This window comes from Drosophila tropicalis, unplaced genomic scaffold (assembly GCF_018151085.1).
Source record: "Drosophila tropicalis isolate 14030-0801.00 unplaced genomic scaffold, ASM1815108v1 contig_463, whole genome shotgun sequence".
Taxonomy (NCBI): domain Eukaryota; kingdom Metazoa; phylum Arthropoda; class Insecta; order Diptera; family Drosophilidae; genus Drosophila; species Drosophila tropicalis.
In genome coordinates, this window is record NW_027172929.1 from 386,583 (window position 1) to 657,553 (window position 270,971).

Genomic DNA, 270,971 nt, shown 5'->3' on the forward strand with positions numbered 1-270,971 from the left:
CGTGTTCAGCAGTGGGAAAACGACTCCCAGGTAGATGGAATGGAAATACGAATGGCATTATAAATAAGATAAGTTGCAAAAAATTATGATTCGAATTAATAAACTCTATTTGCAAGGGCATAAAAAAGGCCCACAAAATCCATAAACCACATCCACACAGCATTTGTCCTTCAGTTGACGTCCTTTTTTTTTGTGTTTGCAGATTGCCCCCGAAACCGACAGGCGGCACTCATAATACTTTTATTATCGCAGAATTATATGACATTCATCACAAATTATTTAACAAGAATAACCTGAAAACACGTTAGGAGCGACACGACAGGAAGCGTAGGGCACTAGTAGACGGATCAGAAGCAGAAACAGGAGCAGGAGCAGCAGGAGAACTTAATCCACTTGGTTTTTACATGCCATGTCTGTTTTGAGTGGCTCTTAAAAATAAACAAAATATAATAAACAGAAAAAAAGTGGCTTCGCGTAAGCATCATGGATGATGGAAACGGAAAACCAACCAACCAACCAACCATCCGACAGTCGTATAATAAAGTAAGTTTTCACCTAAATCCCATCAGCGATTTTGATCTGATTCTTTAATGCATTTTCAAAATATGTGTGTATAAATTCGGTTTGTTCGCACAATAAATCATTAAATTTGAGTTCTCACAATGGCTCACTTTAAATGGCATTTAGATGCAATCGTTCTGCCCGTCTCTTGCCCGTTTCTGGTGGGGCATCATCCTGTACACAGGACTTTTCTAGCTTGGTCGGCACTGCTGTGCTGTGCTGTGCTCTGTTGGCCCATTCTTGTCTATGTAGTTGTAACTGCAGCTGTGGCAAAAAAACTTTTTAATGGTTAAATAAGCAGACGCTGCTCTTGTCCAGAGAAAGTGAGAAGAGACGAGCTTGTATGAGAAATTATGTCATGGTTTTCCATTTCATATTTTTGCCTTTTTCTTTCCATTCTATTTTACCCAGAGAGTAATTGATTTTTAATTATATCTGCAAATTTCTCAAAACTTGTGACGTAAAAGAATTTCATGTATATTTTAAACCAAATTGATGTCTCAAATTGTCAAGTAGAAGACTAGCCCAGATCCTAATACCCTGTTCCCACATAGGCATTCAAAAGAAACCGTTTCCAATAAAAGTGTTAGGAGAATACAATTACTATGATGGGGACATAATTCAATCGGCTTAATATTGTTCGCTTTAAAGTTGGAAGGCCACTTGCAGCATTTAAAAGCATATCGTTAATGAAAATTGACCATATCCAACCTAACGCCTACATTTGTATGTTAATAACTTACCTGATGTTCGTCAATGGCATCTCTCCACTAAATATGATTATCAGTAGTCCACACGGAGGTCCAACCCTAATAAAGAAGAATTAAAAATAAACACAGATTGGAAGAATTGCCTTGTACTCAAAGAATTCGTAATAAAGAAGACCATATGTGTCTACTCAGAAGTCTAAGCCCTTTGAATAATGAATAGAAACATAAGCCCTGATTTCTTAACGCAATCAATTGGAATCAAAGCTCATCATATTGACCCATTCAATATGTATATATAATACTCACTTATGGCGAATCCCTTCAAATATTTCCTTACTTTTTATTGTTTTTCGAAAGTTACCCTCATTCCCAACACATTTGACTTAAAAGTAAGAACTATAGCCAATTGTTTGATTGAGAAAGAAAGAATTTGTGTTTGTTTCTTAGTTGTTCTTATCGTTTCGTTTATTTTTTATTGTTTAAGCGTGTGTAAATAAAGCTTTCTTGCACTTTACTTTTACTTTTTTTTTTGTCAATGAAAAAAAAAAAAAACATGGTTCTTTGATAGGGATATACAATAATAGGTATCAATGTGTGTGTGTGTGTGTGTGTTTTGGTATGTAACATTAATGGTTTTTGTTTGTTGTTTTATAGATAGTTTTCTATAGGTATTTTATGGCTAAAACTAAAAGAAATCCATATATTTGGTTATAAGTAATACATATAGTAAATATATAGTTGTGTTTGATAAGTATTAACTATATGTTTCATATAGCAACTGCATAAACCTATACATACCTATACATGTGTACATATATGGTATGTGTATGTATACATAATTCTACTATGTTCACCTCTTTTGTACAAACTTTCCTTATTTCATTTTTTGTGTGTGTGTTTCTTTTTACTTTGTGTATCGGTGCAACTTTTTATTCTTCCTATATATATAATTTAGAACTTATGTCACGCTTTTTATTCATTTCAATAATATATACAATTAGAAGAAAAATGTATCTTCAGGTTTTTTTTTTTTCTTTGTTTCATTTAATGGTGTTTTTTTTTCTCAGTGAGTTTTGTTTGATTTTTGTTTTTAAGAAATTTAATTGGTTTTGGTTGGGAAGAACTGTAATTGGGATTACTTTTCTGTTTCTTAAATTTTTATTTAAGTTTTCTTAAGTACTGACCAAAATTTACATAGAATCACTCTCTTTCAATATAATACATACAATAATCGACAACAACAAAAGAGGAAAAAAAAAAAAAAAATATTAACAAAACTTCTTGCATCTTACTGGAACAAACTGCCGAAGCAATTCGCTTGAAAAGACAACATTCATTTTGTAATAATTGATTAAATACTTAACCAGTAAGATCAAACTGTTTTGAACTAATTTATTGGCTAGGACAAAACTACATATCCGACATGACATATCGGATTCTAGTCCTACAATATTTCCAACTCGTTGGAGCATCCTAAATTAAAGGTTTTACTTTTTGCTCCAGCTAAACTGTTCAAATAAACAGTTCTATGGGAATTTCTCTTGCTAACAATATTTGGATTAACTATAAATATTTCTTTTTTATATGTATATACTTATGTTTTGGTATAGTTTAATGTTGAATTCTGTTTCCATCTATGGATAAGTTGTGTATTAAAGTGTGGAAGCAAAAACAAGACCCTTTTAGATAGGAGCAGAGCAAATGTTTAGATATCATCAATTTACTATAACAGAGAAAAGAACAAGAAAATGGGATAGTTTGATTTTGAACTACATGAAAGTAGATCCAATCCTTGAGTTTAAATTTATATAAAGTGTAAAGTGCAATTAAGTTTGCTTTACCAAAGTGAAAGGGGGGCAGCAATTCGGATAAAAAGACAATGTTCTTTAAAAGGAATAGAGAGAGAGAGAGAGAGAGAGAAAGAGAGAGACTAAAAGAAATATCCATTTATATTTATGTGTATTCTATAATCGTAGATATATTCCTATATCAATATATTGTGTTAATACCAATAATCCTATTCCAAAAAGACCTAAACTTCCTCCACACACAGTTGATTATGTGAAGAAGTCTCCATGTGAGGATTGTTGATAGTAACACGATATGGCATAATTATTATATCAACGACATCAATTTTTAGATGATTTCAACACATTGGAAACTTATTCGTATATTTGATAGGTTCCGAGTTTATCTGCAATATGGCTGATCCCTATTTATGTCTATGTAGTAGTATTGATATTGATCGTTTCTATATGTACTTGAATTTGTTTGTATGTACCTGTACATATATACAGGGTTAGAGGTGTGTTTAGGGGTTTTGGTTATTAGGGTGCAGTATTCCGACCAATAACTAAATATATACAGGTATGATGACAGGGCAACTATCTTAGTACATATTAACAATATATGTATATATATATATCTATGTATATATATGGAAACACAGAATTCATAAAGCTAACAATTTCAATCTAAATATGTTTATTTTCCATCCAAATGGCATATGTCTTTATGGTTTATATATGTAGGTATGTCTATATATAGATAACACTATATCTTAATGTTTTCAATTGGATTACACATTATTTGTCTTTATATCGTCTATGGGAAGAATGTTATTAATTTATGTTGGATATTTTATATGTAACGGTTAATTAATTAGGTGGAAGTGGAAACGTTTAGGTTGTTAGTGAGTGGGTGGTTTGGGTGTTGGGGTAGGTGTGGGGCTGTGTACAGGAGGGACATTTGGAATGCAATTTCTTTAAGATTTTCGATTTTTCAATATCAGTTTTGTCTGTTCTTGGACCCAAAAAGTGCAATTATTCTATTTGATTTGATTTTGTTTGTTCTTTTTTGTATCTTAAAGTTTTGTGACGCTTTTGTCGATGACTCTCATCAGTTTTGATCCATCAGTTGGATAGATCGTTTGCTATATGTTTGTATATTGTTTATAATTATTGTTGTTGTGGTTGCTGCTGCTGCTATTGTTTATGGGACATCAGACATCTGTCTCATTGCTTAAGGGTCGCTGAAGTTCCATTAAATTGTGATTGGAAGTGGGTAAGGGCGCCTGGTGGGACAATTGCTTCTGCAAGATGGGCGGCGGTCCGCCATTGGCATTATCCAGCAGTGGCATCGATTTCTGGAGAGGTATAATGCCAGTGCTAGTTACCGTGTTGGTGCCTGTGCCAGTGGACGATGAGGGGGATTGGTGCTGTGATCGCGGACTGGGCGGTGTGGGTGTGGCCGGTATCTGATGCCAGTTAATACTGTTCTGGGAGGTAACATTGCGTGTCTTACGCAAAGGTGGATTCTTGGTCGATGTGGAAAAGGCCATGCCACGACGCAACGGTACTCTAAGAGAAGGTCGATGGGTTAGTTTGATAAGGCGGAGGTTTTTGGAAGGAATGGTAGTGGGTTTATAACAAATAAATCACTTAAATGTGCAAAAGATACAAAGAGACAGACAGACAGAGAGAGAAAGAGAGAGTGTGGGGAGACTGACAGGGACAGACAGTGGATAGAGAATGGACAGGGGGAAACTCACCTTGTTGGACTCGGCGGTGGATATGAAATGCCACGATGACTGGGCGATAATAAGAGGTTACCCGAGTGACTAGTTGTCGTACCAGGCACGAGCAATGTATTGTTACTATAAGTATGATAAAGGTTACTGTAAAAGACCCATGAGACGCCACAGACGACAGATAGAAATGTGCAAATGAAACAAAACAAATAAATATTAAACAAAAAGCCGGAAAAGTTAAAAAGCCCAGATCAAAGAATTGGGTGAAGTATAAGTAAGTAAAGTAATTGTAAATAAAATACAATAAAGTCCGAAAAACCAAAATGACGACGACAGGTTAAGGAGAGTCGGTCGGTTGACAATTACGGTCGATAATATGATGGTTCGTGGTGGATAGTGGTGAGTTGTGGTGGCAAGCGTTGCGTTGTGGTGGGTTTAATTTGGTTGATATCGGCGCAGGCATATGACAAAAAAAAAAACAAACAGGCAAACAGAGTTCCATACAATTGACACAATAAAAAAATGATTTATTTTTGTATTTGTTTTTTTTTTTTTTTTTTTTTGGGTTTTTTGTTTTGTAAATTTATAAATCTTTGTTTATGTTTTTGTTTTGGAGTTGTTTAAAAATAATTGTAAAAATTAATTATGTTATAAATATGTTACAAATAAAATTAAACTCGCTGTGAGAGTATGTGTGTGTGTGTGACTGGACAAATGAGTGTGTGTGTGTGTGTGCTTGCTTTTTAGTAAGAAGCTGGTCATATGGCAGGATCAGGACGACAACTTCAACTTACGTGTGACTGTGATGCATGTTCAGATTGGGTAAACTCTGGCCCAAATGGTTCAGAGGCTGAACAGAAAGCGTATTGGCCGAGGTTGAGGCAATAGTTCCGACCTTTGCCTTGTGTAGGCCACCAATTAGCTGTTGCTTCCCCTTCAGGACTAGTCCATGGTTGCCTGCATTCATTCACAGAAAGAGAGCCAAACGATTCGAGATAAATATCGAATGACAAATATCCATATCAAATGTGTGTGCGTGATGCACTTACCCGTCATAATGCTCGATCCTTCATCACTGGACACCGAATTGGTCTTCTCAAAGTCCACCGATATGTTGCGCGAATCATTCCATTCGACACTTCCGCTATGGCTATTATTGGCACTGGACACATGGCTACAGATAGAGGAGTTCATTGGGGATTTGCGCACACCGAGCGAGTCGGCGGTGCCGCCACTGGTAGCGCTGCCACCGAAACGGAAGCTATCACCCACATTGCCGCCAACGCCGCTGCTGCCGCCTCCCGATCCGCGCTTCAGTCTTTGGTAGATGGTTTTGGCCCGCCATAAGGCATCACACCAGTTCTTCGCCTCGGTGCATTGTAGCGTAAACGCTGTGGTTGCCACCTGGAACTCATTCAGGTAGACACAGTTCAATGTGTTGTTGGGAGCCAGATGAACCATCAGCTGGTCGGTCAGATATGGCTGACGAATGACCTTGAGAGCGCCCAATCCCTTCTTGGCAATGGTCTTGCACACCAGCAGCAAATCCGTTAGCAGAAAGCAATGTACATCCGATTTGCCCAGATTGTCCTTGAACTTGTGGTCACCCTCCATGAAAAGATGACGCACCGGATACGCCGGACAGCCACGCATGGGGGCACAAAGGTCGAACATCTGGCTGTGGTGTTTGATAAGCTTGTCGAGTACTTCGTTGTTGGTATCCTGTAGTAGCAGTAGCCGTAGCCGAAGCAGCAGCAGAGCAATTCATGGGCAATTGTTGTCGTTAGCTTTGCTTCATTAAATCGAACGGCCCCATCATCCCATTCCCCCTCTCAGATAACTTACCACGACATCATAGGACTCAATCCTTGCCATCACACCCTTAAGGCGTTCATTCTCCTGTCGCATGGTGAGATGATTGTTGACACTGCCAACAAAATTCTCAACACTGTGTATCATCACATCCATGGCCTCAATCTCCTCCACATCGCTCATGTGCTTCTTAATAGCCGCCAGCAGGAGGCTGTACTTGGTCAATCGCTGCATGGGGCGTACAACAATGTCGGCCAGCCGAAGGCGATTGCACATTTTCTGGGACTCGCACCAGGCCAGATAGGAGGTGAATAGAGCATTATTTTGATTGAGCTCCTTGCAATAGAACTGACATGTGCTCTGCTCTGCGCAGTAGATCTACAAACGGATTCAATATTATGCATAAACCTAATGGTAAGCTCGATTATTATCCGCTCCTCCTACCTTATATGGTGCAAAGATCGAGGCAAAGGCAATGAAGCCCTCTTGAAAGAAGGCGCATCTCATCGGTTCGTGGGTTACAACACTATGGGCCACCATTGGATAAAGCCAAAGAGTCCAAAATTTTATGTTTGCCTCGCAAACGGATCTAATATTGGAGAACAAACGATGCTGATCGACATCAATTAGCAGGCGTTCCTCTTGTACGGCTTCCAAACAGGCCAAAAAGAGCTACAAAATTATGCACAGAGATAACGCATGAAGATCGGGGTTCTTCATATTTCATTCCTTTTCTGAAATCTCACTTACATCTGTGACAGTTTGCAGGGCATGTATATAGTAGACTTCGGTGGTTACCAGCTCCCATATGGCCGTTTGTATCTTAATCTCACTCTCACTCATAGCTTCATGATGGACAAAATCCAACCATGATTTGTCCATATTCTGTAGATAGGCCAACGAATTAACCAAATCGGGGTGATCAAAATTCAAGGCGTCTGGCCGCTGAGGAACACCATTTTTGGCATAACTATTAAGTAATTCACAGAGTTGACTCTGCTGTGGATTCTTAATGCCGAATATGGAAGTCCAGCGTTGTTTGATTTGTTTGCCCGCTGCCCCAGCTGATTCACTAGTCTCTTCGGTGGAAGCGGATGACAACAGGCGAGGTGGACGTTGACGTGAACCCTTTGAGAAAGAGGGAGATGGAGGAAAGGGAAAATAAAGCGAATGGCCAAATAAAACAACACTCAAAGACTGGGTAGAATCTTACAAATGAGGCAGCCTTCTGTAAGGTCTTGCGACTACTTTCACGCTCGGTAATGATTAAATGATGTCCAGCCAGATTCTCCACATCCGTTTGCTCATCCAATGAGCTTGTCAAGGGTGAAGGACCTATTGAAACAACATAACATAATCCAACAGAGAATTATACAGGGGGCACAATCCAGGGCTATAACCATTCTTTTCATTACCTGCATCTAAAAAACTTGGCGTGGGATAATTGTCCGTTATTGTGATCTGATTAAAGCTAAGATTTCGCACACGCAAAGCATGACTCAGGGCATTTCTGTAAGTTAACATAATAAGGTCTTCAGACTGCCAAACTTTTCTCTGAAGATTCTATAGATTTTGAGTTCAAAGCCTCGAAAATCATAGAACGATTTGAGTGATTCAGTTTACTTACAATAAGGTGACACCTTTGGTCGCCGGTATAAATTCCTCATCTGGCTGCTGCGTTGACTCTAGGCAAAATAATACCGAAAAGAATTCGGAACTCGATACCTATATATACATTTATAGGAAAGATGGTGAATAGTCTTATAATCGTATTTTAATTAAATCACATAATTTGCATATGAGATGGAAATAGAGAGATACAGAGAGACAGAGAGAGAGAGAGAGAGAGAGACAGAGAGCGACAAAGAGATGTCCATATCACTAAAAGTTTAGTGGGAAGTTGAAACGGCGATAGGGTTTTTTTTTCAGAGTCGCTGCTTTCGTTAGTCAAAGCTATTAAATTAACCCCTCTGACTCTGAAATCAAAGCGAAAGAAAGACGAAAGACAGAAGTAACACAAAAAATACACAAGTTCTACACAAAAGTGTTTCTCCATAGAAACTAGGGAAACGGAAATTCATCTGCAAATATTTAAAATAAAAAAAAGGATACAGAAAAAAAAAAAAGGTTGTAGGAGAAAGGTAGCGGGTAACGGATATTCAGATAAAAAAAGAAAACCATATTCTCTGTGTTTTCGTATTTGACCCGGACCAGAGAGGCGGCAAAGCGAAGACAAAGTGGAATCCTCGCTGTGTGACAGGAAAAGAAAGCGGAAAGTGTGAAAAAGTGATGGCAGAAAACAAACGAATGGATGGCAGAACGAAGACTGAAGGATGCACGATAGATGAATGAGCCATGAGGGTGACAGTGGGAGTGAGGGTGACAGTGACAGTTGGGGTGAGGTGAAAATGAAAGTGTGCGCCAGGCGAAAGCAACTTTTTACTTTCTTTTTTTGCTGATTAAAGCGACGAAAAACAAATCGAAAAAAAAAACAACAACGAAAAACGAAAAATACAAGAGAGGGTTTCTAGGAGGAGGAGTTGGGGGGAGGAGAAAAGAATTTAAAAAAAACACAACTTGATGACTCTAAGTTATTCATTTCCCGACATCGTGTTTTGTACATTATTCACCCCTTTTGCTTTCAGTTACCGAACTCAACCACAAAAGGTTAGCAGTCGTTGGCTTTCAGGATTAATTAGAACAAGACCAAGGCAAGTCGGATTCACCTTCAGTTGGATAGACGGATGACGCACCGTAATTCAGATGCTCTTTTTGCCGTATATCCTTATGCGGTAATTGAATCCAAAAGATGGACTAATTAGGACTAATTATCGTTAAGATTGACAGAAGCAGAAACAAAGAATGATCGACCTTCCTTCTTTCCATGTGATATCCTTCCATTTTACTGCTTTGTGGCAATTGGTTTTCAATTTTCCAGAATTATCTCAGTGTCGGGTTTGGGTTGGATATGTGTGTTTGTGTGTGTGTGTGTGTTTGGGTAAGGGTGGGCGGGGCGTTTTCCTTTTTGGGTTTTTTTGCTGACTCACCTCGCTGCGTGTCAATAACGGTTTCTTGCGCTGCATAAACGAGGACTTCTTTGGTTTGTTTGTCCCTGCCGACACTGACACTGACGACGACGACGACGCAACGATCGCCTCGCCACTAGAGCCCTGAAACTGTTTTGTTGTGGTGGAGCAGGAAGACGACAAAGGTATTGAATGAGTCGGAGCTGGAGCTAAAGTTGGAGCCAATTGTTGCTGCTGCTTTTGATGCTGTTGTGTTGAATGATGAGGATGGTGAGACGGGTGGAAGTGAGGTGGATGGTGTTGGTGTTGGTGTTGGTGCTGATGGTGTAGAGTGGAGTAGGCGGAGGCGGAGCTAACACTACTGTGTACACAGGGACTGGTGGCACCTCGAGCTATATAACAGCCAGATGTGGAAGTGGATGTGGTTGTTATATCTAACGTCGGCGTCGGCGACAGTGAGAGCATTAGTGACGGTGTTCGCCGGACAATTTGTGGCGCTTGGGTATAGATCGTTGGCGGATGAGATTGACAAATTTGAACTGATTCGGTTTTATCCAACTAAGAGCAATGACAAAGCGTTGTGTGTGCGTGTGTGTGGGCGGATATATAGCCGCAGGAAGTAGGCACAGATATACAGAAGACAGCAAGGGAGAGAAAGAGAAAGAGAGAGAGACGTAGACAGTTACAGTGAGAGTGTTTAGAATTGAGTTAACATTTAAAAGCTTTAGTCCAAAAATAAATTAAACAAAAAATACTACAAAATTCAACTCATTCCAAGCAAAAATCGAAAATCATAAGTAAAACAAACTTTTTTCTCACTACCCTATACTATGTTCAGGTTGTTTTGGATTTAATTAGGAAATGCTGTAAGCGATAGGCAAATTGAAGGTCATAGAAAATAAATACAAACTGAAGGAAACTTTCAAATGAAGCTGCTTACTGTAGATGATGCTCTACATACTTAGTGTTTAATCACCTTGCATCTATGGCCTTCTACTAACTAAGACTTCATTAAAGTTAAAAAAGTTTGTTGTATTTATAGAACTGCATATCGTTTTGCCATCAATAAGCAAATGGCAGAGCTATAACCTGGACAAGAACAAACCTTTTAGGCAAATTATATATGTTTGTGTATGAAAAATCTCTATGTAATACGCACTGTTGCCCACCGAGAGCACAAATAGCCAATGTGTCCCTTTTCTAGTCTAATTCTCTCAACAATTTGCCAAAAATTGATCATAGAATTTTTTTTCATATTTTTTGGCAACATTTTCATTTCGAATACGACAACAAATAAGAGGGAAAGAAACACAAAAAAGGATCCATTGGAACCAATGTAAAATCACAAAAAAGAGAAGACAATTCTTTAACTGAATAGAAACTAAGCTAAAAATCATTGAAAAGTCACGTACTGTTGACTAAGGCCATTCAGTAGTAGGATAGGACAGGAGGTGAGAGGTGTTAAAGTGGGGCTACGAGGTAGGGGGTGGGCTGTATGATGGGTGCTTGTTAAAGGTTTTTCATAATGAATAGTAACTACCAAAAAAAAAAAACCCACACACACATATATATATTTGATGTAAGTGTGTATGTATAGACACATCTTACACATCTTGAGAGATAGATAGATACATATAGAAAATGGGCGTAAAACAAATGACGAAGAGTAAATCAATGACAGCTGAGAAAACTCCAATAGAAACTCAAACAAAAACAACAAAAAAAAAAAAGAAGCAAACTTACAAAGAAAAGTCGTTTGTTATCAATTTTCCTTATAGAATCACCACAGCTAAGTAAAGTAATGTAAAGTAACGATAAAGGTGCCAAACTATTTACTCTACAAACAGTGCACCAGGAGAGATAGAGAGTGAAACAAGGAGGGGGTGAAGGGCTAAGAGGCTTAGGTGCTACTGTGTTTAGCATGCAATTCAATACTTGTATGACCTTCGCTTATCTTGGTTGCAACTTGAATTTTCACTTACCACAATAGACTGCCTGCCCAGAGAGGCTGCTCCCGCACCCATTGTTGCAGTCGTCGTTGTTGTGGAAGCCATCGCTGGACCTGCACCTGCTGTTCCAGCTGCTGTGGTAGTCGCTGTTCCATGTTGGCATGCCACCACCGTATCGAGGCCATCCAAATGCGTAAGGCTTTTCGATTTCAACTGAAATAAAGTGAATGCCAAATGAACACAATCGTTTCGAAACCAAAAGAAACAAAAAAAAAAAAAAAAATGTACTCGAACATATACATATATATTTCATATTCGTATGATACGTCGACAAAAAATCAATCAAGCGCATTTCTCAGATATTCATAATTAAATTTTATTCTTATTGTTGAATTTTTTTTTTCTCTCACTCTTTTGATTTTTTGTTGTGTGTGTTCAGTGATAGTTTTATTTTATTATTGATTGTCACATGCATGTAAATAAAAGTTGATCACATTGTAAAATTAAATAAAAAAATATATCAAACGTAACGTAACTGAACAAAGAAATGAATGTAGACATTTATTTACCCCTTAACAAGTACGAGCAATTAAAATTGAATTCAACATCTCGAGAACAATGTCCTTGAAAGAGTAACAAAGGTTCTCACCTCTTTTGTTTTATAAAAGACTAGATAAATACTTGATTTTCCTTTCCGGCATCGGCAATATGCCCTTTGATACTCTACGAAGTATTGCCATCCATAAATTGAAGTAAAGTCAAAAGCATTCGCCACGATAAATTCCATTTAAAATTTCTATGAATTCATTTGCATATATTGAAAAGTACACAATGGTTTTCCATTCATGTTGTGTCCGAATTTAAACAAAACAACAAAAAAACAAACAAAACAAATAGCCATGCGACAAGAAAACATATTTATAATAAGGCGACAAATTTTTACATGGCCAAATAAAACAAAATATGTGTGTGCATAGATTAAAGAAATATTCAAGATACTGCACGGAATTTCATCGGGAATTCCATTGACTCCATCATTTTTTACGATTTCTCAACATTAATTGGAAAAGTCCCTTTTCGTGCTCTTGAATTATAAGTGCTGCTCTCTGGCAGCGACACGGAAAAATGCAAGTATTCTATATCTTTAATTTCGCTCAACATGTTGGATGAGTGATATTTCCTCTTTTGTTCAATTTTCTCATAGTTTTCCAAAATCTTTTGTGCGCGAATATTTTCTTTGTGCTTAAGCTTTGTTCAAGAAAAAAATAAAACTGAAGGAGAAGAAACAAAAAAAAAAAAAAAAGGAAAACTCAGAGAAAACAAAGAGTTAAACCCGACCATGAAACGACATCGATTCATAAAATATTTCGCGGTTTTTACTACAAAGCATAATATTTTCAATGGCTTAAGGCAGAAAGAAAATCTGCTAGACTTCGTTTGCCCCACACTCCCCTCTGCTGTATTCGGTGTATTCCCATTTCGTTTTCCTTCTTTCTTTTCCCTGGCTATGGTGCAGCTTCTTGCAAGACAATGAAAAAAAAGACTTGGCTTTGCCGGAAAAAGTAAATTGCTTGCAACGAAGGCGAACAACTGCCACAAAAACACACACAGATGCAGCTGGCAAGGAAAAAAATGAACCGTGCTGCACCTTTGGCCCTTCCCTTTGCCACCCTACTTCCATCCATTCTCTCAAGAGAACCCTAGACGTGTCGTTGTTGCGCTCTCGAAGGGTTTCCGTTGCCTTGCTTAATGCACTGTGATTACATCAGTCAAGTGCTCAGTGCCAGGGCCATCATCAAAGTCAATGCCAATGGCCTCAGCCTCCGTGTTTGTCCGATTCGCTATGCTTCGCTCCTCTACGCTCCCCCATGGCGTCAGTGGGACGCCGCCCAAACATTTGCCCATTTCAGTGCCATTTCATAGTCAATCGAGTTAATCAAATGGGCTAAGCGACTTTGGGCCGTTATGAATATTTGCGAATTTGCCTTAAATGCCAGCATTTGCCTTAATTCGTTTACTTCCGTTGTTGAGACATCAAATAGACACAACATTTGCCTCATATCCTTGAAGAGCCCCGCCAAAAACCCCAGCCAACATACACTTAAGGTAATGCGTATGGCATGAATAACATTCCCTTCGCTTAGACCGTTTCAGCTATTCCCGACAAAAATGAATTCCATTCAACATATTTGATATCCTAACAGCAAAGCAGTCAGTTGATTTTGGGAAACAAACAGAAACTTATTACTTGATTGGAGAAGATATTCATTTTTCGGGTATGCAACAAAATCTTCTTTAACCCTTAGTCAGATAGTTTGACTAAATTAATACATATATCGAAATTCTCTTTGGAAAGGGTATTCATGTCAATGTCATATGCCTTTGAACTATTTGCGCGTCTTCTGTTGTTTCTTCCTCATTCCTTTTCGTCGTCGTCTTCCATCCATTTGCCACAAAAATCTGTTTGTAAGCATATGTAGGACTCCCGTGGGTGTGTTCAAGGATTCTCGCGTGCTGCGTCTATTATTTTCTTCCCCCAATGCTGACGACATTATTTCACATTTTGTTTTGGCAATTTTCAAGCTTGAGTCTTTGCTTGGTTTGCTCTTTGCCCTTTTTTCACATTTCTGTTGCCATTTCCTTTAGCTTGCTTGCTTGCTTGCTTCTGGTCTTGCTGTTCTGTTCTGTTCAGTTCTGGTCTTGGGTCTCGTCAGTGTCGTCGTTGTTGTCGTTCTTTGTTTTAATGTTGTTTTTGTTTTCTCTTGTATTCCTTTAGTATTTATTCTCTGTGATTTCTTTGCAGCTTATGCTTAAAGCTAATCCCATCCTGGCAACGTATTTTCATATGTTCTCTCATTAGAGTTGACACAGCTGTTGTCATAAATTCATTTCGAGCTTAGCCAATAAAAATGTATATCCTTAACTAATGCTGCTAACCGCAGAACCCCATTAGTCCACCCGACCTCTTTCATTTTTAGCCACTTCCAAGTGATTTTCAATGTGACCCAATTTCCTGGAAACCTTTTCCTTAAATTTAATTAACTGGACATCAACTGGCTGGCTCTTGTGTAGTATAACAAATTTTTATTACAAATGAAATTTAAATAAATTAAACATTTAGTTTAGTATACACTCTGTGTGTGTGTGTGTGTGTGTGTGTGTGTGTGTGTGTGTGTGTGTGGCTCTGTGGGTGTTTGTCCGCTTGTGTGCACACGCAGAGTGAAGTCCTTTTCAGTGGTTCGGTCTCTGTCTGCCCTAGGCTTTTTGCCTCTGCCCACAACGAGGTTGAAACAACAAACGAACGCGTAAAATAATTGCTAAAGACAGACGAAATGCATTTTTCACGTTCTCACTTCACGGCCTCTCCACCCCCCCCATCCATTCCATATAGTCGTGTTGCCATCGCGCTTTCAAAGTGTGTTAAAAACTTATTGCAAGGATATACATACATATGGTAGACTTATATGGCTGGATTATCGTGGTAATTGGTTTCTTTAATCTCAAGTATATACTTAAATAATCTTCTGAAATTATATTTATAGACATTTAACAGTGTCACACATGTCGTATGCATAATAGCGAGTTAAAATGCTCCATACGACATGTTGAACAACAGATTCATTTTCAAAGAAATGAAATGAAATGAAGAAATTAATATCGTTATTTTCGTATGTGTTTTGATTACGTTTTAATTAGAATTTTTATAAATGCCAAAAGAGAGTTAAAAGCTTAACAAATTGTTAATTAAACAATATACATATGCAGGTATTTTCGAATTGTTTGTGGTTTGCGGCCAATGGTTAAATACACTTTGATTCAGAGCTAGCAATTAAGAGATATTTATGTCATGCAATCTTGATAGCTTGGTTGGTTTTCTCTTTTCTGTTGCATATAATTAAAATATCGTATTAGGTATGGGAGAACGTATATTTTGCCCTTAAAAGTGTGCTATACTTTTTGTTTGGGTCTGCCCTGTTTGTCTTTCAGCAATTGTTTTTAAGCGAAACTTTTCCAACAATTAAACACACAGACACAGTCACGCATTTGCATATGGCAAAGTGCATGTGAATGTCCGAGTGGAGTGTAAAAATAGTTTTCGCATTTCCTTTTCTATGTGTTCTGTGTATTTGTATCTACCTGGAAATAACATTGTAACTAACAAAGTGAAATGCAATTTGTTTTGGCTTCGACTGACATGAAACTTGTTATCAAAGCGCGATGCGATGCGACGCGATAGTAAATCGCATTAAATTAAAAATTGAAAACATTTCACAGGCATTCCAAATGTATACACAGGTAAGAGCTGATGTATGTATGTACATATGTAGATCTATGTGTGTGTGTGTGTAGGTGTAGGTGCGTGTGGGTGAATTCTACGTAGTTGAGTCATTCCTAAAATCCATATTGAATTAAACATAATCTAAAGAGAATTATATAAATTTCCCATCTCCCACTCTTTATTTTCTCTCTTGTTGGTTGTCTTTCTTGTCATTCGGCTTGGTTGTCTTAATCCCGATTTCTATAATGTTACTTCTTGGAAGAAGAAAAATAACTGAGGGGAATGCCATTATGCAGCGATAAACGGATTATGGCTTATTGTTCAAGCTTAACGATTTATATTTAGATATATTTTATGCTATGCTGAAGCGAAAATCATAAGAATTTCATGAATTGCAGATATTTCTTGGCACCCTGTAAATGAGTTAGGCATATTCGATCCAGTAGAGAGTTTTTATAAACGATGAGAGAAGCATGGTCTATTACTACTTGTATACTAGAAAATATGACCAAAAAGTCTATAGACAGAAGAGTTCCACTTACGGCCCAAGGCTAATATCGCTTTTGGCTCATTCATTCATACGATGGGGCTTGGGGCTCTATGGTTATGGTTATGCATGAGTCGTTCATGCCAAGTTATTTGAATTTAGGGCAGCACCTCCCATCCCCATCCCAGTCCGCAGCCCTAGAGAGGAGAGTCCGGAGAAGAAGAAGTCGTGAATGCAATTTATTGCTTGACTGCACTTGCGCTAATGCCCTTTAATGTCTGTCCTCGGGCAACAATTGAATGGCGAATGGGGGAGCCCACATTCACATATATATCAACCATACATCTCATCATCTAGAACGATGTCACGCCCACATCTCTCAATTGAATAGACATTTCTATGCATTTACGCTTCGTATGCGTAATATTATACTGTTATTATTATTTTATTGTACACACATACATATGTATATGTACATATGTATATTTATACAAATATGTACATAACTGTATGTATGAACGTGTATGTAAAGTAATAACCGAGCGACTGCACAAATTGAAGGCGGTGTAGTGGGCAAACTTATGTCGGTCACTGTACATGTTTTATTGCATATTCTATTCGAGCATGAAAGCGGTTATATTGCCAAATTGAATTTATGCATTTAAATTCAAATTGAATTTATTTGAGAGCACGGCTGATTGACTACCCATATATCCTTGCATTCAATCCGAAAATTCGACCAGTTGTCATTTCAACATACAGCATATACGATGACCACTTGGCAACAAACACACATTGCAACAGAATGCTCGTAAAAGTGCACTTGTTTCTCACGAGGGTCACATTATCAGTTGCTCTCGAATGTATTAAATTATCGTCTTTATTCTGTGCATTTTGCAAATCAAGATTCATTCGAAGCATTTACTTTCAAATTAACTGCAAAGTCAAACCATCCATCTGAAGGCTAAAATGACAGTTAAGTGGGCAGAAACTTAAACCAATTGAAGGATAAATCAACCGAGTAGAGTTTAATCTCGAATTTAATGAATTTCATTAGCCAGCAGTTTCTGAGAAATTAAAGCGAAGAAAAAAAGAAAGTTTGCACGCTAGTTCTTCAAATGATTAGAAGTTCATTTTCAAGTTAAAGTACCTACTTATTTATGGTTCTGCAGAAGCAGGAAGCTGGCGTTTAAGCAAACTATTTGTTGCATACTTCTGGGATTCTATGAAAAGTCACGAGCGGAAAAATGGAATCGAAATGCTCACCTTTTTCGTTCTATAAGTTGGTTCAATTCTAGTCTCAACTTGGAAAATATACTAAATAATTTTCATCTACGTGAAAGCCAAAAAAACTTTAAAAGTAGCCCTTATTTGTGGCTAATTTGGCAAAATGAATATTATCATTATAATTTTGTGCTTGACCAACAAACCAGAAAACAGAAAACATATCATAATAATGTACTCAAATAATAAATTAAGAGATATGAAATAATTACACAATTGTAATCTGAGAGCTGAAAATATTTAATCAAAGTTAAATAAATTTAAATTGTACTTAAAGTCCTAAAGTTGAAATGCTTTTTCAACTGAAATCTGTAAAAAACCAAAAAAAAAATAACAAAAATATAAATGAGTAGCCACGCGAAAGAAGCAAAAAAATGAAATGAAAATACAGAAAGGAAGAAAAAACGAATATTTATTCTCATTTTGTAAAGTAAATATCTGATTAAGGCTAAACATTTGCGGATAATTCTCTGAATATTTTTGTGTTTGTTGTTTTTCTTTTTTTTTTTATTATTCCATGTTTTTTTTTTTTTTTTGGCTCACCTGCAGCTTGCTGGTAGGCGGTGAGACCACAAGGCAAATCTTCATGGTGGCCCGTAAAAATTCTTCGCGTTTCGTGCTTAGATCCGGTGTAACAGAGCCCGGCGATGTGACAATTGCCGCTGTCTGTTTGAGGGGAGCACGTTTGGGGGACGTCATGTTGCTGGCACTGGAACTGCTGGCCGGTAGAAATGGATTCAAACTGCGCACCAGAGTGGCCGAATTGAATTTACTGCTACTCTCTCCACCACCCATGGTGACTGGAGTGGGGGCCGATGAGGAGACGGCTGGGGCATTTGTATTGGTGGGACTCTGATGATGGAGCAAACGTGTCGGCGAATTCAGACTAAAGAGTTTGCGTCTGTGGCGACCTGGAGTGGATGACGAACTAGACGCCGGACTTGGTGTCGGTCCAGGCGGACAACTAATGCCGCTCTCACTATGAGTGGATGACTCTTGCGAACCGGCGCGACTATAGGCGGGCGTTGGCAATTGCGCTGAACGCGAATCCTCTTCAAGTTGTTCACAATGGCCTCCACTTCCTTGCTCCTGCTCTTCGGAGTACGTGCTGTGATATGTTCGAGCTGTAATCTCCGGCAAGAAGGGGTTATTCGGTGAGGTCAGAGTGTATTGATAGTATTGTCCAGCTGCCGAATCGCTGGTGCCAACACTACTCTCCACGGGCAGAGTGTCTGTCTCATCGGGTGTTGTTTCCTCTGGGAACGAGCTGCCATGAAAATCATGGCCATAGGCTCCAATACTGCTGCCCCCGCCAACACCGCCACCCAATTGCTCCCATTCACCAGATGAGGAGTTGTGTGAGGATGCCGTAAAACCCTCATTCGAATGCCCCAAATAGCTGCGTGAACTCTCGTTGCTGCTCTTGAAGAGGAAATTCTGCAGGCGGGTCAAACGAACGGAGCTACTTTCACTGGTCAGGCTACAGCTTCTGCTGGTTGTATTCGTTGTTGTAGATGTTGGTGGAGGAGCTGCTGCCGTTGCTGTTAAACCAGTTGTTGCTGTTGTGGCTCCATTTGGGCCAGTCACTGGATTGCTGCTCGGAGCAGCTGTGCTCACCTCTCCACCCATAGGGCAAGCGTTGGTGCTGGTGGTGACAACGGCTGCCGTCCAATAGTACACACTCGTCTGGGAGCTGCTCAGCTCACTCAATTGTTCGCAATTGCTCTCTAGCGATGTACTCGAATTGGTAGTGGCCACACTACTCAAATGCTGATAGGCGTACTCTGGCGGTGTACACTCGTCCGGGCTATCCAAGAGCAGGGCGGGATTAATGTGCCCGCCCAATGCAAGGCCAGGCAAATGTAATTGCACCAAATTATTATTTGGCCACAAGGAGCAAGAGGACGATGCGGATGCGGATCCGGTTGCTGTCGCTGTTCCCACCGCTGGCCCTGTCACTGAAGGCGGTGACGGTGTTCGACGACTCTTCACCTTGAGCTCCTCTGCCGTTGGCTCGTGCCGTTTTATCTCCAACGATCGATGCTCACTGCGGCGAAATGAGCGTCGCAGGCGTTCGGCAAATTTCGATGGCTTTGCCAATTTGACCTTTTCAGTCTTTTCTTTGCGCGACTTTGGTGCGTCGTCTGATGCGTCTCCTGTTCCTACGGTAGCTGTCTTCTCCTCTTTCTCGAGGAGTTTCTCGTGCATTCTTAATGCCTGTTGCTTGCTGGCTAATATGATTGGTGGCGCCGCAAAGCCACCACCCATTACGGCCAAACCACCGCAGCCGTTGCCGTTTTCTTGCTCTTTATCTTCTAGTTGTTAAGTTTTCTCTTCTATTTCTCTCGAGATAGATCCTTTTCCTCCTTAGTTCACTAAATTTGAGTTTGTTTAATTTATTTATATACTTTTTTTTGATTTTTTTTTTTCTCAAGCGTTGATTTTCCCCAAAAAACTAATAGTTTTTGTCTTTTTTTTAAACTAAATTTATAATTTATGAATAATTGTTATTTGTTTTTGTTATTGCTTATCCTATTATTTTGTTAACGTTTTCTTTTGCTGTAAATAAATAAAAAGTACTTTGTTTTTATTTGAACAATTTACCTTAGTGGGAGAGAAGACTTGACAAGATAGAAAAAACTGATAAGTTGACATAAGATTTGTAACTTGTGGTTAATTAAATTTTGTTTTGAGATCTACAATCTATATGGATGTCTACTGCCAACACTGATTACCGACATTTGCGTACCCTTGCCCAAAGGGAGGATATGAAAAATAGTCTCGTAAACGGAGAAAAATTTGTTCAACTCAAACAAGATAGGGGCACGCGATTAAGGGCAAATCTGTGGGGATTTGCATAGAGTATTAGAAAGTTTTGTCAATTTGTCGAGTGTGGGGGCGCCCTCACTAGGAGGGCGGGGATAAGCCATTGCATAATTCATTCACCACCAAAATCTCAACTAATTTGTTGATGAAGCAGTCAATGTGGATTTTGGGGGCGTTCGTTGTCTGTTTATTGAATGGGTGGGGGAAAGAAGCAATGTCATTGAAAGTATATTGAATAATCAATGCTCCGCTGTGCATATGAAATTCACACACAAACACACACACACACACACATACATAAATATATATATATACAAATATCCTTCCTTTTTTTCATGGCACCTCCGCGTCACCGTTTTTGCTGGCCAGCTATTACCCATTCGCAATTTTGTATCATTTCGAGGCGGGCGGGGGTCGAACTTTGAACTTTTCGATTTTTTGATTGGGAGAAATGGAAAAACGTGTTAGCATTTCAAATAAAGGCGAGGCCGGCGTTCTTCCTCACTATTTCCCTCGCTTACTCTCTCTCTCTGTCTGACCTTCTCTGTCAATGTGTTTCTATGTGTGTTTTACATAATTTGTCCAATGGATGGTACGAGAATAAATATGAAAAGTTGAAATGGATAAATCAATGACAAAGTCAGAGATGAAACATTTAATTAATGCTCAGTTAGCAAATGGTCAGGGTCGTCTTTTAGGGGTCAAATTGATATCCCTTCTGCCTGTTGTTAACCACCCTCTTCTGTCTCTATCATGCTGTGAAATGTTTGCCACAGCTGACACCGGAAATCGACATAAGCCTTAATTAAATTGCCATGCCGTATGTAGGGAAAAAAACCGAGGAAAGTAGTATACATATATAGGTTCTTTTTTTTTCAAGAGAGAGAAACAACATTAAAAACAGCCACACAACACAAAGTGCTTTCCTCTACAGAAAAAAAATAAATAAAAAGAAAATGGAAAAAAATACAGAGTATAGGAAAATGGAGAAAAGAGCGTGAAAGAAAAACATGATGAGGCATGCTCTCACATTTATTTGGCCAGTAGATAAAAATGCTACAGGAAAATCTTCAATATTTGCCACATTAAATAAATTGCACCATAGACGGACGCGCAACGTAAACGCGCGCGCGTCTCTGTCTTCGACGTCGCCTTCGTGTACGCCACCATTGTCGCCTTACTCCTCTGCAACCCTCTCGAGCTTTGCAATTCACTGCTTTTGTTATACCCTTTTATTGAATGGTTGAATGGGCGTAGTAAATTGAAACCCCTCTAAAGACTGACCATTAAAAACTAGAAGACAGTAAATGACTTTCATGAGTTTTTTCAATTTGCCTATACAACTAAAGTAAACTAGGGTATGCAATGGTCGATCTTTGAATTTGAACTGAAATTGAATTTGTTTCTTGTGCTTTCTTTCATTCGTTGTTTTTTTGTTTCGTTGAATTCTGCTGTTGATTGCGATGGTCAGAGAAACCAATGGAAATATGGCCATAAAATGGCTCATAAAGCTTTATTGTTATTAATATTATTTGCACACACACACTCATGCACACAAATCTAAATAAATATATGCACAACAGGAGAGTTGACAGGCTGACGACGCCTGCTGCCTGCCTGTGAACCGCCCGCCTTTGGTTATGTCAAATAAATCATTGCATACGCCTGGGCGCCTCTTAAGCACGCAACACCAAAAAAAAAAACAAACGAAAAACAACAAAAAAAAAAAAAAAACACCAACAAGAACAAGAAAGGTGGCTTGGCTATATTTTTCCAACGAAATTAATGTATGTACGTATAATTAAGCTGAAGGGGTCAGGCACAATTCATGTGCATCGGCGTTGGCTATAAGCTTTAATACATAGAAACCCAAGACACACTTTATGTTGCCTACATTTCGGGGCAGCAATTTTTGAAAGCAAGCAAACACCAGAGCCGAGAAAGGCATAGACTAGGCGAGGAAAGGCAGTTGGGGGAGGCTCCGAAAAGCGGATAGCTATCTAGTTGGACGGTCGTCAGAGGCACAGGGTTGACACAGGCAGTCAGGCAAGAAGCAGGCGGCAAAGTTCTTTTCAATTAAATGTTTTCAAACGCCTCAGACATTTTACTCTGTGCTCTATGTGCTCTCGTGTGCATATATGTATATATGTGTGTCTGTGTGAAAGTCTCCTGATGTATAGGTGTGCGTGCGTGCCCTTATTGCCACGTTGTGCGTTGTCCTTGTGTCATATTAACATATTAAGTACTCAAGGAAATAATGAACATACAATTTTATTCTATAAAGCATACCACTTCCTCGATGAGTATATGAGAGCCAAAAAGGACCAAAATGATCAAGTATACATAAAAATATCTTTGAAATAGATTTGTCCCAAATCCCAATGTAAATTGTTAGTATACCGAAAATAGTATGAATAGTTCTAAAAAAAAAAAACATTAGAAAAACCTAAAGCTCTATTAAATGAACCAATGTGAGGGTATGAATTTAGTTGAATTTTGATTAAAATTGCTTTGATTCACATATTGCACAAGGATTGTTTGCTTCTAAATGCTATTTTGTGTGTACAAGGCACAGTGGAATGCATATTGAGTTTGGCGAAATGGGAAACTCGTAAAAAAAAGCACAGATGACGTTGTATGAGTAACATAGATTGTTAAAATAAAAATGAAATATGCGTGAAACGCAGGAGGTGGAGGGCCATGTTAATTGAAATATTTTTCATTATTTTAAACTTAGTGCCTGGCAGGTTGGTGGCCTAGGATGAGGAGGGTGTGGAAAGAGGAGACGTCTTCTTTTTTTGATAACTCGATTGTATCACGGCAACATAGCGAACGTCACGCCAGAAAGACAGCCAACGGTGATGCCTGTTAAAATAGCATCGCAGAGCGTTTAAAGATAAGCGAGCAGGTTGTTCCGACTTTCATTAAATTAAATTAAATGTGTGTGTCATACGATAAAATTTTATATATTCAAACCCCACCACGGATGTTGTCGCTGTTGTTGGTGTTGTTGCTGCTGCTGCTGCTGCTGCTGCTGAATGAGTTCAAGGAGTTTTACAATTTCAGTGCAGCAGCAAACAAAATCCTGCCACAACAGCAACATCGACAACAACAACAACAGCAAGCCGCCCGTCATTTCCGCTGCTGTTACAGATGGCTGGTGTATATGCCGCCTCCGCCGCCGCCTAATGGTGGGTGTGGGTGGTTGGTGCTGGGTGGTGGGTGGAAGGGCAGCAACAATTTAATTTTTATTGTTATGATGTCATCAGCATAAGAACCCAGTGACTATGCGCTGACATTGGTTCGGCTTGGTTCTGTTTTCTTTTTTTTTCGTTTTTTGTGGGTGGTTGACTGGTCGGGTTCTGGTTTTGCTTTAGGCCCTTTCGAAGCTGCGAAACGTGAGCCTAATACAAATTGGCCGACGAGGACCCAGGAGACTGAAGACAACGATTAGAGGATTGGAGTGAAAGGACTCTGACTCTATATATGTAAGTCTCTGGTTGTGATTTATGCGTGAATTGTCTCTGGGGCCACTCGCGCGCTTAAGGTATCACACGCACACACGCACACACACACACACACACACCAATATGCGTTCAGGTGCACCCAAAATCTAACAGAGTCCGCCAATAACTGCTGCTGCTGCTGCGGCTGATTAGCATATTGCAAATTTATGGACTTTCAAAGGATTATGACCCGGAGCAATTACTCATTTAATTGCAAAAAATTCTTTTTATGATCGTCAATACAATGTAAAGTGCAGATTTCCTTGCCATCCTTTTACGCTACACTGAGCGAAAACTACATTAACTAAAATGTGAGCATTTGAATTTGTTTATTATACAAAGGATACAACATTTTCAAGCTTCTGGGTTATTAAATGTCCTTTGTGTACCAAGTTAACTTATCTTTTTTGAGTGTAACAACTTTCTTTCATTGTTGTCATGAATTTTGGTTTCTTGCTGCAAATTTATACAATTTATTCCATGGTCATTTAAGCAGAGCTAACCGAGTTTACCTACTAGTTTATGGTAAATGTATGTAATATAATATTTTGCTGAGCAATCAAGTGGCCAGGACTCGGGCGTCTGGGGCTGAACAAGAAGTCTAAGAAGAAGACGACGACGACGACAACAACTATAACAACACCGATGACTACGAGGCGTGTTTGTAGAGAGATTGTGGCGGATGGCGGATGGTGCGCACCTTGTGCATAAAGTGAAAGAGTTTGATCGATAAACCAAACCGCAGCAAATCGAGGTCTCGCAAACTCAAAACCTGACAGACAGACAGGCAAGCAAGCAGGCAGGCAGCCAGGCTTGGCAGACTCAGGCTGAGGCCCAGGCTGACTGACGTACAAACGACGACATACGGGGCTCTGGCAGTCAGTCAAGCAAAACTTTTTTGGCGACACACTGGCCCGAAAATAAAAAAATAAAAATTGATTTTAAACTTATCAAGCATTGGCAGAAAGGTTCCCAATGACAGTTGGTGGAGATAAATATTTGTTCTGATTTTGATTTATGCAAAAAAGAAAAGGGGTTCTTCATATACCCAGTATACAAAGGCTTGAAGGGCATATTAGTTGCTTTCAAGAGCTAACTAAAGTATGTACAATGTCTTTTTTGCGATCGACCTATTTAAGTATAATCAATTTGCAATGTCATACTCGGATTTCATTCAAATATCTCTTAATTTTATAGGGTATCTCAGATGTCGGCAAAATGAAGCTAGTTTTTCTATATTTTACTGAGCGAACTTTTTGATTAAAGCAAACCAATTTTGCACTGACAAAAATTGAGTTAAATAAAAAAAAAAAACCATTGAGAATGTAATTCATTCAAGTGTTCTTCATAAATGTCAACTGCAACTTTTCTTCCATCTCTTTCTTTCTCTGTCTCTCTCTCCCTTACATTCTCTCCCACTATATATGTCTATAACTCTCGGTTGCCATTCATTTTGATTGCAGTACTTACCTTAGCTCAGCTCAGCTCAGATTCAAATTCATTAATGGTGTTCGGTTTGTTGTTGTTGTTGTTGGTTTGCTGTTTGCTTTCTTGTTGTTTGTTGGTTGTTTTGGTTGTTTTGTTGGTTGGTTGTTGACAAGGAGGAGCCTACTACCGGGAGGAACCTATTCAATTTCAATTTCGATTTTGACTTTTCTTTTCTTTTTGCGCGTCTTCTTCTTTCTTTTGTTTAGTCGTCGTTGTTGTTGTTGTTGTTTCTGTTGTTGCCTCTCACCGCACATTTATTTTTTGCAATTTGTTTGCCTCACGGTTTTGTTTGGCTTTTTATCTCTCTCTCTCTCTCACTCTCTCCCTCACTCTCTCCCTGTTTTATTTCCTTTGTTTACTTTTTTATATTTGTTTATCTCACATCACAGTGTGTACTTGCATATGTGTCTGTGTGAGTGTGTGCCACACATACATGCATAGCAAGCCTAAAATACTCGTACCCCTTTAAACTATACGAAACTAAACCTGTTTCACACTGCGTATACGTAATTTTGTTCTATCTCATACATACAGGCATACATACATACATATATATAAATGCATGTGGATATATGCATGTGTATTTGTTTAGTATCTAACTTAATTGCCACAACACCAATAATCCCCTCCTTGCAGTCAATAATTGTTACCTGTAAATAGAAATAGAAAAGTTAAATTATTTCGTTTTGTGTGGTAATGAGATTTGCTACATCTAAAAATAAACACATGTACTTATGTATGTATATGGAGAAGGTGAGAGGGGGTAACTAATTTAGGATCCATGCATTTATTGTGTCCATTTTGATATATTTATAAACCCACTGTTCTTTAAATAGCCATGTAGTAGCCGTAAGTCAAAATTTATCGTGGGCCAAACAATTGCCAAAAGGTTTCGTAATACTCACCAAAGGATACTATGTACATGACTGCAAGGTCAATGAAAATCACTTCAACTTCCACTAGAATTGTCTAGTTTTCTATTTTGTCTAACTGTTTTACATCGAAATAAAATTAGTTACTGTTGCATTCCCTAATTCCTTCTGGTGATGTTTGCTCACAACGCTCTGGCTCTTTGCTCGACTTAATAATCATCTAACACAAAAAAAAAAGAGGAAAATAAACATATTTATATATTGTGATGGCGGCAATGGCAATGACATCTTTTAAGAAGTTCAATTCACCAAACTGTTTCATTGAGCACCTTGACTCTTTTTTTTTTTTTTTGAATGGCTCGCCATTCTCCTTACGGTCAGACGACCGATTCGGTTCGGTGCTTGAGTTTGAAAAATGGTCATAGCACACTCCGTCGAGGACGAGATATTGGATACTGGATGCTGACGATGACGATGACGATGTCGTCTGGCGCCTTTTATTTAACTATTTTTTTACTTTACCTTGTCGTTTGTTACTTTCCCTTTTCTATCGTGTTTTGCTTGTTCTCCTTATTCTTTGGCTAGTCGACGAGATGTTTACGTCGTTCTATTCATCCGTTGGGATTTTTATGTACGTATGTATAATAGAAATGTCGAAAATCAGTTTTTCTGTCTAAGCTTCTACTTTCCTTTCCTTCTACTTTCCACCTGACCATATCATTGGTTCTTGGACTGTCCAACAGTGTTATGCAAAACAAAAATTCAATTTCAATTCAATTAATCACGCTTGATTACCACCAATAACAGTAGCCAGCAGCCAAAAGCCAACAGCAGCCAAACCCCAAATCGGACTCACAGGCAAAAAAAAAAAAAAAAACATTTCCCTATGGTTGGTTGCTGCTTCTGCTGTTTTTGCCTTTGGCTATTGTCCTTGCCTTGCAACTGCTTCGGCATCCGATTTGTTTACTCTATCAAGTTTAGGTAATTGGGGTATAGTAAACAGTAGCAAGCATTCACCTCAATAAAACATCCAACGAACTTTTCCAACATATTCAAACAGGTCGATCCAAAATTAATATCAATAATGTGAGTGAAATTTTACAACACTGTTAAAGAAATTCCATTTTAAGCGATTTGAATATTAGAGAGTATTTTTCTTGTTGGAGAGTATCTTCAGGTCGATCGAAGGAATTTAATAAAAGGAATTCGAGCTGTACTTTGTTTTCCTTTTTTGGTTTTTTTTTTTTTTTTTTGTCCCGTATTTTTTGCTTTTTTCACTTTTTTTGTTTACCACTTTGCACATTTTGCTGTCAAATGTGTTGATTTATAGTTGCCGATGTGCCTCGAACCTCAATGACTGACTGACTGAGTGAGTAAGTGAGTGAGTGAGTGGGTGGGTGGTTGGTTGGGTTTTCTTTGGCGCCACAAAATATGTGAAAAAAGTGAAATGAAATCGAGACCTTGCCTCGACGTCTCGATAAAGCCAAACTGCAAAGAACTGGGCACCACAAAAAAAAAACCGAGTAGAGAGGAACAAAAACAAACAAAAAATAGAAAGGAAAAAAAGTTGCCAACAATTTCAATGACAATGCGGCAGTTTGTCGTCAAAGTGAAAGAACTAAGAAATTCTCGATTGCATTTCGTTTGCTAGCAGCAGATCGATTGCAAATTGTTTTTGCTTTTTGTGGATTTAGAATACGATTATGTACCTGACATTGTTTGTTTGCCCATCAACCAAACAAAACCCACCCACCCAAGGAATGCTTCTTTACCTTCTTAAAAGTCATTTTCGTATGATTTGCTACTCACACTCTTTCAAAGACGTCTTCATCCCTCTGTCCAGTGGATGTCCAGTTGAGTGGGCATCATCGGAAGTGGGTCCACAAACAAAACAGAGATTGAATACGCCTACCAGCATACAAATTCCTTGGGACACACAAATCAACAGACATCAACAGCAGCAGCATAAGCCATCCCGTCCTATCAAGGCGAAACAACAGGGCCTAAACATCGCCACGGTGCTCATTTGCAGGCCGTCCACATCGAAGTTCGGTTCGGGCTATCGGCTCTTGCGACTGATGACTACGACAAAAGGGCAGATAATCATTTGGCAATTGAATGAACAGCCACACAAATGCGGGACGCGGAAAGGGGAAAGCGGCTAAACGGCTACTGACCAAACTTACTTAAGATGAAATGAAATCCATGTCATTTAGCAGGCAATAGATTAGGAAGAGAGAGTGTAACCACAAGACAAGTTATAATTACTGTTGCAGTTGGTTTTTTTTTCTGCTTAAACCTAAAGGTAACAGAGGGATAAAACCACAAATTAAGAACAACATCCCAGGAAGCATTATACCAAGTGAACAGAACAAACTTTTCAACGCTTAGACAACAGACAGAAAATAGTTAATGTAAACAAATGTTGTCTATCTTGGCTGAGAAGGCTTGAGGAAACCACACACCAAAACCAAAAGGGAGAAGGCCAATTGGGCATACGAAATGCTAAATGAAAAGCAAAGCAAAATGTTCATTCTTATATTTAATTTTACTTGTAACTTTACACAAGATTTTACTATCCAACTGTTTTAAACCCATTTATCGATGTCACAAGATGAATGATATTTTAATAGGTATTGCATAATTTCATTTAGTATACTCTATCCCCTTTATATTTGTTTTTTGAATTTTATCTCTTTCCTTATTTTTAATTTCGAGAGCATCTTCTAATACACTACATTCCATCCTTAATTAACTATTCCTTTAGCAGAGAATTTGAGGTATTAAACTAAACTTACTTAAGAATTCTGATTGCATTGCATTTCATTTCGTTTATTTGCTTTTAGTTTAGAAACTTTTTAAAATTTCATTAGTTTATTTGTAGTTTGTTGTCCATAATATTTTTTTTTTTTTTGCTCATTACATTGCTTTATTCGTTTGCCATGGGAAAACTTTTACAGAACCTTTTGAGAAAAAAATCTACAAACAATTTGCAAATCAATAACCACTAAAAAGTTGATTGGCGGAAATGTTAGTTTTCTTCGTCGTCCTGTACACAGGCTAATTTGAAAGCACTTTGGTTTCAGTAATTGAATTTATCCTTTTTTCAAGTTGAAGGCTAACAAAAATGATTGCTCCACCTGCGGACAACAAAAAATAAAAGGAGAAACCAGAAAATCTGCAATGACAACAGAATAGAGATACCAAACAACCACAACATCCTCTTGACATACAAAGTAGCCAATTAGCCATGTGCATAGAAACCTTTTAAATAGTTAAGTTTATTAAGGTTTATTTGCAGCAAAATATGGTAACAAAAAAAGGAGGAACAAAAAAACTGAATCTATGGCCAGGCACTTGTGCATTTCCGTTGGGGTACGGAACAAGTATCCTTTTTCACTCTCCATCGTAATTTATTAAACTGCTGCGGAAAAATGGGGTGAAGTACTTAGAAAGGGTCTCATAGTTGATGGGGGGTGGTGGTTGTGATGGGTAGGAGGGACGAGCAACACTGTCTGTGAAATAAACTTCCTGCAAAATATGACATTTATTTCGCTCGACAGTTGCGCTATTTCTTTTGCCCTCCACCCCACCACAACTCTTCTCTCATTCGCGCTCAGTCTCTGTCTCTCTCTCTCTGTCTCTTGTTGTGTGTCACTATCTTTTTGGTAACGGAACCATGAAGTCATATTTTGTACTGAAAACTAAGAGGGCTGCGCCCGCAATGCAAGTTCCGGGGTTTGAAATACTGCACAATTAGCCTTTAGATTTGAACTTCAAGAGCAAAAACGACAGCAAGAGCAGCAGCAGCAGCAGCAGCGAGGAAGGACAAGTAACTCCCTCTTGACTTGATGGTTTTTTAGCTTCTAGAAAACCAAAAAGATTAACTTTACTTTCAAGCCAGAAGTTCCAAGAAATTGATATTAGGGACACAAACCAAACGACGTCTTGTTCCCTCCCCAGACGCCCGCTCGAGTCCACTCAAAAATACTTCCGGCCAAAAAAAAAAAAAAAAACAAAGTCTGCACTTTACAAAATAAATCAGAACATGGGAGAAAGTTTAAGAAACGAATTTGAATTACCCTTCATTTTCGACTCGTTAGGCTCGTTAAAGAGCTTGAGTTTCCAACTAATAGCCAAATAAAAACACACGAAAGAGTTTATTGTCAAGAAAGTTAATCTGCAGGCCACACATTAAAAAGATCAATGAACTCTGGTCGATGGATGTTGATGATCATGCCTATGAGTTTGGCTAGAATATATCTTTCTTTTCATTACAGGCTATTACAGGGCATCGGAGATAGAAGAAAATTTCAAAGACCTAGTAACCGCATTAACTTTAACCTCATTGCAATAAACCAAAGCCATTTTTGTGGCGAGGGGCCGAGACTTGAAATGGTTTGGCGGGTCGGGGCTATGGGGAAAGGTTTCCTTAAAAAAAAAGGCGAAACAAAAAAACAGTCAGATAAATTGCACGAAGCTTTCTTTCTATGATTGTGTGTATATGTGTGTGTGTGTGTGTGTGTGTTGGGACTGTGCGTGTGTGTGTGAGTTACCACCGTTCGGTTTGCTGTTCAAAATCGATTTAAATGTTTAGTTTGCGTGTTTTGCAGAGTTACCTTGAGGCTTTTATGTGGAGAGAAAGAGAGAGCGCGCGAGAGTTCTTTACCTTTATATGTATGTATGTATGTTCGAATGTTTGTATGTATTGCATTTTTTATGTTTATATTTTTTGTTTCTTGTTTAGCGTCTCGTCCTGGTTATTCTCGTAACAAAGCGAATTTCCATGTTAAATAGCCGGGACACGTGGCGGCATCTACAAACGTACGAACAAACATACTGACAACCATCCAAAGAAATATATCTATCTTCTGCCTTGCTTCCACATCGCGAACCATTTTGATTGACGTTTGATAAACCATAAAAGAGAAGAGATCGAGCGGCATAGAGACAAGACATGGCAGGACAACGAACTAAAGCTACCAACCCCAACCCGAACCCCAACCCCAAGAACAACACCATCAAGAAGCCACTAAAAACGAGACCCACAAACCCGCTAACGTAGTGTCCACATGATGCCGCAATGATGATGAAGGAGTTCCTGTTCCTTGTCTGCCTGCACGTCTTTTGTAGTGTCAATTATTTCTCTATTATGTCAAACTACTACTAGAGAGACTTTATACATGTATGGGAGAGAAGAAGGGAGGTTAAATCGCCAACAACTGGGTATGCTTAATAACGAGTGTACTAAATTATATAGCAAATATAGTGAACCACTAACGCTGTTACTTGTTATACTATTAATATAGTGTGATAACACAATTGCACATTAGTTTGGCAACAATCGATTGATCGTTTGATACAATAATGGATAACTATGGACAGAGATCAGACATTTGAGGTTCGATTTAACAATGGAACTGAGGGGCTTAAAACTAACAAAGAGACCCAAAAACAATAGTTGGATGCCGTTTAAAAAGGCTGGAATATTTCATAGTTCATCTCGTAAAATCTAACAATATTTCTCAATAAATTGTTGCACCTTTTTGGTCTTGGTTACACATTACGTATACGTGATAACTTTCCATTGCACCTTTCGACAAATTTGGTTTCGATTTCGAGGCGAGTTGCGTTTTCGTTTCTAACGGGCGAAGATGAACAATATACAATGTATGTAGACATATTGTGTATGTGTGTGTTTTGTAGAATTAAAGATGCACAGATCCACACAGACTTTGAGTGGGAAAAGAAAATAAAGAGTTGCACTCATAATTGAGAACAATGTGCAGGAAATCGTTTGAATATCCTCAAACTCAAACTGTGAGAACACGGCCAACATACACGTCCATACGCCCACTAGACGGACGGTCGGACTGAGGGAGAGACGAACGGACGGAGCGATGTACGGAACGCCCTACCGACCGTTGCATACATAAGAATGTTTTGGCTTCGTTGTCAGACATTTGCACTTGTTTACCTACATACATTGTTGCAAAAAGGAAATCAACACAAAATATTCGAAGGATACGTGCAGGGACTTTTGTTTGCTTGTTGTTGTAGTTGTAACTGTTGATGTCTGTCGTTCTGTCGTGCCATTCGGCCTGTCTTTGGCCCCATGTCAGGGCATACATGCAATGCTCTTAACCAAAACCCAACCGAGGTGGTGCCTCTTCATTTTCCCACACACACACTCACTCACTCACTCTTACGATGACATGCAAACATACAAATGCCATTTTGTACCTACGCGAGCCACATCTATATATATATATACATATATGTACATACATATGTACATAGTATATATAATAGATACTTAAGAATGAAAATTTTGTTTTTTTTATTCAATTTTCGCTTTCGGCCCATACTAAATTAATTTTTGGGGCAGTGGTTTTGTGTATGTCGTTGGCGATGTCTTCTATGATTCAGGTCAGGATGATATGTGTCGCTGACAGGAGCTGTCCATATCAACGGTATAGGCGAATTTCGGGGGATTCACACAACACACACAGACACACAGGCACACACATATATATCTACAGACAAACGCAATTGACACGTATGTGACAAGCTTAGCAAAACTTTTGGCATAGGCTTAGTTCTCTGCCTGATTTGACAGCTAGAATGACACATACATTCGTACATATATCATCAAAAAGCAAGCACACAAAACTGGCTAAATGAATTATGTGTGAAAGGAAAAAGTTTACCCTAAACACACACACCCCTCACACACACACACACACACACACACACATACAAAAACACACAAATCAAATGAGTTGAAGATATATTTTTACGTAATTCACGCACGTCGTCAACATTTTTACGCCAGGTGAATTCCTGGTGAGTGGGTGAGTAAGTGAGTGCAAAAAAGGAAACCCAAACCCAATAACTCTCTTTGCTACCAAAATAAAGTCACAAAATCTATTCAAATGCCACAAAAAAATTAATAAAAACAACTTAGAATGGCTATTAAAAGGTATAACAGCCTTGTTCTCTTGGGCATATCTTAGTGAAATGTCCTTGTATAGTTTCGGTCTTCAAGTTAAAGCTTTACCAACTAATGGCTATAAAGTTATAAACTTGAACTCTACACACTTTCAATTGTGTTTTGTTGTTCTCCTTCACAAAGTAGAGGCCTAAATGGTCTGCATTTATAAGTATTAACAAATTTGATGCCTTGAGAAGGGGCCAAAGTCGTTAACATTATTAATTTTGGGTCTTTAGTTGTTGGTAATGATGTATGTATTGTATGGCATATTAACAAACAGCACTAAATATCAGCGACCACTTTTGCTTCACGTCATTTCCACGTCACGTCACTTTCACGTCACGTCAGTGGGCAACACATCGACGAGGCGACTGAATATTAGCCCCGTTTGCCACCAGCGTGTTTAATGCGTTGTTCATTTTGCAAACCTCTTACGTCATTTGAGCAAATTTTCGAGGCGAACTTCATCCCACCACTTTGCTTGCCCCTCGCTCCTACTCACTCTGCTTCTCCCCATCATTGACCCCTCAAAATAAAAATAAAAAAAAAGAAAAGAAAAAAAAAAAAATGTGTCATCATTAACGGCCATGGCTCACGTGCCATGCTATCCGCCAAAGGTTCTGTTCGGTTCTGGCCAGGTTTAGGTAGCAGGCAGCAGGCAGCAGGCCTTGCCAATACACAAATCGATCGCTGTGGTTTCTTTCATTAAGTATATTTTGCTAGCTTGTTTTGTTGTTCTTGTTGTTGTTGTTGGTGGTGGTGTTGCTCTAGCTTCGCGTTATTATTGTAATAAAAATTTACGTAAATCGTACCCGCTGCCCCCTAACTGGTACTTCTATCTCCCCTCGCGCTTTTGCTCTCCTTCACTCTCACCTCTCCGCCCACCACCTTGCATCATTGCCCCCCAAAAACTGAGCTCACGCACAGTCAGCGTGTTTGGCGTGTCCTTCGATGAAAGTTGCCTTTGTTTGCCAATTTTTATGGGCCGCACCCCTCTGCCCCCGTTCCCCGCAAAACAACACACACACACACACACCTTGGCTCCTCTACTAGCAGCTCCTCCTGCGGTGCGGTCAAATTCTCATTCATCTTTAACACGCCTCATCATACACACCCCCAGTCAGACCCATGGCCCTCACCCCCAACTCACGTTAGCAAAAGTCAGCAACCTTTAATAATAACACCTGCAGACTAATTAATGGCAAATATCTGCCTCACAAAACAGGAGCGGAGAGAGGAACGAGGTGTAAAGAGAGAGACCTAATGAAATCAGCAAGTTATTCACTCTAGATTTGATGTCAAAACCATTTCCTTGATTTTATTATAGTCCCACACATTCCCATCATTCAAACGTATCTAGTTAAATATATGTATATCCTTTATATAGGATATATGTATGCAAATGAAGTGTCAACTAAAAGTTATAGTTTTCTGTGATTTGATTAAAGTAGAGTTAACGAAATCATACATAAATGGATAGTCGATAGACAAGATGTATGCATACATTCTCTTTATAATCGATCTAACCAACACGAAATTGAGTCAAGTGCCCAGACCGCTAATGAAACCCAATTTATTTTCATACAAACAGGATTTGATCCTAGCCTACTTCAGTAGACCTTGATGTTCGTGTGGCTAATTATATATATTTCTAGTTTAATTTAGGCCAATTTCCGTCCACTTGAAATTGTTGCATGTATCTATTTGTGTAATTAACTCTCAAAGGTTTTAATCTGATACTGGGTATTGAGTTAATCTTTTCGAAAGTTATTGTGTATATTTTTGAATTGGACTTTGAGTTGATGATATGGGATGAACATATGTTTTTTGTGGTTAATTTTTAGATTCATCAAGATTAAATATAAATATCCTTTAATGAATGAATCCCAAATGAAATAATTAAATTAATTACCTTGAAATAAAATAGAATATAATAGAAACTAATTAAGTTAGACATATAAAAAAAAAAACACATGTACGTATTGCCAAAGTCTTTAGCCCATTTTCATTTGTAATTGTATTAATAAAAGTTGCAAACTTTGGTTAAATTTAAGTGGCAAACAAAAGTACTTATATCGTACATATGCAGAGATAAAATATATACAATATATGTATGTATATATATAACTAGATGTTTGTCTATGCCATGTTTGACTTTTATCTTTGTTATGTCAAAAAAGCAGTTCGGAAAAACTTTTTAATGACATACTTATGTATGTATGTGTGTGTGTGTGTGTGTGTGTGTGCGTTTTTATGGGATAAGGACTTGCTTCCTTTCTTTCTCTCGTTTGCCTCATTTGCTTGTAATTAAATTTAAAACAAAATAAAAATTAAATTGAAATAGAAATAATAAAACAAAGAAAACAAAAAGTGAGCAAAAAGGCAATAGGCAATGAATGGTTATGCAGTGGACTGGCGGCATTTTGATGGCACTTCTAAATTTATTTATTCAAGCAAATTGCTCTTGATCAATTTGATTTCCATTGTTGGTTGCTTAGTCGTCCTCATCGTCGGCGTCGACGTCGTCGTTTCGACGTTGAGGGGAAATGGCAAAGCTTTGTCGAGTGGATTTTGGTTTCGCTATGAAAACTGTGTTAATGGTGACACATGCACATTATGGCCAACAATAGTCCGGCCCTTTATTGTTGGCCATTTCCTGGCTCACACACACACACACACAGAGACAGAGAAAGAAAGTAAAAGGAAAGAGGGATATACACAAAAGCCTAAACATCTTGAGAATGGGCTTTTAAGTGCTAGGCAATAATTTACAATAGTCGGGCTATATAGCCAGGTCGTTGAAAAGGGAAGACACTGCTTTGGCATAGATATATATTTATAGTTATATAAATATATATGGGGTCCCCCTTGTATTGGCTTAACGCTATGGCTACTTTCCATAGTTCCTTAAATATTTGTCATCTTTGAAACTAAATGGTTAACCCGGCACACACACTCACACACCCATACGCACACACATTGGTAGACACATACACATCTTTGGCTCGAAACGGTTCCAGCCATTTCCGAGTTTTAAGTGAGCGGAAAATGACGCATGCTTCGTTTCGTTTCGCTTCGCTTTTTGCGGTTTTATCCTTTATTGTTCTGTGGAAAGGCAGCACCAAGGTTGGGACAAGGGAAGGGCTGGCGATGCCAGGGGTATATGCCACTCAAATTCAGTTTCCGTTTGGAAACAAGCAAACGAAACAACAAACATTCTAATCTGAGGCAAAACAACTGTGAAGAAACGAACAGCAAAACAGAACAAAAGCAAAAGTGCCTTGAAGTTCATTTGCTAAATAAAATTTTGATAAAACAAAAACGGCAAAAAGAAAAAAAAAACCTAAGTGTGGGCAGGACATAGTATGTAAGTACACACACACACAGACACATACATACATATAGCTGCCGGGCTTGGTTTCATTTTCATTGACCCGAATACAGATTCAGTAAGCAAAAAAAAAGGCCATCATCGAGGGTGCTGCCAGTGCCCCCAGTGGCCCAACTCAACTCCTCGGGCCATTCAGAATAACACAGAAAACACAAAAATAAAACAAAAAAGGAAGAAATGAAGAAAACTTTAAAAATCAAATCTGCTTAAAACGCAGCCCAGTCAAACGGCACCAACTGGCAGGCATAAAATACTTATTCGATTTCGTTCAAGCCTAACTACAGCATTTAACATTTGAACTATGACATAGAACTAAATGATATGGTCGACTCATTTGGAACACACGCAATCGACCCATCGTTTCTTAGCCCGAGCAGCCGTATAAAGGCCGAATGCAATTTTAACCCGTCAGCTACTTTGAGATAGACAAACGCAAGGGCATGGCTAAAAGAGCTTAGCTTAGTTCACCCCAAAACGAAGGTTCTTTAAACAATTATAATTAGTTCAGGTTCCCTTTTAAAAATCTTTTAGACCTTTGAAGTTTAAGCTTCTTTGACGCACTTTGGAAAATATATTTACATTTTTTGAATGAAGTAATGACATTATGAAATCGACAAGAAATTGACTCTATATTATCCCTAATGTTGGTAAATTGATCATTTATTCGTGTTAATCAATATTTACTGCTGCTTAGCCCCATCATCATCATCATCATGCTAATTAGTGTTAGCATTTAGATTTTTACACTGTTTATATTGAACTTGAATTTAAGTGTATGCTGGAAAATTTCATTAGATAGTTCCACAGCCCTTCCAATGCCGTTGGCGAAGCCTCCTACCAATTGTGACGCCAAAAACTATGCAACGTTGCGTATAATCAGTGTCTATTGTTGACGTAGACGATGGCACACCTCTTTAACATCTATTCTAGAGAGGCCATAACCAAACCAAACCAAGCCAAACCAAAACGAATTGAAAACCTGCATCGACGGTATACTCACCGATGCCACCGCTGCCGCACCCAGGACACAAATCAAATTAAGAACTGGCAGACCGCACCGGCTGTAATTACTAAAGAGTGGCGATTGTGTGTGTGTCTGTGTGTGTGTATATATGTTTCAGTCAGTCTCTGTATGTGTGTGTGTGTGTGTGTCTGTACTATCTCTTCTATATACTGCATAAATCACTTCGCATTCAGCGAGCACGAAATCTATGCCCCTGACGCGCCCATCTAGTTGTTGAAGCTGACCCCAACCAACAGCAAAGGAATGTTCAACGTAATTTATATTGATTAAAACTCGATTTCAATTCCACAGTTTGCCTTAGCGTAGACAGAAAAGCAGAGCATTGCCGGGGATAATCACAAAGATGGCCTAGCCGTTAAAAAATTTGCAATTGAATTTTGTGAGAATTACAAATCAAATCAAACAAAAAAAGAAATCACCATCAAATTGAAATTCCACTTTATGAATGGCAAATGATGCTATAAAATTATGATGCAAAGAAAAAAAAAATCACTTAATTAAAAGAGGAAAAAAAGTTGCGAAATGAAATGAAATAAAATAGGCAGAAAAACCATTTAACCTGATAATTGTCAACTGGTTTAATTAAAAAAGGAATTTTTAATAGCTGTCTAAGAAATAAAGTTAGCTGTCCAAAGGATTATTAATTCAATTTTTGTAGTTTTCCAATGAAAACATTATTAGTTTGCAGCACAGATTTAGTTGCCAAATTGTAAAATGTTTTTCATCTATGTAAACAATGAAGAAAAAATAAAAGCACAGTCCCAAAAACAAACATTTCATTCACTTGTTACCGCTGACTAAGTGTTTTTTTTTTTTTCGCTTTTTCACTTCAGTTTCATGTCCGGGTCTTCCGACTCCGCATCCACATCCGCCTTCGCATCTGCCTTCCCATATCCTGTACAACAATGTTCGTTGGTAGATTTCGTGTGGTTCGTTTTGTGGTTTTGTTTTCTGTTTTAATTAATTTTAAAAATGGACTTCTACCTTGGCGCTAATTGCATGGTCTTTGATTTATGTTGGCTCAGAGATAATGACAAAATTGGTTTCAGCAAATTTTCCAGGCATTTACCTTCAATCTGTAGAGGTGTATGTGTGTGTGTGGGTGTGTGTGTGTGTTTGGTGGGTGAGGGGATAGAGGATAAATCTAAGAAAATTACTTGCAAATAACTTTGACTTGGGTATTGAGATTTATGATGGGCAAAGCAAAACACAAAAATAAAATAAAATAATGAAAGGAAACCAAAAAAAAAAAAAAAAACACCAAATGGCCAACAGGAAATATTTTTGGCCACAAAAATTCATTTCAATACTCTTACTCTTACTTGGAGTAGATAGCTTCTCATAACTGATAAGCTTAGCTATTACATTTTCCGATCAGTTCGACTAATATAAGCATCTTAATTCTATTCAATTAAGTTAATAAAGTTAATCTTGACATTGATTAGGATAGTTTCTATTCGTATAGAGACATCTTCGACTATTATTTTGTTGTTCCCTTGGAATAGAAGAAGAGTGTCCCCAAGTCGACATCCCCAACATTTCATCACAGTACAGTATCTCTAATTTCTTAACGTTTTTTGATTTGCATCGTGATGATGATGGATTGGAGAAACAAACGAGAAAAGGATTTATAGAATATAAATGAAAAATCAAACTAGCAATTTTGACAAAAATCAATTATTTAAATCCTCAACAAATCAAATGTACCGCGCAATCAAGAAAAATGAAAAAATAATGAAATTGTAAAAACATTTGTATAAATACATACACATATCGGATTAAATATAAATAAAAAATATGGCGAGGAAGTGAATTTTTAAATTACACGTATATGTAGGTACCTACATATGTATGTACATATGTTTGTATTCAGCATATGTATACATATGTATGTATGTACATACATATATAGTAGCATAAAATGGCTGTAGAAAGTTTTTAGGCAAATGTTTTTGGAATCTTTTAACTTCGTTTTTGCTTGAAAAAGTTTTGCATAAAACTTTGTACTTCAGGTTTTTTTTTATTATTTTTATCAAAGAACATTTAAAGAAACGGATAATAATTGCAAAAGGTTATTAAACTTACAAGAATAAATGGTAAAAGTTGATGTGTGAGAGAGACTTCTAGTTACCTGCAAAAAGAAAAGTAAGAGAGTGAGGCAATTAGTAAACTGGGGATAGAAGAACCAAGGAGAAGAACTCTCAATGGATTTCAAAATGCTTGTTGTTTTTGCAACTCCCCCTAAAAATATGTGGTAATATTTTTCAAATTAAAATTGATTTATGATGATGGCTAACTCAAGAAAAGCTAAGAAAAAAAGGAAGAAAAAAAATATAACGAAGAAAAAAGAAAATCTTTACTGCTATTTGTTTGGTGTTTGCTTTTATCTGGAACCCATATGACGACGGCGACGACGATAGCAAAGGCAATGGCTATGGCTTTGGCGATGGCCATGACAATAATGATGATGATGATGATGACGACGAAGATGTTGACGGTTGATGATAATGATGAAGAAGGGGCCAAGCGAAGACCGCGCTGACGTCCAAGAACACGAACGATTGCCTTGCGGATGCCTTAGAGAGCAAGTTCTGTGGCTCATAAATAATTTTACGTTGGCATTTTTGTTGTTGCTGCTCTTGTTTTGTTCATCTCTGACTTTGCACCTTTTATTGAATTTCGACATCACCGGGGGACATATACAAGTAGTGCTACAAGAAGAGGTTAGAGGGGGACCACGGGGCGAATGAGTGTTGGAACAGTGTTACGGACGGATGTGGGTGGCCAGATGAGATGTTGTCCAGCTAAGCTGCTCATAAACGAAATTTATTAGCATTTAAATATTTCGGCACAAGGCACATATGCGCCTGACATTGCGCCTTGGCCAGGTAATGAATATTACAAGAGCACACCACTTCGTGCTGCTACCAAAAATGGAAAACCTCCAAAACAGGCGTGGGTTGATTGGGTCAAAAGAAGGCAAAAGAAAGCACAGAAAAAAAAAGCAGCCAAAAGAAAAGAGAAGAAAAGAAAATCATGGCAAGTGGTGGCAGGCAGGCAGACAGACAGGCAAGCAGGTTGAAAGTATGTTGCATAAGCTGAAATTAGTTTATGCATATTTGAAGTCGCATATGAACACACACTCGACTCGATGGACCGACCGCCCACGTGAGAAAAGGACCAAACAGCAGCCAACCAACCGAACAGGCTCTCTATCTGCATATATATGTAGCACACATGTGTTTTTCAATTACGTGAAGTTTTTATCCATCTGCCTAAAACTATGCTACATTTACTTTTTGATTATATTGAAGATGCAGATTAGATGCAAATTGAAGTTACTGATTATACATGCAGCATTTCCACACATATTTCTTCATTGATCAAATTTGTTTACCAATAGTTTTTTTTTTTAATTGCATTTGATACGAAATTATAAAGTTTGATGTCTTAGAATAACTCAATAAAAAAAGCTGCAAAGTTTTCCAAAAGTTTTTTGGACTTTAACAATTTATGACTTTGTATGGCAAAGAGATAAGATAAAATTTATATTTATTTATATCGGCTAAACGACTAAAGTACTTTTACAGAAACTATCTACTGCTTTTGTGGTAGAAAATAGCCATTTAGAATCATAGAAAGTCTGCTTACTTTGATCAATTAATTTAAACAGTAAACTTAGTTCCAAGTATGCAACAGCATTCTTCAAACAGGCAATTAGTCAAAATTATCTTTAAAACAACAATTAGACCACTCTCTACTCTCCAAGCAAAAGAATTGAAGATCAGATTTAATTTGATCCTATTCAATTGCCACGAACAATGTCAATGTCAAAATGGACATTGCTATTCTCATTTCAATATCACAAATCAATCAAACCTGTCTAAGTTAGTCCAAGATTTTACATATCTATATCAATTTTTAAACAGAGAATTATTAAAAGACTTTACAAATTTACAAGAAACGGGTTTTTGTTGGAAAAAAGGAGAGAAATATTTAAAAAGTTACTACGTTTCTTTTTATTCAAAACAGAAAACCAAACAACTTAAATTTCTGATGCAAATAGACAATAAAACTAAAACTATTTATTATAACTTAAAAGGAAAACTTTTTTTTGGCCATGTTTTAGGAATGAACTAAATTAAGTGTCACTTGCTGGCTCAAGGCAACATTTTTCCAAATTTTCCAAGTTAAGATCACTCATAAGACATGTTGTCACAGAACGGTGTATAAAGTTTTTCGACTAGTTTTAAATTTTTACTGACTCGATTCTGTTGAAACCTTAAAACAAGTTTAGATAACATCATTCTATAAAAAAGATCAAGCGAAAAATAAAAACTAATATTCTTGTCATTAGTTTTGATAAAAAATCTAATTGTACCACAGGTCGTATGAGTAATATTGTTTATATTAAACTTGTAGATTGAGTTTAAACAGATGACATCCGTTTTTCTTTTCTAAAATAACATTTGTGTAGAAACCAAACATACTGCATTATTTTCAATGCACTTAGGAATTCGATTGTTATTGGAAATGGTATTTAATCACTCACATTTAGATATCTGATATAGTCTTGCACTTGCAGTGGATATCATTAGTAAGCACATCTACAATTGCGATCATCAAACATACATACATGTATGGTAAATATTATTCCAATATCTGTGTGGTGTGTTCTTTTTGCTGGGTTCGTTTATTATTACTATTAAGCGACAACGACAATTGGGGTCTTTGTTTGTTTTGTTTGTTTATTTACTATCCTTTGATTGTTTGTTAATCGTGCCACTGACTTTGGGGAAAGTGCAAAAGTGTTTAACTGGACTAACTGCATTTACTGTGATTTTTATGTTGTTTTTGGTTTTTGTCACACTTTGTGTTTTTTGCTCAGGATGTCAATCAATCCATTCCACAACAACAAAACAACTCACGACAAAAGTCAAACACCACACAAGAACAACAAAAAAAAAAAAAACAGAATGAACAAATTTCGTACGTTCGAAGGAGTGAATTTCTAGTTTGAAAATGGAATTCGCAATGTTTGAACTTGGCTATTCACTCTGGATTCTCCCGTTGGGTCATCCGCACAGCGCGACGGTTCCCAACGAACTAAACGCGACTTCTGTGGCGACAGGCTCGTTTAGAAAGGACGAACGAATCGCAATCGCAATCACGATGAGAATGGCAAGCGAACAAAAAACAACACATGCTCTGATAAGGATAACGCAAAGGATATTGTACATGCATGCAAACGGGTCTAACATACTATGTCTATCAAGACTAAATTCTCTGCAAAACTAATTACACTGAAAACTAACTTAGTAGGTTCAAAGGAATGGCAAGGAAATTTACTAAAATTTTAAGCTCATAAGTGTTTAAAATTTTTGTGAAAATATTTATACAAATTTTGTATTTAAATTTATAATATATATAAATAGATTTAATATAATATCATATGGCAAGACTTAGATGGAAATTCCATATACTCTTTACTCACACTCTTAAGCTTTCACTCTCTCTCTCTCTCTCTCAATCTCACTCTTTGTTTGTAGAAGCTCCTCACTCGTTTCTCTCTGTCGCTCTCACTCATCATGCGCACAATGCGGACTCTTCATTGGCATCGAAATAAGTAAACAAACGAAACTTTCATTCATAAAAAGCAACAACGAATCTCGAATGGCGGGATGGCGACTGGCCAGCCCCAACAACAAACCCATTGCCGGCAATGCGCGGGCAAACAAAAAAAACAACAAAAAGATGAAATCAAATCAAAGTAATCAAAACAAAATCGAAAAAGCTCTCTCCTAAAAAATATAAAAAATAACAATAACAACAACAAAACAATACCATGTGTTCATCTATTTAATTGACTGAGTAACTGTCTGACTGACTGACTGACTTACTGAGTGACTCATTCTAATGAGACTAATGCCAAATTTGTATTTGTCCAAGACCAGGTCTTGCCCGCCCTCACACTAATTGGCAATTGCATTTATGATTAATTTTACCCTATAATCTTCGAGATGAGAAAGTTGCTTAAAGAAGCAAGGCAATTAAAACTTATTTTTCATCGGCAGGGTATCTGCGAGCCGACGACCTTTTTTAGCATTCAAAAGTGGTTTATTGAGTCAGAGAGTCATACCTCATTAACGACGCCACAGACTGTACAAATATGGCAAGGATGTGATCCACATATGGAATTGGGTGTAAAAAGTATTTCAAAATTACAATTGTAATGAATATGTTCGAACGTATTTGCAACATATGTATGTATATATCCCTACCTGTATGGAGCTCCTACCTACGGCCTCCTGCTAATGAAATCAAAACCAATGAAGAATGATACCTTTCACACACACGCTGCTTTTGAACCTTTTGAAAATATCAGTTACTCAAGCTTAAAAACTTGGCTGAGAAACAAGTTTCTGTCGTTTGTGTTTATCACCGTCAAACGGATCATTATCACTTTTAAACAATATTAATCAAGAATGATTCTTAAGTGAGTTTGCGCGCATGTATTGGTAGTTAGGCATAAGCGACTGTGCCAATCGAATGCTCCCTGCTATGAAACTCCCACGAAAAGCTCACTCTTCAGCTGTTGTTTTGCCTCAGACATTAAGTTGACACACTCACAGATACTCACACACACACTTACATACATTGGCATTGTGAACTGCGCCGGCGTTAATGCCCGGCATCGCCAACGATGACTATGGTTGTTGCTATTTTCTTGTCTGTGTGTGTGTGTATTTGAGTGACTGTTTGTGTGTGTGTGAGTGTGTGGTTGCATGCCGGTTTTAGTAGTACAGCCTGCGGCGCGCGTTCGCAGTGATTCATCGCACCATCCCGCGCACATACACAAGCCAGCTACAAGTCAACCAAAAGTCAGCATTCATACCTACAGACATATACATAAGTATATGTATGTACATACACACATATCGAGTGACATACAGAGATCAAAGCAACAATACAGACATTGGTATTCCAAAATTAAAGTCGCTTTTGTCTGAATACAAGACCAGCAACGAAAAAAATACAAAAAACGTTTCTATATGTGATGAAAAAGGAAGTTCTCTAGAGTGGGAAACAATTTAAAAAATAACTCTTCTCAACTCTTGCACTTTGTCTTTCCATTTTTCCTTCCAATTGTGTTTTCCTTTGTGTGACATGTACTTAAAATAACCTCAAGTTCAGCTGTACTTTGGCCATGTTATTCAGCATTCAAAACTCTATATTTAGATACTGATTCCTAAACTGGATTATAATAAACAATTGACCACAACAACCGCACAATACGTAAGCTTAATGCGATGGATATGTACACACAACAAATGTGTATGTATAGTATCTAGATATATATGTACATCATACTTATGTTCATTTATTCTCGAGAGTAGTTTTAAGCGGGATTCTACACTCAAATAAAAATCTTATCAAATCCGAGCAAGCATCTTTAGTTTTTACAGTCCGAATCTAGAATACTAAAGCCAATTACTTCCTCCCTTAGTTACTTCACTGTTATTAAATTCATCTGTCATACATACATATACATATACATAGATACATATGTTTTATACATTTGAGGGTACTGGACTCTTTATTTCTTATTTTTTTGAGTGTATTGCCATAGTACTGATTTGCTATATAAATGCAAATTACTTTTCTCGAATCTCGAGACGCAGATATGTATGTACATATATCTGCTATATATAGAGATACCTAGATAGCCTAGATGACAATATAACTAAGGCGAAATAGATACGCGAGACAATTCTAAACGGTTCTTGAATGAAAATTGTAAATATTTAGAAAAAGTGTAGATATATGTAGTAAGGAATATCTTACTCTCTAGCTCCGACTCAGTGTCATTATCGCTTCTGTATTTCGGGTAACCGACAACATTTTGCCCTGAATAACAACCACAATTAGAATTCATGTACCTAACCATATACATACATACATACATATGTACATATGCGTGTATAGATATATCATTTTGCTTGTTCAAGTTTCAATTGATTCTCTCAACACTTTTCAATTTGATTATTGTTTAATTTTTTAATCATTTTCAGTCAGTTGGCATCGTGCATTTCAATTAGTTGGCTTGGTTTGCGTTTTGTTGTTTGGCGGAGTGGGGGTTATCGTTCAAGGTCTAAAAAATGACCACAAGAAACAATAATTCTTAATACGCATAGAGAAGAAGGCTTATCAATTACTAAGTATTTGGAATGCCTCATCAACGACAACAACAACTGGAAGTCCCATGAAAATCGCCGATGACGTAAGAATGTACATTTCCGGAGCTCAACAAAGACACACACACACACATGGACACTTTCGATCCGTGGCGGGCATTGCATCGCATAAATGTTTTTTTTTTTTTTTTTTTGTAGTTTGGCATGATTAATAATTTAGTAATATGGCTCATGTTGGAAAAAATCGCAGCTACATAGCGACAACAAAGGCTATGGCACATATAGTAAACAGAGATTAGATTAGATAAGGAGATTAGATAGAGCAGCGACGGGAGGCACCCAACGCATGCGCAGCTCTAACAATTAGTAACCCATTTCGGTGGAGCGCACCTGTTATCAGGGGCGGAAAGCTTATCTTATCTTGGGTATTGCGCTATACTCGATGATTGCAAAAGCTACAGAAATTCTTTTTAACCTGCCCAATGAATGAGTACGTTGAAAATTTCAGTGTTCAGTTCACAAGCGACAACGCAACGAAAACGAATAATTTCCCATTTTCACATTATTTTTTTTTTTTTCTTATTGTGTATTCAGACATCACCCAACCAAAAGGTGGGCAAAAAAGTGATATCTTCTAGTGTGTATCTGTCTTTGTGTGTGCGTGTGTGTGATGAATTACACTTTGTAAATATTCTAAAAATCAGTTGAAATTTTTTTTTTTGCAGTTAAATCAACGAAATCATAATGGTATCAGTCGAGACAATCGGATCAATTTTTATCAAGGCCTTGAAACTGGTAAATATTTCAAAATGAAAATGTGTAAACTAGAAATTGTTAGTTTAAACTATATCAGCGATTCGGTTTATGGATTGAAGCAATCCTAAAGGATACACACAAGTTCTCGCTCCTGTGCATGTTGGGCAATATAACACATACATACATAGTTAGGGGTACATACTAGTGTGTTGTGTACGTGTGGTGATAAGACTCCACTTTTATCAGCAAACAAATTACTCATACCTTGTACATGTGTACAAGATCTCTTGGTGTTTAAATGTTGGGCGTGGTTAATGGTGGTTGGTTTATGGATGACTCAATAGTTGCTATTGTGTGACCTCATTCTTATCCTGTTTTTTGTTTGTTTCATTTGATCTTCTCTCTGGTTTTGTTAAGGTCATTAATTTGGTCATCATCTTTCTATACCGTTGGGGAGATGGCGGTGAATTCTTGGGAATCGGCGGCACCTGGAATCTGAATGAGGAGAAGAGTGCCGATGCGGAAATTGTGGCCTCTGGTGTTATGGTTGGTTTCCTTATCTACACTGGCTGCCATACAATTGCCTATGCCTTTGGCACCACCAAGCATAAGGGGTAAGTCCAACAGATCGACATCTGTCTATTCGAAAACCTAACTCAATCGAATTGTATTTCTCTCTTATAGTGAACTTTGCGATACCATTATGAATGTGGTTGGTGTTTTCATGTGGGTTGCCGTGGGAGGAGTTGCCCTGCACTACTGGAAGGGTTACATGTCCGACGAGGGTTTCCTTTATGTTAATTCTGAACGTCAAGTGGGCATTGCCATGGGATCGCTATGTGTCATTGAGGGTGCTCTCTATCTGCTGGATACCGTGCTCGCTTGCATACACTACTCTAAGGGTGACACCGACTACGCACAGTAGGAGGAGATGACTTGAGGATCAGTCTGTATCGCCGAATATACACACACATACCACACACCCCCCCCACACCATATTATATACACCCATATGTCGATAACTGATAGTTCAGTTTTAAGTGCAAATTAGTTTATATATTCAAGTTCAAGCTAAGTGTCGTTTTGTCGTTTTACATATCATATATAATATTTCTTTTCGCTAAAATTATTTGTATCTTTTTTTTTTTTTTTTTACTTTGTACTTTGTATTTGTATTGTTAACACATGGCAGCTACAGTTACCTGACTCTGCCCCGATCGTTTCTAATCTAACTAAGTTGTTCAATTGGCTCCACAAATCTTTAGTACTATACAGTTGGCAAATACAAATAACTAACGAAGCCAAAACGAAAATACAGTAATTTATTACTTTTGGGGTGTTGGATGGGGCAGATAAATGGACAAAACAAGTCTGAATTGTAACCAAGAGAAAAGATGAAACAACATATGAAGCAGGCTTTCCTAGAAGGTATTCATTTTTAATAAATCAAACATCATTTCTAGATAAATATATATGTGTGTTAGACTATACACCTGCGAGTATTAATTTATCAGTGTGTGAATGTTATAAAACTGATTAAGAAAAAGTTGTGATAAGCATTGTCAACTAAAGCAAGTTGAAAAAATACGTTTGAATTTTGTGATTAACCAACACTAAACAGAGCGTATGCATTACCAGGGTTGCAAAAGTAAATATTCTTAGTTTTGTTTTCCATATCAAAGCAATCATAAAGTATTTATATTCTCAATCATCCAGAATATAAATCAACAAAAAAAAAAAAACAAAATTAACTACCTTTTTCGATTTGGACAATATAAAGGTTAATTTTCAAGTCATTTTTTCACTAAAGCAGCTTTCCATTAAAAGGTAATGTTATCGATAGAAACATTTTGTCGTGTTAATGTTTGCATTTACATTCTCAACACTAAAACAAAGTATTCGAAATGTTACACTAATTGAGTGCCCAAAACAAACATTGATAATTTATAAAATGAAACTGAAGAGTTGAAAAGTTATAAGCCATTGGATTTAAAAATTTTTTTTAGAATATTCATATATAATGGTATTAGAGGTAACTCTTAAATGGCCTTTGGTGTGAGAAATTTATTGATAATTGTTTATTAAGTCTCATAAACTAGGGTTTATGGGCGCAGCAGCAGACCCTAACAACGAATTGCCCACAACTGAGTCTGAGTTAAGCCACTGAATACTAAGTAGTAGATTGTGTTTAGCTTCAAATGTAACCTTCTATTTGACTATTTCAAGGTTAAATAGCACGAAGAAGAAGAAAAAAAAACATCAAATACATATTTACTTTAAGTAACAACACAAACTCTTTAGGATTCATGGAGAGTAAATAAACTTGCACGGGTGATGTAATATAGGTAAATATACAGACACATACCTGTTTCTTTGGATTCCCATGTCCATCGACCATATCGCGCTGTTGTTTCATACTCCCCGTCCGGATGACACGATGTGAGCAGAGGGCACATCGTCGTCCAACCGATCCATCTTCCAAATTGAGGGCATCAAAGAGCACTGGTTGATCCTGTATAAAGGAATTTCGTGTACGCTGATTCAACAATTCAAGAGTACGTGAATCCAAACTCTCTCGATAGACATTGTGCACTTTGTCCAGATTATGCTCATAGTCTGTATCCAGATTATAGCCACTATTAAGACTAGTGCGGGAGGCCTGACGTGCTGTCAGAGAAGTGGTACTACGTTTGCGTCGCATTACGACCGTACGAGGTGTACCCTCCAGGGATGAGGCATGCGCCTGGGCAGGTGTACGTGGCGAGGATTGACTTATGATATAATCACCAGGGGCCGATGGTGATGGGGAATGGGAGTGTATAATGGCTGTAGGGGGGCAATGGCAATTGTGTTGTCGTTGGCATTGGCTGTTCGGCCAAACTCATCAAGGATTGCTGACGCTCCAGTTGCTTTTCATAGCCATTGAATTTGTCGTAATCAATGAAAGACATATTGGCATAGCTAACCATATTATCAATGGCCTGCAGAGATTGCAACGAGGCACTCCACTTGGGATTCATTTTGTCTTTCTTCTCCTTCTTCTCCCCACTGCCCCCATTAAGGCCACTGAACGTGCTCTTGAACGAGGCGAGGAGAGTGTTGGAACGTCGTTTTTGGAAATTCAACTGAAGGTCACTGGGCTGTATTTGGCTTAGGGACATTAGTGAGGGTTTCCTCTGCATATCGACTGACGCTGTTGCCGATGCTGGTGGCTGCATCTCATCTAATGGCGTCGATGAGATGAACGGCTGTGCAGATTGACGACGCGCCGGGGTCTTGACCATAGAATTCGCTGTATCCGCACGTCTTCGCAATTGCGGTGAAATTTCACTATTCTCATTAAGAGAATTCTTACGCGGCGATGCTGGAGACATGGGGTCACCGGATTTTTCAGCCTCTTCTGATAACTGCTCCAGTTGGGGTTCAATAAAACTTCGACGATTCGGGCGACGTAGCATAATCATTGAACGACTTCGCGTAAATGGCGTCTTGAGGTTGGTTTCCTCATCTTCGCCAGATCGGGATAGATTCTCTTTGCTGCCCGTTATATGATTGATTAACTTTGTCAGTTTGTTACGTAGGAAACTATTGGAACGCTCCATTTTGGGAACATTCTCATAGCCAGGTGGTGGTCGGGTGGATTGTGGGATAGTTCCGAGTGCTCGACGTTCTGCCTCGTATTGATCTTTTAACTTTTGGGCTACGTTTATAGCATTCGTACCAGTGGTAGTAGTTGTATTATTATTATTTGGCACAATATTATTATTGTTGTTGTTAATGTTATTGGTAGTAGTAGTCTTGGCATTCGTTGGCGATTTTATGCCACCATTTTTATTGCCATTCGTTAGTTTTTGTTGCTGCTGCTGCTGTTGTTGTTGTAGTTGCTGCTGCTGTTGTTGTTGCTGCTGTTGCTTCTGCTGTTGCTTTTTATTTGCCTTTTGTGTCTTTTTTTGCGCCTTGCCCACATTCTTTGTCGTTTCCTTGCTGGAAATCATGTTCAGGCCAATAATCTGTAGTAAACATGAAAGAGAGAAAAAGGAAAAGAGAAAATGTGAGTAAGAGAGTGAGAAATATTGAATTTCATAGCCCAATCTATATCTTAACAGTTAACCATACCAAGACAATGCTTCTATCAACATTCCAATGTTCGTATTAGCAGATATCTTTACCTATTTCTATCGGTTCTTTTTTTTTATTTCTTGGCTTTGTCAATCAATTTTTCTTGTGTTTCGTTCATATCAAGAAACAAAAATTCAATTACTCGAACTAAACTACAGCAACGCACAACGTAAAGTAATTCATACAAATAATGATCAATCCAAGGGTACTTAAAATCGGACTCGCTGATTCTTAGACCTCTTGGAGATTGAGCTTTCAAATGTTACTCTAATCACTTCCGCAGTCGATAATCTCACAGTTGTTCACAAAAATGTCATCCACTGGCAGTTTAATTATAAGAATATTGTATGTTCAAATTCTGATATTTCGATCAAAAAATATCATTCTGTTTGGTTGATGTGCCAAAATTCATACTAACGTTTCACAGAGATGTACTAATACGATATGTTATCAGTTGCATCTTCTCTTATTGACTTTCGATAATTTATCGATTTATCAATATTAGTTTGATCTTGCTGAATGTGGAATACTATGATTTATTTGGAGATTAGAATCAAAGAGAATTAATTTAGATATATGTATATCTACAGTTTATAGTAGTTAGTCTCATGCCATTCCATAATGGGATGATGTCGACCAATACTAATCAAAAGTGTGCTGCCAAATGCGTTTTATGCGTTGCAAACCACACACCAAAATGCATTTAACCTTTTGCCAAAATTATAGCATATAGTTGATGAAAATATATGTGGCCTGTTCCATATTGATGTCAATAGGCTCTCTATACGCTGTCTGTAGGGCTTTAATCCAAACATTCGCTGAAATCTCCTTTCAATCAAAATGATCCTCTTGGAGAGGCCGACAATATTCGATTTGTGCAGAGAGTTTCCCTTTGATTTATGCCACTTTCCAATGCCAACCAACTGCTGGTGCCGTCTTTGTTTTCGCTCCCATTGGGAGCCAGTGACCCCCTCCCTCACCATTACCACCACCGCCGCCGCCCCCTCATCACTCTCATCTGTCAGCCTATCTATCTATACATATGTGCAGATAGGCAGAGACAGACATTTGTACATATGTGTGATGGATAGAAAAAGCGAAAAGCACAAAACGCAATCCGCCAATTTATCATGGCCTAACGACGACGACGAATGACGGAATGAAAGGCAGTTTCGTCCACTTAACATTTGATAAACTCCGAGTCCAATGCAGTCTCCCCCTCCCCGTCCCCCCACCAACCCATCACACAGATACTCACACATCATGCAGAACTACTTTGCGGCATAGCCTAGTATAAAAGGGAGAAAGAATCACGCATTTCCATAAACCCTGACTGCATATGGAATAAATTTTGATTTCTTTTCACTATATAATAATAGCCAACATTCACTTTTCTGCACTTAAAGCAACACAATGCAATTCAAATGTGTTGATTATTGTTCTCGTTCTTGTCTGTTGATAGCTAAAAAAAAAGGATTTTCACTAGATTGCTGACCATCAGCTGAAACTCGACAATGACAGCGACGGCGACGAATGAAACGGCCAAACTTGGTTGGTTATCTGAAACAATTTTTTGTTGTTTTTTATTTCCTACCAAAGCTCAAAAACAACAGTTAACAGGCAGTTGTTGTGTGGTTTGTATGTGTATGGTATGATAAGATTTGAAAGAAAATAAATGGAAAAAAATATACGAAAATAAAAGCACCAGACAAGCTCGCACACTTGTCTACTTTCCCGACAATATGCGCCGATTCTTTTTTTTTTAGGGTTCCGTTTTCAATTTGGCATGTTGATGAGGATAGAAGGGGAGCAAGAAGGTGCACCTCCACCTCAATTGAATGATTACGCCAGCTAACAATAGAAATGTGACTTTGATTTTGCCATGTACTCCACTCAAAGTAGTAGTGTAGCAAGAGATATCACAAAATGCTGGCTTTCAATCAAATTGTGCAATTTTCAAGGTGGCCTAAACTAAACTCTGTCATACTGTACCCTCTCAAAATGTTATTTGGTAAGGGATGCCATTAGAAATTCTAAATTTGGTCCTTAAAACATTTTTCAATACAGTACTTAACCCTCAGCATACCTATCAAATCTAAATTGACCAATTTCATTATCCAGACTCTGTACTCACTTTCAGATCCAACATAATACAGGGTTAACTCAATGCACAGAAATATTCAATTTCTTTTTTAAGAAACTGAAAACTTTGATTTAACCTATAAAGTTTTTTATTTAAATGTTCTTAAACACTTGAATAAAACAAATATTTATTATAAAATATTGTTGAAGGATTGACAATGCTAAAGAAATCAATTTAATTATAGAAATATGAGTCGTATTTAAAGGCACTCCTCAAAATCCAATGGCAAATGGCTTTGGCTTTGGCTGTGGCTCTGGCTTTGGCTACTGGCTGGACTTAAGACAAAACACTCTTAGAAAAGTGACGACTGACTCTTTTGAATATAAGTGGCGACATAATGTTCAGAATATTAATAGCAAAAGCAAATTGCCTCAGACAAAAGACACTGGTTTTGGCACTACTGTGTGTAATCCCTCTTGCTTTTGCTTCTCCTTCTGCTCCACCTTCAGCTCAATCCTCCAGTGGTAGCAGTAGCAGTAGTAGAGTTAATACTTTGGCCCCAAGCATTGTATTGTTGGATGGGTTTATATTTAGACAAGGTGCACACACACCGTAGCAGCATCAGCAAGGCGTCAATTGACATTGCTGCACTTGGCTATAATTAGTTTGAAACACAATTTGGTCTTGCACTTGTATTGATATATCGATTTCAATTTAGTTGCTGGGATTATTATGGTTTCAATTTCATTGTGCGTAGCCACACTCTCCTCATTTTATGTAGGATCTTGGTTTCTCGATCTTACATTTTTAATATATGTATATAGGTATGTACATATATATTTTTTTTTTTTGCAGTCTCTACCACTCGGTGTCCCTTCATCTCTATACAAGTATATGTATATAATGTATGTATAGTATTACGTTACGACGACTTGTTATGCGTTTTCTTGTTCGTTCGTTTATTTGTTTGTTTGTTTGTTGAAAAACCAGTTTTCATGGTTTCATTGTTGTCGTCGCTTCCATTGCTGATGAACTTCAATTTTTTGTTATGGTCAAACATCTCCTGTGTATGTGTGTATATTGCCAGTGCATAGCCCAGTGGCTAGAGGAATGCCTAATATACATATACATACATACATATGTACATATATACATACACATATAATCTATGTACATATGCCTACTATAAGAAATTGTATCCAAAATTAACACTCTTCTCCCTTACCAACAACACTTAACCTTGAAAATATTCTTCCTATATATGTTCATACATATATATCAAAAGAGATTTTCATTAGCTTTGTATATATACTTGTTCATAAGCAGTAATACAAACATAAATCTCTACATACATATATGTACATACATATGTATGTACGTATATCTACCTCTAGATAGTCTGTTGAAAATTGTGTTTACATTTTTTATTGTCGACCCATTTCATATAAAAGATGCGAGACTTTTATATCTAGGCAAGTTAATACATACGATTTAGTTATGCTAGATAAATCGGTATACTTAGGTATTAAAGAGATACACATACAACATTTGTTCATCTTCTCACACGATTGCCATTTAGACAGATAAACAAAAATCCAAGTGAAGGTACATAAATACATAGAAGGTAGCCCTATTCCAACCATGATTTAACTTTAAAATAAACTATAGTACGAGGAAGGCAGAATTCATCATCTTGACAGAAATAAATCCTTTAAAAAGATCTTTCATCAAATTTAAATCGGAACTGAAACTGTTTACTTTTTTCAGAACGCTAAATAGTTTAAAAAAAAGGTTCTTTTATCGAACAAAATGGCGTCATTTATAGAAATGATTAATATGTCTGACGCCATTTCGAACTTGCATCTACTGGTAAGAAACAATGCTTTCTTATTCTATTAGTCTTTCAATTCAAAGAGTAAAACATTCATATACTCATAAACCTAAAGTTAAACCTTATTATCGATCTATTGTAGCACAGGAAATAGTACGGGAAAATCCTGACATAATATGGGGTTATGTACATATTATACGATGTCATGGTATAAAAAAGTCACGTTTACTCGTATATGATTTTGGCGTAATTACGAATCCAAAATACCTACAGAAGAAACTTTGTATTTAGGTCGACGAACTCAATTTTGCACTTGAGAGTTTGTCCTGAATCTTGAGATTCACTGAATCATACTTTCGATAATGATATCTTTTATAATATAATATTGTGAATGAAACTGAATTCGTAAAGTAAAAGCAATTGCCTTTTTAAGTGTTTTTTGTTGCTTGATCTAGTTCAAAAATAGGAGGGGTCAGGATTGTTCCTTAAAAATATTTCAACTCTCTAAGTCACAAATGAAAAAAATGTTTTCTGCCCATTATCTGAGTAATTTTAGATCACCCTGTAAAGGTACGTAACAAATATTTTTTGAAATTTATCTTGATTGCTATGAAGTTTAAACGATATTTACATTGTCTCAGATATAAAGATCGGATAGATATTTGAGATAATCGAGAAAATATATATCGAAAAATCTCGTTTTAAAAACTGCAATCTGTTAAACTTGTAAGTTTTCAATAATACATACAATCATATATTCAATATCGACTAACGTTGATGAAAAATGCATCAAGTTTTAGCTTTCGTGATATTCTTTTGAAGTAACTCAGAATGAAAAGAGAAGGCGAATAACAACAGAAAAATGAAAACAATACACAAAAAAAAAAAGCTATAACCAAGAAAAAATGACACCAAAAAAGAGTTAGCAATATTTACCCTTCAAGTCTTATCAGCTTTTAACTTAATTTCATGTGTGTGTGTGTGTGTATATGTGCGTGCAAGTGTGAGGGCTGTTTGTATGTGTTACTGTGCGATTGTGCGTTGTTTCCGATTTGTTCCGATTTTGTACTCTTTTTTTTTTTAGTTTGCTCTTTCTGTGTGATTGTTGTGATGATGATATTTACTTAGTTGTTGTTTTTTGTGTTGCTTTTCTGCCTTTTCTCATTAACATTTGCACGCTTGCGCCCTTTTAGCCTTGCTCGATATTATTATTATTATCATTATTATAATATTTCTTGGACACACATCGAGTTCTCATCGCAGGCACTGCGCTTTGTTTGCGTTTTAGATAAAATTAAATAAATATATACGGCATCAACATTAAAACCAAAAAAAAATATGCAAAAAAAAAAAAAAAAAAACGACAAAATTAAATCAAATAAAATAAAATACATATTTCCATGTACTAGCTCTCTCACTCGCTCTCTCTCTCTTTCTCTCTCACTCCCTCTTGCGCAATTTGACAACCAGCTGACAGCTGAGCGGGGCCGTGACACTCTCACTCTCTCTCATACTCCCGCGCTCTCTGTCTCATTTTTAACACACACACACATAAACACACACACACGCACATGGAAGGCACACTTACACTTGTTCTCTCACTCGCACGTTTCGGTTTGATTGCTGGCCGTTTTTTAATAATTATTACTTATTGCTGTTGTGTTGTTATATTACTTGTATTCACATTTGTATATATATTTATTTGAAATAACCGTTAGGTTTTCAGCACTAACTTTAGCCGCTGCCCGTTCTCACCGTCTCCGTACCCGTCCGCTGTTGTGACCACCTTCTGTTTCTTCTTCTTAACAACAATTATGATGATGATGCAGCTGCAAATTGTTGCTGTTGGTCACTTGAAACATGTGTGCATGTGTGTTTCTTGGTGTGCGTTGACGCTTTTTAAGTTTCATTGGCACCATATGTGTAAACTTTTTAATTGAATTGAACAAACATGCGTCAGTTGCAAAAAAAAAAAAAAAGGAAGGAAAAATAAAACACACAAAAAAAAACGTAAAAAAACTATTTACTTCGCGGCAACGGCGACGACGCGACGACGACGACGCGGCAAAAAGAACTCAACTCAACGACTGATCGCCGAGAGAGGCAAACAAGTTTTTATATATGTGTATGTTTGTTGTTGTCGGTATTTTTTTTTTCTTTTTGCTTAAAATGTATTGCTATTTATATGTGTTATGATTTTGCTTTAGTTTTATAGTTTTATTTTACTCTAAATACATGAGTATATCCATTCCAATAAGACAATATGAGCTACATACAGATGTATGTTAAATAATGACTTTAAGGTACATATATACTATATACCCTTACTGTTAATAGGTATGAAAATGTGCGAATTTCATCCGAAACTATACACCCTTTCTCCGTAAAGTACATTACTTCTTCACAGTTAACAGATAATTAACATTTGATCACCGCCAGAATGTTAATGAGTGTTTTACTCGCCGAGTGACTGTTAACATTTCCTCGTGCGCCAGTCGCTAAATTAACAGAATGAGAGCGTACAAAGAGAGAGACAGTGACAGAGAGGGCAAATCAGCTGAGGAAATGTCGATGTGTGTGTTTAAGCAAAATGCGACGGCGCGGCTTCGAAGTATCAGCTGTTTTTGTGCTCAAAATCTCAGGGTATCTACAGGCCCTTTGCGTACTTTGGGCGACGTTAATTTTTAAGTCTTATATATAAGAAAAATACGTTCCGATATACTCTTATAGACCTAAACGACCATTTTGAATGCATTATATTAAAATTATCCTAAAAATGTATATAAATGATTCTCTGTTTTTAGGTATCACAAAGCCGATCAATGCATTTTATGGATATTCGGTGGTTCTCACCATTTTCGGATATGAGTCACGCGCTTGACCAACGACCACCATACGCCAGTCGAAAATGAGAGGGTTGAATATAATTATTAAACAAGACGCCGCGATTAGCCGATTAGCGAATTGAGTCCAGTCGTTTAAAAAAATAAATTCAAATCAACCCAAAGTACAAAATACACACATATACATACATACCTTACACACATTTGTACACGTATGTTTTTATGTATGTACATACATACATAGAATTAATATGCTCTTAAGTTCATGGGCATTCTTGACAACTGCGTTAAGGAAATGACATCACTTTAACTGATCGAATGTCAAATATTTCCTATATTTTGGATTGAATTTACATATATCTATTATACATACATATGTATATACATACTTATGTAGATGTACATAAGTAGATTATATTGGTGTAAATATAACTCCTCTAATTACAATTTTGCATTTGTATTTTATATGTACATACATATGTAAATACTTGAATTTCCATATATGTATGTATCTACCCTTTTTTGTTCTTGCAGATAATATTTTAGTCAATATAAGTACATATGTATGTATAAAGTCAGCAATACGTTGAACAAACAAAAAATTCAAATTTTTTTTTTGTATGCATATTTGCGAAAATTTGTCAGTTTGCCTAAAAGTATGCTACATTTTTCGTTTTGAATATCAATAAGAAATGTATCTTTTGTGTGCTCTAAGCAGACAGGATACCAAAAGGCAAACCTTGAAAAAAGATATTTGGAAAAACCGAAAAAAATATTACATATTTTTTAAAATTTACGTCATTCTCTTTCTAATATTATTCAAAGTTTGCTAGTTTTTAAGAAGACAGGATAATCAGAGTAGATATACATACATATACCAATAAATATATATATTTTTAATTTTTTTCCCATTAGTCAGTTATGTATAACCATTTGCAAATTTGCAAGTCATCTTATACAATGCAATTAAATCAAAGTATTTAATAGAAAACTAAGTGGTTGACATAAGGAAATATATATACACATATGTATGTATTATTTATATTGCTTGTGGTATTCTCACTTTTCATCAGCGCCTGATTCAGTTGCTTCGGTGGTTTCGTTGTCTTCGGTTGAAAGAGTTGTTGTGGAATTGTCGGAGGTTGAACCCGCTCCATGACAAGCACCATGATCTGCAGCATAGGCCACCAAGGTTGAATTTGAAACGCATCCCTGTTTCTCCTCATTGAAATAGTTGCCTGAAGTACAGGAGACGGGTTCACCTACTCCATTTTTGCAATACAAGTAATTGCTGCATGTTGAATTATCTACAGCATTAACCCAAGTTTTGGTCGCATATTGACAACGATCGCAACCAGGTGTAGCAACAGCCTCTTGCCGAGGAAGACATGTCTGGTTAAGAGTATCAAAGTAATAACCACTGGCACAGTATAACGGTTGCCAATATGTTCCATCGCATTGCAGATAAGTACCACATACGGAACTATCACCTTTGACGGCACCATTTGTGCCGCACTCTCCTGTGGCGGTGCCGAGCTCAGTTTCGGTGACGCGACTGCATACATTGTTATTATCGTAGCCACAACTTTCTGATTCAACAATGAATGCCTGAAAGAACAAATGAAACAATGTCATTTTAGTATGGAGATCGATTTTCCTCGTTCATTCTGATGACTTACTGAAGAGGTGCACTCTCCTGTTTCGGCAGACTTGTTTGCTGTGCAGTAATTCCATTTTTTACAATCAATGGTATCGCCAAAGTAAAAGTCAGGTGGAACAACCTCACAATTGCTTGTCAGAGTGGGTCCATCGGTGGTGGCAAGTACAGTGGGACATTTACCATATATACAAGTTGAAGAGGCCTCATCGAATTTCTGGTTGCTGCCACAAGTGCCGTTGCCTGCGTATTCGCCATTTTCACAGTATATCCAACCATTGCAGGTGCCGGTGTTGGGTACCCAACCCTTGCCCGTTATGCTAGCGCACACATTCTCCACACCATAGTAGCAGGTGACCTGATCTGTGGGATTGCACTTCTGATTGGCCAAATCGAAGGAGTAGTTAGCCGAGCAGGATGTGTTGACTGGTCCAGTGCTGGTGCACGCATAGTAATAATCACACGACACAATGCTGCCCAGAAGTGTGCCAACGGGCACAACTGTGCAGAAGGCTGTCACATTGTAGTTGCCCTCAAGAACATCAGCGGATAGGGCAGAGCCAAGTATTGTCAAGCTCACGAGGAAAAATAGGCGAGAATTACCTAGACATATCAGCAATAATGTATAAAATTTTAAGTGGGGGTCCTCAGGCACACAAAAGACTGCTGATGATAATTTCACATACCTGTCGTCATTTTCGTTTTCTTTTTGAAGTGCCTTTTTTTTTGTCTACTCGCTCAGTTTGATAAACTTATTGACGATTTAGCAAAGACTAAAGACTGACTGAATGACAGGGTTTTCAGGTTGTCGTCTTTTATAGTTCGATTCCATGTCTTCGCATCGAGATCATATATACTTAGTGCTTGTGGTGTTTTTTTTTTTTTTTTTTTCTTTTTTTGGAGGGACTGCCGATAAGTTTGATAAGCGAAACGCACGATTCTTAAGAATTATGGAGGTTTCTACAAGCCGAAACAACTTTTAATTTTATATAAACTTAATCATCGTATCATGTTGCCTATTTCGCTTTGGACTTTTTTTAGTGTAAATTTTTGGTTTTTTGTTTTACCAATTTTAATTAAACTTAAGTTGTAAGTACTACTCTAGCATTATTGAGGCTTCTCTGCTACCACCAATCAATCAATTAACCTAACCCAAAACCCAAACAAACGATGGTACAATCAATGTTCGGCTCATATCAGTTTTATGACGTGATAATTTTCCATCACGAGAATTATATTTCTACCAACTATATGATGTACATATGTATATTAAGGCAAGCAATATCCATTTTTTTTTCTTTTTCATGGGCATATCCCCAAAAAACCAAAAACGAAAACAAACTCACTACTACTACTTATCAATGGGCTATTGGATTTTATCTAATGTAAAGGGGTTCCGAATGTGTGCTATAAACATTAAATATCCAAATGAATAACAGGAAAAAAAACCATCAGCATACACTTTATCAAATGGTTGTTGCAATAAAATATATTATTTGGTAATTAAAAGTATATGTTACGAATGTATATTATGGCATAATAGTCAGTGAAAGAAAAATCATGAGTCAAATTTGGAATTTGGTTAGTCCTTTGAATGATTTTTCTACCCAAAAAGCATAAAGGGAGGCTGTGATCACTTAATCGACCATAGAACCACTAAGAAACAAATTTTTATATCCATATCCATTTATGTATCCGTCTTAATGAAAATAATCCTCTTATGGTCTACAGTGTGCAACAAAGGATTGTGGTTTACTTTTACATATGCATATGTAGATGAACCATCGGTCTAAAGTTTAAGATGATTATCTTTGTTATTTTTCAAGTGATTGTCAACAAAAATTCAACTTCTGACATTTTGAAACACTTGAAGATGACTGTGCCATAATAATTTCATCATGATCGCACAACAATTTATGTCATATAGCATTAATTGATCGGTCTGAAATTTAATTTTAATCAGCTTTGTTTCTTATGCGATTATTAACAATTTTTACAGTTTTTTACAGCATGATCAATAGTCCATATTAAGATTACTAGATTTATTTATAAGGAATTGGAAAAACATTTTTATTGCCTTAAAGGATATAGCACTTTGACAGCTCTAGGTAGGGAAAAAGTAACACAAATACTTTACAAGGATACTAAAACTTTCGTACGTCCGATCTTGATACGATTTTAATTGAGTTGAGTTCAAATTCTTCCACTTCGAAAGGATTTCCAGAGACATTATAGTAAAATTAAAGTAAACGCTAATTGTAATTTTTGAAGCTGAAGATACATTTTATTTGCAAATTTAAAGGTACGAAAAAAAATAAGAATTTTGGATATGTGTTAATAATGCTTTTAAGCTGTAGTGGTGCTGTTTGTGGCGGTGCTGGGAGTACAGCAGGCATAATCAGGATCCACAACCACACAGTCACCCGAATCCTCGTTGAAGTAATAACCGGATGGGCACTGCTGTTCGGCACCACGCTGGACTCCATTGACGCAGTAGAGATAGTCACTGCAGCTGGTTGCGGAATAGGCATTGACAAAGGTCTTGGTAGTGCCCACACAGCGATCGCACTGGTTGCGAGCACTCATACGTGGCACACAGATCTTGCTAATGGTGTCATAGTAATAGCCCGATTGGGAGCAAGTCTGCAGAGTGTAGACGCCACTCGATTGGCACAGATAGTACTGATTGCAGGCGGTGGCATTCTTGGTCTCCCCAACTGTGCCACAGTTGCCGGCACCAGTTGTCGACAATGACTGATCGTAGGTGACCTGTGAGCATGTAGTATCCACCGCGTAATCGCAAATACCCTTTGCCACATTGAAGTCCATGCTATTGGGGCAAATGCCGGTTACGAGGGTATTGTTATTGCAATAGTTCCAGGCTGTGCAGCTATCCGAGCTACCAAAATAGACCTCATCCTTGATCATTTGACAGAGATTGAGAGTGACAGCGCTAACACCATCGCTGGCAGTGACCGTGGAGCAGGGATACTGACTGGGCCAAACACATGACATCGTATTGGGATTGAAATTTTCGCCATTGGGGCAGCTGCTACGCTGGGCTCCGGCAGCACCGCAATAATAGTAATCGGTACAGGAGTTATTTGTCGGGGCAAAGGTTCCAACGGCTTTGCCAGCACACGGTGTTGCGCTGCTGCCACTCGAACAGGCTACCTGCGAGGCGACATTACATTGCTGGGCATTCTTATCAAAGTATTGCCCACTGCCGCAGGTCTGCAAAGTGGCCACAGCTCCTTCGCAGAGATAGTAGCTGGAGCAATCAGTCTCACTAGCCACATACAACCCATCCGTGACCATAAGACACAGGGCACTCATATTTACATTCGCTGCAGCCGGAGCCGTGCACCCGCATAGCACTAGCCCTAGCACGACTAGGCAAATTGTATTGCTAGATCCACCTAGTTGACAAAATTTCAATTGTAATTGAAATAGAACAAAATGTCGCGTTGCTGTCTTCGAAAATATCGGACTTACCCAACATGATCATCGATCGTATATTTTTGTTTACTAATTCGAAATTAAAATAACCATGTGGTCTTATATAGAACTTTGGGCATTATTAACTTATCATAGACTCATGAGTACTCTTAGCATTGAAATTGATCGATGATCCATCGCAGAGAAGACATGATCAATTGTAGAAGCCTCCTGTACCTCCAGCAAAATTTCAATTTTCGCATGATCGATGGGGTCTTCGATAGAGTTTCGATGTTAAACAATAATATAATAAACGGGGAAGTTGGCAATGGATGAATCATTTGGGGAAAATAATTTGAATTTTTTTTTTCTGGAAAATCAATGATCAATTAGGTATAGCCAAAATGGACATCTAGTGGCTAGTAATGGCTTAAAAATCATCTGATCGTACTGAAAACGATAATGTCATTGAATAAAATGTTGTAGAATGTTCCTTTTCGTATCGCTGTCAAAAGATATATATGACATTTATTGAAGACGGCGGTGAAATGAACTCATGATGAACTATTAATGGAATTTAACGTAATGCTGAGACTAGCGTTTCCTTAGATATTTGATAATGGAAGGCATTATAAAGCGATAATAATAATACATGAATCACTAACAATAGAATGGACTTTCACTAGTTGAAAAAACCTCATCATAAATCGATTGTTTTTGTTTTTTATAATCTTTGGCCATTCAAATGAACATATTGACCACAGAAGAGAAACACGAAATTTAACTGATTATACTAATAAATCACAATAGATAAGAAACATCAAAGTGAAATGCTTGTTTACGTATCTCTTGTTTACAGTATAAAGAAAAAGAAGAAAAACAAACATAAGTAATCTATTTATATATAAGATTTAAGGTCCTTTTAATAATGATGTTTTCCTTGAAAACTCTCTTGTTACGTATACGACATGTGATTTCTCTACACTCTAGAGTCTAGACAGACAGAAAGACAAAAGTAATTGGTAAATATATAAAATCTATATCTATATCATGTAGACATACTTCTATTTAGTCCGAATTCGAGAAATTGAGACTGTGAGATAAGAAAACATTTAGAAAGATTGCGTTACGCACTTCCTGTTCGAAATGTCATTGACAAATGTTTCGAAATAGTTTGAAGCACTGATGATGATGATGATGATCATGACGATGGACTTTAATTGACTAAAGTTCATGTTTGAAATCAAAATCAAAATCAAAACTGATATCAAAAAATGAAATCATTTAAATTTATTGACTGTGCTTCAGGCTGCTGCCTTTTGGGAATATTTTTAGGCCATTCTCACATCGACTTATCTGTCCAGAGCCCAGACCAGCTCGCCGCTCGTGTCGGATTTCCCAAATTTATCAATTGTCAAACAGTTAAAGGCATTAATGGGCGAAATGCTTGATAAACGTGGAGGAAAATAGTATTCAAACCCAAAATTAACAACTGACGACACTTGTCGGCTCAAAAAGTAATTTATAGGGATTTAAATATGTATGTATTCACTACCCCAGGTGAACCGCAAGAAAAAGGCAGAGACTAGAAGAAGCAGCGTCACCTGTAATATTTAATGACAACGCCTTTTCGGGGTGCCATTCAGTTGGTCGTGGTCTTTCGAGTGGTTCGAATTGTGATTTTTTTTTCTTTGACCAATTTCAATTCGAGAAACTCCACTTTTTTCCCCGCAGAGCATGAGTACGTACATAAACGACCGTGATACATATGTTTGATATATACAACATTTTTAATTGATCGATCAAATTTAGGCACTTGGGTTTTTTTTTTCGTTTTTAAATATTTCAATGACTTCTTTATCAATAAACTAGAAGCTAGAAATACTATATCTAGGGATAAGCAATTCCGGTAGTTCACTTCGGCAGACATGAGACAAACGAGTCATTTTTCGAAGGAGAAAATTTGAAAATTTTTAAACATTCTTTCTGTGGTTTTTTTTTTTTTTTAGATTTCATCTTGCGACTATTATGTATTGGAGCTGCATTGGTTGGAGCTGCAACGGCTACCAGCACATTTGATCCCGATTTGATCTGCACACTTGTCGCCAATGGGACAAAAATGAATGATCCGAGGGCCTGCAATGCCTGGGTTCAGTGTATTGACGAGAAGCCCATTACAGGTACTTGTACCGGTGATCTTTTCTATGACAGAGAGACCGAAACGTGTGTGGATTCCAGTAGTATTGATTGCATATCAAGTGAACCTTGTGCGGCAGAAGCCAATGGCTTTGCCGCTGATCCTTATACGTGCAATGGATATTATTATTGCATTAATGGCACTGGATCGCATGGCACCTGCGCTGGTGGAATGAACTATAATCCTGCCACAATGCATTGCATCCGTGACTTTCCATGCGAAGAGAAAATGGATCCGGATAGCTTGTGCAATATATTGCCCGATGGTGTCTTTATAAAGGATACAAATAATTGCAATGGCTATCAGATGTGCTGGAAGACCAAGATCATTAACGGCACTTGTCCGGGAACATTTCTGTTCAATGCCCAGAAGTCCGAATGCGTCTATCCGCAGAGTGTGGAGTGCACAATTACGGAGAGCCCACCCATCACTGTAGCAAGTGGGATTTGCGGCAAGGCTGGTGATTTTATATCGGATAATGCCACATGCAATGGTTACTACTATTGCCGGGAACTGGAGACGGGTGAATTTACTTTGGAGCATGGCGTTTGTGCTGATGGTCGATTCTTTTACGAGTCGGGCGACGGCGGAGTTTGTGCGCCACGGTCCAAAGTTAACTGCCCTTACGATAGATGCGTCGATCTGGGCAATTCGACAATTCAATTGGCCAACGAGTCGGATGATGATTGTCGTGGATATTTGATCTGCCAGGATGGCATTAGCATCGGCAGCGGCACTTGTCCCGCCGATGAGTATTTCGATGAGATGACTCAGCGCTGTACTACGCAGGTGATATCTTATCCAGCCTGCGAGCTATCATCATCATCCTCATTATCATCGACAACAACAAGCGAAACAGCGACAGATGGCTCGTCGTCGTCGGGGAATAGTGAGGCAAGTTCGTCGACTACGATCAGTGGATCGTCGACAGACACCTAATCCTAGATAACGCACTAGTTTTTAATTAGACACTCACTTAGCGTGAGTTTCAGGAAAGAAAAAAAATAAACAAACAAATCGTCAATGTCAGGCGAGTCTTATCATATTTCTATAAATACATATACATATATACACAAATTTCGTGATGATTGAAGACCTTTGAATAATGGGATATACATATTGTTTTATGTGCACTTTCTATTGAAAATCCCTGAGTCATCTCTATAGATATATAGAATATAGATCATTGTTGCTGAAACTATGGGACTCCCCGCTTGTTCTTCACATTCATACACTTAAATGGGGTATAACAAAATTGATGCGATGCATATGAAGCAGAGAAACCTAAAGTCCAATTCCTATAAGAGGTATGTGTGTGAGAGAGATGCACAGTTGATTCTAAATTGGTATTTAAATGGATGGCTAACAAATGAAGGTCGAATGTGAAAGGGAAAGACGGAAAGATGATTTGAAATAACCCAATAAGGTATTCAAGTACAAGATGCTTCAAATATGAAAGAGACAGAAAGTAGGTGCAAGTAATTAAGTGAATAAACAAGGACTTCAGCAAGGGTATAGAGACTTCGGCACGTTCAAACTAAGCTTATCTGATTTCTCTTTGGGGTGGGTCCGTATCAAAAATCAGCAAACCGAATTCTTCGAACTTGATATTGGGTGCTTCTTTAATTAAAAGCTCCAAAAACTGATAATGACATTTTTTGGCAGGCATTCTGAAACTGTCGCAACAGAAACAGATTGCCAAAATCAAACCAAAAAATAAAAAAAATGAGACGAATGAGAAAGAAGCTAGGTAAACGGAACGATATGTTGGTTGATGGTGTAATAACATGATAGAAGCAGCCAATACATGCATTCATGAGTCGTCTTCTTGGAGACATGAATTTTTATCGCCCCTCGAACATTTCCCGTTTGCCTTTTAATAGAAATCAATCAATGAAATATACATGCGTGGTGCTTTTTATGACCTCCACCAAGATTTTACGAAGTTTCTTTTTATTATTACGGGGGTAAAAAGATACAGTGTATGTTAGTTGTGTTTATTTTTTTGTTGTTTTTTTTTTGTGTGTGTTTTTTTGTTGTTTTTTTGTTGTGATTTAGTTTTATTTGCTGAATTATACACTGCTCGAGCTGTGATGATGATATATACATATATAAATAAGTATGTATATATATATTTATCTAGGCTGAACAGGCAATGTAATTGTGGTTTGTGGTGGTGCAGCCTTGACTGCGCTCATCGAAATAATAGCCATCGGGACAACGGCCAGTGCCCACGGTGGAGCCATTCGAGCAGCGGGCATATGATTGGCAGTCGCCAGCAACATTCACATAGTCCAACGTATTGCCCACACAACGATCAAGCAGGCAGCGCACATTGAGGCGGTCGCGGCACGACAATTTCACATAGTCGAAATACTGGCCAAGGTCGCAGGCCAAATGCTTTGGTTCCTTATCATGTACCCCTTTGACGGGCTCCTCACAGATGTAGTACGAACTGCATGACTCGCTGTCTGCAAAGTAACCGCTTAGAGCTTTGCCTGTCTCGGTATCCAGACAGAAGGTATTCTCCGGCTCGGGCAGGGCGGCGGTGGCATAGCAAGTGACCTCACTGATTGAGACACAACGTCCGTGATTCACATCGTAGGCCATCTGAACGGGACACTCATGCTCCTCGGCCATCTCGTCGATGCAAACGTAATATTTCTCGCAATGTTCATTGTGGGCCAGACGTGTAGCATTGGCCACAGCACGACAAGCCGGTGTACTGATCCTCTTGTTGGTCACGGGGCAAGTGTATTGTGTGGAATAAACACAGGAACGGGAAGTTGGATTGAAGATCAATTCATTGGGGCAATTGGCCTTGATCGATTTATGCGATTGGCAGAGTATATATCCACGGCAATTTTCACTTGTGGTATCGGCAATGAAAGTGCCATCCACCTCATTGGCGCAGACATTGGTGTTGGTTGTCGTATCTTCGCCGTAATAGGGACATGAAACACCATCAGCCAAATTGCAACGTCCCAGTTCCTTGTTATAGAATAGTCCTGCGGCGCAGGATCCCTCCTCCAATGCGTTCTCCTTATCTGGACAGCGTACCCAATGGTCGCAAGTGCTAGGTCGCAGGAAGCTTGTATCCCATGGCATCAAAGCGCACATCTCGCTTACCGTTAGCGAATTGAAATTGGTCAGGGTCTTACTGCTGGTGGTGGCCACTGTTGCAGCAAACAGGCAGCTGGTAACAGCCAGAATGGTAATAGCTAGAAATGATGATGATGGTGATGGCATTAATGATGAAATAGCAACAACAACAACAACAACAACAGCATTTGTTTTTTACCCTTCATACAAAGAAGGTTCGTCATTACCTCGCTTCATTTTTGGCAATATCCTTGAGTAAATTCGATAGATGTTTGTATATGTATGTATATCCTTTAAGTTTGCTTGCCCGCTTGCTACCACAACACAACTGATACTGATGACTGATACGGTGACAACGCCTCCTTAAATATGCAAAAAAAAACAATTTGGAAAATGCACACACGGCACAAACGACACCCAAAGATGATGATGATGATGCTGATGTTGTCGATTGTGGTGAGCGGTGCCTCTGTCTCTTCTCCAATCTCCAATCAGAGCCCAAAATGGGCGATAAGGAGATCGATCGAGTCATTCTGATAGCTGCCTTTCATATCAATTCATGTAAATTACACGGCAATATCAATGTCTTCATTCTTGTTCGTGGCACTCCAGCAAAGAGATTTCAAAGAACTAACAAAATAGGTACTAAAACATGTTTCTACATTTGTTTGTCGTCGATTCCCATCCGATAGGGAAATTGTCTACATGTCGAGACTACTTACTCTCTACGTACATATAAATCGTTTGTCACATGAAACACAATGAAATGCATTTCAAGCAATTGATTGGAAATTCTTATTTCTTTTTTCTCTCCCTCTCTCTCTCTCTAGCTTTTTTATTACTTTATTCGAAGGGGAAAAAAACCAACAAGTATAATAGGTACATATATGGGTACTCAATAGCCATGTTGCTAAGGCAATTATGATTGAGTCTTTTGGTTTGATGAGCAATAAAAAGTTAACATATGATAGAACAAAATTTAAAGCAATCATTATCCTGAATCTCATGAAATCAATGTCTTTGAATTTGTTCCTTTGTTACTTAAATTGCATTCCATAATAAGTATTTCTCAAGTGAATGAACGATTATACGTTGGTAACAATATAAAACATTTACTAAGGATTAGTCTTGACTTTCCCTCTAAGGTCCATTGTGGAGTAAGAAAGATCGCTTGTGCTTCATTTCGTCTGTTTGCCAACCCAATGAGTAAAACAAAAGAGACCCCATCGTAAGTATGTATATGTGCATTGTATACTGTGTATTAATTTGAAACAAGATATATATATATATACATTTTTTAATTTGCCACTTAATGGATTTATTGTGAAAGTTTGTTAATATGAATTAAAGTTTTTACACAGCTTTAGTGGTAACCTTAGCGCAAATTGCATACTCTGGGTCACTAGCCTGACAGTAGCCCTTAACCTCATTGAAATAAGGATTATCAGAGGGGCATTGACCGACAACAAGGGTATTGCAGTTTACATAACTGTTGCATGTTGAGTTATATTTGGTCATGAATGTAATATCCATGTTATTGCAACGATTATAGGGACAATCGTATGCGGCTGGGGAAACGCACTTTTGAGAGAGGGATCGAAATGGGTGCCCTGTTTGCAAGCGTTCCAAAGGCCAACGGATGAATAGGACTTGCAGGCATAGTAACCAGAACAAGTTGTGTTATCGGTAAAGTATTGTGTTGTAGATGCCTCAGTGGTACTGGAACTTTCATCATCATCATCATCATCATCATCATCATCATCTGCAGCAGTTTCATCATCATCTGCAGCAGTTTCATCATCATCTGCAGCAGTTTCATCATCATCTGCAGCAGTTTCATCATCATCAGCAACAGTGTCTTCTAGAGCTTTAGCAGTTACATACTGTTGACAAACTGTCGTTGCATTGGGATGTGTGGTTGAATCTGTGTTGGTACCCGAGTCACTGCAGGTACTTTCCAATTCACAGCGACCAGTGGCGGCGTTATAATTTGGATACTTCGTGGGACATGTGCCAGGAACGGCTGCACCATTGATGCATTGCAAATAGCTTCCACAATTATTTGGATTACCAACAAAAATGTCCGATTTCATGAAACGGCAAATAGTGTCCTGGGGACATGTCGATGTATACCTGCATGCTGTTGAATTCGCCATGAACATCTGATTTTTGGGGCAAGCAGTAATGCCGTATGTACCATTACCATAACAATAAGCATATTCTGTACAATTATTGGGATTGGCTAGATAGACGGGGCTTTTGGCCGCTTGGCAGGTGTCCTCAATGCTAGTGGAACAAATTGTCGTTGAGGCATTGGCACAGGCACCAGTCTGTGAATTATAGACGAGACCAGTTTTGCAAGTTCCCCAACTGACCAGTTTTTGACCTTGACAATATCCCCAGGCTCTGCAATTGCTAGGATTACCAATGTATCCGGAATCCCACCATTGGGCGCACATTTGATCCATGGTGTACGAGTATGAATTGGCTTGACTGATCATCAGTGCACAGATCACCAATGCCAAGCCACAGCTGGCCTTTGTTAAATTAAATGCTGCAAAAGGGAATTTGAACAGAAACAAAAACAAAAAAAAATAAAAAAAAAGAATTGTCATTATTATATATTCTTTTAGTTTATCCGTTTGTTATTTGATGACTTTAAGTTCGGGTTTTGGATATATGTACCTCCCATTGTACGCTAACTTGCTCACGACACTGAGTACTAACCCCTACAAATGCCATTCGAGGGCTTTTTATACTAACTCCAGAGCCGGAACATTTAATTAACAAGCAAAAAAAAAAACAGAAACACATACACATACATCATAAAGAAGAACCTTTCAGATAAGCTCCTTCTGCCCCTACTGCTAACACACTGAGAACAAACACTGTGTAATTAAAAGTCGTGGTTAGATAAGATTCTTCAATCTATCAAAACCTTTAAAGCACTTACAAATCATCCTTTAGCCAAATATATCTCAAGCGTAACTACCTATAGGCAACGACGTGGTCAATACTTTAAACTATGATTATATCTCACTATGTTTGCGATTTCCTTTCCCTTTCATATTGGATCATCATCATCACGAGTTGATTGTGTATGGTTATTATTATTTTTGTTGGTTTTTTTTTTTTTAGGTAATTAATGGCACTTATTGATCGGTTGTCGCTGTTGTTGATGGCGTTTCCCGGTATTGAGGTAATCAGTTTTATAGAATACATTTTTTTTCTTTTACTGAAGTACCTTATGACAGTTTTTGATGACACTTTGTTCTTTTCTTGGGCATTCTAAAATTAATTTGTCTTTACCATTTGCTTTCATACATAACTTTGAACTCGAATATGACGAAATAAAGTTTGCTTTTCGAATGCACTTGAATGTGAATTAGGTTGGGGATGAGTAACAAAATGTCCCAAAAGTAATTAACCAAAATGACTTGGTCAAATCTCATTAAACATGGAAGGGAAAGGACCTACAATTAGTGTTGTAAAAGGACATCTAAGGCAAAAAAAAAAAAACATTAAAGGGAAAATCGACAATTCGAACTACATTTAGCTCTGGTTTCGTCAGTGCCCAGTTTGGAAAAAATAAGTGATACATTTTTGTATGAGGTGATATTTCCTCTATTCATATATGTACATACAACCGACAAAAATAATGAAAACTGGATAACATGTTTTTAACACATGACTCAAACAAAAATAGAATATATGATGCTTAAATTCGAATTCAACACATGTTAAATGTTATGTGGAGTATTAGTTAATTAATTAATTGGATGCCCTAAAAGATTTTTAGGCATTAATGTTTTTCAACTTTACTCCGACACAGATAAAAAATGTTGTCACCGAATGAAATTAACTTTCCATTGCATTTAGGAATTAGATTTTGTCAAATTAAGCATGTTAGCACTTTTTATACCCTTGCAAAAAGGGTATATTAATTTTGGTCAGAAGTGTGCAACGAATAGAACGAAGCATCTCCGACCATACAAAGTATATATATTCTTGATCAGCACGACGAGACGAGTTCAACTAGCCATATCCGTCCGTCCGTCCGTCCGTCCGTCCGTCCGTCTGGATCAACGCAAACTCCTCCTAGACCGTAAGAGCTACAGAGCTGAAATTTTGCACGTAGGCTTGTATATACTGCAGGCGTTGTATATCTCGGATTCAGCCGGATCGGACCACTATATCATATAGCTCCCATACAAACACCAAAGTCACGAACAGTGACTTTTCTCAATAACTTTGTTATTTTCTCTGTTATTACCGTGAAACTTAATATTAGAGAGTTTATTACGCTTATTAACGACTGTGCCAAATTTAATCAAGATCGGATGAGTATATCATATAGCTCCCATAGGAACGATCGGGCGAAAACAGTGACTTTTGTAAATAACTTCGTTACTTTTAACGTGATTGTTTTCAAATTAAACATTGGCTAATAGGTAAGGAAAGAGTTACCAAAAAAGTTGCAAGGGTATACAAACTTTGACGCGGTCAAAGTTAGCCCCGGCCCTCTGGTTTTCTTCTCTTTTTCTAAAGCGACCACGCCTGTTACCTTCCACCCAACCGCTCTACAATTACATGTGTTTAAAAGAAAATGGTTGCATACTTTTAGGCATTATTTAGATATGTTTGAGCAATTAAATTTTAAACTATTTTCAAAATGCGGAAAATTTATCAAACAAAAATAATACTGAACGAATTTTAACAAAGTTTTGAATAGTTTTGAATAATTTGAATAGATTTTACTTCAACAGATTTTTTCTGAAGAAGAAATGCAATTAATACATATTTACACTTTCACAAACCCAAAGTAAAATTTCACAAAATCAGCAATATAATTAGTCTTCCAAAACAAAGTTCGCTACATTAAATAATCAATGTTTTTTGTTAAAAAAATTATGTATTTTTAACAATTGTTTGTTCCTTTGCCGATTTACCTACCTTTAAAAAATTTCAAGTTGTATAATCAAATTTACAGCTCATTCCCCATAGTGCAATTGTTCATTTTTTTTAATCTCGCCTAAAAGTTAACTTTTTGTTTTTATTAATATTTATTTCAAGTAACGGGAATGTTGGCACTGAAAGTATGCTAGGAAAAATGTAAGACTTTGTCAAGACTAATCAGCTTATCGATTGGATAGATGTATATATTATGTAGATATATGGGATAAATGGTATACTGTTCGATACTGATTCGATTTTTGTAGTCTACTTTATTTATTTCAAATAGAATAAAAATTAGATTTACATAAGAATTTCAGAAGTATCGGTTAAATCCAATTCTTAAGATACATATAGACCCAAGATGAACTTCAACAAATCCAAAGTAATAAATAAATTCAACAAATTTTGTTTACCAACATGTGGTAAGTTTTTTTTTTTTGTGTTTAATCTTATCTTCTTAAGTATGAATTCAATTCGCTTATCATACATGGGAATAAAAGCAATTGAATAAAAAGTATTGCTGATCCTTCGATTTAATATTAATGAGAGTTGTGGTCTGCTTGGGCATTTAGTTAGAATCAACTTGAGCTACTATACACAACGACGTTCGACAATGGGAAATGCTTCGTATTGTAAGAATTTTAATTAAATATTAACTACTTGCCGATTTAAGTTGTCAGTCTTTGTACTTGTTTATCCGTATAGTATGGCTAAGCCTCTGTCTGGTGGCCCTATTATCAAGCCGGGTAGATGCTCGAGATGAGGACATTTGCCGTTTGTTCTCCAATGGCACTGTCATCCGTGATCCAGACTCTTGTAGCCGTTATATAACCTGCATTGATTTCACTAGTCATTATAGCAGTTGCACTGGATCAACGGCCTTCTTTGATAAGGACTCGGAAAAATGCGTAAAGAGCTTATCGAGCGATACAACTTGCCAAGTCTCGTGTGCTGGAGCCAGTGAGAAATTCGTTGCCGATCCCAAATCCTGCTATGGCTACTACTATTGCGCCAATGAGGAGACACCCATGTATGGCACTTGCCCGGAGGCAACACACTTCAATGCCACCACACAAGCCTGCACCCGTCTATATGAATCGGCTTGCAGTGTCCTTAGCTTTGACTATTGCAGCATTGTCAAGAACAGTGTGAACTTCGACAATGTTCAGGCGTGCAATCAATATCACACCTGCACCAAGGGTAAATTGACCACAAAGACCTGCGATAGTGGCTATTACTATCAGGCTAGTACGGGTAGTTGTGTGGTTAAAGCCAAAGTTGACTGTGCTGCCCATCCGCTGCCCAAGGACGTGTGTGGCACTGCAAAGAAGCCCTATGCCAACAAATTCGTAACGGACGGTGCCACATGTCGCGGTTATTTCTATTGTGCCTCGCAAGCGGATGGCACTCCGGATGCAAATCCCACCTGGAATCAGTGTCCCAATGATAAGTTCTTCGATAGCACTACCGAAACCTGCCGTACCCCCAATGAAGTCAAATGCTCTGAGGATCGTTGCGATGGACGTTCAAAGAGTTTTGTACTGAGCAGCACCACGGGTTGCCGTCACTACCTACGATGCGTTGATGGCATCACCCTAGACGAAAAGAGTTGTGGCAATTACTTTTTCGACGAGGAGAAGGGCGCATGTGTGGCCAATGTTTTAACCTTTGACATTTGTTAAAAAAGCAGCAAATAAACATAAATAAAATTTCAATCATAAACTTTTTCCGTTTGATTTCTTTTTTTCTTAATATATAATGTTTCATTCATCAACTTTAGATATAGTTAAGGAGTTTCTACGTCAACTTACTAAGGATCTTCAGATGTGGAAACGAAAATTTATTGTTTCAAATCCACTGTAATACATTAACTAACTAACTCATATTTACGGTTAGGGTATACAATTCGATCGAACGTTTAGTCTAATGCGATTAGAATCATCCAAATAACTAACCATAAATAACAATTTAAAAATCAAAAGAGACTCACAAATATATAATTGAAATCAAATAGTATTTTTCCAATTTTTTTTCCTTTTTTTTTGTGTTGTTGTTTTGGTTTTTTTTTTTTTTATCAATTTGACAATTTTACGATGACAAAATACGCAATCAACTTGTGACTCGCTCAGCTGCTTCTATGATTGCTACTGATTGGCTAGAAAATCTATATACATGTGGGAATAGTTCTTATGTATGTATATATTTTTATAGATCAATTAATTAGCAAGGCTTAAGTTGTGATTTCCGACAATTGATTGTGGGATAAAAGTGAACGTAAGTCGTTATTGAGGAGTATCGCCAATAGATTGTCCGTTTCGATGTCGCAAATGATTTGGAATAGGAGTATACACTAGGTATAAAAAAATATATGTATATTTTATATATAAGATAGTACGATTTCATAGAAACCTATGTCGTTTTATTTTATACTTTAAAATTTGATTCAAAAGTTAAAACGGGTTTAAATTTAATCATATTCTGAAATTTAAACTAAATATTTCCATAGATTCAGTATTAGATGCCTAAAGATCATTCATTATTAAATAATAATAGTCTTATTAAATACTTAAAACTTTAAAACTTATTGCAAGTTCTTTTAAATTTTGAGAAGCTCTTTTCTTTGAATGGTCATATGAGTAGATGATAAGGGATTTGCGGTTTTAGTTTTTTTTTTTTTTTTTTTTGGTAAAGAAACGACACTTTTCTCTCCACGTATACTTATGTATGTAAGAAAGAAACTTTTGATAAGATTTGAACCGTTTAATAGACAGGTAATAAAGTTCCAAATATGAGTACACATCAGGCAATCATATTTCATTGTTAATAATATAAACACTAAACGCTAGCACATCTCAATTTAGTCTGCAATAATCGGACAAAGCAGAAACATTCGAAAGAAATCACGATGCGTTGTTATCCGATCTTGGGCATTTGTTTAATGGTCTTGTGGCTGACACCCTCACTGTATGCCATCAATGACTATGAGGAGCTCTGTCGTCTCTTCAAGAATGGAACTCTGATCCGTAAGCCTGGCACTTGCAATGAGTATATAGATTGCATAGATGGCGAGGGCACACTACAATTTTGTCCGAGTACTCAAAATTACTTCAATCCCACTGAGCAGAAATGTAGCACGGTAAATGCTGTGACCACCAACACATATTGTGGTAATCGTTGTGAAGGTCTGGATGGCGTTTGGGTCTCCGATCCCACCGATTGTCAACAGTATTTCTATTGCCGGAATGGAGAAGCTCTATCGGGTTATTGCAGTGGTACTCAGCACTTTGAAGAGTCCTCACAAACATGTGTGTACAGCGTGGATTCGGAATGCGTGGATGTGGCTAATATATGTGAGATTCTACCCGACAAAACAAAATTCCGTAATGAAAACGATTGTAGTAAATACTATGAGTGCGATAAAAATGGAAACCATGAACTTAAATCCTGCTCAACGAGTAAGGCAACCAAATACTTTGATGTGGAGACCGGCACCTGTGTGGCCCCCAATACGGTGGCGTGTACGGCTCACCCCAAGGATGGTGTTTGTCTTAACGGTTCCAAGCCTAAATCAGGCTATGTAACCGATAACGCCACTTGCCGAGGATATTTCCATTGCAAAGATCTTGGATCTGTCGAAGATTTAAATCCCACTTGGTACCAATGCCCCGAAGGATATTTCTTTGATGAGTCGCGTGGTGGATGCGCCACGGCAACTTCCGTGATATGCACTCACAATCGATGCGACGGACGCGGCACTATGTTGGTGACCAGCAGTAGCAACGAGTGTCATAATTATATCCGTTGTGTAAATGGTCTCGAAACGGAAGAGCTAACATGCAATTGGGATTACTTTTTTCGATGAGTCCATTCAGGCCTGCACATCGAAAATTATCTACGACGGTTGCTGTGATGGTCAAGATTAAATGTAATTAATTGATTGATTATAAATACAGAAATGTGTTATACATACTTGCTTTCTTATTTGTATTTAGTCCAGGGAACGAAACACAATTAGAAGTTCTAATTTTTATATTAAATAATAAATAAATTTAAGTCAAAATTATGTTAATTGTGTTTTCTCACTCCAATGGCAATACTCTGTAGTTAAAGTTATCAGTTTTTCAATAAAAATTGCAACTAACCTTTTCAAACTTTGGTGACAAACTTTTCTTGCTTATCGATAATTTTAGTCATTTTAATAAACCGATTAGAGTGACCAGATGATAAATTGAAATAAATCTTTTTCCTATAAAATACTAACCGTTCTAATAAAACCACGCTGCAAAATCGATTTTCGATTGTAAGGAAAGTCAATTGACTAAAAATCGACTACTGTTGAATATAAAAATATTTAATCGATATCAGCTAAGCAACAACAAAAAAGTGAAAGAAAAAGGAACAAGCAACGAAGATATAATTTAAAAATGAGAACTAGTTAAATGTTAAATGCTAGAAAACTTAAATCTAGCAACTAAAAGTTTAGTTTCCAACTGGATTTAATTGTTAATTTTTTTTCGGTTTTTGGTTAAAGAGACGCGTAAGTGGAAGTTATTGGGGACAAAAAAATTAGTTAATGCATCTCCCTTTCGTGTTTTGTTTTTAGAGGCGGCGGCGGCATAGTCGACATTAAGTCTCAATCCTTTAGTCCTTCATATGAAGCCAACAACTCAAGCCGGCGGTGTTGGTGGTGGTGGCGGCGTCGCCGGTGGTGGTAATAGTTTCGGAGCTGCAGCGGGAAATGGAGCCGGCACGAGCTCGAGCGTGGTTACCAAACTCCCAGAACCCATAGACTATGTGACTCTGATTAGTGATGATTCGGATGGTGAACCATCGCCCAAGCGTACACCGGGAGCTTCGGGTAAACAAAAATTTGATGATGATTCTAATGATGCCACCACACCCACCACTGCGACCAGTGATGAGCGTCGTACGAGTCGGCGAAATAAGCCAAAAGTCGACTATACTAATACAAATAAAACAACAACGGCGAATACATTAAATACGAATTCCGAAAATACGCCCAGTGAAAAATCAAGTTCCACTACCGCTTCCGCATCCTCAGCCGGCACCAGCCAAATGTCTGACAGACGATCCCAATCGAATAATCATCAATCGAGAAAATCAGAGACTTTCGCCACAAATGGTGGTGGTGGCAATAGTACCAACACAAGCACCAGCGGCACTGGCAATGGGACAACTGGTGAATCGGGTCGAGATATGGGCACACCCACCGTTTTAGCCGGCCAGGAGGGAGCAGTGTTTCAATCCCGCCTGCCTTTCAGCAAAATGACCACCAATGAGGAGGCCTGTTTTCCAGATATTAGTGGCTCCGGCATACTAGGCCACCGCGTATTCCTTAATATACGGAATAGTCTGCTCCACATGTGGGTGGATAATCCGAAAATCCAACTTACCTTTGATAATGCTTTAAAGAATCTTCCGCCTCCTTTTGATAGTGAACCGAATTTAGTACGTCGCGTCCATTCGTTTCTCGAGAGACATGGTTTCATAAATTTTGGAATATTCCGACGTCTGCAGCCAATACCAAACAAAAAATTGGGCAAAGTTATCGTAATTGGAGCTGGCATATCTGGACTAGCTGTGGCCCAGCAACTACAGCAATTTGGAATGGACGTTATAGTGCTGGAGGCTCGAGATCGAGTAGGTGGACGCATTGCCACGTTTCGCAAGAATAGCTATATTGCCGATCTGGGTGCTATGGTGGTAACGGGTGTCTACGGTAATCCCATGACCATATTGAGTAAACAAATTGGCATGGATCTGGTGCCCATACAACAAACCTGCCCACTTTACGGTCCCGATGGCAAACCCGTGCCCAAGGAGAAGGATGATGTTATTGAGAGAGAATTTAATCGACTCCTAGAATCAGCGAGCTATTTATCCCATCGCCTAGACTTTAATTACGCCGGCAATTGTCCAGTTTCGCTGGGCGATGCACTGGAATGGATCATAAGTATGCAAGAGAAACATGCCATGCAAAAGCGGGCGATGCATATGCATGAGATTATAGCAGCGCAGAACAAGATCATTGAACACCGGAAAAAGGTAAAGGCTGTAAAGCAGACCGTGGCAACCCTTCGATCAGAGCATAAGGCGTTGCTCAGACAACGTGCTCCCAAAAGTGCGGTCACCGATGATATCAGCTATGCGCGGCAGGAGTACAACATAAGAAATACCCAACTGAAACTAGAGGATACTCGACAACTATTAGACGAGCTAAGACAACAGAGTAAACAACTAGAACTAAAACTTCATGAACTGGAGCAAAACGGTCCTAGGTAAGTAGAAATGTAATCCATTCATCCTAAACCGATTCTAAAAGCTAATCAACTCATTTTTGTTTCCAGTGATGTCTACTTATCCTCCCGCGATCGTCTCATTCTTGATTGGCATTTTGCCAATCTGGAGTTTGCCAATGCCACAAGATTAAATAATCTATCACTCAAACACTGGGACCAAGATGATGATTTCGAATTCATCGGTCATCATACAACTGTGCGAAATGGTTACTCGTGTGTACCTGTTGCGTTAACCGAAAATCTTGACATACGTGTGAATAGTGCAGTTAAAGAGATCAAATACGGAAGCCAGGGCGTTGAGATTGTGGCGGAAAACCTAAAGACCTCCAATTCACAGATGACCTATAAAGCCGATTTGGTTGTATGTACTCTAACGCTTGGCGTCCTTAAAGTGGCAGTGGCCCACGAAGAGTCTCAGCAGGGGAATACAGTGAAATTTGATCCACCATTGCCAGATTGGAAGCAGCAGGCAATTCGACGTCTGGGTTTTGGTAATCTCAACAAGGTCGTACTTTGTTTCGATCGCATATTCTGGGATCCAAATGCCAATCTATTTGGTCATGTGGGCAGCACCACGGCTAGTCGGGGTAAGATAGAGATCGTAAAAAACAATCTCACCATTTTAATGTACATATTTTGTTTTTGTTTTTTTGCAGGAGAATTGTTTTTATTTTGGAGTATAAGCTCTTCGCCAGTGCTTCTGGCTTTAGTAGCGGGTATGGCTGCCAATATAGTGGAGAGTGTGACGGATGACATCATAATTGGACGTTGTATGTCTGTGTTGAAAAACATTTATGGTAATAATTCGGTGCCACAGCCCAAGGAAACGGTAGTAACACGCTGGCGCAGCGATCCCTGGGCTCGAGGATCGTATAGTTACGTTTCAGTTGGCTCATCGGGCAGTGATTATGATCTATTGGCTGCTCCAGTCATTCCAAATGTTGATCATCCACATCCCAGCAAGGAATCGGATGGATTGCCACGTCTATTCTTCGCGGGAGAGCACACTATACGCAATTATCCGGCCACTGTACATGGCGCCTATTTAAGTGGTCTTCGGGAAGCTGGTCGCATAGCTGATTATTATTTAGGTTATCCGGAGGGTACACCTTCCGATATTGGTTATTCGGTGGTGGAGGCCGCCAATGCGGTGTCTGTCGGCAATGTAGTTAAATTACGTGACCTTTCGCCCAATCTCTCCGACTCACCGTCGTCAAAGAAATCAGAGGAGAACTCCAATTCAAACACTGCCGACTCTGTGGAGCTTCAATAAATACAACTCGCCCAAAAAATAAAAAACAAATTACATACTTAGGATCAATTATAAAAGCCATCTCTGTAGTAAGTTAAGCATTTCAGGTTATTGTAAAAAGAGAATTAAGCAAAAACTAGAATTAATCCCAACAAACCATACACTATTATTATAGATAGGAATTCACACAAACAAATGATGAATTGTATATATAAAAGATTTTTTTTGTTGTTTTTTTTTACATTTATTTTGTATATTTATTTTAAAAGACCATCATCGGCACAAAAACAAGAGCAATAAGATCGAACTCAAAAAAAATGCCTCAATTGGATTTCTTTCCCAACAAATTAGTTAAATATCATCTTTGGCAGCAAATACGATACAGCATCCAAAGATGCTTTTAATGCATTACACATATTAAATAATAAATTAACGATTCATTTTATCAAATACCCAAATGGCCTCTGGCCCTTTATGTCGTAACTCCTATGGGGCAACAAAAGAAAACAATTTCATATACTACCATTTACTATACCCATTCATATGTATGTATGTATATGTGGGTCAACTACAACTACGGTTCAACGACCTAAGCCAAAACCTGAGAGCCGTTTGCTTTCAATGGCCATGAAAGCCCGCTAAAGTTTACACTCCCTCGCCTCCCCCAAAAATCTCACTTTTGATACGCTCTCCTTTTTTTTTTTATCGTCTAATCTTGGTCATAATTATGAATTTGTAAATTCGAAATGGATTGCATATGCAAAAAGGTTTTTTATTTATATTTTGCAAACGGCAATTTTCTATTCCACATGTCAAGTTCAATGACCGATATGCTGGAAAACAAAACGTAAAAGCTTCAATTGTGAAATTCGTCATAGAACGCTTTAGTTTTGTTTTTTTTTCTAACTACTTAGGATGTTTTTGCATTTGGAACGACCTTGGCGAGCGTTTAAAAGTGCATTGACCGTCACATATAGTGACGCAGTTGTTTAGCTTACTGGGATTTCCCTTTCATGTTTAGATGAATATCATGTTAAGCTATAAGACCTAGAGAGTCTATAAGGTGAAAACCTTTCTTGAAGTATTCCTTTGATAAAGGCTAGGAGCCCTTCTTGAACAATCTGATGCTGGCCTAAGAAAATATGTAGATGAGGCGTCCAAGCAGTGGAAAATCTAGGACCTCGTATTGAGGATTCCCCGTCTACAATCTACCTTTTATCATACGCATTTACTGTGAAGAGAAGAATAGACTGATTTAAAAAATAATTTTTTTGAAATCATGATTCTTCGATTTTAAATAATTTAATAATTTAAAGATTTATCAAAATTACAAGAGCACTAGGAAGACTTACTGGTTGGACGTAAAGAAAGCCGAAAAGAGTTGAAAATCCTTTATGAGACCCAAAATTTTGGGGGGTGTTCAGACCCCCAAACCATCCTCTGGGAACCGTTCATATAAAGAAGCTTTTTATTCCCATAATGAAGTAGGTAAGTCGTTGTGTCGACCTTGTTATACCATGCACTGATTGAAAATTACTATTCCATTCACAAAGGAAAAAACGATTATCTGTCTTGGCTTTTCTGAATTTGATCTATATAATATTCGGTGGATCGTTAGATATTGATAAAATGTAATAGTGCACCAAATTTGGATAGGATATTTTTAATATTGCTGAAGAAAATCAGTATGGTTCAAGCTCAAGCATTTATAGTGTCCAAAAATTAGTGAGTCATACTGACAGACTACCTCGACTTGGCTAATCAAAAATATATTTACATCATGGAATCGCAAAAACCTTCTCTCTACATACATATATCATTTCATTCTCTGGGTGCATGGTATAGAAAAAGCTTACGCTTGCATAAGGCTTTCGTATAAATACCTGAGAGACAAAACCACAACAAACCAGTCGAAGTCGGTACGCACACACACACACACACACACACACACACAAACATCGCACAATGAGCGATAGCGAGAGTATTGAGCTACCCAGCCATGTCAGGAACGCTTTATTGGAGATCTATAAGCGACACGATCAACCGATGATCATAGAGGCCGCCTCGGGTGTGGGTGAGAATATCTACGGGCAGGTTCTGCGCATCAGTTGGCCTACACTGAAAGATGCTTTATCTGTGGTGGTAAAGATGGCGCCAAAAAATGAAGCCAGGCGTGCCCACACTCGTGTGGCGGACTATTATAAGCGAGAAGTCTTCATGTATGAGTATGTGTTTCGAGCTTACAAAGAATTGGCACAGGAAACCGGAAATCACTTTGATGTAACGCCGGCATTAATCACTTCCGGCCTACAGCCACCGGAAGAGTTCATAATTTTTGAGGACTTAAACGTTGGAGGCTATACGAGAAATGCTCGTAGCTCTATGCCCACAAGTGACTTGGTAATCTCTTCGGTGAAGGCTCTAGCCGAATTGCATGGGCTCTCATTTGCATTACAGCACAAGAAACCTGAGAAATTTTCAGAATTGATCGATAAAGTGAAAAATGATAATCTATTCACTCACCACATGGAGGCTGTGTCCATCGAATTTGGTAGAGCGCAGTTAAGACGCACTCAACGTATGTTACAAGATGAGGAGCAAACAGAGGAGTCGCGGCTCATGCAGCGGGTCATTAAAAACTGCGATGATAAGTTCAAGGATTTCGCACTCTACAGTGTGGACGGGGCGTCTCAATCACCCTATGCAGTTATTTGTCATGGTGATTTTTGGAACAATAACATCCTCTATAAAAACCAAGTATGTAGCACATATACTCATATTTTTGTATACCATAATGACTCCTTGTTTTTCTCCTTCATTCCTCTATGCAGTCTGCGACTAATGATGGCAAAACAATCGATGCCAAACTAATTGACTTTCAAATGTCACGATATGCCCCGCCAGTTTTAGATTTGGTTCACTATCTATTTGCCTGCACAGAGAAACCATTAAGAGATATCAACTTTGAGAGCTTTATGGACATTTACCATGAGACAGTGGCTCTGAATTTGAAGATCTTCAACTTGGATATCGAAAATATCTATCCACGTCACATTTTCGATCGGCAATTGTGTGACTTTGGTGTCTATGGTCTTATTATGGCGGCATTTTCCATGCCCTTTTTCGTTTCCCAGGCCGATGAGATAGTCAATATTGATAAAGTATCCGAAGCCATTCAGGATCTATCAGCTACATCCTCTGACGAAGATGCTCCCAAGTGTCAAGAGCTAATTGAGGAGTTTGAAATGCTAAATGAGCGTACTTTACCCATTTTCAAACGCCGAATGACCGGTGTAGTGTCTGATATAATCAAGTACAAGATGGCCGAGAAGCTATTTCAATTGTAATTGTGATTGTTAACAGTATTTAGAAAAAAGAAGCGACAACATTTATTAGTTGTACGAAGAAACTTATTAGCTTTAATTCTTTTTTCGAAGCGATACAATAAGAAGAAAATTTCCTCTCATATACATACATACATGAACATATTGTATTCTCCAAAAGGAAGTTTTCTTTTTAAAAATTGATTACTCAGAGCTGGTAAAGTGCAGTATTTTTTGTCTTGGAATCATGTTGACGGCTCACTAGGTAAGTGGGTCAAATAAAAATCGGTTCAATGACCCAACTGAGGGCCGTCCCCTTCTCGCATTCAATGACAATGAAAGCTGAATTTCCAACGAAGAGAAAACTTTTAGTAAACACACATCAATCTCTTTTGAATAGAGCCCAACGTAACCTAATGACACAGGATAGACACTACACAACCCTATATATAGTCCCCTTAATGTCCAATGCCCGATATATAAGTATTATACTCTATAGAAAGAAACTAGCACATATGTATATAGATTAGTTTCAATTTGACCTTGAATTAGACTTTTGAGTGCATTGGCCTCATCATCATGGGATCTTAGATTAATAATCATTGTATATACATACACATAGATAGACGCGATTACACATGTATTTTGAACTTGGCACAGCAAACACACATCATTAAAAAATTCAACTACAATTATAATATATAAATCTTTGAGACTTTGTCCAAAAATATATAGGATTTTGATCCTTCAAATGTCAGTAAAATTGATGACAATTTCTTTTTGAGTTGGCTCATAATGGGAATATGTAATACGAGCAGCATCGAGCATGCGTCTCGATGCCCGATATTTGGCTTTATGCGCATATTTATCGGATATGTAAAGAACCCTCTGGATGCCCGACTGTGAAATAAATGAAATATGGGTGTTGTTACCCGAAATTTTTTAGGAGGAGAAATGCATCTAACCTGTATAATAAGTTTGGCACATTCATTGCATGGAAAGAGCGTTGTGTAGAGGCAAGTGCCCACTAGGCTGGTGCTATTGCTATTGAGTATGGCATTAGCCTCAGCATGAACCACGTAGAGTTTCTTTTCCTCCATGGAATCCTCACTATTCTTCGTCCATGGAAACACATCATCGCTGCAATTGCGCGGAAATCCATTATAACCAATTGCCACAATTCGATTTTGTTTGTCCACAATACAGGCGCCCACTTGGGTTACCGGATCCTTGCTTCGTTTAGCCGACAGAAGAGCCATAGCCATGAAATAATCATCCCAAATCAAGTAATTTTGATGCTTATGGCGTTTTTTAGGCGAAGATCCGCTTGGTTCTATTTCTGTAGTTTCTGTTTTAATCGCCAATTCATTGGCTAATGACGAAGTGTCTTCTTTATTTGACGGTAAAGACATATTTATTACACTGAAATGAACAAATAAAAAAAAATAAAAGAAACCCATGTAACGTGTCTAAATCGCCGGACCCCGCCAAAAAAAGGGCGGAAATTGGTGTGCATAGTTCTTTATTGCATTCATTAGAATGAATCAATGAGAGCAAAAGAAGAATAACATCTCTCAGCAGCGACAATAATTTGTATAATATGTTAGAATAAAGTATATAGATAATATATATAATTGGAATATACAGCGAATACTTTTACAATCAATTAAACAATTTCCTTTTCATATATATTCAACTGAAAATGTGGGAGGTGATAAATTAATTCTATGTGAAGGCGACACAGCAAGCAATTAGGCGGTCTTTTGCACCTGTATGGGATTTTGCTTGAGATGCAGGTAAATTGAACGCATGCGCGACACGTCCTTGCCGGCCTTATTGACTTTGGGATTAAAATCACAGAGCTTGGCTATGCGCTCCCATTCGGTGCCCGGTTCGATTGCACCATTTTCTAGCGAGGCAGCCTGCTTCTCGGCATTGCGCGAGGAGAGCTTTGTTTTCGAGATGGATTCACCAATCTGACGCAGCCAATCGTCCAATTCTTTTTTGGATTGCTGTCGTAATTCTTCTTTTTTGCGCTCCTCTTCAACATCTTTCTCTTCGAGACGTTGCTTCTGCTCCTCCCGCCATTTGCGTATCTTCTCGGGCTCTTCACGGGATGGTGGTGGGCCAGAAATTCCAACTGGCTCATTAGACTCGCCACCAATCACTTCAAAGCTTCCTGTGGATGATTCCAAACCCCCACCGACATTTGTGGAAAGTTCGCTACCCAAATCGGCACCACCGGTCAGTGGACCGTCATCTAATAGGGTGGGAGCAGGTGTTGTTGAGCCACCACCACCTGTGATTTCCGCCTCCAGATCACCCAGGACGGATTGCTCGCGAGCCAGAAATTCTGCTGCAGGATCGACCTCCTCTTTTGGGGCAAAATCATCACCGAAATCCATATTGCGAACTCTGAAATATGGATGTAGGGGCAAGGGGCGGAGTATTCGTTAAATGGGGCGTCTTTTTTTTCCTATCTGTCTTCTCTCCATTAACACGTACGCAAAACATTTGCCAAGTGTTTCAGAAGCATTCAGTGCAAATGAAGTAAATTGATATGCACACATACCTTTTGTGATGTCGAAGCTGTTAAATTGATCAGAAATTGGCTGAGCGCAATAGAAATTTTGGTGGAATTAAATTCCTTTGATTTTCTTTACAACAATAAAATACGTAAAAATGACTGTGCGAACCAATACAATGACAAAATGCTATCGAACTAGTTTGCAGCGAACAGTGTTGTATAGAAAGGAAAGGGAGCAGAGAAACTAGTTCTTCGAGCATAGTGTTCTAAAACGACTGTCAGTGACAAGGCAATGGTATAAAAACTATCGGTTGTATTTATTTCTGAGTTTTTCATTTTTATCCCAAAGCAGAACTGAAAATTGGTTTAAAATATAAAGGGGTTTTTTTTTTAATTGTTGGGATGAATTATTGATTTGTTTTACTTAAAATAAAAAAAGTTCATTTGGTTTCGAGTATACGATAGTTTTGCGAAATCATACATCATACGATGTCAATCCGTGGGCTATTTTTAACATATTATTTACATTATTTTATATATTGTGTTAAACACAAACTACAAAAAATGATCTTAGTTTACTACTTCATTTTAATATATCTTAATTTCAAACAAAAAAACGTCATTACACAACACTTTAAAGAGCTAGCACATGTAAATTCACATTATGTACATACATACTATATTCATTTATGTACATGTCTTTGCATTAAGATCCACCTGTCTATTGTCAGGCAACAGCTTATTGGCCCAATTCTTTGTTTTGTACTCACCAAATTATACAAAATGATAAATTAATTTAAAACAAGTAAGAAAATGTTACTTTAAATACATAAACAACACAACAATATGAAACATAAACACACTAGTTTGCCGAAAAAAATAGAGAGGAACCAGATCATTACGGCGTTATACGAAACGAGCCACTAGTTCGTTTAGCACCAAAGCGGCCATTTTGGAGATTGTTTCACCACAAAAAAAAAGTTATGCATCAAAATTAACAAAGTTTACATAAAAAAGTCAATCAAAATTTGATTATATATTAAAAAGTGCTGAATTCATAACAATTATAATGTTAGGCACTAGCAGGACGAGCAAACGGAATCAATAACAACGACAAGTTAGTGAAAACAAAAAAAAACCTATTGTATCTCTTGCAATCTCAACCTGAACGCACGCAAACACACACACATACTCGCACACAGTAGGCAGGCATACATATGTATGTATACATATACACACTCATACGTACAAAGTGTTAAAATATACGAAAAAAAAAATCGAAAAATTACTTGCAAATTACAAAACATCATAGTATATTTTGGACATTTGTTAAAAATAAACAAAAAATACCAACAGATACGGCTTGTTAAAAGTGTAACAAATTAAAGGACATACAAAAAGAAAAAAATGAGTAGCAAGGAAATAGATAGAAAAAAAGGTCTTTAGCTGGAGTTGAGTGTGTTTTTTTTTTCTTTTTCTTTTTTTTTTTTTTTTTGTATCTGTATCTGGAAGCATTCAAGTTTGTATCTATAATATAACCATGTGGTGCTTTTCCCAATTTCCATTTGCAGTTGCCTTCAAGAGCAGCCGGAGCAGCAGCAGCCAGCTCTATCTCAACCACCTTCGCCACCTGCTCCTGCTCCTGCATATCTGCAGCATCATCCCATCATCATTAATCCCACCACGTACAACACATGGATCCCAACTCTAGCCCCTGGTCGTATGCCTATAATCGCATTGTGCCCGGCTCGGCGGCGAGTACAAGTGGCACGGCCGAAGATTTCCAGCATCCACATTTGGCCACCATTACGGCAGCGAGCATAGCCAGTTTTAATGCGGCGGCGGCAAGTGGCGGTAGTTTTGTGCCGCCCTCACCAATCGGCAGCTATAATCCAGTATTCCAGCAGATCTATCATCATGCAGCCGCCGCCAGTGTCCAACCGAAGCCGGCTCATTATGCCTCAACGGCAGTGAATACACCGCATCGCCAGTTGCAATTACCCAGTTCGTTGGACAAACAATTGAGCACATTTCAAAATCAAGCGGCCGTCTCAGCTGCTGCCGCGGCGGCAGTTGTTAATAATGTGGCATCGAATTATTATGGCGAGAATTCATCATCGAGCGGGGCATCGCCTTCGCCGACAACGGTGGCTTTGACATCAACATCGTTATCATGGAATGCTCCCAATATGATATCAAATACATTTTTGGCCATGCAACAGCAGCAGCAACAGGCGCAACAGCAGCAGCAGCAACAACAGCAGCAACAGGCTCAACAACAGCAACAACAGGCTGCACAGCAGCAGCAACAACAACAACAGCAGGCAGCAGCAGCTGCAGCTGCAGCGGCGGCACAACAACAACAGCAACTTAATCTAGTTGCAGACAAAGTGGTGGTGAGTAAGATCCTTTCACACTTTCTCTATTCTCCATTCCAAAAAAAAAAAAAAAAAATTACAGAAAGTTCATGATCCACTACTCTCCTTATCTGCAAAGAGAGGAAACTCTTCCCACCTCCCACATATTAAACATTATTACTAATCCAAAATCATCAACATCCAAATCAATTCCACACCAAGCTTAAAAGTTATAAATTCTTCATGTCCCAAAAAACCCCAAAGAGCTTGCAGATCGCCACTCATTGTGCCTCTTCCAGTGCTAGTTTCATCCTCATCACACTTCATCGCTCGCTTTTTGAATGTAAAGTCTTCTCGAGGGTTCTTTGATTTCTGTTTGGAGGAACGTACAGACAAACGATCTTTAAATCACAACTTTGTTGCAAGGGAAAACACATCAATTATGGGTGACGAAAAGAATAGTAATCGATCTTGATTTTAAAACTTTGTTGCAACGAAAACGGGGCGGCGGGCATTTCCCCCATTTCTATGAATTTGTGGGTACCTTCTGCCTATTAGTTGACAATTAAGGAAAACTGGGTTGAATTTGGCAGCGATTCTTGTGCTTCAGGATTACTCTTGGTATTGGCCCTCCCGCATGGAGTTATTAGCCAACTAGTCCGTGTGCATGTGGACTATATAGAGTAAACATCTATTTTCTAACTGAATAACATTCCTCTAGGGGCTCAGTTCAAATAAAATTGTGTTTTGACTCATCAAAATGAAAGGAACGGCAATATTTATTAAAATATTGCGACAAGGATGGCGCAATTTCCATTAGGAGGAGGTCCCCCAATATAGTTAGTTTAATAGCTTTGTTCCCCTTCTACATTCCTTAACCTCCCGCCCCCTGGCTATATTCCCATCATGTGCATATATATCTCTCAAACTAACGACTCAGAAATCCTCACATCCTCACATTATATGCAACTAGCGGCCCCCTTGCAATAAATTTAGTGTCCTCTAAATTAAATGAATTGCTAGAGTTTAGTTTGCAAATTCGCCAAAAAAAAGAACAAAAACTTTAATTGAAAAATTAAAAAAAAAAAAAATAAAATAAATAAACCACCTCAACAACCAAAAACAAACCAACAAAAAATATCCTGTGCTCATTCCTGATTCCCCCCAACCTCGACTGCAGATCAAACAAGAAAATATGCAGCAAACCAAGGCGCACATCAAAGCCTACAACGATTTAATATACTTGACCCAATTGCAACAACAACAGCAGCAACAACAACAACAACAGCAGCAGCAGCAACAACAACAACTTCAGCAAGATATTGACGATGCAGCCACAGATACCTATTACACCATTGATGGTCAAAAATTGAAGCTAACACGCAAAGATGCTGAAGCTGTTGCCGCCGCTGCCACCTCGTATCCGGTCCAATATGCTAGTCCAGCTCTTAGTTCAGCAGATGGATCACCCATAACGAATTTACATGCCGTTGATGTGGTTAGCACTCCCCAGCAGGTGATTGTCTATAAGACAGCATCTTCATCATCACCCACTGTGCAACGGCGCACAGTGGTTAATGTGGCAGGCGGTGGAGGAGGATCGGCTGGAGGTGCAGCAGGCGCTGGTACGTCTGTTACACCACCAATAGCAGGTGGAGGAGTAGCAGCAGCGGTAGCCGGATCAGTAGTAGTAGCAGCAGCAGCACCCACCACTGTGGCCTATTCATCTGTGATACAAAGTACGCTGCAGCAGCAACATCAACAGCAGCAACAACAACAACAGAACAACTGCTGGACTAAACTAGATCATCAGGGTCAAGAGGAGGATATTAAAAATGTGTTGCAGCTGCAAGTCGTGAAACAAGAGCAACGTCAACTCGAATATCCAAGCGGTGGAGGCGGCAATGGCGAGACAATTGTTGAAACATCTGGCAGTGAAAATTTGGTGTTTAATTTACCTCCTGGCTTGGAGATAAAACAAACTTTCTATCAGGCCACTGGAGGCGTCGACAATGGAGGAGTCGGAGTCGTCGTTGAAGAGCATCTAGAGGGTCAGGGACAGGCTGGGCGACGCCAGCATGTGGTAGCCAACATGATAATGTCGCCAGGAACATCCTTGGCATCAGCGGCGTCACAGATTCAAATTGTGCCAAAGGTTTGTATCTGATTTTCTATTTATTTATTTGATTTTTAATTTTGTTTCTCCTTCTTTTCCTCTGCATTTCACATTTGTTTTTTGTTTTGTTGTTTTTTGTTTTTATCTAATCAATTATTTCTATCCACTACTATATCCCCTCCTTTGTTTATCTACTCCTCCTTCTCTTACTTCTTCACGCTTCCTTTTAAATGTATATATATAAACAATATCTGATTGGCAAATTGTAAACAGCTTCTTATAAGAACCGACAGTCCGATTTGATTTAAAAAATTCAATCTTTTTCTTGATACATATACTGCATTTAAATCCTTTTTAACTGAAGTTTGAATGAAATTCAGTAAACTAAATGTACCGAAAAAATCTTCGCAAAAATCGCAAACGGATTTTTTGTATCTCTTGAGGATTTTATAAATATTGCCAAAGATATTTTTATATACATATGTATATATAATCCTTTTTATTTAATCTATTTATATATATATATGTATATATACACATATATTCATATATTTTCTTTTGTACAATTATTCTGGTGGAAGCTTTATTTTTCTTCTATTTAAATTATTGTTTATTTTGTTTTTTTTTATTTTGTGTTTGCTTTTCGAACAAAAAAATGTTTGGCCTTTTTCTGGGCCAATTTGAAACTGTGACGTTGTTGACGTGTTTTGAGATGTGAGATCACCTCAGTCTCTAATATTGTGTGTGTGTGTGTGTGTGAGTTTGTCCGTATGTGAGTGTGTGTTTGTCTTGTTAAAAAGAAAGTAAGAAAGATGATTCGAGTTAATCCGCCCTACATTCTCCTCGCCCGACCTCTACTATATATACATATATATAGCCTAGCCTAACCACCCAAACAACCGCCAAGATTTCAAGCGAGTCCCAGCAGCAACAACCACAACAAGAACAACACCAACATCAATTAATCGCTCTTCTGTTTTGCTCCTTTTCAGGAGGAGGTCAAACCACCGCCAAAGCCTGCCAAGACGCCGCGGAAACGTCAACCGAAGAAAACGTTAATAGCCAGCAGCAGTGATTATGGCACAGTGCGTAGTCCCCAGGAACCGCAGCATCATCAACTCCAACAGCAGCAGCAACAACAACAGCAGCAGCAGCAACAACACAATCAACAGCAGCAACAACAAAATACGTACTACGATTTCAATAGCAAATGGAATACACCACTTAAAACGGAAAGCAATGCAGCGTCTGTATCACCAGCGGCCACCATAAATATACCCACATATCCGCAGCAAAATCAACAACAACAACACCAGCAGCAGCAACAACAACAGCAGCAACAACAACAGCAACAACATTTGCCACAACCAGCGCATTTGCAATCATCGCAGGCCCAGTCGCATCTTACCCAGTTGGCGCAATATTATCCAGCATTTCCACAGCCGATTGCCTCCCAGTACACGGCGTGTATGCAGCAGCAACAGCAACAGCAGCAGCAACAACAACAGCAACAGCAGCAGGCGTATACACAACAGCAAGCTGCCTATGTGCCACAGCAGCAGCAGCAGCAACAGCAACAACAACAACAACAGGTGCAACATCAGCAGCAACAGTCGCAACAACAGCAGCAGCAACAACAACAGCAGCAACAAGATAAAGCCGAAGAGGATGAGGCGGCAGCAGCGGCGGCAGCTGCTGCCGCTGATAAGGTGATTGTGCCAAATATTGAAGAGGAGCTGGATTTTCTGGCCAACGCATCGAGTGCTTCAAAACAGGGATATGCCAATTCATTGGCCAGTAATGGCCGCGGCACCAACTCCTCCACAAATAATACCAATTTTGGCATACGAAATCCCAATAAGACGCCATCGCCAGAGCCACCGACGCCTGCCCCATGTCCACCACAAAATGGTCATGGTCATGGTCTAAATGCTGCGTCAGCATCCACCCAACCCAGTCCGGCAGCTCCCAAACCAGTGAGTGTGGGTACTTCCATTGGTGAGAAGAAGACACAGTTTATGGACAGTTACTTGAAATTCTTGCAAGGCGAACGGGATGATGATCCGCCGCCAGTGGTGAAGCCATCGCGTAAGGTGACATATCCGCGAGCACCGTATAAACGTAAAGGCAAGAATAATGCAGCAGGAACAGGAGACGAAGCATCCACATCGCAGCAGCAGCAGCAACAGGGAGCAGGATCAGTAGGCGTCTCAGCAGCAGCAGCGGCGGCGGCAGCAGCAGTAGCGGCAGCTGGTGGCGGTGGTGTGGCTGGTGGTGGTGGTGACAGCAATCAGGCGTCTGTTGTCGATGGTTTGGGCCATGGCCTGGTGGTGGGCGATGATGGACATCGCATTAAAATACTCTCACAAACTCAAATACTGCCTAAAAAAGAGGCCGCATGCCCAAATGGTCGCTGCAGCGGCGGCAGCCGAGGCGACGCCATCTTCGGTCATACAGCAACCACCCGCCGAGTCATCCTCCTTCCGGCCATATGCTCAGCAGCAGCAACCGCAGCAGATGGGCGCTCAACATTTTGTGCAGCAGCAACAGCATTGCGCTCAATTGGGCGGTCAAGGTATGTTGACACTTGACCAACAGCAACAACAACAACAACATAGTTCCCATAAGCAAACCAGCAGCAGCAGCAGCAACAACAACAACACGAGCAGCAGCACCAACAACAACAGCAGCCACAGCTATCACAGCAATAACAACAATCATACGCCAGCCGCCACGCCGGCAGCGCCGCCCAATCCTCATCATTTTATAAATCTGCTCTGGCCATGGCAGCACTGAAACGCACCCAAACGACCGTACCCGTACTCATTCAAGTACCCGTACCCGTACCAACACCCTTACCCACAACGTCAACAACCATCCGACAAATGACAACCGAACAGACCACAGAACACATCGACCCATGACCTCGACCCCAAACCTCGACTTAAACTCACGACGACCCCGACTTGGACCTGAACATTGTGCATATGTAAACTTTTTAAATTGTTAAAATGAAACACAGGAGAGTAAACGAAATGAAAATGAAAAAAAAGTATAAAGTATTTTTGAGATGAATCATAATAGAACGTGAGAGAGAGAGAGAAAGATGATGAAAATTATGAAGATGAAGAAAAGAAGATGATGAATGATAAAAATGATGATGAAGAACAAATATTATTAATTTTCAAAAAAAAAAAACTAAAAATAAACCGTGTATTTTTATTATTTGTCCACTTTTGGAGAAAGAAAAAGAGAGCCCTTCTAACCGGAGCGGAAGAGAAGGTTTTAAGGGCGGCAGATCCACAGATCGTTTAAGGTGCAGGCTCTCTACTGGTGCTGGTGCTGTGCGTCGGTGCTGTGGTGCGGTGCGGTGGCGGGTTAATATGGTTGTTGTTGTTGTTTTCGTGTGTGTGCGTGGCTGCTGTGCCCCTCTTTAAATGTTCTTGCCTCCCTTTCTACCACCCCCGTGTCCCATAAATAGATAGGGATGCAGATCATCAGAAAACGGAAAAGAAATTTTGTCCTTTTTTTTTTGGTGTTTCTTTTGTTTTGTTTTAAGGAAAAAAAATATATTTTATAATTTCTGATCTGCATCCCTAAAGAAAAAGAATCAATGATCCCTCTCCCCACACAAACCTTCTTCAGTGCGTTTTCCGTCTCTAACAAGATTTTGTGTGCTCCACAGACCCACTTAATATACCGCCACGTCGGGAGCAATGCTCACGCAAGGCCAAGCAGAGCAGTATGCACGCTTTGCTCTTGAACTCAACCAGTGGGGAGGGCAATGCCGTCGGTGAGCCGGACGAGTTTACAGATTCGGATACGGATCCAGTTTGGACACCACAAGAAGAAGATGTAAGTGTCTTTTTGTATGTGTGTTTGTGTGTGTGTGTGAGAGTGTGTGTCTACAGTCAACAACTAATTATCCTTCACCCACCCCCCACCTACAAATCACTTCACAAACGCTCCACAGAGCGACGATGCTGGCAAGGGCTATGGAAAACGCAAGGCAGCGCGTCGCACTAAGGGTACTCCACGAAAGAATATATATGATCCGTCACAGTTACAACAACAACAACAGCATCAGCACCATTCACAGTTGCAGCAATTGCAGGCATCCCAGCAACAGCAGCAACAACAACAGCAGCAGCAGCAACAACAACAAGTCCAACAACTTCAGGCAGCCGGCGATGGTTACAATCCGCAACAGGATCTATCTGGCGTGGCTGATGTAGGATACGCTAGTGCCTCAACCGGAAACTCAGGCTCAACGGAAAACTTTAAAGTAGGTTTTTAAACACATAGTAAGGATAATAAGTTAATAAAGGCTCACTTATCGCTGGCAGATTTTACCATAGCAATTGCCATTATGTCATAGTTTTCAATTTCGAAATACGTTTTTTTTTTCTCCTGCTTTCGATTCCGAACAGAACGAAATTTTAATTACGATTCTGATTGGTCGAAATTAAATTGGAATCGATAGCGGGAAATTCCTTACTTAATAAATTTTACAATAATATTTTGAAACATTTTACAGACGGGTGATTTTATAGTGTTACGCTCGGATTTGGTTAACGATTGGCCCACCATTTGGCAGGTGGACTCAAAGTGTATATTGCAAAAGTACGAACCTTTTCGACAGAATGGCAAAACTTTCTATCGGAACATGTCAAAGGTGAGTGAGGGACGGGCAATTGATCGAACATGAACTCTTTTACCACCAATAACTGACTATCTTAAATCTCTAGTACGCCTCTTGGAATCTCGAAACAAAAAAACTCTACCTCAAAGCCCCGGTGCGCATACAATTGCATTCTCATACCGAGACAATTGTAGAATTTATGCGTTCCGAACTGCTGGCCGATGATACGGAACAGTTTATAGAAAAAATAATGGAAGATTATTTATCGTACAGGGATAATTTTGAGATCTATATACAAACGATGATCTCACAAGCTCTGGATCCCAGTTTCTTTTCCGAAATAACCCGTGAGAAGGGTGAGTAGTATGATCACTTCCCAAAATGTGACTTCTTAATCTTAAATTTATGCTGTTTTCTTTTTTTTAGATGATTACTTCTTAAGCAGTGTACGTGTTGTTGATACCATAATGGAGAATTGTAAACGTAAACTCTTGGCCATTACACCATGGACTCGTAGCACTATATCCTCAATTGAAACATGGCCCAAATGTCATGTATTCTCTGAATGGGAGCAAAATAATCTGACACAAAAGAATTGTGCCGGTTGCCATCAGCCGGGTATTGCTGTACGCTTTCTGCTATTCGGAGAGCCGTACAATCCCAATACCATGCAAACGATACCCGTCGATCCACGCATTGTCTACGAAAAGGTAATGACCATGAAAGCAAATGCGTTTTTGTTGGCCAATTGTTTAAATTTTGCTACAAATTAAATTACAGGACATTGTTCTCTGTCGCATATGTGCTGCCCGGGCGGACCTCTTCCATAAGATTGCACATGAGAAGTACAATCTGTTTATTAATTGTTCGCAGCGTGTTACCGAGCAGCAGCAACAGTTTCCGGGCAAAACCTCAACCGAAATACTAAATGACCTGCTGGCGGAACACAATTGGATCGATGAGGTGAGTGAAAATGAGATGATTTTTCATATCTGAATAAATTCTAATTCAAATTTCTTGGTGTTTTTTTTTTAGCTCTTCCGGAATATGCGCAACTGTTGGGCCGAAGTGGAAAGTTTGGAGCGACAGAAACGCTTCCGGGAAGTCATGCAGTAGTAATAATAGTAGAGTCATCAATCATTTATACTATATATGGCTAGTGCTGGACATTAGGACAAGGCCCAAGCAATTGCGTATATATATGTATTTATATATATATACTTAATGCTGCAATAAACTCAATGAGTTGTTATTAAATTTTTGACATATACATATAATATATATATGATGTATACATATATCTACATATAAACATTGAGATACATGTTTCGTATGTAAATGATGTTTTAAGTTTATAGACGGGATTTCGCGTTCAAAATAAAAACCAACGCATTATTTATAAGTTTAATTTAGTCCCTCCTACCATAAGGCTAGGTTATGCTCTGTAAATATATAGCCCAACTTTAGCTGATTGGCCACAAATTGAATATGAAACACACATAGAACTACAATCTATAAGAAATTCAATATATTTTTTTGTTTTTACGAATCATTATCTTTTGCAAAGAATCAGTTACCGTTACGTAATGTATATATGTATCCCATTCTTATTATTATACTTATTATATTTTTAAGACTTCCTCCAACTGGACACAAAACAACAACAAAATCGAAAATTACTTAATTTGATTTGAGTAAAAGAAACAGTTCTTTCAGTATAGAAGTCATTAACCAATTCGATATATATACTTATATATACATATATATATATATTTATAGAAATATATTTTTTTTTATGAATGTAGAAATCTTTAAGTTTATTATTGATCATTTGAAAAAAAAAAAATTAATTGTAAAATTAATCCTACAATTAAATAACAAAACATACTAAAAAAACAAAGAAACTTAATGGCTTTTATTACTTTTATTACCACTAAACTATGTTGTGATAAATTTATTAAATCAAAGATTGATTGTGAACCGGGAAATTTTAAATTAATCGCACAAAAATTTGTCTAATTTTTTCAGTTCTTCAAAGGTATTTGCATATAGCAGTTAGTGGACTGACTTAATAAGTCAGAGAAATATCTTTTGAGAAATTGATTCTACCTTTTTCATGTTTTTGAAAGTTTGTAAAACTGAAACAAACAAAATAAATAGTTTACTCACCTAAGCATCTGCTTACTTCAATCGATCTTAATACATTTTTAAATCTTTTATAATTCAAATTTTTATTTATCGGTTATTCTTCGGTATCGATTTTATCGATATTTTAGAAACCGAACGCACTGTCACTCACTCACGAAAACACACGGACGAACACCAATGCACTTCGCATTTTCGCGCCAAATTTCCATTTTTTTATTTGATGTTTTAAATTTCGTATAGCGCGAAACGTTGATGTTGACGTCGACGCAGCTGCATCATATTTATGTTTTAGTAACAGTTTCATCTCCTTTGGGGCTTCAATAAAAAATAAATCAGATGGTAAACACCACCACCATTTTGCATTTGGGGTTTCGTTTTGTTTTCCAATTGGGGTCCGTTTGAGTTTAACCAAACGAAATCCTGACGTCGACGCTGACCGCTTTGAACCTGCGCCTGCGACTTTTCCATTTCTTGCTGCAAAACTACGTAGAACTTGTTGATTTCACTTTATTTATTTTATTTTCTCGGGTTTTATGATATTCTATTTAAATCCAACCACATTTAGTGTTTGTCCACATAAAATCGTTGAGACACAAATTAACTAACAGCACAGCACAAAATTTTTTTGGCGCCAAAGATTGCAAGTAACTTTTTCATATATTTTTCACTTTGGTTTATTACTACTGTATCAAAATGTCATTTCCAATTGTAAACACTTTATTGTATGTCACGTTTTGATCAAAAACTTAAAAAAATTGCAGACAACTTCCGAACGACCGATCGCAACGAGACTGACGAAATTAGTGATGGGCAAATTTATCGCCATTTCTAAAGCTTACTCAAAATTGCGTTGTTTTTACTCAAATACCACTTCCTTCATTTTTCAACACTAGTTCCGATGTGTTGAGTTAACAGCAGCTTAACAGAATGTTAACAGTAGATGTTGAGTTAACAGAATCTTAACAGAATGTTTACAGAAACTTAACAGAAGAAGTTGAGTTAACAGAATGTTTACAGAATCTTAACAGAATGTTTGCAGAAACTTAACAGAATGTTAACAGTAGAAGTTGAGTTAACAGAACTTTAACAATTTTGAGTAAGCTTTAGAAATGGCGCCAATTTTGCCCATCACTAATTTTGTCAGTCTCGTCGCGATCGGTCGTTCGGAAGTTGTCTGCAATTTTTTTTTAAGTTTTTGATCAAAACGTGACCGACAATAAAGTGTTTACAATTGGAAATGACATTTTGATACAGTAGTAATAAACCAAAGTGAAAAATATATGAAAAAGTTACTTGCAATCTTTGGCGCCAAAAAAAATTTTGTGCTGTGCTGTTAGTTAATTTGTGTCTCAACGATTTTATGTGGACAAACACTAAATGTGGTTGGATTTAAATAGAATATCATAAAACCCAAGAAAATAAAATAAATAAAGTGAAATCAACAAGTTCTACGTAGTTTCGTCAGGATTTCGTTTGGTTAAACTCAAACGGACCCCAATTGGAAAACAAAACGAAACCCCAAATGCAAAATGGTGGTGGTGTTTACCATCTGATTTATTTTTTATTGAAGCCCCAAAGGAGATGAAACTGTTACTAAAACATAAATATGATGCAGCTGCGTCGACGTCAACATCAACGTTTCGCGCTATACGAAATTTAAAACATCAAATAAAAAAATGGAAATTTGGCGCGAAAATGTGCATTGGTGTTTGTCCGTGTGTTTTCGTGCGTGAGTGATAGTTCGTTCGGTTTCTAAAATATCGTACAGATATCGATAATAAACGATAAATAAAAATTTGAATTATAAACTGAAGACTTTGAAGAACTGAAAAAATTAGACAAATTTTTGTGCGATTAATTTAAAATTTCCCGGTTCAAAATCAATTTTTGATTTAATAAATTTCTCACAACAGAGTTTAGGGGGAAAAAATATATACATACATTAAATTTCTTATAGATTCTTGTTCCACGTGTGTTTCATATTCAATTTGTGGCCAATCAGCTAAAGTTGGGCTATATATTAACAGAGCATAATTTAGCCTTATGGTAGGAGGGACTAAATTAAACTTACAAATAATGCGAATATTTAAAAAACTAACTGCATAAAAAAAACATTATTCTAATCGAATGGTGATTTAAATGTAAGTTTTATTTTCTAACTAATTAAGTAAAAAACTCCAACAAATTTGCATGTACATTATAGAAATTAAATTATAATAATAACTTTATATTCGGTTGTCGTTTTAATAAAATTAATTTCATCTGCATAATGACAAAATTTAATGATCATAACTATACTCTTGAGTTTGCTACATGAGAAGGATTACCCATTGCGTGTAAGCTAGGTTTTTACCCTTTATAAAGTGGTATATATTCATGGTGTCCACGAGTTTGTAACATGGAAATATATTAAGTAATTGTTGGCACATTTTTTACTTCAAATATATGAATATATGAACAAAAATCACAGTAGTTAAGTATAGCTATGTAGATTTTGCCCTACCTAAGTGGCTATATAGTCGTTTGAAGCTCTGGGAGTTCGAATGATTTCTTTGAAGTGGCCTTTAAAAGTGGCAGAAAGTTAAAGGATAAAATGAAATTTTTCTTGTTTTTTTCAAATTTTAGATGCATTCGAGTTGTCTATTGTCTTAGTTTAGAGTATGATCATTGCAAGGGCATTGAAATATGGTCGGCTGTCCTTTCGATTCATTGGGAGATTCACTTTTCTTTTCAGGCACTCGTAGCTGTAGTGTCCATTTTCCACGAATACGAAACTGTTTTGCATACTAGTTACTTTGGCATTGCATGCTAGCAATTGGCAGTGTCCCTACTTATATCGTGTTGGCATGCAATAGGGAAATGTACCTAGCACTAGCATTATTTGGCTCAGCTCTGTCCGGTTGTCTATATATCCATACGTATACCCACACACAAAGAAACACCGGCTTTTTGGGGTCATTTTGGAAGGTTGAAGGTTTGCCGTTTTTTGTTGTCATTTTTTTGCAACAATTTATGGCTGGGGCATGCCACTGAAAATGTATTTGAAACTTTAAATTTTCGACTTTAGCCTTTTAGGTAGAATTTTCATAGCATTCAAAATGACTGTAATTGCAATTAGTAGAAATAAAACCGTATCCTGTCCACCATGTCCATTCTCATTTACTTTATCTTTGCATCGACGTATTGAGTGTTCAATTATTTTTAATTGTGACTTGGTCAGGTACTCGCATAGATGAAGGATTACTTTATCATTATAGCTGAAGGAGTCGTGTGCAGGTTAAGAGGAATTTATATAAGAGGAACCGTCAATTATCCAATTTGATAGACAACAATGCAATAAATGCTATTAGTTTTCACTTAAAGCTGCCACGGCGGAGTAATTATTATTTGAATTGCGAAGGATTACGAATACGAACTAGGTGAAGGAAGGATTTAATTTAAAGACTTGACTGATTAATACTCTCCTTTCGACTGAATGCGAACAGTTTATATCAATTTATCATATAAAGTATTAAAAGTCAAAGCCCTTCTGGACCGTCAAGTCATAGCCATAGATATGTCGAAAGTTGTTGGCATTTTCAACATTCTAATTATTTAGTTAGTTTTGCCAATTATATTTATGTAAATAAATAAAGAGGGGCATCTGTTTACCATTGCTGTGTCTTGTTCGCTTTGTGGCCATTTCCATCATTCTAATTAAGTCCGTTTTGCATACTGAACACTCGTAATTTACAAAAGCCATCCGCAACGGATGTTTTTTCAAAATTCCAGCCAAGCGTCTCCTGGCGGAAAAGACAAAACGTAATTGTTCAAAAAGGGAAAACGAAAGGTTGGAGTGGAATGGATTCGTTTGGATTGAAGGAAGATGCAGATGGCGGCGAGAGAAGAAAATGAAAAAAAGAGTGTGCCAGGTATGGTATTTTGTTTTTAGTATCCTATGTAAAGCAAAGCACGTGGCCCACTGTGGTACGTGCAGAGGAAGCTCAAACCGGAGTGGCTTAAGTTCTTTTGGCTCGTTCTTCTTCTGCTTCTTCTTGGCCGTGTTTGGCTTTCATGTCTCGGTAATTGAATGCATAACTTTGACTTGTCTTTCTAGTTCTTTCGGTTCGACAATGCAGATGTCGAAACTTTATTTGCAACTGCATTGAATGGCTTGAAAAATGGGAAACTTGTACAATTTGTTACACGACCACTAGAAATAAAAACACATTTCGTAATTAACGTATATACGGCCCTCCCACTCCCACTCCCCCTCCCCCCACTCTCTCCGACCATTTACCACTTTAGGTCATTTCTAATCAGTTATATTGTACATATTAAAGTGCTGACCCGACCTGACCTACATATATTTTCGAAATGCGGGGGAGTTGGCTTTCCGTTTTGATTTCGTGATTTTCAAGGTTTTAAGCCGGTATTCCGGGTTTCTTGCAAGCATAACAAAACAAAAAACCATACACAGGATACGGATACCAAGTAGCAGCTAACGCAAAGCGAAAAAAAGCAACAAAAAAGGTTAACAAAAATCAATAGTGAGGGTCAAAACCTACCAACTTTCTATATGATGAAGGAATGAATGACGAAAAGCATGCTTCAAAGGCAAGGACCCCAAAGATGATGTCAGAAATATCAGCAAACTTCCTACACACACACACACACACACACACACACACACACACACACACACTTTTAGACAGAGCTTAAAAAAGTGGGTTAACTAAACTAAATGGTGGAAAAAGAATTGAAATATTTTAATTTTTGGCTGCAACAGTTGAAAAATTAAACTTATTCAAAACAAGATTCAACAGGCTAATTTTATTTATATAGGTACACTTGAAATTTAAAATGACTCCAATTTTGATATTCTTTAGTATTCTTTATTGATTGATCATATATACTTTCGCTTCAAAATTCTTTTCTCTTCAGTTTCAAAGCAGTTTTGGCTTGGTTTCTATTCAAATTTCGAAAGGGAGAAGACAAACTTATAACAAATTTGTTTTTATCTAAATCTAAATGGAATGTAAGGACTTTTAAAGATTACTTTGAGAAAATTGAAGGATAAACACTTTTAAATAGGTTGCTCCTATTAAAGAGTTAATACTTATCCGCTTTTCAGGCAATCATAAATTCTAAATCATTATATCAAGGACTAATAAAGATCATGTTGAGGCAATTAAAGTAAGGTTCTGGTGAAGTAGGGTGCTCCTTTTTGCGAGTTATCACTGTAGTTTTTAAATTCAAGATAGTTTCGATAATAATGCAATAGCACTCGTTTTCCCATACATCCAATCGAAGAGCTAATGAACTATTTGCATATATCATTGCATCGTTGCTACACACACACACGGACACACACACAAAAGAGCTCTCACTATCTCTTTGTCTCCCTCTCTCTCTTTGTAGCTTTTAGGTTCTATCTCTATCGCTCGTTTACATTAATTTTTGGACAGTGTAGCTCGTTCTCTTTCGCTGTGGTGAGAGTGGGACTGTGTGCAAACCGCGCAGCCTCCATGACAACAAAACGAATGCCATACAAAATGGCAAAAGGCAAAGGCAATGGCAATAGCAACGGCAAATCAGCTGATTTGGACAAACGGTTTCTTGTTTTGCTTTCAGCTCACATGCTGTCGGTGTCGGTGACGGCAACGGCACGGCGACGATGACGGTGACGCGCGCGCTTCTCAGTTGGCCAAAAAGGATTTCCGAGCTGCTGGCCTGAATCAGTTTCTAACGGAATTCCATGAAAGACGGAACGGCAATTGCTGAAGACGGAACGTAAAGTCGCAGAGCAAACAAAACGCAAAACACACGGCGTATACGTAATACTCTGCCGTTGCTGCTGCTGCTGCTTCTGCTGTTTGCTACAGCGGTTGCTCTTAGCGCGGCGTGCTATTTCGGAAGCGTCGATGTTTTGCCGTGGCTCTTATAGTTCTTGTTGGTATTGTTGTTGTTATTGCTGCTGCTGGTGGCAGTTGTCACCATACCATGAGAATATTGTGTGTGGCTTCTTTTAATGCCTTTTGCCGCTTTTTTTTCTTGTCTTATTTTTTTTTTTTGTGTTGTTTTTTATTGTTGCTGCTGCTGCCACAGACACTGACGAAATTTTGTGTTTATTTTACGTTATTTGTCCATGTCCTCTCATAAATGTTTGTGTGTGACTGTGTGCTCGTATATGAGTGTGTGCGTGTGTGCATCGCGTTATAAAGCATAATAATGCTGCAGCTTATCCCAAAGCATATATAGAATATATATACACATATATGTCAGATATACAAGTACTTATATACATGTATGTATATATGTGCATATGTATTTTTGTTCATTTCATTATACGTTTTTACTACTGGGCAATTTGTTAGTCTCATAACAAATTCCTATAATTAAATGAGGAACGCTTGGACAAGTGCATATACATATATATGTACACACAAATATACAAACAGCAGCAATAGCAACAACCGACAGCAAAGTGATATAAATCTATCTATGTATATATAAGTATAGACAAAATACATTTATAACATATACATATATATATATATATATATATATATATGTATATAAATACAGATGAAGATATATGCAAACATTCTTAATAAATGTTTCTCAAAACCAAAATCAACACCAAAAGCATACGAAAAGTAAAAACGTTTTCAGTTCAATTTGAAACACAAAACAAAAACAAAAAATAAACGAAAAATAAATAATACAAATATTCAGAGAAACACAATTCTTCTCAGAGTGTTGACAGGCTAAGGCCCATGAGACATGCAGCAAATTAATAATAGATGCTACAACAATATCGAATAATTGCCAATAGTTTGAAAAGAAAAACACAAACAATTGTAAGGTGAGTAACAAATATGTAAATTTGTATCATTTTTGTTTAGAACAACTCCATAAAGAAATTGCAATAACATAATGAAATTTATATATATTAAATATGTTATTAAAATAAAATTTAATGTTTCATGTTTCAATGTAATGAGAAGTGATTCAAAGTAAAGATAATTCAAAAACAACCAAGTACATATTATCAACAGATTAGACTTTGCTAAAGAATTTTTCAAATTGCAATGGCCATTCCATTATTATTATTATTGCTAAAACTAGTTGAGAATTTTAACTATATAGAGCAACACATTTCTGATAAAGTTCTTCTTTATATAGAATTAGGAGAAGCACTAAAATATGACACATAACAAAAAATATCACGCATACGACCCATTGTATAAAATTAACTGAAACCTTTTTCTGCATGATGAAACCTTTATTACTTACATGTTAAATAGATATAAAAATAAATAAAGTTCAACAATTTTTTAACACTTTCACTTATTGTTAGCAGTCAAATGTCTTTATAGTTAGCTCCCAATTGTTTTTTCCTTGCCTCTCTTTAATTCTGCGTTGAAGCAATTGATTGATTCACAATGTCCTTGCTGATGGGATGCATAACGACATATACGTGATAAAGTTTTGTAGTTCTCGTAAGACACTAAATGGCTTAATGGAAACTTATTTCGAATTTCTTCCCTTTTTGTTGTTGTTGTTTTTATAGTCTCTAAGAGTACATGAGAAAAATGGTTTTAATACAGCCATAAAAATGTTGCCAGCTTCAGGCTAAAGGATGAAACAAATATGTATACACTTTTTATGTAGACTTAACTTTGCCATAAGATCGAATATGTATGTATTTATGTATATTCGTTTGCCAAAAATCATCAGAGCCCATGGGAATAGAAGAGTTATGTGAAGTGGCAGCAAAAGTAAAATTTAATTGGTGGCAAATTTGAGCAAGTCTCATTTTATGTTCCTCAAATTACATCTCCTTTGCAATTAAATGATAATATTATGGACATTGACTATGGTTTTCTTTAGGCTTAAATATATAACTTTTTTTTTTCTTTCGCCATTTTGGTTGGCTTTCGAAATTGGACGTTAATTAACCATGGGGAATAAGAAAGGAAAGCTGCCAGTGGGCGGTTTGCTTTGCTTCACTTATTCTAATTATGCAAATGAAATGGGCAGAAGAAAAAAAACACACACACACACATACACACAAAATCATTATCACAGAGAGAAAGCAAAAAAAAAAAAAAAAATCCAAAAATAAAAAAGAAGAACAATTTGCATTGATTACAGACGCAAATATTTTTCAACACCTTATAAACTCATACGACATGTAGGCCACGTTTAGTCACTTCGTGTTAATTTTGAATCAAGAAAAAAAAAAAAAAATAAAATGAAGAAATTTCGCTTGAAAGGTAATAAACGATTTAAGAGATCTTTGCATTGCTCTTGAAACCTACTTCAACATTTTGAAATTAAGGCAATGCCATGGTAACTGAAAACCCATTCACACGGCCTCCTCCCCCCCATCGTCTGTGCTAACATAAAACATAATGCAAAATAAAAGTGAAAATCCAAAACACTGAAAGTGGCCTGTTTTGGCACCATTTCTTAAATACAAGCAAACATATATCCACATTTATACATATACATATATATATATATATATATGGATATATACATGTGTATTTACACATGCATACATGAATAATAAAAGTTGCTGGCAACAACAACAACTACAACAACAATAGGAACACAATAGAGGCGAAGCAACAAAGAAAACGCAAAGAACACACAATACAAAAAAAAAAAAACAAAAAAATCGTTTCATGCATGAAGTTGGGGCAACGACTCTTTCAATACCGTGTTGCATGTTACAAAGTTTCATTTAAATTTTATTACAAGAATTTACAAAAAAAATTACGTCATCCTTTACCAAGACATCTGCAAGGGTTCTTACAAACTGGCGACACCTAGCGTCATTTAATGTCACTCAGTTAATTGACAATTTCTACATGCATTTCGGCTTATTATTATATGCCCTTTCAACCCAACAGGTTACAGGGTAACCAAAATAAAAAAAAAAAACATACAAAAAATGCCCAAACACGGCAAACCCCAAGGAATTCGTGCGAAAAAATCTGAAAATTACCCGAATTGTAGGCGGAATAAACGAAATCAGGCAAATTACTAAAATCTTCAAGCCAGAGAGGGAGAGCTAGATGGAGGGAGCATGTAAGAAAGAGAGCGAGAGCTACAGTAAAAGAGATGGAATATGCAATAAAAATAAAATAAATAAAAAAAAAAAAAAAAAACAAAAATCATGTAAAAACCCAACCAAAATCAAATGGCAAAAGGTCAATGTAACTCAAAATGGTTGGTTGAATTTTTGATAAATGAAATTTACTCGAAAGGACGAAGATGAACGCATGTAAAATCCTTTTATGACAGCCATGAAAAACGAATAAAAGAAAACATACTCTAACACACACACACATCAACAAACACATAAACAAAATAGACTCGAGTGGGCATTGCTTTAGGGGGCATTAGAATACTTCACATAAATAAATGTGAGAGTCAATATTTTTGTGTGTGCCCCTCCCCCCTCCACCTGTCCCTGCACATTAATTTTATACGTTATACTTTCCTTTAAAATTGACAATTTAAATGCAATTTTTAATCAAAGTGATGCTTCTCGACCTAACATTTTGCTCCAAATAAATATCTTATCCTATTACAATCTAATCAGCGCAAGAAATGACCACAAAATTTTTAACTAGTTGGGAATCATAATTAATAATTAAATGAAAGAAAAATGACTAAGCTTCCCTTACCGAAGCTCGTGAAAACTAAAAGATCTTAACTAAGTCAGAGTAGAGAAGCTACCAGATACATATATACATACATTTATGTATAAACGAAATGATTGTGGCATTAAAATTCTTAAGCTGTAAATGAATTTCTACAAGAAAATGTGAAAAGAATTCTACTCTTGGGTGGCATAAAAAGCTGTTTCTCTTCTGTTGACATTACAGCTAAAAAGAATTATGAAATTAAATACGAAAGTAAGAGGATTTCTCTAATGAGATATACTAGAAACAGAATAGAGGGGGTGTTCACGCTCTCTCTCTCTCTCTATCTATCTATGTGTGCTAAATGAAAAGTTTCTTTACTCTTTGAGTCTAGCCAGGCTGAAATACTCACACACACACACACACAAGTATTTATCCCGCATATTTAATTATAATCAGATAAGAAAATTTTAAAGCTTCTTTCGTAAATCGATTAATTTAAGCAGTTTAAGGCACCATACGCCCACACTCCATTTACATTTTCAACCACCCATCACCCCATCTCATCCAGCCATCTACCAGCAGCAGGAGCTCCATAATTTTCACGCTTGATTTGTCAACCAAAACGTGGGCCATGGCAATGGAAAGCGGGCTACCCCAGAAATGGCGGCATTTGAGAAACCCAAAAAGCAACCCGCAGACTTTGGAAGTGTGTGTGTGTGTGTGCAGTGTGAAAAACACAAGTATTTCACAATATTGTAGCCGTTGGGTCCTGAATTGGGCTAAAAGAGCCTTTGGCAAATCACGTGAATAAATCAAAGCCATTGCCACCGCCAACGATTCTCTAGGAGTTCTTTCTCGCTCTCGGTCTCCCCCTCAGTCTCTTAAACGGCTCAGCATGGTGAGCCTAGAAAGTTGAAATGCTTCTTGGCCATATGGTTTGTTCAAAAACGCTGTCAATGCAGGTTTTCAATACCCTGCATCTGAAACATGCTTAAAGGGTATGCTACAGTCACCAAGAAGCAGTAAAAAGCGTTTTCATCAGGTTTCAGGTTTCGGCCGAGCTCCGTCAGTTTCTTCTTCTATCCGTCTTTCTGTATCAACAGTTTATGACCTAGAACCACCAAATTTATTATAAAGACTTCTTTGAGAGTTGACCGCTGGGTGCGCTAAAGTGCTGGTGGCATTCTTTCATTTGTAGGGAATCAAATATACATTGTATCTTATAAATTGAACGGTATTTGGAAGTCAGCGCAATATCTTACTTACTTTACCCTTTTTTTCGTTCACTTTTTAAAGATGTCAACTGCTCGGCGAGCTGCTCTCAACACCACGACGCCCAATTTCCTTTCGTTAATTTGTAATTTGGTTTCTACATATAAATGAAATTAAGTACCCATGTACAATATACTTATATATCGTATCGTATATACCTATCTCTATATAACCGTCTGACATCATTTCAAAGTCGTTAGCAAAGAACGCAAGTCGTCAGTGACTTAAAGCCGTAAACTGTGAAATTGAACGGTAAATTTTTATAGTCCCTACGTGATCAGGTGCTAATGATATACACAACACACATATACATACATAATGTATGTACATATACGTACAGGGTGCAAGTTGTATGTACTTGTATCTTCTTTTACCTGTGTCTCTCTACCTGTACGTGCCTGCCAATCAAATCGACTGCGTTGGCCGAACTCAATTAAAAGTGTAAGGAAACTAAATTACCTGTCAGTGAATATGAATTCACACAGTTTGGCTGACTGATGTGATGTGATAAGAATGTATATATGTATATGTATGTATCCATACGTATATGTATGTATGTGCATGTCTATGTAAGGATGTCAAAGGAATTGTCATCTACTTGAACAGCAGCCTAGGGGAGTTGCTTGTATTAACTTAATTAACATTTTGTTCTTCTTGATGGAAACTTTTCTTTTTTTGTTTGCAGAAGCGACTGCAGACAAATATAATCTACATACACACACACACACATATATAACTGTACAGATACTTATAAATTCCTGCAATAAATCCTCAGAGATGTTCGTTGAGAGAGCAATTCTCGCAAAAGGTGTGCCATGTATGAAGGAAAACGCAACTATCAAGGATAAAGTTAAACGATTTTCAAAATAGATTTCTTAGATGCAATGGCGTTGCAATTCGAAATGCTATTTCATAAGATTTGTAGAGTCTTACAAAAAGGATATATAGTTTCCAGTAATCCGATATGACTTGATCGAAATTTCTGTACATTATTTGCCATTAAAACCTCAATCAAAAACTGTGTATAATATACAGTTTTCAGATTCCACTATTAAATTGAAACTGACAGCTCTTAGTTATAAATTAATTTTTAAAGTATATCAATAATTGAATGAGCAAAAGCCTTTTAAAGTGAAAAATTTGATTAGACATTGTTTGCAAAAGAAAATGTGGCGCAGCTGAAAAGTAGGCAACAAAAATTGTCCATGGAGTATGGCATGAAAAAATGAAATATTTTTAAGTCGGTTTGATTAGGTTAATCCCATGAAAAAAAGATGATAAGAAGCTGCAGCTATTAGCTATATCAACATGACGAAATGGAAAAAGGTTCAAGGTTATGTTTGTGATGGATTTCCTGACTTTTTTTTTTTTTTGGTTGCTGCCTATGCGGAGCATCATCCCCCAGCCTTTCTTTCTTTTCGCTGGCAGGACATCAATTGGAAGCTCAAACTCTATTTATTTCAATTACCCACATCGTTGGGGTCAATTTCCGCTTGTCTTTGGGTTGCCATGGGGATGATGATGATGATGCTGATGCTGATGATAATGATGATGGCAATGATGCCTTGGGTCAGGACATAATGAGATTATCCGCCAGCACATTTACGGCCGGGAATACGTTATTTTTTCGTATTAATCCCACAACAAAAAGCAAAGCTAGGTCAGCCAGCATCGCCAGCTGCAATCTGCCCGTTTAACGGACATTGACGATAATAGGCCTTGTCCGCTGTCCGCTAAGGAATTGGACACTCACATGAAAGTCATCTCTATGCCTTCCTCTTTCTCTCTCTCTGGTCCTGTGCGTGTGTGTGTGTGTGTGTGGGCGGGCAACAAAAAAAAAATATGATTGCTGTTGGCTTGACTCAATTACGATAAATTGCATGTCACGGGGCTCTGTGTGACAATCAGCAAATTTGCCAGCTAAAATGCTCAACAAACAGTTGACTTGTCCCCATCTAAGGCAAGTGACGAAGTCTTCTACATTCTCTACCTCCACCATTCATCCACTCCTTCTCCTTGGCCTTCCCAGCTCCGTTTCTGCCGCATGCCGAAGGCAGCAATTAAGTTAATATTTACACTAGATGAAGTTTCAAGTCATGGCCATCATGAAAATGAATGGAAATAGAAAAAGACAATTCGAACTAATGCGTAACAGAAATTAAGCCAAATAAATTTATCTAACTTTAATCCATCCAAAGTTGTGTTCTTCAATCAATCATACTAAAAGTGACTTTCTATAGAATAGAACAGAGCAAATTTAATAGGATCAAAAATGTGTGAAGAAAAAAGAATCAATAATCTGACCAAATTAAATATTAAGTATACGACCTGTATCATTTCGATACATTTGCACATTGTGATAAATGATGTTGAATAAGAAAAATGGAAATTTAATTTTTCATATTAAGTATACGAGGTGGGTTCTCTCTAGAAAGTAGTAAGAAAAAAGTAAAAAAGTTTTGAAACAAGTTTTTAAATTTGAAAATGTTTTAACTATATATACATACATATTTCTTAATGTTAACTTTCTAAAAAGAGAAAAATACCTTTGATTAAATAGAAAAAATTGTTATCTAGAGTTTTAGTTTACTTTGATATATGTATGTATTACATATAAATATTTACTTTTGTTTTAAAATCTATGTGAATTTTGTTGTTGTTTGCTTTGTTGTCCCCCTCCGTGTATACACTTTTCACAAAGTTAAAGCCAATGAAAATTCATAAATTTTCATATATGAATATATGTATGTACATACATATATTGTATGGTGGGGCTATACAACTTTCTGACAGATTTTAAATTAGATTTTCGACAACAAAATTTTCAAGCTAGCATATGTATATTTCTATATACATTTATTTAAGTTGAACATAAACAATTTTCACTTTGCACAAATTGCATTTCGATAAAAGCTTTGAGCCCGCATTTAACTTTTCTCTTGTTTTATTGTTTTTGTGTTAACGAAATTTTCCTCTGTCGCTCTCTTTCTGTCTCTGTCTGTCTCTTTCCTGTGTAAAAAGTGCCAAAGTGGGTGATGACAAAGTGGTTGACGCGCCCAGCATCGCCTCTATCACCATCATCCTGACTTCCCAGTCCCAATTGCCATCGCTGGGACTCTTGCCCCCCTCCCAGCGACTCTAGAGAGCGCGGCGTATGGCAATTTTACGGACAGGCAAAAAAAAAAAAAAAGACACAGCAAAAGAAAGGTGAAGATAAGTGAATATATTTTGCAGGTAACTAAGCGAATTTTCACTTTGCTGTAAAATTATTATTGAGAGTAAGGGAAATGAACAATTTCGTTGTATGGAATAGTTGGGTGGGGTTGGACGGGTGAGGAAGTTAACTTTATTTTCTTTGCTTTTATTAAATTTGATTTACTTATTTGTGTGTGAAAAACTTTTTGCTTTTGGTTGTTTTTTTTTGTTTTCGCCGCATGCATCAACAATTTTCGTTAAAGAGCTTAAGCGCTTAATCAATATTACCTGATGCTTGCCTTTATATTTAGGTTTTGCTGTGCCTTAACCTCTTTTCAGTGGACCACCCTCCTCTCTCCTCACAGACCCTCAACCCCAATTTGAAAACATAAACCCAGAGCCCAGAACCCTATCCTCCGAAAGCCCCAATCCCCCCACATGCTACTACGGTGTGTCTTTGTGTTAGCATTTTAATTTCACACTTTGTGGTTCTTCACACTGATTCACAGTCGCAGTCTGAGTTGGTATCTGTGTTTAGGTGTGTGTGTGTGTGTGAGTGTGTGCGCGATTGTATGGGTGTGTTTGTGTTTATAGCTCAATTGCTAAAAATTGGTTTGTTTGTTTGGAGCCACTCGAGAGGATACTATTGACAGGGCAGGTCCTGGTCCTGGTCCTCGCCTGTCCTGTTCTATCCTATTCTAACCTATCCTGGTCGGACAGAGCCGAACAGACAACACAAAGGAACGAAGCCGAAGCCCTTTCACTGACATTCAACAAAATAGTGAAATGGCAACCGGTTCAACGGTTTTGTTAAGATTATTTTTCGCTTATTTTTTTTTTTTTTTGTTCCCATTTCTCCCCCTTTCTCTCACTATCTCTATCTCTATCTCTGTGTGCTATGCGCTTCTTCTTTTGCTGTTGAATAAAATTGTTTTACACTGATCCATTTAGAGGAAAAATGGCAATGTAGAAACTATGAAAGAGTACCATGAAAGAGCCATTGGATAGCCAGCCCACTGAATGATTGATACAGATACAGATTGAGATACATACAAACATAGAGAAAAGTCCGGGCTCATGTTGGTTAGTCGTGGGGGAGGATGAACTAAAAGTTTATCCAAGCAGAAACTATTAAGAACTTACCAGCAAAGTGAAACTCTAACGACTTCCCTCGCCTGCTGTTGTTGTTACAAGAATACATAAATACATGTATGTTTGGTATATATTATGTATATGAAATGTATATAAAATTAAGTAAATATACATATTATAGCTTCGCCTTTGTTATACCTTGTATTAAGCTTTATAGTTTGTACAAAATTTATGAGATATGAAAATCATGTATATATATTTTCCTTTCTTCATATAGTAGGCTTAGGCTCATCGACTGAGCAGTATATGAGAGCACTTTAGCGCACCTGGCGGCTGTTTTTGAAATCGTAGATAGATTCTAATGAAATTCATTGACACCTTACAAATTCTAGTATATCAAGGTTTTATACCATTTCAGTTTAAGTAAAAAGAGAATGAAAAAGCATGTCAACTTTGGTGAATCCAGCTTCTATAGTTTCTATATCTCAGGCACATTACACACCTTTTATAATTAGAGTTAAATTGCCCTTTTGGCTCTTCTACATATATCCTGTTTATCTTATGATTGCAGGGTATAAACATACATTTGGAATGTCTGTTTGTGACTGATGTATTCTGTTATTCATTTGACTATATAAATCCTTTACTGTCAGTCCAGAAATTTGCTTTGCTTTTCTCTCTCTCTCTCACTCTTTTTTGTCGTTTTTCTTTTGCATTTAAATAAATAAACATTCCCACATATAAGTATACATGTAAGGACTCCACTCTCCTGGAAATCTAACCAAATTGCGAGTTCAACACTTGAAGAAATGTCCATAAAGTGACTTGAATCAATCATGATTGAATCGTTATAGAAGAAGCTTTTATCTGATCAAATTTATATAGACATGGATACAGTAGGGGAATAGGATAAAAGTCCATAAAATTGGACAATGAGGCCGGAGAGAAATCATCTCTCCAAGGAGAATTCCATTTGGATTCCATTTCAATTTTTGACTCAATTATCTCGGCAAGCATACTTCAAGTATGTACTTATCATAATAAATGTTGGACTAATTATAATTTTTTTTGTCTTGTGTTTTGTGTGTTTTGTTTTATTTCAGATACAATAGAATGGCAATGGAATCTCTAAGGGATTTGATGGCATCTAGTTGAATGTCAATAGGAAACTTGCCAACACCGAAATGAATAAATTATATGACAACAAAATCAATTTGCATTAAAACCAGCCAGTAAACAAATCGTCAGAGCCCAGGGAAAGCCAGCACCCAATACAACCCAACTACCCACAGCCACCCAACCACCCGGGCCATTCACCCAGTCATCCAATCATCCATCTATCCATTTATTCAGTTTGCCCATCTAACGCACTTTCCGAGTGGCAGGGCGTATACGCAGGCAGACTGAGGTGGCGGAAGGTGGGCGAGTCTGGCAAATTATATTACCTTGTCAGGCGAGTGACATAAAGCAGAGACCACACACACACACGCACACTCGCACACACACACACATGTGGATCCGGATCTGGGCGGTGCGTTGTTGGTTTTGTGCTTGGAGCTGCAATTAAGCACTAAGGAGAAGGAGAAATCGAAGGCCAGACGAAGCGAGACGAGACGAGACTCTGGGCACGCGGGGACTTGGGTCAGGCGTTTTGGGTCTTGTGGGTGACCGCGAACCGCTGTCTCAGGTTACGCAAAACTGACAGCCTGACATTTTGACAACGCCAAGACCAGCAACAACAACGGAACAACAACAACATGTTGCGCAGCTGTGTCTGCCTGCGCAGCGATGGCGGCAGCAGCAGCGGCGGCAAGCGACGCAGCTCCTCCGTTGAAGACGCCTCATCGTGCCGGTCATCGGAAATAGAGCGTGTGGGTGCCAGCATGCAGACACTGGGACCAAATGGCCAACCGCATTCGGCCGGCGGACAAACAACGACGCGCGCCTCCAGTCTGCTGCAGTTGTTCCAAAGGAAAGGTTGGTGCAAACACTTCCGAAAACCGTTGCGTGGCATGAGCGCCTCTCGGGCCGAGAAGAGTGAGTATCACCACCATTCAACTGACTACAACTAAACCACACACTTGTCAAGTGTACAACCCTAATTCTTTCACCATCCTAACCTCCCTCTTCCTCCGCCCTCTTCACTTACCTTTATCTAATTTGTAAACCCTCGAAAACCCGCAAAAGTTAGCCGTAAAGCTTGTTACTTTGAAACCATTTGCAAATGAACAATATAAATGAAACAAACAATCCCAAAAATGGAGACTAAAGAAGATGCATTTATTTGCCCACATGTGAGCAAATGTTTATGGATACAACATAACGAAAAGCCAGAGAATTCATCATAAAGGATACATATTTATGTATGCCGAAATTTCAGTTACGCATTTCGATTCTAATTGATTCCTGGCATACCCATAATTATGATTGATTAACTTATGTTAAATGTCTATCACCTGTTTACCTACATCAAACACAGAAAGTTTAGTTCTTTTGCTGTTCGTGAATATGTCTAGTTAATAGACTACTTAAGCCATCAAGACAAATCAATTGGTCGTTAAACTAAAACCAAATCAATTCAATACGCAATCAGCACTTTACCCATTAGCATAGCAATCAAAGAATGGAATCACGCAACGTTGAATTCAATGGGAACAAGTTCGTTAACTAAAATTATCATATCTATTTGTAGGTACCAACAGTTTGTAACAGTAATAGTAATGGTAGGAGACTAGATAAAGATAGGGGAAGAGAATGGAAGAGAATGGGTGTCCGTCAAGTTTTATATACTGCCAAAAATTCAACACTTGCTCACAATAGTTGAAATGCAAATATATGCAGAAGCAAGAGAAGATTAATCAATTTGTGCCCAGAAAAAGAGCAAAACGAAAGAATATAAATGTAGCACACTTCAAGGAGCATTTTTGGTCATCTGCACTATGGGGAAATTGACGAAATCTGATGAAACCTTGTTGTCCCAATAACATAGATACAATATTTTTATTGCCCTAAAAAGTATGCTATAATATAAAGATTACTCCATTTCTTAAGCTACTTTTTCCATACAAAGGAAATTTTGACTTCTGAGAAAGTCCAATACTGAAATAATTTGAAAACAAATTTACAGCAAGGTCATCCTAGGATTTGGTCCTTTTCAAGATATTACAACAGTTTCAAATAGTTTTACTTAGCTATCTTTTACATTCATCTCATTGTCCAGATGGTTATTACACATGACTTTAAAAGCTCTCACGTTAAAGACTACAATGTGATTTATTGAGTTTTATCTAATGAATTCATTAACTTTTGAATATAGATTTAAATGTCAAAAAAATAGGTAAATTACCCATAAGCCACGTGCTTGACGATGATGATAATAATGATGACGATGGCGCTTGCGCTAACAGTATATTTATTGTAACAATTTGTCCTACTAGCCATTGCCAAATGGCCTTTTAAAATGATAGACTCCAGATAGAATTCCATGGGTGTAGATATGCCCATATTCTGCATGGCACAGTGGCAACTCAATTTGCTCGACAGGTTCAACCTTATCTTAAGTACTGGGTGTACTCAAAGAATTAAATGTAAACTGATAACAGATCCTGTTTCGGTTTTCTTGTGTTTTCCCCTCAGACTATACCCATGGTGCATAGGCAAAGGGCAAACCCGTAGTGGACTAACAGCAACTATTAGAACAAATAAAGAAACAAACAAATACACCCACCCAAACGCTAACTAAACACTCACATTAAGACAGAACTAGTCACGCAGACAAAACTGAAACCGCAAAACACAGCGCGGACATAGACGCAAGACAGAGAAAAAAAAAACAAAACTCTAGTCGACATGGCCGCCGCCATTTGGATAATTAGGGCGTTAGACTATGGAACAAAAATGGCACTCACCATTTAAAATTGATCAATTATTCAATTTTCATTCATTCAATTCGAAAGACACATATTTCTATTACAACTTTATCTTATCTTATTAACTTTTTAGCTTATATTTTTAATATTCCTTACTTTCGCAAAGTCTAATTAAATGAGGAAATGGAGGCTAAGTCAACCATTTTCGCCTAAAAAGAGTCTTGTTCTAAGAACTTTCTACCACTAAGGTCATTTAAATTGTTCAAGGCTCGTCCATGATGAATTTAAAGCATCTTGTGGTATGAAAAATTGTTAAATATTTGCCCCATTGCACCCACAGTGCCGTCTAATGTCTACGCTACGGAAAAATCGAAAAACCAAAACCATTAACCATAGAACCAACGAACGGCGAACCAAACGCAGTTGCATTGAGCCCTTCTAGGTCTAGTTAGGCGGCTAGTTTCCAGTGTACGGTAATAAATATAAGCAACGAAACAGCGAAAAAAAACTAACTCTTTATTGATTTGAAGAATTAGATAATGTTGCAAGATAGGCAGCCAGAAGAATTCTCCTTAATTTGTGTGTTTGTGTTTGTGAACAATGAAAAGACATCCGCAATGAGCAGTTGCGATAACAATTGCTAAAACACAAATCAAAGTGTTTACTTACTCTGATTACATTGTCATAAATTAATCATTATTTTTTTCTTCCATTTTTTTTTTTGTTGTATGAAAATTGAAATTTAAAGTGCAAGCAAGTCAAAGAAGAAAGAAAGAACAAGTATATCGCCCAAGAAAACCCATGAAGGGCTTATGCTGATCTAGCCTACAAAACCCAAAATCCTTTCAAAAGTATCCTATGGGTTTATTTTCCTTCATCATACCGAAGAGAAAAAAACCGGAAAAGAGAAGCCACATAGAAACAAGTTCGTAAAAGTCAACTTATTTCATATTAAATATACCCAAAGAATAACAGTTCAACAAAAAAATTTTTACTGCAATGTAAAATGTCATTAGGTCGATCCCAACCCTTCTACCTACAATTCTGTTTCTGTTTTCAGAAGAATAAAATTAGCATTAAAATGGATGAGAATGGCAAGTAACTAGAACCCATACGAAAATTCCCTTTCCTTTAGTTTGAAATTAAATTTCAGCTTACTTTGTTCCCATCAAACGCTGCCCTCCAACCCCACACCCCATCCCACCTATGTACATACATTCTAGTTGAAACCCAAAAACAAAAACCTTTTTCCAAATGGGTTGAGTATATATTTAATTTAAATTTATTCCAGCTATAAGAGCGGCTATATTAATTCAAAAATGGTATCGACGCCATCAGGCACATCGCGAAATGAAGAAACGTTGCAATTGGCAAATATTTCAAAATCTCGAATATGCCAGCGAACAGGACCAAGCTGAGGTAAGCACAAAATTTGTTTTGCTTTGTTTTTTTTTTTTTTTTTTTTAATTCTTTTTATAAAATGTAATAAGTATAAGGTAGTAGCTATATATAGTGGTTGGTTCATACACACACATACACGCAAATACACTCATGTGTTTGTATGAAGGTAAGGAGGTCACCATGTCGCGGCGACTGTGTATGCATTTGTAAAGTTTCGAAAGTCAATAATTGTCATCGTGGTTGAACGAAACTACGTTGTATGTTGTTTTGTGCATGTTTGAATCAACCATACAATTTGGTATTATTGAATGACCTATAATTTACAAGCCATTAATTAGTACATACTTTCTATGACCGGTTTTTAAATCTCCCAATATTTCTCCCTTCCTCACATTGTGGAATAGAATCTAAAATATTTTATAGGGTATAAAAAGATTGATATGCATCCCTATGTCTGTCCGTCTGTCTGTTTCTATGCAGAATAGTCTCTCAATTTTGTAAAAATAAGCGCCATCGAACCACTATAACATATAGAAATTATCAAAAACAAGATGTCACATCAAAAAAGTCAGAAGTGTGAATGATATAATACAAAACAAGGACTCAATTGAATGAAAGAGATCATTTTCGGTTTGCGACATACAAAAAGAATTATATTTAAAATAATATTTAATAGTATCTTAACTGAATATTTGATATTTTTTCATCGCCCAGCTATATAAATTCTTCAATGATCTGATAAAACATATGCCCCAAGCTGCTGGTACAAAAAATCAACATCATTCATCATCGATAAGTAAGTAATACGATTAACTAAAATAAATGCATTTTGATTGAAAATATACATTTTTTTGTTGAAACAAGCTTCAGTTTTGGAAGAACGCGATGAAATATTAGAAGAAGTTGGTGATGTTGTGCGCACCAAAATGGAATTGCCATTGAAAAAGAGTCACGTTGAATTCCTAATCGATGTCTTCCGCAAGAAGAGGGTATATATAATAAGATTAGTCTAATGATTGAGTTAAAGCCTTTTTTTTGTTTATTTTGGCAGGGTAATCGCCTGCAACCCCAATTGGTGGCAATGATATTACGTGAGGCAGCCAAATCATTAAAACAAATGCCAAATATTGTTATGGTATCGACAGCTGTATCCCTGCAGGTCACCGTCTGTGGTGATTTACATGGCAAACTAGATGATCTCTTGGTGGTACTGCACAAGGTAAACTAAGAATTGAATCTCTATATGTATCCAATGGAATTACTTTATGACTTTATACTTTATTTGTTAGAATGGTCTACCATCTGCTTCCAATCCATATGTTTTCAATGGCGATTTTGTGGACCGAGGCAAAAAAGGATTGGAGGTCTTACTATTACTATTATCTTTGTATTTGGCTTTTCCCAATGCGGTATTCTTGAATCGTGGCAATCATGAAGATAGCATAATGAATGCACGATACGGTTTCATACGCGAAGTCGAGGGAAAGTATCCAGTGAGTGTGATCCCAAGATTCATAGAGATACAAAAAGTTTGATACATAACTACCAATACTTGATTATAGCGCAATCATAAACGCCTGTTGAGGCTAATTGATGAGGTTTATCGTTGGCTTCCATTGGGTTCTGTGCTAAACAATCGTGTTCTCATTGTGCATGGTGGTTTTTCGGATAGCACAAGTCTGGATCTCATTAAAAGCATTGATAGAGGCAAAGTAAGTTTATCTAGCGGATTGTCTGAATATGTAATTAATATTAATCTTATATAAATCTGTTTAGTATGTGTCTATTTTGCGACCACCCATAACAGATGGCGAACCTTTAGATAAAACTGAATGGCAACAGGTGAAAATCTATTATTATCTTAACTTTACGGAATTTATATATATGTATATTCTTAGATCTTTGATATTATGTGGAGTGATCCACAAGCAGCCCAGGGTTGTGTCCCCAATACTCTACGTGGGGCTGGCTGTTGGTTTGGACCGGATACAACTGAATTATTTTTGAAACGTCATCGTCTAAGCTATGTCATACGATCCCATGAATGCAAACCAAATGGTCATGAGTTTATGCACGATAATAAGGTGAGTATCAATGAGAAGATAACTATATACATACATAGATAAATAATTATATATACTTTTGTCACCCTTCAGGTCATAACCATATTCTCGGCGTCTAACTACTATGCCATGGGTTCGAACAAAGGTGCTTATATGCGTCTTAATAATCAATTAAATCCGTATTTCGTTCAATACATATCGGCTGCATCACAGACAAAGAAACTATCATTCAGACAGCGTATGGGCATGGTGGAGAGTTCGGCTTTAAAGGAACTTGCTGTGCGCCTGCGCGAACATCGCGATGAATTGGAGACGGAGTTCAGGAAATATGATCCAGATGACACTGGCCTCATTTCGATAAGCAAATGGTGTTTTGTCATGGAAGAGATAACCAAATTGGGTCTACCCTGGCGATTATTGCGCGATAGACTGGCACCGGGTACAGATAATCAAAAAGTGAACTATATAACTACATTGGATCTGCTCGATACGGATGTGATTGTAAGTGGCCATAATGGCATACCTTGAATCTATATATACATATGTACATATGTATGTATCATTTCCCATTCGATAGTTGGAGGCAGAGGCCGATGGCACAACGGTTATGGATGCTCTCTATGCCAATAAGGCCAGTCTGGAGGCCATATTTAATATCATAGATGCTGATAATTCAGGTATAAGAATAAATGAAATTGTCTCTGGACTTACCCCCTCGTGACTTGTCATTTCTTTGTAGGTGAAATAACGTTGGATGAATTTGAGACGGCAATCGATCTGCTTGTTGCCCACATGCCTGGCGCCTATTCCAAGGAGGAGATGCTTGAGAAGTGTCGCATGATGGATCTCAATGGTGATGGTAAAGTGGATCTCAATGAGTTCCTCGAGGCATTTAGGCTAAGTGATATGCACAGGAAGCAGCAGCAGGAGGCCGATATGCGTAAACGTACAGCGACTAGAAGTAGTGTAAATCAACCACATTCAGAATCAGTTGCCGAGCTAGCAAATGCAATATCCAAAAATACCTTAGTTATTGAGCAGGATATTGATCCCACGGATTGCGAGGCAAAAGTGATTGATCCAAAGTAATTATTTTTAGTGCACTTTAACAAAAGAAAACTTACAAACTGATCGGATCAAGCGTGGCGGACCCGCGTGGCTTTTCCATTAGTGGTGCAAGAACATCGAAAATCGCACATCTCTATGACTATCGATGGTTCCGATAGTAACAAGACAGTGTGAATCGATAGTTATTGCTTCACTATTTTCCATATAAGTTATTTGTTATACTTATACAGATTGTATTAAGACATATTGATAATCTCTTTCTGGCTATGACAAATGGATTCCAAATGGAAAATCATCCAAAATGAAGTTGTATTTTCAAAAAAGAATCATCAGACGCAAGTATTTCTTTCTAGTATTAGCAAAATGTTTTAACTTCTATAATTGTTCCATTTCCAACAAAAAGTAAAAAAAGTCAACCATTTGGATCCAATTTCATACTGCCATTTTATACAAACAATTGTTTTTTTTTTTTTTTTTTGTGACCGTTTTCTTATGAAATCCACTTATCTAGAAAAAAAACCTTAAACAAAACTTTTTCTAACTATTTTTTTTTTTTTACACATACATCAACTAGTTGTACTTAATTACTAATATTATAATTACTATCAATATTTAGCTATTCTGAATATAAATGATGATCAAGTTACTCTAAGACATTTGGCATTAGACGATTCGTTTAGCAAGATCTCTGCAAAGTCAATATATATAAGTTTCTAAATGTCATTCCTGTCTGATTTTTTTCATATGAAATTTATAAATATGTAGACAAATTGAAAATAAACCATAACTCTAACTAAAGTACAAGAGATTATATAAATATATATACATATATATATTGAATGTTATTGTTAATTCCAAATAATAATAATAATAATAAAAAATGTATAACACAACATGCTTTATTATGCTTGCATACCTAAAAAATATTTAACCGAGGGATCAAAAATATACATATTTAAATCAATCTATATTATGGCATATTCGATTTTTAGCAAGCATTAAAACATTCTAATAAACTTTCATATATGTATGTATAACCAAATATCTATAGCTTTCTCTACTGAAAAAAAAGAAAAGAAGAAACAAAAAACCAAAGAAATAATTCCAAGAGCAAAAGATAATAGGCATTTTTGATAATATTAGCGATATTCTTGATCTGAATCAAGAGAAATATTTTACATCAACAATGAAAAACTCAAAAACCCAACATACTGGCTTATGTCTTAAATGTCTAAATCCATTTTAATATATATTTATACATATATACATATATACTACCCACTAATTTCATAATATTGTAAAAGGTGGTTTTTTCCAAAAATTTTAGATAATTATCTATTGCTTTAAACGTAATTTTGTACCTATATAAAACATAAACCAAACACAAAAAGCGCTTTGCAACAGGACCAAGGAAAACTAGTCAATCGGGCTAAAAATTCAACATAAAACTGTTAACGATCAAGAAATATTCATACAAATATTATACAATATTAAAATAAGTACAGTAGTATCTACATTTCGTTAACAAAAAAAAAAAAAAAACAAAACAAAAAAATAAATACCAATAATCAATTTCCTGTATGTAATATTTTTTTTTTTTTTTTTTTTGTTGCTGTACTCTAAGTCACTTTCAATAAGCGAAATATTTTTCTGAATTAATAAAAGTTTAAATACATATGTTGAATTAAATGGCGCGTGACTTGCGCATTGGCGATAGTTTTTGAACTTAACCCGCCTAAGGCAGAGGTTCCGATATTAACTCACGCAATCGTAGTTGTTATCGTTATCGAGCAAGCAAGGGGAAATTTGAGTTGATTCAAAATAAAGTAAAAAAAAAGAAGTAAGCTTTTGTTTCATGATTTATATTACTTAAGCTTCATAATAACATAATCCAAATTCTAAATTGAAGAAATTCAAACACACAATATGACGTCATTTGCCAAAGGCATCCGCTTTTATGTAAACCCGAAAGCCAAATATCTATCCAATGCAGTGGAAAATATATTATACAATATTGGAAAATCTGATCGTAGCTTCTTAGCTTGGCAAACATGTCGAACGAATCTAAGAAGTCTGAATAATAGAAGAATCAGCGCCCAACGCGATACGGTGCCTCTGACACGGCGAGTCTCGAGTATATGGAAAGTGCCTGGTTGGAAAAGAGATGAGGTTGATATAGCGGAACGTAGAAAGAATATATTCTATCAAATGCTTAAAGCCAGTCAAGATATCGGCGATGATAATGAAATGAGATCCATGTTAAGACCTAATTCTATTGAAAGACAAAATGGTGGAGCGCATAATATGGAAGTGAAAGATGATCGAATTTTCAATGAAATCTATGATAAACTTAAAGGTTATTTAAATAAGCCAACTAATGTGGCAAAGAATCCATTTTTACTATTAAATAGTTCTTCAATATATAAAGAACCCATTGCCAAAGATCAGAAGGACACCGTATTTCGTCCATATCCAGGAATGCCCGTCTACAAGGTACACCATAAGAAGAAGGTAACAACTAAAAGTACGCCCCAAGGGTCACGAAAAGTGAAAAAATCTTCTGTGGCATTGTCTAAAAAATCAAAGAATCGAAAATCACTTAAATTTAGGGGCACAGTTCAATTTGGTAAAACTGTTAAAAGTCGACGGCCTCATAGTGGATCCAAATCGGAATCAATTGCGGGATCACAACAAAGTCGTCCTTCAATATCCAGAGTCGTAGAACCCACAGTCTTACTGCCCAAATTAGATAACAATTTAAATGTATCAGCACTTAGAATTGATCCAAAAGCTAATAAAATATCATCCACTACTTTGGCATCCGCAGTTAATGAGCGTCTAGCCTCAGACGACACTGTCTATTCAATTCCAATTCCAAGAAAAATGGAAGAAAGTGTGGATGTATCAAAATTAAATATATTGAAATCTCCAAGAGCATCATCAGAAAGTGAGCTAAGCAGAGGATCGCAGGGAAGTCACATCCCGTCCGGTTATCCAGTTCGTACTTTAGGGTCGCGTAGTCGCCCACCGAAACGTCAAATCTCAAAACAAAAACAAACCTTAGAACAAAGGATAAATTCACTTTTATTGCCACTATCGCAAAAATATATGAGTTCCAAGGAAAATGCAGCTACTTCAGGTCATAAATCACAGGCAAGTCATATGCAGAAATTCAATCAAAATAAAAACACAAAGTCAATTAAGAATCGTTCCTTAGCGTCGACAAAACAAGGAAGGAAACTCATTAAAAAGTCTGAGCTTTCTCGTATATCAGCTCCAGTTACCTTGAGAACGTCAACCCGTCAAAAATCTAAACGAATAAAACGCATAGAGTTGTTTCAAATGAAACGGAAAATATTTTCCCTCCTTCCCAATGATATATTCGTGAATGAGAAACGAAGACAGATCCTTGAACAAATACAACTCGATGAAGCCAATCGAAATGCTCAGAAACCGTACGAACAGCGTTTTAGTAAATTACAACATCTATATGATGGGCACTCCGGTTTTGATGATGCGGATGATTTAACGCTTGATGGCATACATGTTGACGAGCTATTGCTATATCCTTATCAATTACAAGAGACTTTCATATCCAAACACTCGCATGCCAATTCGCATTCGAATTCACAGGCATTTCATAAAGCAACTAAGTTACCAGTAGCAAGGCCATTGAAATCCAAGAAAGCCGTCAAGGAGAAATCTAGTAAACTTCTTAAGAATAAGCCTCCTACAACATGTCTAAGCGGTTGTTGTATATGCAAACAAATTCATCGTAATAGCTATGAAAAGGATGCCCCATTCATTGCTCAAATGAAAAGGGAATCAAAGCGTTTGGAATTGAAGGCATATATAGCTCAAAGGCAAATTAATGTGGAAAAGCGTAGACTACAAGACATTCGGGACGATCAAATTATACGGCAAACAGTCACAGTCTGTCAAGGAGTGCCGCACTGCATCAGAGTCACCCATATGCCCAAAGAGAAGCCAATTTTAATAGAGGCATAAACTGAAATTCTCTACAGATAAATCACAATCGATGTTTCTCTGTAAAGAAATTCAATTTATGTCACTTGAATTCTGTTTCTATGGGCTATTAAATAAATTATCCTTTTAATTGTTATATCTGTTATGTTTTTATTTAAACTCGTATTCATAGCACAGAGAGCGGTTAGTTTAACAAAAACAAAAAAAAACAAAAAATGATGAAATCATAAATTGGGTACAAGAGTTATTAAATTTAATTTCACTTTTATCAGTTATCAATTTTGACTAGAATTAATTTTGACTAGAAAAATGCTTAGTAAATCACAAAAAGGCCATAATTGAAATTTTCTAATTTGTTTTTTTCAATAAGAAAATAAATAAATAAATATAATACTGATTAGCAAGACGAAGTACTTAAAAAACTATTCCTAGAAATTAATTATCCTGTAGCCAAAAAACAATAATAGGTACATATACATACATATGTATATAAAAAAAAAAATTACTATAATTATTTCTGCCTATAAATCTTCAAGTTTTTCATTTAATATATACAAGTCATGAAGTTTTTGCTTGAATCGAAATGATTATTTTTTTCTTATGCTCATTTAACAACTATTAAATATTAAAAAATCCTTTAATCATTTTTTTGGTTTTTTGTTTCTTGTAATGCTGATATATGTATATGTATATGATACAACTAGAATAACTACACTACACATACTTGCATATAATATATAATTTCTGATTTGTGCTTCACTTCTACATATATATATATACACCTTTTCACCCAATAAACTATTAGACGGCAACTTCTTTGGATTTGCCATGCGTTTCCATATCGACGGGAATCCCCTTGAGTGTTGCTGTCTCGTAATCGCTACCACTTTCATCGGCGAATTGGATATCATCTAGTTCCAAGAACTCTTGCATTTTCCGCGATGATTTATCCTTTTCGCAGGCCGTTTCCTTCTCCACATATGAGCCATTCATTGACGCTTCACTGAGATCATGATCCCTATCAAGTTTCTGATGAACTGGCACTATATCGGAGTCCAGGACTGTGCCAGTCCCTAGTGATTGACTTGATTTGAATTGTTGCCTGGCCTGTCGGCGTTGTTTGCGCGACATGTAGGGAGTTGGTTGTTTGGTCATGGCATGGCTTTTTAACAATTTCTCTTTGACCTCACAATTGGGTGAGCTGGCCTTGCTATGTTGCTCGCTGGTAAGGGGCGAACGTTCCTCTGGACTGGGCGTGTTGTCGGCTGTGGTTGATTTACTCGACTCTGTATTGCTAGCCGGGCTGAGGTAGTGACCATATTTGGGCATTTGTATTTCCTCATAGAGGGGTTCGGCCTCGGCATCGATCTCGTCACCTCTTACTGGCTCAGGAGTCTTGTCATCATCTTCTCTTTGCTCGGCCACCTCTTCGAATGGTGGAATCCAGACTAAATAGGCTGGATCCATGCCCAAATAGGAACCCGGTGCTGCCCCAGCATTGATCACATTGTAATCATAATAGTCCAATTCGAGTTCCTCTTGATTGCCCAACGAGAACTCGGAGCCAGGACGAGCCAGCAATTTCTTTCGATTCTGTTTCTCCTTTGATTCCTTCGGATTACTGGTAGTTCGTATGGTTGCCGTGCTAACCACACTTGCCGCTGGCGAATAGCAGCCCTGCAAAAAAAAAAAAAAAAAAAAAAAAAACAGAATTTCCATTAATTTACATGTCAAAAGTAATCAAATCGATTTGATAGTTTCTTTTTGGTCAAACAGCTCAACTCACATTTGTCAGCGATGAGCTGACACTTCGTGATCCCATGCGCGCCAAAGGCAAGGATCCGCAGGCCGAATTCAAGGAACTGGCATCGTCGAGTCGAGTCGATGTCAGCATCTTCAGGGTGATGGCATCATAACGATCAGAATATTTGCTCAAACGTTTACTATTCATTGGCGGACTATGGCACAATGAGCTCATTCCGGATGAGATAATCGATTCCGAATCCTTGGCACTGTCCTTACAGCTAACCATATGCTCATCCGGCGAAGTCCCCTCAATGGGACTCTCCTCTGTGGGTATTGTCTCACTGGCATTTGCTTCACCCGATGATAGGGGTGAGCCCGCAAAGCTTTCGCTACGTGTCAGAGATCTTGAGGGTGAAGTGCGTTCATTGCGCAGAGTCAACATCGATGCTGAGCTACCAAATTCTTGATGATCACACTTGACCATCTCCCCGCCCGGTGAATCGGTCTCTTTGAATTCCGTCTCGTGGGCCAAATTCTCGGCATCAACACTTTCCCGCAGTATGGAATGACGCAATTGATGTTTGGGTCGCATTTTCACCAGATATATAACCTCCGACAGCAGCGTGGTCGTGGACATGGCACGCGAGGGTGGTCCTTGCAGTGAGCTAAGCGAAGCTCTTGGTGTATGCAAGCGAGAGCCTTCATCCTGCCGTCGAGCCACAGCCAAATGATATTTACGATAACGCACCACATACTGGGCACCTAAAAAAATATTCATATTATGAGCTCGAATTGCGTATAATAATAACAATGACAAACTTACCCAACAAGGCGCTTATTAATATAATAATGCTGGCAAAAATCATAGCACTCAAGTGCACCAAGGTAAAACGCATTCTCGATTTGGGCTTTTGTGAAATGGCTCGACTCTTGGCCGAGAGTCGTGTAGAGGCTAGAAGTGTGGTGCTTACGTTTTTGGCTGAAGCTAAGAATTGAAGTTGGAAAAAGTATATGAAATTTCCACTTCTGCATTTGTTGTCCTTCTCACTCACCCAATTGCTGCTGCACATTTGCCATAAAGCCACCAGTACATGCTGCTGTTGTTGTTATTGTTGTTGGCGTTCCAGCTCCAGCTCCTGCTCCTGCTCCTCCATCATCAGGATTTGTTGTTGAATTTGACATTTCGCCAGCATAAAACTCAACCAAAAGTTGTCCACCGCTAGACTCTACATAAGTTTTGCCAGCCTCGGCAAGAGGTCCTTTGAGGATTGCAGCACCATTTAGTTCCACAAGCAAAGTAGACGAAAGTGAAGGACCATCACGCACTTTAATATACTGCGTGGCACAGGGCAGTCGAAGAAAACTAAGAGCCAAAGTGATAGTTTCCTCGCCATCCACCTAAGAGAAAACATACATCGAAAACGGTTATCTTTAATGTGGGCTAATCCATGGACACGCTCAGTTGGAATTGTAGTCAAAGTTTTGATTGAACATTCTTTGACTCAATTGGCTTGGTCTAATCAATCCATAAAACTGCCTGGTCAGGTCAATGCTGTGACCCACTCTCGACTATAATAGTTTCGGGGTTGGCTCTTGACTATATAGAAAGCAGAACATTTATTATGCATGAATTAGGTTCAACCCTCGAGCTACATCGCATTCAATTCACTTTCAGCACTTTTGTCCTGACATTTCTGTGGCATGGTACATTAACGGAAGGTCCTTTATATAGAATTTCCATCTGTGTGTGTCTCCGTGTGTGTGTGTGTGTATGTGTGTGCAGAGACGTCGAGAGGACGAGTTCTTAGGGGAATTCCCTACTCGAGAGCTATTTTAAACAGTTTCATTTCCCATTTCGTATAATTTCTCTTTCAATCAGTAATCAGTAATAAAAACAAATAATCAATTTTCCTAAAGACAATATGAATATTACTTAAAGCTTAAATTACAAACTGCTTCTTCGAGTTCATCAGAAAACATTAATATTTTTTAAGCATTAACAAAATTTTTAAGGAATTTCCGGAATTTCCCCTTGAGGCCTCAATAATTTCTCTACGACCCTGTGTGTGTGTACAAGTGTATGTGTGTTTGGGTATTTGGATATGGAAAAGGCCCAGCATCATCATCATTATCATTATTATCTTTGGCTAAAGCGTGCGGAATTTTTATTCATGGACACACTTCCAAAATGTTTGGCATTGTTCATTTTTATGGTTATTACTGACCGTTGACGCCAAAAACAGAAAAAAAGCCAACAAAGAACTTTGCCGTTCCCCCAAAAACTTTAACAACATGGACAAACAGGAAAACTTTGGCATAGTTAGTTTCCCTTTGCCAACTAACCACTCATTCCGCTTCATTCACTTACCTGTACCAACCAAAAGGAGCGTCCCGGACAACTTTGCGTGGCACCGGCTATTATACGTTTGGGCTTGGACGCACCCAAATGGACAATACAGCCACAACGACAGCCGGGTCCAATTTCCTGGCTAACCTCCGTGTTATTTGATTTATTTAACGCCGTCCCGGATGTTTCGTAAATACAATCCCAGGTATCGGCAATGCTTTTGCCACATTTCTCTGTCTGAACCGAAGGACCCTAAAAAAAACCATGAGGAAAAGCAAAAAATATAAATGTGTTTAAATAGTTTATCCCTTCTTTTCGTTACTCCTTTAAAGGGTGGTCCCTATTTCTGTTCAAGTAACTAATGTGTAAGCTATGTATTGATATACTCATTTCAATCATCCCGATCAGACTTCAATAATATATAAAAATTGCTATATTTATAATGGGATCTTCTCGAATGTTAAAATAGGGTATTTATAGGGTGTTTTGGTTTGATAATAAGAAGAAGTAAAGCAAAAGTTGTAGTCGTCGAATCGAAAGGTTTATTGGGTAATACAAATATATGTATAATCATTTTCTATATAAGTCTCGTTAATAGAAAAGATTTATATCAAAATCTTCTTCTTCGATAGTCTGCTCTTCACCAGTTTGGGCTGTGCTTTGAGCCTCATGGCCAGCCGCCATGCGAGATGATTTGTGATCACTAGAGACTTCGGGAATCGGACTTTTAGCTAGGCTCGCTGCATGGGGTGCACCTGCTCCTGAAGGTTGGGGGGCCTCCTTCTTGCCTTCTGACTCTTCGGGGTTTTCTTCTTCCATTTCCACAAATTCTTCTTCACGCGATGTCGATACATACAAAGTGGCACCAAGCTCGACATCGATAATGGAATACTCATTGCCTTGTGTTTTCTGTGCCTGTCCAGTCACCTGCTCGTCATTCTGTTGTGAAACATCAACTAGTTGTTTGGGGACACCTCCAGCGCGGTTCTTCTCATTGCTTGCGGCTTTTGATTGTTGGGGCATAAAGCCCATTTTTCCGGGGGCATATAGAGCCATAGATGTGCCACCAATTGAGGCAGTACGCGGCATTTCCTCAGAGTGTGAACTAACAAGGTCCATTAGTTTTGACAGCAAATCCATGCGTGTTAGTTTGCAGAAAGCCTTGGCATCTTCCTGGACTTCTTGAATAACTTCCGGTGGATCTACTTTGGCATCGATCAGTCGTTGGGGAAACAATGTGGCACTTTGTTCGGCTATAATGGCATCCCGTACCGTAATCTTTATTTGGTGGACAAAGCTCCAGAGACGCAGAAGTTCGCGTTCATTGTGTTCATTTATTACCACCAGATGCTTATTCTCCAAGGTGCGAATCTCTATTTGCTTGGTCAAATTTTCCAATTTAGCTGCTGCATTCTTCTGCTTCAACTGCTCACTCTGATCGGTCTGTTGTTGCGATTCATAGGCCTTGCGGAAGCGTAAATTTTCAACGTATTTTGCCTTCAATTTCTCGTAATTCTTGGTTAGTGCTTCGATTATTTTGATTTTGGTCACCGAATTGTGAACCAATTCGTTTTTGATTTGTTCCAGAGCACTGTATTGCTCTTCGATCTCCTTGTGCTTTTCCATTTGACTGCTAATTTGTTGCTGCAACTTGATATGGGCTGTAACCAGCGAATCAATCTCTCTTTGCAGGGCTATATTCTCACGTATCAAACGACGTGTATATCCGGCATTTCGTATCTCACTGGAACGTGTAAAATCTTCGGATACTTGAAGTAATTTTTGTTCGACTTCCTTCTTGAGGGCATCCTTTTCGACCACGGCCTTCTGTTCCATATTGTAGAGAGCCTCCTTTTGTTCTTTCTCCTTTTCCTTGAGATCGGCCTCTTGGCTATCGAATTTGGCCAATAACACATCACGCTGTATACGAAACTCGTCCAATGAATTTAGTTTACCATTAAGCAACTTGATCTCCGAACTAAGTTGATCGTGCATGGCTTTGTATTTGGTCTCTAGCTCGGTTATCTTCTCTTCGGCACTACGATTCTCAGCCGCACGCACTTTGGATATCTCCACCAGACGTTCCTCCAGTTCGGTTATGGTATTATTACGGTCGGCCAACATGCGTTCCAAATGGGCAGCCACATCGGTCCGATCCACCTCAACTTCACGCAGCTTCTCCGCTAAGCCAACATTCGATTCATCGAGCCCAGCCACATGGGAACGGAGACGTGACAGCTTCTGATTCAAATCGGTTATGTTCAGCTCATAGAAGGTGCGGTCTACCGTGGTTAGTTTATTTGGATCCTTCTTATCCTTTTTCTTGCCCTTTCCCTTTTTCTTTGGTGGCATTTTGTTTTAGTAATTTATTTTAGTTTTTCTGTTTTTTGTTTTTAATTCGACTAATGTGCGACTGGTATATGAGTTAAATTGAAAGTGGCACTATTCTCCAAGAGTGTGTGGATTTAGTTAGAAATTTGAAATTCTCATACTGAAGTGAAATTGCTCTAAATAAACAAGTGAACTTTGTTGTCTAGGAAATAAGCTTTATATCAATTAACTTTAAGCTTTTCCAAGAAAAAAGCTATCACAAACTTGAATGAAACACTTGTTAGCATGATTGTCAGTGGTAACCAAACATAAAGTAGGAATACGACTTCAAAGGATTTTAGGGTCAGAGAAGTGGTAAACCACATAAAGTTTATTTCTTTTGTATGTTTTTTGTTTACTCAAAAATATCCTGCAACCATGTGAAGGGAAAGCGTGACAAAATCCATACCGATAGTCTCCAACCAGGCAGAAGGGAAACATTTGCGGCCCCAATAAGTATGCTATATATTTTGTTCATCAGCAGCAAAAGACGAGTAGACTGAGACATTTTCATCAAAGTCAACTTTTTTCGGACATTTCAATGGAATTCAGTACTTAAGGGATAAAGATAAAAGTTTTGTTTAATTTTTTTGCTTTATGTACAAGTACTGCCTGAAATAGTTTTAAAAACTCTACCTATATATGTTATCAAACTATTTTATAGAATTTTAACAAAAAATATATGAAAAAATATGCGAACTGATGTTATTTAGGTCAATGTTGATCCTAGGGATATGCAACATGCAGGAGAAAATGTAAATTAATATAATTTTTGGAATGTATACCCCGTAGACTGTGGCTTAATCAGGCCAGAAAACTGTTTAATAGTTTTTGAAGATTGATAAAAAGATTGATTGGCAAGACGAAAGCTAGCTTCTGTTATATATTTAAAACATATTTAAGAACAAGAAACAATTCGTTCATTTTAGCTTAATTCGTCTCAAACCTTTCTCTATAGATTACCTTCTTGATTATAACCTAAACATATTGACGAAGCCATGTAAACTTTTCAAGTGTAATTTATTCTTTGAAAGTGAAGTTGAAGTGTTGTTTAGGCAATTGAATTAAAAAGTTAAGAAATATGGTTAGAAAGTTAAGACCTTACAAAAGTGAGTAAAAGAAGAACTAAAAGAAAGATTGCAACCAAGAAAGTGTCTCACTTGAGTATCCTTTTCTCGCCATTCTCTCTTGTTTGGCTTCACAGAACACATACGAGTGGCCTGAATTCATTGGAAGTGTTCAGGACTTAACTACTAGAACTCTAGGCTAGGGCGCCAATGGTGCTATTTGATTAATAGTCCATGACAGTAAATGTTTGTCTACTCAAGTAGTAGGAGTCAAATGGTTATAAGTAAGTCTCCAAGGCACAAACACCAATCTGCCACCGCCACCATATTGCAATGGAAATTTCACGCCAAAAGGCTTCGCTTTGGCATTGTTTCACAGCTTCCGCAATGACATACTTACACATGTAAATGTACATATATGTGTGTGTGCGTATAGAGGAGACAGATATGTATGGAGAAAGGTGCACCAGGCTAGGCGCACATTTAAAAAGTTTTCTTGTAATTGTTCTCAACAAGTTTCACAAACTATGGGTACAAATGTGCCCCTATCGCTTGATGTTGATGCCGGAAGTTTTTGGATAATGAAATGCGTTGGGTGGTTGTAAGGTGGCAGCATCAGCAGCAGAAAAGCAAAGAAAGAAAACAAAAAAAGGAAAAAAACAAACATAAAAACGAATGTAAAAAGAAAAAAATGAAGTGTGCCGCGCCGCATACAATTGTCGGAAGCATCGTAAATTCCCCACGCAATCTGGAGCAAGTGTCGCAAAGTTGATACACACAGACAACTTGCAGGCCCACCCCATCTATCTCTTACTCCCCTCCTGCCCCACGCCTCTTGGCCCTTTAGGGCAGAAATAACAGCAAACAATGAAATAGTTCTTCTACTCTGCTAGTGGGCGCAATGTGGGCGTGAACAGGTCCTACAAAGTGAAACATGAACTCGTCGAGCCGAGTCGAAAGCCTCGAGGACAACTGGCAAAAGACAAGGCTGCCAGAGTCAAAAGCTGTTGGAGGTATTAAGCGAAAAGACTCTCGCACATACAATATATATTCAATAGGAGTTGGTTAGTGAACCGACAGACAGTTGAATCCAAGGAGTGGTGCTTGATTTGTTGGCAGTCTTAACGAGGGTTTGACTAAAAGTTGAGTAAACTTAATTTAAAAAAATATGTAAACAAAGCAAGAAAAACTATTATATCGCGTTAGGGAAGAAAAAAACAAAGCAAAATAGTTCTGGACTATAAGAAAATAGGATAAAAGGAATTACTTTCATCGAACAAAACTTTTAGTTTTCTCACATTTTGTCAAACTTCTTGAATGTCCTTCTTACCTTGGAGGCTATTAATACATATCTAGTTGAGAATTCAGGCATTTATTTGGCCTCCTCATAAATCAATAGAATTATGTAGCTACAGTGTGGTAAAAGAAGAGTCCAGGAGGAGGGAATATATACATACATATGTATGTAGAAATTAAACAATACAAACCTCACAGAATTTAGCTCCATAGCGTGGCGGTGGTGAATCACAGAAACGATAACGATTGCGTGTACCTCCAAGGCAATTGGTTGAACAGGGCGTCCATTCGCTCCATTCACCCCAGCCCCCTGTATCGGAATCTATTGGCAAAAACAAAATATACAAAAATAGATCAATCTCATTTTATTTACCATACGATTTAAATAACTTACCACTAACTGGCAAAGCGGGAACACAATCCATACGGACATCGGCCACAGCTCCAGAAATCGCTTGACTCACATATACAAAACAATATTCCACATATTTCTCGGAAAACAAATCGCAGGCAAAGTAAAGTGAGTGCTGGCTCTTAATCACACGCTGTTCGGCCACATAATGCAATGATGTCGGTGGTTTTAGGGAGGCAACATCGGCTCGTAGCTTGGCATAAAGCCTTACACGATCACCCTGCTCTAAAATGCAACCAGGATACTCGTAGAGTACACCAATGCCAGTATGCGGATCACATGGGAATATACTGCGAGCATACACATTGAAGACAAACTCATCGCTCCAATCGACACTGATCATGCGACGTGTTGTGGGCACATTCAAACTGGCCACCATGGGTCGCAGTTGTACGGCATAATTGCCAGCCAGGCCAAATAGTTCACAGCCCAGATGGACCAATTTTTGCTTGGGAAATCCTCGCACCTGTTCGGCAAAGAGTACACTCGATCTCGAGATATTGGGACCGTTGCAAGTGCGATTCTTGCCACAGTAGATCAATTCCAACCAAAATTCGGGCAATGAGCCACCCAAAGCACGATCACAATTGACTTCGGGAAAGCGTAAATTAACCTCAACTGGTTGATTGGGATACGTGCGAAGCCGCACGGGATTCACAATCATTTCGGCACTTGGCCATCTCACATCGAGAGTCTGCAAGAGACGCTCATCCTGGGCTGGCATCAATGTGGTCGTAGTGCTAACATCCGTTTGATTTTGCGACAACATTGTGGTGGTTGTCTTCAGATTGCTGATCACCTGCATCTCATAGAGACCGCCACGTACAAAGGTCTGACATGGCACTGTTACCTGAGTGACATTATAACGTGGATCGGGAAAGAGTGGTATATTCTGAACAATCTCTTTGCGACGCCGTTGCAACAACACCTGTGTGGCATTACCGCCGTTGGCATATTGCTGATGCTGCTGTAAATGCTCCAACCGCTGCTGCTGCTGCTGCTGCTGTTCCACCGACTGTTCCTGTTCCAGCCCCTGCTGCGGAACATCATCAATGATTTTGCTAATGACTAAAGTGCTCATTATGGTGTTCTTGTTCTCATCGTTCTGCCTGTCAGTGCTCAAGTGGCTAGAAGTTGTCGTTGTTGTTGCCGTTGCCGTTGTCACAGACTCTGACTCCGAGACCGCTTCGTTACCATTGAACTGAATCTGCACATGCAGGTCGCCACTGAGTGCTGTAAATGTGCTTGGAGACATCAGGCGACCCTTTCGCAACGCCAGCACGTGACCTTTTGTTCAAATAGAAGAAAGAAAAACACATTGTATGAGAGGGAGCGACAATGAAGAGCCAACAGCCATAGGTTTGTGAGAGGGAGAGATGGAGGCAGAAAGATGAACCAGAGGGACGGGATCGAAATTTCTATACCCTTGCAAATTCTTAAGTTATCTTAAAATCCCATTTTTAACTTAAGGAATCTTCAGGAACCCACAGAGATGGCCATATGACATGGTCGTTCGTTTCCTTATAATCACCAAGATGGATTTTAATATAATCCAAAAATAATAGCGGTCCCTGAGTTAATTTGTTGGTTTTGTTTCTTCTAAAATGCATACCCTTATGGCTCTAGTCAAAACTAATATACCCCATTTTGGCAAGGGTATTCAAAATTATAAATCCTTGTAATTTATTTCTTATTCCTCATCCTCTGTTGCTGTCTCCCTGTCCCTGTCTCTTAATCTCAGTCTCTCAAGTCAACAGAAGTCGCATTCGCCATTCATAGAACCGCCCATTGTGAAATGTTTTCTGTGTCGTCTATATATATTAAGACCATTGCAGAATATTACGCAAGAAAATGGAAAAATAAATAAAAACAAAGCCACACCGATATAATAGGAACAAGAGCTTTACGTTTCCGTTATTAATTGAGGCACAACAATGGGACAAATTTGATGGAATCCAAAGATTGATGTCGCCCCAAGAATGTGGCTAGAGGGAAAACAAAATGAATGCCATTGGGATGAGATAAAGGCTTTCATTAAGTGCAGCAGATAAAGAGAATGCAGTTAACTTGAAAGTTAACTAACAAATTGTAGTAAAAACTTAGTCAATCATTTTTTTTTTTTAGACTTGAAAGGGCTTAAGTGTTTAAGTTCTATGAGTTTTTGTTTTGTCAATCGATTTCTGATAGCAGTTTACTTTGATTCAGTTAAATAGAAGTCCAATGAATCCAATACTTTCTATGGGATAACGATAATATTTACTGACATGGTCGTTGAAGCCTAATTGAAATATGACTGTCAAACACACGCCCAATTCAAAGCATATAAATCAGCTTAGTCATAAGTTAAGTATATACTATATGTATATGTATGTATATGAGGAAAAAGAATGGAAAAATGTTGGTTCACTGTACTCACTTGTTCCACTTAATAGTAGCAACATTATTGATGATAGAATTATTTTCCACTTGACTACTGATTTCAGGCCTGATGTTAACATGCCGATTGTCTTCTTTCGCTTGCGACTCGCAGTCATCTTTTTTGTGCTCATCTTAGATTGCCGTTGCCTTTGCTGTTGCCTTTACTTTTCTTTCCTTTTTCGTTCTATTCCAAGAGGCTTGTCTTCTCTTTACCCTTTTTGGTCTTCCTCTTTGGTCTCCTTGTTTCGCGTGTCCTTTCTATTGCAAATGGCGCCTGAGTAAAACCAATTGAGATGTTCCTGCTGCTGCCATTGCTGTTGCTTTTCCCATTGTTGCTGCTAACATGGCTGAGGCAACAAATGGAGCGTTGTGCCCCTCCACAACAGAGACAGCGACCCAGAGAGAGAGAATGAGGGAGAGAGATTACCTTACTCCAGAAATGTCAATAACATGGCCATATGGGTTATACTCATCTATTTGAGCGGATGGAGAAGCAGTAGACGGAATGGAAATCGCATTTCTGTAAAATCGAAAAAGTTTCAACTTAGCAAACTGATAACAACATTTATATCCTTAAATTTATGCGCAATTTATTCAAAAATGAAACCAAAAACAAAACAGAAAACTCAAAACCACAAAATTTGAATGCTTTAAGAGCCATGTTGAATGAATGAAAACTTGTAAACGATATTCAATATTGATGAAACTATGAATGGCTATCAAAATAATTGATTGACTTGTAACACTGCAAAAAAAAACATATATCAAATGTATATATTTATTTAATCAATTAAAATGCTTAAATAAAGGCCATTATAAATAATCTTTGTTATTTCCTATATGTTTTTACCAACAACTTTTCACTTCAACCTCCCCTCCCCACGTCTACACTTTTGGTATACCTTACTACCCCCATAAAATATACATGTCCAATACACAATGTGTTTGGGCTTGTTGTGTGTCTTGCAAGAAACAAAAACCCGACAAAAACGGAGAAGAGGTATGGCTAGAAGGGGGGGACGAAAAAAAATATAAAAAAAAAACAGAATCGAATATACATAGTACAATCAACCCTCATAAATTCTTAAACCAATTACAAGTCGTGCACAAAACATTTTTATGGCGATTATTTTCACAATTCAATACAATTTTTCTCTCCTTTCTGTTGTTGTTGTTGTTGTTGTTTGGCAAAAGTTATAGACCAAAAGCCGAACCAATAAAATAAACAACCAACAATGAAACAATAAAAAATCGAAAGAAAAAAGAAAAGAGTTTGCTCTAAACAGATTATTAGATCCCTATATCTTTCAACTTGGGAACAAGAGAGACTCAGACATTTCATTTCAACATTAATTTCAATGGGAGGTAGAGAAATATTAAAGTCTTGGCCAGAAACACAGAATCTGTTATAAATTTTATTGTCAAAAATAACATTTTTAAGATGATTTTGTACAAATTTCGCTTCAGTTGTTCTTTTTACATAGAACTTGGATATTGTTGATTATTGGCAAATGTTTTTGGCAAAGGGAAAACTATTAATAAAAGCAAGTGAATTGTCTGTTTTTGACCCAAAAACAACAATACACCCACTACGTGTCTCCCTTCAATTGCAGACACAAAAGGCAAACAAGAAAAGTTATGGCGTTCAATTCCAAATTTTGTTTCATTAAAAATAAACTGCGTCATCTGTATAATTTTGTGCTTAAATTTGTGGATGGGTTTTTTTTTCTTCTTTTTCTTGTTTTCGTTTTGTGGTGGGGAATGGAGGGCAGGGTGAATGGAGAATTAGACACCCCTGCACCACTTCAGGAGCCCATACACATAATTATACAATCTAGATGAAAACATTAGAGCAACCCCAGGTGAGGCAATACATCACCAGCTGACACACACCGCACACACACACACACACACACACACACACACGGAACTAGCTGCTGACAGCCTCAACATGTTTATTTTAGGTTTTTTTTTTCATCCTCATTTTTGTTTTTTGGTATCCTCAACGGAAGTTATGCTGTGCATTTTGCTGTTAGTTTTTCTTCTTCTCTTATTTTCAACGTTTTTCCTTTAGTTTTTCAACCATGAGTCTTAATAACCAACTGCCCTTGCCCATCAACCCCAACAAACATTCGTGAATACTCATACCTATGTGTATATATATATATATATAGGTATATATGTATATTCTGTGTGTTTGTCATTAGCGAAATCTGCCGCCGTCATTGCGTGCAGACGTCTCTCTTGGCCCATCCTATAGCAAACCATTTCCATGCCCACCTACATCCAATCGTGATAACTTTAATTACAAAACGTGCAAGGATCACACCGATTCAGCCTTTGGGCCACTTTGAGTTGAGTTGGTTGGCCGCTAATGAGTTAGCCCACGTCCACATCGACATCAACATCAACACACACGTATGGCATAGTTTTGGCAAACACTTTTTGTAATTTAAGGCGACAGGGACACAACAGTTGGTTGCCCAAAAACGTGGCCAACAAATAAAACTAACTGCACAGGAAATCTCTGTAAATTGAAGTTTTTGCTAAGCTGGTTTTTTTGGGGAAACATGGCAAATGGGAAAGGAATTTAATTTCAATTAAAAGTGTCCCCATTTCCGAATTCACATAAATTAAAGGCTTTGTCGGTTTTCAAATGTATAGAAAATTGCTCAGAAAATTGGCAAGTACTGAATTAGAAACTGAATTGCCATAGGAAATGGAATAATGTGTACTGAATGCAAACATGAATCTATGTAGTTTTCTTTTATGCTGAATTGGGGCCCTAAAAATATACAATAACTTTTCGTTTGTCGTGTGGGTGAACAATGTTTGCTTCAAGGAGGTGCTTACTTACTTGAAAATTAACTAATTAGTTTGTCAGTTGATCAATTCTACTCACATTAATTAGCATATGTGAATCCATTTTTTTTTTTTTTTTTTTTTTTTTGTTTGGAAGAGGTGTAGAGGTGGATTGAAAGAGCTTATTTAATAAGCTAACGAAATTGTGTACTCAAGCTGAAACAAACGAAGCGTCATTGATAAGGCTTCAGTTGAATGCACACAGTCAGAGGACAATTCTGAAATTACAATGGCAATTAGATGGGACTTTACCTTACTGGCAAGGTAGAGTGACAGAGTGAGAGACTGTAAGAGAAGGGGTGGGGGGAGTGGGAGAGTGGGAGAGTTAAAGGTAAAGACAAGTCAGCCACAAGGAATGACACTTGCCTTAAGGGCAAAGCTAGTTTCCCCTCCTCCTACTAAATGGGCGACGACAAGAGAAGGCGGTGCACATCCACTGACAATGTAGATGTTGCTGACTGATTTAAGTGCACAGTTTAGGAGCAGACTGAAGGCGGATGCCGACATGCCAACACGCCCACATATTCACACCCACCGCACTTAAGACTTTACTAAGCTGCTGCTGCCATCCAGCCATTCAGCCAGCCTGCCAGCCTGCCATTCTGTCTTAGTTTGTGGTCTCTAGTTTAGTCAGTCTAAGTTTCCTGTGCAGACGTCGCAGACGTTTATTAAAATGAAGTCAGAATCAGACGCAGAAACTGAGTCTGGTCTTGGTCTTGGTCCTGGTTCCTGGCTACCGACAAAGTTTATGGCAGTGCCAACGTTTCGGGGTCGTCAATTATTAAGTAGCACTTACTGCGGTGAGACGGCAACGGCGTCGTCCACTTGCATGCAATTCAACCATTTGCCTAGGGGGCAAACAGTTGGAGTTGTTCCCCCCGTCATGCCCTGCCTCGTTCTGTCGTGTCCTGTTCTCTCCTGCTCGGTCCCGTTCCATTGTGGCTTATATGGAACTTCAATGTGACGGTGTCTAGCGACCCTAGGGCAAACTACACTCAACAAAATGAGCTAGGAAGAACTAACAATCTTTCTTTTAGTATTCACATTTGAATCCCACATCCTTTACTATTCAGGATCAGTGGCTGATCTCTGCATGTGAAATGGAACAAAAAAATGATCTAATAGTTTTCCGGTTACCCAAGAATCCAATTATATTTTTGCTTATTGCATACTTGAGGGGGCAAACGTAACTCATTTTACATCACTAGAGACAACATTGCTTCGGATTAACCACTTCGATTACGCTTCCAATGTAAGGGCGAATTACACTCGACAAAAAGATTTTCCAATTGTCTTTCCTACAAAAACGTTTCCATTCAAAGTCTAAGCAAAGAAAATTGCTCTTAATAAACCTTTTCGATTATGGTGTGTGTATTTAATATAAGCTGAAGAGGGCTTATTGCACAAAAGGTTTCCTTTTTTAAGGTATTAATTTACTTTTAAATGCTTGTTTTTTAAGTGTATACTTAGCACACTCCAATCTCTCCCATTCTTTTAACTGTCTGAGTAAATACATATATAATGCTATATACAGGTTTGTGTGTGTGTGTGTGTGCATCGAAATGGCATTACATTCATCACACCTTTATGCCTCCTGCCAGTAAAGTCGCGGAATGCTACGGCAAATGTACCTTATCCGCTGTCAGGCAAGAACTTGCCTTCCTTTCCATTCTTTTTTAATATGCATACATTTTGCTTACTTTTTAGCTTTTCATATAAACCGACTATATGAACATACATACATACATATTTGTATGTTGGTACATATATGTACCCCGATATAAATGCATGCATGTATTTGCCAGGAAGTAAAACCCTTAGTTATGATGAAAGAGTTGCTAGAAGTGAAAAGGTTGCGGCTGGTTGTTGTAGTCTCTCCTGTACGGCGCCACCGTCAATGTCAATTGCACTGGGCACGCAACTTGCGGTTGAGTTTATTGTTGTGGAAAATGCAATACAGCGTACATAAAAGGTGAAGCCAACCAGGAGGAGGAGGAATGGCAGAGCAAACAGCATATAAACGAGTGGGGGGTCGAGGGTGGCCTGCAGGAAAATGTTGTTGATAATTTCACCATGAAGTGACAAATTGAAGGTACGTCAATTTCATATGTATAAGCAGCCATTCACACATACAGATTCTTTTTCCATAGAGTTTTTTGTGTATGCATTCAGTTGACAAAACATAATGCCAATAGGAATTTTAAATCTAGCTTTAATTTTTTTTGTTATCCACCCAGATTGTGGAGGCTGAAGGCTGAAGGCTGGAGGCTGGATGCATGGCGTATACGCAATAATGTTATATCCTTTCATTCTGCTGAATTAACAGCTCTGCATAACATCTGTTTGGGTTACTCCTACTTTGGGTCCACTATAGTTTCTATCGCCTCTGTTGTGTTGCCTCCGTTGCCGTTGTCGTTGCCGTTGTCACAGTCATTATGGTTTTTGTGGTTTTGATGTCAAGTGCAACCAACGACAGCATGGAAAATCTTCTTGTCCGCCATCTCTCACCCCGTCACTATCCCTTAGATCTACTACCCGTTTTGTTTGTTGCTTGTTTTTCTCTTTCTATTTTCTGTTTCAGTTTCTGTGTGTATTTTTTTTCTCTTTTGCTTTTTTGTGCGTTTTGAGGACACTGTGAGACCAACCGCCCTTCTTTTTGCTACCGCTTTTGCTTGCTGTTGCTGCAGCTGTCGCCAGCTCAGGTCAGGTCAGCATATTTATAAAGTCATCTAAAAAAAAAAGTAAAAACACAGCGGAGATTGCTTTTTAAGGTACATCCACAAGAGCCCACAAAATAGGAGACTAAGATTGCAAAGTTTATGACTTTCACATTAAAGCCAAAAATTAGATTTTATACCCAAATTTGGTCAATTATAACAATTTTGTTGACATATTCTATCTATTAAACATAAATCTATCAAAATGAATGAAAATCTTAAAGTTGTTCTCTTTCTGATGGAGCAACTTAAGAATTCTAGTTTTTGGGTTGCTCTAAAAAATAACCTCAAGCCTTTTTAATTAAAAGTTATTCAAGAAAACTAAATAAACCAAACTAAACAACATTTCATGTTGGAAACGCCTTAAAGAATGTGGCCAACCCAGGTGAGCTCTGTTTTCTTCAACTTGGTTTTCCTTCAATAAGAGACCAAAAACTGACTTTTAGCCTTATTTAAAAGGTAATCTGAAATCAAATTAAATAAAGTAATTTTCTTTACAAAATTTTTTATGTGAAAAGGAGAAAAGTCTATATCAAATTAAATCTATCTAATGGAATGACATTCAGACTGTTTTCATTTGTCTTCCTGAAATGTTTTCTCTGTATGCACAATTAAGATAACACATTGACACAATGGCACACAAATCAATTAAATTGCAATGACAATATGCAGGACAATATGTATGTCCTTAAGGACTGAACAATGAATTCGGCGATGCCACAGCGAATGTCAATTAAATGAAGCAAAACAGAAAACATAATTCACAAATTTTACAACAATTTTCACTTAAAAGGTAACAAATTAATTACATTTTCACAAGCAACTGCACATACACATGTATGAGTGTGTGTGTTAGTGTATGAGTGTGTGGGTGTATGCTTCATCTCCACCTGAAATGGGGTTCAAGCTTTTTAAGGCAATTTGTAAAACCTCAAACAACATTTTGTAAAAATATTGTGAGGTACAATGTGAAAAGGTTACCACAGAATGCAAGCAAGGAAATGGACATTTAAGTGCAAACTCAGCTGAATCCCTTTTGCCCCATGTCCACTGATTAACAGTAAACAGAGCGTGTAAATGTTTGAATATTCAAACCGAGCGTTTCGTTTTGTCCCTTCTTCACTTTGACCCCGCGCCATTGCCTCACCTCCTGCTCTGCCTTCTCAATGACTCCCTTTGTGTGTGCGTTTGCGAATTTTTTTGCACACAATTTTTTAAGTTGTGCGAAATCGTTGTAGTCGTCATAGTCATCGTCGTGAAAAGTCACCACCGAAAAGTTGTGGGAGTTTTTGGGAAAAATGTTGCATAAAAATGGGCAAAAGTCGAAGCTGAAAGGATAATGAATAACAAGCACAGACACATACATACACCCACCCACACACACACACTTACCGATGGGGTAGCACAGGATATAGGCAACAAGAGAATGAAGGACCCAGGGTGCGAGGGTGGAAAAAGTAGGAAAATAGAAAGGCAGAAACACAGACAGGGGCATTGACATTTTGTCTTTCGCTCACACTGGCCCTTAGCACAACCAAAGAGCATAGGGCGAAGGAGAAGGGCGAGTAGTTAGGTAGTGCGAACAGCAAAGTCCAGAGGGTGCGGGTGGATCAGGAAAAGCAAAGGGAGAGAGAGTGGATAGTGTTGAACGTAAGGCCGATAATTCTCCGCCGCAATCGCTTTGATTTTCCATGCTGTGACAATTTTCCCGGCCTAACAGTTAGAACATGCTGGGCGAATTAGTAAGCAATGGCAACGATGGGATGCCTCGCGCTGGTCAATGGTCAGCCTCATCAGCAGGATAATGGCGCATTGAAGGGACCACATCAGTGCACCGCCTCCGTTTCGTGCAGTTAATAGTATTTTGATGTCTCCCCCTCTCTTCCTCCTCCCACTTGCTGTCCACTTGCCCATTGAACATCGATAATCCTGATGAGGGTCTGGCACAAAACTGCAATGCCATTGTTAAGCAGCCGTGGAGGTGAAGGCAACGCCAGATATGGGCGCGAGTTTCCACTACAGTCCCCCCGCCCCCTTACCAAATATGACCGAAAATTTTCAATTTTCCATTCTACCCTCTGGGTTTCGATTTCCACCCGCTGAGCAATTTGTTAAACTGCAGTTGAAATTGATCGTAAAAGTGCAATCTATAGCTCAATGGCACAGACAGACAAAGCATTTGTTTAGGAATAATGTGTAAAGTAACTGGTGACTTTAACAGTTTACCAAAACCTGAAGTTCAGACTAAATGTAAAATTTATAAAGGTATTGAATGGATTTAAAAAACTCGAACAACGAGAACAAGCAAATATGAATGAACAGGTTTATAATATGGAGAAAACAAACTCCTTAATGAGTATTTGTGTAAAAAATGTTCATACAATATAATTGAAAGTTCATGTAAGAAAGTTCATGTAAGATTTCTCGTGGGGGTCGAGACATCATTGAATATTCATAATTTTGACTCAAAAAATCAAACGTTTTAAACCAAAAATGCACTTTTTATTCCCAAACTTTGTTCATGTCAAGCAAAGCTTTCGTTCAGACCATATTATAAAGATCAGTGGAAAACTTGTCAAGAAATCTTAACTATCGAATTGCAAAAATCACTACTCTCTAATGCCCGAGTCTGATAAGCTCTGATAAGCGGAGCTTCAAAAGGACAAACTGGGAATGAGTTGGTAAAATTTAATAGAATTGATTTTTTTTATGATTTTAAAATCTCATAAATTTGTTTTATATCTTATCAATCCCTGAGCAATCAATGGCTGCAATTGTAATGTGCGTCTCGCTCACCACCCCCCAAAAATAAAAAGAATTTGGCGATATGAAAACCTCAAAGTATAATTACAATTTATGTTTGTTTATCTTACAGCGCAATGCCAAAAACACACAAAAAAAAAAAAAAAACAGCAAGGAAAAACGAAAATTGCCATCAATTTAGATTTGACCCAAATTCATAATGTTCTCATTTCTTGGATTCAATCCGCTCCCACCACACACACACACACACACATACGCACTCACACCCAAACGCACGCACATATCAGACAATGAAGCCGATAAACAAACCCCGAAATCAGCAAAAACCAAAAGGGCCAGACGCAAGCAGCGATGATGCCGACATATAAATACCCTTTCGCTTTAAGGGATGAACCCATCAGATGAAGTCTGTAAACGAACATATCCTCTAAAGATTCTGCAAAATAACTCGAAAAAGTAATTGAAGATTTTTAAAGGAGTTGCAAGTTTAAGAATTTAAGCATTTGAGAGTGCTGCTCTCTCATTTCTTTCTGCTCTTTACGATAAACATAAAGAAACTGCACCGGTAAATGTTTGCAATAAGAGTGTGGGAGGGAGAGGGGGAGAGCAGTAGCAGCAGAGGGAGCGGTAGCAGCATTGGGAGCAGTAGCGTGAGTATCAGAAGGAGCAGCCGCGTAATGAGAGAAAGGGAGCATCTGCTTAGACGCATATAAAAAGAAACTGTATTGTGATCACTTTGTCACGTCTTCACATGAGCGAGAGAGTAAGAAATTAAGCAAGTGAGAATGCTTTTCTCTCAATTTCTGTGTGTGGGAGTGAATCCAGCAATGTTAATGAGAGCAATGCCTGACTCTACCCAGTGAAGTGGTATCCACAGTTATGGCAATTAATACAAGAAGAATTCAGTATACATTGACAAATGGCAGAACAGAAGAATAACAATCGCCAGATAAAAGTTACCATACTTCACATTTTTAGGAAGGGCATTTAAACTGAACAAACCGTTTTAGGGTGAGTTATGCGGGTTTATGCTGGGAAAATAAGAAATCAGTGAAGTTGATTGTCGGAAGTGTTGGGGAAAAAAATGTTGGCAAAAATATTTCATATTTGCATAACGATTACATTAAATCCCGTGGAGCATCAAGGATCAAGTCAGACGGATGCTTTTACTATGTGCTGGAGAGAATGTGTGTGTGTGTGTGTGTTTGTTTAACTCTGCGAGTGCCAGTGTGTGTGAGTGTGTGTGTATCTGTATTGCCGTTCGACGCCAAAACAGCTGGAAGTTGATTTGTCAATTTTTATCACAGTCATTCGGGCGCCAAAGCAAACTGACAGCCAAAGAGAAAAGTATACAAAAGAAAATTGCAAAAAGAAAAAACAAATGAGGACGAGAAAAGAAAAAGTTTCTAATGTATAGGAAGTTGGAGAGACCATGAATTGACAGATATTTATATGCTATAAGCATATGTATGTACTTATGATACGCAATTCAATTAACTCCCATTTGGCCATTTACTGGGTAAAGTGTCTGGCCATAAAATGTGCGGAGGAATATGCATGTATGTTTTTGCTTTGGCAAGGCAAAAATGATAAAGCAAATAACAATAATTACTGCAAAACTTGCTATTGTTTGTAACCACAAATAACCCATTGGCACGAACAAAAGCAAATACATACGAAATGCATGTTGGGGCCACTTGAACAAATACGCAATCATCAGGACCAGATTTGGTTGGGAGGGCTATTACCCTGGAGCCGTTCAAAATGACAATAAAAACCTTTGGGCAACGATTTGTTGTTGTTGTTGTTACAGTTCGACAAACACCAGGCCAAAATCAAAACAAAAGAAGTCAGGAAAATGTGGTCCAGATTTTATTTTTATTTTAAAAACTTTTGAACAATTTGCAGCCCCTTGGGCCTACACCCGTCCAAATACGTGCCTGGCAATCACAGTCACAGCCCTCGAGATACAAAATGAACACGAATAAATAGATTTAGCTACACTCCAAATGCACACATACATATGTTTGTATATATGTATATGTACATATTTGTGAATATATATTTGGGTCAAGATTAAATTTTGTTTGCACCTAATAGTATCAAAATGGTAACATTTAGGTCCACAAATGCCGTAAATTTTCATAATTCACACCTTCTGACCATAAATATTGGCAATTGGAGAGTTTTATTTAAAACACAGCATCTTATTGTTAGTTTATTCATAACTTAAATGAGGCCTTAAAGACTTAGCCACTTTTTATAATAATTAGAAAAATGATCAAGAAATTGGTTAAAAGAAACAAAAGTTAGTGATTTGTTAAGAGTTGAATGAAAAATGTAAAAGTTTTTTTTTTAAAGAGAGCCAATAGTTAAAATACTAATGGGATCAGGGATCAAGTTATACCAAGAAACCAACTAACCGTTAATCCCATTCACAACTAAGGACAATTTTCCACCATTCTTATGAATGAAGAGAGAAAACTTCTAATCTAATTTACTATTCTTGGCATTTTGCTTTTTTCAAAAAAAAATACTTATGTATATATAATTCATTCGACGACAATTTTGTAGTGTGAAAGAGCAATAATTTACTTTTGGTCGACAAAGCAAAGGGAGCAATTCAATTGAATTACCCCAGGATAATGTTAACTCAACCATTTCTCAATGTCTCATGATATACGAGTGTGTGGGTGGTTTGTGTGTGTCTGTGTGTGTGTGTCAGTTTGCCTATATCCACTCATAATTACCCAAACGTCTTTTCGGCTTTAATGTCCTAAACATAAATTCACAACGTCAACTTAAACGATAAACGGTTTTTGAGAATTAATTCCTCGATAACGGTTTGTTTTTGTTTCCTCTTCACTTTGCCCACTCCTTCACACAAAATCTCCAATGAAAAATGCTCAAGGATTGAAATTTAAAACGAGCCCATGAATTGCGCATTTGCCTTTCGCCTCATTTGTTGTTGATTTTGTGGTTATGTTTCATGGTTTTGGTCCTGCGAGCTGTTATAATGCCTTTGGCCATGATTAATGGAATGCGCACAACTCCTCACCCCCTCCTCGACACTCACACAACCACAACATGCTATAGAGCATCCCCATACAAAATGGCCCCAAAAACTTCCATTACGATAATGAGATTGAAGCTTCAAAATTTGTTATTTGTTTCTTCTCTGTTGCTACTCTAAAATTATTATTGCATGTTAAGAACATGAATGGTAAGTGAATCAGTTGGATGAATATTACAACTACTATTACATGCTGTATATGAGTATATATGAGTAGGTATGTACATATACTGTATAAAATTAATGTAAGAAACACAAATAAACAAAGTTTTTTGTAAGGTGTTTTTTATGCAAAAGTTTAAATGAGTTTCCTCATTTCCTTTTCGTGTATGTGTGTGTGTGTGTGTGTGTAGAGTAGCACTTCAATTAATTTTTATACGCTTTTCATCCTTCTCTTTTCTCACATGAACATTGTGATTAAGTTTTTTTTTAGATTTTATTTCTATACAAAATCAAAATGGCGGATTAATGCATTTCACACACATTCCATGTGAGTACTACTAAAATGGCAACACACACTTTACACAGGAACAGCAGCAAGGAAACAGGAGTTTTTCCAGGATTACCTTTTGCTATGTAATTTCCATTTTGCATTCGCCTTAAATGGTGGGCGAACGGGTGCCAAGGAAGAAAGGAAGAACAAGCTAAAAAGTATTTAAAACAGCAACACACAACTATTTCTGTGGTTGGCCAAACTGAGAACTATTAAAAAGTGTACAGAATTCTTTACCCAAGCCATGGCTCAGACTCACTTGACGAGTGACGGGTAGACAGACGGACGGAAGGATGGCTGAGATGGTTCAGATGGATGGCTGAATGGGAATGGGTGGTGCGACATGAGGTTCTTGCTGGTGCTGGTGCTGCTGCCTGCTGCCTGGTGGTTGCCATGATTATCCCAACTTTCGTTCCGACGGCAGCAGCAGCAGCACAAAGCGCAAGCAACCAAGCTAACGCTTAGTAAGTTGTGGCAAAAATCTTTTTAATTAATTTTTAACTAATTTTCTTTATAGCTAAACGAAATGACCTTTTTTTCTTGTATTTTTAGCCCCTATGCATAGCTAAAACCTTGAAATAAGTTGTAAAAACAAAGTTCTTTAGAAAAGAAATGCACAATTAAACTAAAATTATTTGAATTTAAGTTTGCAGAAAGTAAGTTAGTTTGCAGTCAAGTGCAAAGTTCTCTCTCTCTCTCTATCTTTCTCCTTTTTTCTCCCTTCATGTAAATTTACAAAAGTGTGTCACACAATGAGCTTAAAACTAACATAAAAGGATTCCCCTATCTGGAAATCTGACTTTCAGGTTGACTTGATTAATACAATTTTTTCAAGAACATAAACTTAACTAAGACTGACATCCAAAAATTTAGCAAAAATTATGACAAATCACAGGAATATTTTAGGTTTTTAATGTAAAGATGAAAGTTTTGATTTTAAAGTGGTTTAAGTCATAGATAATCAGCCAATTAGAATTTAAGGTTTTGTGCTTACTGTAAACTTAAAAATATAAGTGTAAGAACAATATTTAAAAGTCGAAAACTCATTTAATGAATCATGCGATTCTTGCTGGTAAATATTTAAGAAAGTGGGGAACAAATTATAGAATTTATTCAATTTCCTAGACTAGAATTAAGAGACTCTTGCTTACTAATTTCTATCATTGTGCAGAAAATTTCTTGCATTATGCAGAAAGAGCAATTAAAATGCATTTCAATTGGCTTATGATAATGAGTATTTAATTTACTGAAAGTTAATCACAACTATCATCATTTAACATGCATTTGTATTAAGCTCAAACCAGTTCACAGTCACTTTACCAGTGCAGCAATCTCTCTGGAGAGAGGGATTCTTCTTTTTTATTTTTTGCAGTAGGTAGAGTGTGGCAGCATATATATGGACTTGGTGAACTTTCAGTGCTCTCGACTTCCACATCGCCAAGTGGAAGTGGATTAGCAATTTGTTAAGCCAACAATTTACTTTGCTTAACGCATTTCATAGGGCTTCGTTCGGTAAGTTGTTTGCATTTCGCAAGAGCAGACCCAAAAGCAGAGCAACGGAGTGCAGTTGGCCATTTCCATTTTCATTTCCTTGCTGCAGTCGGTTTGGTATAAAGGATATCGAGTAACAACACAACCAACGACTGGGCTCAACTTTTTAGACGGCTTCGTTGTTGGTGTTGGTGTTGGTGTTGTCGTCAGTGGGTGCCCCTCAGTCCACAACTGGCAAGACCGGCTGACTGTACTTTCTATGTTTAATTGTAATTTTAACTTTTGCCATTTAAATGTATTTTACGTGCAGACTGAGAATAAGAACATTACCAAGGGAAAGAGAGAGTGAATGCAAGTCAGAGAAAGTTGCATAAACACAAACAGAAGCAGAACTTCAGAGTGATGCGGTTGCATATACCTTCTTGGCAACGTCTTGGTATTTACCTATGGCAAACGAACTTTAGTTTGCTTTAAATCAAATTTCAGATAGTTTGGGGTCATTTATTGTTACAGGAGGGAGAGAGAGAGAGAGACGGAAAGAGAGTTCCTGATTTGCATTTCGCTTAAATTAGATGGGTATTTCATAGTCGAGCAGTATTCATTTACGGGAGAGAGAGAAGGAATATGAAAATTTGCTGTCAGTTAAATTTAATTGCACAAGTTGTGACTTTGACTCTTTCTCTTTCGAAATTATATTAAACGTTAAAAGCATTTTTCTATAATAAAGTCAATGGGTAATAACATTTAAATATTTAAATTTTCATTAACATCAATTTAGTGTGAAAACTTAAGCGAAAGCCATAAAAATAAATGTCAAATTAAACAGTTTGCTAACAGAATGGCTCTCAACTGATAGGTCCATTCTTTCCATTCTAGCTAATTGTATAAAGATTTTAAAGAAATTTTAAGGAAATTGCTCAATTCTTGAAGTTCTTGTTCTTTGCAAGACAAATGTGTAAAAATCATCAGATTTTTTAGAAATGAATTTTTAAATTGTTGTACAATGCTAGCCTTGCTTATTTCAAGTTATTCAAGCAAAACAAATATCCCAACTTCATGTATGTATGCTTATTTATTTTAAATTTATACATATGTACTTGTGTATAACAAAAAACAAATAATCAAGAGACAGAAATGTGCTGACAACAAGACAACCGAAGACAATCCACATGACATATAAAAACACCTCATTACTAACATCGTTTCCCCCTTCCCCACCATCAAACAATCCACAAGAAATCCAAAAAATTTACCTTTGACAGAGTTCACTCTGCCACCCACACACACACGTTCGGCATTCAACAGCCGTACGATTAAATAAAATAAAATATTTCGTAATAAAAATGAAAGAAGCAAAAAAAAAAAACAAGCAGAAAATTCAAATTTCATTTACTTTTTGGTGGCTGTCGGCGCGTGCCAGACATAAATCGAAGTCAGCATCTCTCCCCTTTTAATAAGAGAGTCAAACGACGATGAGATGGGGAGAAAGGAAGGATGATAGCACCTCCAATGACTCCTCTCATTATGCTTCCGCTTCCGGGATGTGAACGGGCAAAGTTAAGCGGGGGATGGAATGGAGGGCGTCATAAGTCAGTCTTAAGCGCCAAGCGCCACAAACACCCCCAAAACAATTTTCTTGTTTCGTTTTTTCTTTCGTTTCTTTTTTTTTTTACGGCATTTTGTTTATGAGCTTGGAGGAAAATTGGAATGGTGGTTACCAGGTCTCCCCCCCTCGTGCCTACAAAACACACTCAGGCCTAAGCATGTGTTTCTAAGGTGCCATCATCCTTGTGACACATACACACACATACACACACACACACACATACGTATAATATTTTGCTTCACCTGTGCACAGGTCTATGCCCAGTTCCAGACGTGGACGCGCAACAACTTCGTGTTGTTGCACATAAATGAGTCCAATTTTTATTCAAATTAGATTCATTCTCAGTCATTTGCCATAATTATGAGTGGCCGCCATTGGCATGGACGAAACGCCACGCAAAGGAAGAGAAAGCATCAGCAGCATCTGGCAACAGTGAAAATAGAAATTGCCCTCTGGCCAAAAAATTTCTTATAGATAAATATCCAAACATTTTGCGTTGATTACATTCTTTGTGTGTGTAAAAAAAATTATTCGTTATCCACAATCGTTTCCATTATCCCCGACGGAACTACCTTGCAGTATTGCTTCATCGGGGGGAAACTCCACCTATGTCGGGGTTCGTATTCACAAATATATACTACCCCCAAAATAAACACCTATAGGGTGTGTGTGTGTGTGTGTGTGCAGAAGCATTAATTATAGAAATTTGTTTAACCAAAAATTTATTCATAGACAGAGCAAAGCGTCTATTAAATTATAGAAAGAAATGTATTTCTTATACCCATAAGTATGCAACGAAATGTCATCTATGTTTATGTATATGTATACGCGGGGGGAATCCCCAACCCCATTAAGTAGGCTATTATTTTTGATCTTGCTCTTCTTCAGCGATCTAAATCGATTTTTATGATATTTCATGAAAATTTATATATTTTTTTATTATCAATTTTCTAGTTTTGTTCAAAATTGAACAAATTTTCTCATGTAATTAGAGTTTGTGACTTCTTTTGTTGGAGCAGTTGAAGGTAATATTAAATTAAGTTAATGGAATTGAGGCTAGCATTGCGGGTTTCGTCTTTTTCTTGTTTTGTTTTCATTTTTATAATCTTAACAGCTTCTACCTAATTTCCCGGTTTCCCATTGCTTGGTTTCCCTTTCAACATAATATAATTAAGATAATTATCTCTTTTTAATATTTTAGCAACTCATTTTTCCTTTAAAGACCTATTAAATAAAACACAAAGGAAAAGAAACCATGGTTAAAAAGTACACAAAGATACCAAAAATGGGGGGGAGAGACAGAAAGGGAAAGAGAGCGAAGACAGGAGAGGACAATTGCTTTAAAACTTGCTTATCGGTGTATGAGTAAGTTACCCCGGACATAAAAATGCCAACGATAGAGTGGTTTGCATTGTAAGGGCAAGAATGGTTGCCAGAGAGGGTGGGTGGGGTGGTGAGGCGTGTGAGCGGGAATATGGAATGGGAGTAGGGGTGTCGTGTACTGGTCTGGATGTAAAACATTTTTTGGCCATCAGCTGTTTATATCGTGGCACAAACCACCAACCAATGCCACCAAACCTTTTCATCCCCCCGTGCAATATACATACGTATATAAAGTAGAGTATTGCACAAGGATAGGAAAAATACGGCGCATTTTCAACTGAAACCCAGCAATTTTTTTTTCTTCTCCCAGCTCTGTGTGTGTTTGTGTGTGTGTGTGTGTGTGCGTGCATGTGGATGAATCGGTAGATGTGGCTGTCTGTCTGGTGTCTGAGCTGACTGGGACTGGGGCGCTGGTGTGGAAAATATAGTTAACACTTTTGAAAATCCAAAATAATCTTATAAAAATTCAAAATGTGGGACCTTTTGACTGTTGCTCGATTGGTAGCCTTCCTTCGTGCACGAATGAGGATGGCTATTAACCCCGCATTAAGTCCAAGTGAGAAAATGTGAAGGAAATAGGGAACCAAACAATAAAGTAAAGTTAGAGTTATACTCTTTTCTTCCCACTCGCCATATGTTCAAGCCAACACACACTCACACTCACACACCCTATAGGGGTTTATTTTGGGGGTAGTATATATTTGTGAATACGAGGGCCACCCTCACGGAAGTCTGCGCACTCCAATCGTTACCGTTACCTGGTCCTGGTCCTGGTCCTTGGACAGACGCTCATTCATTACGTTTTTCACTTCACTTTGTTTTCATACCAGGTGGATGGATGGTATCCCCACAGGGTACAAATTGCATATGCTCTTCTCTCTTTCTACTGATGTTTTTAGGATAAAACGAATGTGCTGACCCGGTACGAGGACTAGAACTAGAACCAGAACCAGAACCAGGACAGAGACAGCGACAGCGACAGATGAAGTTAGAGATAGTCGAGTTGCAGCATAAGCACATAAATAATCCACATTCACCTACAGGTAGATTGTCAGCGTGTTGTGATTTTGAATTTCAAGTGTTAGTATGATAAATCTGAGTCTATCGAAACCATTACAAGGGATTTTCTTTAATAGCCTATTTTCCCCATTTTTTTTTTTCACCACGAAATTGTTAACAACCAAAATAGGCAACCCTTTTTGCACTTTAGGCTTTAAAAAAAACCTAAAATGGCTTTCAAACAAATTGTACAAGAAAACAGAATAGAGAAAAAATTCTGTCAGATTTCAACTCTTTGTCTGATTATCCATTTCAATCTGTCTTTTGAGTGACTTTGTTCCGCTCTGGTTGCTCTCGCTTCCTCTTTCTGCCCACTTTCTTGCTGCTTTCTTTCGCCTTCACAATGGACAAAAGACAACACAAAAGGCAAATTGAAAAGGAAAACGTTTGAGCTCTGTCAAAGCAAATGTACAATTCAATTTAATGTTTCCCCAGCCAACCAACAAAATGAAAACACAAATCTTACAGGATTTTTCCATTGGCAATTGGCGGTTTTCAACGCTTTAAGTCAGAATTCAAACAATGGGACGTCTTTTCGATGCAAATTCTAAAGATCGACCTAAACCAGAAAGGGAAGAAGCCTACACAGGTTTTCCAATTGGGACGACTTTGACTTTATTTAGGTTAAAAATCATCTTTCATCTTAGGGTCGCCATCTTCTCAACTGTTGTCTGACGACGGGGGTCTGAAGACGATAGACACTGATCCGCTTCCTCTCCACCACAATTGTTGACGTCAGAACATCATGAATGCATCGATTGAAATTACAAAACATTACCACAGCCATCACAAGTAACATGCTGGCGAATATCACACTTTCATATATGGTCAGAAATAATATTAACTTGATAAGGGCACGGACAAACATACGCATCACACCAGGAGTCTCGATCGGAAGTATCAGAACCTGCAGTGGTTGAATATACTGAAAATTTATAAAATCAAACATATCCAGCTCATATTCTTCATGCGGATACAGTATAGTCTTCACTTTAAAGACACGGATCTTCATAATAAAATGACCCAGAGTGCCTGAAGTGCAGACAGACTCTAACAAGCATGATACTACTACACATATCAAATCAATAATCAAAACGTCTGACGAAAAGCTCCTTAAGACCATGCCGAAATCCTCTTCCAGAGCCTTTTGCATCTGCGTCCTGCCAAACTCCATTTCAAAAAAGTTTATCAGCATTATCAGCACGAAGGTTTTGATAAAAAGCATGAAGAGTAAATCAATTATTTCGGCAAAGTAACGTTTTGTTATTGGAGCCACTGCATACTGATAGCCGCCCAAAGTACTCAAATTCGGAGATGGCACCGGCTCACGGGCATCATTCAAAAGCGACGCCATCGACAATGATTCACCTTCATGTGGTTGTGGTTGTGGTTGTGGACTTTGAGTCACTGCATTCATATTCAACGGCCAGATGTAAACTGGGTAATACCAGATCGGCATTGCAAATCGGGCAATATGCATTTGATTGGCCCACTCCCGGAGACTGGCAAAATAGGCTTCCTTTGCGTCCATCTCTGGTGTTGGATTGGCCACCTCAGCAATAGGATCCGGTGAATTGTTGCTTGTTGTATCGTTCTCGCCCGGTTCACTCATTTTTTCTCGTAACAAAAAAAATAATTTAATAGTAAATTTTTGAAAAACGTAAACTGGTTATAATCAACGAAAGAACAACAAGAAATTAAAAAGTAAAGAAAAAATTTTGTGACTTTTTAAAATATTTTTCGCCCGATTTTTGGATTTATTTTAGATTTTTTTTTCCGAGTATATTACTTATCGAAGGTCTGATGAAAGACTAAAGAAATTGTGTAGCGAAATTTAGTAACAAAACATTTTTTAGTTTGACATTTTACACACCGGCAACTAGTTCAATGGTTTAGCACAATCCATTTTTGTTTAAACAAAAATCTTACAAAAAATGAAACAGTTTATTGCAGTCAGTTATCCTTGCTAGAGAATTGATTAACCCATACCTGTGACCTGTCCTCCTGTCCGTCCATGCGGCAATTTCAAAAAACACACCCTCAAAATATATTCGCTGGCGAATATCCTGAGAACACCACCCGAACTAAACAATAATGTTTAAGTACCGCCAGACAGACAAAATTTTGATTTTCTTTTTCGTTTGGACGAGGAGATTTGTTTATAATTTGTGTGATCGCTTACCCAAAATTAAATCCACTTTTGTTGTTGTTTTTTCTTTTTTTGTTCTTTTCGAAAACTTAATGTTCAAACAGGAAAAGTTATTCATTTATTTTGGAGAACACTTTATAAAAATGGTTTCAATTTGCCCGGCCAAATGAACGTCATGGCAATATAAAGGACCTTTTTTGTGTTCACTTTGTTGTTGGTTGGCAAATGGTATCAACAAATTGAATTTTGACAATTTTTCGAGTGCCACTTCACCACTAGTAGCACAATTGAGATTCACTCTTAAAAAAAATATTTGAAACGCGTAGCCGGCAAATTTCCCACAAATATATTTTATTAGAAAGTTGGAAGTGGGCATGCGACAGTCTGAAATGGACTTTCACCCACGTACGGCGACGACAACAAACTGACAGGCACGCGACTTAAATCCTGCAGCCACAGTGCAAACTGAAACTAGCCACGAGCGCACGACACACACGAACATTGAGCACGAGCACGAGCATGAGACACGAGACACTAGACAGGAGACAGGAGGGTTTACCCTGTTAAAAGCGAAAGGCGCACTGTCACACACGGGTGTGAGGAGTGCGCAGTGAGTGAGCAAGACAAAGGAGATAGAGAGGAGAGAGAGACAGAGAGAGAGAGCGAAGAGAGAAACTGGAGCGAAAGCAAATGGTGGTTGTTTACCGCCGCCAACAACCAACAATAACAACAAAAGTAATAAGAACAACATGGGAGGACCATCATCAAGGGGGTGGCTTGGGTGGTTCGTCTGTTATGACGCGCCGCCGTCTGTAGGAGCATGACAAAGGGAGGGTGATAACGGCGTCGGTGGCGGTGGCGGCGGCAACGATGGTGGTGAAAGAGATTTGCCGGACATTCGCTAATATAAACTATCAACTGATTGCCAACTAAATCCTTTTAGCCAAATCACAAAATGTTACAAAGCATATGATTAATAGCTTTTCACTTCATAAATGAATCAGATGCAAAAAACTCAAATGTCTAATGCAAGTCTCTTATTATATCTTTTCATTATTAGCTTATTCTATCTTAAACAGTACTTATGTTAGTACAGACGGTTACTCAACGGTAATTTCGTAGATTTCAATTACTAGATAGTCACTTAATCCGTTTGAAAACTAAATAGAATCGTAACGATGGGATACAAATTTGTCTTCAGATTTGTTGGCTTATATAAATGTTTGAAATGTGAATCAGAGATTTGCAATATATCTATAATTTTAATGGTAATAAAAATACCTTTATTTTTTGTAGCGGATTTGTACGAAACGTTTTGGATTCCTTGTTTAAGAACTAAAATTAGTTAATATGTTTTGTGTGTGTTTGTGCACGTTGCTTTCATCCAACGACTTATTTGCAATAACGATCTGCTTTCATTTTACTGCGTCTATCCAATAGAGTTTCATGTAGAGATCCATCGGCCTTGGCAGCAACCAGCTCCCTAATGCCATTCTGATTAATTCGCATTCTTTTGTCTTGGAACTTTTGAAACTTTTTGCTAAGAAACCAATACAAAATTATTAAGATCAGATTGAATACAATTCGCATGTGTCCATACGTACACATAATTCTTTTCAACCTCCACTAAATCACCCTTCTCCTCTTTGGGTTCTTCATCGATGACCACATTACGTGCTGCATTGCTACGTACTACACAGACCTCGTGTTCTCCGACTTTCTTGCGCAAGGCCACACAAGCATCATCTTCGGGATCAATGGACATAAAGTGACCCGTTTCGGCTAGTAGAGCCATTCGGCGACCCTATAAAGAAAAACTAAATTTGCAGTTTTCTATATTGAATGGTTTCCCGGACTGACCTACCTCAAAGACCGGCTCCCATTGTTCCATGCTGCCAACAGCCTCAGATCGACCTGTAATCATTCCATCCTTTTCGATCTTCAAGTACTTGCCATAGCCTGACTTAAACGACACTTTCTGCTCATTAATGGGAAATGCTGTGAAAATCTCTTCAGGATCTGGACCATCACCCTGATTATGTGGTGCTCCCAAAGTGAATAAACTACAAAACGGATGAAATGCTATTCTAATGATTTGATGTGGAATAACAATTTTTTACCCATTGTCCAGAGCCCTAAGGTAACAACGATCACCAAACTCTATGGCCACTGTGCCCGTAATGTCCACTGCCGCCTTAGTTGACCACCAACCGCCATGGTCTTCTGCGTCCTGATCAATTTTAACTTTTGATTTTTTACTGCCCTCTGGTTTATCATTGTGCTCCTTATCCTTCTTGCGTTTCTTGCTTTTTCTATAATACAGATGTTTAAAGTAAGTGGAATGCGATTTTAACATTTATAATTTATATATATTACTTGTGCTTTTCGCCCTTCAAGACCAATTTTTTGATGCGAATGTTATCATAGTCCGACATTGTACAAAATGTACAACAAATTACAAAACCGTGTTAAATATTCATTTACTTTAACCAGTGTGACCAACAAACAACTTCATCGATGCGGGTCAGTGTGACCATATAACTTTTGGTAAAAAATCCATAAATTCAAACAGAAATTGCTGATTTGAAAAGTAAATTATCACCTAACAAATAAAAAGCAATTCACTAATCATTAATCGCTGATCTCTCATTTGATAAATTAAAATAATTAAATACATGTCTAAAAACAGATGCCTTCGGAAATCAGAAAGCAAACGTATTGAAATTTCAATGAGAACCAGTTCTTGAATAACTGTCATTGAATTTAAAATGTTTTGAAGCAATTTCATAAATACTTTTTATTTAGTACATTCATTTATATTCGTAATCACATTTAGGGAATGACAGATGGAAAATAGAAACTAGAATTAGGCTTAACTTAGGCAAATATAAATATTCAAATTGGCATTCGCATGAAACTAAATGGCAAGCTTAATAATAATTTAGTATTATAGAATATCGTCGTTCTGATCAGATCAATAATGGGTAGAATAATTTACAACTTTTAAACTTATTTCATAAATATATGTACATAAATATATACGTACAATGGAATACAAGAATAAACGATTATATGTGTCTTAAGCATACATATTGTGCATTCATTATGCCAGGAATTGTATAAATATGTATATAGCAATAGCTCAAAATAACTAGAAAATGAATTTATAAAAAAAGAGAAACTAGACATAGAGATGGGCTTTACAAATAACCTTCAACGGAAACATGTTGCCATTGGCCCTGCAATGAGAAAAATAGATTTAAATTAGACTGATTTATGTATAATAAGTAAAGTAGATTACTTACAGCCACCCCAAGATTCCAGCCCACTCCAGCTGGATTCTCCTTTGTGATGCCGCATCGTCGGCATATTATGCCATTGAGAGAGACAGCCCAAACCTCTTTGCCCACCGATACTGACCGGAAGCCACAATGTGTCTCTGTATGTGGCGGAATGTTGACAGCATTTGGAAGAAATTGCCAATGGGAGCCCTCGGGAAAAGTGCGTGTAATCTCCTTGCGTACGGCCAGCCTTTGTTGATTGTCCAACGCCCAAATGCCAGATCTACCCACACTTATTGCCTTGAAATTGACACCCGCTGGAGCCTCGATCTGTTGCCAAGCATCGCCACAGGGATTCTGCCGAGTAATGCCATAGCGAAAGAATACCATGCCATTGCGGGCCACTGTCCACACCTGACCGGTTGGGCCCACACTAATAGCAATTAATGGCTGATCGCTGGCAATATGCTCCCAGGCATCGCCACGTGGATTTAGTGTACTCACACCATGTCGGATCAGAACATCACCATTGGTGGCTATGGCCCAGGCAGTAACTGGAGCATCATCCACATTGCATACGCTATCGACATCGTCGTCTAACACTTGAAGGGCAGCATCTAAAATTTTTGATTGACTCAATTCCTGCCATGGACCACTGCTGCTTAAGCGACATTTTTTCATCCAACGACGTCGACGGACACAATCGGTGAGCTTTTTGTGAGCATGATAGGCCGCTGGAAAGTCAATGGCATATTGCCAGCCTTCTTTATCCGCTCCTCCTGGTATATTGTAATCTATGGCCCAATCCGAAATCCATTCACAATGCGTTGAGAGCAATTTCGTGTGCTCTTTGCTTCGTTTTTGTCGCCCAGTGGCATCGCTCCACATGTGACGATCGGTGGGCAGACTTTTGGCGGTAAAACCACTGATGGGATTCCATCTCTGATTCTCATACACATAATAGGTGTGAGTATCAATCATGGGATTTATCTTGCCTGAACCCTCCAAACCCTTGAGGAACATGCCACCCCAACCGCCATTGTAGACCCAAGCGGTATTATCGCATGAAATGCCCCAAATCACATCCACCCCGCTATTATAGACACGTTTCACATGTCCGCCCATTTGACGCCAATGCATCTGTTCCATGGACACAATAAGCGAGGGGCATCGATACAAAATGTTGAACAATTTAACCCTACCACTCACATAAAGACGTGTAACTGCTTCCGGATCTGTGCGGTATTTGTAGTCTGCATACGGCATATTATTCACCTTGATCTCATAGTGATTTTGCAGGGCTCTGTCAAAGGGAACAATATAGATTATTACATATTCAAAATGAGGAAAGCAATGCTGATAAATTTACCTAATCTTTAATGTGAATGTCGCACCTGGAGCAAAGACCATCTTATCATTGCGTATCTCTTCTAGCCATTCTGAGGCCTTCATGGAATTGAGCACTGTAGTGCGTTCATTAAAACGTGGGTTCAAATGCATTGCAATCACTCGATGCTTCTCCACACGATGAGGCAGCACACGCACCGTCGAATGACATTGCAAATCAAAGCGAATTTGATCGGCATCATCATAGACACAGCCGGAAATCTCCAATTCTGTGCCGCATGGCATCCTAAAAGAGAATTATAGAGTTAGTTTATTCCATTTGTATTCATGTTCATATGTCTTATGTCATGTCTTACCCATTATAAAGCGTATTATAGTAGGGAGTTTCACATGTAGAAACATCCATACGTTCCACATAACCTCCGGCATCTCCGGCCAAGTGTTTGTCCATTTGCTGGGACTTCATGTTCGCCGCATCGAATACAAAAACATCGCCCAGGTCGCTAGTTAACCAAATGGAATTGCTTGCCGGTTTGCCCATCAGTGTATTTATTTGACTGCACACTGAGGATAAGTGAGAGAGCCAATCTTCCATTTCCGCATCGCTGGGAAATTGAAGTTTTACTGGCGTACAATTGACTGGCAAATGTGGTGCATGTATGGCCAGTCGCGGAGCCCCGGCTTCACTACAACATTGCACACAGGTGATGTCGGAGAGGGGAAATTGAATTTTTGTTGATGAGCCATCGGGACTGAGTACAGTGAAAGTGCCAGAGTCATTACAGTCAGCAGTGGCTCCGGTGGCTGCGTTGGTTGAGGAACTCACACCACTAACCCATTCCAGCTCAATGATGCAGTCTTCGTATTCGCCGCCAGGACGCTGATATCGCGCATCCGACGATTTGATCCATGACGATAATTCGACAGCCTTTTCGAACTTTGCCATTTCCTGCATTTTGGCTAATTTTTGTTGTCGTAGTTGTAGTTTAGATAGGATATCTTTCCGCCAATTGGCATTGACATCAACTTGACTATCATTAGATGACTGCTCATTAAACCAATTGGGTAAATTGGAGACATCCAAACATACAGCTCCAGTGGCCACACAACTCCAAAGGATGCCACATTCGGTCCAGAATTGGGAGCCCGTATGATCATCATCCTCGCCTAGAAAAACATCCGAGCCGTGATGAGCCGAATCGGATTCAAAGACAGCCGAATCGCTTTCCGGATGTGCCTCAGTGCCAACCACTGAGCCCACACTGCGTACAGGCGACCAGGCTCGTGGATTTTTTAATTGTGTCTCAAATTTGCCAGTCACCTCTGCCACATCGGCCGCCGGGGCACTGGAAGCATGGCCCGTAGAGGAATCCCTTAAAGCGGCAGCTGTCCTATGTTTATGACGATCATTCAGATTCAAGCTACCAATAGTCGGTGGGGAGTCTGCACTGAGCTTCCAACGTTCATGCTTGAGACGGCCATTACTAGAGACTCCTCCGGTGCTGCCACTGCCACCGGGACTAGGCAATACCGTCTCAATTACAGCGCATGTTTCGACAACACCTTTCTCTTTCTCTTTGGAGTACAGATTGGAAAAACTTTGATGTTTTGAGCCAGGTGTAGAACTACTACCGCCACTTTTGCGCGAGACAATGGACATGGAACTAGAAGTGCGACTTATTTGCATGGGACATTGGATTTGGCGCCATTTTTTGCCGGTGGGATCAGCGGATGTTACACCCGAACGATAATAAAGAGCTCGATCAGCAGCGCCCACGGCAAAGACCTAAAATTAAATCGTTTAGGTATTCAGAAAGAGAAAGAGAGAGAGAGAGAGAGAGAGAGAGGAAGAAAATAAGTATTTTCTTACCTGATCATTAGGAGCCACAGAGATCATGGATATATTGCCCACCATTTCCACCCAGCCCTTGCCTATGGCCGAGTCCTCGCTTATGCCAGCCGCTTCGCCTTTTATGCCGCGTCGAAACCAGGCATGATGATCATTGGTTACACACCAAACGGCATCTGTGCCCACCGAAACATGAACGATCCGTGGTCCCGGTGTCTTAACATCCAGCCAAGCCTCGCCGGAGAGATTATCCCGGCTTACACCAGTGCGAACGATGACACGGCCGTTGTAGAGAACAGCCCAGACCAAACCAGTTGCTCCCACACTAATCTGGGCCAGTTCACTTCCCGTCGGCGTGGGTATGGCTGTCCAGCGTAGACCCTCAGGCGATGTGGCTGTTACACCGGTACGAAACATGGCCCTTCCATGCGCCGTAATAGCCCACACGCACAGCGTGCCGGCTGGAGCATTTGGCACATTAACTCCACCAATGGCTACATCAATGAAGGGCTCTTGTGTAGGGTCTTTGTGCAAAGGGGCCACAGCACACCAGCTATTGAGCGCTGCATAGCGTCGAAAGCGTATCCACTTTCGACGACGAACATAAGAGTTCCAGGACTTTTTGGCAGAATAAGAAGCCGGGAAATCCAAAGCATACATCCAGCCATCTTCGGCCAACTGCTGGCCATCTAATTCTAAATCCAAATGCCAATCTCCATCCCACTGCCAAGCCATTGAAGGTAAACGTATTTTGTCCACGCTTCTCTCCACACTGCCATCAGCCGAAGAGTATCTGTATCGATCGGTGGGGAGCAAAGTTTTCGAGAATCCCTCAATTGGCAGCCATCGTTCATTCTCAAAAGATTCCTCACGCACCCGTATGGGTACATCCAGGCCATGGACATGCACATAAACCTGGCGATCGCCGCCTATAGCCCACATATAATTGGTCACAGCACAGATCTTTTTGAACTCCAATCCCAGGTAGGGAAATTCGCGCCATGCTCCCGAGCTAGTGGAGAGCGTATATACGCGTCCCTCGCTACTCGTAGCAAATAAATAGCTGCAAGGCATAATCTTATCTAGTCTTTGATGGGGGAAAGCACTAGTCTTGTCTAATTACAAGAAAAGATATTGGAAGGGTTATAAGAACTCAGACAACTCAGCCCTCCTATGCAAGGAGAAAAAAATAAACAAATACTCTGTTAATAAACATCTTTTGCAAAAAGATTGGTTTTCCCATTCTTACCTCTGCTGCTGTTGATATTGCCGCTAATTTCAGTTATTCCATTACTTTTTTCCTTTTGACTTACAACGAAATTACCCTAAATAATTGATTTATCCACCCAGACTTCAGTTGGATTTAACTGCCCACCCACCGTCTCAGTCCTATCATTATCAACAGCTGTTGCGTTTAACAGCACATTTTGGTTGCAATGTTAGTTAAGGAAAAATAGTGGCAGCCGGTCTCCAATCGATTTCCGATTTCTTTTCGATGTTTGAGAATTTGTTGACAATAACGCTATTATCGACTTAATATCGATGGGCATTTGCCAACCCTGGAAACAGCAGTGGAAAAACAGCAGATTTTAGTTTTAAACTATAATAAACTACACGACTGCACTGCATTCATGCAGAAACATGAAAATTTGTGCAAATAATAGTGACAAAGGGAAATAATTTCCATCAACAAATTGCAGTTTTGACGGCAAAGTCAACTGCAAAAAATTCTATACGGCGTGGCGACGTAAAAAAAAATACAAAAAAAACACAAAAAACGAGCACGCGCAGGCTAGTCATATCAGCTGCTGCTGCTGGGCTCCACGAAGTGGCACCGCCGACACCGACAGCAACCCAAACCTCTATAAAAGGCTCCTAAAAAAAGAGGAAAGAGGAAAAAAGATTGCTGAAAACCCGAGTACCCGAACCCCAAGTACAAGTCCTTGCAAGCAGCCGGTAGTTCCATACATAGAAATAGTAAAAACTTTCACACATACAACTACTCACCACTACACACACACATATATGCAAGATTCCATTTGTTGTTGTTATTATACTACGCGAATGCACACACACACACACACCCATACTTATACAGCTGCACTTCTTGTTCTGTATGCGATTTGGTGTGTGTGTGTACATACATACAATATCCTGTGCATCCCGTGAAACTTCTTAGTCGCCTTTGTGGGAAAAATCATTTCGGGCAGCATCAAATAGCTCCCCAGATTCGAGCCCCAGCCCTAGACCCAGATGACAGATTTGCCGGAAATAAAAAACGACAACCAAATATGACAAATATTTAACTATACTACCTAACTAATACTGTAACCAGCAACAAATCATACTCCTTCGCATATGTGTGTGTGCTTACACCGGACAACGAAGTCCACTAATAACGATTTTTAACGCGAAAATTTCCTCGATTTCTTTTCCTTTTTCCAATTTAACGGTTAAACAGTTAAATGAAGCTGCAAGCCTATTAATACAAAATAAAACGAAAAGACTGCAGGTAAGTTAATTATATATGATCCTAAAGTCAAATCATAATCCTTCTCTCATTCAACAGCTACAACAAAATTATTTGTTGAAAGAAGAAGACGAAGAAAGAAATAAGAGTGTTCACTCTCTCTCTCCATCTTAATCTCTCTTTCTTATTCTATCTTTGTGTTTATATAGTTTTTTTTTTTTTGACGCCTTTTGGAGTTATCTTTGAAACACACATCACAACAAAGTCATGCCACGGGGTAAACGTCGAGCTCCTGAAATCGGTGACAATATGGACAGTCAATCAAAGAGAGCCCGCACCAGCTACACAAACATACCGACACAACAAGGCAGCAGGTGAGAAGAACCGCCCCCCTTCCTCAAATAAGTCCATAAATATTACAGTAATAGGTTTGCATCTAGAAGTAAATCGAAAGATCACGTACCTCATATACGATTCTGAATCCTTAGTAGAATGTTGACAGCACAAGCATAAGCAAAAATAAGGTAGTCATATATCACGCTTTTATGGGTTCATCTTTATATTTACTTAACTTTGACGCAGGACGTTTCAAATGGAAGTGTAGGCAATTAATTTGAGGACTTGCCATAAACAATTTTCATTAGAAAAACTAATAGCGACTCTAATCTACATCGAATTTCAACTAGAAATGTGAGACATCTTCACTTGAATAAGATCCATGGAGAAATCATATACATAATATACATATATGTAAAACGTAATTATCAACGTTTCGTCTGTAGACAAAGCACACTAAAAAACAAAAATGAGAATCTATTTTATCTTCAATTGAGGAGGATCCAATGTCGTGATTTACGTTTTTCCAGCAAAATTACTCTAGATTTTTCGCTTGATCAATTTCGCCATTTGATAATCCAACAGGTTTTTAAATGATTGTGATTGTGAATAATTGGTTTGTTTTCTGATAACTGCATTTATTGAAAGGATAAGTGTTCCGATAGTTACGATAGTTAATCTTTTTTGGTTTCTTTTTGATGGGGCATATATTGGCAAACAGTTTTTTTTTTTGTTTTTGTTAATTTCGAAAAGATTCTTATAAATAGATAATTGTAATAATCGTATCGTGTGAGATTTCATTTAAAAAAATTGTTTAGGTGCAGCAAATTTTTTTTTTTGATTTTGTTGGATTTACAGTGTGTCTTGTTGTTTTAATAGTAAATTTCTTATTGGCATCTTTTTTCATCAGTTGAACATTAACAATTGGAACCAATATAAAAGAGATCAGCTAACATTTGATCTATATATGATATGACAATAGGATTTTTCTTTCTTTTAGGTTAACCATGATATCTTTATATATATATTATACGTATATATATATATATATATATATATATATATAATTTAATAATTTTTATATATGGTTTTTGCTTTAATTTTTGTTTTTTTTTTTCTTTTAGTTTTTGTTTTTATACATTAACGATATGGAAGACATTTTGCAATTCTCATATATGTATATAGTATATGTATCTTAAGTTGCATTCAATTAATCGCTGGTACACAATATCATCATAATACAATCATACACAATAATTATCTAACTTAGATCGATCCAACATCGGGAAAGAAAAATTAGAGCGCGAGATATATAGAGTGACATTTGTTTGTTTGTTCTTTTGGGGGATATGTAGACAAAGATATGATGAAAATAAGTGGATAAGTTAAAACAAGAGTTAGAGAGAGGTCCTTAGTCCTGTCTCTTTGAATATTATTTGGTTTTCTTTTTGGAAATGTTCTGGTCCTTACTCCATGGAACCATATTGGACCTTCTTGATTTTAAAGTAACTAGAAGGGGGAAAAAGACAAAAAGCATATAGAATTTGTTTAGTATATTAAGAAGGAGAAGAACTTACCGCCAGCCGCCATAACCCGATATGGTCAATAGAACTGCAATGGCCAGGGCTGTGCCCACAGCCAGTGGAGCTGTCTCATCTCGATACGAACCGGTGGCACTGCAATGGAATGATGGTCCCCACTTGCCGCTTTCTTTGAACATGAAGCTTTGCATATGCAAATCTCTTAAATACAGACGAGCTATATGCCCCGATTGATCACCCGAATCTTCTGGAGCATACATAATGACGGTTTTCTCCTTATCGCATACATAGGATTTGCCCACTGGCGTTGGGAAAAACATTGGCTGATGTGAAGTTAGCTTTACATTCAATCCAGGACGATCGGGATGCTCAAAAAGTGAATTAGATGATGAATAGGTCAGCTCAAATAGATTTATATACCAGCCTTCGCCGCCAGAGGACTGTAGGGAGTAAGAAAAACAACGAATTCAAATGTCAAATAGTGACCTTTTCACAAACCAGATAGATAGAATCGAAATTAAGAAGGGGGGAGAATGAAAAAACACAAACCCACGCACCTTTTTGAATGTCATGGATAGACGGAAACCCCTGAAATCCATTGATAATATTTCCATATTTGATTCAACACATTCGCCACTCAATTGTGGACTATCCGGCATATATAAATCGGCTTCAACATCCTCACCCAGCTTATTGCGATATTTAATGCCAATTAAACCGTCAACTTGCATTAAAATGCAGGTTATTCCATTTGTGGCATTAAAACGATAAATCGAAGTGGTCGCATCATGATTCATTGACGAGGCCTAAAAACAAAGAGGAAAGGAAATAAAAACGCCTCTCCTCGTAGTGGACAACAATCTTACCGATGGCCCTTTGGTTGTAAATTTGGTGACCCTTGGCGTTTTCGTTGTAAATGCGCTCAATTGTAAACCCTGAGTTGCTGTTACTGTACGGAAGAAAGGGGGGGGCAAAAGAATTGCACAATTTTTCTTTTTTCAGTCAGTGTGTCACACACAGTGAGTGCCGTATGTCCTCGACAGTATTGATTTTGTATGCGCGTATTCCCCCCTACCCCAAATAAAAAAACACATACAGGCTACTATATACTTACCCATTAGTAAAGACAGAATAACAGCAATAAGCCCACTTACATTGTGGCTAAAAGGATTATTGGGTTTTGAGACAAATGAAGTTTTCTTTCGATTTGCATCAATTCGATTGGACAAATTTAGCATTTTCATATTGACTTTGATTTCTTTTTTTCTTTTCTTTCTTTACTTTACTTTCCTTTCGAATGATATGTTATGTAGCTTCAATTTGCGACGTGTGTTTCGCTTGGGGTCCTGCGCACAACTGTGTCCTGATGGCTGTTGGCTGCTTATACGGCCGTACATTTAGTTCTATGTGCCTAAACGACGAACGTTGTCTTCGTCGTCGTCGACGTCCCCCTCGCCGTCCCTTCCACTTCGTCTTTCTACTCTTGATTCATCCTCTTTACACAGTCCGTTTAAATTCGATTTTTCACTCTCACTTTTGTTATGCGCAATCGCATTTGCATTTAATGATTTTATACACTGAAGGAAGCTTAAAGTATTTTTGTTCTCCCTTTTTGAATTTAATTTTATGCAATTAATTTTGTAAAATTAATCAACTTTTAATTTGCATATAAATTTGTTTTTTGGTTTTTTTAAATCCTTCATAATCTCCTACCTGTTAATTCTCTATGTAAGCTTCTCATCGATCGACACAATTTAATGTTAAAAATCCAAGTATTTTTTTATTTACTATCACCTGTCTTACCCTTGTTCCAAATAACTCTAGCATTTTTAATGCGATTTTTATTAAATTTGATTTAAGACAATTGAATTGTGAAAATTGAATCGTCTTGCCAATTGGTCAATTGAACTGGATTAGCCACCGGACACATTTCTATCATATTCCTAATATACCTATATCTATTTGATTGAAAATTCTGAATTTTTGTTCAAAATTTGTAAAGACCGGCAACTTGTGTTTTAAGTTTCAAAGTAAGCTGGTTTTTGAAATACCTGAATATTTTATTTCGTAGTTTGTAAAACCTTTCCGAACTCTTAGTATTTTACTTCACTAAAACGATTCAAAAAATATCGAGAGTTTTAAAATAAACTGATGTTTATTTAATCGTAAAAACTATTCCGTTTAAAAAAATTGTTTAAATATTACGGCTTACTTGACACATGCAGTGCATGAAAAGATATTAACTGGATAATTTTGAAATATTCATTGGGCGTTTTTCAACAGTCAATAGCTTTCCTACATCTGTATATATAATTATATAGTGTTTGTGTATTTGTTTTGTCATATCTTTTTGGGGTTGGCTGGTGGGAATTATATATATATATATATATACATATATATTATATTCCTCTTAGCTTGCTGCTCTTGGCATTGGCCTCGTCGTCGTCGTCGTCCCCGTGTTCATGTTTACTAGAAGCTATTTTTAGTTGCCCCATAATACACAACAAGAAGAGAATTGAAAATCAAACAAAAACAAAAGCAGCAACAGGCCACAACGATATTCAACAATTCAGCAATTAAACAACAACAAATACAAGCACAAAACGCACACAAATAAGAGAAAGTATAGTCAGAAAACAAATTGTTATTAAATCAAAAATTGTATATCGAATTGAAGCAATTTCTATCAATCAAAAAAAATGGCAGAGTGCGTTGAAATCGATTTAGAAGAAGCACTTTCTGATAAACGAATTTTTTGGCTTCCCCTTTTTATTTTTGCAGACGTCATATCAGAGCAGAAGATGGGTTTAGCCAGAAACGTTGTCTGACATGGTTCCAGGAATATACAACACCCGATGAACCGGAAACATTGGGACCCGATGGCATGGAGAAATTCTGTGAGGATGTTGGCGTCGAGCCCGAAAATATTGTGATGCTGGTTCTCGCTTATAAAATGGGTGCCACCCAAATGGGATTTTTCAGTCAGCGTGAATGGTTAAAGGGACTCACAGAGCTCGAGTGTGACTCGGCAGCGAAAATGGTTGTGAAACTGGACTATCTGCGCAGCATACTCAACGATCCCAACTCATTCAAAAGTATCTACAGATATGCCTACGATTTTGCCAAGGTAAAAGAAGCAGCAGAATCCCTGATGACAGTTTCTTTTCCTTAAACTAATTGCATTTTATTACATTTCTCTTAGGATTCAGATCAACGTAGTATGGACATTATGACGGCCAAGGCCATGCTGCAGTTGCTATTGGGTAAACATTGGCCATTGTATCCACAATTCGCCCAATTCCTAGAGCAATCAAAGTACAAGGTAATTAATAAGGATCAGTGGTGTAATATATTGGAATTCTCTCGCACTATTTGCAATGATTTATCAAATTACGATATCGATGGAGCATGTAAGTAAACCATAGTAATCAAAATGAATTTAGATTAAAAATATTTACCATCCATATAACCATCCTTTGTTATTTTTTTAGGGCCTGTCATGCTGGATGAATTTGTGGAATGGCAGCGCTTGCAGCGAAGCTTGGCCATTGCCAGTTCAAGCTCTAGCTGAGAGTTTCTGCATCGAGTCGCCTATTTCTAGTTCAACATTAAAAAGAGCTCAGCCGGGCTCTAACCATGATTATAATTATTCGATGATCGAGACCCGAAAAACAAACCCGATACCGAGACCAGCGTATCTAAGACACAAACACACACACACGCCACATCCACCCTATAGCCGCCCCACCCTAACCCCTTTCGCCGCCCATCATCAGAACTTTAAAAAAAAAAAAAAAAAAAAATCACATACAGAGAATCATCGCATTTGGAGAGACTGCGTCGTAAACTGGCAAAGCAAAACAAAAACCAACTATATAAAAACAAGAAATAAAAGAAAAAAACAAAATGCTACACTATTGATAATATATATATTTAATGTAATAATTTATATATTAACTAAAACTAAACAAAACAAAACAAAAAAAAAAAAAAAAAAAAAAAAAAAAAGAAACCAACACTACAATTACAAATTTTCTATTTTTAAGGCGATACACAACAAAACCAACAAAAAACGAGGGCAGTAACAATTTTCCGGGGGAAACTGCTGCTGAACGAAAGAGAGAGCGCAATAACAAATGAAAATAAACAACAATTTAAATAAACAAAAACTATTATAGTCAAGCAGCAAATCAATTAATGTTTGCAAATCTCTCATACATCTGAAATATATACATATGTATATAGTAAATATAATCCCCCCCTATACACACATGGATCAGACGTAAAAGTAGTAAAAACAATAACACAAATGAAACCCAAGAACCACAGCATAAACAAACAAAAACATTTGTTGGGGACTATTTAATAAATTTATTAAGTCAAAAGTTATAACTTATCTTTAGTCGGCCTTCTTATGGAAAGAGAATATTAATTTGTTGTTTAAATTAAATTAGAGAACTATGTCATAGGCTGGATCCATTTCAGGAGGAGTTGAGGACTCTTTTTCCTTGCACTTTCCCATAGGTTCAATTTCTTGATTTGTAATAATATGTTGAATAGTTAAAGCAAACAAATTGGGGAAATTCAATCACACATTAAATTTTATTATACAATTTCATTGTCTTTGGAGTCTGAGATTTCAAACACAGAGACCTCGCGAAAGGCAACTGGATGGTGTGAACGTATTTTGGGTGCAGTTTCTCCACAGCCCAAAAACTTGTTTAGGACCTTATCGAATCCGCTAATTAACGATTCAGAGCAACGATTTGACATTACATTCAACACATAATCTCGAATGGCAAGACCCAGTAACTGATGTATGCCTAATGGGTTATTGAAAGTTTTTTTTAAATATCATTCGACATACATACTTGCACATGGGCCTTAGGCACCCAATGGTCGACATGGATATTAACAATATCATGGGCCGTCATGTGAAACGACGCCATATCATCGAGTCCCTTATTAACCGCAAAATGTATTGAACGCATCATGGTCAGGGCGTGTTTATGCAAAGCGCTTAAATTAATTTTTTCATCGAGATCCCCGTTTTTTCGAAATATATCAATTACGTCTTCATGCTGAACCAAATAAGTATAGAATATATCCTTGCCTATCTTACGACGAAATGGCTTAATCGAATCAAATGCTTGCCGCAGGGCCACCTGTTTCAATCAAAATGAAGGTTTAGATCTCTAACCGTGTCAGTGTTCGCTACAAACCTTTTCGGTCAGAGAGAAACCTAACTCATCATATTGGCCACCGGGTATCACAACTGGTAAAACTTTTGGAAATATCGGTGCTGAATATTGGATTTTTTCGCGGGTTTTCGGTTCGGTCTCAATTACAGATCCATTTTGACTCATCTTTGTATTAAAATGTTTGTCTTTTTTTGTGTTTATATATATATTTTTTTTGTTATTGTTTTAGCTCATTTCACACAAATAATGAGACTTACTATTTGAAAGGTATATCAATTCAAATGATTTAACAAAGTTTAAAATCAGAAATCATTCTGTGCGACATTTTTGAGCCCTCAGCTAAACCATACACGATATAGTCATACAGTCTGTCTGCTCGAATACTTATCTTATGTCCCATAATGTTGTTTCACATTTGTTTTTTTGCTTAGTTTATACATAATTTTATTTGCTTTTCGTGAAACATAGAACAGGCATATATTTAAATATAGAAAGAACGATTTATGTATATGTGTGCGGGTGTGAGAGTGTATTTATAAAGGATGTTTTCGGTGGATAAACATTTTTGCAACTTATAAGTCAAAAACATACCAAAAAAAAAAAAAAACGAATTAATGATTCAGAAAATGGTGATACACAAAAGTGGATAATTGGATAATATGATTGATGAGAGGGCCTTATATATTCTTCAGATGAACATCTTTTCCAACATTTTTCTAAGTTTCTCCTGGGCGTAACGCATCTTCTGATATAGATCCTTAGAGACGCCATTCGCTGCAATGGTGGAGAATCGATATGTCCGGAAATTCTTCTCATGATCCATATAAGTGATGGCACTCATGCGTGGACACAAAATGATCTTCATGTGATCGGAGAAATTAAGCTGCAAAAGCAGTGAAGAGTGAGTGTGATGTGGTAAATCGGGTTTAAGCTATGTGCTTGCTTACCTGCACCGATCCATTGGTGAGATGCATGACCACAGCACATGTGGTACGGAACCATGAATGCAAATGCGGCATACGCGAGATTTGATCATTCTCGATATTGACATTATTGGCACCGGCCTTGACCAGATGCTCGGTCATGTAGCGCTTGAAATAGGACATTAACTTCATTTTCTTATCGAGCGACTTGCAATAATCCGTGGTGGTCATATAAGTTTCTTTGCCATCTCTATCAATGAAATGAACATTGATCTCATTCGGCAATAATATGAGCTTGGTGGTGTCATTAAACATAACGCCAATGCCTTCATCACAAAGCTGATAACCAAAACCATATTTGTCGCTATAATCGACCCATTTGGAGATCCAGAAGAGAGGCTGAGCGGCTGGATCGGTGTTCTCATCGCCGAGATTGCCTTGCAAAAGGCGGGGCTAAAAAACCAAAAAAGGAAATATGTCATTACAGAAGGAGAGAAAGCTAACTAACTACTACGTACCTTGTTATTAATCAAAGTGGTTAACTGCTGATGCAAACTCTCAATATCGCTGCGATAATCCTCACTGTGGCGGCACACTTGAGCCGATGCTGTGATCGCGTCATGTAAGTTATTTTTCAAGAATGTCGACTCCAATCGTGTATCATCTCTTTGCCCATTCATTTCGCCCAATGGCTTGCGATGATTGGGATCTTCGATGGTATCGTTAGCGCCCAGACGTGGAGCCATGGTCAAGCAAGAGCTGGGCAAGAATGTAGGCACTGGCGTAGCCTTAAGGAATTCAAAGTTTAACAAATCACCGATTACGGGACGACTCTCAGGATTCGGCTGCAGCATGGCAATAACCATACTAGCTGCTGGTTTCCTTAAATAGTTGGGTACACGATATTCACAATTCTTGATCTTTGAATATGTATCCTTAAGGGTTTTTCGTTTCAAACGGCGGCTGACCCACAAGCAATGTATACATGACACAACCAATTGACCAAATATCCACCTCAAATGAATGCCCCTTCTTGGTCAGAATCTCGGGTGCTATATAATTCGGAGTGCCGCACAATGTTTTCTTTCGTTCGCCCTCATATTCAATGCGTGTAGCTAAGCCAAAGTCGCCAATTTTCACATGCAACATGTCATCCAGAAAGAGATTTCCGAGCTTCAGATCACGATGGATAATGCGATTGTCGTGCAAATACTTGACACCTTGAATAATCTGATATATATAATAACGGCATTCGAATTCCGTAATGCTCTTGCGTCGTTTGTGCAGCTCCATCATAGACTAAATACAAAAATATATAGAGGAAGCCAAAATGTGAGGATCAGCTGGAAGTCGTTGTCAAATGAACACTTACCCGCTTCTTGCATAGCTCCAGCACTATATAAATATTTTGAGGATCCTCAAAGTAGCTATGAAATTTAACAATATTTGGATGATTGAGGCTACGATGAATAGTTATCTCCTGGGCAGTCTTCTCCTTCTGATTGTGCTTGATCATTAGCTTCTTGGATACAATTTTACCGGCGAAAACATCATTGGTCTCGATATCAATGATCTCGTAGCATTTGGCAAAGCCACCCTAAAGGGGGGGATGGAAAATGGACACTCTATATAATAAATAACATTTAAAAGCATCCCGCCAAAAGACCAAAAATGACTGGTGATCGCGTCACTCATACAAACAAACACACATACACACCCATAAGCTTACTCTGCAGGCACGTGCATCTGTGTGAGGATGTGTCTGTTTTTGCTTGTGCGTGTGTGTGTGTGTATGTGCAAGAAAAGAAAACGGAGGAACCTGAACCTGGCTGGCCGGCTGGCTTCGTTTCAGGCTTAGGTCTTTCATTCATTCCGGCAGCATACAAAGGACTCACCTTGCCAAAGAAGCGCATACGACTATAAGTTTTACGTTGAGTGGAATCATATAGACGATCCGGTATATCCGTCGTCCTATCATCAGATTTTGCGGCCATCTTTTTTACTTTTTGCTCGTATTACCCTTTGCGCTTATTTTTCTGTTTCCACCAAATCAAAATTACAAGCACAAAAAATATTTATTTTTCTTTGCTTTCACTCCTCTTTGGCCGTGTCACCACGCGTGCTAATACAAATTATATCAAACTCAAACACAATTTAACAATAACTTAAAGCAATTTATATCAAATTCTTAGATCTACAAAAAAAAGGCTGCAGCGACCAGCAGGAGAAAAAAATTACTACGAAAAATAGGCACAAAGCAGACAACGCGCCGAAACCGTTCGATTTATTTGAAAAAAGGAATACTTTAGCGATGGTAGTGATTTACAGGTAACTGCTATTTGTCACTGCTACTTTTGGCAAGTAACGAGTTTTCTATTCAAATGGCAATACAAAATTTATCTGGACTCACTTATATAAAAGTCTATCCTTGAAATTAAAACAAAAGTGCTAGTAAATTTAAAAAGATATCTGGGATTTGTTATTTTAATTTAAAAGTTGTTAAAAATATCGAAGCCCAGAGTTGTTATATATCAGATGTTATCGATAGTAAAGAAACCTTGTACTAACGGAAATAGTTTTTCAAAGTTGAAACTGGTTTGTCAGAAAAATCGCAGGCAAAGCAGATTTAAAATGAACACTTTGAAGTTTGCACTTCATTGTTGAAATGGAAAGAATTGGGATAGTTGAAAATCGGTAAGATATGAGAAGTCGCTTCTTTATATAAGCTGTTTAGGATATTTAAAACCCACATAAGTTTTACAATTGTTTTCCAACGGTTTTTTTTTTTTAAATTCATTTTCACTGGCAATACGCAACAAAAGTGGTTTTTGGAATCTGGCAACAATACTGGTTTAATGTGGTGTTGACAGAATACAGGTTTATAAATTATCTGTCATCTGGCAACACTAATCTGTGAATATTGATTTTAACTATTTTTCTTGAAAGTCAAGACGAAGGAAAATTAAAAGACATTTAACAAAATAGAAAACCGACTTCCCTGTGCATACACTTAAATGCAAGTTGTGAAGAAGAAGAGATTAATCTAACTTTCAACAATGGGCGACAACGAGCAGAAAGCTCTTCAGCTGATGGCCGAGGCTGAAAAGAAGCTGACACAACAAAAAGGCTTTCTCGGCTCTCTCTTTGGGTTAGTAATAGCCATTTGGCAATTGCAGTATTTGTTTTAGGCATTAATTTTATCTTTTTTTGCAATTTACATATTTCTGGCTTGAATACACACACACACACACTCACTCCTCCATTTATATACGCACATACATATATATAAGTATATAACACTGATACGCACACAAAGCAACGAAATGGTGTATTGGGGTGCGCAGAAGCATTGTTCTTGTTGTTTTGACACACCTCCCTACGCCCCTTTACAGTCTTTTGGGAGCAATCAGTTCCCTGAAGAAATAAATATTGTAGGAGTTGTTGATTTTCAGTTAATTGTAAAAGACAAGCTAAACAAACAAACTGTGTAAATAACCTTTACCCTATGGAACGAAAGGAGAGTCTATAAAAATTATCTCAGCTAAGGTGTTGGGGTTTGTGTGTTCATATACATGCATGTATATATGTACATATATTTGTATTATTTTAATTCAGTGCTTGGCTACGTAATATTAGCTTGATGAATCATTTTCCATAATTTGCATTCTCAAAAACCAAATACGATAAGATCAGGGTACCGTCTTATTGGCATAGTGTTACCCCCCAGCGTTCTTATCAGAACAGCAGTAGTCGTATTTCTAAAGGATTCATATTAATTGTCTTAAATTTTTTTATCTTTTCAGCGGTTCGAATAAGGTCGAGGATGCCATCGAATGTTACCAGCGTGCAGGCAATATGTTTAAAATGTCCAAAAACTGGACAAAGGCTGGCGAATGTTTCTGCGAGGCAGCTACTCTACATGCCCGCGCTGGGAGTCGGCATGATGCCGGCACATGCTATGTAGACGCCTCCAATTGCTACAAGAAGGTGGATGTGGAAAGTGCAGTTACTTGTTTAATGAAGTCCATTGATATATACACCGACATGGGACGCTTTACCATGGCAGCTAAGCATCATCAGAGCATTGCCGAAATGTATGAGGGAGACCCAAATACGCTGGTAATTATATTTAAATTGAAACTTTTTTGTTATATACAAGCAATTATTTTTATCGTATCAGGCCAAATCCATTCAACATTATGAGCAGGCAGCTGATTATTTTAAGGGTGAGGAATCTGTGAGTTCGGCCAACAAATGTATGCTCAAGGTGGCCCAATATGCCGCCCAACTGGAGGACTACGAGAAAGCGATTTCCATATACGAGCAGGTTGCGGCATCATCGCTAGAGAGCTCTCTACTTAAATATAGCGCCAAGGAGTACTTCTTCAGAGCAGCTTTGTGTCATTTGAGTGTTGATTTGCTCAATGCCCAGCATGCCATTGAGAAATACGCCCAACAATATCCAGCATTCCAGGACTCACGGGAGTTCAAGCTCATTAAGGTAAAGATATTAATTCATAATTGACTCCTTATTTTTATTCCATTTGTTTGCATTTTAGGTCTTGTGTGAGCATCTGGAGGAGCAGAATATTGAAGGATTCACAGAGGCAGTTAAGGATTATGATAGCATTTCGCGTTTGGATCAATGGTATACCACAATATTGCTCCGCATCAAGAAGGCCGCCGATGAGGATCCCGATTTGCGATAAACAATTTATAAGTTATGAAATCCAATTCTAAATACACCTTACACAACAACACTAACAAATTATACACATTTATTAAATGCTATTAATTCAGTTCTCGATTATAATCGATATATATGCATATATAAAAAAATATATATGATTAAATTTTATGTGTTGCAAATGCGAAATAATCAGCCGAACACTTTAAAAAAGGAAAAAAAATATATAAGCAACGAAAAATTGTAGGCAACATTTTGTTTTATGTTAACCAGGTTTAGATTTTTGTTACAGTTACAAATCAATTGTTTATGTTTACTACTATATATGAATATATATATTCGATTAATTGGTTTTTTTTTTCTTCCTAATTTTATGTAGAACGTGTGGTATAACTTAGCCAAATTTTAAATTAGCTGCTGTGTTTCGGTTTTGCATTATAAATGTGTAAAAAGAGAAATTATTTAAATGAAAGAAAGATTAAACAAGAACAACATGAATTTCAATCAAATTATATAATTCCATTGATAATGCACATAGATATATATATATATATATATATATATATATATATAAACCAACATCAAGAGTTTAGGCAAACATATGCTATCTATGAATATATATATAACTATTGGAAAAATAAAACAAAACACAATTAAAATGTTCTTAACGAAAACAAAACAAAAAAAAAACTTGAGGGTCACATTATTTGAAAATTCCATCTCGCAAAAAGCAGAAAACGTGAATAAATAAAATATATATATATATATATAAAGAAATCGATACATATATATATATTATATAAATGTTTAGTAGATCAATAAACTTTGGAGCTGCAGAAGCCAAGTAATAAGTAATAACATTCAAATGTCAAGTTCTATATAAATAACCATTTTTCCTACTACATAAAATGAATACACCTAATAAAACAAAAAGGCTCTTAAAATCGCATGCGCTTGAGACAGAAAGATACTACTACGTATTTCAAATTTTAACCGATTTAATAAAGTTAAATGCTTGAATAAATCATCATCTGCGGCGGTGTAAAAGGAGTTCAAATATTCCAACCGATTTGAAAGCCAAAGAGTGTTATTTAGGCAAATAAAATACTACTTATAAAGATATAAATCAAATATTTACTTATCTTATTGTAATCAAAAAAAAAAAAAAAAAAAAAAACAACAATTTTGTTTAATAGCTTAATTACAATGGAAGGAATCTTACAACCACCCCGGCTTACATTCGTTTCATTAAGTTTTACCGGAACTGAACTCTCAGAGCCTTGTTTCCAGATTGTTGATACCGATTAGAATGTTATCATTAATATTTCAACAAATGGAGCACACACCTAAAATGGATTACTGTGGAGAGCCATCCAACTGGTTTTCGGAAATCGTCATCTTAGTCGAAACAAGTGCACCTGGAACTGGCTATAAGAGAGGCACAACTTCAACCTCAACCTTAACCATAGCTTGAATCCGTTTTTATCCACTCTCTTTCAGTTGACACCCTTCCGGTCCGCACCACTACGCTGGGGCATACTCTTAACCGATGACGACTGATATCAGATGTAGAGTGTTGTTGTTTCTGTCGATCGGTCGGTCCCCTATTGGACACACATTGAAGCCAGGCATTTTTTATAAGCTCACGATGCTGAGATGTCTCAGTTGTTCCGGCGTTCTCCGTGTGTTAAGTACGACTTTGGGAGGGGGGTAGTTGATTGAGAATTTATATATGTACATATATATATGTATGTGTATATATAAACGACAAATAAATAAATATCATTAAAAGATTGCCTTAATTATGGAAACAACAATAACAAAACTAATACAAAAGCATCTTTATAATCCGCTCTCATACACTCTGTTGAGTCTCTCTCTTTCTCTCTGTGTGTGTGTATGTGTGAATAAAGCGTCAGTGCATTCCGGTTTTGGAACAACAAAAATGTTCATATTAACATACAGATATACATATGTACATATGTATACGTATACGATCTTGTCTCATTGTATATGTACCAATGTTATATTCATTGCGAACAAGCAGGGCTCTTTAAAAATTCATAATAAACCCTGGAATTCCCCAAAACGAAGAGAAAAACTCCCCTCAATAATTGCTTAAAACTAATAATTTATTGTTTCATTTTGCATAATACACAGAGAGATTACATACATATGTACATATGTACATGCATATGTATACAAAAAACGTTTCTTTGAAGTTGTTCTTTGAATAATAATGTCTTTTAGAAAAGTTCAAAATATTAGTTTGGCATTTATACATACATACATACATAATTATACATACATACATACATAATTATACATACATACATACATACATATGTATGTACATATTGAGTATTTTCAGTATCTATCCTTTTTTATATTCCAAGGCGTTTTTTTTATGTACATATGTACATTTTACATACATATGTACATACATATGTACATATGTATACTAAATAATGTATCAAAAGCAACTGTTATGAGAAAAACATATGTAATGCAAGCATTAAATGGGTAGCAAAATTAGCTGCATGGATAAATTGTTTTTTGCCCATTTCTTTAAAGTGATACATGCATTTACATACATACATACATATGTATATATGCATGTACATTAAGAGTTTCCTGCATTGCCATTGATTATTAATCAGATTCATATATTGGGGATATTCCCCATCGTCAAAACAAATGAGTGGATAATACATTCATACACACAAGTATGTCTGTATGTATGCACATACTAATTTCTTTTTAAAACTGTTTTGTACGTTGTTTGCGTGTGTGTGTATGAACGTTCCTTTTTCAAAACTGACTAGAAAGCACATGAATAAACCTGCAAATATATACGACACACATTTGTATGTATGTATGTATGTGTTGTATACACAAACGTTTTAAGGTCGGCCTTTGACCTTTATTATCGTCGTGTAAATACATACATACATACATACATATGTACATATTCATATGCGTTAAAATCAATTACGAATTCATATCAATAGCTGATTATGAACTTAAAGTCTGAAGATATTTAATTGTAATTTTGTGTTGTCTTTTGCAGACAAAATGCATGGCTCAATTGGCTTAGTTACCGTTTTGGCCTTTTTATCTGGGGGTGTTGTGGCCCAACAACAGCCTTTGTATCCCCCATTATCTCTGGGTGGTCCTTTAGAGGCCTTAACGGCACCCTCCGCCTTTGCGATGCGAACGGCGAGCATCACTTCATTGCGAGCGAATTTCGATGATAATTTATTGCGTAACATATCTCAGGGAGCCCAGCAATTCGCATTGGATCTTCTGCAGCGGATCTCAGAGGGTGTCGAGCGGGATAATGCCGATTTTATGATATCCCCCTTTTCGGTATGGTCCTTGCTCATTCTTCTATACGAGGGAGCCGAAGGGTCAACATATCAGCAATTGCGTCAGGCACTTCGCATCAATGTGAATGATGAGCAATTGCGAGCCGTCTATCAGGTGTGGAGTCAATATTTAAAGTAAGGAATAAGTATAATCCTCATTACTCAATAATGAATATGAAATGTTAATTATTGCAGCGTTAAGACCTCCACGATTGAGGTGGCGTCCCTTCAGGCTGTCTACACAGACAGTCATTCTCCATTGAAGAGCAGCTATCGTGATGTTGTTAAGAATTATAATGTTCAGCCGATCGAAGTAGATTTCTATAGTCGGCAATCGGTGATACAGATCAATGAGGATACAAATCGTTCGACACGCGGCCTAATACCATACACGGTCCTGCCACAGGATGTGCAGGGAGCTAAAATGTTTTTGCTCTCCTCGTTATTCTTTAAGGGACAGTGGAAGGTTTGTTAAGCTACACATCTACATATGTACATACATACATATATTGGTAATTAATTGACTAATTTTACAATTTCCATTTCCAGTTACCGTTCAATGAGTCAGCCACTCGTACAGAACCTTTCTACAATGAGAACGGAGAAGTTGTTACCCAAATACCCATGATGGTGCAGGAGGCCGACTTTGCATATATCACAAAAATCGAAGGCTTGGATGGTTATGTTCTGGAATTGCCATACGGCAAGGAGAATCGGCTCTCCATGATTGTGGTATTGCCGAAACGGGGTTTTAAACTCCATGATATAGCCAATAACCTAAAAAATATGGGTCTATCGCCTATAGTCCAACGCTTGGAGGCCTTTAAACGTTCTGCTTCCGAGGATAATCTTGTCGAGGTGGTAATGCCTAAATTCACTACCACCACAGACTTTAATATGACAAATGTCCTTAATCAGGTTAATATACATATCTATAGTTTTACCATTTATATATAAATATCCTCTTCTAGATGGGCATACGAGACCTGTTCGATGAGGATCGCGCTAATCTCAATCGCATGGCTTCTGGCTTATTTGCCAGAGTTTGTGTCCATTCCACCAAGATTATTGTCGATGAGAAGGGCACTACAGCCGCCGCTGTCACATCGGCATCTCTTGTTAACAAGGCAACGCCACCGAAATTCGTTCTCAATAAACCCTTTCAATATCTAATTGTGGATAAGTCAACAAATCTGCTTCTGTTTGCTGGTCAAGTTCGTAACCCTAAGGAGCTTTAAGCTCCATAGTACTTGAGTAATATTTTTATTTTATTTTTTTTTATGTACGAATAAACAGTTTTTAATCTAAATAGTAAAAAAAAAAAAATAAGAAACTAATCTATTTGATGTTTGCTATAGAAAATAACAGAGCCAACAGGTTTGTGCATTGTCAGACACTAAAGCTGAATCTCTAATCTGAGTCTCGAGAATGATGATTGGATTGAGTCAGTTCAGTTGTTACAGCGATCTCCGTGTGTTAAGTACGACTTCTAAGATACACATGCGATTTAATTATTGCCAGGTAAAAAACAGAAACACATCATAGATACATACAAGTATATATAATGTATACAAATATGGACTTAAAACTGATTTAAAAACTGTCAAAAATCGAGAATCTCTATAAGAAATTTAAGCTTCGAATTCGAAACCATATCCTATAAAGAAATTCCAGTTCATCGGCGGAAAATCTACTCTTACACATATGAATTTCTAAATATAAGTTATTTCCATATACTATATGTATGTATGTACATACATATGTACATGATTGACTCACATCGAACTAAAGACGTCATACAAATAGAAACGAGTATATTGTGCCTACAGCTTATAATAGTTAAGCTAATTCATTGAAAAAGATTGACTTATTGTAATATTATTCCGCAATTAGATATTATTTATGAATTTAGATCAGAATTGAAAACCGGTTTAAGGGAAATTTACGTGCAAGTGATGTACATATGCATATCTAGAATCGTGGCTTATTTTTATATATTTATAGAATATAAGTAGATGGCATAAAAAACTATATGTGCATATTTATTGCTAATATATTCTATTTGTATATATTTAATCTCTCTCAGGCAAAATGGTTGCGTTAGGTGGCATTATTTGCATCTCTCTCCTGGTCGTTATTTCAACGGCCCAACAAAAACAGAATGAAAACCCTCAAGCCAATACGGCGGGTGAACCGTCTGTCCGACCATCAAATTCCATAGGTGCGGAGGACTTTGGTCTGGGTTTCTTACGTCGCATTTCATATCTATCGAAAAAGGATAACTCCAATTTTATAATATCACCCTTATCGATATGGTTGCTGCTTTATCTACTGTATGAGGGTGCTGATGGATCAACATATCAACAAATGCGTCAGGCACTTCGCATCGATGTGGATGATGAGCAGTTACGAGCAGTTAATCGCTTATGGAATTCACATTTGAAGTTAGTCGAAATTGTCTAGAATGTATTTTATATATGTAGATACTATAGAAGTTTAATTATTGCAGCGTCAGTAGCTCCACTATTGAGATTGCCTCTCTATTGGCAGTCTACACAGACAAAGATTTCGAAATCAATAGAAATTATCGTGATGTGGTTAAGGATTATCAGGTGCAGCCAGTGGATTTTTTGAGTTCCGATTCTGTGAAGCGCATCAATGAGGACATTAAAAAGAGTACTCGAGGACTAATCAGAGATGCGGTCCACGAACAGAATATATATGGAGCCAAAATGTTTCTACTCTCTTCACTGTATTTCAAGGGCCTCTGGAAGGTTAGTGATAATGATGGTTTATTTATTTACATATTTCATCAAGATAAACTCACTCAATTGATTTAGTTTCCTTTTGATGAGTCGCTAACACATATGGACTCTTTCTTCAATGAGGATGGTGAAGTTATCAACCAAGTACCCATGATGACTCATACTGCCAATTTTGCCTTTGCCACCAAAATTGAGGGTTTAGAAGGTTATGTTTTGGAATTGCCTTATGGCGAGGAGGATAGCCATTCGATGATTATAATTCTACCCAGACCAGGAATCAAACTGTATAAAATAACTAAGAATCTAAAGACAATTGGTCTCTCACCCATAATGGAAAAATTAAAAAATGCTAATAGTAATATGGCAGAGATTGTAATACCCAAATTTACCACCACTACCAACATCGACTTGAAGACTGTGCTCATGAGTGTGAGTTTTGCAAATGTTTCTTGCTCTGTCTCTTTAACTCTATAAATTTTTGCCTTCTTGCAGATGGGCATTCGAGATCTATTTGATGAGAATCGAGCCAATCTTAGTCGCATTGCCAGGGATCTGTTTGTCAAAACCTGTATCCACTCCACAACAATTATTGTCGATGAGAAGGGCACTGCGGCAGCTGCACTTAGTGCGGCTACACTCACTAATAAGGCGGCACCACCGAAATTTATGATCAACAAGCCTTTCCAATATCTCATTGTGGAAAAGTCAAGTAATCTGTTGCTCTTTGCTGGTCAAGTTCAGAACCCCTTAAAGTCTTAAATTTCTGAGAATTTGAATAATTGAATTGGCTTCGATTTCTGGAAGCTTTTGTGCAGAATTAATAATAAAAATAATAAAAAAAAGTTAAACTCAGTTTTGTTTTCACTTTCTTACACAAGTTTTTTGCCCTACATTTGTCGGACCAATAACAGTCCGAAAGTAGACACCATTTCCAATCATAGAGTATGTACTTGATACTTTTTATACCATTGCAGAGGGTATTATAAAATTGGTCAGATGTTTGTAACGCACAGAAGGAGACGTTTCCGACCCCATAAAGTATATATATTCTTGATCAGTCGATATAGCCATGTCCGTCTGTGCGTATGCGTTTTACTCAGCCAACCTAAGAGCTATCGGGCTCGCAGCGCTACATGAACTGTATGTGTAAGCGTGCGTTGCTTTGCTTAGGGAATGAGGGAAGAAGAAGAACAAATTGTAGTAAAAAGAGTAAAATTGTTTTGTTTGTATGTGATGAATTGAGTTTCAGAAAACAAATTTTGAACATGTAAAATTATTATTGCAAGGACTGCAAGGGTATATAAACTTCGGCATAGCCGATGTTAGCTTCTATGATATTTGATATATCATACAGTATATTCTAGCAAACTATGCAAAAACTACGGCAATGCCGAAGTTGTGCCAAACCTCTTGTTTTAACATTAACTTAATTCAATTCCTTAACTTATTTAAGCTCTGGTTTTATTTCTTAGTGCGACCGGTTGCTTTTTTTCCACCCACAGGCTGTTGCTTATCTTTGCTGGCTTTACTCGATATAAGCGGATGTGTTTCTATAAATAAGAAAGAATAGAGTTTCCTAAGTTCTTTTAAATCAATTAGATTGAAATTTACCATCAGTTGGTGCATCGGGCAGACTGACATCATACAGCTGCATACGCCGACGCTTGGAGGCCATAATTTCATCTTCATAATCTTGAGCATCACTGTTTAGTAGCGCTGCATTTGCTTCAATAGGTTCCTGGGCAGCCCAGCCATCTTCTGGATCCTCTACTTCGGGTGCCATAGGCAAGAATTGTAGGGCATTTTCATCCTCACCTTCTTCATCGGATGAACAGAATGCAGCCACTGGTTCTACTTTCTGTACATCAACCTCAATCTCTTCGTCCTGTTGAGCATCGGCATTCAAGTCGATTGATTTATCCTCGTCAGCTATATCGAATTCCGATTCACGTTCTTCATATTCAACATTTTCGTCGAGCTCTTTGAAGTCGGGTGCAAAAGCTGACCAATTTTCAACCTGATTCTGGGCCCATATCGAAACCAAACCCGAACTAATGCTGGCTATAATTGGCCGAACTGGATGCCACACAACATCCAGCAATAGTTCACCCTTGGTGCCATGTAAAATTTTCACCAGATTGCCGATAGACTTTTCCCATATATACAAAGCATGCTGCCGAGCACTGCCAGCACAAATATATTCACCATCGCCAGAAAAACAACATTTCTTCCAAGTAGTCCTGCAAGAGTTTAAGAATATCTTATTGATTTCTTATTTATTGAGAAACTCAAAATATTTACTTGTTGACTAAGTCCTGAAGTTTTTGTATGGGCTCTGGCTCACCATCCTTGCCTAAAGCAATAATTTCTTTGGAGTCATAGACTCGTATCACACGATCGGAGGTATTAATGAGGAAGGCACTGTAGGTGGATCACAATTAGTAAATATTATACCCTTGTTCTGGTCGGAGTACAAACTTACTCGCCTCGTCGAGCGAATTCTATGCTCTTCACGGCGGTGGCACTAGATGTGCCTACTATGATGCGAAAACTGGCAACCACCTCAAACGTTTCCACATCTAGAACCAATATCTTTCCCTTGGCATTGCCTGTATATATGTGTTTACCCCGGCGATCAAACGAGGCTACAATATTTAAGTCGCCCTAAAAACAACAATCGTACAATTATGAAAGCAGCCCACCATTGTTAATATGTTAGCTACTTACATCAGAATCCAAAGGCAAACAACGATGAGTCCCGCCAATTGCCACCAAAACAGCTGCATATCGCATGGGACACACCAACAGACGATTGTCGTTGCGGGGATCGAATTGTACCTTCAGCACCGGAGAAGGGAATCTATATTTGTGCTCTAATTCACCAGTAAGCACATCCCAAATGCAGACATTGTTATCTGTGGAGGCGGAGAGCAACTGAAATAAATGGAATTGTTTGGTTCATGTCATGGCGTTATTTTGTATGTCATGCGCTTACTTTGTGACCATTTCGTGTCCAACTTAAGCTGCAAACGGGATGTACATGGGCGGATATAATCTTGGCTATGCCGCGAGTTAGAAAATCCCATATTACTATGCGGCCATCATTACAGCCCACCGCCAGCAAAGTTCCATATTTATTAAAGGCGCAGGTAACAGCCAGAGATATGCAGTCCAGAGAGCCATCAAACTCTTCTGGATAGTTTTGACCAAAGGACTCTGTATACGGAATTAAACAAATCAAAATTTAAAGCGGGAACCAAGCGCAATAGGTTATTAATCTTACCAAGCAACTCCAAATTCATTTTGTTGCCTAAATATATAGTTCGTATAACCTTGCCTAAGTAGAGTGGAGTTAATCAGTTCCTACCAGTGGATTTGGTTAAGCCGGTTTTGTTAATATTTAGATTAATTTTCCATAATGCACACCAACATCCATAGTCCGAAAATAAAAAAATGTAGATGGTTATCTACATGTATTATTGTGTGTCAAAAGCATTAATACCCAAGAACCACTCGATATGCGGCAATCGCTCGATTTCAGTACTCGATATTTTTCAAGTCATATTCGACTAATCGATTTGAATTGGCAACCCTACTTTTGCTCCGCACGTTGTAGGTAAAAAAATTACAATTTCGAATTATTTTAAATGGACCATTAAATTGGTATGAACTTAAGGAAATTGTTGTTTCATATAAGGTGTTCGGTGCCGGAAGTGTGTTATAATTAAAGTTTTAACGGAAATCAGAACATTTAAGCATAAAACTGCATTTTGTCGACGTCACCTTTGGCAACAACCCCTTGTCATCACCGTGGCTGTGTTCTCTCCCTCTCTCACTGCCTCTTTTTTTTTTTTTTGCGAAATGTGAGCAGATTTATAAGTTACTTCTGTCTGTTTTTGGATTTCCTTTGCTTTAATTGTCTCAAAATTAATATAAATTAAATTAATTTTGTGGACCTTTAATTTTGGGCCTGTTGCAGAGGAAATAATTGTAATAAGCGTTGACATTCATAAAAAAAATATTTCGCTCTTCAATCGAACTCTCTATGTCGCGCTATCTCTTTCTGTCTTACTGACTTTGGGGGCTTTTCTTGCCTTTACTTAGCTTTCTTTATGTATTATTTACATGTGTGTGTGTATGTATTTTCAGTGTATTCATCGCCAACCACGTTAAAAGGAAGAGCGTGAATGTGAATACAACAAAGAAAGAAGAGAAGGAAGAAGAAACACAAAAGTGCAAATAACAACAAGGAGCATTAAAAGTCGAATCCCCCCCTCAAAAACCCCCAGAAAGTAAAAAAAAAGAAATTGTAAAGAAAAACAAAGGCAAGAACAGAAAGCAGCGGATCAGCAGCTACCACATCAACAAAAAGATCAAACACATTACCAACAAAAGCAATCAAAATGTCTGGCGAGGAAACGTCCGCTGATCGCAATGTGGAAATCTGGAAAATAAAGAAGCTCATCAAGAGTTTGGAAATGGCACGCGGGTGAGTCCTCGGTCCTTTATTTATCCCAACCCCGTACCCCAAACCTAAACCCAACCCCATTGTGGGGTACATACAAAGCTGCTGCGCATCCGTTTTGGTAGGAGTTAGAGGCGGCAGAGTCAACAGCAATCACCCTGCAAAATTTTCATTTCTTGTTTGAGTTTGTATAAAATGCCAAGCGATTTGGTTTGAACCACTTCGATTTAATGTGCGTGGCTAGGAGTTGGTAACACAACACAACAACAAAAACGCAACTAACTCTCCCACTCTCGCTATGACTGTGTGTGTGTGTGTGTGTGTGAGAGAGCAACACGTTCTCTGACTGTCAGGTTATTATCAGTTCAAACCAGACTGAGACTGAGCAGCCAGCAATTCAGTCAGTGAGTAATGCGTGTCGCTTGTCTAACTCGCCTCGTGGCGGCTAACCTCTCTCGCTCTCTCTCGTCTTCTCTCCTCCGTTACCATCACCACTACAATCCAATACCATCAACTGTCGTTTGTTTTGTTGCCAACATTTGTATGCCAAAAATGGGCCAAACTTTTCGCTCTTCCTGCCCCCTTTTACTACTCTCACTCTCTCACTGCTTAAATGTGTGTGTGTGTGTGTGTGTGTAAGTGTATGTGGCCCATTCTCTCTCTTACCTTCTGTAATTCATTTTTGCTGGCCTGCTCGCTCTCTCTATCTCCCCTCTCCCTCTATTGGGGTTGCCTAACAAGGCCAACATAATAACAACTCGCAAGTCTGATGACATTTACTATTTACCAATTGTGCCAAGACAAAGCCACCGTACCAAATGAATGATTTGCATAACGGTTCTCTATACCGGTTGTTCACTGTAATTGGCTGGAGAGTGGTGCAGTGGAAGGAATACATATGTTAAGATCCCGTTTCTCCTCTAAAACATATGTCAGCCGCTGTTCTCGATTTTTGTCTTGCAAGGATGATGCACGTGGTTGGAATTCTTATCTGTCGCCCTTGTCCTTCTTATGCGATTGAAAATGAATAATTATATATGTATGTTTTGTTATTTGTCATTTTGCAGCAATGGAACAAGCATGATTTCTTTGATTATTCCACCAAAAGATCAAATTTCACGTGTAAGCAAAATGTTGGCCGATGAATTTGGTACGGCCTCGAACATCAAATCACGTGTGAATCGTTTGTCCGTCCTCGGCGCCATTACGTCGGTGCAGCACAGACTTAAGTTATACACCAAAGGTTAGTAAAAACAATTAAAATCATTTTATGATCATACTATTTATATGCTCTCTCTTTTGATTTCCAGTGCCTCCCAACGGTTTGGTCATCTATTGCGGCACAATTGTCACAGAGGAGGGCAAAGAAAAGAAAGTTAACATCGATTTCGAGCCATTCAAGCCTATAAATACATCGCTCTATCTCTGTGACAACAAGTTCCATACGGAGGCCCTCACTGCCTTGTTAGCCGATGACAATAAATTTGGCTTCATTGTGATGGATGGTAATGGTGCCTTATTTGGTACACTGCAGGGCAACACACGGGAAGTGCTGCACAAATTCACTGTCGATCTGCCGAAGAAGCACGGACGTGGTGGTCAGTCGGCGTTGCGTTTCGCCCGTCTGCGTATGGAGAAGCGGCACAATTATGTCCGCAAAGTAGCCGAGGTGGCCACTCAGCTGTTCATTACGAATGATAAGCCCAACATTGCGGGTCTCATTTTAGCTGGTAGTGCGGATTTCAAGACCGAACTAAGCCAATCGGATATGTTTGATCCCGTAAGTAATGCAATTTAAATAGTTTTTCTCGCTTTTTAAAACAATGTTTCCTCTTAATAGCGTTTACAATCAAAAGTGATTAAACTGGTGGATGTGTCATATGGTGGGGAGAATGGTTTCAATCAGGCCATCGAATTGGCGGCCGAATCGTTGCAGAATGTTAAATTTATACAGGAAAAGAAACTTATTGGGCGATACTTTGATGAAATTTCTCAGGTGAGTTTACACAAAAATTGCCAATACTTAAATAAATAATGTGTTTTTTTATTATTTTTCAACAAGGATACGGGTAAATACTGTTTTGGTGTAGAGGATACCTTGCGGGCACTTGAACTGGGCTCTGTAGAGACATTGATTTGTTGGGAAAATCTGGATATTCAACGTTATGTTCTAAAGAATCATGCCAACTCGACGTCAACGACAGTATTACATTTGACGCCGGAGCAAGAAAAGGATAAATCGCACTTTACTGACAAGGAGGTGAGTTTGATGTTAGAGCTTCAATAATCAAAGCCTAGTTTGTGTGTTAAGCTAGTGAGCAACGAAGATTTTCCCATGATTAAGTGAATTTTTGTTGGCCAATAAGTCTTGACATGCATGTTTTGAGCGGAAAATTGTTGGCACATTTCATTTCGTTTGTAGTTGTAGATGATTTATAAGTAATAGCGTCATTATTTTCATTAAAATATATGTATATTAATATATTTACTTTTCTCTATGTTTTAGAGTGGCGTCGAGATGGAATTAATAGAGTCTCAACCGCTGCTTGAATGGCTGGCAAATAACTACAAAATGTTTGGAGCCACCCTAGAGATAATTACAGATAAATCTCAGGAGGGTAGCCAGTTTGTGCGAGGATTCGGTGGCATTGGTGGTAAGTTGCACAATATCATTCTTCACGTTTATGTCTTGGAATTTTATAAATGTGTATCCATAGATATATACAAATGTATATATTTATGTGTATATCCTCTAACTACGCGCTTTATGTAGTCTGAGTTGTAAGCTAATCTAATGGAGGGGCAATAAGTTCTCCATATTCACTCCAATAAACGGTTTTCATTATTGCCATTCCCATTTTGTTTATCACTCTCTCTCTCTGTTTTTCTCTCTTTCTCTTGTTCTCTTTCTACTCCTAATCATGCTGCTTAAATACGCTAAAATATCCCTCTTATATATATATGTATCCTATAAATATATATATATATTTATCTGTGTATGTCTGTGTGTGTGTCTTGTAAACTAGGCATTTTACGCTACAAGGTAGATTTTCAATCACTGCAAGCCGACGAACCGCTGGAGGATGTCGATCTCGATGACTATTAAAAATACGTTTATATATGAATTTGTAGATTCAGTTAAGGATCTCGCTCTCAATAATGCGTTACTTTCAGAAAACCAAACAAAAAATAAAAACAAAAGCAGAAACAATATATATATATATATATATATATATATATATATATATATATATATAACACTTATATGTATATATATCTGAACAAATAACAAAAAGAAAATATATAAGAAACGTTCAAAAATTGATTAGGAACCAATTTACTTGCCGCGTCGTCATCGTCGTCGTAGCCGTTACAAATATTTATCCCGACTTAAACCAATAAGAACCATATATTAGTATGGTCTCGCATTTTCCTCCCAGGCCAGCCACTCCTTTTTTTCAATATACTAACACACACACACACACACCACATTGTATGTAGCTATGTATAATCTTTTACAAGAATTTTAATTAAGTCGCGTGTACCGATTCAATTTGAACGACAAGTCTCTATATATATATATGTATATAGTATGTATATATATATATATATATATATATATATATATATATATATATATGTAGTTGACATAATGAACCTATAAAAGCGAAATATTTTATTTTGTGTTCGTTTTTTAAATTCCATTTACCAAATTTTCCCTGTTCAAATTACCAAAAAAAAAAAAAAAAAAAAAAAAAACAAAGAATAAAAAAAGAAACAATTACAATTAAAATTTATATTTAAAGTACACAAATCTAATCAATACAAATTGTAATAAAAAGAACAAAAAAAAAAAAAAAAACAAATGAACCTTAAAAAAACAAAAAGTAAAATATAATAAAAATGAAAGAATTAAATAAACATGCATAATAACATATAAAAAATGCCAAATTCATGTAGGGTGGAATATAATCTTACGCCGTGAAAATAACAAATTTTTTCTGCAACGATTTTGTGTCAATACTTGATAAGTAGTTAGTTTTTTTTTTTTTAATCCTGTTTTTTTTTTTTTAATAATTTTTTCGACTTGTCAAGGTCGTAACTTTCCTTTCAACACAGAGTTAAGTTTGCATTTCAGCAGATCTACAGATGAATGAGGAATACAATAAACCACATCTTATTGAGTTTTAAGATTTATATTCACATTGTATATAACGGATTTGATCCTACAATGATTTTTTTATGCAATATTATTCTGACAACAAAAATATAGATTGTAATTTTTGTAATCTAGTGTAAATTACATATAAAATGTATTTTAAATTTATGCTCTGCTAAATTGACAATAGAGGTGAGACCCATCTTCCCATACATACTTATGTAACTTTCTTATTTAATATATTAGGTCATTTGTTTTTTTCTTTTTTTCAAATATCATTTGGTATTTAGATTTATTTGTTTGCTTTTTTGTTAATTACTTTTAATTATTGTTATATGAAATTCTTTACTAAACTGAAATATTTTTCATCATGCAGGTATCTTGCGTTACAAGGTCGATTTCCAGAGCATGCAACTTGATGAACTGGACAATGACTGCTTCGATTTGGATGAATACTAGATGTGATCATCATGAGATGATAATGATGCTGATGCTGATTATGGATTGATCTGATCTGATCTGATATGATGTTGTTGCCTTTAACCAATTACCGTCGATCGCTGAGAAAAACGAAACAATATACAGATGAAAGAAACATAATTAATTATATAATTTTAAAAATACGAAAGGGAATGCTGATGAAACAGAAAGAAACACACAAACCTTCTTCCATTTTAACGTTGTTGGCGACAAATGTAAAATTTCAAATAGTTATACGTATAAAAAAACATATACAAAAAACTAAAAAAAAAAAAAAAAAAACAAAAAAAAAAAAAAAACATAAAAAAGAAACAGATATGTAATGTTAAATTGAGAAAAAACAAATATAAATTGTGTTTTTTCACAGAACAAAACAACAAACAAACAGAAAAAAAAAACAATGAAAAAAAGAAAAGAAATCCAACAACAACAACCAACAAACATTCTATTGTTTTTTAAATATACATCGTAACAACATTTCGAAGTCTGCGATGGAATGAAAAACGTTTTCAGGATTCTTAAAATGTGGTTAATATATTATTAACTCACACCCAATGTGAAAGTAGCTTCAATTAGCTAACTACCTCTCTCTCTCTCTCTTTTTCACAAAGTGTCGCTCTCTTAACTCCGATTCCAAAACAAAAAACTTTACCTTCTCATTTGTAAACGTTTTGAAAAACTATATTTCTTAAGATTTCAACTAATTTATATCTTTTTTTTTGCCTAGAAAAATTTTCCGAAATACTTTTTTTTTTTTTTTTTTAGTATATTTAATGGAAAGCTTTTATTAAATTAACAAAAATTGTAAAAACTCCCAACCCGAAAACAAAAAGAAACTAAACTATTGGAGGATACAGCAAGAGATAAGTACAGCAAGACATGGAAAAACTTTCCCTTCAAAGATCCAAATCAGCATTTTAGATGATGATAGAAGCGGAAGAGTTGTCTGTCTACGTACATAACACAGATTGTTGCAATATGTATGCATTATATGGGTTTATACTTTGCTCGTGGACTCATTTCACTGTTGTTAAATGTCACTGATAAGCACTCTTTGTGATTGGCATTTTAATGGGAATACATAAATTGGTTGTAAACCTACATACATACAGAGTTGAAGATTTGCAGTATAATGATTGCGCAAAGGTTAAACGTGTTCCGAGACAAGACGATATGGTCGGGTCGACTCAATACACCACTCTACCTACATTTGGATTTTGTGTGAAGAAGAGGCGACCTTTCAATATTCGTACTAAATATGTCTGCAATGCAGAAGAACAAACAGGTCCATCCTAATATAATACCTATAACCATTGCCCACAACTTGTACACACACACACACACTACTGCTACTACTACCACTACCTACTTACCGAGCGTCCGCTCGTGTGTGTGTAATTTACAAGCTAATGGGAATTTGATCAAGAGAACCAACCAAACATAAAATATAATCGGCCTGCACATTTGGCTTGGCATTCCCCGTTGAGTGCTCAACGACGTCGGTTCAATTTGACAGTAAGTCAATTAGTTATTTTTCGGTTTTTTGTTTGGTTTTGTTTTGTTATTTCATCATGGATGCAGCGAATGATGATGCCTCCATTATAGTAAAAAGACTCCGAGATGGTTTAGTTAACGATTGGAATATCCTGGAGAATGTCTTTCGTTTAATGCAAAGGGAGGAAACCTTTTGGGCACAACCCCAGCAATGGGATGAAGGCAAAATTGTTGAATTCTTTCAGCCGGAAAACTTAAAGGTAAATATTCATCCATTACCCGCTTGTATATTAGTATAGTAGTAATTTAAATATTTAATTTAAATATTCATCCATTACCCGTTTGTATATTAGTATCGGATTGCGGATTTACCATATGAAGAAAAAAGTTTTCTTTGATATACTTTAGTTTATTCAGGGGGGAAATGGGGGGCTCGAGTACCCCAAAAGTCCCCACACTGGTTAATCCGCCGCTGCTGTTTATACATTGTAGTAGAATATGTATATAATTTTTCTTTTATTCTGTCTATCAAGTGTCTGGCACGTTCCAGATAAGAAATCGTACTCACTTAATAATCAAAAGAGTTCAATCAATATAATTTCCAAGGTACATACTTGCAATTCGAAAACGTTTCGAAAGTAAACAATTTGGAGATCTATAATCTAGATAAACCCCATAATATTTATATCTTGATTTAATTGTATACATATGTAAGTGTTCTAATTCATTCAACGTAGAGGTGACCCCATGTGCATAATTTGAATATATCATTTTTTATATTATAGATGATGGACAATTAATAGATCATTTATACATATATTTGTTATCTCCCTACTCTCCTCTCAGCAATTAATTAATCTCACTGTAACAGAGGAGGCACAAGCACATTCACTTGACGAGATCGAGCAATTGTGCCAGTTGGTGATCAAGTATTCAGTAAAAACTTCGCATGGACGTTTTCACAATCAACTGTTTGGTCAACTCGACCCCTTTGGGTTGGCTGGAGCATTGATCACCGAGGCCCTGAATGCTGGCGCGTAAGAATAATACATATACATATATGAATATAAATATACATATATATATACACAGATAGGAATACTATAGAATTTGCCATAGGAATATGTGCTAAACAATTGATTAGGCAGACGATGATTTGACAAAAAACAAAAAAAATGAACATTCATTAGAACTTCTCGAAGCCTAATAATAGCAATAATAATTGATATTAGTTGATAAACTAACATTTGATTCATGGAGATTTCAAGTAGAACATAGACTGAATGATATTGATCTGATTTAATATTAAGAAAATTTCAATTTCAAATTAATCCTGTTGAATATGTATGAATTGGTTTTAAATATTGTATCCTACATTTTCACAGTTATACCTTCGAGGTGGCGCCAGTGTGCAGTTTAATTGAAACAGAAATCATTTCGAGCGTACGAAAACTGGCGGGTTATGAAAATGGTGATGGAATTTTTGCTCCTGGTGGCTCATCATCTAATATGTATGGCCTAGTGTTGGCACGTTACAAATTTGCTCCCGAAGTGAAAACTTCTGGCGTGTTTGGCATGCGTCCTCTGGTAATGTTCACATCCGACGAGTCACACTATAGTTTTAAGAAAGCAGCCCATTGGCTTGGCCTGGGCAGTGATAATTGTGTGGCCGTTAGGACCAATGCTCGGGGTCAAATGCGGTTAGACGATCTGGAGACAAAGATCGCAGAGGCCAAATCTCGTGGCGGTCAACCGTTTTTCATCAATGCCACAGCCGGAACCACTGTATTGGGAGCATTTGATGATATTAACGGCATTGCGGATGTGGCCGAGCGTCATAATCTCTGGTTACATGTGGATGCATGTCTGGGCGGAGCTGTCCTTATGGCTCACAAGCATCGATCCCTAATTGCCGGCCTGGAGCGTTCTAATTCGTTTGCCTGGAATCCTCATAAGACTTGTGGCGTTCCGCTGCAGTGTTCTCTCTTCCTCACAAGAGAATCCGATAAATTGCTTGACCGTTGTAATAGCGTAGAGGCCAGCTATCTTTTCCAGCAGGATAAATTTTATGACGTTTCCTACGATACGGGAAATAAGAGTGTCCAATGCGGACGTAAAATCGATGCTCTTAAGTTTTGGCTCATGCTAAAGGCTCGCGGTTATGGACAATATGGTCATTTGGTCGATCATGCTATTAACGTGGCCCGCTTGCTGGAGGATAAGATCCGTTTACGTTCGGATCGCTTTAGACTTGTGCTGGATACACATGAATACGCCAATGTGTGTTTCTGGTATATACCAAAAGCATTACGAGTTTCCTCTGAGCAGGAGACAGAAGAGTGGAGGCAGCAATTGTACACGGTAAGTGGTTAGTAAGCCTTAACCAAATAGTTGTGTAATATCAGAATTATTTCTTTATTTAGGTTGCGCCTAAAATCAAAGAACAAATGGCATATAGTGGAACCCTAATGATCGGATATTCACCTCTAAAGAGCCAGAATTTGGGTAATTTCTTTCGCATGGTCTTCACCTGTTTTCCAATACTTAAGGATGACGAGTTGGACTTTATACTAGACGACATTGAACGTCTTGGCGAGAATATAGTTATTTAATTTTATTTTTAATAAAAATCTAAAATGCATTTACATATGTAAATTATAAGTATAATGACTTTATAACGGCAAATCACAAATTTAAATAAGTGTTCGTTACGATATTTAAATGAAAACTTCATTAGTTAGTCTGGCAACACTAGATGACATAAAACAGCTGAGTGAGTGCCAGTAGTCTGGCAACTCTACAATTGTTGAAAACAAGTAAAAGGCAATCGTTTGAGCATTTTATTAGTAAAAAAGTTAATAAGCAAAATAATAAACCATGGGACGAGCTGAGGTGGGTACTCCCAAGTACCTTGCCAACAAAATGAAGGCAAAGGGCTTGCAGAAGTTGCGCTGGTATTGCCAAATGTGCGAAAAGCAATGCCGCGATGAGAATGGCTTCAAATGCCATACAATGAGCGAATCACATCAGCGACAATTATTGCTGTTTGCTGACTCCCCTGGCAAATTTCTGCACAGTTTCTCCAAGGAATTCTCCGATGGCTATATGGAACTGCTGCGTCGACGTTTCGGCACCAAGCGGACGAATGCCAACAAAATCTATCAGGAATACATTGCCCACAAGGAGCACATACACATGAATGCCACACGATGGCTAACGCTCTCAGACTATGTAAAATGGCTTGGACGCACTGGTCAGGTGGTGGCCGATGAAACGGAAAAGGGTTGGTTTGTCACCTACATCGATCGCAGTCCAGAGGCAATGGAGAAACAGGCTAAGGCCGATCGCAAGGAGAAAATGGAAAAAGACGACGAAGAACGAATGACTGATTTCATTGAAAAACAAATCAAGAAAGCCAAATCGAAAGAAGGCGACGAAGACGAACAGGAGAAATATACAGAACTCAAGCGGGAATCTGCTGAAGAACCACTCAAGCTGGATATACGTTTGGAAAAGAAATTTCAACCGGAATCCATATTAGGTAAATCAGCGCTTTTAAGCAAACGTTCCTCAACAGAAGTGGACGAAAAGGTTTTCAAGAAGCCCAAAGTTCCGGCATCGGAACCTGTTCGTTCAGCCCTGGATGATATCATCAAGCTTGAAGAGGCGAAAAAGGAGCGAGAGAATCGCAAAGACTATTGGCTACACAAAAATATTGTGGTCAAATTTATTTCCAAATCCATGGGCGATAAGTACTATAAACAAAAAGCCGTTGTCCAGGAAGTTATTGACAAGTATAGAGCAAAAATTAAATTTCTAGATACTGGTGAAAAATTAAAAGTAGACCAAGTAAGTAATAACAAAAAATGTATTAATAAATCTCTATTTTAAATGTTTGGTTTTTATTTGGATTGCAGGCCCATTTGGAAACTGTGATTCCGGCTCTGGATAAACCAATTCTCGTGGTCAATGGCGCCTACCGGGGCTCGGAGGCTCTTCTCAAAAAACTGGATGAACGTAAATACGCAGTAAGCGTTGAAATATCCCGAGGCCCACTTAAAGGACGAATAGTCGACAACGTACAGTATGAGGATGTATCGAAATTATATGACGTTTAGTTCTAATTTTAATCTATGTAATAAGCAGCATTAATTGTAAAAAAAAACATGATAAGTTAAGTATAGATTTTTTGATATTGTGAAGCATAAATGTTTACCAAAAAACAAAAAACTTTCCAAGCAAAAGCATTCAGGTCACCTATAGATCAACACCTGTTGGCAATGGCATTCACTTGATTGTATGTAGGTAAAATAAACTAAAGCTACTATTTTGCGGTTGAGGCCAGTAAAGACAGTTGATTTTTGAGAAACAATGAAAGTAAAAAAGCTTGTGCTTGCAAAATTTCACATATCATTTTCGGTCGATTACGATATAGAAGTAGAACTAGCATTAATATGTTAAGATCATATGTTTTATCGGGCTTTGCCTGCCTCTTGTTGATGTTAGTCAATCTAACCGGAACCCAATTAAACAACACCACCAGCAATTGGTGGGAGGAAGTGCCGAGAGTAATAACTGATATTCTTACCATGAAGGCGAATATTCTTACAGCCGGACCACTTGAATTGGCCGCCAATGCCATCGATGCGTTGTGTAAGGATCTGATCGATGAACTATAAGTACTGCTCTTTAACACCAAAGCATATTCTCTTCAGGTACATCGACACTATTTATAGGACGAGTGCCACCCCAAATTACGCCGGATATAAAGAAAATCCATTTCCAATATATGACACCATGCTATAATTATAGTGTTCCTCTGCTGGATGCCCAAAAACTTTGGCAACACTCAAAATTCAGTAAGAAACGTAAAGTGGTTATTCTGGCCACTGGTTGGACAAATACTGTGAATGATTCAGCGGCTGTATCAATGATTTCCAAGGCTTTTATGTGCCGAAGGGATGTTAATTTTGTGGTACGACAATGCAAATGGGTGTATGGAGTCGATTGCAATATTCCATAATTTAATTTTTCTAATAGATCTGGGATTAATTTCTCTTCACAGATTGTAGATGCTGCATACTATGTAGACACGTTATATAAGTGGTCAGCTCTGAATACAGATCTCATTGGCGAGTATATAGCAGTGGGTTTGACGCATTTGATAAAGCTTACTCCCTTAAAGAATATACATTTAATTGGTAAGTATTTAAACTTTTAAAGGAACATCATATTCGATCGATTCTATGGATTCTTAGGTCATTCACTGGGCGCCCATATAATGGGAAATGCAGGGAGGACATTTAAGCGTCTGACGGGAGGACGTTTGGTGCCTCGCATTACTGGATTAGATCCGGCAAAACCGTGTTTTAGGCGTGACAAACAGGCATTGCCCGGGCTGCAGCGTGGCGATGCCCAACTGGTGGATATTATACACACAAATATTGGCATTTTGGCAAAACGAGGTCCTCTCGGCGATGTTGATTTTTATCCCGGTGGAGCACATCCCATACAGCCTGGTTGTCTAACCATCGGTTGCTCTCACACCCGCGCTGTTGAATATTTGGCAGAAAGTGCCTATCCGGGACAAGAATCACATTTTCTTGGCATCAAATGCAAATCTTGGGATGAGTTAAGACGTAGAGATTGCACGGCTGGCAGTACATCGTTCATGGGATATGTTATAGATACAGCAGCTCGTGGTATATTCTATGTGGATGTAAACGGTTGGCCGCCATTCGGACGTAATTTGAAAGGATCATCTGTCAAAGATCCTAGAACCCGTAACTGTTACTTGTGCCAAGCATCGTAGTCAACAACAAAAAAAAAAAAAACAGTTTTAAGTAGAATTCTAACTCTAATTAAATGTAATTTTATTGTTTAATCAAAAGTTGTTAATCTACTATTTCCGTAAGATCTAGATCATCATCGAAAGCTTCACTGATGCCCTTCTGACTCTGATAGGCCCGTTCCTGGGACTCGGCTATGCGCCACAGCTCATCATCGTCTTGTCCCATTAGCATTGATCTGTCCGCATGTCCCTTAATTAGATTTTGGTGAATCTTCGACTTGGCCTGCGAAGCTTGAGATGAGGGATTACGTTTCTGACGATTCCCCATGAGGTTTTGACTTTCTTCGAAATAGGTATTGGGATGATTGATGGCCACTTCAGTTTGGGAATTGTGTGTGAGCATGAAATACTTTCCACAGGCAAATTGATAATGGCCACGCGATACGAAATACATGACTTCTTCGCAGGCACTGGGCGACAGACCATATGACGTTAGCTTCGACTTGAGTGTTGTTTGATCAAGGGCCTTGTATGGGCAGCCATGGCAGTCACCGGGAGCGGCCATTTCCTTAATGATTTTCAAGCACGAATAGGGACTGTAGTTGACCATGGAACCTTTTTTGCCATAGTTGTGATGAATGTTATACTCATAGCTGCGAGTAAATTTATCCACGTCCATTTTCTTTGAGAATTCGTCTCGCCAAAATCGTATCGAATCCTCTAGGGTGACACCAATGCCCTTTAAAAAGAGTCCATACTGCATGCGCCCGCCGTGCTTAATGTGATGCTGGGTGCGTATGTGTTCGTGGCATATTCGCATGCACAATGGCATGGATGTCTTGGAAAGCTGGTCCAAAGATTCAATTGGCACAGCTATTTCTCGGCTTACGGTATAATCCTTGCCAGTGTACGAGGTATGCAGGGCTTTCAGCATACGGGCAATACGCTCATCGGCCTCCACGTCGTCAATAAGGAGTTTAGCAGCTTGTAATCCCTGTTCTATCTCATCCTGTTGCTTGGTCCCCACTATTGAGACCAAATCATGGGTATTAACATAAGCATAGCCAGCGTTTAGATAGCAGCGACGACCACGCACAAGATCCAGCACTTGGGTAAAGGGCACTTTGTAAAAGTCCAATAACTCAATCTTGGTAACACTCTGGCCCGCAGTACTCTCATATAATCCGTCTTTGATTTCATCCTTTTGTGATTCGGTTAACGGTTGAAAGTGAAAATTGTTTGTCTCCAGGAATTGTTTAATCTCCGGCCCACTTAGAGCAGAAAATTTGTACTTAAAGTATTCCATTTCACGACCAATAAACCAACGAGTGAGATCCTCGGAGCGGCAGTAGGCTAGCCTCAATATAAAGTGAGATAAATAATCACGCCGACGCGTTTGAATGTCAGCCTCATGTTTGGCGCCGGTGGCACTTCCTCCGCTGGTCGTGCAGAGGCGTAGATAATTGCGCAGTCCCTCCCGCGAGAGCTCAGCGTTCACATACTCCTTCCAGTCATCGGAGAGCAGGCGTAATCCCTTTGCTCCGGCATGGTCAAAAATACGCAGCAGACGCAACCGTTCCAGAGCCAGGTCCTCAAACTCCTCGATTTGAATATCATCAATTGGCGGATAATTGTAGATCATTACATTGTGTGGATACTTGGTCTCCAAGCTAACCACCTCAACTTTAATCTCATTACGGGCTCGTTTCTTTAAATGAAAATCCATGGCAAAAATAAAATGAACTTTACCGTGTTGTTATTTACATGCAGATTGTTTTGGCGCGTAAAAGAAAATCGATCAGCTGGTAAACAATCGAAAAATCGATAACACGGTAGTATGCTTAAAGTTTCTCAACACTGAAATGTATTTTAACCAACACTATTTTGGATACGATAACATTAATCGTCATCGACAATCTTGTTTGTAATCGATAGGCGGTGGTGAAAGGCGGGTGATAAAATCGGATCAGTTAGAGAAAAGTACAGTTTCGCGAAAAAATAAAAATAAAAAGCTTTTTGAGTAAATGCAGAGGACTTTAATGACAGATGATCTGATAAGGTAATCGCGGTTATATCTATTTCTATACAAGTACTTAAAAACATTTTCTTTGTTTTGTTATAGGTTAAGCCCCGAATTTCGGAGGTAATAAAAATAATGGTGTCCAATTAGGCAAACGGATTGCCGGATGCAAAGTTACATACATGTATACATATGTATGTATGTGTGTACGTGTATTATTAAAAAATAAACTTCAGGTACTTAAATAACTGACTAGGATCCTCTTATTGAGTAAGTTTTTAATTCTATTAGAGCCGCCATTCTGTGGAATGTATGCCAATTGATTCTAATGACTTTCTTAGGCGTTTCCAAAATAGTTTACGCTCCTCTAGTTTTGGTTGTTTATCACCCTTACCGGCTGGCCATTTAATATAAGTTTTCACATCCATCAGGTATTGCAATGTCTTGGGCCGTTTACTACGTGGAATATCCTCTAAGAAGACAAGAATCAAATGCTCCTTGCTGACCTCAAAGATGCTGAAAAAAAACGGGAAGGACAAGAATATAAAATAGGAAGGCTAGAATACTTCACATACTCACCGATGTTGGGCCAAATACATTTCGAATTGACACCAATGACTCAGTAAAAATTTTGATGATATGATTAGCATCAAGGAATGTGAACGATCCATACAGGAGATAATGTTATCCAATATTGTGACACCTATCTGAAAGTCACGCTCATGCAGGCAAATTGATATATCGCCAGTTTCTTCTACATTTGGCAGCAGCTCTTCTAAAACCCAGGATCGATCATTTTGGCAGTAGCTAATGAATATATCATAAACCACATTTGGATCTTGCAATGGTGTCAACAATGGAGGATTCTCCTTGGATGCACTTGATAGCAAGGCAGCGGATTTCAATGACGAATAATAGTAATGGATGTGCCAACGTTTGAGATAAATGATCAATGCCAGCATGGAAATACCCGCTATGGAAGCGACCACTGCAATGACTATTGTGGTCACGCTATGCAATTCCGTTTCAAGGATAATAAGCGTGCGTGACTGACAATTCAATTGGTCCACCAACAAAACTTGATCCGTCTCATTGAAACACCAATAATGCTGTGCATCATAGTCGAGTAATTGGAATTTTAATGTCGTCTCATTGAGGAATTCGTTAAATTGATATGGCTGCTCAGCCGGACATTTGCTCAGCAACGATTTATAATTGAGCTGGGAGAAGAAGCGTAGTTTAAATTTTTGATTTATCCGCTTATAATTCAGCAAATTGTGATAACTCTCCGTTAGCTGAGGCACATAGCGTTCCAGCCAAAGATTGTGTGTCAAATTGGAGTAACTTTCACTTAGTTCGTACCGATGGAGAAGGTTGTATGAACATTCTGCATCCTTATTATTGCCAGCAGCCACCTCGATAATATCTCTCAATAGACAACTACAAATAAAGTTATTCTCGCCCAAACTCAGGTAAGATAATGTTTCAAAATCCTTAAGCATTTCGGTGGTAAGAACATTGATATTATTGCTACGTAAATTAAGGACACGCAATTCCGAATTTGTGCTAAATACACTTCGATACCAATTGCCCACATGATTTGAGCTTAAATCCAGTATTTGTAGACTCTCGAGGGACTCAAATGTGGTGGGGCTTAATGCATTGATATTATTACCGGCCAAACCAAGAACCCTTAGCTTTGTCAATGGTCGGGACCAATCAATACTCTTTAAATTGGAGCGTTCAAAATATAAATATTGCAATGTATCTGCTATACCATCAAATGCATCATCAATAATGTTATACGAGATGAATGGATTGCCAGACAAATCCAGACCCTCGAGTATGGTATTCTTGAATATGGCACTGCTAACCATGGGAAAAGCCGTATAGCAGAGACTCAGATAACGCAGCTTATTACCCAAATGGGTAAAGGCCACTGCACTGTTACGAGTCATTTTTGAATGCGATAGATCCAGATAGATTAGGTCGGGTAACAATTTAAACGTGTTTTGATGTACCTTCAAACCATAAACAAGATTCACTATCATCTCCAAAGTAGTCTTGGTCCATTGATAGTTATAACTCAAAACATTGGTAAATGATAAATCCAGATATTGCACTTTTTGTATATAGTAAAATGTATCCCCATTGATGGCCATTATCTTGTTGTTTGACATGAAAAGTCTTCTCAGATTGGTCATATTTTGAAAGGTTTCTTTCGATATATACTCTATGCTGCAATTGCTTATATCCAATTCCAGGAGACGTGGCAATTTGGGAAATGTGGCCCATGCCATTGTCTGATTCTCTAAAGCAAATTAATAAGAAATAAAAGCATACATATTATAATTAATTTCAATTTCAAATTGTTTCATATCAATTTAATGTGTGCCTATGCCAGAAAGTTGTATTATCTATTAATCTTACTTGGTCTTCCAAGAAGTTGTAATTGTTTCACATAATAATGCAAAAAATCTTCATATGTCTTTTGGCTAATGTGTGTGTTGGTGTCAGTGTTGGTGTTTGTATCGTTGTTCTTGTATAATATACATTCCCGATTATATAGATCAGTGTTATTCATTGCTAATATTTGCTCACATTCGTGTTGTGTTTGTTGGTTGTGATTATTAGTGTTTGCTGTGTCATAACGTGTCTCATTTAAAAATCTCTCAAATGCTGAAATATTTTAGATTAATATGCAGATAAATTGAAGTGCATGTTTTGTATATATCTGTGTCTTATTTAGAATAAAACCTTCTTAAAACTTACCTTCAGCATCGGGTAAAATATCGGAAAATGCGTTGCCTCGCAATGAGAGATACTTTAGGCTTTTTGTTAATTGTGCCCAGAGTGTCATAGGGCACTGAACTCAACTGATTGAAGGCTGCCGAGAATATTTCAACTTTCCTAAAGCCAAGGAATCTAAATTGCAGTTCCGTTTGTTGCAACAAATCCACATCTTCTCCCAGATTACCATGCGACATATCCAAATACAAGTTCTTGGCTGTGTTTTTAGAAAAATAAATACAATTTTTAAAGAACTAAACTGAAATTCATGACTGCAGACTTGGTGTGATATGCTAAATGCATTTGTTATCCTAAGAGTAACTAAAGAATGTAAAGATTGTAAGCATTTTTAGGGTATTTGAAAGCATTCGAATAAATCAAATAGTTGAAGTCTGATTCCAAAGTTGAAAATTTCAATAAACTTTTGAAAAATATGACAAATTTGGAATATTACATTCTCGTGGAATAGAAATATAAATAAGGAATGCTTCAATGTACTTACAGTATTTGAGATTGACCTCCTTTAGACTACCATTTGGATATGTCCACCATAAAATTTCGTCTTTAATTAAATCCAATAGACAGGAATTGCCATCGTCTGTATCGTATTTGAGTAAAATGGATTTCAAATCAGTTTCATCATCCGATTCGCGACTCTCTGAATTCGATTCTGTTTCTTGGCCACTTTCGTTTTCATTGCTTTCCAAATCAAAATTAAAGTTACCCAATTTGTCGAGGACTTTTGACGATGAAGAGGGTATCACTAGTCGGCCATGGATTGTTAGCGAACAAAACGCGAATATGAATATTAAGGGAAAATTGTTGAAATACATTTTATAGATCAGTGTTTTTTCTTCTCTTTTTATCGGGTTTATCTACAGGTGGTGAATTATATTTAGCTTATGTTATATGTATTATATTATTGGCTTATGTTGACTTTGCACTTTCTCTTTCACTGTCATTTGTAGTTAATTATCCAGTATGATTATGATAATTAACAGTAGGAGGAAGAGGGATAGCCATTGCCCATTGACTTTACATTTTATTTGCACTTTCACATTTAGAAATTAGGAAAACAAAAACAAAAAAATGGAAATGGAAGGAGTAGTCTGCTCCCAGTTTATTGCCATGCCCGCCGCACTTTCTGTCTCTCTTTCTCTCTTTAGTTTAACTTAATCCCTTTATGGGCTTTTATTTTTATTCTTGTTTGCCAACCGTTTCTCTAACGCTCCGGACACAAACTGGCGTCCATATTATTTTGGCTAATGGTCAGGGGCGATTCAAACTTCCCGATATGCCTGCCGTGCTTATCAATTTTGGCAATGTTGGATTTTCAATGGATTTTTATCAGTAAATACGGCTGCAGTGGAACCCATACGCCCACATGTTACCTTATCGGATAATTATCGAACGGTGATTAGTCTCTGATAGTTTTCTCTGATCCATTTTGTGTTATTTTGGATATTCACAAAACAGGAACTCAGCTTTTTTACCTGTCTTTTTCGCTCTCTCTCCCTGTTTATTTTGTTGTGCCAAATTGTGTACTGACTGGGCCCGTTAAATTGCGGCGATCGTGTAACCAATAGCCATAAATTCAGACATCGATTGCCCATATACGAGAGCTTATGTTTATGATGGCCCCCGTCCAGTCATCTATATAATTGGATTTGATTTATTGTAGATTTTCAACACAAAAGAATGATAACACGCTTTCTTTATACCCATCTCTTTTCCTCTTCCTTACGATGGTTTAAGTAAATCTAAAATAATCAAATCAGTTTAGTTTTCAAGATACGAGCAGCTGAAGTATACATAAAAATACTTTACTATACCTAGACATATTCCTTACGTATAGGAAATATTTCTATTACCCAAATGCCTGTCGTTAAAATCAGACAAGTCATCGATCCGTCTTGAAATCAAAAGTAGATCTAAATGTTATACGAAATCTTGATTTCATATTCATATTTTACTAAAGATAAGTTTAAAATAAATTTTAACTCAATTTTTTTCGGAAAATTTTTCGAAATCAATGTGAAGAACTTGACTTAAAGTCTTATCCTCGGAGAAGGAATTGAAGAGAATTTCTTTCCCCAACCTTTTAAATTGCTAAAAATTTCGAATTAAAATAGGTTTTACATCCCTAAAACTATCTTTTCTTGAGACTCACAAAAATTTGTTGAATTTTTTTAAAAAATGAATTGAAAATTTAAAAATTACAATACACCAAATTTTAACTCTATTTAAAAGAGATTAAGCTATTGCCTAGGAGGCATGGATTCTAAGGAGAAGTCTGATCTCCAAATGCAGCAAGTAGAGGAAATTTTGACGTAAACTAGCTTATAATTTAGTGGCTGTGTATTAAATATATATATTAGGGTTTAGTCTCCTTTGGTGGGAGAGACCTTTGTGTAATAGAGCCAAAAGAGAAAATTGTAATTAGATTCTAATGATCTTTCTTAGTAGTTGGCTAGTAGTTTAAAGACAAAGAACACTAAAATGTTTCTGAGGAACTTGTGGGTCAATCGGCTGAGTGAAAATTCTTCATTATGGCTATAATTCCAGTCTCAGTATGTTGGGTATTTGAGCCTCACCCGCTGAGAACAGCACAGAGAGAGAGAGAGAGAGTAAGCTGGAGCTGGAAACTGGTTTTCTTGTGTGTGAGCCCAGTTAACGTTCCAGATAGAGATCAACATTTAGTCTACTATTGTAAGCCGATGTTGGTGGTGGTGGTGGGAGTCAGAGAAGGCATACATCAATTCAACAAAGAGGAAAAAAGAACTATTCATTCTATTGTCTAAGGAGATTGTGGGATGCGTAAGGCTAGTTTGGGTCTGGGCCTTGGTATGGATGCCAATTCGGAGGCATTTTCAAGCTCCAGCTCATCGTTTACAACCTCATATAGCGATGGCAGTGATTTGGCCAATTGGGAGGAATACGTGGCCGACGATGGTAGCCTTTTCTATGTCGAATACATGCCAAATGCTACGCGAACGACCGAACGTCGTGTGGAATTTATGCGCCTGGGAAAGAAGTCGGGAAGACGCCAACAGCAGCAGCAACAACAACAACAAAAACCGCAAACGCCACAGAGTCATAGCAATCGCCAGAGTCAAAGCCAAAGCCAAAGTCATGCCGAAGAATTCCGATTCTCACAATTGAAAACCAGCGACAGCCACAAACAATTGGAGTTGGTTATAACAGCAGCGGATCGTTTTCGTTTTGGTCGACGTTCCACAGCGGTGGAGTCAATTTTGGGTTTCCGTGTCCAGCCCTTTCCCGATCAGCCTGAATGTCTGATGGTGGAGAGTTTTGTCCATGATATAAGTGCCCTGCAACATCAGGGTGGCACCATCAAGCGTGGCGATTGGTTTAAATCCCTAAATGGCATTGAGTTATATGCCAGCAATGTGGATGAGTTGCTGCAGCAATTTATAGAGCCAACTCAGGTGTGTTTGGGATTCCAGGGGAATCAGGAGAATGACGACGAACGCGATTTGGCCAAAGCAACTGCTGAGGGTGGGGGTGCAGAAAACCAAGGAGATATCCCGGGGTCGGCTGGACATCATCAGCAGATTACTAAAGTGGTTAATTTTTCAATGTTCGCGGATCAATTCGAGCGAATGATGGTGCCCACATCCAGTGCCAGTTCAGAGACTGGTAGCATGCCTTTTGCATTGCTATTGCTACCGCCGGAATGCTATCAACAGGATCAGCATAAAGATTCTCTATATTACTATCCGGAAAATCCTTCAACTAATTTCCTATACAAGGCGCGCGGATCATTTCTCACCCTGCATGCCGTGTTGAGTGAGCTGCAGACGCAACCGTTGACCTCACGATTAAGAGTGGGTGAGGATCGACAGATATATCATGTAAACTATCGACGTCTCAATGGTTTTTTGCTCCTCCTGGCCTATTCATCGAATCTTTTTACCGAAGCGGAATGTCATTTACGTTCTGATGAACTAATGGGCTATATACGTTTCTCTTTGCCCGGCCTGACCTTGGACAACTTTACTAGTAACGGTGGCAACAGTGGCGGCGGCTCGGATGAGGGTTTACGTTTGTTCCTGCGCCACTTCTGTAGCATTCAAAGAAGTCGTCTGCTAGCCACCTCTTCCTCCGGTCCTCACATACAATTCGAGCAACTCTTGAGACAATCCTGCAGTCTGCCTTTGCCGAAAGAGGCTCAACTAAGAATTTTCGATGCTCTTAGCGAAATGGAAGCTATGGACTATCGGAATTGGAATGACGAACCTTTGACCACCCATAGAGAGTTCTTCATATATGGAAGCGCCTTGTACTATGAACATTATCTGCTGGCCAGCCTCCTGCCGGCCTCCGAACGTGTCCAAGTGGAGGGATTCCTGCGTTGTCGCGGCATATTTGATTTTATAGGAAATCCGAAACTTAGAGTACGAGAGTTATATGTCTGGGAGGAGATTGTTATGCCAAATGCCACAGGTCGTTATTTCCTCACTGTATGCACACGAAATCATCTTAGCTTGGCAGTAATATTAAAAATATTCGATGCCCCGGATATGGCGCCGGATGCCATAGTTGCCCCCTCGTTATTTTACATTGAAGAAATCCAAGAGACTTTGGATCATCTAGTGCAATGTGGCATCGAGTCATTGGCCATGTTTTGGTCCATTTCAAACAAGCGACCCGAGGTCCTCAATGAGGCAGAGAAAATGCAGGAACATGCAGCTGCTACCTCGGGCACTGTGCCAGATCCAGACAAGGAAGAGACTGTACCCCATAAGTTGGAATCGTTTTTAAAACAAAAGCTTACAGTTTTGTCCTCCACTAACACAAATTCCTCAGCGGCAGTGGATGAAGAGACTGGCCAACAGTGCTCCTCACTGGGGGGCTCGTCCATACATAGTTTAACACCCAGTGAGGATGATTCCTCAAGACGCCGTCTTACACCTATACATGGTCCCGGGCCTGGCGAAGATTCCGATTCCGGTTCAGATTGGGAAAATTTTGCTGTCCAGCATCCACTGCATTTTGGTGAAAATCAAAGTCAAAGCCAAATGACAGAATCCATGTGGAAGGAGATTAACAATGTGGTGCCCGTGAAAATCTCAGCGGGATGGAAAAATTCAGTATTGTATTATGTCTACATTGATTTGGCCAATGGTTCTCTATTTGCTCCATTGAATAGTGGGTCAGAGAGTTTGCCATTTCTTTCCGAGATACGTAAAGCTTGCCACTTGATACATTCCGTATTGGAACGCTCCAAACATTATCGTAGACCATCAATGGAATCCTCCACATCTACATCCAGCAGCCATAGCCAATCTGTGGCCAAAGAGCATGGCATCACTTTGAATCTTCAAGGAGAAGGTCTAAATGGGAATGGTTTACAAATTGTGGTTATTGGACGACTATTTCAATCACCTGCCAAAGAGGTCTATGTCTGCCACCGTGCCGAAGTTCCACAAAATATTATCGAAATGGCATTCAGATTATCATTTTTCTCAATGGGCTAAGCGACAATAATATTTCAATGGGATTTCTCTTAATTAAATTGTTAAGAAATCTAATCAAAAACTAGATAAATTTATATATATACCATATAATCTAAATATATTTAAGACAAATACGATATATGAATTTTTACTCTAAATGATCTTTACTCGAAATGATCACTCTATAGTGAGATCGTATCGCCTAATATATTGGCAATTGATGTAGAAAATGCGCAAAATAGTTTCTTTAGTTTTCATTTAGCGTTATAGTTTTTTTTTTTTTTTTTTGAATGTGATCAGAAAAAGAAATGAAAAAAAGTATTAACACTATTTATAGAGTTCTGTGGGAGGGTTCCGAACCACTTCCACATACATGCTGTCGCTTACATTTATGAGAACGAGAATACCAAGAATAAACGACACGCGCATTTTCTGATGACAGACAGATATATGAGGCTCAAGGTAGTTTTCCCTGGTGGTTTATTTTCTCTGCCCGCAGTTCACACTAAGATCGTCTGGCCAACGGAACGCGAAACATGTTGTTCTCAACGACATCGTTTGATTAATTGCCCTTTTGGATACATATGTACACACATATTTCGATATGTTGGCTACAAAGTGGATATTATTCATGGTCTGTGCTCTACTCACAGCGACAACAACCTATAGCCTGGAGGAAGTGAATGAAGGATCAGGAACTAATGGCATGAATGCTTCTCATTTGGATTCAGATCCGGATCCAGATGCCAAACTGCCCAGTGAGGTACAAAAGGCTGTTTGTACTGTCACCGCAGGTGAAGTTAAAGCTTCTGCTGAAGCTGTGACTACAAAGACATTAAAGGGCGTTTGTGGATCGGGTAGATATATATTTTGTTGTCTGCGGTACTGAAACTCAAAGCTCTTCCACTCTTCATTTAGATGAAATGAATCTGGCCTTTCGCCAATTGGAGGATAAACTCTATGAAGAATTACGTTTAATTAAATTAATGTTGGAGCAACTGACTCAGGTCAAGGTTAATGAAACCTTTAGGAAGTTCGACGCACCAAAGATAGAGAGCACCACGACAACAACAATAACTAATATTCCAAAATTTAGCCAAAATGAACTTATACCAAAAGATCAACTGGGGCTAAAGAAAATACCCAAATTGAAATTACTTCAAATGGAGCATAAGCAAATGTCGCAAAGTGGTGGAGGAGGAGGAGGAGAACGTCAACAGGAAGTTGATAAGTTCAATAACACCATGTTGGCCGATCAAGATGTCAAATTGTTTACATATTATTGGAAATTGGATAACTTTACGCAACGCATTGCAAATGTAACAACAACCACAATCAATAGCCCCATATTTAGTATCCGAGGTAAATGGGAAGAGCATTGGGAATCTTAAAACTATATGTATATATATCATACATTCGAATTACAGGAAAATCTCTACAATTGAAATGCACGTTTCACCATTTGAATCGTGAAATGCTGAATTTACAATTAGGCTATGCCTTCTCCACTCCAGAGCAGGGAGTTAGTCATCACAATAACAACATAATGCTTGACATGGGCTTGGGAGGCTTCTTCAAGCAATTGAAATGGACCGATCAGGCGACATTGAAACATAAAATTTCCATATTGGATCAATATCAAAGCCATCAACATCGCAGCCAGGATCTTAGCTCACAAGAGCTAACTAAACTGGATATGGGTTTCTCCATACCGCATAGTGCTCTACTTGGTAGTACTTATATTAAGAACAATTCATTATTAATACAAATTCTTTTATATTTATGAATGATTAGCATTAAAAACGTTAAGAGACAGAGAGAGTGTGACCCCAAACCAATGACCTAAAGCTATTAACTTGGTAGACCTGTTTGCTTGTGGAAGAAAAGACGGCTGCATTCAGAGTTTACTGCGTGCCCCCTTGGCTGTGATATTGAGGAATGGTAAAGCGATTGGATACAATTCTTTGCACGATTTGAAGGCCACAATATCGTTAATGGTCTGATGACGCTCCATGTTGGTTATCTCAGTAGGAGTAGAATCCGTTTCGTTGCTATTGTCATCATTTTGAGTTGAAACAATATGCACAGACAGCACACGACGCTCTTCGCCATCCTTGGCGATAAATTTCTAATGAAAATAAGAATAAATTTAGAAAGTGTTAACCAACACAAAGACTGTACAATGGTCACCTTGAAATAATCCACAAAATCGGATTTGCTTATCTGACGTAGAATGGCCACTTCGGCCTCTTCGCGTTCAAAGTGATAAGTTTGCATGGCAATTTCACCATAGAATTGGCTAAATTGTTGGAAAATAGTTTTCGGTTTCTCCAATTTTTTAACAGCCAAAGCCTCTTTATGGCGTTCGAATTCATCTAGTGGCATATCCTCAATTACTTGCTAATCAATGGATAAACAAAATCTTAGCTTTCTCAATTATCAGTAGTATTATTCCGCGTCTTACCAAATAAGTCTGCAAAAAGTTCTCAATGCGATCCTCGACAAAAGATGGATGCTTCGCTGATTGTACAATGATGCGTATGCCATTGGCCCCATTGACTTTGCGGACACCGCTGAATACAATGTAACCCAATTGCTCTTTGGTACGCAAGCAATCATAGCATGGCTCTGACAGTATTTGAGATACTAAATTAACCATAATGTTTGTGTGATCGGTTTGTGCGCCACATTGCAAATAGAGTTGAGTACAGGAGCTCTTGTGATATTCATTGTCCTTTTCGAACAGATAACTGTCACCTGGACATCAAGAAAGTATTTCATTTAAAATCTATTCCTCTAACAGTAAGAATGTAAGTTAATCTTACCTGCCAAAAGTTTGTATTCACGTTTCTTCAACATTTGACGTGCCAAAATGGGCAATTTAGAGGCATTGGTGGCCTCCAGTCGATTGTTTACACGTGCTGCTATATCAGTAGCTTGCTGTTTGGTCACATTACCAAATATAAAACATTCCGTGTGCAATCGTTGGAAGAACTCTTTAGCAAAACTCAAAACTCTATCGTAGGTCACCACTGAAATGTACAAGAAAATTGGTTTAATATCTAATTTCAATTGAATTTAATATAATCACTTACACTCCATAGCATCTAATAGCTCTACATTGGCCCAAGCATTTTCAGTTAGCAACAAGGCTAAATAATATATAGAATGCTGATACGGTTGTTCAGCTTTAAAGTTCTTTAACGTACGCACATGTTCTTCTTTGAGTATGTCGAAACGTTTTTCATCAATGCGAAAATCAAATAAATGATCCAGCAGCTTTTCGAGAAGGACAACTTGCTTATCGCTAAAACCGCGTATGGTGAACTGTGAGAAGAAAAACATATGTAACAATACACTACAATTTAGTGTAGTTAGAGGCTAACAACTCACATCAATGCCACACGGTTTCCCAACCACATTGAGCTTCAAGCTGGCCAAATCGGCATCATACAAATACTCATTGAGCTGATCTTTGAGAAGCATCACCATCATGTGATTCAAATTACAATTGAGTGGATCCAAATAGGCAATGGGATTGGACATATCAAATGTCATACATGCTTTTGGTTTATTGAATTGGTTGTCCTGCTTGTGCCATACCCGTAGGATAGGTGTGTCCAGTATGATGGTTGGATGTTTGGGTGCATCGCTGGGCACATCGGCAATATCAAAATTGGTTGGTATAAAGCTATTTGGCAGTGCAAGCTTTAGATTCTCATTGAGTTCGCAACTCTCCCAGCGATTTAATATTTCCTTGGGTATCATTTCCACGCCATATTTTGTCTTATAGTATGGCTCCACTTCATTACTTTCTGGATCAAAGCTCTGGCTAACCATGACAATGCGACTCTTTGATGGCACCAGTTCTTTCAGCAGTCCCGATATCAAATCCGGTCGCCATTCATTACTCATATATGGAGCAATTAATACTTCCTCCAATGGAAATATCTGCATAGATGATACCGCATGGGTAACCAAATTTTCGGGTTGCTCTTTTTCCTTAAAACGGAAGCGCATCTCATTCAAGCGTACACACTCGTCGAAAATCCATTTTTTTGGACCCTCTTGGCTTAACATGCGTAAATACTGAAAGATAATGTTTACAATATCATCCACATGATCCAATCCCTCTTGTGTTAGATCCACAACAATGTCAAAGAAACCAAAACCATTTTGGGTATTCTGATGTCCGGCCATAAGGCTGAAAATACACATAAATGAGATTATGAAGACCATCAAAGTGGAATAGCATTCACTTACTCATTGCACCAACCCAAACGCCGCAGTTCCGACAATATACTTCCCTTGCCTTCGTGTCCGATCAAGTGAGTCAAGTAGTTATCGGGCTGAAAGTGAAAATATTGTATACTAGTTAGTTGGAATTGTAACAAGCTATGATCTTAGTGATTGATAGAGAATTCAGGCTATCTCTTTCTTATTGACAATTGCAAAGCACTAGATAAATATATATGTATGTACATATATACGCAACTTACACCAGATTTGTAAAACTCAGTTAGATCATCTGTGGTAAAACTTAATGTCAATGAGCGTATATCCTTGATTGGGACAATTTTCACTTTCTGGCCATAACAATTCTCATCAAACGGATGACGCGACCATGTTGGCACTTCAACATTTTTATTCTCTATTTCGGAGAATTTTTCCATAACCATGCCTTCCAATTCGTCTAAAGATTCTGGGAATTACAAATAATTATGTACATGCATACATTATAATATTCTTTTTACGAAATCAGATTCTTTGATTCTTACCTTTGCCAATTACCGCCAGGCACATAATATTTGCCGAATACCATTGCTTATGGAATTTCAAAAGCTCATCACGGACATCAATATCCCGAGATTTGGGAATATCGGAAAGGGTTGCCTTATTGCCACTGCCAAATTTACTATAAGCATGATCGGGTTTAGCCAAATGCCTATGGACTTGCTTAATGCGCCACAAATCGCTAGATAGATTCTTTTCGTGCTCTGAATTAACCTGCAACAAAAAATATTTTAGTGAAAACCAAGTGTGAAAATGTTTAAGTGCCGCCTTACAGCATTAATTTCCCTCTCCGTGGCACTAGGAGTGAAGAGAGGACCGATAAAGAATTGAGCAAAACGATCCAGGGCTCCATCCAGCTTATCAGGTGCCACGTGAAAATGATACTTTGTCATCTGAGGATAGGTGGCTGCATTGCTGCTACCACCACTCTGTGAGAGGTAAGTGGTATAACCATTTTCATGCGGATACTTCTCCGTGCCGAGGAAAAGCATGTGCTCACAAAAATGAGCCAAACCAGGCAGACTGTCAGGATCTGACATATGACTGAAGAGGAAAGCGAACAGCAGAGAGTTAAAATGGTTCGAATATGACAGAATAATGGCATTCACTACTTACCCAACATGCACAGAGAGTGCCGCTGCCGAAACATCTGTAGCGGGATCACTGATCAGAAGTACCTTAAGTCCATTTTCCAGCTTTAGGCCACGATAGTCACGGTTATCTTGTTGCGATTTCTCAATATTATTCAATCTTTGATGGAGAATATAATTTAGATAATGTGTTTTTCTTTTAACTCTCACTCTTGCCTCACCGTAAGATTGGTTCCAATGATTGCTCTGGCCGCTTGGGCACTACTTTTTGTGCATCTGCTATAGTCATTTTAGGTTTAGACAATGATCCCAAAGTTCTACGAGCTATTAATATGCTGCTGCCTCCAGGTCTAGAAAATGAGACATAAAAATATTAATTAGCTTTTAAATTTTCAAATGCTGTTGGCAAAATACCTTCGAAACCTGAGAACAGCTGCTGCGGCAAAAATCGATGAGCTGCAATTGGAGAGATGGAGACAAGCGTGCCGAGCAAACATAGAGGATAACTAACTATAGGATACACCGATTTGATAGTGGTATAACGTACTAAAAAAATTTTAAAAATGTTCTTGGCTCTTATGGAGAGGGCCAAAAGAATTAATATTTGTAGAAGTTGGTCAGTAATCGTTTCGCAATAACTGCACGGGAACAGAAAACATATGTTGACCAGGGCTGGCTGATAATGTGTTTATGATCAATCGGGCGACAAATTTAAAAAAAAAAAAAAATAATTCAATTTTATTATGCTTGTTTGACAAGAATCCAAATCATATTTGATCCCAGTTACACGTTTTTGAAATCATTTTGATTTTTAGGTAGAATTTAAGGAAAGTAAACAAAGTGGTAGTCAGATATAAAATACTGGCAGTCGGATAAAAAATAACGGCAATTCGACAGCTTCATTGGACAACCCTAATTCCATTTGACTTGGACAACCCTAATATAACCGACGGTCGGGTATTCCGCAATCGCATAAATAAGAAAGAATTTAATACATTTACTGCGCAACTAAAGCACAACGATGGCAGTAGAGCTGTCATATCCATAAATCGGCATCTTCTTCACATATAGTGTGTATGTTCTTTAATATGTAAATAGCAAATAATATTAATTGTTGCAAAAATATGTTGTTTTTGTGCTGTGTGTGTGAGTGAATGTGCAAGTGCGCCTCTTTTTGTGTGTGCATGTGTATGTGATAAGTGCAATACGCAAAAGTAAGAACAGACGGAGAGCAGCAACTAAGCCGCAACACACCAAATTAAAGCTATCATTTAAAAGGTATTTATAATAATTATATCCATCTGTATATATACATATATGTATATATATATTTAGAATAATATATAAATATTTATACTATTATGTATACTGCTCTATATTCTATATTATTGTTATTGTGCCTATATGTATGTAGATATGTACATATGTACATCTGTATGCCTTGTGACTGCTCTGTCCATCAATCAAATGAAATGCTAATCAAATTGTTTATTCACTACTACTAAACAGAAGCAGAGCAACAACAACAACAAATAAATAGGGAATTGCAGCAAGTGCAGCAATTGAGAATATGACGAAAAGAAAAGTGCAAGTGAATGTCATTGATTTATTTTTCACCTGACAAATGGAAATTGTTTCTTTAATTTGCCAAATTACATATTATACGATTCATAAAAATTAAACATTTCTTAACTATTTCTATTTAATTGATGATCATATTTATGATGAGCTTAAAGAAAAGAGAGAGAGAGTGAGACAGAGAGAATAAGTGCCAGTCAGTCAGATGCAGATGGCTGTGTCTGTGTTCGTGTGAGTGTGTGTGTGTAAAAATCGGTGACGGTCGAGTTGCCTGCCCCACATGCCCCATGCAGCATTGGCATGAGAAAATCAATAAGCTCGCAAAAACAACAAAAAGAAGGCAAATGACAAAAAAATAACGGAGACATTTCAGGCACCGGCTTGTGGTGGAAGCTAACAACAATGATTCTGATTTATCATACATATGTACATACATACATCCAAGTTTACTAAAATTTATTACATTAAAAACAATTCAAAGTTATTTTTGGCGCATGAAAATAGTTTTACATGTATTGCGCTATATTGGCATATTTATGTATGTATTATACATTAACAGTTAGGCCTATATTTACTGTCTCATTTGTATTGGTCATCAATTATTCGCTCTTTCTCCTCCCTTCCGCTGTTGCTTGCCTAGCCTAGTCATCCTTTATTTTGCTTAGCAATAAAAGAAGCTCATTTCAAGGTTTCTCAAGACATTTTAAAAAACGAAAGTTAGTCAATACCGTTAACAACTCCAAATTGAATTCAACCGTTACAAACAAATTTTACGAAATATTTAAACTGCTTTAGACAGCATTTATCAACACTGGGTTATTTTTGGTGAAAAACAAAAGACTTCAATGCAAATAACCGTTATTTATTTGAAATATGCCTAAACCAATGGATAAACATAAATAAAGAAATTAAAAAAAGGATATAAACTAACAATTTAATCAAATTAAAAATTTGTTTATAAAAAATGTATGGACCTATGCAACTGTGTGTTAACAATTTTAATAGCCTTTTCACGTATTCTACATAATAATCGGTTAAAAACTTGTTATAATCGGTTTTATTTGGCTTCGACTAGTATTTTTGACAAAATTGTATGCTAAATGTTGTATGCTAGATAGCCATGCAAAACTATAAATAGTTTTTGTTTATCCCATACATATGAAGACAAACAAATCATATAAATAAATATATACAAAGCGTTTACAATAATAATGTATTTACAGAACCAAGAAGATATACATATTCATACATAAACTACATGCGTTGATATTAATAAACTCCGCATCAGGCATTGAGTTGGATAAAAACATAATCAAATTGCCAAGTTCAAAGCTACAAATAAACTAGAGCTTTTGTTGGAAGAAATCTGTAGATACATACATATGTACATATCTACATACGTACAAGGATATTAAATTGGCCACAACAAACATTAATATTCTTGGGAGATTTAACAGGGTATATAGGAGTCGGCCATCCTGAGGATGACGGACTCTTTTTTATTGTTGCAAATTTTCCGTTTCCTGTTATTTAAGCTAAAAGAACTGGTTGTCTGTTCGTCCGTCCTTTTGTCTGTCTCGCTGACTGCCCGTCTGTTTGTCCATATTTTGCGTTTTAAGAGTTTCCAAAAATAGCTCTACAAATCGGCCCATCGACTCACTTGCTCCCCACACGCACGCCGGCGGCCCATTGTGTGTGGCTTCGCATTTTGATTGCAGATATTGTTATTGCAATCTCAATTGAGTTCAATTAGAGTCCGAAAAGAGCGTCGGCTTTGGCATCGGCAACGCCATCGGTTATATTAAAGTGTATATGTATGTACATACATGCATACATATATCTTTTCTTTCACCCCATGAATGGAATGCGTTCGAATCGGAGCGGGTCAATGATTGCTAGCACAGGATCATCATCGATTTCCAAAAATATTCGAATTTATACAAAATTTTTAGTTCACGTGTCACATCTACATATTTATGCTATAAATACAAGTTTAATTAGCAAGTTTTGATTTATAGCACTCATACAAGATCATACATATTCACTAGACCATTGATTAATTAGCATGTCTTAAATCTAAACTAAACTCTAAACTGATTATGTCGTAAGAAACTTATTCGAATTTGATATATGTATGTACATATGTATAGAGTGAATAATTCGTAAAGACCCTCGTGATGGCTATAAATCATTTGAGATCAAGTCGAAACCTTTTTCTGACGTTGGTATTGAAGATAAATGTAAATGTGCATAAACTTATCTTGCAATTGCGACTAATGATTCCTATTACTCTTTATCTTTTCATTTGCAAAATAGATTATCTTCTCTTGGCGCCGCCGCTACCCACTCTAATCCCAGCAGCAGTTGTAGGCAAATACAGTCTTTGATTGCATGACGAAAATGGATAACGAGCAGCCTCATCAAGAGTTGGTCAAATGTGTACTGGTCGGCGATACTGCAGTGGGTAAGACACGTTTAATCTGCGCCAGGGCATGCAATAAGCACGTGTCGTTATCCCAATTGCTATCAACTCATGTGCCCACAGTCTGGGCAATCGATCAGTATCGCATCTACAAAGATGTAAGTACAAATTATGAATGGATCTATTATTATTAGTTTTTAACTTAAATTCTTTTCTGCAGGTTTTGGAACGTTCGTGGGAAGTTGTAGATGGTGTTAATGTATCTTTACGTTTATGGGACACATTCGGTGATCATGACAAAGATAGGCGTTTCGCCTATGGACGATCCGATGTGGTTCTATTATGTTTCTCCATCGCAAGCCCAATTTCATTACGCAATTGTAAAATGATGTGGTATCCAGAGATACGAAGATTTTGTCCCGATGTGCCCGTTATACTTGTTGGATGTAAGAACGATTTACGATATATGTATCGTGATGAAAATTATCTATCATATTTTGGTGAAAAGGGCACATTTGTTCGGTGAGCTAAAAATGGCAATGGGAAAATCAATTGACTTTATTAATAATTTTTTTTTTTTTTTGTGTTTTCGTAGCGCCGCTTTGAAGAGCGATCTTGTGATGCCCGATGAGGCGCGTGCTGTGGCCAAGGAGCTAGGCGTGGCCTACTATGAGACCAGTGTCTTTACCTACTTTGGTGTCAATGAGGTATTCGAAAATGCTATACGTTCGGCATTGATTGCGCGACGGCAGCAAAGATTCTGGATGACCAATCTGAAAAAGGTTCAAAAGCCATTACTACAAGCCCCGTTTCGACCACCAAAACCGCCACCGCCAGAAGTTACCGTCATGGTTGGCAATTATCGCCAGGACATATACAATATGTTCCTCTCGCAAGCGTATACCGATCTCATTCTAGTGGTTGGAGGTGCCATTAAATTTGCCGTTCATAGATTTATGCTTGCAGCGGCCTCCAGTATTTTCCAGCGACTATTAAATACCGAGCTCAGCGATATGGGCGGACGTAGTAGCAGTGAATCAAGCATGGTCAGCTCAACATTTGGTGAGGCGACCATTGCAGATTTTAACGATGACACGGAATCTCTAATCCGCTACGAAACACGCACACAACGGTGAGAGATAAATCTCAACGAATTTTGAGAACCAAGAAAATTATACTTCTTTTTTTCTCTCACATAGAATGTGGGAACATCTGAAGCGACGCTCCAGCTATCAGGCTTTGCCGCTTGTGGAGGCCAAACGTTCGAGTGATCTCTATAGGGAACTACATCATCCCGTATTGCAAAGTATACGATTAGTCCAGGTGGAGAATCAACGAGGGGTCAGTGGCTTGCAAACAATTGTGGCGCTTAGTAAGCTCATCTCACCTCAGGCTTTGCATCAATGTCTGAGATTCATCTATACGGGAACCATTGACAAGGATTGTAATAATCTGCAAGTAAGTGAATGGAAATGATTTTCATTTCATACAAACATTTATTTGATTGCTTTGCTTGTGTTAGGAAATAAGAGAAGCTGCCGATTTATTGGAACTGCCGCAATTAACTCAGTTACTTTCCAAGCCGCAAAGCATTATCGAAAGTCCCAATGATGAGCCAAATCCTCACATATGTCTTGTAAGTTACTTGCATATATATTTGTGAGTTCTATAGCTAAACGGAGTTGTCTATTCGATTTATTATTAGCGCATCAAAGAGAGTATGGAACGTCATTGCATAGGTGATGGTTGTTTTAGCGATGTAACCTTTGAGCTAGACGATGGTCTTATGAAGGTAACAAAGGAACTGAATATATCCCAACTGTAATCAACCATAATCATTATGAAATTTATAGGCACATCGTGCCGTTTTGGTGGGTCGTTGCGATGTGATGCGTGCCATGTTATTAGGCGATTTTCGTGAGGCACACTCCAATGTGGTAAGACGAGAATTTTCAATTTATAATATCAAGTTGCCCATTTAATAGTATTCTTTTTGCAGATTGTTTTCCCTGGAGTTACAATTTACACATTCCATAAGTTACTCTGCTATCTATATACTGACCAGATTCCGCCAATTTCGGCTGTGAAATGCCTTAATCTGTTGGAGTTGGCCAATCGACTGTGTCTGCCGCGTCTACTCAATTTGGTTGAGTGTCGTGTCATTGAAGATCTCACACTTATTTCCCAGAACGAAACGAATGAAACTGTGGATCATTGCCTAAAGTTGCTAGAGCCAGTCAAGGTAAGAGAAATGAAAATGAAATAAAATTCGTATAAACTTATTTATTATCCTTTTTGCAGTTGCACAATGCCCATCAGTTGGCCGAATGGTGCATGTCGTATCTATGCGTCAATTACAATATGATTTGTAAATTCTCATTAAAGGGCTTAAAAGCTTTGCATCAAGATAATCAGGAATATTTGCGTGAGCATAGATGGCCGCCAGTCTGGTATCTGAAGGATTACGATTACTATCAACGATGCCTAAACGAGCTAAATAAGGAGGTTAAGCAAAAGACATCTCGACGGGATTCACCAAGCGATGATGAAGGTTGCTTATGCTTTACTGGGGGTAAGTCTTTAATCATTAATTCAAATCCATAACACACACACACACAGAAGCATTTTCACAACCACACACACACATCCTTGCCATTTCCAATTGATTTCATTTCTTAAATGGAAATCAATTATTTACTAATTGGTTAGCTCTTTTTTAAACTATTGTATATTTTCCACACGAAATGGATATCGCTAGAGCCCTCTAGATCGAGTGGTTTGTATTTGTCCTTTCCTATCTTACCTACGCCTACGCGTCCTTCCTATATTTTGTGCGTTTTCGTTTCCTTTTTTTTTTGATCATGCTAAAGAATAAAAAAGATAAACCCAACCCGATATCATCCAATCACATTTATTAACATGCAATATTTGGACAAAGTGTTCTCTTGCTGGCTGTTAGGTAAATCCAAGCGCACAGGTGGAGCCGGTGGAGCTGGAGGTGGAAGTGCACCAACGGATAGCACTACAGGCGATAATCAAATCTTTAATAGCACAGCGAATTCTATAAATCACATTGATCTGGAAGCCGATATGGATCTGAATCTCTGACACCCGGCCTTAGGGCCTGGCAGGTAAGAAAGTTAGATAAAGAAAGAGAGTTCAAAATGCCAAAATTGTTTCTGAAAACCCAACAGTATGCATCATAGATCAGGTCAAAAATGAATTCTATATCCCTGGAATTAATCGATCCGTCATAAAAATTATTTAAACAAAGTTATCCCCATACAATATGTATGTCGTCTTTCTAAGTCGATACGATAATCGCTTTTTACGATATTGGGCAATGTACATACAATACCTTTCAGGTTGAGGGAGTATGGGAATTTTGTAAGGGTGTTCAAACTTTTGGCCTAAATGACGACGATAACTTTATATCGTTTTTAATACATGATTTAAATTCCTTTATATATAGATCACTGCGCTTCATTGTGATCCTGCCGGTACTGATCTGTTTTATCTGTACAATTTTAAGTATTTTGATACTTTTCCAATTCCACACATAACAAACCTCATGGAGGAGGGGCGGAGCACACAGTTGGAAATGGCGCCGCGTCTGCTTGTGACAATGCGCAAAAATTTTGCCTTAGTGATTACCATAGATGAATCGATCTATATACATATATATGTGTATATATATATAGACATATATCTATATAGATACTAAATTAGCTGATTGCCGAACAAGGAAGCATTTTGCTAAATTGCTTCTGATTCTTGATATTTACATATATACATATATACCCATGCCTAAATCTAATACAACAATTTGGTATATTAAATATATATGTGCATATGTATATATGTATACATATGTATATGCACCGGAATCGAATTCCCTCAGACATTTGGTGTATAATATTACTATTAGTAACGTGAACAGAAAATACCCCTACTATATACATTTGTACTTTTACCTATAGACATGTATGTATGTATATGTATGTGTATATTTTTGAATTCCAACTTACGGAAACATTTGTCTAGCCATTAGCAACTAAGCCAATATCTCATAAGTAACAATGCATTTTGTACAAAAATGATATAGATTAAAAAAAAAACCAAAAAAATAAAAACCAAGTATGACAAAGTACCAACAGAAAAAAGAAAAACTGCAAAATATTTCAATTCAAATTTTTTTATATCTTGTAATTTCATTGTTGTACACATACATATATATAATTTCATAACATCCATTTAAATCTCATGTATGTAATTTCTTAAGACGAACTGCCTGCTCCCCTATGCTGCCCTCCTCAATGCTTAATTCGTCCAACATGGCAAGCATATCTTCATCGGATATTAGAACTTCTACCTTATCACTGTTGTTATTCGTCTTGGCAGGAGGAGTAGTTTTTCTCCTCTCTTCCTTCGATTCATCGAGAAGATCTGTAAGCTCCTTTTCTAGATCCAGATCTTCATCTTGGAGGGCAGCGGTGTTGGACATAACGTCTTGAACTTCTTTATGCTGATCCATAGTGTCGCGTACATCGGCCAATATTTCATCAACATTATCGTATTTAAGTCCCGAATCGGTGAGCACTTTCTGCAACGTTTTCGAACCGATTTTATAGGCATCCAGCACGACACCACTATTCTGGGCCTCATCCACACTTAATTGTAAGGATTCAATATTGTGCAGTGCAATGCTTCGACGCTCATGATTTTTTTTCCAATAGATGTCGTTTACGTAGATAAGTTTTGGCCATTTGCCTCTTGTTCTCCTTGAGATATTGACGCACTTTATCATCATTGAATTTGATATTTACTTCAAGGGTTTCTAGTTGCTGGAGAAGATTAGCCTGAGTCATCTGAAGATTGTGCATGGCATGATCGGCCTCGCTGATTACGAGATTATGTTTATCTTTATTGTCTGCAGGTATTTTTATTAAATGAATGCAACGGGTTGCCTCTTTCATTGTGAATTCCAAACCAATAAGATTTTGAGTATTTAAGTGGTGTACACATGTAGTTAAATCTCGATCAGTGGCTGTAGATATATTGGAATCCTTGCAAAGGTCCTTGAAGCCGTCAAAATGTAGCAGCTTCCCACGGTTTTTATGCAATACTTTTTCAATTATTTCATTGCAAATATTCTAAGAAAGAACATAGAGGTACGGTGTTCAAATTGTTATTATAGAAATTTTGATTCAAAGTGTCTTACCTGTAAAACTTCTAAATGTACCCATTCCATAGATAAGTTTCTGTCCAAACTCTCAGGCACAATGCTATTTTTAAGTCGCTGCCAACCCCAAGAAAGGGGACGCTGCACCAGGCTTGAGATTAGCCAACTACTCCAAGAAATCGACGAATCATATTCATATATGCTGAGAAGTCGCAATAGTTTTTGTTCATGCATCTCTTGAATTACGGTATTAAGACAAGCGGGTACCTGTTCACCTCTCATGAATTGCAGTTGCAGCTCTTGCAAACTAAAACTGCATTTTCTATGGAATTTGCAATAATGCGTAATTAGATCCTTCCAAAATTTCATCTTTATGTCGTAATCTTCGGTGTTGAGATGTCGCGGACGAAATATGGAAAATAGCATCTGCATTTCCGCGCTGTCTTGCCATTTATCCGGAAATGTAAAACTACTAATGTCTTGTTGTGTATTTGTTTTAAGCATTTTTTTTATTGTGTTTTTGTCCAAAAGTTTTGTAAATAATAAAAGCGATTGTTTTGATTTGGATGCTTCAGCTGTGTGTGTAGTAGTGTTGGAAAGTGCAAGCACAATACGATTTCGATAAGCATATCGATAGATTTTGTTCTACATTTTTTTACTGGTTCCATTTCAACCCAGAGTTACGTTCAGTACAAGAATAAAATAAAAACTTTTTAAACTGGACTTCTGCGTACAATTAGATGTATATAAAAGTTCAAATTTAGTCTACTTTATGTCGACATCTACATGGCTTTTGAATTAAACTCAATATTAAATTAAGCAATTTCAGCCCGATTGTGCTACGTATGTAAATGTAGCAAAATAACATTGTATTGATTTCAATTGTAAGTAAAACGTTTGTTTTTGAAATGTACCATAATTTCATCAAGAACCAGTTCTAGATACCAGTACTAAGGGCCTAATACATAAGAAGAAAAAACAGCTGTGACGGAAGGCCACTAGATTTACAATTTATGTGGAAAAACAGTTTTCAAGTTTTGGCAAAAGTGTTTTTCAATTGATATTTAATAATTTATCTCGCTTGGCACGATTTGGAATCATTTCATTTGGGTATCTCAAAAATGTTCTAAAGCACATTCATCTTTCCCAAAAAAAACGCAGTGTAAATACAAAAAAAGGAGGAACCTGTGCTCTCAACGTGCTCCCCGATGCGCTGCTATTGCTGCACCATCCCATCACCGCCGCCACCACCTCCTTTGTAGCCATCAACATCTCAGTCATCATTATCATTACCACCCAATTCAATTAAACGACCAGCTGCTGAGTCACGCTTTCAATTTGTTTTTGCTACAGTTCCCGGGTCCCATTGTCTTCGGCGATAACAAATTGAACGACCGGTGCCAGAGATTTGCTTCGGTTCTCTTCTGTTTTGTGGCAAGAGCCTAACCAGAAAAAGACAGAAAGAGAAAGAAAGAGAGAGAGAGATACTTCGCGAGTGAATTTCAAGACCGTGTATCCAAAACAAACTGGCATTTGGCTCAATCCCACCCACCTACTTAGAACGTCTTAGATATCAACATGCAAATGCTGGACGAAGATGATCATATAGCCCTGAAGAAGCAATTGGCTAAAGGTAATTACATTAAGTGCACCTCAAGAAGGGGCCAAAAAACTTTTTAAAATAACTTCTTATATTTAAATGCATATATTTAGTTTATTTTAACATGTTTACCCAAATACGAATGTTGTTGTTCCTATCGTCTTTAAAATGCGGATGCTTTTACAAAAATAGGAATAGGTTTAGATTCGCAGATAAATTTAAATGGGGAGATTCCTCCTTCGGTCTCAGTTTCTTGATAATGTAAAGGATTTTTAAACTTCGTAAGCTTGTGTCAATATCATTTTAATGTATAAACCATTCTGACGTTAATTATGACACTGAAAATAATTCAAATTCGAATGTAATTGATGTCATCTACGTCCGGGAAATGTGTGCGTATAAAGAATTGAAAATCACTATTCGGTCGTCAGTACAGAAAATTTTTAATTATTCGAACGAGACTCAATGCGAATTGAGTCCAAAGATTATACATATGTATGTATGTATGTATGTACATACATGAGAAAAGAGAACGTCAATGAAGACTTAACAAGCATTTAACTGAATTTACAATCAATTAACTAAGCTCAAATATCACTTTCGATTTCAAATAAATTTGTCGGTAGCTTTTCAGTGAATGTGCTGAAATTTAGTTGTCTTAACCCAAACTCATTCGAAAATGGCTTTCAAAAGCTGTTGGAAAACGAAAGATGACCGAATAATTTAATGTAATTTTATTCCATTAATGGAAAATGTAGACAATGAGAGTGACGTTTATACCATAAATAGTTATGGACATGAAAGCTAGAAATGTTTCAGATTGTAATGCGTATGTACAGAAATATTATCGAAATCATGCAATTTTTGAAAGCACGCGTCTGAGAGATGATTTCATAGACTAAGACATAGATTAAATAACATTATTGAACCAGGCATTAGAAGAGTGACGAGTGACTGCAACAAGTGAATGGAAAGTCTAACAATAAAATCCAATCTAAGTAGTAGGATCTTTGGCTAATCAAAGTTTGTTTACACCAGCTCTCTCTCTCACTCTACCTCCCCCTTTGCCTTTCGCACACACGATTTTGGCGGTTACAATACAATAGTTTGATTATCGGCAGTGTGAATGATAGAGCGAGAGAGAAAGATGGGAACAGGTGATTGGCCTTATGAGGTGCTAGCGGTATGATTGTAGAAGATATAGAGGGAACGAGAAGAAACAACAAAATTTGTCAAGCTTTTTCGACACTTTGAAATAGGGTTTATACCTGGTCATTGCTTTGGTTTCATTAAAATTGAGTTTTTCGTAACGTTTTAAGTTCAGTTTGTCCGTCTTAATGAGCATGCATATACATATGTACCTATGTATATATATATGTATATATATAGGTGCAGATACAGGTGTATATACGGCCATACCTACCTATGTACATACATACATACATATGTACATGTATGCGAACGAAGCGTCGTCAACGACGCGCCGCGCTTCAACAAAAGTCGACGTCGACTTCGACTTCGCGTCGCATCGTTTTCAACGACGAAGTGACAAATAAAATTTCATTCAAACGCGTTTCATGCTTGTTTTCGAACGGTCAACATATCGTTTCAAATCGGATCGAATTGAGAGTGTTAAAAGCGTAAGCTTTGAGATTTTCTCCCTTCTTTCGCTCCGCCGCTTTCCCTACGGCAGATGTGGATATATATTTTATTTTTTTGAGAATTTTCAATGAAGTTGTAAAGGAATATAAAAAAAAGCTGTGAATGCTTTAAAAATATAATCTCTGTGATAAGTGCTAAGCGGCGATATTCATTTAAGTAACTCACTCACTCACTCACGCAGTCAGTCAAGTCAACAATAACAACAGCAACAACAACAAAAAAACGAGGCAAAATGAAAGTTCCCACTCGCGACACGAAATATTCATTCAATTTGAAAATATTTAAATTGCATAACGATAAGAAATCAACGAATGCCTCACTGGCATCATCCACAACCAATCCCCCAACATCATCATCACCTGTGATCTCAGCAAAAAGAAACTCATGGCGGGCTTCATGGCGTGCTGCCTTCGGTACTAGCAACAATAATAACAACAACAACAGCAGCGGAGGTGGTGGAGGCAAGCTTAAATCATCAACAACAGCAACAAAAACGGAGAGCAGCAGCAACAACAACAAGAATAATAATAATAACAATAATAATAGCATCGAATCGGAACAGTCAGTTGAGAAATGTTATTATCATCAGAGTGTCGCGGATCGCATGATGTCGCCTGCTGCTGCCAATCCCATTTCCAATCCCAGTCAGAAACAGAATCACAATCAGACCACCTCCACAAATTCTCCTACTTCTCCTCACATTGATGAACTGATGTGTAAGTTAAACAATCAATTGAATCACTGAACACACTCAATCGGCGTGTGCCACTTGTTCATGCCCTCTTCTTCCTCTCTATCTCTCTCCCTCCCTCTCTGTCCGTCTATTTGACATGGTTATCTCGGGTTTAAACAAAGATTGTGTTTCTTTCTTCTTTTTTTTTTTTTTTATAAACTTTTCCATTGACAACAAACGAAGGGAAAAATTTCCAAAAAAGAAATGCAATTTTCGGAGGGGATGACTTTTCTGACACACAAAGAGGGCAGAGATCGTCGAATCCCACAACCGCCCCCCTCTTCATCCATCTATATACATACACATAAGTAATTTCGATTAGGGTTTTACTATCAGCACACCCCCAATTAGAATTTTGGTTATCTAAGGGGTTATCTAACAAGGTCCCTTCAATTCGATTGACGTAAATGTTTTCACAATTTTTCATAAGCAAAACTAATATACAAAATCGCAAAAACGATTGAATTATATATACATACACATATATATTTGTAAATGTAATTATATATACACATAAGTGCACTTGGAAGAAAAAGACTTTGTTTTCGATCATGTCAGGATATGCCATTCTAACAAACTGAGCCGGGTTCTTTCTCCCTAGATATGCCACTTCCCATTAACCCATTCATTTCTTTATACTTAAAGTGTTATTCCTTTTGTAATCTCCCTTAATTTACTTATTTTATTAACCTCTGACAAATTAACAATACAAATTAGACAAAAATAAATAAAAAGGAACAGAGTTCTTTTAGGTTTTTTTTTTCAGACAAAGTTCAAATTGGTGTTAACTATATGCATATATTTATTCAGTCATTTACCTACAAAGTATTTAGACCAGCTAAATTAATAATGAGAATAAACATTTATTTTTAAATGTGATTAGGTTTCCAACTTTTTTTTTTGTTTTACTTTGTAAAATAATCAATGGCAAATATTTTGTAATTTTTATCTACTTCTTTTCATCAGATATAGGGAAAATGAAGATGAAGAATTGTAGGACATTGAGTTGAATCACAAATATTATAGCAAGGTGTCCTTAGCTTCAGTTTGCTTAGCTACTTATAATTTATAGATAATAATAATAATTCGTCATAATTTTCTTGCAAGAAGATAAGAAATAGGAATCACCTTTGATTGTTATTGATTTCATTGCTGGTTTGGGGTGCAAATTTGCAGAATTTAGATAGATATCAACCATCCAAGAAATTCCCACTCATTTGATTTTGATTGGCAGACGACTTTTGACTATTGACTATTGACTGTGATTATGTGAAACATATGTACATATGTTTAGCTATGTAGGGGTCGGTTTGGGGGAGATACAAGTACATGTTATACTCCAAGCACAACATGATGGGGCACTTGTTGATAAAATCGTCAATTGGAGATCTCTCTCTCTCACTCTCTGTCTCTCTTACATAGTATTGGGTGTGGATATAGTTATGGATTTGGGTGTATGTGCGTGTGTGTGGTGTGTGGTGTAACTACCAATATCTCTATGGTCATTTTGGACATTTTCAACTTGCGATAAGCTATTCGTTAGCTAAAGTGCCCCCCGATAAGAAAGGTGTGTGTGTGTGTGTTAGCCCATTGTCACACTCTCTCTCTCTCTCTCTTTGTCTTCTTTGCCACACTAATAATTCAACTCTTTTGTACTCACCTTTTAGTATTGTTGGTGGCGCATCGCACATGGTTCGTTTTAGTATTCGATATGATTTCCCAATTTCGCCAATATTCAGTTCAATTGTGTGTATTTACGGCTAATATATAATCATTCCCGGCAGTCAGTCAGTTGGTTTGCTTGGTTGGTGGCCATCAATGTGTTGCGCTTGACGCGTTTGTTTTGCTGCCGATTGAGTAAAAATGTTTCCGGTTTTTGGTTGTTGCTCTCGCTATAGACCAACCTACATACAATAATAATAAAAACACACACACAACACACACTCACACACTTATAAACTTTCTATATAAAAACTATATAGATGTGAGCTCAGTCAGTATATATCGGTGAAAACAAAAATAAGAAACGTGTTAACAGTGATTACTAATTACAATTGAAGCTCATGTGCAACGATTTCTAACTAACTAGAATAAAACAAAAGGAAGTCACATCAAATATGCCTGAAGCATTGCATTTTACATCGATCTTTGATCTGATCATACAAAGTGGTGCGTTTATCTACATATATACTTAGTCTCTCCCTCTTTCTACACCTGTTTGTTTGATCTTGACACCACCAAGCCACGAGCCTCTTGAACTACTTTTCTGCTACTTTGCGGCTTAAAGTTCATTTTGAAATGTGTTTTTACAGTGCAACAATCAAATAGGACAGTTCTTATATGTATATAGATTAATAGTCTTGGGATTGTGTTTAGCAAAAAATTGATTTGAAAATTCACATTTTAAACGTTTTTCTTCCCTTGACCCCCACAAAGAGCGCCGCTTTCATTAGTGTTCAGAGTGGTTTTCTATGCAAACTTGTTGCGCTTGGCCCTGTTGAACCGAAGAGAATGGCATTGAATTGGCCATAGTTACAGTTTCATATTGCTTAGGGTCTCTGATTAGAGCGAGGATTGTTTTAAATGATCGAATCGCAATTAAGTTAAGATTTATAACCAACAACTTGACGTATTGTCTTTCATAAGCTAAAACATTCTGTTAACTAGTAGTTCGCAAAGTAATTAAATCTTAATGTTTTTGTCTGCGACCTTAGCCCCTTTTAAGTTGACTTTAAGCACACTATTGATCCGGAATGCCCCTTTTTGGGAGAAAAATCAATTACCTAAAGGTTTATGTGCTTAAATTTCTAGTAAACTTGTGTAGTAAAGTCTACAAAAAACAAAAATCACCTACTAAAAGGAAAATCTCTAGTATGTACTCAACATTAAGAAGCCATTTGAAGGGCTTAGATTACTTATAAACAATTATTTTCACAATTATCTTCATATAATTCAAAATAAAGTTCATTTGATGGACGAAATAAAATAGATTTGAATTTTTGACTCATCATTTTGTTCAAAAACAAAGAGAAGTAATATTCAAGTGTTGTTGTTTCTCTATGCAGATAACTTTTAAGTATGTAGTTTGATTTGACAAATGAAGAAAGTGCTACCCAATCGAATGAAATTCTAGAAGTGTTACCTTATCTCAAGAGAAGCTGTCATAATAATTTGTTGTATTTTATTTATTGTTGCCTCTAGAAAATTGACAGTATTAGTTTTCCACTTCCGGATAATATTGAGTGAAATTATGATTAGATTAAGTTAACACGGATGAAACACATTATCTATGTATGTCCGGAAATGCCGCGAGGGCTTGTCCCTAAAAAACACATTCCCAATGCTGTATAAGATTGTTGATGCTAAAATTTACCATAAACTGTAAAATGAACAATTGAAGTTGATGATTTAAGGCATTGATATTAATTGAAAATGTTTTATTTATTACAGCAATGCCATGGTTTGGCATGGACATTGGCGGTACTCTGACAAAGCTGGTATACTTTGAGCCCAAGGATATTACGCCCGATGAGCAGGACCGCGAAGCCGGTATCTTACGAAATATCAGACGCTATTTGACCAGAAACTCAGCATATGGCAAAACCGGACATCGAGATACGCACTTGCAGGTAAGAGTAACAGTAAGAGTAAGAGGGGCAACACGCAGCACAAGGTTGATGTTTTAGACATTGCCCAACGATCAGCGAGCGACATCGACAACAACCAACCAACCAAACAAACCAACGAACTTAAGAAACAAACAAGTCAAGTTAGTATTAGTTAGTGATTTTGTAACCAAATGTCAAGATGTATGTCAATACGCCAGGCAGGGCATTAGCATCGCATCTGATCGACTTGCTCGTCTCTTAACATCATCATCATCATCATCATCATCATCGTGATCATGATCGTCATCTTATCGGCTTCGAACCGGGATCTCGTATCTCGGGGGTCGTCTGCTGACTTTATAATATTGTACGTTGCTCGTTTGCTTTAGCGACCTTCAAAATGTGTACAAAACAAAAATGATCCACACTCTCCAGTCAGACATTCGGATAGGCCAGATGTTTTTTGTTTGGTGCATTTGCATCCCTTTTGTCAATGCTAAAATATGGAAATTTATCTAATGACGTTGTAGCCATTAGTTTTGGTTGGCCACAGACCAGAACATAGATTGTTATTGTGGCGAATCTATGTTTAGTTGCAGTAGGAGATTGATCTTGGATATCAAAAGTTAAGAGGCAAACTTTGTTCTTCGATCAATCCTCCCTCACTCTAGAGACGAAGAGACTAAAATTAAAAGGGTATAAAAACTAGCTCCTTGGTTTTGTACAATTTTTTCCCTCTCTTTTTTCCAACACTTTCGCCACATTTTTTGAACTTTGATTGTCCGTCGGTTGGTATATAATATGTACATATATAGAAGCGTCAACAAGTTTACATGGCGTCGCATTCATTGACTTTTGACTGCCGACTGTCGGGTGTACGTTCGTCGTTCTGTATTTGCGTAACTAATTTCCCTATACAACACACACAATTCGTGGTCAAGAATGTCTGTCTCAGGCCTAATTGTTCCACGTGCTCTTATGTAATACCTATTTGAAAATTTATTAATAGAAATATTATAATGCAAATTTTGTGTAATTTATATAGATGGACAATGTGGAAATACGAAAGCGACGCGGCTCATTGCATTTCATACGATTCCAGACCACAGATATGGGTAATTTTCTATCCTTGGCTAAGCAAAAGGGCATGGCCGAATTGGTAACCACTGTCTGTGCCACCGGCGGAGGTGCATTCAAATTTGAGAAAGATTTTCGTGATCAAGTCAATATGAAATTGGCTAAGTTCGATGAATTGGATACATTAATTAAGGGCATACTATTTGCCGATCTGCACAATCGTACGGAATGCTATTACTATGAAAATGCCCGAGATATTGTGTAAGTTGAAAACAAATTGTTTAATAGATACCTTTTGATACTAATATTTATTATTATTTTTTTCTTTAGAAAAAGCGAGAAGCGTGCTTTTAATTTCTCTCAACCATTTCCATTCATCCTGGTAAATGTGGGATCAGGTGTATCTATATTGGCTGTCTATGGACCAGATAACTATAAACGCATTTCGGGCACAAGGTAAACATCAAAAAAAGACACTAAATTCTTACTGTGAAGTGTTATTAGGAACTTAATCTTCCAATAAGTTTATACTCAAGTGTTTTCGAGACAATGGAATGAAAAATATTCTTAAAACTAGGAGATAACGTCATTTATATGTTATCAGTTTGTAAAAGGCCAAAGCTTTATTCACAAACTTAGATATTGTTTACTAGAAGGGTAATTCTCCAAAGAAGTTTGATTTGTAATAATTTCTTTTCTTTATTTCAATCGTCTTGCTTAGTTTGGGTGGAGGAACATTCCTGGGACTATGTTGCTTGCTAACTGGCTGCACCACATTCGAAGAAGCCATTCAATTGGCTACCAAAGGTGACAATCGTAAGGTGGATAAACTGGTCAAGGATATCTATGGCGGTGACTATAATCGCTTTGGTTTGCCTGGCGATTTAGTAGCCTCTAGGTAAGAGAAAACTTATTTTCAACTCTAGTAAATTGAAAATTTAAGCCCATCGTAATTGAATTTGCAGTTTTGGGCAAATGCACATCAATGACAAACGTGTGTCGGTGTCCCGCGAAGATTTGGCCAATGCCACGTTAGTGACTATAACCAATAACATTGGCTCCATAGCCCGTATGTGTGCCTTGAATGAGAAGATCGATAGGGTAAGTCAATTGTAATTGATAAAATGATTTCTTGTCATATATTTATTCATCACCTTCTTGTCTCTGTTAGGTTGTTTTCGTGGGCAATTTCCTGCGTGTGAATCCAATTTCAATGAAGTTGCTTGCCTATGCAATGGAATTCTGGTCAAATGGCACCATGAAGGGTCTGTTCCTTGAGCATGAGGGTTATTTCGGTGCCCTGGGATGTCTGCTGCAGTTTAATGGCGAATTGGCAGCTGCCCTTAATGAGGGTCTAGATCATGGCTGTGAGGGATTAGAAACAACTGAAGTGCCAACGAATTCCGATAACATCCGGTCATCGCCGGAAAATCCTTCAGAGAATACAAACTGTACTACAACTAGATAGTCGCCAGTGGCAGACGAAATATGTGCCATTCCGTCTCCAAACATTTGTAGTCCGCATGTACAGTTAGATAATGGATATGGCAATACCAATAGATCGATCCCCTCTCCTTTCTCTCCTTCCCCCCTTTAATCAATTATCTCGCTAATTAACTTAATTTTTTTCGGCTATAGTCCATCAAGAGAACAACAACTACAACAACAAAAAGAAAAACAGAAAAACGCGCACAAAAATTGAAAATGCAACAAATTTCGTAAAAACAAAACAAAAACAAAGAAAATAGCGTGGTTAAAGTGCCTGCTGAACAAGCAACGAATTTTTTCGGCTCAATCTAAGGTAGAACTTTTATTCTCAAAAATTGAAATCATTCTGTTTCCAAATAAACAATTACTCTTTTAATCTAAGCTAAACAGAAGAAGTATTACAAATACTTGAAATCATCATCAAATGGCAAATTAATAAAATACAATTCAAGTACATTTTCCGCATACACATGTATAACCGCGTGTATCTATATATATGTACATATATGTATATGTATGTCTATATAGTTATATTCTAGACACATAACCTATAAATAACAATACCTTTTATATATATATATGTATATATATATATGTACCTACCATATACATACATAGTCATTCAGGCATACAAGACTAAGTTTTTATCTTGGAGTTATGTCAGTGTACATGATTTTTAAGTGGATCCTTTTAAAGTTTCCTGTTTGTGTTTCTTTATCTATTCCTTTTTTTTTTTGTGTATCATTAGGCAATAAGTTTGTGGTCATTTAATATGTAAGGTTCCAAATTGTCGGCAGGTGAATAAAAATGAAAATATATTGTTTATAAAAAGTATTTAAAACAGTGTGTCCTTAATAATCTCTAGAGATAGGCATCAGACAGGTTGGGGTTATGTTGGGTAGGCAGGACATTAAATTTCCTCGAAAAGTCTTTTTTCCACTTTTTAAAAGAAGTTCCAGGACATGGCGTTGTTAGTCGACCCGAATGAACAAAGACTTCCATCATGCCAAAGGATTTCCAAATCAATCCTTTGAATTTTTCCAAGTCCCAAATTGAATCAAAAGATCAAAAAACCTGCAGAAAACCACAAAATCCTTGATATCTCCGCTCCCCGCAGGACTATCGCCGTGTCCTTTGCACCAACTATAGTCCTTGATGATTCAAATCTTTTGACATCAGATTCGTCCTGATCCTTCAAAGGACTCGCGAGATATTCGCCATTTTTCGTTAAACAAAAAAGTCCTTTTATCTAAGCTACCCGAAGGACTTTCCAGGATCTGTTAGTGCCAGTCGAAGCAGTTCATTAAGGACTATCATCTGACCAAAGGACATCCTGATCGTCCTTGAAATGGCTGAGTAATAAGGATATTTCTTGTATTTTTGCAATTTTTGGCCATTTTTCTGACTCTCCCCCTTACAAAAATTCGAGCAAAATTTTTGGAAGGATTTTGAAAATCCTTGGATGCAGATCGATAGTCTACATCCTGAAGGCTCTAAAAAAGGATGTCCTGGGGAAATCGATCAATGTCCTGCTGAGATATGGCTTCGAGAAAATTATCCTTTTTTCGTTTTTTTAGCTCTAGAATCTACAAATCCTGCCACAGGACGAAGGGACATGGTTTCCTAGGATGTCCTTGATGACCTCTATCGATTGGCATTAAAAAAAATTGGGGTCATCTAAGGATGCAGGACATGCAATTTTCTGAAAATGTCCTTTTTCTCGGCTACCCGAAGGACAATCCAGGACGTGACGATGCCAATAGATGCGCAATGACAAGGGCTTCCATCATGCCACAGGATATTAAAATTGTCCTTAAAACGACTGAGTTATTAGCACTTTTTTGTTTTTTGGACTTGTAATTTTTCCAAGTCCCAAATTGAATCAAAAGAAGAAAAAACCTGCAGAAAACCACAAAATCCTTGATATCTCCGCTCCCCGCAGGACTATCGCCGTGTCCTTTGCACCAACTATAGTCCTTGATGATTCGAATCTTTTGACATCAGATTCGTCCTGATCCTTCAAAGGACTCGCGTGATATTCGCCATTTTTCGTTAAACAAAAAAGTCCTTTTATCTAAGCTACCCGAAGGACTTTCCAGGATCTGTTAGTGTCAGTCGAAGCAGCTCATTAAGGACTATCATCTGACCAAAGGACATCCTAATCGTCCTTGAAATGGCTGAGTAATAAGGATATTTCTTGTATTTTTGCGATTTTTTGCCATTTTTCTGACTCTCCCCCTTACAAAAATTCGAGCAAAATTTTTGGAAGGATATTAAAAAATCCTTGGATGCAGATCGATAGTCTACATCCTGAAGGCTCTAAAAAAGGATGTCCTGGGGAAATCGATCAATGTCCTGCTGAGATATGGCTTCGAGAAAATTATCCTTTTTTCGTTTTTTAGCTCTAGAATCTACAAATCCTGCCACAGGACGAAGGGACATGGTTTCCTAGGATGTCCTTGATGACCTCTATCGATTGGCATTAAAAAAAATTGGGGTCATCTAAGGATGCAGGACATGCAATTTTCTGAAAATGTCCTTTTTCTCGGCTACCCGAAGGACAATCCAGGACGTGACGATGCCAATAGATGCGCAATGACAAGGGCTTCCATCATGCCACAGGATATTAAAATTGTCCTTAAAACGACTGAGTTATTAGCACTTTTTTGTTTTTTGGACTTGTAATTTTTCCAAGTCCCAAATTGAATCAAAAGAAGAAAAAACCTGCAGAAAACCACAAAATCCTTGATATCTCCGCTCCCCGCAGGACTATCGCCGTGTCCTTTGCACCAACTATAGTCCTTGATGATTCGAATCTTTTGACATCAGATTCGTCCTGATCCTTCAAAGGACTCGCGAGATATTCGCCATTTTTCGTTAAACAAAAAAGTCCTTTTATCTAAGCTACCCGAAGGACTTTCCAGGATCTGTTAGTGTCAGTCGAAGCAGCTCATTAAGGACTATCATCTGACCAAAGGACATCCTAATCGTCCTTGAAATGGCTGAGTAATAAGGATATTTCTTGTATTTTTGCGATTTTTTGCCATTTTTCTGACTCTCCCCCTTACAAAAATTCGAGCAAAATTTTTGGAAGGATATTAAAAATCCTTGGATGCAGATCGATAGTCTACATCCTGAAGGCTCTAAAAAAGGATGTCCTGGGGAAATCGATCAATGTCCTGCTGAGATATGGCTTCGAGAAAATTATCCTTTTTTCGTTTTTTAGCTCTAGAATCTACAAATCCTGCCACAGGACGAAGGGACATGGTTTCCTAGGATGTCCTTGATGACCTCTATCCATTGGCATTAAAAAAACTTGGGGTCATCTAAGGATGCAGGACATGCAATTTTCTGAAAATGTCATTTTTCTCGGCTACCCGAAGGATATTCCAGGACATGGCGATGCCAATAGATGCGCGATGACAAGGACTTTCATCATGCCACAGGATATTAAAATTATCCTTTAAACGACAAAGTAATCAGCACTTTTTTGTTTTATGGAAATTTGATATTTTAATGACGAAATTCGCACTGGAGAAAATATGAAGTACCAGGCCAACAGAATTACTTAGTAGGCAACTGCTTTAAAATTTTTATTAAATGTGTAACGGACTTTTGGGAATTTGAATTTTTAAATTCAACCGCCCGGCGGGATTTTTGAATTTGGCGGGCAGCGAAATTTGATCTTTTAACTACGAAATTCGCACTGGAGAAAATATGAAGTACCAGGCCAACAGAATTACTTAGTAGGCAACTGCTTTAAAATTTTTATTAAATGTGTGGCGGACTTTTGGGCATTTGAATTTTTAAATTAAACCGCCAAACGGATTTTTTGAATTTGGCGGACAGCGAAATTTGATCTTTTAACTACGAAATTCGCACTGGAGAAAATATGAAGTACCAGGCCAACAGAATTACTTAGTAGGCAACTGCTTTAAAATTTTTATTAAATGTGTAACGGACTTTTGGGCATTTGAATTTTTAAATTTAGCCGCCAAACGGATTTTTTGAATTTGGCGGGCAGCGAAATTTGATCTTTTAACGACGAAAATCGCACTGGAGAAAATTTGAAGTACCAGGCCAACAGAATTACTTAGTAGGCAACTGCTTTAAAATTTTTATTAAATGTGTAACGGACTTTTGGGAATTTGAATTTTTAAATTCAACCGCCCGGCGGGATTTTTGAATTTGGCGGGCAGCGAAATTTGATCTTTTAACTACGAAATTCGCACTGGAGAAAATATGAAGTACCAGGCCAACAGAATTACTTAGTAGGCAACTGCTTTAAAATTTTTATTAAATGTGTAACGGACTTTTGGGAATTTGAATTTTTAAATTCAACCGCCCGGCGGGATTTTTGAATTTGGCGGGCAGCGAAATTTGATCTTTTAACTACGAAATTCGCACTGGAGAAAATATGAAGTACCAGGCCAACAGAATTACTTAGTAGGCAACTGCTTTAAAATTTTTATTAAATGTGTGGCGGACTTTTGGGCATTTGAATTTTTAAATTAAACCGCCAAACGGATTTTTTGAATTTGGCGGACAGCGAAATTTGATCTTTTAACTACGAAATTCGCACTGGAGAAAATATGAAGTACCAGGCCAACAGAATTACTTAGTAGGCAACTGCTTTAAAATTTTTATTAAATGTGTAACGGACTTTTGGGCATTTGAATTTTTAAATTCAACCGCCCGGCGGGATTTTTTGAATTTGGCGGGCAGCGAAATTTGATCTTTTAATGACGAAATTCGCACTGGAGAAAATATGAAGTACCAGGCCAACAGAATTACTTAGTAGGCAACTGCTTTAAAATTTTTATTAAATGTGTAACGGACTTTTCGGCATTTGAATTTTTGAGTTCAACCGCCAAAACGGATTTTTGAATTTGGCGGGCAGCGAAATTTGATCTTTTAACTACGAAATTCGCACTGGAGAAAATATGAAGTACCAGGCCAACAGAATTACTTAGTAGGCAACTGCTTTAAAATTTTTATTAAATGTGTAACGGACTTTTCGGCATTTGAATTTTTTGAGTTCAACCGCCAAAACGGATTTTTTGAATTTGGCGGGCAGCGAAATTTGATCTTTTAACTACGAAATTCGCACTGGAGAAAATATGAAGTACCAGGCCAACAGAATTACTTAGTAGGCGACTGGCTTAAAATTTTTTAAAATTTGGACAAAATCCGTGATATCTCGGGTCCCTGCAGGACTATAGATATGTCTTTTGCACCAACTATAGTCCTTGATGGTTCGCATTTTTGACACCATTTTAGTCCTGATCCTTAAAAAGGACTCACGAGATATTTACCATTTTTTCTGAAACAGAAAAGTTCTTTTACCTCAGCTGCCCGAAGGACATTCCAGGATCTGTTAGTGTTAGTCAAAGCAGGTCATCAAGGACAAATATCTGCCCAAAGGACATCCTGATCGTCCTTGATGTGGCTGAATAAAAAGGACTTTTTTTGATTTTTTGCGATTGTTTGCCATTTTTCTGACTATCCCCCTTACAAAAATTCGAATGAATGGAGTTTGATAGTCCTGATCCTGGAGGCTCCAGAATGTCCTGGTGAAATCGATCAATGTCCTGCCGAGATATAACGAGGGAGACAATTATCCTTTTTTCAATTTTTAGTTCTAAAATACGTAAATCTTGCCGCAGGACGAAAAGACTTAGTGTCCAAGAATGTCTTTGATGATCTCTATCGATTGGCATCAAAAACATTTGGAGTTGTAATTTTTTCCCAGTCCTAAATAACGATAACTTGTTGAAAACTATCAGCTCCTCGGCAGGACTATCGAGATGTCTTAAAGCTAAAAATTGCGGTGCGACTATTAGTCAAAAGAAAAAAAACTTCCCTCAGTAAGTTTTCACAGATTCAATTTATTAGGACGATGTGATGGTTTTGCAAGTTTTGCTTACACTTTAATGTATCTTTGGGTTTGGTCGTACATGTTGGCATAATCCCTTTGAATTCCACAATTTGTTTTAAAGTCAAACACACGTAAATTATGATCGGTGGCCACAAACATGTAGCGACTATCACAGGCTAGACTATAAACTGGCGATCGGCTATTATGCTGGCGCGTTCGGCCGGGAAAGTAAAGCTGCACATATTTGGACATACGAATATCGTAAAGATTTACACGGGCATGACGATTGGTGCCACAGAGCACGCCGTACAATCCATCATATTCCAGACAATAGAAGGATGAGTCAAACGGATCCTCATAAATGGCAACATCTCTATCTATACGACGATCAAATAGCCGAAATGTCGTATCAAAGTTGGCAGTGAATAGAATGTTGTCGTCCTTGATTTTCAGATCGTATATGGAAATGGTATTCGAATTGAATACAACTTCTTCGCCGCTAAAATAAAAAAAGATATGTATTATAAATTAGTTTACAAATGACAGTGATTAAATCAAATGATCTACCTTTCTATATGTATGGCACGCAGAGCTCTTCTTTCTTTGTCCGTGTACAGTCCACCATAGAGCCATTGGCCATCTGAGCTGAGTTTAAGGGATTTGAATGAATGTTGTGGCAACTGAATGACCAAATCGAAATGGGTCAAGCCAAACTCCTGCGATCGATGCCACACTTTGCAGCATTTGTCTGTGCTAGTTGTATAAAGGTCATTGACAAAATCCACACAATACAAATATTCGCTAGCCTGATGCATTTTCTGTTCCGTGATGCCTTCATCGGGATCCCAGACAAAACATGTGCCACACACTCGACCCGCAAATAGAGTGGCATCCTTCTTAACAAAGTCTGAAATGTCACTGTTGGTGGGTGCTCGGATTTCCTCTTCGTAACGCCGCTGGAGACCATCGGTGCTCGATCTACGATAACGTCTCAAATATCTTGTATGTGTTATATATAAGTTATCTCGTTCCAGGCACAATTTAGTCGGAAACATTTGTGCATGATGATAGTAGGGGCGTTCCTGATAAATTCCGCTCACCCAATTCTTTGACACTTTCAATCTCTCCCAGTAGGTCAATTGTGTTTTGTTTCTGTTGCAAAAAAAAAAAAAAAATAATAATAATCATTTACTTCAATTCAAGTGTCATTTCGTTCTTAGCCGGGACTAACCTCTCCTCTATGCTAGGTGAATTCCGATGGCCACACATTACCAGATCCTGCGTCAAGCCATAGAAAATGTGTCTCTCTATAATCCCGCATAGAAAAACATTAGCCCGGCACAGAGCAACCAATTCCCGTTCCGAGCAATATTGAAATATCTTCAAGAGGCAATCTGCATTCAAGTCCGTAAGCTTTAACATAATGCTAGAACATCTGTCCTCCCGGTCCGTTGCCGTTAGATGAAGGTCTTCTTGTCGTCGTCAGATACAATTGTAATTAATATCCTGGTTGTGAGTTTGTTTGCTACGTATGAAAATTTTACATTTTTTAACTTTCAATAGATTATGTCTTTCATTTGTTTACAAATTTACTCATTTTCTTCGATTTTCCGTCCCTGTAAAAAACAAAAACAAACGTGCGAGAATTCGCCCTGACTTAGAAGCAGCGACAATTCGCCGCATTGCGGCGACTTTGCTTCTCTTTTTTGAAAAAATTCGCTCAGCAAGCTTCCTTAATGAGTAGAGTTACCAGATCGACCAAATCATGAGGCTTTAACGCAAAATCAAAATTCAAATGTGACATATGTACTTGGAATTTATAATTGTAAAATTTTAAGGAAAATTTGCAACTTTTACGTTACAATTTACTTTAGATTTTAGAACAACTACTTTGGATGTTCTAAACTCAAAAACCTGCAGATTATTTTAATTCTTAACTTTCACAAACACGGATTAATCATTGTATTTGGTTTTAAAATTACGTCAGCTCATTCCAAATTTTCCTACAACAATTTTTCCTTTCATTTTTCTGTTATCTGTTGTCTATGTATGTATATAATTTTGCGTATATCATCCAGTTATGCCTTATCTGTAGCAATGTTACACGTTCATTAATTTTTACTATATCTCGTAAAATACATATTCACAATCGTCATAATCGGCATGACAACTAGCTCAACTTAACCTGGTAATCAATCTGTCTTTAATGATAATTTGTTTAATATGGTATAAACGAACGTTCAATTTTGCTCCCCCACATATTGACATTAGTTTCGACATTAAACAGATTATTAATAATTGTGACAACTAGAATTCAAAATAGCTGAGTAATGATCTCCATATTGATAAGAAATTGCAGGCTAAAATGACTTGATTCCACTTGACTATCTACTTTTAGGCAAATATTTGAACGAGGGCTAAAACACAAGTATCAAAAAAAAAAAAAAAAAAAAAAACATTTCAAAGCAAAGTGCCAAAACTAACCTGTGTTACGCCTTTAGCAACGTCAGCAGATATAACTAAAAATAAATCGAAAATGATCGGGAAATGCACATTTCTCGAATACAGTGTACATACATACATATGTATATTTATTTTTCCCTCTTTGAGTACAAAGTTATTTGGCGCACTGGTTTTTATTTTTTGCAATTAGTGAGGGGGAAAACTCTGGCGAAAGAATTGCGCTAAATACCTGAAATAAAATAGAGTTTGACTCTCTAAAAAATATACTAAAAAGAATGTATTCACCGCCGCATTGGAATCTGTGACACAGGGTGATATCGGTGCTTAGAATTTGGACAAACGTTTCTTGAATTGCTCAAAAAATACAAAAATGACATACAATTACTTAGAATCTAACACATGTTTTAAGGGAAAGTAGCTGACATAGATAGTTCCAGTCTAGCATTTTAGACTTTTTCTGTTACACTTTCCCCAAAAATCTGGTAATTCTATTCCAGTTCAAACGTTTAAAAAGTGAATCTGTTGTTCTTTTTGTCAAAGTAGACAACTTGTTTTTTATTTTATTATAATGTTTGCCTATTTGTTGTACTTAAGTTTATTAAAAACATTTTAGTTTAATTCTTTTACTTTGCAATATTAGAAACACTTTATTTTATGTTTTTGTTTACCTATTTGTTTTTTATTTGGCAAAATTTATAAAATAAATTCAACAACGCATTTTATTATTATTAGACAAGAGAGAGAGAGAGGAAGGGAGGGGGAGATAAAAGGGGAGAGTCTAGTCATTTCCGTTTTTTTGTCAGTCATCTTTTTAAAAACGTATTCGATGAATTTCTAAATACATACATAATCATTTAACAACAAACTGACGCCCTGTGATTTCCCATTGCGTCATGCATTTTAGCTATGTATTGTTGTTATTTCCTTTTCTGTTTTTTGTTGATAAAACTGTTTACAATATTCAAGAAGTTCTAGAATTTAGTACCTGTATCTAGAATAACAGTTCATGCGTGGCACTTGTCACGACCATAGAGAAGAACTTCGCTCTCTCGCTCACCACGAAAACAAAAGCAACAAAAAAAAAACACCTATCTGAAATACACCTGTATGTATACCTACCTGTCCCCGTCACAATGTCTGTCAGCAGTTTTATTTCGCCGCTTTTTACGCAGTAACCTCGTGCAATTCTCATTCTCTCGTAGCAATTTCATAATCTGATGTATAAAATATCAAAGAAGTTAAATTCGGCTATGCCGAAGTTTATATACCCTTGCAGTCCTTGACAATAATAATTTCACATGTTCAAAATTTGTTTTCTGCAACTCAATTCATTAATATACAAACAAAACAATTTTACTCTTCATACTATGTACAATTTGTTCTTCTTCTTCCCTCATTCCCTAAGCAAAGCAACGCACGCATACACATACAGTTTATGTAGCGTTGCGTCTGTGTGTGTATGCATGTGCTCTGTTGATTTGATGATGACGTAGTAGGCAGCAAGCAGAGCTGCCGGCAGCGATTGAACCGATTTATATAGACTGTAACTTGTGTTCTATTTATCCGATCAGGGTCAAATTTTGGGATCTGAGATTTTATATCAAATTCTATTATATTGGTAAATTTCATGGGGATACTCCAATTTTTGCAAAAATTTTTGTTCCAGAGCTATATGATATAGTAGTCCGATCCCAAAGATTTTCATACTTTATCTCACCCGGGTAAAAAAAAAGCTCCCAAAAAAAATTTCATCCCGATAGCTCTTAAGATGGCTGAGTAAAACGCGTACGCACCGACGGACAGACGGACAGACGGACATGGCTATATCGACTTAGCTTCTCATGCTGATCAAGAATATATATACTTTATGGGGTCGGAAACGTCTCCTTCTGTGCGTTACAAACATCTGACCAATTTTATAATACCCTCTGCAAGGGTATAAAAAAACCGCTCATACGACCCACCGAACCAATACATACGCATACACAAACAACTTTGTCACGTCGCCACTAGTTAGTTAGTCGTACATATTAGCAAAAGGCACCCTATGGTTCGAAAAGTCAAAAAATTCTATAATCGTGGAACGTAAGAGATTGGGTAAACTTCAATACCCAGAAGGACATTTCAAATTTTCCCCACAAACGCCCGATATTGGCCTCAAAGGGCCTATATATCAATATATACCATTATTTGTTTTTAAGCCTAACGCAAAAGTTATAAACTTTAAGACTTTCGCCTTAAATTTATGTTTATCCAAATTGAAATCATTTGATTTATTTGCCAGGGTATACACAATTCGTATTAAAATTGTAATAGTCTTCGGTTCCTATTTTTTGTTTTCGTCTTTTTGTGTTTGGTTTTTTGCACATGTGTGTGTGTGTGTGTGTGTGTGTGTAGTTTTTAAATTGTTGTTATCTCAGAATAATATTAGGTTTTTGAAGGCATAAAATGAATTGAGAAGGTAAAGCCAACCACCTACCATATGAAGGCCACGTACACCTCAAATATTGAACTTTGTATAAATATACATATGTACATATATGTACGAGAGTTATATTGGCCGGATCAATGTTTGTATGTATGAGTAGAGTATAAAGTGTATACTTAATCATAAATGGTATAACAAATGTATGAGATGGTATGTGGCATTTCAAGGATTTCTTTTCTGGTTATCGAGAAAAACGAGCCCCTAAACTATTTGTGTCTTAGTTATTTCTCAACTCTATAGAAATTCACTCAAAGTGAATGTATCCGCTTTGTAAGGGCATAAGGAGCGAGTTATTTATGATAGCATCATTTCATATAGACAAACCTATAAAGAATATTAATTGGCATACACGAAATGAGGTCTTATGACAACGATTTAAGTACACATCTACCTGATGCATTTAAAATATACATGTGTATGTACATCTATTCTATATGAGGTTATTAAGTAGACATGATAATGAGTCTAGAACTTGTTAAATTAGCAATTTAATGCTTGGAAATTCACAAATATTTTTCCAAAATGAACATGTTTTGATCATAAGCTATTAGTTTATACATCAATTTGGAAATATTTATGACATATTTTGGGGATTTTTGTATATTTTGTAAGTTTTCTCAAGAACAGAACAAATATTGGTTTCAATCAATTTTCAAAAAGTTCATTCAAACATCAAATTTGACTTATAATTTTCGTCAGTCAATCCATTTACAATGTGACATTGAAAGGAGACTGTGTGTCACCTCTTGCCGATAAGGCTTATCTAAACGAAATGAACAGAAAAAAGAACCACATCAAAAAATCATTCGTTCAGTTCGATTGGTATATATGTAAGTTCATTAAGGGTATTCGTTTTCAGACCCGAAAAAAAAACTCAATTCAATTTTAATTCAATTTTTTCAAGTGAGATCAAAATTTTAATGTAAATTAATTTTTTTTTGTTTTACAATTTTCAATTTTCTTTTTTTTTTTTACATTATTTTCTGGTTTCAGTTATTTTTTTTCAACTTTTTTCATCACTTTTTCTTAAACAAAAAAAAAAATTCTTTTTTAAATAATAAATAACAATTTGCAATTTCATATTTTTGTTTTTGATCGTTTTCATAGGATCAACAAACTTTACAAGGAGCAAAAAAAAATTAAAAAAAAAAAAAATTATGTGCATTGTACATAAGTTGCTTTTATATATATATATGTATATATATATATATATTAGGTATATATGTATGTATAGGAAGAATCAGTTGCAGTGGCGGGTTTTAATATAACATCTACATAGAGTATATATATATATATAAGTAAGAAGAACGAGGAGTTGATTTTTTTTTGTTTTGTTTTAGGGATTGGGTTTAAAGTTAAACTGAATCTTAAACTCATTTAAAAAAAAATTAAAAAATTGGAAGGCAGTGAGTTTTTGAGTGAGTGACTGACTGACTGACAGTGGAGAACGTGAAGAGCGTGAGCGAGGCTTCAAAGTCTTTTTTGTATAGTTTTTAGGTGGATGAATGTGTGCACGTGTGTGTGTGTGAGTGTCGATGTGTCTGTGTGTTGCCGTATGGAGAGCTATCAGCGTCGACGCCTGGCGTGGGTTTAACCCATTAGCCGTAGGAAATCATCTGCAGGAGCAACTGCCAGAGAATCGAATCGATGGATGGAATGGTAAGCCAACCCATTCCCAGCCGGTCCGCAGATGTAGTTCACGCGCCAGCGTGTCCGAGAGAGCGTATCCCGATTGACTTAATGCTATTGCCAGACAATTGTCAGCCCATATCCACATCGACAACATCAACCACTGTTTGCTGCGGCTGCGTCGTGGGTTGGATCTGCTGCTGGTGGCTCATTTGCAATGTGGTGCGAGTATAGTCCAATGGTTCCACACCAATATCCTCATACTCATCCTGATGATGCTTATCTCCATTAAGTGAACACAATCGTCTGCCGCTTTCATCGCTTCCATCCAAACAGGACTCATCGCTCTCCTCCATATCCTCATCATCCTCGTCTTCATCCCAATCATCGGCCACTTCCACATTAACAGGCAGGTACATATGAAATGGTCGCTGCTCCCTTAGCCATGGCGTCAGAAAGATATGTGTCGCTGTCATCCGTTCCGTGTAATCCTTCCGCAGCAGTGACAACAACAACCAACGTACCGATTTGGAGAGCGTTGGCGGTATCTGAACATTGCCGTGCCTTATGACCGTAATCAGATTGCAATTGGCCTTCTCATAGAATGGATATTGGCCAACAAGCATGGTATAAAGTATCACACCCAGAGACCACATATCCGCCGGTTTACCCTGATATGTTGGCTGCGGGCAAAGTAATTCCGGTGCCGTGTACAGTGGACAGCCGATCTTATCGCTAAGCGTATCATCTTCGCCATCCAGGATCATCGATCCCTCCAATGATTCATATTGCAGTTTAGTTCTGTAATCACAAAGAAGATAAGGATAATTAGTTAGTGTCTTGAGTTCTTAACTGGTTTCTCCCATCCTCTTAAGAATATTGTGGAATTCCCAGGTACATAAACACATTTGTGGTATAATTTAGTATTTGATGAAATGTATTTGAGAAATCTTTACTTATAAACCATTTGCTATTGATATTTGATTTTCATATGGTTTTATCCCATCATTAACAAACATAATGTGCAATCTGTCTGCATGTTGCACAACCTTGATTTTTTTTTTTTTTTTTTATTATTGTTTTTTGGTAAATCGATCAAACATTGCGTTGGCGTAGTAAGAGATATGCGAGCGAGAGAGAGAGAGAGAGGAAGATTGTGTATGAGTGTGAGTGAGAGGGAGTGAGTGATTTTGAGTGACGAAAGCTTAGCTCACGACGATGCGACCCCAAGCCAAACATACACCCAAGACAAGAGAGCGGCAGCAACAGCAGCGGCGGCGGCCATCATTGACATTGGCCCACATTCGAGTGCGCAAAAAATAGGCTAACACACACACACACACAGAGACAGAGATACAGACACAATGAAACAATGACAAGCGCCTAAGTCAGGCTAAGCTCAGCTGTACACAAAGTGACGTAGTGCGCGGTGCGGCGAGCAACAACTTGTTGCAGTAACAACAAACCCAAAAAAAGCAACAACTACTACGAAAAAAAAAACCTCGAACTGACCCTGAGCAAAAAGCTATGCTCTCCACCCTCCTCCTCTCCACAACTTGGCATCAAACAAATTACAGAAGCTCCAACAGCGAAAGATAGTGAGAGAAAAAGAGAAACAAATAGACAGAGCGTGTGTTTAAGTGAGTTACAACGTCGGCGACCTCGCCTCATAGTCTCTCTGCGAGAGACGACACCGAGAGAGAGCACAACAACAATAAGATGGAGAGTGGGGAGCCGGAGAACATGAACACAATAAAGAGGAAAAGGCACCTCAAAAGTTACACGTGCAATGGTGGAACGAATTGAACACACAATGAAAATAAGGAAATTATAGTACGTAATATATATGCATACTTACATATACATATGTATGTAAGTATGTATACATATATGTATGTACACGTAAATACTAAAAATTATGTGTATATGTAGTCATGTGTTAATTTACATACATGCATACCAACAAAAAAATACAGAAGATCAGAGTCAGGGCCATTGAACATTTTGACCTTAAAATCGAATTTTGTGTGTGCGTTTAAAAATATATGTATAGATATGCATACATAATATAAATATACAAATACATATTAATGAATCGTATGTATGTACATACATACATACATATGTGAAACAAAACGTATATTTAAATGGGATTATTGTGTTTTGTACACATAAGCAATATAATTTTGATTACAAAAGGAAATATTGTAAGAGATACATACAGAAGTACATATGTAGGTATGTATTTATGTATGCATGAACATTCTTTGCCCAAAACGTTTGTTAATTTCGAATAAAAATCACAAGGTTCTTGTAAAAACAGGAGGCGGATAAAATGATTGTTAAAGGTTGTTAATCAATCTATCATAAGTTAAAACAAGTACTTCGACTCGTACTCAAAATGATTTTTCTATAAGAATTCGTAGTACCAGATAGATTTTCTAAGAGACAACATACATACTTATATTGACGCAACAAGTGCAAAAATGAAACATATGCGGAACTGTATTCATTTTTCTGTTTATAAACTGTTACAGGTAAAATCTTACACACACACACACACACACAGAGACACAGCTGTCTCAGCACTCGCCTTCATGTGTGTATGTATAAATATGCCAAACTGCAGTCTGCTTTGGTTTTTTTCTTTTTACAAATGATGTGCAAATCGTAAGAAAAAAAAAAAAAAAAAAAACATTTCACAGTACGAAAAACAATAAAAAGCGGAAAACGTCAATGCAATAAATTTGCAAATTGCATTGGCAATGGAAACGCAAAACTCACACGTAGATGCATACACAGACACACAAATATATACATATACATACATAAGCAAGTATGTATGCATGTACGTATACAAAAGCAAAGACCAGCGAAAATGTTGAAAAATTCAACAAATATTGCGTTATACGAAATTTACAAACATTCAGAGAGTCATTCCGCCCCTGAGATAACAGATACAACCAAACAGTAACAGAGAGGGTGAGACCGAGAGACGTAAAGAGAGAAACTGAGTGAGAGGGGATGCTACAGTTCTTGAAGTATTGCGAAATGTTCGTCGTTCAATTATATTTAAAAGGTGCTAAATATGGTGGTTGGTGTACCCATTGTTATGACCTGCCACTGTATGGAAACGAAAGAGAAGGAAAAAAATACGACAACAAATTGAGCACAAAAGTTGAAGCGTTGGCGTCGGCGTCGTCAGCGTCATACGCAATTTCTGTAGTTTTTGAAATTGATCAATATATGTACACTGCAGGGCCCAATAAATAGGCAAGGTTTTAAATTGGCCTAACAATTTCGTGCCGCCACTGTGGCACATTGGCCCTTGTGCCTCCGATATGCTTATTTCTATGTACATATGTATTTGTGTGTGTGTGTAATTGTTTTTGGCCTATTGGTGATTTGATTGCAACACTTGTTAAATGTTCAATGTTACCCACAACAACGACGACGACTGACGATGACGACGCCGACGGAGACGGAGACCGTCGTCAGCCACAAGCAACCAACACATGGGCCAATAACAAGAGCAACAATTGTGGCACTACCAACACATATACACACACAAACAAACACAGAGATACAGCCACGGGTATGAAAAAAGCTCTCGCATTGCTCATAACGAGTTTTTTTTTATCCAATTGCAAAACAATCTTAACATATGCAGGTTGAGCGTGTGTGTGTGATTTTGTGTGTATATATGTGCTTGGTGGCGCTTACATTTTGAAGGTGTTCCTCTCTGAGGACAGACGGCAAACCTGTTCTGAACCAAGAAAAACAGAAATACAGAATTATTGGTAACACACACTCACACACCCAGAAAAACAGTTAAAATATTGTGAACCACTTTTACACCGGTTCAGGAAAGATTTCAAATGAACCACTTATGAATGCTGAACCGGTTCCCTTCCCTTAAAACATGGGCTTTTCCATCCCGTCTACTTTCCTAATCTATTATCCCATATATGTACAAATAAATGTTAATATGTATACACAATGTATATTTTTGCTTACCTTGCTTCATCGATGAAATAAAAGCGCTTTAACTTGAGATCCCTGAGAATAATCCCATTGCGATGACACACCTGAACAGTTTGGCAAATCTGATGAAATATTGCCCGAGCCTCTGCCTCACAGAGACGCTTCTGATGCCGAATGTAGGTGTGAAGGTTCTCATAGACACCCATTTGGACACCAACAGAGTCTTTGCACTGCTGGGCCTGGGCAATAATGATGTAGGTACGATCCTTGGAAAGTGGAACTATGTCATGCACGGCCCGGATTAAGGTATGATTGTACAGGGTGCTGCGGCACAGAGTCTCCTCCTGCTGCAACTGGTAGTAGGCACGCTGGACCTTGTGCAGTGGTTCGTTGATGATCTTGCAGAGGAACTGCTCACCACTGAAAACATCCACACACTTCAGATTCGAGGAGGTGAGATCGATGAGATGGCGATACGAGGCGGGTGTTTTTGGCCGCTGCAGCGGCCGAGATGTGACTAGGTTGGGCACTGATTAGGTAACGGTTCTTGATCACTTTGACGGCTGCTTCAATGTTGTTGTTGATGCTGCTGTTGTTGTTGTTGCTATTGACACTGGAACTACTGTTCCCGCTGCCGCCAGTACTGCTAATATCCTCAGCCGAGATGCCCAGGGCAAGGAGTTCACAGGCTCCGCCAGGTGTCAATAGTTTCTCTCGTATGGTTTGCAGCATTTTTGCATTGGGAGGAAAATCCTTTTTGGGGGTCACGAAAGATTCCGCTGATGAGCCATTGCTGGCGGAGGAAGAGGAGGAGGAAGACGTGGTGGGGCTGCTGCTGCCACTGCTGCTGGTAACGGGCGGCACTGGCGACGCTGGCAGGAAGTAGTTGTTGACTATTTTATTGACCACCACTGTAGCGGTGCGACTGCTTCCGCTGCCACCATTACCCCTTACGCCGCTGTTATCCATAATGTTTTGATCCTCCTTTCCTTTGCTTTAATTTCCTTTCGGTTCCTTATTGTTTGTCACTCTTTTTGCTTTGCTTCTTATCACAGTCACTGCTTGACTTTTTGCCTTTGCTTTTGCTTCGTTTGCTCTCCCCACGATATTCGTTACTGTGTTTTCTGTCTTAACTCACGACTGACATTTTACCGTTTTTTATTTATTCTGACATTTAACGTTTCGTAAATTATTCTATATATTTGTATGTATGTGTGCGTGTGTGTGTGTGTGTATGCACCGAAAAAAAACAATGTATATTTTCTCGCTTTTTCTCAACACGATTTTAAAACAAATCGAAAAAAAAATCACCGACACGACACCCGATGGACACGACAGTTGAAAACGATTTGAAAAAAAAATGCTCGTATTCGCTTGAGTAAAATGAATGTTCGGTCGACCAAAATGAATTCGCTCAGCCAAAATGAATTCGCTCAGCCGAAATCAATTCGCTCGACTCGATATTCGCTTTAAACTTCCACGAAACACACGAAGCCGCCACGAACAAACACCGAATGAATGAGCAAACCGGAGAGAGGGAGAGAGCGCGTGAGTGTTATAAAGGGTATCCAAAAGCATAACAACTTTGAATTGCAATATGTAACGCAAGTGTGTATTTACAAGACTGGTGAAATAAAATGCAATTGTTCTGTTTTTAGTCAACTTTGGAAATTACCTTAGGAATTAGTCATTACTTTTTAGCTTTCTGATATCTAAACTCTATTTGATTAAAATAAATAGGAAATAACTTTTAAGGAACTGGTGCTTGCTTTGTGGGAATGGGTTACAGGAAAGGGTATAGAATCTGCGACATGATACATACAAGAGTACAATACATATTTTTGACAGTGAAATTGAAAAGTATTTGAATGCCAAAACACAACTCTTCTAAATCAACCCCAACCCCTATATTAAATGACTGTACACACACTCACACACACAAACACAGAGAGATGCCTATACATACATGGACATGCCATTAGTCCTTGAAGAGTTTGTAATATTAAAACCTGCATAAAATATCAAAAATTGACAATTATAATGAGGCGAATCTGTATTTCACATATATGCACATACATATATATGTACATATACATATGTACATATATCCATACATATGTATATGTATGTATGTATGTATGTACATACGTGTATGTAATTATTTTTATGATTTTCCCTTTTTGCAGCTGTCGGGGCTGTATAAGGAGCAGCCATAAAGGATCATTGCTCTACGCAGGAATTACGACGTCCCGTCTATAGCGATGACGACAACAGAGAAGAGGAAGACGACAGCAGGCAGCGGTAGACGTTAAGGTAGTCAGAGAGAAAGAGCATCTTTCAGATGCAGGAATAAAGCAGGTAGGAAACACCACCACCACCACCACCGCACATTTTATTTGCAGGTAGATATGCACATACATACATATAGAAATACATATCCATACATACATACATATGTATGTTTATGTATGTATGTGTGTATGTATTTCTATTTCTCAACCCCTAATAATATCACCGGGTACTGTACCAGTTGCAGTTGCAGCTGTTGCAAGGTGATTTCCAAGTATTTCATTTCTTTCCTCCTTATTGTTGTTGTAGTTTTTGTTGTTTTTGGAATTCATTGCATTGCTTTTCAGGTTGTTGTTGCTGTTGTCGTTTTTGTTTTTGGCGTCTGTTTTCATTTTGTGGGCCTCAACAGCAACAGATTTGATTTCAAACCAAATGTAACGCTTTATTTTTTAAACTTTTAACGGCTTTTTGTGTTTCCGTTTGTCCTTCGAATTACGAAAGCTACATACATGGAAGAATAAATAATGATTTTTTGCCTCCCTCTCTCTCTTTTTAGCTGGAATATCTACACTGTGTCATTGGAGATGTGATCGGAGAGTTGATGGATTTTACAAAATAAATAATTACATTACATTGTTGATAAACTAATATTTACTTAAACTCCTATTTAGGCTTGTTCTCGTTTTCCTTTCCGAATAAATTTAATTACTTTTTTTTTTGCTACCAAACAGTTTCTCATAAATATTGCAATTTCAACAGATTGCAAATTAAACCGAACTTTTCAAGTTAGAAACCTTCACTTTTTCTATGACTTTGATCCTATTTATATTTTGTAGATATTGTGAAATTAAAAATACATACATACATATACAAATTGAAATATCACGTTAAAATTATTAGAGTAACTCTAAATTGTGAGTGTTCAACTAGTATTTATTATATTTTGTTCGAGAAAGAAACTTTGTTCATATTCTATACGTACATATGTATGTATGTATATAAATATATGTATGTCTATATCAGTCACTTGTGATTGTGAAATAAATGTAGGTCCACGTATACATATGTACATATATATAATGAAATTTCCTTTGTTTTCAATTTTGTTATTATATTTTTTCATTAAGTATGTCTCTCTGAAAATCATTAATGCTTTCAATGATGACGACAAAGGTCACTTTCAAAGATTATCATAAAATGAATTGCATTTTGTCAAGTAACAATTTATTTACACCACACTGTGAAATTGCAATTGGGAACCACTGTACAAAGGAGTCACGCCATGCGCGCTAAAAACCTTTTCAAAAGCGGACGTTAAGTTTTAAATTCAAATTTGAAATTATCGGGCCGTTAAACTTGAAACGTTTTTATCGCATTCTGTTTTGTTTGTGTTTTCGTTCTGTGTGAAAGCTGTGTGCTGTTCGGCGGGCGGGAGTGGAACAAGTTTTTGACTTTAAAATTGTGATGAAATTTTGCCTTTTTTGTGTTGTTGTTGCTAAGCTCATAAACGTACTATGAAGTAGTTTTTTTTTTCTTCTCTTTTCTGTGTTTTTGGTTTGCCTCGCTCACTGTGGCAAAAAAAGGTGATCGGATGATGAAGAAGAAGAATCGCATGCGTCATCGTGTGGCTGCGTCATCAATTGCGAGAACTTTTGCGATGACGATACTTTAAAGTGGTCTCCAACCCTCCCTCTCCGCCCACTCCACTGGCTATTCCACATCCCTTTCAGCGCCTTCGGCTTAATCACTGAAACTCTCTGGCATGACATTCCAGGCCAGAGACCCGAGAAACAGACATTCATATGAATGTATGTATGTATATGGAACTGACAGACTGATATATTGTTTGTTGTATGTACATACATATGTATATACGTACATACATACATACATATGTGCATGCCAGTTGAAAGTTTCAGTTTTGCACGAAATCTTTAACTGACTGATTGAATGAAAGGTGAAATTCAAGGCGTGCTTGCTCTGAACCGTGAAGAAACGGAGACGTATGAGATTCACGTGAATGGACTAGAGTCACACGATGATGCATGATTCTGATTTTAAATAGTTTCGTTGTAATGCAATATAGTGAAATATCATCTTCAAATAAAATCTACTTTATCATTAAGATAGGCTAAATCATCATAATGTGCTTTTTATCTGCATTCAAGGGGAATTTTCACTCATAGAAACAAGTAATAAATTAAAAAAAAAGTAAAAACTTTTACCCGAACTTTGATTACATTTTGGTTCTAATTGTTGTTATCCTTGTATTAATTTTGAATTACTCTTCTGAAGTTGTTGGAATTATATCTGTATATCAGTTTCTCCAATGGAGTTTTAGTTTTCATGGTCAGCTTACTGACTACTCACTTTACATCCAAAAACTGACTCAGTCTGTTCAGTTCAATGCCCTGGCATCTTTTCCCCCAAATCGAGGCAGCACACACACACACACACACACACACAAGAGAGAGAGAGAAAAAGAAAGTTTTGTTTTATGTTTGTTAAGCTTAACTTAACTTTGTTTATCATTACAGTTATAGTTCAACATTTAAGATCTATAAACTGTGAAAATCTCACCCTCCCCCATTTCACTCTCCCTCTTCCTCCCTCTGTGGCATGCTATCAGTCTCGCTTTCCGAGTGTATTTGTGAGTGTTTGTCTCTTTCCCTACCTCCATCCGCCCCGAGTAGAGTACAAGTTATGTGGTCAATGCACCTGATCTGATGCGCTTACACGCTTACAATAGCGTGACACTTTCTCCATCGACCAACAAACAGATCAGCTAACCAGTTGTATTTACTCACGAATATATTTCCGTTACGGAATGTTCATTGTATGTACAATATGTCGGGGTACCTGGGCACCCATCATTCATTCAATCGTCACAGTCAGTGAAATTATTATTCAAAAGTCCAAAATAATCATTGAAATTGTAACGTATTTGTCATGTCTGTCTAGTCATCGAAGGGTGTAGAACTACAAATGGTTTTCTATTCAGTAATTTTCCCAACATTTCTAACTATGTAGTTCAAATAGCTATCAGATAAATACATTTTCATTACTTACTAATATTTGCTGTTAGTAAGTATATTTTCTAGTTTAAGGTGAATTCTTAACGCCTAAAACGAAAACCTTTCTACAAGGTGTAGTAAACCTGTAGCTAGAGAAAACTGTATTTCCTCCAGGTAATAATCGCGTGTTACTTAATCCGTACTATAAGATCCTCTTAACCGAACCTCTAGGCATTTCTAAACAGTAGTTAATCACTTATGGAGATTTGCTATAATCGCTTGTTAGTGTTTTCTAATCATAAAGAACGTAGAAAGAATTCTATGAGCTTATCCTAATTACCTCTAAACGAAGGGTTTCGCCCATTTTTCATTGCCATCTAATGTCATGCATTAAATCTCTCTACAGTTGAAGATACATAACTTTAAATACATAGCAAATCTTGTATTCTAAAGCAGCGAATGTTCTAATTTTATAAATGACAGAAGACAGAAACCTACAAATAGAATATGTACTATGATTTTTTTATTTTTATACTATAATATTTTACTTTTCATGGGCATACAATTCAAAATGACAATAAAAGTCTCTGCTTATAATTATGCCAAAGATATTGATAAGATTTGAAGCAAACAAACTAATCACAATCAATCTAATGAAACTAATCCTACACTGCACTTAATTCTGTATCTTTATGAAATCTGTTCTTAAATTAACTATATAAGTAAATATTTGTTAAACATCAGCGAAAGCTTTGATTTCTTTCATGGTCTTGAAACTTCCATTGTTTGCATTCATAATAATGATAATGTTAATGAAAATGATGATGATGATGATGATGTTGATGTGTTTTATTGTGTTTTGGTTTGGTTTGCTTGCTTCGAAGAAAGTGAGAGTGAGAGTTTTCTTTATGGCTTTTTATGACTGGATTTTGTTTTTCTGTTTACTTCGTTTGTGTCTTTTGGGGCCTTCTATGGCATTTCGTAATAGTGCACTGAACCCTATGAAAGTGTCCGGACAGAGGCTCATAAGCTTAGTTATTACAAAATCTTAAATCTTTGCCCTTCTCACTCTTGATTCTCACAATCAGACAATTCGTTATAATACATATTAGTATTTCTAAGATTTGGCAATCAAAAAGCTACAAACTTCAAATCAAAGTCAAATATTCCATTCCGTGGCCTGATCCCGTCGCCATCCCCCCTTTTGCTGCCATCCATTGATGTAATTTGGTTTCATGGCCGTCAAGAAGCTGCAGTCAAAACAATTTGAGAGCAGCGCAGAGTAGCTGGCTTTTGGCGCTGCTTCAGCATTGTACCAAAAACCTACAAAAAATACAAAAAATTGTTTATAAAAACTAAAGAAAAAAAAAAAAAAAACAACTGAAAAGGTTGAACGAAACGTACAGACAGACAGACATACCTACACATAGATACAATGAAACCAATTTGCCGAATGGCTTACACAGCTCATTGCCAAGCGCCCTCGCATCGGCCGGAGCAAAAGCTAAAGCCAAAGCCAAAGCTAAATCGAAATGTACATACATACATATATACACCACCACCACCACCACCACCACCATCAACAACAACAACAACACAATATTGTGTTGGAGTCGTGTGGAGCTAGCTCTAAACGTAAGGTCATCTCAATTTCATTATACGATGAAAAAAAAAACAACAAAAACAAACAAACAAAATTGAGAAAAACAAGAAATAAGAAAACAGAAACAAAAAAATGGAGTAAGACTTAAAAAGTTAGTTTAACTAGTTGTAGGTTTTAATTTTGAAAACCGAAAAAACCAACTTTTAACTCATTCTGATTAGGATTTGACAGGTGTTCAGTCCCGCTCCCAAATGTTGCCCTACTTAACTAAACTCCTCTCCATAGACCTTTGATCTATATATGACTTTGTTTGTGTTTATCTCGAAAGGTATTTCAAATTGTTTGGTCAGAATTTAGATTCAATAAATAAAGACAGTGAGTGGATCTTGAGTTTGAGTGTGGGAAATGATTTTTTTTTTTTCTTTTTTTGTCCAGCTCTCTAATCAGTTGGGTAAATTACAACATATGAGACAAAGAAGAAGGAGGAGTGGGAGGATGCTTGACAAATCCGTTTTTCCTACATGTGACAAAATGTAACCAAATAGAACCCATAAAATGCATATGCATACATGGGAAAATTTTTCTGTCTTCTATTTCTCAGCTAAATAGTAAAAACAGATTGTCCCAGTTCTTTTGTTTCGAATTTTCTTTCTCTCTCTCTCTCTCTCTCTATCTCTCTCTGTCTCTGCTTCACCCTCTGTCTATCTCTAAGTGTGTGTGTGTGTGTGTGTGTGTGTACCTTAAGCGGGGGTGCATATACTCTCAAGGGCAAGAAATCTGAGCTATGCATGTTTGGTGTCATCTGTACCTATTACCCAGAGACTCAGATTGATGCGGATAGATGTGGATAATTTCTGATTTTTCCCAAGCCATGTTTGTGTGTGTGTGTGTGTGGAGGATTATGTCTGTCCGTTTAACTATTCCACCATGTGCATTTCTTCATTTCTTCCTCTATGCACCATCACACAATAAGAAAATGTATAGAAAAATTGTTCAGGTTCAGTTTCAGTTTGGTTTTGTGGGGGTTTTTATATTCCTGCAACCATTTTCACTTTGCCATGATTGCAAATTTGTATTGTAGAAATCACGTATGTGTGTATGTGTGTGTGTGGGTGAAAAGAATGATGATCGTGTATAGAAAAAAAAGTACAGTCCCGCAGGAACAGCTGAAAAATATATGTATAAATCTTTCATACTTGGTGGCTGTTGTGTCCAAATAAAAGATAAACTCATCACAAATAAAAATACGAAATTGTTAAGTTTGATCCCTAAAGATTGAACAAATTTTAAACCCTTCTTGTTCTTCTTGTTCATCTTGCTATTCTTTTTCCTTCTATTGTTCATTGTATTGTATGGCAAAATGACAGAAGGGTGACCCCTTTTCTTTTCAAATTTTCGCCTTTTTCATTATTTGGTGGAAAAGGCGACGAAAAAAGGATATATATACATACATATGTATGTATGTGTATATATTCCAATAAAACTATTAACTAAAATGCCTTGTTAAATCCTGCGAAAAGAGCGAAAAAGCAACCGGTTTGCATACGGCAACCGGAAAATCATTGTGTCTTTCCCTTCGCGCTTGTCTTTCTGTTCTTTTATCTTTTGGGGGTGAGAGTTTTTCTACTTCTTTCTTTGATTTTTTTGTTCAATTTTCCATGAGTTTTTCAGAGCAATAGATTTAAATGAACTTTGGCCTCCTTTCATTTACGTGCTTCCTTTTTTGGCCTTTGGGTTATTGCGACGTTTTGTATAAATTTCCTTACCCTTGCTTTTCCCATCTTTTCTTTACTTATTTTTTGGTGTCTTTTGTATACGATTTTGGTACTTTTCTTTTGTTTTCCCCGGAACGTAACACTTATCGCTCTATGGGAGGGCAATAACCCTTTGCCTTTTTTGCCTAAAGTGGCTAATTTCGGGAATATTAGAAAACAATTTTTCCCCCCTCTGTGAGGAGTTCTGAGGAAAAATTGCGTCGTTTTCAATCATTGATAGTTGCTGAAAAGATGCCAAAAAAAAAAAAAACGACACACACATACACACACATTCACTCATTCATGTAGGTTAACTTATACATTTTGAGTTCAAAAACCGAAAAAAAAACATACATACACATAAGGAACAAGATTCGAGATCAGGAGGAGTGAGAGTTGAGGAGATCATGTCTTTCTGTCTGTATGTATTATTTAAAATGCACAGACGACGCAACACCACCTGCTTCCTGTTACCGATGGATGCTGAATCTTATTTCTGTTGGGCTGCTGCGATTCCCGATTTCGGGACTTGTGTGCAGCTGGCGCTGGTGCCACAAACATTCATACATACACACATACTAACATACATACATACATACATATGTATATGTAGCGTGGCTAATGCGCAGGCGCAAGCTGGTGGCAGCAATGCAGGCTCCTCAAGTGGTCTCTTTCTCTTGACACTTCTCCTACTACTTCTTTTTTTCTTTTTAGTATGCTCAATAGTCTTCATATTCCCTCTGATTGACGGCGATTCCGGCTCGAGTTTGGACACATGCCGTGTGCCACCTGAAACATTATACCCTCAGAGAGATATCAAAACTAATCACCTTGACCTAATCTAAAGATTCATAAAAATAGAGAAGAAATTGGACCTCTCTGGATTTTTTTCGGCTGTCGCAAGTCTTCTTTAAATAATTCTAAACCCAGTTTGTCTCCTTTTTTGATTAAAGTTTTAGTTGATATATAAATTAAGCAGCTCGATCAAAATCAAAAGGCAGCACAAAAGGTGAGCAGATTGTTCTATCATATCAGCAGACCATACCAAACTAAATTTAACGCTAAAACTGGTTGAGAATTAAATGTAATTTGTTTTTCTATAAAACAATTTTACATATCTTTTGGTCAAACCATATTATTCAAGTTAAAACTGCTTGAGAATTACAATTAAGGGAACAGATTTCCAAAGCGTACAATATCATGATCTAAATCATGATATAAGTCCTTTCAGTTGGTTCGTTTTTATCCTTAGATCCTGCTAGATTTTGAGTAATAAATTCATCAACAAATTTTAGGTACATTATGCATCATACATAAACATAAATAATTTATTTATACATATAAATTTACACAATTTATAGACATTCAGTATAATCGTTTAACAATTGTATATATATAAGATATACATACATATATCTTGAGATATTGGTATATTGAAACACTGCAACACTTAATCGTGTTGTAATTGTATATGTATATGTATATATAAATAACATATAATAGACAACTATACAATAGAAGTAGAATTAGGAATTAAGAATACTCAATTTCCAGAGCTCCCCACGAGCTTCGTTTCGTTTCGTTTAAATATCGGTGAAATATACATATAGATAAGATTTTTGAAAATGGAAATGGAAATGAAAATGGATCCTACATATGCAATGGATATATAAATAGGTGTAGATGTCTCTTTATACTTTAATACTGCCAAAAATGGGAAAAACGCAAGTCGAAGAAAATTTCAAGTTCTACAACCTAATTGGTTAGATACTATGTAATTTATATCGATTTTTATATAAATATATATATATATGTATATGAGATCCATTTCCAATATATATATATTGATAGAAATTGTATATGTAATTTTAGTTTTCTGTTACAGGATTTGTTTTCTTAGGATTGACTGTGCGCTTCATTTTCATATTCGCCTGCCTCTACAATGGGTTGTTTATCTACTTTGTCGGCTTTCGATCGACCCATAAAACGTTCCAGAACTGTATGCCTGGCACCACCAACACCAACACCACCACCACCACCACCACTAGCAGCCACCTTAAAGGAACCCCAGGGTAATTTAGTGGCCTCCGAAGAGGTCATTAAGATGGCATACGATGAGCAAGACTCACCCTCTTTGCTATGGTGAATGCCATAGAGAAAATAGACAACCATGCCTATGGATACCCATACAAAGAAACGCACCCAAGTCAGGGCATCAAGATGAACCATTAGCATGATATTACAAAAGATTCCCAAAGCTGGAACAAAGGGTACGAGTGGGACCTTGAAATTCAGACCGCGAGTATTCTGATTGTGAACGGCCATGATGGCCACACATGTGCTAGCAGCGAATATTATGAAGCCATAGATGAGTAGAGCCCACCAGGTGCCGGTGTAAAGCTCCGTCCAGGATACTTTCAATTGCAGACAGATGGCAAAACTGAGCCCAATAAAGAGTATCACAGCCGTCGACACCACAGAGCCCGGTTCAAAACGACCCAGCAATGGTTCAAGCCAACGAAATTGACTCTTAAGGCGTCCAGCCAGAGCTCCCTCGATAAGATCACTGGTGGGCGAGGAGGCCGAGTCAATGCTACTTGATTGCGAAACAGCATCTTCATCCTCGTCGTCATCATCATCATCATCTTCGGCTGTGTCAGGTGTATCTGGTGCATAGATTGGTTGTTCCAAACGCCGTGGCGTCAGAGGTCTGTAGCGTAAGATTATCACACTAGCCGACACTATGGTATAAGCCAATAGAGTGCCAATCGACATGAATTCCACCAACTTGGCTAAATCAAAGACCAGAGCCAACAAAGCACTCAGCAAGCCCGATACAATCAAATTCAGGAGCGGCACTTGGGTGGTGGAATTGACACGGCCAAAGCAACTGAATAGCAAACCATCGGAGGCCATGGCATACATGCATCTGGGCAGAGCGAATAGAGAACCCAATAGAGTTGTGGTCATGCCACACAGTGCTCCAATCGATATGACATACTTGGCCCAAGTCAAATCCAATTGGCCAAAGGCTTCGGGCAAGGATGCAGCTGGATTTATCTCACTTATCGGTATCATTAGTGTCAAAGCGGCACTGACCAGAATATAACCCACAGTGACCACACAAAGGGACAATACGGTTGCTATTGGTATCGATACAGATGGATTTTTGGCCTCTTCTCCTGATGTGGCTATCGAATCAAAGCCAACGAAGGCATAAAAACACGTAGCAGCACCGGCAATAACACCACCAAAACCATATGGCAGAAAGCCACCCTCCGCTTCGGACCAATTCTTTGCATCTGCATACCAAAATCCCACACTGATTACCAATATCATGACCCCAATATTGACCAAGGTTAGGAGACTATTAAACACGGCAGTTGCCTTGACACCAAACGCCAAGGCGGAAGCATACAGAATGCAGACGAGAAATGCCAACAGATCCGGATATTGAGCCAAACCGGGCTCATGAATGCCACCCATCACCGCTAGCGTTGTATTGCCAATCCAGCCGCCCAGCATCGAGTCGACATAACCGCTCCAAGCCCGTGCCACCGATGCGGCACCCAGCATATGCTCCAGCAATATATTCCAGCCGATGACAAAGGCCCAGAACTCACCCATCGATATATAGGTATAGACATAGGCGGATCCAGCTTTTGGTACACGAGTCCCGAACTCAGCATAGCACAAAGCAGCCAACATGGATACGAAACCGGCCAATATAAAGGACACAATGATGCCAGGACCAGCCATTTCTTTGGCCACAGTGCCAGTTAGAACATAAATGCCAGCTCCCACCATATGTCCAATACCTGGAAATGTCAATGTCAATGATTCGACACCAAATATATATTCATATCTTCTGTTATACACAGAGACAGTCCCAATCAATTAAATTACGATGATTTTCTCCAATCTCACTTACCCAGTAAGGCTATATCAAACGTGTTTAGGCATCGTTTCAATGGGGTCTCCATGACGTCAGCAGGCACCGGCTTAGTGCGATTCATTTTCGTACATAGCCCCGACATTATGTGCCCCAATATGGCACGTCGTGAACTTGGCATTTCGTCTAATTGCCTGACTGCCTCCCAAGTGTAGTAGCTGCCTCTTTAATGAATCCTCAATTTGGAATCCAGTGGTTTACTCTCTATTGCATGGTCTAATGTTCAAATTTTCTAAATATATTTATTTTCCTTTTGAGCTCTTTTCTTAACGCCTTTTAACGCGGCACTTTCAGTTTGGTGGACTTTGTGTTTCACTTGTTGTACACGAAACAGCTGTGAGCAAATCGATTTTTCCTTCTTCCTTTCTTAACGCCCCCCACTAACCCCCCCCTCCTAACCCGCTCAATTTTCCTGTAATGTCCATGCAAGAGCTTTGGAGCTATTCATTTTTGGGCTTTCAGTTATATAGACATTAGCTTTTGCCAGTGAGCCACACAAGCTATTTTGGCGGGAACTTGATTCCATTCAAATATTTATAAATTAACTCATATTTCTTTTAAACTAATCCTTATATCTATGAAATTTTATAGAAACAAGGATATGCTGAGAATTTTCTTTATAAAAAGTATCAAAAAACTGATAATTGATTGTTTCAAATATTTCAAATTATGGTTTTAAACTTACCTAATTTATGTGTTTTTATAATTTTATATATTTAATCAAACTTTACAGTTTTTATTTTGTAATAAATAATAAATAATGTTTAAGATCTAAGTTACCGAATATTTCTGTAATAGAAATCGTTACTTGAGTTTGACTTTTTGGGTAAATAAAAAAGTAAAGCATACTTCTAGGCTTTCTTATTCGTTTTGCTTTGTTTTCTTTTACACATACTTTCAGGCTAAATATTAAGTTAACAGTATATTCACAGAGAGGTCTGTTATTCACATTATCCTTTAAACATATGAATTTGAATTTTCATAGAACTTCAGAATTACTTCCTTTTCCCCTTTGTGACTTCCTTTTGGAACATTCTTTTGAAAACAAAACTAATTCTTAATTTTCTTAAAATATATGTACATAAACCAGTTAATGGTGATTTGGAAAATATCGAATACATGGCACATAGCATTTCATTTACATTCCCAAGTCCTCACAAACATTTTTGTTCGTAGTAAAAATGTATATTTAATTTCTTGATTTAAATATCAAAGGGTAAACACTTAAAAATACCTTTATATTAAAACTTGTTATACACAATAACAGCGTGTTCTATTAGCTCTGTTTTGCAATTTGCCACCAATTTGCATAATTCTTAATTTGTAGGCCCGTTCGACAGTTAGCTGAACATATGTAATATATACTTGTAATCTGATGTCAAGAGGGCTCCAAAGACATTTATTGGTTTTTTTTTTTTTTTCGTGGGTTGTGGCAAGGCTGGATTTGACAATGAGTAAGTTTTCAACTGACACAATCTTGTCTTTTCCACACATCAATGAAATTTGTCAGCGATTTTACGTGGGCATTGGGTTACTTGGAATCAAGTACTAAAACAGGTTTACATCTTTGCTTATTTGTTTTTTTTTTTTTTTTGCAATCATTGCAATTTATATACATACTTCATCCATATGGATTTGTAAATGACTTGGTCAAATTTCGGATTTTAATTGTAAATATTATTCATAAATAAGTAAGTACCTAAAACTAGTTCGAAAGAACTGATCATGACGGCATAGATTTAGGGAGATTTGGGGAGATTAAATGTTAATTTCAAATACTTTAATTTCCGGCATCGCAATCGATTAAACAATGTCGCTTGTCGTGTGTTTGTGTGCGACTAAAAACAAAGCAAAAAAAAAAAGAATGTCACTTTCATGACTACTACCAATACGTGTAGACAGGTCCGTGTAGTCGTGTCCGTGGGCATCTCCAGATCCACTACGACGTCATTATTTAGTGATTCTTCTTACACCTAGCCTCGTCAATCGATCAAGCCAAGTGGCAAGCGCAATCTTGGCGCATCTCTCGCCGCATCGCCATCTCAGAGTCGCCATGACCGTTTGCCATTTGGTTGAAAATCACGATGCGGACGCTGGGCGTCCCAAAAATATTTTTTTGACTAACTAATACCTGTTCGGGATGACCAGGCCCATGGTGGTCGTGGTTGTGGTGTTGCCGGCTCCGGCTGTACAGTATGTATTAGTTAGTTGCATGACAACATCCACAAGTCGATGTCGAAGTTGGCCACGATTGTAGGTACATGAATGACGAATTTTTCTTGGTGTCTGGTGTGCTGCTTTTTTTCCCCCTTTTTTTTTTTTTTTTTTTTTTTGGGGGGGGCCCTAAAACCATGTATACAGGCGTTAGCTTCATGGCGCATCTTCATATTTTTGTTGTTGTTGTTGCTGTTTTTTTTCCACCTGGAAATGTCGCAGTCGCGTCTGCGCGGCATTGGGTCAAGATAGCAATATAGCAATAGGGTATAGGCAAAGCACACAGCCAGCCAGCCAGCTACGCTCAGCTCGACTCTCCGGCTTGACGTGTGGCTGTCTTCTCGGCGGGCACGAAATAAAGATGAATGGAAAAAACGACGACGGATATTATGAATTTATGTCTTAGGTGCATACATGGGTACATATAAGTAATAAAGTATGCAATCTTGTCGAAGACTTAATGCCCCTTTTTTGAATAGGAATATAAAAAGCAAGTTCCAAAACTTTTTTTTTTCCCAGTTCCTATTTAATACAGTTATGTGGCTGTTGAATATTAGAGGATTTCTGATCTAAAATAGATTTTTTTATCATATTCAATCTGGAAGATGATTCAAAAGATTTCCATTTAATCATTTATGAGCTAGCAGATACATAATAAGATTCTGATCATGTCTGTTCCTTCTTTTTGGATTCACTGCATTCATTCAATAGTAGAACTTTACGATGTGATCCAAAAGATCTTTGGTCATCTAGAAGATTCTTTTAGATCATTTCTGATCTCGATGATTCGTTTAGTTATATTACAGGATTCCTATAGATTTCTGCTTTGCTGTTTTCTTCAATTTGATCGATTTCAAAGTATTCTAGATTAGGTTTATGTAAATGCTATCTAAAACTGAAAGTTAAGTATATACTTAAGTTTTTCTTAGATTTTTCTCTTGGGGAAAGCATATCTGTTTTTCTTACACCTATTTGAATAGCTAAGGGAATTAACAACTGTATATTAAGACAGGATTTTAGTTATCAGTTAATATCAATTTACAAGGAATATTAATTTTAAAACTCTTGGCATAACTTTGACTATTATGATCATAAGATTCATCCAGAGTAAACCAACAAAAAAAAAAAAAACTCATTGCGAACGATGATGAGGTCATCGGGTGGAAGACCTTGACAAAAAAAAAAAAAAAAATGCTGAAGGACTATAAAATTACCAAGTTGATATTTTTTTTATGTCTTTTTTTTCTTGCTTTCTTGGTTCGGGTCATTTGTCATTATCTTAGCGGTCTGATCGGGATTTATAGAGGTTTTTTATTTTGGGTATTTTATTTTCACAAAATTTTGCATTCTTTAAGGTATTTTTTGTTGTTGTCGTTGGCTGTTGATTGTAATGTTGTAATGAGGTTTTTTTTTGTAGGTTTTTATCTATGTAACTAAAATTGATATACCCCCATTTTTATATAGCCACATATATGCATATATATATATATGTTTTTTTTGTATAGTTATTTTTTTTTTTTTGTATGGTTAGTTTTGCTTATAGAAAACATCAACCGAAAAGCGTTAAATAAACAACAATATATTAGCTACCAAAGCGTTGGTGCTGTCGCTGCTGCTGCTGCTGCTTCTGCCGATGATGCTGCTGCTGCTGTTGATGTTGCTGTTGCTGTTGTTGTTGTTGTCGTTTTACTTGATGTGGCTTTGGATTTTTGAAGCAATATCCCCAAAACGATTTTTGTTAAATCATACAACGAACGTGTGTTATGTATAAAAACGAAGACGCGTCTCTTTGGCGCTTTAGTGCGACAACGTCCACTTAACCAGCTGCATCCAAAACCACCATCGAGACTACTGCCGTCTACCGACCACCGACCACCGGCCGACCACTGTTCCTCACCTGTTCCTCTCCCCCACACAATCATACTCACGCAGGGAACCAACTACTAAGTGCAGTAAGTCCGGCAACAACGGCACGACAAGTGCAATTAAAAAACAACAAAAACGTTAAAGTTCAGTGATGAAATCCAATCAATTAAATGTTAATAATGTGTATCAAATAAGTGCCATCTACTTACAATGCGACTAAAGTATGAGAGTAATGCAAAGTTATGTAATCGAGTGAACTAAAAGTGAACATAAATAAGCCGCATGCCATGGCAACAAGTCTTAAAGGACCTCTTGATTCTTAATTCTTATATTTTTTTTACGTTTTTTTTTTCTTTAAGTTTTTGTGTGATTTGTGTTTTACAGAAAACAACAACTAACTTTCTTTTTGTTAGTTGAAATTGTGCGAAATTCATAAATTACATGGAGGTATTCTTTGATTGGCTTTTAACTTTATAATAAACAATCTTTCGTTCGAAATCCTTAACAGCAGACCGTAGAGTCATAAAAAGGATATATGTATGGTGATAATTGTGCTAATAATTCATGCATTAACTTGCCGGTTTTCAATTATTTATACTTTTTACTTTCCATTCTTTTTAAATGTCCTTTTGGTTCTTGAAAGAATGGTTCCTTAATTATTTCAATTATTTTCATTTCTCATTCATTTTAACGTAAGTAACGAAAGTCCTTTCTTTTTCCAAGTGCTACATGGGGTTACTTCTTTCATTAAGTTTGAAAAATCAATCAATTTAATCCTTCATGCAATCATTTTGGAACTTTCAAGCTATTTTTTGGACCCTTTCAAGCAATCCTTTCGGCCCTTTTGATCTCTTTATTAAGGGTCTTAGATCATTAGGTATAAGATTATCGTTTGCTTAGCTTTAGATTGTTGTTTGTTTGAATTCAAGAACCGGATAAACAATGATTCATACTTCAAGTTAGACAAGTACAGGATAACCATCTTGTTATATACAGATATACATATGTACATATAATGTTTCTTGTTCTGGTATTATAAATATTACTGTGAACAAACTCAAATGTACTTGATCTGCGATTTGATCTGTGAATAAACTTAAACATACTTGATATTTTGAGCTCTACACAAAAGGATTGTGGCCATATAATCAATTTTATACTGACATATATTAAAAATTATTACACTTATTCAAGAATGTTGTTCTCGATTTAAAATATGATTATTAAAATCAAGTTCCGATGGTCATTGCTGGTCATGCCCCCTTCCATGTCATACACCACACACCTGTATACTCTCCACTCTCACTCTTAAAAACATTTAGTATATTGTGTTTTTTTTTTTGTTGTTGTTTCAATATATTGCGCATACGTTTATTATAATGAATAAAACCAGAATTTGTTAACGGTAATTTGTTTTTGGCAAGTATCGAACGAAAACGAATTGAATTCAATTCACAGATATTTTGCCGCTTTTAATTATCATGTATAAGAAAAAAAAAAAGCACCTAATTGAATTTATAGATGAACACTCAAGTATATGCAATGTAAAAACTTGAATGTGATCATATACCATACTATATATACATGGTATATATGAACAAACACTTACAGCTTACCAACCAACTGGTTCTATGTAGATATATGTATGACAAATGTCAAACGCACCGCCCGTACGTTAGATTCGCATGTTCACGTACATCGAGATCCGTGTTTACTCTGCGGCTATTCTGAATATATTAAACTTGATGATAATTATTAGCCACAACGAGCTATAACCTATGGTTATGATTTCAACATCTTTGATGAACCAAAACTAATCTTTAACCGAGTTTTTGCTGCTTTTTCCCTTCCTTCTTCATCGTTTCGTCTTAATCATTATCTAACACGCGACAACTCAAAAAAGTTGACCCAGTCCCCAGTTCCCCAACACACACACACACACACACCACACACACATACAGAGACAGACAAAAAAGGCTGCTCCACTTTAAGCCCAACCACACACTCACATATAACACACACAAAAAAAGAGTTAACAACAACTGAAATACAGTTAACAAAAGGTAAAGCAAATTCACATAGATAGATGGATAGATTATGTTATATGGAGATAGTCCACGGGATCCCCTTGGATCGCCCCTCCCCACTTAATGCGAATTAATTTATCAAAAGTGGCTCGGAGATGGTTTTTGTTTTGTGTACACAATATTTCT

At 37.6% G+C, this 270,971-nt stretch overlaps 42 protein-coding genes and 2 long non-coding RNA genes across 71 annotated transcripts; 20 read left to right on the forward strand and 24 right to left on the reverse strand.

Annotated features, from left to right (window-relative positions):
* Positions 1-1,706: 1,706 nt before the first annotated feature.
* Positions 1,707-25,947, reverse strand: LOC137574419 (mucin-5AC). 7 transcript variants are annotated; one of them, XM_068286716.1, is made up of 14 exons: positions 25,440-25,947; positions 18,181-20,196; positions 11,621-11,800; positions 9,660-10,196; positions 8,240-8,337; positions 8,028-8,122; positions 7,826-7,947; positions 7,363-7,740; positions 7,057-7,284; positions 6,646-6,990; positions 5,850-6,522; positions 5,595-5,757; positions 4,822-4,926; positions 1,707-4,630 (listed from the first exon to the last, which is right to left on the reverse strand). In XM_068286716.1, exons 2-14 carry the CDS (start codon positions 19,903-19,905, stop codon positions 4,273-4,275), a joined length of 5,007 nt encoding a protein of 1,668 aa, XP_068142817.1. In that variant the 5' UTR covers positions 19,906-20,196; positions 25,440-25,947; the 3' UTR covers positions 1,707-4,272. The 7 variants fall into 7 exon arrangements, with proteins under 7 accessions (XP_068142817.1, XP_068142816.1, XP_068142818.1 ...); XM_068286715.1 differs by having other exon boundaries at positions 4,822-4,947; XM_068286717.1 differs by lacking the exon at positions 4,822-4,926 and having other exon boundaries at positions 25,440-25,946.
* Positions 25,948-25,997: 50 nt separating this feature from the next.
* LOC137574421 (uncharacterized) lies at positions 25,998-42,310 on the reverse strand. The gene is made up of 3 exons (XR_011032003.1): positions 42,291-42,310; positions 39,824-39,869; positions 25,998-26,107 (listed from the first exon to the last, which is right to left on the reverse strand). It is a non-coding gene; the product is annotated as an uncharacterized lncRNA (long non-coding RNA).
* Positions 42,311-45,853: 3,543 nt separating this feature from the next.
* Positions 45,854-48,002, forward strand: Ssk (Snakeskin). Of its 3 annotated transcripts, none has more exons than XM_068286881.1 (4): positions 45,854-46,027; positions 46,659-46,728; positions 47,107-47,303; positions 47,374-48,002. In XM_068286881.1, the coding sequence occupies exons 2-4, from the start codon at positions 46,678-46,680 to the stop codon at positions 47,612-47,614; spliced, it is 489 nt and encodes a 162-aa protein (XP_068142982.1). In that variant the 5' UTR covers positions 45,854-46,027; positions 46,659-46,677; the 3' UTR covers positions 47,615-48,002. The 3 variants fall into 3 exon arrangements, with proteins under 3 accessions (XP_068142982.1, XP_068142981.1, XP_068142980.1); XM_068286880.1 differs by having other exon boundaries at positions 45,859-46,019; XM_068286879.1 differs by lacking the exon at positions 45,854-46,027 and adding an exon at positions 46,417-46,545.
* Positions 48,003-49,339: 1,337 nt separating this feature from the next.
* LOC137574420 (probable serine/threonine-protein kinase MARK-A) lies at positions 49,340-56,817 on the reverse strand. The gene is made up of 2 exons (XM_068286722.1): positions 56,311-56,817; positions 49,340-50,699 (listed from the first exon to the last, which is right to left on the reverse strand). Exon 2 carries the CDS (start codon positions 50,682-50,684, stop codon positions 49,473-49,475), a length of 1,212 nt encoding a protein of 403 aa, XP_068142823.1. The 5' UTR covers positions 50,685-50,699; positions 56,311-56,817; the 3' UTR covers positions 49,340-49,472.
* A 1,715-nt stretch (positions 56,818-58,532) lies between these two features.
* On the reverse strand, positions 58,533-59,983 carry LOC137574659 (peritrophin-48). Its single transcript, XM_068287041.1, has 3 exons — positions 59,909-59,983; positions 59,245-59,825; positions 58,533-59,173 (listed from the first exon to the last, which is right to left on the reverse strand). The coding sequence occupies exons 1-3, from the start codon at positions 59,916-59,918 to the stop codon at positions 58,625-58,627; spliced, it is 1,140 nt and encodes a 379-aa protein (XP_068143142.1). The 5' UTR covers positions 59,919-59,983; the 3' UTR covers positions 58,533-58,624.
* Positions 59,984-61,568: 1,585 nt separating this feature from the next.
* On the reverse strand, positions 61,569-62,724 carry LOC137574712 (peritrophin-48). The gene is made up of 2 exons (XM_068287115.1): positions 62,718-62,724; positions 61,569-62,641 (listed from the first exon to the last, which is right to left on the reverse strand). The coding sequence occupies exons 1-2, from the start codon at positions 62,722-62,724 to the stop codon at positions 61,569-61,571; spliced, it is 1,080 nt and encodes a 359-aa protein (XP_068143216.1).
* A 1,589-nt stretch (positions 62,725-64,313) lies between these two features.
* On the forward strand, positions 64,314-65,934 carry LOC137574551 (peritrophin-48). Its single transcript, XM_068286906.1, has 2 exons — positions 64,314-64,401; positions 64,670-65,934. The coding sequence occupies exons 1-2, from the start codon at positions 64,398-64,400 to the stop codon at positions 65,794-65,796; spliced, it is 1,131 nt and encodes a 376-aa protein (XP_068143007.1). The 5' UTR covers positions 64,314-64,397; the 3' UTR covers positions 65,797-65,934.
* Positions 65,935-66,996: 1,062 nt separating this feature from the next.
* LOC137574553 (peritrophin-48) lies at positions 66,997-67,986 on the reverse strand (the record flags this gene model as incomplete). The annotated part of the gene is made up of 1 exon (XM_068286908.1): positions 66,997-67,986. A coding segment is annotated over one exon (990 nt), but the record flags the coding sequence as incomplete, so codon positions are not given.
* Positions 67,987-69,414: 1,428 nt separating this feature from the next.
* Positions 69,415-70,670, reverse strand: LOC137574552 (peritrophin-44). Its single transcript, XM_068286907.1, has 2 exons — positions 70,645-70,670; positions 69,415-70,513 (listed from the first exon to the last, which is right to left on the reverse strand). The coding sequence occupies exons 1-2, from the start codon at positions 70,649-70,651 to the stop codon at positions 69,474-69,476; spliced, it is 1,047 nt and encodes a 348-aa protein (XP_068143008.1). The 5' UTR covers positions 70,652-70,670; the 3' UTR covers positions 69,415-69,473.
* Positions 70,671-73,528: 2,858 nt separating this feature from the next.
* Positions 73,529-74,637, forward strand: LOC137574713 (peritrophin-48). Its single transcript, XM_068287117.1, has 2 exons — positions 73,529-73,547; positions 73,621-74,637. The coding sequence occupies exons 1-2, from the start codon at positions 73,529-73,531 to the stop codon at positions 74,595-74,597; spliced, it is 996 nt and encodes a 331-aa protein (XP_068143218.1). The 3' UTR covers positions 74,598-74,637.
* A 1,153-nt stretch (positions 74,638-75,790) lies between these two features.
* LOC137574677 (peritrophin-44) lies at positions 75,791-76,908 on the forward strand. Its single transcript, XM_068287069.1, is given in 2 exon segments — positions 75,791-76,765; positions 76,767-76,908. Coding segments are annotated over 2 exon segments (1,017 nt in total). The 5' UTR covers positions 75,791-75,820; the 3' UTR covers positions 76,839-76,908.
* Positions 76,909-77,283: 375 nt separating this feature from the next.
* Positions 77,284-80,945, forward strand: Su(var)3-3 (lysine-specific histone demethylase Su(var)3-3). The gene is made up of 4 exons (XM_068287024.1): positions 77,284-77,452; positions 77,519-79,214; positions 79,284-79,822; positions 79,892-80,945. The coding sequence occupies exons 2-4, from the start codon at positions 77,569-77,571 to the stop codon at positions 80,506-80,508; spliced, it is 2,802 nt and encodes a 933-aa protein (XP_068143125.1). The 5' UTR covers positions 77,284-77,452; positions 77,519-77,568; the 3' UTR covers positions 80,509-80,945.
* A 1,418-nt stretch (positions 80,946-82,363) lies between these two features.
* LOC137574750 (uncharacterized) lies at positions 82,364-83,990 on the forward strand. The gene is made up of 2 exons (XM_068287158.1): positions 82,364-83,244; positions 83,319-83,990. The coding sequence occupies exons 1-2, from the start codon at positions 82,453-82,455 to the stop codon at positions 83,832-83,834; spliced, it is 1,308 nt and encodes a 435-aa protein (XP_068143259.1). The 5' UTR covers positions 82,364-82,452; the 3' UTR covers positions 83,835-83,990.
* Positions 83,991-84,429: 439 nt separating this feature from the next.
* On the reverse strand, positions 84,430-87,235 carry LOC137574752 (probable deoxycytidylate deaminase). Its single transcript, XM_068287160.1, has 3 exons — positions 87,108-87,235; positions 84,776-85,232; positions 84,430-84,710 (listed from the first exon to the last, which is right to left on the reverse strand). Exons 2-3 carry the CDS (start codon positions 85,220-85,222, stop codon positions 84,558-84,560), a joined length of 600 nt encoding a protein of 199 aa, XP_068143261.1. The 5' UTR covers positions 85,223-85,232; positions 87,108-87,235; the 3' UTR covers positions 84,430-84,557.
* Clc (clathrin light chain) lies at positions 85,316-86,542 on the reverse strand. The gene is made up of 2 exons (XM_068287159.1): positions 86,383-86,542; positions 85,316-86,225 (listed from the first exon to the last, which is right to left on the reverse strand). Exon 2 carries the CDS (start codon positions 86,213-86,215, stop codon positions 85,562-85,564), a length of 654 nt encoding a protein of 217 aa, XP_068143260.1. The 5' UTR covers positions 86,216-86,225; positions 86,383-86,542; the 3' UTR covers positions 85,316-85,561.
* A 420-nt stretch (positions 87,236-87,655) lies between the features above and the next one.
* Positions 87,656-96,918, forward strand: LOC137574749 (probable serine/threonine-protein kinase yakA). The gene is given in 12 exon segments (XM_068287156.1): positions 87,656-87,788; positions 87,909-88,733; positions 89,875-90,849; positions 91,803-93,194; positions 93,196-93,385; positions 94,496-94,665; positions 94,784-95,095; positions 95,348-95,485; positions 95,559-95,808; positions 95,879-96,162; positions 96,233-96,415; positions 96,488-96,918. Coding segments are annotated over 11 exon segments (4,677 nt in total). The 5' UTR covers positions 87,656-87,788; positions 87,909-88,031; the 3' UTR covers positions 96,569-96,918.
* A 6,328-nt stretch (positions 96,919-103,246) lies between these two features.
* rdgC (retinal degeneration C) lies at positions 103,247-122,893 on the forward strand. Of its 7 annotated transcripts, none has more exons than XM_068287062.1 (14): positions 103,247-103,372; positions 104,229-104,447; positions 113,907-114,840; positions 117,964-118,091; positions 118,788-118,869; positions 118,938-119,062; positions 119,125-119,292; positions 119,363-119,566; positions 119,636-119,785; positions 119,850-119,915; positions 119,972-120,157; positions 120,230-120,637; positions 120,714-120,813; positions 120,876-122,893. In XM_068287062.1, exons 3-14 carry the CDS (start codon positions 114,561-114,563, stop codon positions 121,223-121,225), a joined length of 2,247 nt encoding a protein of 748 aa, XP_068143163.1. In that variant the 5' UTR covers positions 103,247-103,372; positions 104,229-104,447; positions 113,907-114,560; the 3' UTR covers positions 121,226-122,893. The 7 variants fall into 7 exon arrangements, with proteins under 7 accessions (XP_068143163.1, XP_068143164.1, XP_068143166.1 ...); XM_068287063.1 differs by lacking the exon at positions 103,247-103,372 and adding an exon at positions 103,428-103,531; XM_068287065.1 differs by lacking the exons at positions 103,247-103,372; positions 104,229-104,447; positions 113,907-114,840 and adding exons at positions 117,075-117,140; positions 117,421-117,597; positions 117,689-117,766.
* A 185-nt stretch (positions 122,894-123,078) lies between these two features.
* Positions 123,079-125,327, forward strand: LOC137574616 (uncharacterized). The gene is made up of 2 exons (XR_011032018.1): positions 123,079-124,357; positions 124,422-125,327. It is a non-coding gene; the product is annotated as an uncharacterized lncRNA (long non-coding RNA).
* Positions 125,328-125,811: 484 nt separating this feature from the next.
* Positions 125,812-136,978, reverse strand: gogo (golden goal). Its single transcript, XM_068286812.1, has 8 exons — positions 136,846-136,978; positions 134,412-135,716; positions 134,209-134,339; positions 129,306-129,536; positions 127,990-128,335; positions 127,761-127,922; positions 126,978-127,699; positions 125,812-126,868 (listed from the first exon to the last, which is right to left on the reverse strand). Exons 1-8 carry the CDS (start codon positions 136,976-136,978, stop codon positions 125,993-125,995), a joined length of 3,906 nt encoding a protein of 1,301 aa, XP_068142913.1. The 3' UTR covers positions 125,812-125,992.
* LOC137574592 (cilia- and flagella-associated protein 157) lies at positions 129,804-131,734 on the reverse strand. Its single transcript, XM_068286956.1, has one exon. It carries the CDS (start codon positions 131,634-131,636, stop codon positions 129,876-129,878), a length of 1,761 nt encoding a protein of 586 aa, XP_068143057.1. The 5' UTR covers positions 131,637-131,734; the 3' UTR covers positions 129,804-129,875.
* A 44-nt stretch (positions 136,979-137,022) lies between the features above and the next one.
* Positions 137,023-158,961, reverse strand: FRG1 (FSHD region gene 1). 2 transcript variants are annotated; one of them, XR_011032011.1, is made up of 6 exons: positions 158,820-158,961; positions 158,564-158,755; positions 158,308-158,506; positions 158,048-158,247; positions 157,725-157,983; positions 137,023-137,367 (listed from the first exon to the last, which is right to left on the reverse strand). XR_011032011.1 is itself a non-coding variant. In XM_068286813.1 (5 exons), exons 1-5 carry the CDS (start codon positions 158,876-158,878, stop codon positions 157,836-157,838), a joined length of 798 nt encoding a protein of 265 aa, XP_068142914.1. In that variant the 5' UTR covers positions 158,879-158,961; the 3' UTR covers positions 157,466-157,835. The 2 variants fall into 2 exon arrangements, 1 of the variants encoding a protein (XP_068142914.1); XM_068286813.1 differs by lacking the exon at positions 137,023-137,367 and having other exon boundaries at positions 157,466-157,983.
* LOC137574714 (protein FAM8A1-like) lies at positions 154,938-155,906 on the reverse strand. The gene has a single exon (XM_068287118.1). The coding sequence runs from the start codon at positions 155,904-155,906 to the stop codon at positions 154,938-154,940; it is 969 nt and encodes a 322-aa protein (XP_068143219.1).
* Positions 158,962-159,225: 264 nt separating the features above from the next.
* Pex23 (peroxin 23) lies at positions 159,226-164,345 on the reverse strand. The gene is made up of 6 exons (XM_068287192.1): positions 164,170-164,345; positions 162,942-164,091; positions 161,428-162,857; positions 161,094-161,357; positions 159,749-161,027; positions 159,226-159,682 (listed from the first exon to the last, which is right to left on the reverse strand). Exons 2-6 carry the CDS (start codon positions 163,992-163,994, stop codon positions 159,644-159,646), a joined length of 4,065 nt encoding a protein of 1,354 aa, XP_068143293.1. The 5' UTR covers positions 163,995-164,091; positions 164,170-164,345; the 3' UTR covers positions 159,226-159,643.
* Positions 164,346-164,467: 122 nt separating this feature from the next.
* Positions 164,468-171,652, forward strand: SCCRO4 (DCN1-like protein SCCRO4). 4 transcript variants are annotated; one of them, XM_068287240.1, is made up of 6 exons: positions 164,468-164,897; positions 165,382-165,432; positions 165,490-165,764; positions 170,049-170,394; positions 170,470-170,677; positions 170,759-171,652. In XM_068287240.1, exons 3-6 carry the CDS (start codon positions 165,658-165,660, stop codon positions 170,836-170,838), a joined length of 741 nt encoding a protein of 246 aa, XP_068143341.1. In that variant the 5' UTR covers positions 164,468-164,897; positions 165,382-165,432; positions 165,490-165,657; the 3' UTR covers positions 170,839-171,652. The 4 variants fall into 4 exon arrangements, with proteins under 4 accessions (XP_068143341.1, XP_068143343.1, XP_068143339.1 ...); XM_068287242.1 differs by having other exon boundaries at positions 165,602-165,764; XM_068287238.1 differs by having other exon boundaries at positions 164,468-164,876.
* Positions 166,821-168,884, reverse strand: LOC137574810 (lysosome-associated membrane glycoprotein 5). The gene is made up of 5 exons (XM_068287236.1): positions 168,382-168,884; positions 168,134-168,216; positions 167,825-168,073; positions 167,304-167,707; positions 166,821-167,235 (listed from the first exon to the last, which is right to left on the reverse strand). Exons 1-5 carry the CDS (start codon positions 168,509-168,511, stop codon positions 167,193-167,195), a joined length of 909 nt encoding a protein of 302 aa, XP_068143337.1. The 5' UTR covers positions 168,512-168,884; the 3' UTR covers positions 166,821-167,192.
* Positions 171,653-172,968: 1,316 nt separating the features above from the next.
* polo (Serine/threonine-protein kinase polo) lies at positions 172,969-175,649 on the reverse strand. The gene is given in 6 exon segments (XM_068287207.1): positions 172,969-173,351; positions 173,416-173,844; positions 173,910-174,338; positions 174,340-174,690; positions 174,764-174,988; positions 175,287-175,649. Coding segments are annotated over 6 exon segments (1,728 nt in total). The 5' UTR covers positions 175,386-175,649; the 3' UTR covers positions 172,969-173,156.
* A 626-nt stretch (positions 175,650-176,275) lies between these two features.
* alphaSnap (Alpha-soluble NSF attachment protein) lies at positions 176,276-179,209 on the forward strand. The gene is made up of 4 exons (XM_068287237.1): positions 176,276-176,539; positions 177,195-177,510; positions 177,572-177,892; positions 177,951-179,209. Exons 1-4 carry the CDS (start codon positions 176,448-176,450, stop codon positions 178,098-178,100), a joined length of 879 nt encoding a protein of 292 aa, XP_068143338.1. The 5' UTR covers positions 176,276-176,447; the 3' UTR covers positions 178,101-179,209.
* Positions 179,210-179,771: 562 nt separating this feature from the next.
* On the forward strand, positions 179,772-185,063 carry LOC137574715 (uncharacterized). The gene is made up of 9 exons (XM_068287119.1): positions 179,772-179,826; positions 181,149-181,581; positions 181,642-181,912; positions 181,996-182,364; positions 182,418-182,682; positions 183,533-183,890; positions 183,956-184,220; positions 184,287-184,640; positions 184,704-185,063. Exons 1-9 carry the CDS (start codon positions 179,811-179,813, stop codon positions 184,968-184,970), a joined length of 2,598 nt encoding a protein of 865 aa, XP_068143220.1. The 5' UTR covers positions 179,772-179,810; the 3' UTR covers positions 184,971-185,063.
* Positions 185,064-185,406: 343 nt separating this feature from the next.
* On the reverse strand, positions 185,407-187,672 carry Rbbp5 (retinoblastoma binding protein 5). The gene is made up of 7 exons (XM_068287216.1): positions 187,495-187,672; positions 187,207-187,427; positions 186,939-187,145; positions 186,694-186,875; positions 186,513-186,632; positions 185,823-186,451; positions 185,407-185,761 (listed from the first exon to the last, which is right to left on the reverse strand). Exons 1-7 carry the CDS (start codon positions 187,511-187,513, stop codon positions 185,673-185,675), a joined length of 1,467 nt encoding a protein of 488 aa, XP_068143317.1. The 5' UTR covers positions 187,514-187,672; the 3' UTR covers positions 185,407-185,672.
* A 90-nt stretch (positions 187,673-187,762) lies between these two features.
* Positions 187,763-193,463, forward strand: eRF1 (eukaryotic release factor 1). Of its 5 annotated transcripts, none has more exons than XM_068287223.1 (8): positions 187,763-187,827; positions 188,361-188,700; positions 189,744-189,919; positions 189,987-190,456; positions 190,517-190,672; positions 190,739-190,936; positions 191,183-191,330; positions 193,212-193,463. In XM_068287223.1, exons 2-8 carry the CDS (start codon positions 188,615-188,617, stop codon positions 193,292-193,294), a joined length of 1,317 nt encoding a protein of 438 aa, XP_068143324.1. In that variant the 5' UTR covers positions 187,763-187,827; positions 188,361-188,614; the 3' UTR covers positions 193,295-193,463. The 5 variants fall into 5 exon arrangements, with proteins under 5 accessions (XP_068143324.1, XP_068143328.1, XP_068143327.1 ...); XM_068287227.1 differs by lacking the exon at positions 193,212-193,463 and adding an exon at positions 191,703-191,797; XM_068287226.1 differs by having other exon boundaries at positions 187,804-187,823.
* Positions 193,464-194,807: 1,344 nt separating this feature from the next.
* On the forward strand, positions 194,808-197,464 carry LOC137574796 (cysteine sulfinic acid decarboxylase). Its single transcript, XM_068287214.1, has 4 exons — positions 194,808-195,069; positions 195,656-195,846; positions 196,195-197,170; positions 197,233-197,464. Exons 1-4 carry the CDS (start codon positions 194,887-194,889, stop codon positions 197,419-197,421), a joined length of 1,539 nt encoding a protein of 512 aa, XP_068143315.1. The 5' UTR covers positions 194,808-194,886; the 3' UTR covers positions 197,422-197,464.
* Positions 197,465-197,595: 131 nt separating this feature from the next.
* On the forward strand, positions 197,596-199,056 carry kin17 (kin17 DNA and RNA binding protein). The gene is made up of 2 exons (XM_068287232.1): positions 197,596-198,658; positions 198,727-199,056. The coding sequence occupies exons 1-2, from the start codon at positions 197,687-197,689 to the stop codon at positions 198,925-198,927; spliced, it is 1,173 nt and encodes a 390-aa protein (XP_068143333.1). The 5' UTR covers positions 197,596-197,686; the 3' UTR covers positions 198,928-199,056.
* Positions 199,057-199,263: 207 nt separating this feature from the next.
* On the forward strand, positions 199,264-200,633 carry LOC137574807 (phospholipase A1). The gene is made up of 4 exons (XM_068287233.1): positions 199,264-199,462; positions 199,525-199,784; positions 199,875-200,010; positions 200,068-200,633. The coding sequence occupies exons 1-4, from the start codon at positions 199,264-199,266 to the stop codon at positions 200,619-200,621; spliced, it is 1,149 nt and encodes a 382-aa protein (XP_068143334.1). The 3' UTR covers positions 200,622-200,633.
* Positions 200,634-200,665: 32 nt separating this feature from the next.
* Prim2 (DNA primase subunit 2) lies at positions 200,666-202,376 on the reverse strand. Its single transcript, XM_068287212.1, has one exon. It carries the CDS (start codon positions 202,324-202,326, stop codon positions 200,704-200,706), a length of 1,623 nt encoding a protein of 540 aa, XP_068143313.1. The 5' UTR covers positions 202,327-202,376; the 3' UTR covers positions 200,666-200,703.
* Positions 202,377-202,632: 256 nt separating this feature from the next.
* Toll-9 lies at positions 202,633-206,958 on the reverse strand. The gene is given in 5 exon segments (XM_068287199.1): positions 202,633-203,136; positions 203,200-204,931; positions 205,393-205,468; positions 205,470-205,627; positions 205,913-206,958. Coding segments are annotated over 5 exon segments (2,526 nt in total). The 5' UTR covers positions 206,244-206,958; the 3' UTR covers positions 202,633-202,907.
* A 1,268-nt stretch (positions 206,959-208,226) lies between these two features.
* Positions 208,227-210,911, forward strand: in (protein inturned). Its single transcript, XM_068287197.1, has one exon. The coding sequence runs from the start codon at positions 208,257-208,259 to the stop codon at positions 210,909-210,911; it is 2,655 nt and encodes an 884-aa protein (XP_068143298.1). The 5' UTR covers positions 208,227-208,256.
* Positions 210,912-211,171: 260 nt separating this feature from the next.
* On the forward strand, positions 211,172-212,676 carry LOC137574809 (uncharacterized). The gene is made up of 3 exons (XM_068287235.1): positions 211,172-211,747; positions 211,809-212,252; positions 212,318-212,676. The coding sequence occupies exons 1-3, from the start codon at positions 211,495-211,497 to the stop codon at positions 212,674-212,676; spliced, it is 1,056 nt and encodes a 351-aa protein (XP_068143336.1). The 5' UTR covers positions 211,172-211,494.
* On the reverse strand, positions 212,647-217,031 carry Ide (Insulin degrading metalloproteinase). Its single transcript, XM_068287195.1, has 13 exons — positions 216,689-217,031; positions 216,496-216,624; positions 216,300-216,434; positions 215,957-216,227; positions 215,669-215,897; positions 215,390-215,592; positions 215,154-215,239; positions 214,284-215,094; positions 213,986-214,217; positions 213,716-213,922; positions 213,355-213,647; positions 213,081-213,290; positions 212,647-213,018 (listed from the first exon to the last, which is right to left on the reverse strand). Exons 1-13 carry the CDS (start codon positions 216,769-216,771, stop codon positions 212,788-212,790), a joined length of 3,120 nt encoding a protein of 1,039 aa, XP_068143296.1. The 5' UTR covers positions 216,772-217,031; the 3' UTR covers positions 212,647-212,787.
* A 168-nt stretch (positions 217,032-217,199) lies between these two features.
* Positions 217,200-224,459, forward strand: RhoBTB (Rho-related BTB domain containing). 3 transcript variants are annotated; one of them, XM_068287202.1, is made up of 12 exons: positions 217,200-217,552; positions 220,169-220,432; positions 220,495-220,796; positions 220,870-221,406; positions 221,474-221,732; positions 221,797-221,910; positions 221,980-222,066; positions 222,128-222,211; positions 222,274-222,516; positions 222,576-222,846; positions 223,234-223,405; positions 223,747-224,459. In XM_068287202.1, the coding sequence occupies exons 2-11, from the start codon at positions 220,244-220,246 to the stop codon at positions 223,380-223,382; spliced, it is 2,235 nt and encodes a 744-aa protein (XP_068143303.1). In that variant the 5' UTR covers positions 217,200-217,552; positions 220,169-220,243; the 3' UTR covers positions 223,383-223,405; positions 223,747-224,459. The 3 variants fall into 3 exon arrangements, with proteins under 3 accessions (XP_068143303.1, XP_068143301.1, XP_068143302.1); XM_068287200.1 differs by having other exon boundaries at positions 217,201-217,552; positions 223,213-223,405; XM_068287201.1 differs by having other exon boundaries at positions 217,201-217,348; positions 223,213-223,405.
* On the reverse strand, positions 224,454-226,114 carry LOC137574801 (charged multivesicular body protein 7). Its single transcript, XM_068287218.1, is given in 3 exon segments — positions 224,454-225,000; positions 225,002-225,427; positions 225,496-226,114. Coding segments are annotated over 3 exon segments (1,356 nt in total). The 5' UTR covers positions 225,961-226,114; the 3' UTR covers positions 224,454-224,535.
* A 305-nt stretch (positions 226,115-226,419) lies between these two features.
* fbl (pantothenate kinase 3 fbl) lies at positions 226,420-236,458 on the forward strand. Of its 3 annotated transcripts, XM_068287208.1 has the most exons (8): positions 227,073-227,089; positions 228,900-229,434; positions 232,902-233,080; positions 234,105-234,397; positions 234,467-234,592; positions 234,858-235,034; positions 235,102-235,237; positions 235,308-236,458. In XM_068287208.1, exons 2-8 carry the CDS (start codon positions 228,951-228,953, stop codon positions 235,602-235,604), a joined length of 1,692 nt encoding a protein of 563 aa, XP_068143309.1. In that variant the 5' UTR covers positions 227,073-227,089; positions 228,900-228,950; the 3' UTR covers positions 235,605-236,458. The 3 variants fall into 3 exon arrangements, with proteins under 3 accessions (XP_068143310.1, XP_068143309.1, XP_068143312.1); XM_068287209.1 differs by lacking the exon at positions 228,900-229,434 and having other exon boundaries at positions 226,420-227,089; XM_068287211.1 differs by lacking the exons at positions 227,073-227,089; positions 228,900-229,434 and adding an exon at positions 231,497-231,620.
* Positions 236,459-241,492: 5,034 nt separating this feature from the next.
* LOC137574805 (F-box/WD repeat-containing protein 4) lies at positions 241,493-243,127 on the reverse strand. Of its 2 annotated transcripts, XM_068287230.1 has the most exons (4): positions 243,096-243,114; positions 242,734-243,027; positions 242,070-242,654; positions 241,493-242,001 (listed from the first exon to the last, which is right to left on the reverse strand). In XM_068287230.1, the coding sequence occupies exons 2-4, from the start codon at positions 242,922-242,924 to the stop codon at positions 241,548-241,550; spliced, it is 1,230 nt and encodes a 409-aa protein (XP_068143331.1). In that variant the 5' UTR covers positions 242,925-243,027; positions 243,096-243,114; the 3' UTR covers positions 241,493-241,547. The 2 variants fall into 2 exon arrangements, with proteins under 2 accessions (XP_068143331.1, XP_068143330.1); XM_068287229.1 differs by having other exon boundaries at positions 242,734-243,127.
* Positions 243,128-247,670: 4,543 nt separating this feature from the next.
* Positions 247,671-253,424, reverse strand: trbl (tribbles). The gene is given in 3 exon segments (XM_068287213.1): positions 247,671-248,883; positions 252,100-252,557; positions 252,559-253,424. Coding segments are annotated over 3 exon segments (1,605 nt in total). The 5' UTR covers positions 253,036-253,424; the 3' UTR covers positions 247,671-248,213.
* An 8,864-nt stretch (positions 253,425-262,288) lies between these two features.
* LOC137574788 (cationic amino acid transporter 4) lies at positions 262,289-265,017 on the reverse strand. Its single transcript, XM_068287203.1, has 2 exons — positions 264,658-265,017; positions 262,289-264,544 (listed from the first exon to the last, which is right to left on the reverse strand). The coding sequence occupies exons 1-2, from the start codon at positions 264,797-264,799 to the stop codon at positions 262,623-262,625; spliced, it is 2,064 nt and encodes a 687-aa protein (XP_068143304.1). The 5' UTR covers positions 264,800-265,017; the 3' UTR covers positions 262,289-262,622.
* Positions 265,018-270,971: the final 5,954 nt, after the last annotated feature.

Bases quoted from the DNA above. Each gene is read 5' to 3' on its own strand.
- kin17 (XM_068287232.1), top strand. From the start codon at position 197,687: ATGGGACGAGCTGAGGTGGGTACTCCCAAGTACCTTGCCAACAAAATG. The intron at 198,659-198,726 runs GTAAGTAATAAC...TTTGGATTGCAG, and splicing joins AAAAATTAAAAGTAGACCAA to GCCCATTTGGAAACTGTGAT.
- LOC137574714 (XM_068287118.1), bottom strand. From the start codon at position 155,906: ATGAGTGAACCGGGCGAGAACGATACAACAAGCAACAATTCACCGGAT.
- Ide (XM_068287195.1), bottom strand. From the start codon at position 216,771: ATGTTTGCTCGGCACGCTTGTCTCCATCTCTCCAATTGCAGCTCATCG. The intron at 215,898-215,956 runs GTAAGGCGGCAC...TTTTTGTTGCAG, and splicing joins CGGAGAGGGAAATTAATGCT to GTTAATTCAGAGCACGAAAA. The intron at 213,291-213,354 runs GTAAGACGCGGA...TCCATTGATTAG, and splicing joins ACTTTTTGCAGACTTATTTG to CAAGTAATTGAGGATATGCC.
- LOC137574796 (XM_068287214.1), top strand. From the start codon at position 194,887: ATGGATGCAGCGAATGATGATGCCTCCATTATAGTAAAAAGACTCCGA. The intron at 195,070-195,655 runs GTAAATATTCAT...CTCTCCTCTCAG, and splicing joins TTCAGCCGGAAAACTTAAAG to CAATTAATTAATCTCACTGT. The intron at 197,171-197,232 runs GTAAGTGGTTAG...TTCTTTATTTAG, and splicing joins GGAGGCAGCAATTGTACACG to GTTGCGCCTAAAATCAAAGA.
- LOC137574715 (XM_068287119.1), top strand. The intron at 181,913-181,995 runs GTTTGTTAAGCT...TTCCATTTCCAG, and splicing joins TCTTTAAGGGACAGTGGAAG to TTACCGTTCAATGAGTCAGC. The intron at 184,221-184,286 runs GTTAGTGATAAT...CAATTGATTTAG, and splicing joins ATTTCAAGGGCCTCTGGAAG to TTTCCTTTTGATGAGTCGCT.
- fbl (XM_068287208.1), top strand. From the start codon at position 228,951: ATGAAAGTTCCCACTCGCGACACGAAATATTCATTCAATTTGAAAATA. The intron at 229,435-232,901 runs GTAAGTTAAACA...TATTTATTACAG, and splicing joins TCACATTGATGAACTGATGT to CAATGCCATGGTTTGGCATG. The intron at 234,398-234,466 runs GTAAGTTGAAAA...TTTTTTCTTTAG, and splicing joins GAAAATGCCCGAGATATTGT to AAAAAGCGAGAAGCGTGCTT.
- Prim2 (XM_068287212.1), bottom strand. From the start codon at position 202,326: ATGGATTTTCATTTAAAGAAACGAGCCCGTAATGAGATTAAAGTTGAG.
- eRF1 (XM_068287223.1), top strand. From the start codon at position 188,615: ATGTCTGGCGAGGAAACGTCCGCTGATCGCAATGTGGAAATCTGGAAA. The intron at 188,701-189,743 runs GTGAGTCCTCGG...GTCATTTTGCAG, and splicing joins AGTTTGGAAATGGCACGCGG to CAATGGAACAAGCATGATTT. The intron at 190,673-190,738 runs GTGAGTTTACAC...TTTTTCAACAAG, and splicing joins ACTTTGATGAAATTTCTCAG to GATACGGGTAAATACTGTTT.
- LOC137574592 (XM_068286956.1), bottom strand. From the start codon at position 131,636: ATGCCACCAAAGAAAAAGGGAAAGGGCAAGAAAAAGGATAAGAAGGAT.
- LOC137574420 (XM_068286722.1), bottom strand. From the start codon at position 50,684: ATGATTTCCAGCAAGGAAACGACAAAGAATGTGGGCAAGGCGCAAAAA.
- LOC137574750 (XM_068287158.1), top strand. From the start codon at position 82,453: ATGAGCGATAGCGAGAGTATTGAGCTACCCAGCCATGTCAGGAACGCT. The intron at 83,245-83,318 runs GTATGTAGCACA...TCCTCTATGCAG, and splicing joins ACATCCTCTATAAAAACCAA to TCTGCGACTAATGATGGCAA.
- LOC137574809 (XM_068287235.1), top strand. From the start codon at position 211,495: ATGTTGGCTACAAAGTGGATATTATTCATGGTCTGTGCTCTACTCACA. The intron at 211,748-211,808 runs GTAGATATATAT...CTCTTCATTTAG, and splicing joins AAAGGGCGTTTGTGGATCGG to ATGAAATGAATCTGGCCTTT. The intron at 212,253-212,317 runs GTAAATGGGAAG...TTCGAATTACAG, and splicing joins CCCCATATTTAGTATCCGAG to GAAAATCTCTACAATTGAAA.
- Pex23 (XM_068287192.1), bottom strand. From the start codon at position 163,994: ATGCCTTGCAGCTATTTATTTGCTACGAGTAGCGAGGGACGCGTATAT. The intron at 161,358-161,427 runs GTAAGACATGAC...ATTCTCTTTTAG, and splicing joins TATAATACGCTTTATAATGG to GATGCCATGCGGCACAGAAT. The intron at 161,028-161,093 runs GTAAATTTATCA...TCCCTTTGACAG, and splicing joins ACATTCACATTAAAGATTAG to AGCCCTGCAAAATCACTATG.
- SCCRO4 (XM_068287240.1), top strand. From the start codon at position 165,658: ATGCCACGGGGTAAACGTCGAGCTCCTGAAATCGGTGACAATATGGAC. The intron at 165,765-170,048 runs GTGAGAAGAACC...TTATTTTTGCAG, and splicing joins CCGACACAACAAGGCAGCAG to ACGTCATATCAGAGCAGAAG. The intron at 170,678-170,758 runs GTAAGTAAACCA...TTATTTTTTTAG, and splicing joins TTACGATATCGATGGAGCAT to GGCCTGTCATGCTGGATGAA.
- LOC137574810 (XM_068287236.1), bottom strand. From the start codon at position 168,511: ATGAAAATGCTAAATTTGTCCAATCGAATTGATGCAAATCGAAAGAAA. The intron at 168,217-168,381 runs GTAAGTATATAG...TCTTCCGTACAG, and splicing joins TATTCTGTCTTTACTAATGG to TAACAGCAACTCAGGGTTTA. The intron at 167,708-167,824 runs GTGCGTGGGTTT...TACTCCCTACAG, and splicing joins TATCCATGACATTCAAAAAG to TCCTCTGGCGGCGAAGGCTG.
- alphaSnap (XM_068287237.1), top strand. From the start codon at position 176,448: ATGGGCGACAACGAGCAGAAAGCTCTTCAGCTGATGGCCGAGGCTGAA. The intron at 176,540-177,194 runs GTTAGTAATAGC...TTATCTTTTCAG, and splicing joins TTTCTCGGCTCTCTCTTTGG to CGGTTCGAATAAGGTCGAGG. The intron at 177,511-177,571 runs GTAATTATATTT...TTATCGTATCAG, and splicing joins AGGGAGACCCAAATACGCTG to GCCAAATCCATTCAACATTA.
- in (XM_068287197.1), top strand. From the start codon at position 208,257: ATGGATGCCAATTCGGAGGCATTTTCAAGCTCCAGCTCATCGTTTACA.
- gogo (XM_068286812.1), bottom strand. From the start codon at position 136,978: ATGAGCACAAAAAAGATGACTGCGAGTCGCAAGCGAAAGAAGACAATC. The intron at 127,923-127,989 runs GTGAGTGAGAAG...TTCAATTCTTAG, and splicing joins AAATGTGCAGCAGCAATTGG to CTTCAGCCAAAAACGTAAGC. The intron at 127,700-127,760 runs GTAAGTTTGTCA...ATATTTTTTTAG, and splicing joins ATTAATAAGCGCCTTGTTGG to GTGCCCAGTATGTGGTGCGT.
- Ssk (XM_068286881.1), top strand. From the start codon at position 46,678: ATGGTATCAGTCGAGACAATCGGATCAATTTTTATCAAGGCCTTGAAA. The intron at 46,729-47,106 runs GTAAATATTTCA...GGTTTTGTTAAG, and splicing joins TTATCAAGGCCTTGAAACTG to GTCATTAATTTGGTCATCAT. The intron at 47,304-47,373 runs GTAAGTCCAACA...TCTCTCTTATAG, and splicing joins GGCACCACCAAGCATAAGGG to TGAACTTTGCGATACCATTA.
- LOC137574807 (XM_068287233.1), top strand. From the start codon at position 199,264: ATGTTAAGATCATATGTTTTATCGGGCTTTGCCTGCCTCTTGTTGATG. The intron at 199,463-199,524 runs GTAAGGATCTGA...TATTCTCTTCAG, and splicing joins CAATGCCATCGATGCGTTGT to GTACATCGACACTATTTATA. The intron at 200,011-200,067 runs GTAAGTATTTAA...ATGGATTCTTAG, and splicing joins AAAGAATATACATTTAATTG to GTCATTCACTGGGCGCCCAT.
- FRG1 (XM_068286813.1), bottom strand. From the start codon at position 158,878: ATGTCGGACTATGATAACATTCGCATCAAAAAATTGGTCTTGAAGGGC. The intron at 158,248-158,307 runs GTAGGTCAGTCC...TTTTCTTTATAG, and splicing joins AATGGGAGCCGGTCTTTGAG to GGTCGCCGAATGGCTCTACT. The intron at 157,984-158,047 runs GTACGTATGGAC...TTGGTTTCTTAG, and splicing joins GAGGTTGAAAAGAATTATGT to CAAAAAGTTTCAAAAGTTCC.
- LOC137574752 (XM_068287160.1), bottom strand. From the start codon at position 85,222: ATGTCTTTACCGTCAAATAAAGAAGACACTTCGTCATTAGCCAATGAA. The intron at 84,711-84,775 runs GTTAGATGCATT...TTTATTTCACAG, and splicing joins GTGCCAAACTTATTATACAG to TCGGGCATCCAGAGGGTTCT.
- Clc (XM_068287159.1), bottom strand. From the start codon at position 86,215: ATGGATTTCGGTGATGATTTTGCCCCAAAAGAGGAGGTCGATCCTGCA.
- LOC137574805 (XM_068287229.1), bottom strand. From the start codon at position 242,924: ATGTTAAAGCTTACGGACTTGAATGCAGATTGCCTCTTGAAGATATTT. The intron at 242,655-242,733 runs GTTAGTCCCGGC...TTTTTGCAACAG, and splicing joins TCACCTAGCATAGAGGAGAG to AAACAAAACACAATTGACCT. The intron at 242,002-242,069 runs GTAGATCATTTG...TTTTTATTTTAG, and splicing joins CGTGCCATACATATAGAAAG to CGGCGAAGAAGTTGTATTCA.
- rdgC (XM_068287062.1), top strand. From the start codon at position 114,561: ATGTTGCGCAGCTGTGTCTGCCTGCGCAGCGATGGCGGCAGCAGCAGC. The intron at 118,092-118,787 runs GTAAGCACAAAA...TTCATCGCCCAG, and splicing joins GCGAACAGGACCAAGCTGAG to CTATATAAATTCTTCAATGA. The intron at 119,916-119,971 runs GTGAAAATCTAT...GTATATTCTTAG, and splicing joins ATAAAACTGAATGGCAACAG to ATCTTTGATATTATGTGGAG.
- Rbbp5 (XM_068287216.1), bottom strand. The intron at 186,633-186,693 runs GTAAGTTTGTAC...ATCCACCTACAG, and splicing joins GAATTCGCTCGACGAGGCGA to TGCCTTCCTCATTAATACCT. The intron at 185,762-185,822 runs GTAAATTTCAAT...TCTTATTTATAG, and splicing joins GCCCGATGCACCAACTGATG to AAACACATCCGCTTATATCG.
- LOC137574419 (XM_068286715.1), bottom strand. From the start codon at position 19,905: ATGGGTGGTGGCTTTGCGGCGCCACCAATCATATTAGCCAGCAAGCAA. The intron at 11,801-18,180 runs GTGAGCCAAAAA...ACTTTATTTCAG, and splicing joins CGCCTACCAGCAAGCTGCAG to TTGAAATCGAAAAGCCTTAC. The intron at 8,123-8,239 runs GTAAGTAAACTG...GTTAACTTACAG, and splicing joins ACCAAAGGTGTCACCTTATT to AAATGCCCTGAGTCATGCTT.
- LOC137574659 (XM_068287041.1), bottom strand. The intron at 59,174-59,244 runs GTAAGTCATCAG...TTGTTCTTTCAG, and splicing joins CAGGAGAGTGCACCTCTTCA to GCATTCATTGTTGAATCAGA.
- LOC137574788 (XM_068287203.1), bottom strand. From the start codon at position 264,799: ATGCCAAGTTCACGACGTGCCATATTGGGGCACATAATGTCGGGGCTA. The intron at 264,545-264,657 runs GTAAGTGAGATT...TGACATTTCCAG, and splicing joins GTTTGATATAGCCTTACTGG to GTATTGGACATATGGTGGGA.
- RhoBTB (XM_068287200.1), top strand. From the start codon at position 220,244: ATGACGAAAATGGATAACGAGCAGCCTCATCAAGAGTTGGTCAAATGT. The intron at 221,407-221,473 runs GTGAGAGATAAA...TCTCTCACATAG, and splicing joins TACGAAACACGCACACAACG to AATGTGGGAACATCTGAAGC. The intron at 222,212-222,273 runs GTAAGACGAGAA...TTCTTTTTGCAG, and splicing joins GTGAGGCACACTCCAATGTG to ATTGTTTTCCCTGGAGTTAC.